This window comes from Mobula hypostoma, chromosome 21 (genome assembly GCF_963921235.1).
Source record: "Mobula hypostoma chromosome 21, sMobHyp1.1, whole genome shotgun sequence".
In the NCBI taxonomy this organism is placed as follows: Eukaryota; Metazoa; Chordata; class Chondrichthyes; order Myliobatiformes; family Myliobatidae; genus Mobula; species Mobula hypostoma.
The window spans coordinates 3,474,985-3,730,853 of record NC_086117.1 but is presented as its reverse complement, the minus strand read 5'-3'; the positions used below and the strand labels follow the sequence as shown (position 1 = coordinate 3,730,853).

Sequence of the window (255,869 nt, the reverse complement as noted above, 5' to 3'; positions counted from 1 at the left end):
AGAAAATACAAATTCCTTACAGTCAGTGACGGGAATCGAATCCCTATCAGTGACCGGTGGCTGGCACTGTAAAGCAATGCGCTAACCGCTTCACTACAGGGGCTGCGCCTTCACGCCATCAGTATATAAATGAACACAGACCATAGACCAGTACAGCACAGAAACAGGCCCTTCGGCCCACAGTGTTGTGCTGAACAAATTAAATGCCCAACTAAGCTAATCTTTTCTGCCTATATGATGTCTGTATCCTTTGAGTTGTTGCTTTTAGAATGTCCCTATCATACTTCTCCTGTGCGTTTTCTCCGGGTGCTCCAGTTTCCTCCCTCAATCCAAAGATGTACCAGTTAGTAGGTTAATTGGTCATTGTAAATTGTCCTGTGATGCGGCTGGGGTTAAATTGGTGGGTTGCTGGGTGCTGCGGCTCGTTAAGCTGGATGGGCCTGTTCTACACTGAATCTCCAAATAAATAAATGAATAAATATTTGTCTCCACAATACCCTAGGCACCCACTACTCTCTATGTAAGAAACGTACCCCGTACGTCTACTTTGAATGTCAAGTTCATACTCTCTGGTGTTAGACAGATAATTACTGCATCATCAACATTTTGTGCTGTGTCGTATGACGTGGGCGATCGTGGTCTTTCCATGACCGTGATTGTTCTTGGCCAGTTTTTCTACCGAAGTGGCTTGCCATTGCCTTCTTCTGGGCAGTGTCTTTACAAGTCGGGAGAGCGCAGCCATTATCAATACTCTTCAGAGATTGTCTGCCCGGTGCATAACCAGGACTTGTGACTTGTAGCAGCTGCTCATACAACCGTCCACCACTGGCTCCCATGGCTTCACGTGACCCTGATCGGGGGACAAAGCTGATGCAAGGCCCAAGGGTGACTTGCAGGCTAGGGGAGGGAAGGAGTGCCTTACCTTCTTTGGTATCTCCATCTTGCCACCTAGATTACTACGAAGATCCCAGTAGATGTCTCTCTGTCGTCTGGAATTGCAAGTTTGGGAGCTGAGGATTACTGTCCCTCCTTTAACCATGATGGTTCACCATTAGCGGGACACTTTTGCAGCTCAGGGCATTCTGGAGCTTGGAGATCAATTCCAGCGCCATTCTGTAGGAGCTTGTACGCCCTCCCCGTGGAACGCATGGGTTTTCACTGGGTGCTCTGGTTTCCTCCCACAGTCTGGGCAGGTTAGGTCATTGTAAATTGTCCCGTGACTAGGTTAGGGTTAATCGGGTTTGTTGGGTGTCGCTGGGGCAGTGGGGCTGGAAGGGCTGGAAGGACTGACTTCGCACCGCATCACTAAATAAATGAATAATCTCCGCTTTAAATACACCCAATGACTAGGCCTCAACATCACCTGTGGCAATAAATTCCACAGATTCACCACCCTCTGGCTAAAGAAATCCCTCCTTATCTCTGTTCTAAAGAAGTACATCTCTGTACGGGAGGACAGGGAACACTGCTGGCAGCACACCATGAGTTTGTTTGGACATCTGTGGTCTTTGTGAGCAGGCACAGTAGCCTAACATTATTAATAGCATCAGCGATTCCTGCTGCTGTCTGCAAGGAGTTTGTACGTTCTCTCCAAGACCCCGTGCGTTTCCTCTGGGTGTAATGGTTTCCTGCCACATTCCAAAAACATGCAGGTTTAAGGTTAGTACGTTGTGGGCACGCTCTGTTGGTGCTACAAGCACGGCGACACTTGTGGGCTGCCCCCAGCTCATCCTCGGAGTGTGTCGGTTGTTGATACAAAGCAAGACATTTCACCGTGTGTTTCGATGTGTGCGTGACAAATAAAACAAATCCCTCTTATGGAAGCCTTCAGTTTACTCATAACTTCCACTACAAGATTTTCTTCGAAAGCAAGTACGTAGCTTACGTCCTCCATTGAAGATTCTTTCCCCGTTGAAGTACTGGAGCAGAGGAGTACAGAGATTCAGTTTCTTCAGAGCGTACATTTCACTGCACCTTCCTTACCATTCCTAACATCGAAGAGCGAGAGGCCAGCAACCAGACTACACTCGGACTGCTGAGATCATTTCTGGCTGCCTCATTATAGGAAGGATGTGGAAGCTTTAGAGAGGGTGTAGAAGGGATTTACCAGGATGTTGCCTGGATTAGAGAGTGTGCCTTATGAGGAAAATTTGAAGGAGCTAGGGCTTTTCTCTTTGGAGTGAAGATGAGAGATGACGAGATGATAAGAAGCATTGATGGAGTGGACAAGCAAAGGCTTTTTCCCAGGGTGGAAATGGCTAATACAAGGGACATAATTATTTGGTGATTGGAGGAAGGTATAGGTGGTTTCAGAGTTCGGTTTTTACAAAGAGACTGGTGGGTGTATGGAATCATGGAATGCATTGCTGGGGTTGTGGTAGGAACTTGTAAGAGAATCTTAGATAGGCACATGAATGAAAGAAAAATGGAGGATTATGTGCGAGAGAAGGGTTAGATTGATCTTGGAGTTGGTTAAAAGGTTATCTTTTGTAACTTCAAAACATTAAACTAACTCAGATCCAGGAGTCCGGGAATGCTGGTCTAACGTCATGCTTACTTTAAGCGAAGCGCGCACGTCTCACGTGGTAACAGAACGACGTATGCAATTCACATATTTATACAATAACCCGTAATTAATTATTGAAATGAACAAGAATGCTTAATCAACCATTATATGTACAAACGTTACTGAAATATTAAATACACACCATTGGGGGCCGAAGGGCCTGTACTTTGCCGGACTGTTCTATGTTCTGTATTCATTTATTTGTTGTTTTAATCAAGAATAATTAAATTAAAAACCAGTGTAGCGTCTGACCAAAGTTATACAGCACAGGGACACATGAACAACCACACACTTTTGTCAGAAGTCAAAATGTGGGACGAGCTGGAAATTTGACTTTTCCGAGACATGCCTAAGAGTCTGGTTATGTTATTTGTGTAATCTGGATGATAAATATATTAACACAAAAATAAACGTGTTCTTTAAGTGCCATTTTGAGTTTTTTCACCACACAAGGTCATATGCAAGGAACAAGACCCCCTGAGGAAGTCTGGGATTAGCGAGAGACCCTGACTGTGTTTGGGCTCATTAAACCCCAAGGCTATCCTCCCTCCTGTGACAGGTGAAACTGTCTCGGGACTGAGGAGAGGTGCATAAGGCTTAGTAAATGTTAGGGTAGCAGAACAGCTCCATAGGAACGCAAACATTGTTTACTTTAAAGCTATTTTGCGGCATAGGAAATAGCTGTCACCGAATTAAATAATAAACCTTCAGCTCTGAGCTAGAGCAGGCACAGAACAGAAAGAACATCTTTCACTCTGAGAGCTCGCTGCCGTAGGAAAGTGGTGACGGGCAATCCAGAAATTAGGACAAATTACCCGCTCGGCAGCACTTTGTCAAGAAATGCAAATGTTACAGGTTTGTGGATGAAATTAGTTCAGCACTTGCAGACTGGCATCCAGTCTGACAACAAAACCTCGTTGACCACTGCCTCTCAGTACTGGGTGATACCCACAAAATCTCTTTGGTAAATATATCAAAGTTCAAGTACATTCATTATCAAAGTAGTTGTACAATCCTGAGATACAATAGAATCAGTGAAAAACTGCACTCAAAGACTGACAAACAACCCGTGTACGAAAGAAGACAAAGTGTTCAAATACAAAAATAATAAGTAAATAGATCGGGAGATAGATAGATAGGTAAGCAGATAGATTGAGAGATAGATAGATCCATAGACAGATAGATAGATGTAGTATTGTGCAAATGTCTTAGGCACAAATATATAGCTAGGGTGCCCAAGATCTTTGAACAATACTGTAGTAACTTTATATATTGTACTGCATGGCTGAGACAAAAAAAGCAAATTTCATGACATGTGAGTGATGATAAGCCTGATTCTGATATGGGTCTCTATAGTGGATTGAGAGTGAGAAGGGGCAGGGAGAAGGGAATCATGTTTGGGAAAAGGGGAAGGGAGAGAGGAGGGAGTGGAGAACATCAGAGAGACATTCTGTAATGATCTATAAAACAATTGTTTGGAATCAAACAACCTTGCCTGGTGACTCAGGGCTGGGTGTGTCTACACCCGTGCCACCCCCTACCCCTGGCACTCCTCCTCTGCCTCCCGTCCCACACCCCTCCCGTGGTGTTCCACCCTCACCATTCCCAACATCCTTTGCTCCCACCAGATTTACAAATTCGGATTCAGATTCATGTATTTCTCGGCGTCGAAACAGAACGTGAAATGGATCAGTTGTGTAAATAACCAACACACCCGAGGATGTGCTGGGGACAGTTCACACTCCCGTGCCAGAATCTGTGGTACCACAGTAACTCAGTGGTTAGCACAACGCTATTACAGCTCGGGTGTCGGAATTTGGAGTTCGATTTTGTTGTCCTCTGTAGGAAAGTTTGCATGTTCTTCCCAAGTGCACTTGGGTTTTGCCCAGGTGCTCCAGTTTCCTCCCACAGTCCAAAGACGTACCGGCTAGTAGGTTAATTGGTCATTGTAAATTGTCCTGTGGCTAGGCTGGGGTTAAATAGGTGGGTTGTATATGGTGACATACAGTATGTACTTTGATAATAAGTTTACTTTGAACTTTGAACATGCTTCTTAAATGCTTTAAATTTTACAATACAAGTATTTTTAAAAATGGGTTGTGCTGATGTTGCTTCTGAAGAAGGGTGACATGGTTGTGTAGCGGTTAACACGTCACAGTGTCAGTGATCACCAGTCAGGATTTGCTTCCCACCGCCGTCTGTAAGGAGGCTGTCCATTCTCCCTGAGGCTGAGTGGGTTTCCTCTGGGTGCTCTGGTTTCCTTCCACATTCCAAAGACATACGAGTTAGGGTCTGCAAGTTGTGGGCATGCTATGTGGTACGGGAAACGGTCATTTAACTATATCGATGTATACTGCCAAACGAGAGAGCATTTCTCCAGACCAGGGTATAAAGCACAGTAACACAGATAGCACACATATAACACAATAACTTAAGAAAGTTAGAATTAAATCTACAAATGAATTATGCATAGATAAATAAAGCAAAGTGCATAAATTAAATATTGTAGGCTGCAGAACAAGTTAACCGGTGGCTCTCTGAATGTGATGCAGCAGGGAGTTCAGAACCTTAATAGCCTGGGGAAGAAACTGTTTCTCATCCTGACCATTCTTGTTTTTATACATCGGAGTCTCCTGCCTGATGGTAGTAAATCAAAAAAGGATGCTGGATGGATGGGTGGGGTCCTTGATAATACAAAGAGCCCTGCACAGGCAGCGCTCCTGATAAATGTTCCCGATGGATGGTAGGAAGATCCCTATGATCCTCTCGGCTGTTCTCCCAGTCCTTTATAGGGACTCCCGGTCCGATGCTCGGCTGCTGCCATACCAGATAGAGATGCAGCTTGTCTGGACGGGCTCAATATTCCATGTACATGTGACAAATAAAGCTAATCTTTAATCCTTATATTGTTTCCTCATTTTCAACTTAATGATATAGTCTAAGTGGGAATAAAAGATCTACTCCTGGGGCAGAGGCTGGAGATGGCAGCTCGGCAGATATTCTTGTTGTGTGTGGAAGGTTGATCGTCCCTGTGGCTTTCACTTTCATCACATGACTTTATACGTCTTCCAGACAAAGATTATTCCTCTCCCCGCGATGAGGTCTTTGGAACTTCTGTAGCTCTGGGTTTTTACAAGATGGGATTGCTAGCCCTGTGCCCAGCCCTCCTCCTTTTGCAGCCGTCAATGGTGGAGTTAACAAAAGATCCATGCACAACATTTTATCTGTAACTGTGGCAGATCATGAAATAATTACAGATGAGGAAGTCCATCTTCAATTACCCGAAATGAGCCAAGCACTCACATTGTAAAATACGATTGTTTTTAAAAATTATTCCCAGATTTTTGCTTCCACTGCTCTGACCATGGATCATCGCCTGTGTGGAGGAGAATTTCCTGAAATCAATCCTAAAGTTGCATTTACCAAGTTTAAAGCCTGAGTTTCTTGCACTGGTCCACATGATAAAGTATTACTGCTAAATAACACTTGGAATCTACTTTTCATTACTTTACGGCAAGTAGGAACAGGTTCTGATGTACCCCGTGTTCGTGAATTGGTATGACCAGAGTCTGAGGCCTATTTTTTGGGGTACTGCCAATGGCAATTCTGGATTTCAAGGCCTAGTTTTCAGTGATCTGTGTCCTGGGATCGAGGCCCGAAGGTTGACTCGGAAATCCAGAAGTTGAGGCCGTTTGGCTAGCGCCAAGTATTTGAACGTATACAAGTCCACTGGGGAGGTCGAAGCCCAATGTCTGCAGGCCTGAGTCCACTGGAGGCTTCAGGCCTGTCCTGGTGTTAGAGGACCGTGTATGTGTGTGGGTGGGAGGGAGGAAAGGGGCTTGATTAGCTGTTGTTTTGTTGCTTGTGTGTGTTCTGTGTTGTTCTGCTGAGCATTGTGGGCAGGTTGTGTTGGTGGCAGAGTGTGTGGGGACACTTGCGGGCTGCAAGCAGTTCAATCCTGGAATGTGTTGGTTGTTAACACAGATGACTTATCTCACTGTTTGCTTCAATGTAGAAACTGCGTGGGCTTGCTCTGGGTGCTCTGGTTTTCTCTCTCAGTCCAAAGACGTACTGGGTAGTCGGTTAAATGGTCACATGGGTGTAGCTGGGTGGTGTAGACTTGTTAGGCCAGAAGGGCCTGTTAAACTATAAACATCAGCCTGCAATGAAAGAATTGCATTTCTATAGCAACCTAATGGAGTACTTTCTGAAGAAGTCACTAAAGTCATACAGGAAATACAGTGACCAATTTGTACAATAAATCCCCACGAAATGACTCTCACTCCTTCTCTTCTCACCTATATGAGATGCTGGAAACCCAGAGTAACACACACAAAAAGCAGGGGGACCTCAGCAGGTCAGGCAGCATCTGTGGAAAACAGTTACTGTTTCAGGCCGAGATCCTTCTTCAGCTCTTCACCTCCTTCCGGTGCCCCTCCTCCTTCCCTTTCTTCTATGGCCCTCTCTCCTCTCCTATCAGACTCCTTCTCCTTATTGACTTTACCTCTTCCACCTATCCCGTCTCAGCTTCTCATTTCATCCCCCCTTCCTTACCCACCCACCCACCTTCTTTCTCACCTGGCCTCAGCTCTCATCTGCCAGCTTGTGCTCCTTCCCTCCACCCACCATCTTATTCTGGTTAGTGTCCCCTTCGTTTCCAGTTCTGATGAAGGGTTTCAGCCTGAAGCGTCGACTGTTTATTCCTCTCCATGGATGTTGTCTGACCTGCTGAGTTCCTCCATCATCCTGTTTGATTTGCTCTGGATTTCCAGCATCTGCAGAATCTCTTGTGTTTAAGATTCACCAGGATAAGATCATAACCATAAGATATAGGAGCAGAGTTAGGCCATTTGGCCCATTGAGTCTGCTCTACCATTTCATCATGGCTGATCCATTTTTCCTCTCAGCCCCAGACACCTGCCTCCCCCATCCCTGTATCCTTTCATGCCCTGACCAATCAAGAATCTATCACCAAATGTACATAAACACTTGGCCTCCACAGCTCCTCATTTCTATACTAACAGGACACCCCTCTATCCTGACATGTGTCCTCTGGTCTTAGACTCTCCCACCATAGAAAACATCCTCTCCACATCCACTCTGTCAAGGCCTTTCACCATCCGATAGGTGTTAATTAGTTCACCACTCACTCTTCAGAATAAGGGGTGAACTAATTGCCCAGAACCATCAAACGCTCTTCATCTGACAAGCCAATCAACCCCGGAATCATTTTTGTGAAGCTCTTTTGAACCCTCTCCAGTTCAGCATTTCCTTTCTAAGATAAGGGGCCCAAAACTGCTCACAATATATTAAGTGGGGCCTCACCAGTGCTTTATAAAGTTTCAACATTACATCCTTGCTTTTATATTCTAGTCCTCTTGAAACGAATGCTATTATCGCATTTGCCTTCCTCACCACAGACTCAACCTGCAAATTAACCTTTAGGGAATCCTGCACAAGGACTCTTAAGCCCCTTTGGATGTCTGCTTTTTGTATTTTCTCTCCATTTAGAAAATAGTCAACCCCTTAATTTTTTCTACCAAAGTGCGTGACCATACACTTTGCAAAGTTTTATTCCATTTGCCAATTCGTTGCCTATTTTCCTAATCTATCTGTCCTTCTATAGCCTCTCTAATACCTCAAAAGTATCTGCCCTTCCACCTATCTTTATATTGTCTGCAAAATTTTCAACAAAGCCATCAATTCCATCATCCGAATCATTGACATATAATGTAAAAAGAATTGGTTCCATCACAGACACCTGTGGCAGCCAATCAGAAAAGGCCCCTTTTATTCCCACTCTTTGCCTCCTGCCTCCTGCCAATCAGCCACTGCTTTATCCATGCTAGAATCTTTCCTGTAATACCATGGGCTCGTAGCTGGTAGCCTCGTGTACGGCACCTTGTCAAAGGCTTTCTGAAAATCCAAGTACACAACATCAACTGATTCTCCTTTGTCTATCCTGCTTGTTATTTCTTCAAAGATTTGTCAGGCAAGATGTTCCCTCGAGGAAACATGCTGACTAATATTTTGCATCAGTCTTCACTGTAGAAAATACTAGCAGTATGGTGGAAATTCCAGGTGTCAGGGGTCATGAAGTGCATGAAGTTACAATTACTAGGGAGAAGGTTCTTGTTTTATCATGTGCCTCCAAGTACCCCAAAAACCACATCCTTAACAATCGACTATAGCATCTTCTAAACACAAAGGTCAATGTAACTGGCCTATAATTTTCTTTCTTCTGCCTCTCTCCCTTTCTGAGGAGTGGAGTGACATTTGCAATCTTCCAGTCTTCTGGAACCATTCCAGAATCTAGTGATTCTTGAGAGATCAATACTAATGCCTCCACAATCTCTTCACCCACCTCTTTCAGAACTCTTGGGTGTAGATCATCTGGTCCAGGTGACTTATCTACCTTCAGACTTTTCAGTTTCCCAAGAACCTTCTCCCTAGTAATGGTAACTTCACGCACTTCATGTCCCCTGACACCTGGAATTTCCACCATACTGCTAATATCTTCCACAGTGAAGACTGATGCAAAATACTATTCAGTTTATCCGTTATTTCCTTGCCCCCCGCCATTACTACCTCTCCAGCAATGCTTTCCAGTGATCCAATATCCACTCTCGCCTCTCTTTTACACTTTATGCATCTGAAGAAATTCTTGGTATCCTCTTTAATATGATTGGCTAGCTTACTTTCATATTCCATCCTTACCTTCTTAATGACTTTTTTAGTTGCGTTGTGTTGGTTTCAAAAAGCTTTTCAATCCTCTAACTTTCCACTAATTTTTGCTCTATTATATGCCCTCTCTTTGGCTTTGATGTTGGCTTTGACTTCTCTTGTTAGCCATGGTTGTCTCTTGCCTTGCCTTTGGAATACTTCTTCCTCTTTGGGATGTATATATCCTGTGCACTCCAAATTGCTTCCAGAAATTCCAGCTACTGCTGCTCTGCCATCATCCCTGCCAGTGTTCTTTTCCAATCAATTTTGGCCAACTCCTCTCTCATGTCTTTGTAATTCCCTTTACTCCACTGTATGTTGTCTGGGATCCAGTTATAAGGAGACTGGTGTTTTTTTTACCAGAGCAGGGACCTGTTAGAGATCACCAAATCATAAGGGCCTCCAAAAAGACCACAACTTTGTTGTGGTTGGAGGTTTGCGTGCCTCAATGATCAGGAGAGCTATGTTGGCTGGAGTCAGGGCTTTATGCTTTGGCTCTTGGTAGGGTCACCCATGCCAAACAGGTCAAAGGGAGAGGCCAGACTAAGAGTGGACCACCAATCCTCCAGGTTCAGGGGTTCAGCTGAGGGCTAACAACCCGGATCGATCAAACAAAATTGTTACAGAAACAGCAATGAACAATCTGAGTGTGACAGTACTCCCAAATCTCCACCCAGGACTTGCATGGCTGATGGCAGTGAAAATCGAGTGGAAGATACTGACACAATGAAGGAAATCCGGAACACTGCCAGAGACGGAGGGGCCTCATTGCTGGCCGAAACACCAGGGGCATCTTGGGCAGTAAGTAAATCACGTGGGGGAGTTTTGGAGTCGATTCTAGCTCTTTCGCATGGTAGGGGTGTCTAAGATAATTGGGCACAAATAAAAAAGCTGAGAGGTTGAAGATTAGAAGGGACCTGAGACCATAAGAACATAAGGCAGGAGCAGGAGTAGGCCATTTGGCCCATCAAGCCTCTCCAACATTTTTTCAGCCAGAGAATGGTTGGAGTCGGGAATGGTGGTGGACACCATAAAACATGGGAGCAGAATTCATCCATTTGGCCCATTGAGTCTGCTCCACCATTTCTTCAAGGCCGATTTATTACCCCTCTCAAACCCATTCTTTTGACTTTTCCCTGTAACCTTTGACGTCCTGATTAATCAAAAAACTATTAACCTCCACTTTAAATATACCCAATGATTTGGCCTCCACAGCTGTCTGTGGCAATGAATTCCACAGATTCACCACCCTCTGGTTAAAGAAATTCCTCCTCATCTCCATTCTAAATGGACGTCCCTCTAGTCTGATGCTGTTCCCTTTGGTCCAAACTCACGCACTATAGGAAACATCCTCTCTACATCACTTTCAATATTTGATAGGTTTCAAAGAGATCTCCCATCATTCTTCTAAACCCCAGTGACTACAGACCCAGAGCCATCAAACTTGCCTCACACCTTAACCTTTTCATTCCCGGGGTCATTCTCTGGACCCACTCCAATACCGGCACATCTTTTCTTAGATAAGGGATCAAAAACTGCACACAATACTCTGAGTGTGGTCTGACCAATGCCTTCCAAAGCCTCAGAGACTCTCAGAGCCAAAACTTCATTCACCAGAGCTAAGAAAGCTATGGACCGAATGTGGTGAATTGGATTAGAGAGGTAAGGACAGAGTGATCAGACTGAATTAGACAGAATGAATTAGAGTGGCAGGGACATGGACAGAATGAACAGAGTGGGCTGAGAGGCCTGTTTCTGTTCGAGGGCATGCTATCACTCCAGTCAGGGAGTGTTTTCCCCAGGTTCAGATTCATTTATTTCTCTGCATTGAATCAGAAAGTGAAATGGGTCCGTTGTGTTAACAACCAACACACCCGAGGATGTGCTGGGGACAGTTCACACTCCCGTGCCGGAATTTGTGGTGGCACGGTAACGCAGTGGTTAGCACAATGCTATTACAGCTCGGGTGTCGGAGTTCGGAGTACGATTCCGGCGTCCTCGGTATGAAAGTTTGCACGTTCTTCCCAAATGCACTTGGGGGCTCCAGTTCTGTCCCACATTCCAAAGGCGTACTGGTTAGTGGGTCTAATTGGTCATTGTAAATTGTCCTGTGGTTAGGCTGGGGTTAAATAGGTGGGCTGTGGGGCGGTTCGGCTGGTGGGGTGAGAAGAGACTGTTCAGCACTGCATCTCTAAATGAATAATCATGCTGAACGGACGCAGCAAAACAGAACACAGAAAGCAACAGCACAACAAGCCCCATTCCTCCCCCCCTCGCTCCGTCCCTCCCACCCACCCTCGCATATACACAGTCCTCTCGCCCCAGGACTAGCCCCGAGATGGCTAAAGTGTTTGCTCATTAAGTAATTGGGTTTTGAACTCCTCAGCATTCCTGCAGCCAATCCAGGAGGGACCACATCCGGCCTGGGATTGAAGCCCCCGTGTAAAAACAATGTCATGATTTGGTCAATGATGATGCTCCGAGATCACCAAAATCAACAGGAGAAACAGGAGGGATATCAAACTGGAAAATGATCAAGGATGGGGTAAACAGTTAGTGTGGTCTTTGTTCAGTATGACCCACTCGTGGTTCTTTGAACTGAGGAAATTGTAGAATCTAGTTACGGGGCTGCCAAGCGTCAAGAGGCAGGGCTGGAAGAGACTGTGCCCAGTTTTTATAATAATGCAGTCACATCCACATCATTTTGTCCCTGTCGACCCTTACCAATTTATGTCAATGCACCATTGAAAGCAGCCTATCCAACAAACAGGAGAAAATGTGCAGAAGTTGGAAATCCGGGCAACACGCACAAATTGCTGGAGGAACTCAGCAGGTCAGGCAGCATCTATGGAAGTTAATAAACAATCGACGTTTCGGGCCGAAACGCTTCAGCAGGACTGGTCTATTTTGTGTGTGCTGTCTAGATGCATCAACTGGTCTGCCTGTGACTGCAAGAAACAGCAGGGAGTAGTGGACACAGCTCAGCACATCACGGAAACTTGCCTACCCTCCATGGACTCCATCTGCACTTCTCACTGCCTCGGTAAAACAGCCAGTATAATCATATTTGGGTGGCGACATGGAGATCCATCTCTACCCAAGGAGGAGGTGTAAGGTGCTCCTTCCCTCTGCTAGCCTGCAAATCACCCTAGGGCAAGATGTAGCACCTACTTAACCCTCTCCCTCCCGATCAGGGCCACGTGAAGCCATGAGAGCAGCTGATGGTTGCTCGTGAGACCAGCCGGTGCACATCACAAGTCCTGGTTATGCGACCACTGACGCCAATCTAAGAGGAGCATTGATAATGGCTGGGGTCACCCGTCTTGTAAAGACACTGACTACCACTTCTGTAGAAAAATTTGCCAAGAACTATCACGTCATAAAGACCACGATCGCCCTGACCTTATGACGCAGCATGTAACAAACAAATGAGTGATTAACCAAAGACCCCACCCACCCTGGTCACTACCACTTTGTCACCCATTCCCCACAGTCCTCAGCTCCCCCTCAGTCCAAAGATCTGAATATATTCCCTGACATTACCGCCCTTGCATCTTACCTTATTGCCTGCACTGCACTCTCTCTGTGGCTGTCACACTTTATTCTGCATCGTTATTGTTTCACCTTGTTTACCTCACTGCACTGTGTAATGATCTGATCTGTGCGACCAGTGTGCAAGACAAGCTCTTCACTGGATCTCAGTACAATAATAAATAAATTTACCAATTTACCTCTCTCCATCCATCAATCACCTCATGCAGCATATACAAACTTATATTTGATTTGCTGCTCCATTTAAAGTTTAGCCCATTCATTTAAATCATCTTTGGAAAAATGATCTGATGCAAATGGCCATTTAATATTGAAGGAGCTCTGACACAGGAAAGCAGCACCTCACTGTCCAGGCCACACACTCTTCTCACTGCTACTATCAGGAAGGAGGTACAGGAGCCTCCACACCACCAGGTTTAGGAACAGTTATTACCCCTCAACTATTAGTTTCCTGAACTTCACTCACCTCAACTCTGCACTGATTCCACAACCTATTGTCTCATTTCTAAGGACTCTATTTCCTGAGGAGACTGAGGTCCTTTAACATCTGCCGGACGATGCTGAGGATGTTCTACGAGTCCGTGGTGGCCAGTGCTATCATGTTTGCTGTTGTGTGCTGGGGCAGCAGGCTGAGGGTAGCAGACACCAACAGAATCAACAAACTCATTCGTAAGGCCAGTGATGTTGTGGGGATGGAACTGGACTCTCTGACGGTGGTGTCTGAAAAGAGGATGCTGTCCAAGTTGCATGCCATCTTGGACAATGTCTCCCATCCACTACATAATGTACTGGGTGGGCACAGGAGTACATTCAGCCAGAGACTCATTCCACCGAGATGCAACACTGAGCGTCATAGGAAGTCATTCCTACCTGTGGCCATCAAACTTTACAACTCCTCCCTTGGAGGGTCAGACACCCTGAGTCAATAGGCTGGTCCTGGTCTTATTTCCTTGCATAATTTACATATTACTATTTAATTATTTATGGTTTTATTACTATTTAATTATTTATGGTGCAACTGTAATGAAAACCAATTTCCCTCGGGATCAATACAGTATGACTATGACAATGACTATAACTCATGTTCTTGATATTTATTGTTTATTTATTTATTCTTTCTGTATTCGCACAGCTTGTTGTCTTTTGCACAACACACATCAAAGTTGCTGGTGAACGCAGCAGGCCGGGCAGCATCTGTAGGAAGAGGTACGGTCGACGTTTCAGGCTGAGACCCTTCGTCAGGACTAACTGAAGGAAGAGTGAGTAAGAGATTTGAAAGTCTTTTGCATGTTGTTTTTTTTCTGGTCCATTTCTGTTACGTGCTGTTTTTCATTGATTCTATTCTATTTCGTTGGTCTACTGTGAATGCCCGTGGAAGAGTTAATCTCAGGGTAGTATATGGTGATATATATATTTGGAACTATGAGCAATCTTTGGAAATATGAATCATTTGAATGAATCTTCCACCCGGTGTACATGCGCCATCACGTTAGCATCTCACGTCGCCCGTCTCCTCTGCGTTCTCGCAGGATCTGCTTTCTCGGTGTTTTTGTCTTCCCCAGCTAACAGAGATTCAGTCCATAAGTGGACTGGCCGCTTGCAAACCTGATCCAGGTTTTAATAAAACCCTTCTCTTCCTTCTCTGCCTCTCATTACGACTAATTTCCTGTGGAGTGTGTCAGGGCTGACAGAAGCCTCGAACTGTCTCCTTGAACTCATTGTCCCAAAGCTTCTCTCCCGTTTCTCAGCTTGTTGTTGCAGCTACTGCCCACATTACCAACAGTAACCAAATGACTGCTCTTTGCATTCCCCCTTGCTTGGGCCATTGGGAACTGTGGGATCTCAGTTTCATATCCTCTGATCTCAGGGGGGGACTATCCCATTCTTGCATTTGGAGTAATGTCAGCAATTTTGGGGGCCGTATCTAAGGAAGGATGTGCTGGTCCTGGAGAAGGTCCCAAGGAGGTTTACTAGAATGATTGCTGGAATAGAAGGATTAATGTAGGAGCAGTGTTTGATAGCTCTGGGCCTGTATCGCTGGAGATTAGAAAGAAGAGGCAGTGGGGGGAGGGGAATCTCTCTGGATACTAAAAAGCCTCAACCGAGTGGAGATGGAGAGGATGCTTCCAAAAGTGGGAGAGTTTAGGACAAAGATTTCCAACCTTTTTTATGCCATGGACCCTTACCATTAACTGAGGGGTCTGTTGACCCCAGGTTGGCAGCTCCTGGTCTAGAATCAGAAGGAGAAGCCTCAGGTTGGAAGGATGACCCTTTAGAACGGAGATGAGAGTAGAGACCGGCACTGAACTGCAGAGTTTACCAGCATTCCTCAGTTGGCCTGATTGGTGTACGGGAGATCCAAGGGGCAAATTCCGCACACGCTGGAAACCCGAAAGAAACACAGAGATATGCTGGGAAACATTCAGCAGGCCAGGCAGCATCTGTGGGGAGAGAAACAGAGTTGTTGCTTTGAGTCAATAAACTTTCATCAGAATTTGCATAATCTGCATAAACACAAAATATTCTACAGATGCTGGAATTCCAGTGTAATACACACAAAGTGCTGGGAAATATTCAGCAGGCCAGGCAGCACCCTTGGAGGGGAATAAACAGTTGAACTTTCAAGCTGCAATTCTTTATCAGAACCCATTTCAGCGCATGATAGCATAGTAGCTAGTCTAACACGAAACAGCAGCAGTGACCTGGGTTCAGTCTTCACCACTGTCTGTAAGGAGTTTGTGTGTTCTCTTCGTGACCACATAGATTTCTTCCAGGCGCTCCAGTTTCCTCCCACGTTCTAAAGATGTATGGATTAGGAGTAAGTTGTGAGCACGCTCTTTTGCAAACGGAAGCAGGGCGACGTTTGCAGGCAGACCCCAGCACACCCTTGGACTGTGTTGGTTGTTGACACATTTCACTGTATGTTTCAATGTTTCGACATACATGTGACCTTTAATCTTTACTGAGCAAGCTGCTGGAAGTTGCCATCTGAGGAGTCTTGTTGAGTTGCTGCAGTGCATCCTGTAGACAGAACACACTGCTGGTACTCTGTTTCAGTGCTGGGGGTGGGTGGCACGTCACCAAAAGGTCTGAGATTTCAAAGCAAAGTCAAACTCGAGTTTATTGTCTTCTGTACAAGTGCAGTGAAAAACTTGCTTGCAGCACCACAGGCACAGAGCATCAGATAAGCAGGTCACAAGAAAAACATAACTTTCATGTAAGTGAAACAAAATTATACAAGTAAGAAAAGTTTGGAACATAAAAAGTCAAATGAATAAACAAAATCTCATTTGGCATTGAATATCCTGAGTGTTTTTGAATCTGCAAATACTAACTGTGGTGCTGGTGACAGTGAATCAGAATCAGAATTAGGTTTAATATCACCAGTATATGTTGTGAAATTTATTGTCTTTGCAGCAGTAGTACAATACAATACATGATAAATAGACAAAAAGAAATGTAAATTACAGTAAGTGTATGTATGTACATTAAATAGTTAAATTAAATGAGCAAAAACAGAAATAAAAAAAGGTAGTGAGGAAGTGTTCATGGGTTCAATATCCGCTCGGAAATCAGATGGCGGAGGGGAAGAAGCTGTTCCTGAAGCGTTGAGTGTGTGTTTTCAGGCTCCTGTACCTCCTTCCTGATGCTAGCAATGAGAAGGGGGCAGGTCCTGTGTGGTGGGGGTCCTTGATGGTGGAAGCCACTTCTCTGAAGTTTAAGGAATGGTTAGGCGACGGCACAAGATGCAGTCACCATACTTTGGATGTCAGACTCCTGTAGCCATGAGCCGATTTCCCTTTAATAATAGAGTGAATGTCTTTTGAGGATAGGCTGAGCGAACTAGGATTTTCTCTTTGGAGTGAAGAAGGATGAGAGGTGAGTTGATAGAGACGTATAAGATTGAGTGGACAGCCAGAGACTTTTTCCCAGTGAGGAAATGGCTAATACGAAGGGGCGTAACTGTGCGTTGAATGGAGGAAAGTATACGGGGTATCAGAAATAGAGTGCAATGGGTGAGTGGAATGTACTGCCGGGGGTGGTGGTAGAGACAGTCAAAGAGACTCTTAGATAGGCACACGGATGATAGAAATTGGAGGGCTTTGTGGGAGGGAGGTCCTATTTATTTATTTGGGGATACAACGTGCAACAGGTCCTTCTGCCCCAACGAGCTGCACCATTCAACAATGCACCAATTTAACCCTACCCTAACCATGGGGCAATTTAACCCTACCCTAACCATGGGGCAATTTAACCCTACCCTAATCATGGGACAATTTAACCCTACCCTCATCGTGGGACAATTTAACGCTACCCTAATCATGGAGCAATTTATCCCTACCCTAATCGTGGGGCAATTTAACCCTACCCTCATCGTGGGACAATTTAACCCTACCCTCATCATGGGACAATTTATCCCTACCCTAATCATGGGACAATTTAACCCTACCCTAATCATGGGACAATTTACAATGACCAACTACCCTCCTAACCACTATGCCTTTGGACTGTGGGAGGAAACTGGAGCACCCGGAGGAAACCCAGCCACTCGTGGGAAGGACGTACAGTTCCTTACAGACAGAGTTGCAACCGAACTCTGTGCCCCAGATATAACAGCGTAGTGCCAATCGCTGCACGCCAGTGGCGCAAATGAATCTTCGAGGAGGTGAAAATGTCAGCAGAACATTGTGGACCGAAGGGCCTGCAGTGTGCTGTACTGTTCTGTGTTCGAACCTCGCCCTGCCTGAAGCTTCCAGCCACAGCGAGAGTTGGTGGAGTACGCGCTGGGGTCTGAACCTGCAATCCCTCCGACCAGCGAGTCTCTGGTTTACGGCAGGACCCACAACCACCCATGATGAGCCTCACTCTCAAAGTTCAAATAAGAAACAAATATTGAGGTCGGTCAGGAAGTCTGTTAACCAGTAATCTAATACGAAGGAAGGAAGGACACAGGAAAAAGCTTTCAGACCTTTCAGCAGTCATATTCATCATTTTCCACCATCCAAACGTACCAGCCACACACTGCTTCACTCAACTAAACATCTTTCTTGAGAGAATAAATGCTTCCAGGTTCTCTCGAACAAGGGTCAAGGAAGCATCTGCTGCCAATTATCGGGGTGATGCTGTGCGGCTTTGGGCTGGTTGCCAGGGTAACTCAGTCACAAACAGGAAGTGATTGGAGTTTTGAATTGGGATGTCTGGGGTACCCTCCTCGAGTCAGACGGTTTCATGAACTTGACTAGATTATGCCAGCTTTGGGACGGTTATTAGGCGGCACGATGTTCACAATGCTCATAGACTTATCGAGCACTCAAGCACAGAAACAGACCTTTTGGCCCATCTAGTCCATACCAGCCTCATCTGATAAAGTATTTCCCCAACCTATAGACCCACTTTCAATGACTCTTCATCTCATGTTCTTGAGACGTATTGCTCATTTTTTTATTAATATTATTTAGCTTTTTTTGTCATTTTTTTGATTTTACTGTGAATGCCCGCAAGAAAATGAATCTCACGGTTGTATGTATGGGGTGATATATTTGTACTTTGATAATAATTTTACTCTGAGCTTTTGAGGGTTAGTCCCACCTACCTGCAGCTGGTGTTATGAGCCCTGTGGGACTCTGCAGCGAATCGCGGAGCACGGGTCGAGATTTCTTCAGCACCTGTATTCACTAATTGTTGTCTTAAGTGGCATCGTTAAGCCCCCTGTGCCTTCTGTTTAGTCTTGCCAAGTTAATTGTGACTGACATGGGTTTTCTGCATTCTGTGCTTATTTAAAGCGGTCCCTTGTTTTGTGTTTGGCAGAATCCGCGTGGGTTTAGAATGATTTGTCGTGTGGTGTTATTTGGCTGTGCCATTGGTGCTCTGTCGGTATTCTTGTGATAATGAGCTCTTGTTTCTTTCTCCGCATGGGAGTCTGCTGTTCCCCCACACCTGGGTAGTTGCCAGTGCTCATCGTGACACCTGGAGCATTGACTCCCATACCCCTCTCATCCATACACCTATCCAAACTACTCCTAAATGAATAGTCACGCACTTTAGTACAAGGAGTAAAGGTGTAGACTAGTTTCTAAATGGGGAATAAATTCAGAAATCAGAGGGACTTGGGATGCAGAATTCTCTAAAGGTTGAGTTGTTGGTGAGGAACCAACGTTCGCATTCATTCTGAGACAATCTGAATACAAAACGTGATGCTGAGGTTTTATAAGGTATTGGCCAGACCGCACTTGGAGTATTGTGAGCGGTTTTCAGTCCTTTATCCAAGAAAAGATGTGCTGGCAATGAAGAGATTCCAGAGAAAAGTTTCATGAGAATGAACCCAGAAATGAAAGGGTTAATGTAGGAGGAGTGTTTGATGGCCCTGTGCCTGTACTTGCAGAAGTTCAGAAGAATGAGGGGGTGGGAGTGGGATCTCATTGAAAGCTATCAAATATTAAAAGGCCAAGATAGAGTGGTGGTGGGGTGGAGATATGTCTCTACCAAAGGAGGTGTAAGGTGCTCCTTCCCCCCGCTAGCCTGCAGGTCACCCTAGGGCAAGTTGTAGCACCTGCTTAGCCCCCCAACCCCCTCGATCACAGTCACATAAAGTCATGGGAGCAGCTGGTGCATGTCATTATGCGATCACTGATGCCAGGTAGACAATCTCTGAAGAATATTGATAATGGCTGGAGTCACCCATCTTGTAAAGGTACTGCCCGGCAGAAGATAATGGTAAACTGTTTCTGTGGAAAAATGGAAAAATTTGCCAATAACAATGATGGCCATGGAAAAACCACAATCATCCATGTCAGATGACATGGCATATAATGAGAATGATGATATATATATATAAAAGCAGTGGAAAAAGTGAGCAAAGATACTGAGGTTGTGTTCATGGGTTCAATGTCCATTCAGAAATCTGAAGGCAGAAGGGAAGAAGCTGTCCTTGAAACATTGAGTGTGTGTCTTCAGGCTCCTGTACCTCCTTCCTGAAGGTAGCAATGAGAAGAGGGCAGGTCCTGGGTGATGGGGGTTCTTGTGATGCATCCACCTTTTTGAAGCATTGTCTTTTGAAGATGTCCCGATGCTGGGGAGGTTAGTGCCAATGATGGCTGAGTTTACAATACACTGTAGCTTTTTCTGATCCTGTGCAGTGTAAGCACACGCGTGTAGCTCAGCTTTCCTGTGCAGTGTAAGCACACGCGTGTAGCTCAGCTTTCCTGTGCAGTGTAAGCACACGCGTGTAGCTCAGCTTTCCTGTGCAGTGTAAGCACACGCGTGTAGCTCAGCTTTCCTGTGTAGTGTGGAAGATGCTCTTGGACAGTGCAGAAGCTGATGCACTTCAGGGCAGCACTGTGGTGCATTGGGTACAGCCAGAGACCCCGGTTCGATCCTGACCTCCGGCATTCCCTGTCTGGTGTTTGCACATTCTCCCTGCCACTCGCTGGGGTTCAGGGTCTTTCACCCCAAAGATGTGCATGTAGCCAGGTTAAATGTCCGCTGTTAATCCCCACTACTCCTTCGCTCAGAGGGTGGTGAGAGTGTGGAACGAGCTGCTGGCAGAGGTGGTGGATTTCAACATGTAAGAGAAATTTGGATAAGTATATGGATGGGAGAGGTATGGAGGGCTATGGTCCCGATCCAGGTCAATGGGACGTGGCAGATTAATAGTTGGGCATGGACTAGATGGGCTGAAGGGCCTGTTTCTGTGCTGTGAGCTCTATGTAAGTGGCAGAACGTGATGGTCGTTGTGCAGTTGACTGGAACTTGGAGTGTGTTGGATTAGTGTAATGTGATTGTTGACTGAAAGGCCTTTCTCCGCACCGTATAACTTTGTGACTCCATCTCAATCCCACTCAGTGTTCAAGGGGTTAATCTGGTTTATTCTGGTTAAACCAGTACTGAACCTCCTCTTTATTCCAGAGTCCAAACTGTCAATCATTCCCACCGCACCAAACATGGACACAAATCTTCTGTTGATTGTGGTGCGGGGTTGGAATCGGTGTGACTGCATGGTGTTGTGGTACAAGATAATGTCACAGAGCTACACGTCGTGCAAAACAGGCCCTCCAGCCCAATCGTTCATGCTGACCCAGTGTCCTTCCTGGCTGCTCCCAACTCCTTGCCTTTGACCCACACCTCTTTAAATCTTTCCTCTCCACACTGTGATCTATTTAGTGGCAGGAACGAAGGGCCTCCTGATGCTAACAGATCAAAGATGAGCTTTATTTGTCAACTGTTCATCAGAACATTGAAACATACAGTGAAATGCACCATTTGTGTCACCGACCCACAAAGTCGGAGGATGCGTGTAAGTGTCACCACAGTTCTGGCGCCAGCGTGTCATGCTCACAACTTACTAACCCTACCCGTACATCGTTGAAATGGGGGAGCACTCGTAGGAAAACCGCGCAGTCACAGGAAGAACGTACAACGTTCTCACAGACTGCAGCGGGAACTGAACCCTGATCCTACAGCTGGCTCTGTAAAGTGAGAGTGTTGCCACGCTTCCAACGCTAACATGGCCACAACTTACTAACCCGAACCCTAATCGGTACGTCTTTGGAATGTGGGGGAAACCCACACGGTTTGAACCCCGATCTTGTATCTGGTACTCTAAAGCACTGCACTACAAACGCATGACTGCTCCCTTTTCCCTTCCTTGGTGTCCAGATGCCAATGACTTGGATCCCAAATGCACTTAATCTCCTGTATTCACTTCTTACACTGTGGCAGTGTCTAGGCAATCCTAATTTTCACAGATGCTCTGTGGAAAGTGCTCTATCTGGATGCACCACAGTTCGGTATGGCATCTGGACTGTTTGTGAATGCAAGGAACTGCAGAGCTGCGGACAGAACCCATACTTTGAACTGTGAACACAGCTCAGCACATCACTGGAACCAGGCTCCCTTCCACGGACTCTACACTGTCTCACTGCCTCAGTAAACCAGCCTCCCCATACGCACTCAGTTCTCCTAAAGCTGCCAAACCTTCTGGGCTGGTTAGAGGTGGTGAGACGTGCTATACAAATGCAATTCTTTCAAAGTTCAGTGTTAATTTATTATCAGAGTATGTAGAGTATATGTCACCATATACTACCCTGAGGTTCATTTTCCTGCAGGCATTCATAGTAGAACAAAGATATGCAGTAGAATCAACGATAAAACTACACACACACACACACACACACACACACACACACACACACACACAATCAATATGCAAAAGAAGACAATGTAAATACAAAAATAACAACTAATAGTAATAAATAAATAGAAAATAGGTACGGAGGAAATGAGCTGTAGAGTCCTGGAAAGGGAGTCCATAGGCTGTGGGAGTAGTTCAGTGATGGGGTGAGTGGAGTTATCCCCCCTGGTTCGAGGGGTAGTAACTGTTCCTGATCCTGGTGGTGTGAGTCCTGAGGGTCTTGTACCTCCTTCCCGATGGCAGCAGCGAGAAGAGAGCCTGGCCTGGGTAGGGGATGCTGCTTTCTTGCGTCAGCACTCTGTGAAGATGGTGGGGAGAGCTTTACTGCGTCGGACAGCAGTTTACTCAGGACAGGCTGCAGTGAGAAACGGCCTGGTGAACAGGGAATGGGACGCTCTGATACCGATTCTGGCTTTGTTTCACAAAGCACCCGCACAGGGTTCAGCAGCCGCCGTGCAGAGCGGCGGTGCATTAGCTGCCAGCTTTCATCTCTGCGCCGGAGCCTGTTGCTCCGGTAACACAAAGCTACAAACCTTCCCTTTTGAACTGAGCGGCTTTAATGTTGGCGATTGCGTCTCCCTCGCCAGGAGTCAACGTCGGGAGCGGGGAACTGATGTTTCATATTATTCAGAGTGTCCCAGTACTCAGGCGGAATTATATTGTAACAGCAATTCAGGAGAGAGATTCAAGATTGTTTAATGTCATTTCCAGTACACAAGTATAAAGGAGAACGAAATAATTGTTACTCCAGATCTGATACAGCACCAAAAAATCTACAAAAGATAAAGACACGGTATTAAAAAACAGTAAATATGAATGCGTCAGAGAGCTTGTATACATTGATTGTACGTCCATAAAGTAAGACTAGGCTCTACGCAAGGAATAATAAAGTGGTGGGTTAGTGGGTGGAAGTGGTTATCAGCCTTACTGCTTGGGGAAAGTAACTGTTTTTGAGTCAATTGCAATTAATATTTTTGAAAAATTCTAAACAAAATATTATACATACTATTTATTACAACTTACTATAAATTTCACATTGCATATTCAGACATATGTAACGTGAAGATTTTCACTCCTCATCTATGTGAAGGATGTAAGAAATAAAGTCAATTGAAGATGTGGTGGTGAAATGTCTAAGTAAGTGTGAGCACAGACATTCCTTAAGGAAACAAATCTCTTCCAGTCCCACTGACTGACAGAGAACCGGACAGGTTTTATAAAGATGACAGATTTAAAGGCGAACTTTATTTGCCACATGTACCTTGTAGCATCAAAATGTACAGTGAAATGCATTGTTTGTATCAATGACCCACACAGATCGAGGATATGTTTGAGGGCAGCCTGCAAGTGTTGCCACGCTCCCAGTGCCAACGTGACATGCCCACAACTTACTAACCCTAACATACGTCTTTGGATTGCGGGAGGAAACTGCAGCACCCGGAGGAAACCCACAGGGTCACGGGGAGAACGTATCGCCAGCACAGACGCTGCCGTAGAGTCGGGCAGCTGAAAGGAGGTGGCAAGCACGCTCATGAGAACGAACAAACTCCAGCCAATTAGAGTTTCTTTGTAATTGTATTTAACTCCCTTTCATTTGTGCCAGTCTTGCCATGACTGGATCAAAGCACAGCGACAACCAGTAATATGCCAATCAGTACGTTACTGTGCTGCCCTCTACGCTCCTGTGCTACCCTCTACGCTACTGTGCTGCCCTCTACACTACTGCGCTGCCGTCTACGCTACTGCACTCCCCTCTGCACTACTGCGCTGCCCTCTACACTACTGCACTGCCCTCTACGCTACTGTGCTGCCCTCTACACTACTGCACTGCCGTCTACGCTACTGCACTCCCCTCTGCACTACTGCGCTGCCCTCTACACTACTGTGCTGCCCTCTGCACTACTGTGCTGCCCTCTGCACTACTGTGCTGCCCTCTATGCTACTGTGCTGCCCTCTACTCTTTGCGCTGCCCTCTACTCTACTGCACTGCCCTCTACGCTACTGTGCTGCCCTCTACACTACTGCACTGCCCTCTATGCTACTGTGCTGCCCTCTGCACTACTGTGCTGCCCTCTATGCTACTGTGCTGCCCTCTACTCTTTGCGCTGCCCTCTACTCTACTGCACTGCCCTCTACGCTACTGCGCTGCCCTCTACTCTACTTTGCTGCTCTCTACTTTACTGGGCTGGCCTCTACACTACCTGGCCATCCACATCCTCACGGACTCTTAAGGTAACACTCCCTACTTATGTTAGTCCATGTTCCGGGAAAGGTGAGTTTCTAAGAAGGAAGGTTAGTGATTTAGGTAGGTGCTGGTAAAACAGTGGTATTAATTTAGTTTCAGGTTACTGGTTTTGAGCTGTAGTGACAGCATTAGTTTTTAGTTAGTTTGAGAGTTTTTAGTTAGCAGCCCTGTTATTTTCCTTTGTTCTGTACAATCCTTATTAAACCTCAGTGAACCGTTTGTTCTCTGTCTGTGTCTCCCTTGCTGCACTTGGGCTGTCACTGAATTCCTGTCGGAACATACAAACTCCTTACAGACCGTGGTGGAAATTGAACCTGGATCGCCGGTGATGTCAAGTGTTCCAGGGGGTCAGTGTGGACATGGTGGAGGATTACAAATACCTGGGGATACGAATTGACAATAAACTGGACTGGTCAAAGAACACTGAGGCTGTCTACAAGAAGGGTCAGAGCCGTCTCTATTTCCTGAGCAGACTGCGGTCCTTTAACATCTGCCGGACGATGCTGAGGATGTTCTACGAGTCTGTGGTGGCCAGTGCTATCATGTTTGCTGTTGTGTGCTGGGGCAGCAGGCTGAGGGTAGCAGATACCAACAAAATCAACAAACTCATTCGTAAGGCCAGTGATGTTGTGGGGATGGAACTGGACTCTCTGACGGTGGTGTCTGAAAAGAGGATGCTGTCTAAGTTGCATGCCATCTTGGACAATGTCTCATCAATCCAATCTAATGTACTGGGTGGGCACAGGAGTACATTCAGCCAGAGACTCATTCCACCGAGATGCAACACAGAGCGCCATAGAAATTCATTCCTGCCTGTGGCCATCAAACTTTACAACTCCTCCCTTGGAGGGTCAGACACCCTGAGCCAATAGGCTGGTCCTGGACTTATTTCCTGGCATAATTTACATATTACTATTTAACTATTTATGGTTTTATTACTATTTATTATTTATGGTGCAACTGTAACGAAAACCAATTTCCCTCGGGATCAATAAAGTATGACTATGACTATGTTACGCTAACCAGTACACTACTGTCCCGCTCTCTACTTTCCCCGGGCCACCTTCATCCTCACACATCCTCTCTCCCCCATCCCAGCGCCCCGATTAAGCAGGCTGACGGCTGTTGGTTGCACCGTGGATGGGATTGCTTTGCGTTACTAGACTGGCACAGTGGAAAGTAAGCGGCCATTTGGAGAAGTGGGATTGTTCAGTAATGATTCCAGAATGCTCAGTCCTATTCTCAGCTCAGAGTCAGGACCGGGATTGTTACCAGTGTCCGGTATTGTGTGAAGAGAACGTGGAATATAGAACACTGCAGCTCAGTACAGGCCCTTTGGCCCACAATGCTGTGCTGATCCTTTAATCCACTCTAAGATCAATCTAAACCTTCCCTCCTGCATCAACCTCCATTTTTCTACACATGTGATGTGAAATTTGTTGTTTTGCTACAGCAGTACAGTGCAAGGACATCGAAATGACCAAGTGAGGGAGAAATGGCATATGCAAATGCCCAAATCTGAAGTGTTACACGTTGTTAGGTCAAATGTAAAGAGACAGAGCAGTGTTCAGGGCAACACAGTGTTGGTGGGTAGAGGGGTCTTGGGGTCCAAGTTCATAGCTCGCTGAAAACGGCTACGCCGATCGATTGGGTGGTTAAGAAGGTATATGGCAAGTTACCTTTGTTAGTTAAGACATTGAATTTAAAAGTTGGAAAGTTGTGTTGCAGTTTTATAAAACTCTGGTTAGGCGGCATCTGGAGTATTGCACACAGTTCTGCTTGCCTCACATAGGAAGGATGTTGAGGCTCTGGAGGGGGTGCAGAGGAGGATTACCAGGATGCTGTCTCGATTAGAGGGCCTGTGCTATAATGAGAGGCTGGAGAAACTTGCTTTGTTTTCTCTGGAGCGGCAGAGACCGAGGGGAGATCTGACAGAGGTTAAAAGATCATGAGCGACATACACACCCAGTCTTTTTTCCAGGGCTGAAATGTCTAACACCAGAGAGCATGCGTGAGTGAGGTGAGAGAAGTGAATGAGGTGAGTGAGGTGAGTGAGGTGAGAGAAGTGAGTGAGGTGAGGTGAGAGAGGTGAGTGAGGTGAGAGAAGTGAGTGAGGTGAGAGAGGTGAGTGAGGTGAGAGAGGTGAGTGAGGTGAGAGAAGTGAGTGAGGTGAGTGAGGTGAGAGAGGTGAGTGAGGTGAGAGAGGTGAGAGAGGTGAGAGAGGTGAGTGAGGTGAGAGAGGTGAGTGAGGTGAGAGAGGTGAGAGAGGTGAGAGAGGTGAGAGAGGTGAGTGAGGTGAGAGAGGTGAGAGAGGTGAGTGAGGTGAGTGAGGTGAGAGAGGTGAGAGAGGTGAGTGAGGTGAGAGAGGTGAGAGAGGTGAGTGAGGTGAGAGAGGAGAGTGAGGTGAGTGAGGTGAGGTGAGAGAGGAGAGTGAGGTGAGAGAGGAGAGTGAGGTGAGAGAGGAGAGTGAGGTGAGTGAGGTGAGAGGTGAGTGATGTGAGTGAGGTGAGTGAGGTGAGGTGAGAGAGGTGAGAGAGGTGAGAGAGGTGAGTGAGGTGAGAGAGGTGAGTGAGGTGAGAGAGGTGAGTGAGGTGAGTGAGGAGAGTGAGGTGAGAGAGGTGAGTGAGGTGAGTGAGGTGAGAGAAGTGAGTGAGGTGAGGTGAGAGAGGTGAGTGAGGTGAGTGAGGTGAGTGAGGTGAGTAAGGTGAGAGAGGTGAGTGAGGTGAGAGAGGTGAGAGAGGTGAGTGAGGTGAGAGAAGTGAGTGAGGTGAGAGAGGTGAGTGAGGTGAGTGAGGTGAGACAGGTGAGTGAGGTGAGGTGAGAGAGGTGAGAGAGGTAAGTGAGGTGAGAGAGGTGAGTGAGGTGAGTGAGGTGAGGTGAGAGAGGTGAGTGAGGTGAGAGGTGAGTGAGGTGAGAGAGGTGAGTGAGGTGAGAGGTGAGTGAGGTGAGTGAGGTGAGAGAGGTGAGGTGAGGTGAGTGAGGTGAGTGAGGTGAGAGAGGTGAGTGAGGTGAGTGAGGTGAGAGAGGTGAGTGAGATGAGGTGAGAGAGGTGAGTGAGGTGAGTGAGGTGAGAGAGGTGAGTGAGATGAGGTGAGAGAGGTGAGGTGAGTGAGGTGAGTGAGGTGAGAGAGGTGAGTGAGGTGAGGTGAGAGAGGTGAGAGAGGTGAGTGAGGTGAGAGGTGAGAGAGGTGAGTGAGGTGAGAGAATTGAGTGAGGTGAGCTGAGAGAGGTGAGTGAGGTGAGTGAGGTGAGTGAGGTGAGAGAGGTGAGTGAGGTGAGAGAGGTGAGAGAGGTGAGTGAGGTGAGTGAGGTGAGAGAGGTGAGAGAGGTGAGTGAGGTGAGAGAGGTGAGTGAGGTGAGTGAGGTGAGAGAGGTGAGAGAGGTGAGTGAGGTGAGAGAGGTGAGGTGAGGTGAGTGAGGTGAGAGAGGTGAGAGAGGTGAGTGAGGTGAGAGAAGTGAGTGAGGTGAGGTGAGAGAGGTGAGTGAGGTGAGTGAGGTGAGAGAGGTGAGTGAGGTGAGAGGTGAGTGAGGTGAGTGAGGTGAGTGAGGTGAGAGAGGTGAGTGAGGTGAGAGAGGTGAGAGAGGTGAGAGAAGTGAGTGAGGTGAGAGAGGTGAGTGAGGTGAGTGAGGTGAGAGAGGTGAGTGAGGTGAGGTGAGAGAGGTGAGTGAGGTGAGAGAGGTGAGTGAGGTGAGAGAGGTGAGTGAGGTGAGTGAGGTGAGGTGAGAGAGGTGAGTGAGGTGAGGTGAGAGAAGTGAGAGAGGTGAGTCAGGTGAGAGAGGTGAGTGAGGTGAGTGAGGTGAGGTGAGAGAGGTGAGTGAGGTGAGAGGTGAGAGAGGTGAGTGAGGTGAGAGAGGTGAGTGAGGTGAGAGAAGTGAGTGAGGTGAGGTGAGAGAGGTGAGTGAGGTGAGTGAGATGAGAGGTGAGTGAGGTGAGTGAGGTCAGAGAGGTGAGGTGAGGTGAGTGAGGTGAGAGAGGTGAGTGAGGTGAGTGAGGTGAGAGAGGTGAGAGAGGTGAGTGAGGTGAGAGAGGTGAGGTGAGGTGAGTGAGGTGAGAGAGGTGAGAGAGGTGAGTGAGGTGAGAGAAGTGAGTGAGGTGAGTGAGGTGAGAGAGGTGAGAGAGGTGAGTGAGGTGAGAGAGGTGAGGTGACAGAGGTGAGAGAGGTGAGTGAGGTGAGAGGTGAGAGAGGTGAGTGAGGTGAGAGAATTGAGTGAGGTGAGGTGAGAGAGGTGAGTGAGGTGAGTGAGGTGAGTGAGGTGAGAGAGGTGAGTGAGGTGAGAGAGGTGAGAGAGGTGAGTGAGGTGAGAGAGGTGAGTGAGGTGAGTGAGGTGAGAGAGGTGAGAGAGGTGAGTGAGGTGAGAGAAGTGAGTGAGGTGAGGTGAGAGAGGTGAGTGAGGTGAGTGAGGTGAGTGAGGTGAGAGAGGTGAGTGAGGTGAGGTGAGAGAGGTGAGTGAGGTGAGTGAGGTGAGTGAGGTGAGAGAGGTGAGTGAGGTGAGTGAGGTGAGTGAGGTGAGAGAGGTGAGTGAGGTGAGGTGAGAGAGGTGAGAGAGGTGAGAGAAGTGAGTGAGGTGAGAGAGGTGAGTGAGGTGAGTGAGGTGAGTGAGGTGAGAGAGGTGAGTGAGGTGAGGTGAGAGAGGTGAGAGAGGTGAGAGAGGTGAGTGAGGTGAGAGAGGTGAGTGAGGTGAGTGAGGTGAGAGAGGTGAGTGAGGTGAGTGAGGTGAGGTGAGAGAGGTGAGTGAGGTGAGGTGAGAGAAGTGAGAGAGGTGAGTCAGGTGAGAGAGGTGAGTGAGGTGAGTGAGGTGAGGTGAGAGAGGTGAGTGAGGTGAGAGGTGAGTGAGGTGAGAGGTGAGAGAGGTGAGTGAGGTGAGAGAGGTGAGTGAGGTGAGAGGTGAGTGAGGTGAGTGAGGTGAGAGAGGTGAGTGAGGTGAGGTGAGAGAGGTGAGAGAGGTGAGAGAGGTGAGTGAGGTGAGTGAGGTGAGTGAGGTGAGAGAGGTGAGTGAGGTGAGGTGAGAGAGGTGAGAGAGGTGAGTGAGGTGAGAGGTGAGAGAGGTGAGTGAGGTGAGAGAAGTGAGTGAGGTGAGGTGAGAGAGGTGAGTGAGGTGAGTGAGGTGAGTTAGGTGAGTGAGGTGAGAGAGGTGAGGTGAGGTGAGTGAGGTGAGTGAGGTGAGTGAGGTGAGAGGTGAGAGAGGTGAGTGAGGTGAGAGAGGTGAGAGAGGTGAGTGAGGTGAGGGGTGAGAGAGGTGAGTGAGGTGAGAGGTGAGAGAGGTGAGTGAGGTGAGAGAAGTGAGTGAGGTGAGGTGAGAGAGGTGAGTGAGGTGAGTGAGGTGAGTGAGGTGAGTGAGGTGAGAGAGGTGAGGTGAGGTGAGTGAGGTGAGTGAGGTGAGTGAGGTGAGAGGTGAGAGAGGTGAGGTGAGAGAGGAGAGTGAGGTGAGTGAGGTGAGAGGTGAGTGATGTGAGTGAGGTGAGTGAGGTGAGGTGAGGTGAGTGAGGTGAGTGAGGTGAGTGAGGTGAGAGAGGTGAGGTGAGTGAGGTGAGTGAGGTGAGTGAGGTGAGGTGAGGTGAGTGAGGTGAGAGAGGTGAGTGAGGTGAGTGAGGTGAGTGAGGTGAGGTGAGGTGAGTGAGGTGAGAGAGGTGAGAGAGGTGAGTAAGGTGGGAGAGGTGAGTGAGGTGAGTGAGGTGAGGTGAGTGAGGTGAGAGAGGTGAGTGAGGTGAGGTGAGGTGAGTGAGGTGAGTGAGGTGAGAGAGGTGAGTGAGGTGAGGTGAGGTGAGTGAGGTGAGAGAGGTGAGAGAGGTGAGGTGAGGTGAGTGAGGTGAGAGAGGTGAGGTGAGGTGAGTGAGGTGAGAGAGGTGAGAGAGGTGAGTGAGGTGAGAGAGGAGAGTGAGGTGAGTGAGGTGAGGTGAGAGAGGAGAGTGAGGTGAGAGGTGAGAGAGGTGAGTGAGGTGAGAGAAGTGAGTGAGGTGAGGTGAGAGAGGTGAGTGAGGTGAGAGGTGAGAGAGGTGAGTGAGGTGAGAGGTGAGAGAGGTGAGTGAGGTGAGAGAAGTGAGTGAGGTGAGGTGAGAGAGGTGAGTGAGGTGAGTGAGGTGAGTGAGGTGAGTGAGGTGAGAGAGGTGAGGTGAGGTGAGTGAGGTGAGTGAGGTGAGTGAGGTGAGAGGTGAGAGAGGTGAGGTGAGAGAGGAGAGTGAGGTGAGTGAGGTGAGAGGTGAGTGATGTGAGTGAGGTGAGTGAGGTGAGGTGAGGTGAGTGAGGTGAGTGAGGTGAGTGAGGTGAGAGAGGTGAGGTGAGTGAGGTGAGTGACGTGAGTGAGGTGAGGTGAGGTGAGTGAGGTGAGAGAGGTGAGTGAGGTGAGTGAGGTGAGTGAGGTGAGGTGAGGTGAGTGAGGTGAGAGAGGTGAGAGAGGTGAGTAAGGTGGGAGAGGTGAGTGAGGTGAGTGAGGTGAGGTGAGTGAGGTGAGAGAGGTGAGTGAGGTGAGGTGAGGTGAGTGAGGTGAGTGAGGTGAGAGAGGTGAGTGAGGTGAGGTGAGGTGAGTGAGGTGAGAGAGGTGAGAGAGGTGAGGTGAGGTGAGTGAGGTGAGAGAGGTGAGGTGAGGTGAGTGAGGTGAGAGAGGTGAGAGAGGTGAGTGAGGTGAGAGAGGAGAGTGAGGTGAGTGAGGTGAGGTGAGAGAGGAGAGTGAGGTGAGACAGGAGAGTGAGGTGAGTGAGGTGAGAGGTGAATGATGTGAGTGAGGTGAGTGAGGTGAGGTGAGAGAGGTGAGAGAGGTGAGTGAGGTGAGTGAGGTGAGAGAGGTGAGAGAGGTGAGTGAGGTGAGTGAGGTGAGTGAGGTGAGAGAGGTGAGTGATGTGAGAGAGGTGAGTGAGGTGAGTGAGGTGAGTGAGGTGAGAGAGGTGAGAGAGGTGAGTGAGGTGAGAGAGGTGAGAGAGGTGAGAGAGGTGAGTGAGGTGAGAGAGGTGAGTGAGGTGAGTGAGGTGAGAGAGGTGAGAGAAGTGAGTGAGGTGAGGTGAGAGAGGTGAGTGAGGTGAGTGAGGTGAGAGAGGTGAGGTGAGAGAGGAGAGTGAGGTGAGAAAGGAGAGTGAGGTGAGTGAGGTGAGAGGTGAGTGATGTGAGTGAGGTGAGTGAGGTGAGGTGAGGTGAGTGAGGTGAGTGAGGTGAGTGAGGTGAGAGAGGTGAGTGAGGTGAGGTGAGGTGAGTGAGGTGAGTGAGGTGAGTGAGGTGAGTGAGGTGAGGTGAGGTGAGTGAGGTGAGTGAGGTGAGGTGAGGTGAGAGAGGTGAGAGAGGTGAGTGAGGTGAGTGAGGTGAGGTGAGTGAGGTGAGTGAGGTGAGAGAGGTGAGTGAGGTGAGGTGAGGTGAGTGAGGTGAGTGAGGTGAGTGAGGTGAGGTGAGGTGAGTGAGGTGAGTGAGGTGAGTGAGGTGAGTGAGGTGAGGTGAGGTGAGTGAGGTGAGTGAGGTGAGGTGAGGTGAGTGAGGTGAGGTGAGGTGAGAGAGGTGAGTGAGGTGAGGTGAGGTGAGTGAGGTGAGAGAGGTGAGAGAGGTGAGTGAGGTGAGTGAGGTGAGGTGAGGTGAGAGAGGTGAGTGAGGTGAGGTGAGGTGAGGTGAGTGAGGTGAGAGAGGTGAGGTGAGGTGAGTGAGGTGAGAGAGGTGAGAGAGGTGAGTGAGGTGAGATGAGAGAGGTGAGTGACGTGAGTGAGGTGAGAGAGGTGAGTGAGGTGAGTGAGGTGAGAGGTGAGTGAGGTGAGGTGAGGTGAGTGAGGTGAGAGAGGTGAGAGAGGTGAGAGAGGTGAGTGAGGTGAGGTGAGGTGAGTGAGGTGAGTGAGGTGAGAGAGGTGAGTGAGGTGAGGTGAGAGAGGTGAGAGAGGTGAGTGAGGTGAGAGAGGTGAGTGAGGTGAGTGAGGTGAGGTGAGGTGAGTGAGGTGAGTGAGGTGAGAGAGGTGAGTGAGGTGAGGTGAGAGAGGTGAGAGAGGTGAGTGAGGTGAGAGAGGTGAGTGAGGTGAGTGAGGTGAGGTGAGAGAGGTGAGTGAGGTGAGGTGAGAGAAGTGAGAGAGGTGAGTCAGGTGAGTGAGGTGAGAGGTGAGAGAGGTGAGAGAGGTGAGTGAGGTGAGGTGAGAGAGGTGAGTGAGGTGAGAGGTGAGTGAGGTGAGAGGTGAGAGAGGTGAGTGAGGTGAGAGAGGTGAGTGAGGTGAGAGGTGAGTGAGGTGAGTGAGGTGAGAGAGGTGAGTGAGGTGAGGTGAGAGAGGTGAGAGAGGTGAGAGAGGTGAGTGAGGTGAGTGAGGTGAGAGAGGTGAGTGAGGTGAGGTGAGAGAGGTGAGAGAGGTGAGAGAGGTGAGTGAGGTGAGTGAGGTGAGAGAGGTGAGTGAGGTGAGGTGAGAGAGGTGAGAGAGGTGAGTGAGGTGAGAGGTGAGAGAGGTGAGTGAGGTGAGAGAAGTGAGTGAGGTGAGGTGAGAGAGGTGAGTGAGGTGAGTGAGGTGAGTTAGGTGAGTGAGGTGAGAGAGGTGAGGTGAGGTGAGTGAGGTGAGTGAGGTGAGTGAGGTGAGTGAGGTGAGAGGTGAGAGAGGTGAGTGAGGTGAGAGAGGTGAGAGAGGTGAGTGAGGTGAGAGGTGAGAGAGGTGAGTGAGGTGAGAGGTGAGAGAGGTGAGTGAGGTGAGAGAAGTGAGTGAGGTGAGGTGAGAGAGGTGAGTGAGGTGAGTGAGGTGAGTGAGGTGAGTGAGGTGAGAGAGGTGAGGTGAGGTGAGTGAGGTGAGTGAGGTGAGTGAGGTGAGAGGTGAGAGAGGTGAGGTGAGAGAGGAGAGTGATGTGAGAGAGGAGAGTGAGGTGAGTGAGGTGAGAGGTGAGTGATGTGAGTGAGGTGAGTGAGGTGAGGTGAGGTGAGTGAGGTGAGTGAGGTGAGTGAGGTGAGAGAGGTGAGGTGAGTGAGGTGAGTGAGGTGAGGTGAGGTGAGTGAGGTGAGAGAGGTGAGTGAGGTGAGTGAGGTGAGTGAGGTGAGGTGAGGTGAGTGAGGTGAGAGAGGTGAGAGAGGTGAGTAAGGTGGGAGAGGTGAGTGAGGTGAGTGAGGTGAGGTGAGTGAGGTGAGAGAGGTGAGTGAGGTGAGTGAGGTGAGTGAGGTGAGGTGAGGTGAGTGAGGTGAGTGAGGTGAGAGAGGTGAGTGAGGTGAGGTGAGGTGAGTGAGGTGAGAGAGGTGAGAGAGGTGAGTGAGGTGAGTGAGGTGAGGTGAGGTGAGAGAGGAGAGTGAGGTGAGTGAGGTGAGGTGAGAGAGGAGAGTGAGGTGAGAGAGGAGAGTGAGGTGAGTGAGGTGAGAGGTGAATGATGTGAGTGAGGTGAGTGAGGTGAGGTGAGAGAGGTGAGAGAGGTGAGTGAGGTGAGTGAGGTGAGAGAGGTGAGAGAGGTGAGTGAGGTGAGTGAGGTGAGTGAGGTGAGAGAGGTGAGTGATGTGAGAGAGGTGAGTGAGGTGAGTGAGGTGAGTGAGGTGAGAGAGGTGAGAGAGGTGAGTGAGGTGAGAGAGGTGAGAGAGGTGAGAGAGGTGAGTGAGGTGAGAGAGGTGAGTGAGGTGAGTGAGGTGAGAGAGGTGAGAGAAGTGAGTGAGGTGAGGTGAGAGAGGTGAGTGAGGTGAGTGAGGTGAGAGAGGTGAGGTGAGAGAGGTGAGGTGAGAGAGGAGAGTGAGGTGAGAAAGGAGAGTGAGGTGAGTGAGGTGAGAGGTGAGTGATGTGAGTGAGGTGAGTGAGGTGAGGTGAGGTGAGTGAGGTGAGTGAGGTGAGTGAGGTGAGAGAGGTGAGTGAGGTGAGGTGAGGTGAGTGAGGTGAGTGAGGTGAGTGAGGTGAGGTGAGGTGAGTGAGGTGAGTGAGGTGAGGTGAGGTGAGTGAGGTGAGAGAGGTGAGAGAGGTGAGTGAGGTGAGTGAGGTGAGGTGAGTGAGGTGAGTGAGGTGAGAGTGGTGAGTGAGGTGAGGTGAGGTGAGTGAGGTGAGTGAGGTGAGTGAGGTGAGGTGAGGTGAGTGAGGTGAGTGAGGTGAGTGAGGTGAGGTGAGGTGAGTGAGGTGAGTGAGGTGAGGTGAGGTGAGTGAGGTGAGGTGAGGTGAGAGAGGTGAGTGAGGTGAGGTGAGGTGAGTGAGGTGAGAGAGGTGAGAGAGGTGAGTGAGGTGAGTGAGGTGAGGTGAGGTGAGAGAGGTGAGTGAGGTGAGGTGAGGTGAGGTGAGTGAGGTGAGAGAGGTGAGGTGAGGTGAGTGAGGTGAGAGAGGTGAGAGAGGTGAGTGAGGTGAGATGAGAGAGGTGAGTGACGTGAGTGAGGTGAGAGAGGTGAGTGAGGTGAGTGAGGTGAGTGAGGTGAGAGGTGAGTGAGGTGAGGTGAGGTGAGTGAGGTGAGAGAGGTGAGAGAGGTGAGTGAGGTGAGTGAGGTGAGGTGAGGTGAGAGAGGTGAGAGAGGTGAGTGAGGTGAGGTGAGGTGAGGTGAGAGAGGTGAGTGAGGTGAGGTGAGAGAGGTGAGTGACATGAGTGAGGTGAGAGAGGTGAGTGAGGTGGGTGAGGTGAGGTGAGAGTGGTGAGTGAGGTGAGTGAGATGAGGTGAGGTGAGTGAGGTGAGTGAGGTGAGAGGTGAGTGAGGTGAGAGAGGTGAGAGAGGTGAGTGAGGTGAGGTGAGTGAGGTGAGAGAGGTGAGAGAGGTGAGTGAGGTGAGGTGAGGTGAGGTGAGAGAGGTGAGTGAGGTGAGGTGAGTGAGGTGAGGTGAGAGAGGTGAGTGACATGAGTGAGGTGAGAGAGGTGAGTGAGGTGGGTGAGGTGAGGTGAGAGAGGTGAGTGAGGTGAGTGAGATGAGGTGAGGTGAGTGAGGTGAGTGAGGTGAGAGGTGAGTGAGGTGAGAGAGGTGAGAGAGGTGAGTGAGGTGAGGTGAGTGAGGTGAGAGAGGTGAGAGAGGTGAGTGAGGTGAGTGAGGTGAGAGGTGAGTGAGGTGAGAGAGGTGAGAGAGGTGAGTGAGGTGAGGTGAGGTGAGAGAGGTGAGAGAGGTGAGTGAGGTGAGGTGAGGTGAGGTGAGAGAGGTGAGAGAAGTGAGTGAGGTGAGAGAGGTGAGTGAGGTGAGTGAGGTGAGTGAGGTGAGAGGTGAGTGAGGTGAGGTGAGGTGAGTGAGGTGAGAGAGGTGAGAGAGGTGAGTGAGGTGAGAGAGGTGAGAGAGGTGAGTGAGGTGAGTGAGGTGAGGTGAGGTGAGAGAGGTGAAAGAGGTGAGTGAGGTGAGGTGAGAGAGGTGAGAGAGGTGAGTGAGGTGAGGTGAGAGAGGTGAGTGAGGTGAGTGAGGTGAGGTGAGGTGAGAGAGGTGAGAGAGGTGAGTGAGGTGAGGTGAGAGAGGTGAGTGACATGAGTGAGGTGAGAGAGGTGAGTGAGGTGGGTGAGGTGAGGTGAGAGAGGTGAGTGAGGTGAGTGAGATGAGGTGAGGTGAGTGAGGTGAGTGAGGTGAGAGGTGAGTGAGGTGAGGTGAGGTGAGTGAGGTGAGAGAGGTGAGTGAGGTGAGTGAGGTGAGGTGAGGTGAGAGAGGTGAGAGAGGTGAGTGAGGTGAGGTGAGGTGAGGTGAGAGAGGTGAGAGAAGTGAGTGAGGTGAGAGAGGTGAGTGAGGTGAGAGAGGTGAGAGAGGTGAGTGAGGTACAAGAGGGCAATTTCAAAGGAGAGGTGAGGGGCCAAGTCTTTTCACACAGAGAGCGGTGGGTGTCTGGAATGCCCTCCCTGTGGTCGTGGTAGAGGTAGGTACATTAGGGAATTTTAAGAGACATTTAGATAGACACGTGAATGTGAGGAAAGTGGAGGGGTATGGACATTGTGCAGGCAGAAGGGATTAGTATAGTTGCCCATTTGAATACTAATTTAATTGGTTCAGCACAACATTATGGGCCGAAGGGCCTGTTCCTATGCTATACCGGTCTGTGTTCAGTCAATGTTGCCTTTGTTCTCCTTTCCACTGATGCTGCCTGACCTGCTGAGTATTTCCAGCTTGTTCTGCTTTGATTTCAGTTCTGCAGCATCTGCAGTATTTTGCTTTGGTACCACGATCCGGCCCTGGTTTCCGGGCAGCTCCTTCACACTCCAGACTGACCTCAACCCCACGAGAGGCTTCTCCAAATGGCCCCCTGGGTCAGTGGTCTAGATGTTGGAAATCCAATATCTGCAAGACCAGGCTAGGGACTGGAGGTTGGCCCGGAGGGAGACTGTCCTGGAGTTAGCCTGTCGGTATGTGTGGTGTATTTAATATTTCAGTAATATTTGAATAATATTGCAAACATATTGCGTGATTAAGCATTCCTTGTTCATTTACATAATTTATTACAGGTTAAATGGTGTGAATGGCGTATATCATTACTACACCATGACATAAGTAAGTGCTTCACTGAAGGAAACGTAGGTAAAATCAGTCGGCCCATTTTCCGGCTCGGTTTCCTGTGTTTCTTTTCGATGGGTTTCTGGAGTTACAAAACATAACAAGTGGGTGAGTGGGAAAGGGGATTGTTTTCCTGTTGCTTGTGTTGTTTTCCTGAGTGTGATGAGAATGCTCTGTTGGCGTCAGAGTATTTGGCGACACTTGTAAGTTGCCACCAACACATCCTTGGGTGGTGTTGGTTGTTCAGGCAAACGACACATTTCACTGTATTTTTCAATAAATAAATGAATCTGAATGTGATACTGAATCACATCACCCACACGCTCACAACCCGTCAAAGATCTAACATCACACCTTCCTCAGAACCACTCCTTATCCTTATTCACTATCAGAACACCTGTTTCTGTGTAAGACTATCTCACTAACATCTTCTTGAAGTTCCAAGTCACACTCTCTTCTCGTTGTTGCTATCAGGAAGAAGGTCCAGGAGCCTCAGGACTCGGGCATAGTTATTACCCCTCAACCATCCAGAACCAGCAGGGGTTCACTCAACCCATCACTGAATTGTTCCCACAACCTATGGACTCACAAGAATTATTCATCTCATGTTCTTGATATTTATTGCTTATTTAATTTTTTTTTCTCTTTGTATTTTGCACATTGATTGTTTGTCTTGTTGGGTACAGTTCTTCATTAGTTCTATTGTGTTTCTCTGTATTTGCAGTGAACGCCCACAAGAAAATGAATCTGAGGGTAGTTTATAGTTTATAATTTACTTCCAACTTCTCTCCCTGTATAGGAACAGTGACAATGTACAGCCTACTTACTGTATCTTCTCAAGTGACCCGGATAATGGACCCTGGAACTCAAACCCAATGGCTGCAGAGACGTAGTATTACTCAACGTGATCTGATAAGCTCTCTTATTTCTGGGTATACAACATTTCTGGGTATTATTCTGGGTATCTGATAAGCTCTCTTATTTTTAGGTATACGACAGAAACAGCGAGGGAAACAGGCTGGGAAGCCAGTTACACATTTTGTAAAAAGTTTCAAAGCATTTTGTATCAAATCTGGGAGGAGCATGTGGCTTATCCCCGAGATATGTGGAGAAGTCGTTTGATGTCTTTTGTGTGACTACTTTTTCGTTAGTAGACATAACAAGGCAGGCGTCTCTTACCTTAAGTTGAAAACTGGTCTCCCACATCACTTTGCAAAGCAATAAAAGCACTCTCACAGAGGTAGGCCAGTCTGTGGGTCCCTCTCACAGCATAATAGGTAACTATGTTAAACATGTGGCTTTTTGTCATCCACGCCCTACCAGCAGAAATAACTGTGTCTTCACTGATGTTTATCTGGCCGTGCGGGCCGACAGCTCCCGTAATGGCTCCAATCCCACTCCAGAACTCCCTGTTGTCGGAGAGGCTGCTGTGCGTTGTGCAATGCATGTTGTCACAACATGTGGACCGCCTCACACCAGCACGAAGCCAGGCTTTTGCAAACCCAGTTAAATATTTATGAGATTATGAGAGGCATCGCTAGAGTAGACAGACAGTATCTTTCTCCCAGGGTTGAATGCCTAAGACCAGAGGGCATGTATTTAAGGTGAGAGGGTTAAGTTCAAAGGAGAGGTGAGGGGCAGGTTTTTTTAACAGATGGAGTGGTGGGTACCAGGACTGCACAGCCTGGGGAGGAGGTAAAGGCAGAAACAATAGAGACTTTTAAGAAACATTTAGATAGACACATGAATGTGAGGGAAATGGGAGGATATGGACATTGTGTAAGCAGAAGAGATTAGTTTAGTTGGCCATTTGATTACCAAGTAATTGGGTCAGCACAACACTGTGGGCCAAAGGGCCTGTTCCTGTTTGATGTTCTGTGTTTATTTGTTGGGATACAACATGGAACAGGCCCTGCCAGCCTTTCAAGCTGCGTAGCCCAGCTATCCCCCAATTTAACCCCAGCCTCACCCCTGAACACTTTACAATGACCAATTAACCTACCAGCCAGTACATCTTCGGACTGTCGGAGGAAACCAGAGCACTTGGAGGAAAGCCACAGGGAGAATGTACAAACAGACAGTGGCAGGAAGAAGAAGAAGGAGAAGAATATCTTTATTGTCATTGTCGTGGAGCAATGAAACACAGTTTAGCAGCTCAACATTTTGCAGCATGACAAAGAATATTTACATAAAATAAACCCTAAAACCTCAGGAGTGCCGTCCAAAATTAATAATATATGGATGGGGGGCGGGGTAGGACTATTGCACACCTGCCATTCCTGGAAGTGTGATGCATTTAGCTGCCGCTGTCTTAGGAGGGGGGCAGGAGAAGGGAAGGGGGTGTTATACATTTCACTGCTTGTGGGTAGAAGCTGTTAAGGAGTCTCTTTGTTTTCGTCCTTAATGCTCTGTATCTCTTCCCAGAAGGTAGAGGGGAAAACAGGTGATGTCCAGGATGAGTGGGATCCTTTGAAATACAAGTAGCCTTCTTTTGAAGTCTGCCAGTATAAATGTCTCTGAGGGAGGGTAATGTTGTGCCAATAACCCGCTCTGCTACCCTCACCACCCGCTGCAAGTCCTTCCTGCTCTGTTCTGTGCAGCTGGCAAACCACACTGCACAGCAATACGTCAGGAGGCTCTCTATAGTTGTCCGATAGAAGTTGATCAGCAGGTGATGAGGGAGGAGAGCGTGCTTTAGCTTCCTTAGGAAGTAGAGCCTCTGTTGGGCCTTCCCCACCTGATAAGAGATATGGACAGTCCAGGTGAGGTCAGCCGAGATGTGGACACCGAGGAACTTGAAACTCTCTACTCTCTCCACCTCTTTCCCGTATATGTGCAGAGCAGAGTGCTGGACGCGCTTTGATTGAACCTGGGTCACTGGTACTACGCTATCGTGCTGCCCCAAACACGTTCTAAACTTTGAAATAACATGCAATTTTCTAGATTCAAGATTCCAGACCATTTATTGTCATTCATCAGTATATGAGTGTAAAGGACACAGAAATGATTGTTACTCCAGAATTGAATTGATTTTATTACTTACATCCTTCATATACACGAGGAGTAAAAATCTTTACGTTACGTCTCTGTCTAAATGTGCAATGTGCAATTTATAATAAATAGTATGTACAACAGGATAGTCAATATAACACAGAAATACATCTGTATCAGCATGAATTAATCAGTCTGATGTCCTGGTGGAAGAAGCTGACCTGGAGGCTGTTGGTCCTGCCTTTAATGCTGTGGTACCGTTTCCCGGATGGTAGCAACTGGAACAGTTTGTGGTTGGGATGACACGGGTCCCCAATGATCCTTTGGGCCCTTTTTACACACCTGTCTTTGTAAATGTCCTGAATAGTGGGAAGTTCACAACTACAGATGCGCTGGGCTGTCTGCACCACTCTCTGCAGAGTCCTGCGATTGAGGGAGGTACAGTTCCCATACCAGGCAGTGATGCAGCCAGTCAGGATGCTCTCAGTCGTGCCCCTGTAGAAAGTTCTTTGGATTTGGGGAGCCATACTAAACTTCTTGAACCTTCTGAGGTGAAAGAGGCGCTGTGTGCCTTTTTCACCACACAGCCCGTATGTACAGACCACGTGAGATCCTCAGTAAAGTGTATGCTGAGGAATTTAAAGCTGTTCACCCTCTCAACTCCAGATCCATTGATGTCAACAGGGGCTAGCCTGTCTCCATTCCTCCTGTAATCCACAACCAGCTCCTTTGTTTTTGCAATATTGAGGGAGAGGTTGTTTTCTTAACACCACTGTGTCAGGGTGATGTCTTCTTCTCTGTAGGCTGCCTCATTATTATTTGAAATTAGGCCAATCAATGTAGTGTCGTCAGCAAATTTAATTAGCAGATTGGAGCTCTGGGTGGCAATACAGTCATGGGTATACAGACAGTACAGGAGGGGGCTTAGGACACAGCCCTGAGGGGCTCCTGTGTTGAGGGTCAGAGGGGCAGAGGTGAAGGAGCCCACTCTTCCCACCTGCCAGTGATCTGACAGGAAGTCCAGGATCTAGCTACACAGGGCAGTGTCAAGTCCGAGGTCTCCGAGCTTCTTATCGAGCCTGGATGGAATTATGGCAGTGAATGCTGAACTGTAGTCCAAGAGCAGCATTCTCACATAAGCATCCTTCTTCTCCAGATGTGTAAGGACAGAGTGTAGAGCTGTGGCTATTATGTCATCTGTCAACAGGTTATGTTGGTAGGTGGATTGTAGGGGTCCAGTGTGGGTGGCAGCAAGCTGCAGATGTAGTCCTTGACCAGCCTCTCAAAGCATTTGCTTATGATTGAGGTGAGTGTGACAGGACGCCAGTCGTTCACATGTTATCTTGGTCTTTTTAGGTACAGGAACAATGGTAGATGTTTTGAAGCAGGAGGGCACTCTACACTGGGAGAGGGAGAGATTAAAAATGTCTGTAAACACCCCTGCCAGTTGTGCCGGGCACACTCTGGGTACCCGCCCTGGGGTGCCGTCCGATCCCATAACAACTGTCCGCTCGTTGGAAACAACTGCGTACTCCGGCCTCCGAGATGACCAAGCTGCAGGTCGCATCAGCGGCTCGGTGTTGGCAACATTGAATCGAGTGTAGAAAAGATTTAGCTCGTCCGGGAGAGAGGCAGCAATGTTGGAAACTCCACTGCACTTAGCTTGGAAGTGTGGGATGGTGTGCAGACCTTGCCATAAGCTGCGTGTGTTGTTGGGGGAGAGTTGTGTCTGGGTCCAGTCTCTGTGTTGTTATTTCGCTGCTTTGACTTTGCGCAGATCGCAGCTACATTTCTTGAGTTCCCGTTGGTCACCGGCAACGTAAGGCCTGTGTCGCAGGCTAAGTGTCTCACTGGAGCTTTTCCCTCTTTATCGCGTCGTTTCCTGTCAGAATCACCTCAGGTACAGACACTCCTACACCTCGTGCACAAGCAGTCCATCAGGCCATAAGACATAGGGGCAGGATTAGGCCATTCAGCCCATCGAGTCTGCTCTGTCATTCCATAATGACTGATCTATTATCCCTCTCAACCCCATTCTCCAGCCTTCTCCCTGTAATCTTTGAGTCATACAGTGGTACCGCACATAACCAAGCCCTTGAGCCCTGCTCCTTCATGCCAAACTGTTTACTTGGCTAGTTCCATCGCCTGCATCTGGGCCATCGCCCTCCCCACCCCTCCTGTCCATGTAATCCAAATTTCTCTGAAATGTTGAAATGGAACCCATGTCCACCACTTTCACTGGCAGCTCGTTCCACACTCTCACCACCCTCTGAGTGAAGAGGTTTCTCCTCAGGTTCCCCTTAAATATTTCACCTTTCACCCTTACCCCATGACCTCTACTTCTAGTCTCATCCAACTTCAGCAGAGAAAACCTGCTTTGACACCTTATTAATCAAGAACCTTCATTCTCTGCTTTAAAATGCATCCAATGACCACATCCAATGAATTCCACAGATTCAGCTCACTCTGGCTAAAGAAATTCCCCCTCATCTCTGTTCTAAAGGGACATCCCTCTATTCTGAGGCTGTGCCCCCTGGTCCCAGACTCCCCCACTGTAGGAAGCGTCCTCTCCACGTCCACTCCATCTTGGTCTTCCAATATTCAATAGGTTTCAATGTGATCCCTCCCCCTTCATTCTTCTAAACTGCAGCAAATACAGGCCCTGAGTCTTTGAAGTTAAACGATATGTGAACCCTATCATTCTTCCTCATTGAAGCTGAATGCTATATTAACCCTTATCATTCTTATTTTTATCATTAAAGTTGAATGATATACTTCTGGGATCGTTCTTATGGGTCTCTCTCCAATACCAGCACAAAGGGCCCAAACCTGCTCGCCATGTCACAACGTCTCTGCATGTAACCTAATCTTATCTATATATACAGCTACATTCAAACAGTTACTTGCACAATTGCTCTTTTACAGATATTTATCGTGTTTATACTGTATTGCAGCCTACGGAGAAATCATCACCCTAACAGAGTGTTGTCAAGAAAACAACCTCTTCCTCAATGTCACAAAAACAAAGGAGCTGCAATTGTATTTCTGGGTTATATTGACTGTCCTGTTGTACATACTATTTATTACAAATTACTACAAATTGCACATTTAGATAGAGATGTAACATAAAGATTTTTACTCCTCGTGGATGTGAAGGATGTAAGAAATAAAGTCAACCAACTGAATTGTGGTCTGAATGTCGGCATCAACTTCTGCACAGTGGCTGGGCTGCCGAGGGAGCGAGGTTTGTCTACGATGACTGACACATCAGAGCCTCTGCCTGTGTAACTACAATTCCCTGTCCTCAGAACACTTTGCCAGGAGCCCTGCGGGCCTCTGTGGCTTTATGTGACGTGCCGGGCTTCTCAGGTTCTCGAGCTCACGTCTTTACTAATTGTTGTCTTAACCAGAGTTGTTAAGCCGCTGTGCTTTCTGTTTCGTCATGACAATTTAATTGTGACCGCCACGGGTTTTCAGCATTCTACGATTATTTAGAGTGGATTCTCGTTCAGTGCTGCTTGCAGGGTCCATTTGTGGAGAATGATTTGTTTTGTGGTGTCGCTCGGCCATGCCTCTGACGCTCTGTTGGGATTCCTGTGTATAACCTCTTGTTCCTTTCTCTATGTGGGAGTCCACTGTTCCATCACACCTGAGTTCATTCCTGCTAGTGACCACCGTGACTACACTTAGTCACTTTGTGAGAGAGGAAAACTATTGAATTACATACCTGAGATGAAAAGTTATACTTAACACATTACAGTTTCAGCAGAGATTAGAATATCGTGCATTGGGGGCAGTCATGGTACAAATATTATAATTTGTTGGACTGTATTTTCATTGCTTTATAAAGATAGTGACAATTCTTCAAAGCCTACGTGACAATCGCTGTTACATTTTCTCTTTTTAATTTCTCGCTCACAATCGTTTGCTTTTTTCTCAGTTGACCCTTCTCCCCCACTCTGTCCTGCTGAAGGGTCTCAGCCTGAACCGTTCACTGTGACTCCTCTCCACAGATGCTGCCTGACTTCCTGAGTTCCACCAGCATTTTGTGTATGATTCGGGTATCCGTGTTGCACCAGCATCTCACCTTCCGTCCGTCTGTCTATTCTTCTCTTTCTCACACACACACAGACTTCCATTCTCACTGTCTGTTTCTCACTCTCTCTCCCTCACGTTCCCAGACAAGCTCTCTGTCCCTACCTCCTTCGCTCAGTCAGTCACTCTCATGCTGCTCCTCTCGCTTTCTCCCTCTCCCTCTCTCTCTCTCACACACACACACACACACACACACACACACACACACACACACATTTGAATCCACAAGTTATTGTTCATAAATTAACATAAAATTTGGAAGCATCATCGGACCTGCGGGTTCAAAGTGTACGCCAGACATAAACTGCCGATGAAGAAGCCAGGAAATGTTACGAGCTCGCTGATGTCACATCAATACACTGACCAGGAGTACAAGGTCACTGATGTCGCACTGATACACTGACCAGGTGTACAGTCTCTCTGATGTCGCACTGATACGCTGACCAGGTGTACAGTCTCTCTGATGTCACACTGATACACTGACCAGGTGTACAGTCTCTCTGATGTCACACTGATACACTGACCAGGTGTACAGTCTCTCTGATGTCACACTGATACGCTGACCAGGTGTACAGTCTCTCTGATGTCACACTGATACGCTGACCAGGTGTACAGTCTCTCTGATGTCACACTGATACGCTGACCAGGTGTACAGTCTCTCTCTGATGTCACACTGATACACTGACCAGGTGTACAGTCTCTCTGATGTCACACTGATACACTGACCAGGTGTACAGTCTCTCTGATGTCACACTGATACACTGACCAGGTGTACAGTCTCTCTGATGTCACACTGATACACTGACCAGGTGTACAGTCTCTCTCTGATGTCACACTGATACGCTGACCAGGTGTACAGTCTCTCTGATGTCACACTGATACACTGACCAGGTGTACAGTCTCTCTCTGATGTCACACTGATACGCTGACCAGGTGTACAGTCTCTCTGATGTCACACTGATACGCTGACCAGGTGTACAGTCTCTCTGATGTCACACTGATACACTGACCAGGTGTACAGTCTCTCTCTGACGACTCACTGATACACTGACCGTGAGTACGTTCCTTGCCTCACAGAGCGAAATGAAATGTTTTGTCCTTGGTGCCTTTGGTAATTTCTCTGTGCTCGTAGCTAACAGGTGCAGAAATGATGCTCGAATTGCAATGGCTGGACTTTTTGGGAGCAGTTGGGAAGGTGCAAGATAAATGCATGCCAATGAAGAACTCTAACTGTAGGATGATGCCACCGTGTTTGAGAAAGCAAGTTAAAGACTACAAAAAATCATTACAGAGGGCATATAATAGAGCAAAAATTAATGGGAAGCTTTTAAAAACCAACAGAATGAAAGTAAAGTTGCCATCAGGAGGGAGCAGGTGGAATGTTAGGATCATTTGAATGACATAATTCTTACCCTATCTCTTTTGGTTTTAGCGGTGGTGCCACAGTCGTGTTATCCTTTCGGGTGCCAGCTCTCAGCGTAAGTATTTCATAGCTCTGTCGCCATGACAGAAAGTCTACGTTGGTGAATTCAGACGGCCACTGAACACCAGCATTGCAGAGCACAAGAGAGACTTTACAAAGTTGAGAGCAGAGCAAAGCACGATCACTGAACACTGCCTATCGTGTTCATGTAGAGCAAAGTTTGATGAGGCCAACATCCTTGGCAAAGAAGAGAATGCCTGAAAGAGAATGACTAGGAAATCACTGGAGATGGAGTATGTGGGGGACCTAAATGTCTGTTCTACGTGTGTGGAGATAGATCCCGTCTGGGACTACTCATCTTTAAAGAGGGTTTGGCCTAAAGTATCAACCAATCAGAACAAGGACAACTCAGTCTAACAAATCAGGAATAGGCAATTCAGATCCAGCCAATAAGTGGGAATGGTACTTGACTAACAATGGCTGAGGAAGACGGTAACGTCTACTGTTGAAATGTTGCAGTCAGTGTCTGTAAGTATGTGACTGTTAAGGCCAAAGGATAGCGTGGATAGATTTGATAACCAGGCACAATGTTTCCACAGTCAGTGGGCATGACATGTTGGTACAGGAAGCATGGTGACTCTTGCAGGCCGCCCCCAGCACATCCTTGGTCTGTGTTTGTCGACGCAAACGATGCTTTTCACTGAATGTTTCGATGTGCCTGTGACAACTGAAGCTCTCCTTCGAAATCAGGACACCAATCTGATGGACCCCAGGCAGACCGGTCTGCAAAGGACTGGACTAACCTATCACACACATTAGCACCAAGTGCCCTGGAAGTCGTGGGAGGGGATTAGTTATGAAGAGGGTCTGATGTTTTCTGTGGAACCTCTCCACCATCACCAAAATATGCAGGGAGGGGGTCTGAGTGGACAGAGGCAGCGAGGAGCTGGAGAAGATGGGGAGATGTCCTGGCCTCCCCTAACCCAGGCAGCAAATCCTGGTAAACCGCTTCTGCACTCTTTCCAAAGCCTTGACATCTCTTCCTATAAATAGGGCCATCAGAACTGTTTGCAATACTCCCAATGGGGGCCTAACTAGGTTTATAAAGCTGCAACGTTACTTCCTGACTAATAGTCATTGCCTTGATTAATAACTGCAAGCATGCCATACGCCTTCTTAACCACCCTGTCATCTAAGGATTGGGAAGACATTGCACTGAATAGATGCATCTGGAGGAAATACGTTCAAGAGGGAGCTGTGCTACGTGAGAAGGACCTCTGCTGTGACGCAGAGAACAGACGGGAGCTGTGCAAGGATAGACTGAACAGCGAAAAGACCCAACCACTGACCACGGCCACCACTCACCCCTGGCTACAGTCCAGCAGAATGTGTGGGTCCCGGATCGACCCCTGCAGCCACCTCAGGACCCACTGATAGACGACCCTTTACAAGGACATTACAACTAACTCAAGTGATCACACTACTTATACCATGAAAGTGCTCTCGGGTTGGTGGAGGGATGGGGGTCTCCGGTCTGGTGACAGGAACCCCACTGGTGGTTTATTCAGCTTTGTAGGCGAGCTAACCTGTACTTTCACACCACTGAAAGGGACGGTGGGTCACAGTTAAGAAACATGACCGGCTGCAATAGCTTCTCTCAGTCGAGGATCTGACAATCCAATCGAGTGTAATTTTCAGTCCTGGGGATTGCATTTCATGCCTGCAGATAAAGAATTAAAACAAATGGGACCTGATGATCAGAAATCTCAACTTGTTTCAGTTTGTTGTGAATGATGGGCAAGGCTGAAAGGCTTTCTGTTGAGTTATAATTGAACACCTCGACACGGAATGCCTCTGCAGGAGAGCAGTATCCTTCACCAAGGGTCCCCACCACCCAGGATATGTCCTCTCTTCACTGTTACTGTCAGGAAGGAGCTACAGGAGCCTCTGGACCCACACCACCAGCTTCCGAAACAGTTATCACCCCTCAACCATCAGGCTCCTGAACCAGTGTGGATAACTTCACTCACCCCAACACTGAACTGATCCCACAACCTACACACACACTGTCAAGGATGCTACAACCCGTGTTCCCAATATCATTTATTACTTTATTTTTGTATTCTCACAGTTTATATTCTTTAACACATTGGTTGCTTATCTCTCTTTGTTGGTGTGTAGCTTTTCATTTACCTTATCGTATTTCTTTGTTCTACCATGAATGCCTGCAAGAAAATGAATCTCATGGTAAGATTCCGTGCTGTATTTCTAAATAAATAAACAGACCTTTTGGTGGCAGCAACTACTACTGGACAGTTAGCCAAGAAGATGGTGTTTTTGAAAGCAGGAACATGGCGAACTGAACAGCGAAGGTTAAACCTGGCCCTCTCTCAGGCTGGAGGGGTATCGCCTCACTCCGTCTCGGCAGCCTCCAACCTGATGGCATGAGCACTGATTTCTCTAACCTCTGGTCAATTTTTCCACCTCCCTCTTCCCTCTACTTCAATTACCCACTCTGGCCTCTCACTATTTCTCCTGACCCCTGCCTATCACCTCCCCCCGGTGTCCCTCCCCCTTCCCTTTCTCCCATGGTCCACTCCCCTCTCCTATCAGGCGCATTCATATAACCATAACCATATAACAATTACAGCATGGAAATAGGCCATCTCGGCCCTTCTAGTCCGTGCCGAAATCTTACCCTATCTTAGTCCCACTGACCTGCACTCAACCCATAACCCTCCATTCCTTTCCTGTCCATATATCTATCGGATTTAACTTTAAACGACAACATCGAACCTGCCTCAACCACTTCTGCTGGAAGCTCGTTCCACACAGCGACCACTCTCTGAGTAAAGAAGTTCCCCCTCATGTTACCCCTAAACTTTTGTCCTCCAACTCAGAGGTCCCCAACCTTTTTTGCACTGCGGACTGGTTTACTATTGACAATCTCCAGCCCTTTACCTTCTCCTTCCCCCACCCCCACCTTGTTATCCTGGCACCTTTGCCCCCTTCCTTTCCAGTCCTGATGAAGAGTTTCAGCCTGCACGTTAACTGTTTATTCATTTCCACGGATGCAGACTAACCTGCTGGGGTTCTCCAGCATTCTGCGTGTGTTGCTCACATCCGAGATCCTGGTCATCGGATTCAGATCTATTTATCAGATGTACATCGAAACGTCTAGTGAATTGTGTTGTTTGTTGACAACCAACACAACTGGTGATTCACTGGGGGCAAGTGTCACTGCGCCCTCCGGCACTGACATAACCTGTCAGCAGAACAACACAAACAACAACACCAGACTACAACAGCAAAACAAACCCTTGTCCGAACTCACATGTACGGAGAAGCCTCCAACCCAGAACAGGCCGCCTCTGGACCTGTAACTCCTGTCCCTGGATTCACAGATCAGGCCTCCATCTTGGTACTGCCCCCCAGGACTCATAGGTTTGACCTTTGGGCCTTAACCTCTGGACTGGTATCGACCTCCAACCCCAGTGACCTGGGCCTTCATCACTGCCCCAGACCTCTACCAGTGGTCTATGACTTCTAGGCTTCTGCCTCCAGACCTGTCAAGCTGTGAATTTCTACCTTTGGCTTTGCCCTCTGGACTTTGTCAGATTTAACCACTGGGGCATCACTTCAGGACTCAGATGGACCTGTGAGCTCAGTTTCCCAAAACGGTGAACAAATCTACTGAAAAAATGTAGGAGTCCGATATTCCTTCAGCAAATAGATTCTGGGGTTCATGAGTCAAAAGTATAATCAATTTAACCTGATGCACAAAACAGGTTTATCATCACATGTGCCAAGGTACGTTGTTCTGAGTGCCTTCCTTACTTCAAGGTGGTGCAAGGGAAAAGCAATGAGAGAATGCAGAATAAAGTGTTACAGCTACACAGAAAGAGCAGTGCAGGCTGGCAATAAGGTGCAAGGTCATAACGAGGTGGATCGTGAGGTCAGCAGTCCATCTTATTGTTCTAGGGGACCGTTCAATAGTCTTATAACCGCAGGGTAGAAACTGTCCTTGGGCCTGGTGGAAGGTGATTTTGTATCTGCTGCCCGATGGGAGGGGGAGAAGTGAGGATGTCTGTGCTGGGAGGTCTGGTTGTCTCTGAATGGGACATACATTCCTGTGTTGGGCTCTGACCCTGTTACTTCTCATAATACACTCTTGACCAATTGGTCTGCTGCTACCAAGCAACAAACTTCACCTCATAATTTGTGTTCATAAATGTGATTCTGGTTGAAAGTTTCAAAGTAAAGTTATTATTGGAGTACGTACACCACACACTTCATCTTCTTGCAGGCAGCCACAAAACAAAGAAACACAGTCAAATTCACGAAAACCCCGCACAACCAAGACCAACAAACATCCAATGTGCAAAACAAGGACAAATCGTGCAAACAAATAAAACAAATAACAGACAGAGCATGAACCGTGGATTGCCCAAAAGTGAGTCCGCAGAAATGGAGCCGAGTGGAGATGGTCCAGGAGCCCTGTGCGGCCCACAGCTCGTCGCTGAGGTGAGTGAGATCAATCCCGGAGCCCCACAGCTGCAGGGCAACACCACCCCCAAACCTGCCGGCGGTCGGGGTGCTGATCTGATGTCAGAGATACTCCTCGGACTGCTTGTTGTTTGTACAACACTCAATAACTTTAAATAACTTTATAGTTGCCAAGTTGAAAGCTTTGGGATACCCGATCAATTCTGAAGACTGGAATTGGTTTATTATTGTCACATATACCAAGATCCAGTGAAAAGCTTGTCTTGTATACTGTCCAGACTGATCGGATCTTTGAGGCAGAACAAGGTGAATCAATAACAGTGCAGAATAAAGTGTAACAGCCACAAGAGAGAGTGCAGTGCAGGCAGACGGTAAGGTGGAGGATCATAACCAGGAGTCTGTCTTATCATACAGGCAACCGGTCAATTGTCTGATAACAGCTGGATAGAGGCTGTCCTTGAAGCTGGTGGTGCGAGAATGTCTGGGGTGGGTGGGTGGGGTCTTTGGTTTTGCCAGTTGGGAGAGAACGTCTTGGGTGGGTGGGTGGGTGGGGTCTTTGGTTACACTGGCCGCTTTACTGAGGCAGTGAGAAGTGCAGAAGTGCAGAGTCCAGGGAGGGGAGGCTGGTTTCTGTGATGTGCTGAGCTGTGTCCACAACTCCCTGCAGTTTCTTGTGGTCACGAGAGAGCAGTGGCCGTACCGAGCTGGGATGCATCTGGATAGGATGCTTTATGGGGTGCATCGATAAAGACTAGTGAAGGTCGACAGGGAGCGTTGGAGTTCATTAATTAAAGTTATTTGGAATTTTAAACATTAAACCAACTTGACACAGCAATAACAAGAAGTAATTTTCTTTGGTGGAAATGGTCAGGAAAGGAAGGGACATCACATAAAGACAGACACTGGAAATCCTGAGCCGCACACAGAATGCAGGTTCGCCAACACCCATGGAATCGCACAAACAATCGACATTTCAGGCCAAGGGCCATCTTCAGCACTGGATAGGAAGAGGGAAGGAGCCGGAATGAGAAGCTGGGGAGAGGGGAAGGAGTACAGGCTGACCGGTGATAGGTGAGACCAAGTGAGGGGGAAGGTGGGTGGGGGGGGAAGAGGGGGAAGGTGGGGGCGGATGAGGGGGAAGATGGATGGGTGGGGAAGGGGGAAGGTGGGTGGGTGGGGAAGAGAGGGGGAAGGTGGGTGGGTGGGGAAGGGGGGGGAAAGTGGGTGGGTGGGGAAGAGAGGGGGAAGGTGGGTGGGTGGGGAAGGGGGGAAAGTGGGTGGGGGGAAGAAGGGGGAAAGTGGGTGGGTGGGGAAGAGAGGGGGAAGGTGGGTGGGTGGGGAAGGGGGAAAGTGGGTGGGTGGGGAAGAGAGGGGGAAGGTGGGTGGGTGGAGAAGAGGCGGAAGGAGTGTGGGGGGAAGAAGGGGGAAGGTGGATGGGTGGGGAAGGGGGCAGGTGGGTGGGTGGGGAAGAGGGGGAAGGTGGGTGGTTGGGGAAGAGAGGGGGAAGGTGGATGGGTGAGGAAGGGGGAAGGTGGGTGGGTGGGAAAGAGGGGAGAAGGTGGATGGGTGAGGAAGGGGGAAGTTGGGTGGGTGGGGAAGGGGGAAGAGAGGAAGGTGGATGAGTGGGGAAGGGGGAAGGTGGGTGGGTGGGGAAGAGGGGGTAAGGTGGGTGGGTGGGGAACAGAGGGGGAAGGTGGGTGGGTGGGGAAGAGGGGGAAGGAGTGTGGGGGGAAGAAGGGGGAAGGTGGGTGGGTGGGGAAGAGGGGGAAGGTGGGTGGGTGGGGAAGAGGGGGAAGGAGTGTGGGGGGAAGAAGGGGGAAGGTGGGTGGGTGAGGAAGGGGGAAGTTGAGTGGGTGGGAAAGGGGGAAGAGGGGAAGAAACAAGGAGCTGGGAGGTGACAGGCAGAAGGAGGAATCAGATGGACAGGAGAACGGACGATGGGATAGAGCGGAGGAGGGACACCAGAGGTAGGAGATGGGCAGGTGAGGCGATGAGGAGGGGTAAGAGGAGATCCAGAGTGGGGAATGGGAAAAAAGAGGAAGGGGTGGGGTAATAAATTACCAGCTAGAGAAATCGATGTTCATTACATGATGGGTTTGGAAATCAGGAAATGAATAAAGGATTTAAGATCAGCTGCAACGTAATTCAACAGTGACCTGTTCTTTGCTTCCGGGGTCTCAAAGCAGAAGGTGCATCTGATGGGTCAATATGTTCCTGCTGTAACCTAAAGTATCTTAGAGGAATTTCAAGTTTTAAAACCACCTGCGAACAAAATAAAGCAGGAGTCTCTCTAAACTTTTACAACTCACACACACGCACACACCCACACACCCACACATAAGAGAGTTGTAAAAGAGCACCTGAAGGCTTTGTGTGTCAATGCAAGGAGCATTCGTAATAAGGTGGATGAATTGAAAGTGCAGATTGTTATTAATGATTATGATATAGTTGGGATCACAGAGACATGGCTCCAGGGTGACCAGGGATGGGAGCTCAACGTTCAGGGATATTCAATATTCGGGAGGGATAGACATGAAGGAAGGGGAGGTGGGGTGGCGTTGCTGGTTAGAGAGGAGATTAACGCAATAGAAAGGAAGGACATAAGCCGGGAAGATGTGGAATCGATATGGGTAGAGCTGCGTAACACTAAGGGGCAGAGGACGCTGGTGGGAGTTGTGTACAGGCCACCTAACAGTAGCAGTGAGGTCGGAGATGGTATTAAACAGGAAATTAGAAATGTGTGCAATAAAGGAACAGCAGTTATAATGGGTGACTTCAATCTACATGTAGATTGGGTGAACCAAATTGGTAAAGGTGCTGAGGAAGAGGATTTCTTGGAATGTATGCGGGATGGTTTTTTGAACCAACTTGTCGAGGAACCAACTAGAGAGCAGGCTATTCTGGACTGGGTTTTGAGCAATGAGGAAGGGTTAATTAGCGATCTTGTCGTGAGAGGCCCCTTGGGTAAGAGTGACCATAATATGGTGGAATTCTTCATTAAGATGGAGAGTGACATAGTTAATTCAGAAACAAAGGTTCTGAACTTAAAGAGGGGTAACTTTGAAGGTATGAGACGTGAATTAGCTAAGATAGACTGGCAAATGACACTTAAAGGATTGACGGTGGATATGCAATGGCAAGCATTTAAAGGTTGCATGGATGAACTACAACAATTGTTCATCCCAGTTTGGCAAAAGAATAAATCAAGGAAGGTAGTGCACCCGTGGCTGACAAGAGAAATTAGGGATAGTATCAATTCCGAAGAAGTAGCATACAAATTAGCCAGAGAAAGTGGCTCACCTGAGGACTGGGAGAAATTCAGAGTTCAGCAGAGGAGGACAAAGGGCTTAATTAGGAAGGGGAAAAAAGATTATGAGAGAAAACTGGCAGGGAACATAAAAACGGACTGTAAAAGCTTTTATAGATATGTAAAAAGGAAAAGACTGGTAAAGACAAATGTAGGTCCCCTGCAGACGGAAACAGGTGAATTGATTATGGGGAGCAAGGACATGGCAGACCAATTGAATAATTACTTTGGTTCTGTCTTCACTAAGGAGGACATAAATAATCTTCCAGAAATAGTAGGGGACAGAGGGTCCAGTGAGATGGAGGAACTGAGCGAAATACATGTTAGTAGGGAAGTGGTGTTAGGTAAATTGAAGGGATTGAAGGCAGATAAATCCCCAGGGCCAGATGGTCTGCATCCTAGAGTGCTTAAGGAAGTAGCCCAAGAAATAGTGGATGCATTAGTGATAATTTTTCAAAACTCGTTAGATTCTGGACTAGTTCCTGAGGATTGGAGGGTGGCTAATGTAACTCCACTTTTTAAAAAAGGAGGGAGAGAGAAACCGGGGAATTATAGACCGGTTAGCCTAACGTCGGTGGTGGGGAAACTGCTGGAGTCAGTTATCAAGGATGTGATAACAGCACATTTGGAAAGCGGTGAAATGATCAGACAAAGTCAGCATGGATTTGTGAAAGGAAAATCATGTCTGACGAATCTCATAGAATTTTTTGAGGATGTAACTAGTAGAGTGGATAGGGGAGAACCAGTGGATGTGGTATATTTGGATTTTCAAAAGGCTTTTGACAAGGTCCCACACAGGAGATTAGTGTGCAAACTTAAAGCACACGGTATTGGGGGTAAGGTATTGGTGTGGGTGGAGAATTGGTTAGCAGACAGGAAGCAAAGAGTGGGAATAAACGGGACCTTTTCAGAATGGCAGGCGGTGACTAGTGGGGTACTGCAAGGCTCAGTGCTGGGACCCCAGTTGTTTACAATATATATTAATGTCTTGGATGAGGGAATTAAATGCAGCATCTCCAAGTTTGCGGATGACACGAAGCTGGGTGGCAGTGTTAGCTGTGAGGAGGATGCTAAGAGGATGCAGGGTGACTTGGATAGGTTAGGTGAGTGGGCAAACTCATGGCAGATGCAATTTAATGTGGATAAATGTGAAGTTATCCACTTTGGTGGCAAAAATAGGAAAACAGATTATTATCTGAATGGTGGCCGATTAGGAAAAGGGGAGGTGCAACGAGACCTGGGTGTCATTATACACCAGTCATTGAAAGTGGGCATGCAGGTACAGCAGGTGGTGAAAAAGGCGAATGGTATGCTGGCATTTATAGCGAGAGGATTCGAGTACAGGAGCAGGGAGGTACTACTGCAGTTATACAAGGCCTTGGTGAGACCACACCTGGAGTATTGTGTGCAGTTTTGGTCCCCTAATCTGAGGAAAGACATCCTTGCCATAGAGGGAGTACAAAGAAGGTTCACCAGATTGATTCCTGGGATGGCAGGACTTTCATATGAAGAAAGACTGGATGAACTGGGCTTGTACTCGTTGGAATTTAGAAGATTGAGGGGGGATCTGATTGAAATGTATAAGATCCTAAAGGGATTGGACAGGCTAGATGCAGGAAGATTGTTCCCGATGTTGGGGAAGTCCAGAACGAGGGGCCACAGTTTGAGGATAGAGGGGAAGCCTTTTAGGACCGAGATGAGGAAAAACTTCTTCACACAGAGAGTGGTGAATCTGTGGAATTCTCTGCCACAGGAAACAGTTGAGGCCAGTTCATTGGCTATATTTAAGAGGGAGTTAGATATGGCCCTTGTGGCTACAGGGGTCAGGGGGTATGGAGGGAAGGCTGGGGCGGGGTTCTGAGTTGGATGATCAGCCATGATCATACTGAATGGCGGTGCAGGCTCGAAGGGCCGAGTGGCCTACTCCTGCACCTATTTTCTATATTTCTATGTTTCTATATACACACACACTCACACACACATACAGACATACACATATATACACACTCACACACACATACACACTCACATAGACACACACACTCACATACACGCACATATACACACACACACACAGACATACACACATATACACACACACATACACACTCACATACATACACACATGCACACATGCTTATACACACTCACGCACACACATACAAACACACTCACATACACAGACACACTCACACACACTCTCACACACACACATGCACATACACACACACACACACACACACACACACACACACACACACACACACACCAACACACGGTTCTTTAACTGCAGTACTGGCTGTATGTACTCTTCAACCTCCAGTGGACTCAGTGAGAAGGGACAAAGGTTTTGGGGGAATGAGGAACCACAGGCAGGAGGCTTCCCTCCAACGAGAAGACCATCACGATTTGAAAGTATATCACCACTGGTCTAAATCTGCAACCCTCCCATCTCCACCCCGAACACAGACTTGTCGCAGGTAGATAGGGTTCTGAAGAGAGCTTTTAGCATATTAGTTTTCATAACTCAGGGTACTGAGTATAGGAGTGGGGGATGTTATATGAAGTTGTATAAGACGTTGGTGAGGCCTAGTTTGAAGTGTTGAGTGCAGTTTTGGTCACCTACCTCCAGGAAAGATGTGAACAGGGTTGATAATTCAAGTTTGAATTCAGCTCATTGTCATTCAGCCGTACATGTGTACACCAGCAAACGAAACAATGTTCCTCTGACCAAGGAGCATAACACCGTACATATAGCTCACAAACATAACACACAAAGTAATATTACCATCAATAAATTAACAAATAATTAGGTGCGTTTATGACACAAGTTAAAAAGTAAACAGTAAATACGTGATGAGATCTGGGTGATGGCAGGGAGTTCGATGGTCTTATCACCTGGAAGAAGAGGTTGTTTCCCATTTTAACAGTCCCAGTCCTGATGTTACGGCACCTTCTGCCTGATGGTAGGGGGTCAGAGAGATAGTTGGACGGATGGGAAGGATCATCGGGAGTGCCAAGGGTCCTTTTAATAAATGTTCAGTGGATGGAGATAGACCTTGATGATCCTCACGGAACTTTAGTGGGTCTTGCAGTCAGACGCCTCGTAGTTCCAGTGACGTAGCTGGTCAGCAGTCCTGATGACGTTGCTGTGAAAACCGGTTGAAGTGGGTGGGGAGGGTGAAGGAGTCTCACTCACCTCAGTCCCCTCGGCAAGTGGAGATGCTTCTGAGCTTTTTAATTCTGTTACTGTTTTACCTTGTTCTACTGCAATGCACAGCGTAATGAACAGTAGGCAAGACAAGCTTTTCACTGTATTTCAGTAAGTGTCACAATAAACCAATTCCATTCCACAATTTGAACAAAACAACACAAAATCTATTTCAGTGCAAAGTGATTAGTGTGGTCGTAGTCAATGTCCCTCCAGTGTTTTTTACAGCTGCACGGACCAACCATTGCACTGAGCCCGAAAATTGTGCTGCACTTTATATTAACATTATATAAAAGAAAGTTTCCGCTGCACGGCAATGAAGGCTATGTGCACGGGAACGTTTCAGTTACTGGGCAGCCACACAGCTCATAGTGTTGCTGTGCTAAGATTGTGACTGAGTCAGTGATTCCCGTGATCTGTATCTTGCTGCAGCCTCATCACCAGATCAGAAGGTACAGGAGCAGAATTTAGTCATTCGGCCCATCAAATCTGCTCCACCATTTCATCATGACTGATTTATTTTCCCTCTCAACCCCATCTCCTGCCTTCTTCCCATAACTTTTCATACCCTGACCAATCAAGAACCTATCCAACCCTGCATTAAATATACCCACTGACATGGCCTCCACAGCTGCCTGTAGCAATGAATTCCACAGATTCACCACCCTCTGGATAAAGAAATTCCTCCTCATCTCTGTTCTAAATGGGCATCCCTCTATTCTGAGGCTGTGCCCTCTGGTCCTAGGCTTCTCCACCATAGAAAACATCCTCGTAACATCCACTCTATCAAGATCCTTCACCGTTCGATAGGTTTCAATGAGGCCACCCCTCATTCTTCTGAATTCCAGTGAATACAGGCCCAGAGCCATCAATCACTCCTCGTATGTTAACCCTTTCATTCCCAGGATCACTCTCATGAACCCCACCTGAACCCTTTCCAATGTCAGCACATCCTTTCTTAGATAAGGGGCCCAAAGTTGCTCACAGTAAAAACAAAGGCACAATGTTAATCTTTGTAGAACGTGTGGCATTAATAAACAGATGTTGGTTCCAGTCATCAGCTCATTCCTGACTGTCGTCTTGTTCTGGATGCACACACACCTATTCAGGGTCTGAACAAGTAGATGCTCAGATGCCTGCCCTTTGGAAGGATAGAGTGTGAGAACAGATGATGCAGGTGATGGAACGCAGTTGAACTTAAAGATCCAGTGTGGAGCAGGTCCTTCTCGCCCTCTGAGCCACGCTGCTCAGCAATCCCTGATTTAATCCTAGCCTAACCACAGAACAATTTACAATGACCAATTAACCTACTAAAGGCCGCTCCCTCCCCAGACTTGCTGACCCCTCTGCGACCTCTACGACCCCTTTGACCACGCAGGCCCAGCCTTAGCTTCACGCTGCTCTGAGCCCCCTCTCCTGTGGACCAGGTCTCCCCAGGCATTTCCCCACTCCCTTCCCTTATCTCCCAATCTCCCAATCTCCTGCAGCCGTTCAGTTCTTCAGCCATCACCACCACTTCCCTCTACAGCAGATTTTGTATTCATAAGACATGGGAGCAGAATTAGGCCATTCGGCCCATTGAGCCTGCTTCGCCATTCCATCATGGCTGATTTATTATCCCTCTCAACCCCATTCTCCTGCCTTCTCCCTGTAACCTTTGATGCCCTGACTAATGAAGAACCTATCGACCTCTGCTTCAGATACACCCACTGACACCACCATTTGTGACAATGAATTCCACAGATATACCAGCCTCTGGATAAAGAAATTCCTCCTCATCTCTGTTCTAAAGGGATATCCCTCTATCCTGAGGCTGTGCCCTCTGGTCTTAGGCTCCCCCACTATAAAAGCATCCTCTCCACATCCTCACTATCTAGGCTTTTTGAGTTCAACGCTATTGCAGCTCGGGAGATCAGAGTTCAGTTCCAACATCGTCTGTAAGTAGGTTGTACGTTCTCCCATGACCATGTTGGTTTCCTCCGGGTGCTCTGGTTTCCTCCCAAACTCCAAAGGTGTACCGGTTAGCAGGTTAATTGGTGATTATAAATTTAATCATTTTATTCTTTTTCTTTTGTTCTCCTTGTGTCCCTTCCTACGTTGTTCTGTGTAATTTGTGTTTTTATATAGTTTTTTCTGTGTTTCTGACGCTCTATGCCCGTGATGTTGCTGCAAGGAAGTTATTCATTGCACCTGTGCACACGTGAACTTGTGCAGATGACCATGAACTTGACCATGACTTTGAATACAGTCGATAGTTCCTACAGACGTTCATCCACTGGGCTGTAACTGGGATGAATCTGTCTAAATGCCAGGGAGCCAGGGCCACGTCCACACAGCGGGACCGGACTCACACCCATTTGCACTGAAAAGCAAAATAACAGATACTGTGCACCCGAGACACGGAATACCAAGGTGAAGCATCGACTCTGTGGACGCTGCCTGTCCTGCTGAGTATCTCCGTTACTTACCTGTTCTGCACTGGTGGCAGAAAGGTCGGCCTCTGTCAACAGAGCTCTCGAACAGGACAACGCTGTGGAACGTTCTTCCACTACGCAGTCAGACACACAGCTGCCCTGGGACAGCAACAATCTGCAGAGTTGTGGTTGTGCATCAGGTAGTAAACTTGACTCCAGATTTCATTTCATTATTTCTATTTAGTTATTGGTTGATTGATCCATTTATTTATTTACCTACTATCTATATATTTGTTTATTTATTTCCCTCATGTATATCGAAACACACGGTGGAAGGTGCCATTTCTATTAACAACCAACACTGGTGTCCCACCCGCACGCATCACCACACATCCCGCCACTTAGAAACAGCAATAAACGGGAGAATGGAGTTGAGAAGATTCATAAATCACCCATGACTGAATGGCAGAATGAACTCAATGGGCTGAATGGCCTAATTCTGTACAGTACCTATGTCTTATGACCATTTGTCTCCAAGGAGCGATGCCTCAGAAAGGTGGCATCCATCGCTAAGGACCTCATCACCAGGACGTGCCCTCTTCTCATTGCTACCATCAGGTAGGAGGCACAGGAGCCTGAAGACACACACTCAGTGATTCAGGAACATTCTTCCCCTCCGCCATCAGATTTCTGAATGGACATTGAACCCATGAACTACTCTGTTTTTCTTTTTTAGTACTATTTATTTTACTTTCATATATATATATACTTACTGTAATTTACAGTTATTATTATGTATTGCATTGTACTGCTGCCACGTCACAATAAATTTCAGACATCTGCCAGTGATATTAAACTTGATTCTGATGTCTCTGACTTTCACCTTTCACGGACTCATCCTGAGCTGCTAAATATTTTGAGCATTATTGCTTTATGGACCCAGGAGGAGCTTGTCTGGAAGTTGGGGAATGTGGATTGTTGATGCAGTTATCAGTGAGGCGAGGAATTCTAGGCACTGGAAATACTCCTTTGTGCTGGAAGAGGTCTGGGCGTTGCTCCTGGTCACTGGAAATTTGCCTTCAGATGGTGGATGTCTCCCTCTGGTGGCCGTTCACAATATTACGGAAATAAAGCGAAATCAAATACTCAATCTCAAAGTTCAAAGTTTAAAGTAAATTTATTAACAAAGTCAAACACGAGGAAATCTGCAGATGCTGGAATTTCAAGGAAAGTATTAACAAAGTACATATATGTCACCACATACAACCATGCAATTCATTTTCTTGTGAGCATTCATAGTAAATACAAAGAAACAGAAAAATAATAATAAATTAGAAATAAATATCAAGACTTTAGATAAGGAGACCTTGAAAGTGAGCTCACAAGCTGTAGGAACGGTTCAGTGTTGGGGCGAGTGAAGTTATTCCCTCTGGTTCAAAAGCATGATGGTTGAGGAGTAATAACTGGGTCTGGTGGTTTGGGCCCTGAGGTTTCTGTACCTCCTTCCTGATGACAGCATCGAGAAGAGGACGTGGCCTGGATGGTGGGGAATCCTAATGATGGACGCTGCTTTCTTGCGACAGCGCTCCATGCAGATATGCTCAATTGTAGGGAGGGCCTTACCGGTGATTGATTGGGCCGTACCAACTATTTTTGTAGGATTTTCAATTCTAGAGCATTGGTGTTTAGAGACATAGAGAAGTATAGCAAAGAAACAGGCCATTCAGCCCATCTAGTCCATCTTGAAACCGTTTGAACTGCCTACTCCCATCGACCTGCACGAGGACCATCACCCTCCATACCCCTACTAGCCATGTACCTATCCAAGCTTCTCTTAAACATTGAAATCGAGCTCACATACACCACCTGTGCTGGCAGCTCATTCCACACTCTCACCACCCTCTGAGTGAAGACGTTTTTCCTCATGATCCCCTTAAACATTGCACCTTTCACCCTTAGCCCATGACCTCTGGTTGTGCTCCCACCCATGTTAGAAATAAAATCAGAAAGGGCTGAGGGAATTGTTTGTGAGTACAGAAAGTACATTAATACTGAAGTCATATATTATTTGGAAGGAACAGGGAAAGACCCACGCCCGTCAGAGAGGAGGCTACGTAACATCCACACCAGGACCACCAAACTCAATGCAGTAACTTTCCCCAAGCAGTAAGGCTGATCAACACCTCTACCCCTCTGTACCCCAACCACCACTACTTTATGCAGTAGGGAAATTCTAGGCAGCTTCATGGTCGGTTACATGGTCAGCACAATATTGTGGGTCGAATGGCCTGTTATGTGCTGTAACTTTCTAATGTTTATTATTTCCTATCAGATCCACCTTGTGTACAAACACACCTGTGCTTAACATTACTTTATAATATAATAGTTAGTCTCGTGAGACCACGGATTTGTGCCTTGGAAGATTTCCAGGGTGCAGGCCTGGGCAAGGTTGTATGGAAGACCAGCAGATGCCCATGCTGCAAGTCTCCCCGCTCCACACCACTGATGTTGTCCAAGGGAAGGGCATTAGGACCCACACAGCTTGGCACCAGTGTCGTCACAGAGCAATGTGTGATTAAGTGCCTTGCTCAAGGACACACACAGCCAAGGCTCGAACTAGCAACCTTCAAATCACTAGACAAACGCTTTAACCACTTGGCCACGTGCCAACACAACATTACTTTATGGACATACAATCAAGCTATGTATATAAACGATCTTACATATTTATATTTATTGTGTTTTAAAATTATTTTTATTGTGTTCTTTTTCTAATTCTGTGGTTTTGTACTGCATTGGATCTGGAGTAATAATTATTTTGTTCTCGTTTACACTTGTGTGCTGGGAATGGCATTAAACAATCTTACCTTGAATCTTGAAAATGTTGAAGCTGCAGGGTAGCAGATGATTTAAGCTCCTTCATGGTAGTCCTGGGTGCTGATGAAGGGTCTCAGCCTGAAACATTGATTGTTTATTCCCCTCCGTAGATGCTACCTCATCTGCTGAGTTAAAACACTCCAGCATTTTGTGTATGTTGCTCTGGATTTCCTGCATCCTCTGTATTTAAGTAACATGCATCTTTGATATAACTCCCATAAAGACTCTGGAGAGCATCTGTGAATGGTGCAGGGTATGATACGTTGCTCTCCAGGGTGGTCTAGGGTGGGGGCAATGATCCACATATCCTGAAACATCAACTGTCCATTTCCCTCCACAGATGTGTGTTCCTCCAGATGTTTGTACGATCCAGAGGCTGGTGAGACTGTGGAACAAGATGCCAGCAGAAGTGGTGTAGATTCAATCGTAACATTTGCAGGGAACTTGGAGGGTTTTGAAGGGCTATGGTCTGGGTGCGGGTTGATGGGACTAGGTAGAATAACAGCAAGGCACAGACTAGATGGGCCAAAGGGCCTGTTTCTGTGTGGTGGTGCTATATGACATTTAAGGAATGGCTTCTTACCCTCTGCTATCAGATTGCTAAATGGACAATTAACTCTTGAACAGTACCTCACTAATTTTGCAACATACATCAAAGTTGCTGGTGAACGCAGCAGGCCAGGCAGCATCTCTAGGAAGAGGTGCAGTCGACGTTTCGGGCTGAGACCCTTCGTCAGGACTAACTGAAGGAAGAGCTAGTAAGAGATTTACTATCTCTTACTATCTCTTACTCCTGTATCCAGTAAACTAGCCACTGAGTGTACAGAATACTGGATTGAGTGTTATGTAATGAACCGGAGACGATTAGGGAGCTTAAGGTAAAAGAACCCTTAGGAACCAGTGATCACATTATGATTGAGTTCAACTTGTAATCTGATTGGGAGAAAGTAAAGTCTGACATAGCAGTATTTCAGTGGAGTAAGGGAGATTACAGTGGTATGAGAGAGGAGTTGGCCAAAGTAAATTGGAAGGAGCTGCTGGCAGAGATGTCATCAGAGCAGCAATGACGTGAGTTTCTGGGAAAAATGAGGAAGGTGCAGGATAGATGTATTCCAAAAATGAAGGAATATTCAAATGGCAAAATAGTACAACCGTGACTGACAAGGGAAGTCAAAACTAATGTAAAAGCAAAAGAGAGGGCATACAACAAAGCAAAAATTAGTGGGAAGACAGAGAATTAGGAAGCTTTCAAAAACCTACAGAGAGCAACTAAAAGAATCATTAGGAGGGAAAGGGTGAAATATGAAAGCAAGCTAGCGAACAATATAAAAGCTTTTTCAAGTATGTAAAAAATAAAAGAGAGATGAGAATGGATATAGGACATCTAGAAAATGAGGCTGGAGAAATAATAACAGGGACAAGGAGATGGCTGATGAACTAAATGAGTATTTTGCACCAGTCTTCACTGTGGAAGACACTAGCAGTATGCCAGGTATTGAAGGGTGTGAGGGAAGAGAAGTAAGTGCAGTTACTATTACAAGGGAGAGGCTGCTCAAAAAGCTGAAAGACGTAAAGGTGCATAAGTCACCTGGGCCAGATGAACTGCACCCTAGGGTTCTGAAAGAGGTAGCGGTAGAAATTGTGGAGGCATTAGAATGATTTTTCAAAAATCCTTGGACTTGGGCATGGTGCTAGAGGACTGGAAAATTAGGAACTAAATTAGGAACTATTAGGAACTAATTCATAGTTTTATAGTACTGTAGTAGTATTGGTATGGGAGGTGAAGGGCACTCCTTCCCTCTGCTAGCCAGCAAGTCACCCTTGGGCAAGGTGTAGCACCTGCTTAGCCCCCCGATCGGGTCCCGATGGTCGTATGAGCAGCTGGTGCACATCACCAGTCCTGGTTATCCGACCACCGACGTCAGGCAGACACTCTCTGAAGAGTATTGATAATGGCTGGAGTCACCTGTCTTGTAAAGACACTGCCCAGAAGAAGGCAATGGTGAACCTCCTGCAGGAAAAGACCATGATTGCCCATGTCATACAACATGGCCATAGTGAACGAATTGTATTTGCAATGTTCTAATTTGTTTTGTGTTTCATTTATATTCACAATTTGTTACTCAGTTAAAGAGTAATTTGACTTTTTTTTAATATCTTTTTAACTATTTCTATGAAGCATGGGTTACTCGGGGCAGCTGCCTAATTAAACCAAAATGTACTGGTCCAGTTGTGTCCCAATGAACTAGAACCCACTGCATTACCGAGCAGGTGTAGCTAATGAAGTGTTATTATAATTTATAGTCTGTTTTCTTTATTGTACTGTGCTGTTGCCTGTGAACAGCAGAATTCTGGGCGTATGTCAGTGATAATAAAGTGATTCTGACTCTATACCTTCAATATCACAGAGATTCTTGTGGGGCCACAGACAGGTGGGAAGGTTTGCTGCACACCTTTGTACCTTTGTAGCAGTCACCTGCTCCGCAGGTTTGTGCTCTTGAGTGGCTGATCGCTCTGTGCGATAAGGTTGCTTTCTTTACTGTCTTGTCTGAGTTAGTTTCCTGTCACTCCCCGGCCCATTATCACTGCCAGGATACACCGTGTAAAAACACAGTGGCAAACAACACAGGTGTCGCCAACAGATTCCCTCCTGTAGTCACGGAAACACCTTAGCAAAGGCCATACCACAGAAAACACCAGCACTTCAAAGCAACCCTTTGTCAGCGCTCACCGTGCTTAACCCTGTCGTTCCTCAAACTTTGTGTGGGTTAATCAGCCTCCAGCTCATCGCCCAGGTTCTGCCTGTTGGGACGGGTGGGGGGGGGGGGGTCAGAGTGAGAGAGGGGCAAACCCCTTTTGTATTAAGAATGAAGGGGGGAGGTGGGAGCGAGAGGGGAAAAACAAAGAAGGCACTACAACGGCTTGAATTCATTGGGAGTTTGAGGAGATTTGGTATGGTACCAAAGACTTGAGCAAATTTCTACAGATGTACCGTGGAGAGTGTTCCAACTGGTCGTCTCATCGTCTAGTACGGAGGGTCCACCCCACAGGATCGGAAAAAGCTGCAGAAAGTTGTAAACTCAGCCAGCTCCATCATGGGCGCCAGCCTCCCCAGCATCCAGCACACCTTCGAGGAACAATGTCTCAAAAAGGTAGCATCCATTATTTAGAACCCTCATCACACAGGACATGCCCTCTCCTCATTACTACCATCCAGGAGGAGGCACACACTCAATGATTCAGGAACAGCTTCTTCCCCTCTGCCATCAGATTTCTGAATGGACATTCTCCCTTTTTGTACTTCCTGTTTAATTTAATTTCTATGTGTATTTCTTATTGTGATTAGTTTATTTAATTATGTATTCTTTACCATGTACTACTGCCCCAAAACAACAAATTTCACAACATATACCAATGATGTTAAACCAGATTTTGATTTGAGTTTGGATTCTGGAGGGTGGAATGAGGGCAGGAGGTGGAAGGGTTGAGGGAGGGGAGAGAGAGGAGGAGGGAGGAAGGAGGGAGAAAGGGAGGGTGCAGTGAGGGAGAGAGAGTTGTCCACTCTGTCTTGGCCTCTCAGTTTCCACCACTGCAGAGAAAACAACCCACGTTTGTCCTACTGATACCATAGATACAGAAACGTGCTGGAAAAGGGCCAGTACCATCGTGAAGGATCCCACCCACCCTGCTCATGGACTGCTTGTCCCACTCCCATCAGGGAGGAGGCTACGTAGCATCCACACCAGGACCACCAGACTCAAAAACCGTTACTTTCCCCAAGCAGTAAGGCTGATCAACACCTCCACCCACTAACCCACCCCTCCACACCCCCAACCACCAGTACTTTATCATTTCCTGTCATTCACCTTATGGACAGACACTCCTGTGCCTAGCACCACTTTATGGACATACGATCAACCTATGTATATAAGCTATCCTATGTACTTATGTTTATTGTGTTTTTTATTGTGTTCTTTATCTTACCGTGTTTTTTTTTGTGTTGCGTCAGAGGGGACAGACTCACGGACGATGATGTTGGAGTCATAGTACAGAAACAGGCCCTTCAGCCCATCTAGTCTGTGCCAAGCTATTAGTCTGCCTCGTCCCTTCAGCCTGCACCTGGACCAGAGCCCTCCATGTCCCTCCCATCCACGTACCTATCCAAATTTCTCTTAAATGTTCAAATCAAACCTGCATCCACCATTTCTGGCAGCTTCCACTCTCACACCATACCCTGAGTGAAGAAGTTTCCCCTTATGGTGCCCTTAAACATCTCACCTTTCACCCTTAAACCATGACCTCCAGTTGTAGGCCCGCTCAACCTCAGTAGAAAAATCTTGCTTGCATATACCCTATCTATGTCCCTAATAATTTTGTATACCTCTATCAAATCTCCCCTCAATCTTCTACGCTCCAGGGAATAAAGTCCGAAACTGTTGAAGTTTCCCTCTTACTTAGGTCCTCAAGTCCTAGCAACATCCTCGTAAATTTTCTCTGTACTCTTTCAATCTTATTTACATCTTTCCTGTAGGTGGGTGACCAAAACTGGACACAATACTCCAAATTAGGCCTCACCAACATCTTGTACAACATCAACATAACATCCCCTCTCCTGTACTCAGTACTGCGATTTACGAAGGCCAAAGTGTCAAAAGCTTTCTTTATGACCCTACGTGTCTACCTGTGAGGCCATTTTTAAGGAATTATGGATCTGTATTCCCAGATCCCTCTGCCCTCACACTCACTGGGTGAGTCCTATCCTGGTTGGTCTTTCCAATGTGCCAAAACTCACACTGTTCTGCAATAAATTCCATCTGCCCATTTTTGCAGCTGATCCAGATCCTGCTGCAAACTTTGATAGTCTACCTTGCTGCCCCCTATGGTGGATCAGCTGAGGACGGGGGTGGGGGGAGATGCTGGGAATCGGTAAGTGACACGTAACACAGCGGGGGAGGAGACAGAGAGCAGGACACGACACGCCAGGGAGAAATGTTGACATATACTGTACTACTGTTGCTAGATGCTGGTGTCGTGACATCAGCTCTGGACTTCGAGGCAAATGGTCCCAAGTTTGAACCCAGTTCGAAGCTCCTTGTATGCTTTCCATCTGTGCTGGGCTGAGTGTCAAGCTGACAATTCGGCCTCGTAAAAAACAGACAAATGCTACGGAAACAGCAAAAATGCTGCCTGATATGCCACTGAGTGTGAAAAAGCAACAGTATTACTACGGACAATTATGGTGGTGGGGTGGGGATATGTCTCCACAAAAGGAGGTGTAAGGTCCTCCACCCTGCTAGCCTGCAGGCCTCCCTTGGGCAAGCTGTAGTACTTGGACAAGGTGACCCCTCCCGGTTCAGGTCACGTGAAGCCATGGAGCAGTTGGTAGATGGTCATATGAGCAGCTGGTGCATATCTCTCTTTCTCAAACCTTACGCCTTCTGAACACATTACCCTCCACTCTCTCCACACCAATCCCAACCTGACCATCAAACCTGCAGATAAAGGAGTGGCAACTCTCGGACATCCTCACACGTACCCCTTGAAGAGAATCACACTCCGGACCGTCGGAAAACTGTCTCTGACACAATCACTGACCTCATCAACCCTGGGGAATTCCCACCCACTACCACTGAACTCATAGTTCACTTACCCTGCACTGTTGGTCCAGATCACACGTCCTGGTTACGCGACCACTGACACCAGGCAGACAATCTCTGAAGTGTATTGATAATGGCTGGAGTCCCCTGTCTTGTAAAGACACTGCCTAGAAGAAGGCGATGGCAAATCTCTTCTGTAGAAACATTTGCCAAGAACAATCATGGTTACCCTGATCGCCCAGGTCACAGATACAGCACATAATGATTATGACTATAGACATTATCACAGTACACTGTGGAAAACTGCTCTGCCTGTGACCACAAGGAACCACAGAGAGTCGTGCACACAGCTCAGCACTTCACAGGAACGAGCCTCCCTTCCATGGACTCTGTCTACACTTCTTGTTGGCTCAGTAAAGCTGCGGCCGGCTGGTGGCACAGTGACATCAGCACCGGGCTTCGGAGCGAAGGCTCCTGAGTTCGAATCCAAGTTGGGCCACCCCCCCAAGCACGCTTTCCACCCATGCCAGGTTGAGCGTTGAGCTAGCCACTTGGCCTCGTAAAAAACAAGGGTCGAGTCAGGAACGTTCATATCGTGACCCGGTTAACCCAAAAGGAGACCAATCCTGACACTACGCGCCAGACAAGAATGGCTGACTGTCTGGTGCGTCACGCAAATCAGTGTAACCTCCCAACTCTGGACATTCTTTCTCCAATCGGCCACAAGATACAAAAACCTGAAACCACATACCAGCAGGCTCAAGGCCAGCTTCTATTCTACTGATGAATGGTTTGTACCTTCTCCCCACCCACCCTGGACAGAAATGCAGTGAGGCATTTGAGTTTTAAAAAAGGCAGAAAGTGGTCAAAATTCACGGTTCATAAACAGTGAGTACCAGGTGATAATAATAACAATAATAAATAAAAACAAGCGGAAATAGTTGATAACATTGGAAAGATAGACGTGTTCAATTGCACAACAGATAACTGGCTCATGAATACTGAATAAGTTGCATAGTATGTCAAAGCAAATGGAATAGCTGATGAAAAGTGAGTGCCAGTTTTGCTGAATGCAATTGAGTGGAAAAGCATGCAGTTAGCTTAGAAGTTTGACTGCTTCAGCCAAACCAGCCGAAATGAGCTTTGCTGATATTGTGAAAGTAATGTAGGAGCATTTAGAACAAAAACTGTTGTTGATTGCAGAATATTTTAGGTTTCATAAGCAGAATCAAAAGGAAGAGGAGTCCATTTCAGCTTACGTGGCTGAATTGAAGAAATTGTCTGAGCATTGTCAGTTCAGTGATGGACTTAGTGACGCATGGGAGATCATTTAGTTTTTGGAATTTTACAAGAAAGCATTCAAAAATGGATCCTAACTGAAGCACAACTCATATTTAAAAGAACTGTGAAATCGCTGTATCAATGGAAACAGCTGACAGAGACATAATTGAGTTCTAGTCAGGAATGAAAGTGAATGTGAACAAAATTGTAATGTCTAAACAGAAATCTGTCTGGCCTAACCAATTGTGTTACCATTGTGGCGGTGGTTCATATACACCAGACCAATGCAGGTTTCAAGATGAAACTTGCAGAAAATGCAATGAACTAGGACACATACAAAAAACATGTCAGCAGACAAAAATAAATGTGCTGCACAGGGACAAGAAAAAGATAAAATGTCAAGTTGCAGTTTCAAAAAGAGCAGTAATCTGTATGCTGTTGATGAAAAATCTGATAATGATGAGTGACACAGGACTGAGTAGCCTTAAGATTTACAAAGTGAAAGCTAACAATAAACAAGCAGTATGACACGTCAGAAGTAACGGCAAAATAATTAAAATGGAATTGTACACTGGCTCGGCTGTTTCAGTCATTCCACAAATTGAGTTTGAATGACATTTCAAAGGTACAGAACTGAAGCCTGCAGATAAGCAATTAAGAACTTATCCTGGAGAAAATTAACTCCTATGGGAATGACATTTATAATAGTGAAACACAACAACCAACTTGTATGTGGTAAAAACAGGAGGGCCAGTAGTGTGGGGCTGTGATTGGCTGGAACAACTACAATTTAATTGGTAATCCATTTGCCATTTACATGCCACATCCACTGCAGTAGCATCAACTGAATGTGAATTAAGAAATGTACTTGATTATCAAGATGGCATTGGAAATCTTCAAATATATCAAGGGTAAGATAGCGTTAAATGAAAATCTAAGGGACCGGATATATCAATTTTTGGATAGACATGGACCGATTAAGGACAGTTATCATGGCTTCGTGTGTTCTAGGTCATGTCTAACCAATCTTATAGACAGTGGGGAATCATAAACACAAAATACTCTGCAGATGCTGGGGTCAAAGCAACACTCACAACACGCTGGAGGGGGAGCAGTGAGAGAGGGTCTCACTGAACTCCCGTCGAAGGGAAGATTTAAACTTCGTCAGGGTAGGCATACCTCGAAGAGACTTCGCAGCGGAGTAGCAAATCGTAAACACAAAATACTCTGCAGATGCTGGGGTCAAAGCAACACTCACAACACGCTGGAGGGGGGAGCGGTGAGAGAGGGTCCAGCCTTCTCCTTCCCATGCTCCTCCCACCTTCCTTATAGGACCTCTGCTCCTTCCCTCTTCAGTCCTGACGAAGGGTTCCGGCCCAAAACGTTGACTGATTGTTTCCACGGATGCTGCCCGACCTGCTGAGTTCCTCCAGCGTGTTGAGTGTTATAGAAAGTGGGTGAAGGCAAGGTAGTGGATGTTGTCTACATGGACTTTAGTAAGGCACTTGACAAGGTCCAGCATAAAAGCCAAGGAAAGGGCATGTAAGGTAGCAAAAGTCGGTGGGAAGTTTGATGATCGGGAAGTTTTTAAAATCCAACTAAAGGCAACTAAAAAGCTATAAGAAGGGAAAAGTTTAAATACAAGGGCTGACTAGCCAATAGCATAAAGCAGGATACCAAAAGATTTTTGTTATATAAAGAGTAAAAGGGAATTGAAAGTTGATATTGGACCATTGGAAAATGATGCTGGTGGGGTAGTAATGGGGAACAAAGAAATGGCAGATGAACGTAATGAGTACTTTGCATCAGTCGTCACCGTGGAAGACACTAGCAGTGTGCCAGAGGTCTGTGAGTGCCAGAGAGCAGGAGTGAGTGCTATTGTTATTACAAAGGAAAAAGTGCTAAGCCAACTCAAAGGTTTTAAGGTAGATAAATTACCTGGACCAGATGGACTACATCTCTGAGTCCTGAAAGAGGCTACTGAGGAAATAACAGATGCATTGGTCATGATCTTTCAAGAATCATTTGATCCTGGCATGGTCCCTGAGGACTGGAAAATTGCAAATGTCACTCCACTCTTTGAGAAGGGAGGAAGGCAAAAGAAAGGAAGTTATAGGCCAGTTAGCCTAACCTTAGTGGTGGGAAAGTGTTGGAGTCCATTATTAAGGATGAGGTTTCAGAGTACTTGGGGACTAAAGATAAAATAATTCAAAGTCAGCATGGTTTCTGTGAAGGGAAATCTTGCCTGACAAATCTGTTCGAGTTCTTCGAGGAAGTAGCAAACAGGGTGGACAAAGGAGAGGCAGTGGATGTCAAGCAACACACACAAAATGCTGGTGAACGCAGCAGGCCAGGCAGCATCTATAGGAAGAGGTACAGTCGACATTTCGGGCCGAGACCCTTTGTCAGGACTAACTGAAAGAAGAGATAGTGAGAGATTTGAAAGTGGGAGGGGGAGGGGGAGATCCAAAATGATAGGAGAGGACAGGAGGGGGAGGGATGGAGCCAAGAGCTAGAGAAGAGAGAGGATCATGGGATAGGAAGCCTGGGGAAAAAGAGAAGGGGGGAGGGGAGCCCGGAGGATGGAGAGCAGACAAGGAGTTATAGTGAGAGGGACAGAGGGAGAAAAGAGAGACAGAGAAAAAAAGGGGGGGGATATTAATATATAAAAAATATATTAAATAAATAAATAAGGGATGGGGTATGAGGGGGAGGAGGGGCATTAACGGAAGTTAGAGAAGTCAATGTTCATGCCATCAGGTTGGAGGCTACCCAGACGGAATATAAGGTGTTGTTCCTCCAACCTGAGTGTGGCTTCATCTTTACAGTAGAGGAGGCCGTGGATAGACATGTCAGAATGGGAATGGGATGTGGAATTAAAATGTGTGGCCACTGGGAGATCCTGCTTTCTCTGGCGGACAGAGCGGTCTCCCAGTCTGCGTCGGGTCTCGCCAATATATAAAAGGCCACATCGGGAGCACCGGACGCAGTATATCACCCCAGTCGACTCACAGGTGAAGTGATGCCTCACCTGGAAGGACTGTCTGGGGCCCTGAATGGTGGTAAGGGAGGAAGTGTAAGGGCATGTGTAGCACTTGTTCCGCTTACACAGATAGGTGCCGGGAGGGAGATCGGTGGGAAGGGATGGGGGGGACGAATGGACAAGGGAGTCGCGTAGGGAGCGATCCCTGCGGAAAGCAGAAAGAGGGGGAGAGGGAAAGATGTGCTTGGAGGTGGGATCCTGTTGGAGGTGGAGAAAGTTACGGAGAATTATATGTTGAACCCGGAGGTTGGTGGGGTGGTAGGTCAGGACAAGGGGAACCCTATTCCTAGTGGGGTGGCGGGAGGATGGGGTGAGAGCAGATGTGTGTGAAATGGGAGAAATGTGTTTGAGGGCAGAGTTGATGATGGAGGAACAGAAGCCCCTTTCTTTAAAAAATCCTGAGAGCAGATGCGGCGGAGACGGAGGAATTGCAAGAAGGGGATGGCATTTTTGCAAGAGACAGGGTGGGAAGAAGAATAGTCCAGGTAGCTGTGAAAGTCCATAGGCTTATCATTTACTTGGATTTTCAGAAGGCATTTGATAAGGTGCCACTCATGAGGCTGCTTAACAAGATAAAATCCTATGGTGTTACAGGAAAGATACTGGCATGGATAGAAGACTGGCTGACAGGCAGAAGGAAGCAAGTGGGAATAAAATGGCCCTTTTTGGTTGGCTGCCAGTGACTAGTGGTGTTCCTCAGGGGTCAGTATTGGGACCACTACTTTTCACATTGTTTGTCAGTGATTTAGATAATGGAATTGATGGCTTTGTGGCAAAGTTTGCGGATGATACAAAGATAGGTAGAGGGGTAGGTAATGCTGAGGAAGCAATGCGATTGCAGCAGGACTTAGACAATTTGGAAGAATGGGCAAAAAAGTGGGCAGGTAGAATTCAGTGTTGAGAAATGTATGATAATGCATTTTAGTAAAAAGAACAATTGTGCAGACTATTTTCTAAATGGGGAGAAGGTCCAAACATCAGAGGTGCAGAGGGACTCAGGAGTCCTTGTGCAAGACTCCCAGAAGGTTAATTTTCAGGTTGAGTCTGTGGTAAAGAAGGTAAATGCAATGTTGGCATTTATTTCAAGGGGAATAGAATATAAAAGCAAGAAGATAATGCTGAGACTTTATAAGATACTGGTCAGGCTGTACTTGGAGTATTGTCAACAGTTTTGGGCCCCACATCACAGAAAGGATGTGTTGTCATTGGAGAGAGTCCAGAGGAGGTTCGTGAAGATGATTCCAGAAATGAAGGGGTTATCATATGAGGAGTGTTTGGCAGCTCTGGGCCTGTCCTCACTGGAATTTAGAAGAATGCGGAGGCTGGGGGGAGGGAATGATCTCATTGAAACCTACCGAATGTACGAAAGGACGAGATGGAGTGGATGTGGAGAGGATGTTTCTTGTGGTGGGGGTGTTCAGAACTAGAAACCACAGCCTCAAAATTGAGGGGTGACCTTTTAGAACAGAGGTAGGGAGGAATTTTTTAGCCAGAGAGTAGTGAATCTGCAGAATGCTCTGCCACAAACTGCAGTGGAGGCCAAACCTGTGTGTATATTTTAGGTGGAAGTTGATAGTTTCTTGATTGGTCTGGGCATCAAAGGATATGGTGAGAAGGCAGGTGTATGAGGTTGAGTGGAATCCGGAATCAACCATGATGGAATGGCGAAGGAGACTCGATGGGCTGAATGGCCTAATTCTATTCCTATATCTTATGGTCTTACGGAGTGTGGTAAGACACAGGGATCTGGAAATACAGGTACATAATTCATTGTTCGTGGTGTCACTGGTAGATAAAGTCGCAAAGAAAGCTTCTTCACATTGACCTTCATAAATTAATGTATTCTGTACAGGAGCTGGGATGTTATGTTGAAGTTGTATAAGATAGGGGTCCCCAACCTTTTTTGCAATGCAGACCGGTTTATTATTAACAATATTCTTGCGGACCGGCCGACCCGGTGGGGTGGCGGGAGAGTTGCCAACGGACAACAGTAGCAGTCAAATACGTTGTGTTTACCCAGAGAAAGACTACAATGACCATGAAGCCTTGCACGGGCAACAGTGCACATACGTGACTTGCACATGCATGTACATGCCGATTTTTTTTTCTACTAATCGTTTTTGGCGATTTTGTTCGGGGGAGGGTGTTAATCACGACCAGAATATAGGTGATAAGTGGTTAATACACTCAGTTTCGTTTCTAAAATTGTTTATCTAACAAATTTAATATTAAACACACAGCACATATTTTCTTCGCATGAATATAGTGATAAGTCAATTATCAGGGGAGGACAGGGGAGCTCGAAGTAAGTGTTGAACGAACTTCCAGTAGAAGTGGTAGAGGCAGGTTCGATATTATCATTAAAGAAAAATTGGATAGGTATATAGACAGGAAAGGAATGGAGGGTTATGGGCTGAATGCAGGTCGGTGGGACTAGGTAAGAGTAGCGTTCGGCAAGGATTAGAAGGCCAGAGATGTCCTGGTTATATAAGTCACTTATAAGTCAAAAACATTATAGCATTTTAAGTAACGTTTGGATATTAAACATACAGCACATATTTTCCCCGTATGAACATATAAAATCATTGCAACACACCAATATCGGTGAATCAGTGGGAGCCCTGGGCTTGTTTCCCTGTAACAATACGGTGCCATCAAGGGGTGACGGGAGACAGCGATTCTTGAAGGGGGTTCCTTATGTTCAGTCTATTCTGCAGTTTAGTGTTCGTTGCATTCATTGCAGAGATATGTTGGAAATGGAAGCAACGTTTTCAGTGCTTTCCCAGCTATCTCAGGATATTCAGCCTTGACTTTGATCCAGAATGCCAGCAGAGATGTTATGTCAAACATACTTTTCAGCCCGCCGTCATTTGCAAGCTCGAGGAGTTGATCTCCTTCCCGCGCTGACATGGATGACCCGTGCGTAATGACCTCACGTGTGTTCAAATTCAACAGTGGGCGTGAGGAAAGGTGCAGCAGACTCATATCGCCAAATCATATTGTTTCCTCGCAGCCCAGTAGCGCATGCTTCGTGGCCCGGTGGTTGGGGACCGCTGGAGGCCTAATTTGGAGTATTGTGAGCAGTTTTGGTCACCTACCTACAGGAAAGATGTAAATACGGTTGAAGGAGTACAGAGAAAATTGACAAGGATGTTACCAAGACTTAAGAACCTGAGTTATTGGGAAAGTTTGAACGAGTTAGGGCTTCATTCCCTGGAGAATGGGAGAAAGAGGGGAGATTTGATAGAGGTAGACAAAACTATTAGGTGTATAGATAGGTTAAATGCAAGCAGACTTTTTCTACTGAGATTGGGTAGGGTTACAACTAGAGGTGATGGCTTAAGGGTGAAAGGTGAGAAATTTATGGGGAACATGAGGGGATATCTCTTCACTCAGAGGTAGTGAGAGTGTGGAACGAGCTGCTACCAGAGGTGGTGCATGCAGCTCCGTTTCAACATTTAAGAACAGTTTGGATAGATACAGGGGTATAGTCCCGGTGCAGGTCAATGGGAGTAGGCAGTTTAAGTGTTTCTAGCAGGGACTAGATGGGCCCAACGGCCTGTTTCTGTGCTGTATTTCTCTATACTGTAACTCCATGACTATGATACATCCAAGTTTTACAAAGCCTTCCCTATACCACCTGTGATAAAGTAGCCAGTGAGCGAGATCACATGGAGGATGAAGGAATTCTTTCCAATGTTGAGTGGAGCCCATGGTCAATGCTTGTGGTTCCAGTAGCCAAGAAGAAAGGGTCTGTCAGGATCTGTGGTGATTTTAAGGTCACCATCAACCCAGTACTGAAAGTAGATCAATACCCTCTGCCCAGGATAGAGAATATCTTTGCAAACCTTTGTAAAGGAAATCTCTTCAGCAAAGAGGACTTAGCTGAGGCCTACCCACAGATGGAAATGGGAAAAGAGCCTCAGTGTTTCTCGCCATGACTACTGGTTGGGCACAGGAGTACATTCAGCCAGAGACTCATTCCACCGAGATGCAACACAGAGCGTCATAGGAAGTCATTCCTGCCTGTGGCCATCAAACTTTACAACTCCTCCCTTGGACGGTCAGACACCCTGAGCCAATAGGCTGGTCCTGGACTTATTTCCTGGCATAATTTACATATTACTGTTTAACTATTTATGGTTTTATTACTATTTAATTAATTATGGTGCAACTGTAGTGAAAACCAATTTCCCCCAGGATCAATAAAGTATGACTATGACTATGACGTTATCGCTATAATAGGCTTATTTTGGGAGTAGCATCTGCACCTGATCTACATGGAAACATAGACATAGAACATAGACAACCTCCAGCAGAATACAGACCCTTCGGCCCACAATGCTGTGCCGAACATGTCCTTACCTTAGAAATTATCTGGGGTTACCCATAGCCCTCTATTTTTCTAAGATCTCTGGCAGAAATCTATGGATCAAGTGCTGTAATACTCTCCAGGCACTTAGTTTACCTGGATAACATCATTGTTACCGGTAATGATGACAAGGAACACCTTTGAAATCTCAAGACAGTGTTAAAAAGATCGGAAGATTATGAGCTCAGAGCATGACACAACAAGAGTAAATTCTTTAAACCAAGCATCGCATAATTGTGGTCACATTATTGACATGCATAAATTGCCAAGTGTGCTCAGAAAATTTAAGCAGTGGTAGGAGCCCCGAGGCCAAAGTACATGTCACAGTTACGAACCTTTTTAGGGTTTGTCAATTACTACAACAGGTTCCTGCCAAACCTGGCTGCTGTGCTCCACCCCTTTAACTCTTTACTACAGATCGGGAAGAAATGGGAATGGACAAAGCAGTGAGAGGTGGTTTTTAATAAAAGATGCCGTCATGTCACATATTATGAGTGATGGAAGTGAATGCCCCATAGTCTTTGCTTCATGTTCCCTTACCACTGCTGAGAAAATTATAGACAATAGACAATAGATACAGGAGTAGGCCATTCAGCCCTTCGAGCCAGCACCGCCATTCACTGTGATCATGGCTGATCATCCACAATCAGTACCCTTTTCCTGCCTTCTCCCCATATCCCTTCACTCCACTATCCTTAAGAGCTCTATCTAACTCTTTTTTGAAAGAATCCAGAGACCTGGCCTCCACTGCCTTCTGAGGCAGAGCATTCCACAGATCCGCAACCCTCTGTGTGAAAAAGTTTTTCCTCAACTCCGTTCTAAATTGTCTACCCATTATTCTTAAAATGTGGCCTCTGGTTCTGGACGCCCCCAACATCGGGAACATGTTTCCTGCCTCTAGCATGTCCAATCCCCTAATAATCTTATATGTTTCAATCAGATCCCCTCTCATCCTTCTAAATTCCAGTGTATACAAGCCCAGTCGCTCCAATCTTTCAACATATGACAGTCCCGCCATCCTGGGAATTAACCTCGTGAACCTATGCTGCACTCCCTCAATAGAAACATAGAAACATAGAAACATAGAAAATAGGTGCAGGAGTAGGCCATTCGGCCCTTCGAGCCCGCACCACCATTCAGTATGATCATGGCTGATCATCCAACTCAGAACCCTGCACCTGCCTTCCCTCCATACCCCCTGATCCCTTTAACCACAAGGGCCATATCTAACTCCCTCTTAAATATAGCCAATGAACTGGCCTCAACCGTTTCCGGTGGCAGAGAATTCCACAGATTCTGTGTGAAGAAGTTTTTCCTCATCTCGGTCCTAAAAGGCTTCCCCTTTATCCTCAAACTGTGACCCCTCATTCTGGACTTCCCCAACATCTGGAACAATCTTCCTACATCTAGCCTGTCCAATCCCTTTAGGATTTTATAGATGTCAATAAGATCCCCGCTCAATCTTCTAAATTCCAGCGAGTATAAGCCTAGTCGATCCAGTCTTTCATCATATGAAAGTCCTGCCATCCCAGGAATCAATCTGGTGAACCTTCTTTGTACCCCCTCTATGGCAAGAATGTCTTTCCTCAGATTAGGGGACCAAAACTGTACACAATACTCCAGGTGTGGTCTATATTGACAGAGAGACATTGAGTCTGGTTTGGGGTGTGAAATGTTTCTGCATTGGTGTTTGCTGGCAATGATTGAACTCACGTGCAGAGGAAAGACAGGTTTCGATGGAGAAATGGCGACCAGGGTTTATTCATGAGTTCCAGCCTCCGCGGCTCAGCAGGGCGACACTGCAAGACGTAACATTCTCAAAGCTAGGAACCGGTGGTAAGTGCCAATAATCACAGTATGCGGAAAACCCGTGCCAGTCAAATTAAACTTCACAAGATTAAACAGAAAGCACAATGGCTTAACAACTCTCATGAAGACAATAAATACAGGGGCTCTGGAAGCCTCAGAGGCCAACGCTCTACGGCTCTCTGCACAGGCTCAAAGAGCTCATGACAGCTTCAGCCAGTACTTGTATGGGAGAGAGTTTACCCTCATTACTGGTCATCAACCACTCGCGTCCTTTCAATCCACAGAAGGGTGTCCCACTGACAGCAACAGAGATGGCTCTGTTTCTTAGAGGACTCAAAATACAAGATCGAATTCAAGAGGACAACTAATCATGGAAGTGCTGACAGATTGTCCGGTCAAGATGGCGCCTGTGATCAATGCTCCTTTGGTCGACATCTTCTGGGTAGATTTAGAAACCATACGTTTCATTTCTTTTATGTCTGTTACATTTGCTTTGTGTCTTGAGATTGTTTGGGTGTTTCAGTGCTCCGAGATGATTCTTGGTGACAGAGGTGAACCTCGCAGCAAGTGAGGACAGGGTGGGACAGGGTGCCATGCAGTGTTCAACTCTATTTTGCCAATTAAAGCAACAAGGGAGATTGAAACATCAAGGTGAATGCAGAGGTGAGTGCGGCTGCCTGCCTTTTGAACACTGGTGGGATCGCTCTGCTGCCGGAGAGGGGAGATTGTGGATTTCAGGAAGGGTAAGACGAAGGAACACATATCAGTCCTCAAAGAGGGACCATAAGACAGTGGCTATACTTTATTCGGATTTGAAGGGATTTGGCTTATCAACAAATACACTCAAAAACTTCTATAGATAGTCATAGTCATAGTCATAGTCATACTTTACTGATCCCAGGGGAAATTGGAGATGTACCGTGGAAAGCATTCTGACGGGCTGCATCACTGTCTGGTATGGAGGGGCTACTGCACAGGACCGAAAGAAGCTGCAGAAGGTTGTAAATCTAGTCAGTTCCATCTTGGGTACTAGCCTACAAAGTACCCAGGACATCTTTAGGGAGCAGTGTCTCAGAAAGGCAGCATCCATTATTAAAGACCCCCAGCACCCAGGACATGCCCTTTTCTCACTGTTACCATCAGGCAGGAGGTACAGAAGCCTGAAGACACACACTCAGCGATTTAGGAACAGCTTCTTCCCCTCTGCCATCCGATTCCTAAATGGACATTGAAGCTTTGGACACTACCTCACTTTTGTTTTAATATACAGTATTTCTGTTTTTGCACGTTGTTTAAAATCTATTCAATACATGTAATTGATTTACTTGTTTATTTTTTTTTGTTTTATTTTATTACTATTATTATTATTATTCTCTCTCTGCTAGATTATGTATTGCATTGAACTGCTGCTGCTAAGTTAACAAATTTCACGTTACATGCCGGTGATAATAAAACTGATTCTGATTCTGACTTTCAATTGCTGGTGAGATCACTCTGCTACAGGAGAGGGGAGACTGACTTTCAATCGCTGGTACGATCACTCTGCTATTGGAGAAGGGAAGGAGAAACACACCTCAAAGTTGCTGGTGAACGCAGCAGGCCAGGCAGCATCTCTAGGAAGAGGTACAGTCGACGTTTCGGGCCGAGACCCTTCGGCAGGACTGTTTGAGAAGTCTCTTCTCAAGGACTGGTGTTCTAGAGCACTTCTGGACCACAGTTTGCTGCAGAACAGTTTCAGTCATTCCTGAAAGTGCATGGAATAAGACATATTCCATCAACATCCAGCTACAAACGGCTTTGTGGAAGGTTTGTCCAGAGTCTAAAGAATGTACCATGAGCAATGTCAGCAGAACACACTATACTGACACTGAATCAGAATTGCCGATTTCCTCCTTGTGTATTGTAATGCAGCACACTGCACAACGAACAAATCACCAGCTATACTGTTCCCGAGTCGTCCCTTGTGTTCATGCTTGAATCTCCTCAAACTCAATCTCAGAAGAATTATACAGGACAAACAACTGAGACAAATTGGAAATTCACTGTTTCACTCCTGGACAAGCAGTGCTGGTGAGGGACTACAGTGGTGATCGGAAGTGGGTATTTGGAAAGACTGGACCTCTCTCCTACACAGTGGAGATTGCATCTGATATCATCCAGAAGTAACACATCGATTGTTGAGGAGAGCAGAGTCAATTGTTCGAAAAGAAATTTGCTCAAAGGTGTCAAAACTAGGTCCTGAGGTCCCAGATTCATCTCCAACAACCAGCACAGAGGAGGCCCCAGAAACCTGACATTGTTTTACAGCCACAAGTCTCACCTGCCAAGCAGAGTGATTCCACACCTGCCCCCCACCCCCATCGGGGAAGACATTATCGCACAACAGTGATTAAATCTTTAGCATGAATGGGACAAGTTAAAACTTACTATGTCGTGGATGTCTATATAGTATTTCTATTATGCATTCTCTATTGAGTTGGCGTTTGTAGTTAAGCAGGAAAGAGTGTTATATTTAATATTGAAGTAATATTGTAAATATTGTTTGATTACTCATTCTTCGTCGATTACATAATTCAATGTGGGTTATCTGTAAAAGTACATAAATGGCATTGTACCACCAGGTCATGTCTGCACCTGACAAAGGTAAGAACGAAGTGCTGTAAACACACGTATCCATAGCTCGTGTTTTTCTTTCAATTAATTTAGTGTTTTGGAGTTACAAAACATAACCGACAGGAAAGATTTGGAGCCGAGGTTCCCAACCTTTCTTAAGCCATGGACCCCTACCTTTCGCCGGTGGGCCCCAGGCTGGCAAACGGGACCAGCTCAGGAGGGTACGTTGTCAGCAAGGAATTAATAGTGGACTTCAGGAAGGGGAAGTTGGGAGAACTTTGCCAATCCTTATTCAGGGGTCAGTGGTAGAAAGAACGAGAAGCTTCTAGATCCTACGTAATAATATCTCTCTTACTTATTTAATCCTATCACCCCTACTGGGGTACGGGCCACTGGCAGCAGCTCACCAGAGTCCTCTGTCCTGGGCCAGTCTTTCAAGTTGTTCCCCTGCTATCCATCTCCCAGGCAAAGATCTTTCCTCTCCCAGGGATGAGATCTTTGGAGCTTCTGTTGGCCTTTCTATAGCTGTGGATTTTTACAGGATGGTATTGCTAACCTCCCTTCACAACCAGGCTTGGGAACGTCTAGGCTGGAGCTGCGTTAGCATCTTGGGCCCAACCCATGGATGCAATCAGAAAGGAGGCATACCAGTAACTATACTTCATTAGGGGTCTGAGAAGATTTGATATCACCAAAGACTCTTGGAAATTTCTAAGATGCACCGCAGTGAGCATTCTTTTTTTAAACTTTATTAATTTACGGGACGTAGGCTCGCCAGCTAAGCCAGCATTTATTGCCCATCCCTAGTTGCCCTCGAGAAGGTGATGATGAGCTACTTCTCAAACTGCTACAGTCCCTGAGGGGTAGGTACACCCACCGTGACGTTGGGGAGGGGATTCCATGATTTTGACCCAGCGACAATGAAGGAATGGTGATATGTTTCCAAGTCAGGATGGTGAGAGACTTGGAGGAGGATTTCCCAGTGGTGGTGTTCTAACTGGCTCCATCACCATCTGGTACGGAGGGGTCACTGCACAGGATTGGAAAAAGCTGTGGAGGGCTGCAAACTCAGCCAGCCCCATCATGGGCACCAGCCTCCCCAGGATCCCGGACACCTTCAAAAGGCGACGCCACAAGAAGGCAGCATCCATCACTAAGGACCCTCCCCATCAGGAATGTGCCTTCTTGTTGTTACTGCCACTGGGGAAGAGGTACAGGAGCCTGAAGATCCACACTCAACATTTTAAGAACAGCTTTTCTTCCTTCTGCTATCAGATCTCTGAATGGTCCATGTGGTTAGCGTGACCATAAGACGTAGGAGCAGAATTAGGCCATTTGGCCCATCGAGTCTTCTCCACCATTCCATCATGGCTGATTTATTATCCCTCTCAACCTCATTCTCCTGCCTTCTCCCTGTAACCTTTAACACCCGGACTAACCAGGAACCTGTCAACTTCAGCTTTAAATACACCCAGTGACTGCCTGTGGCAACGAATCCCACACTTTCACCACCCTCTCATCTCTGTTCTAAACGGACATCCATCTATTCTGAGGCTGAGCCCTGTGGTCCTAGACTTCCCCAGTGTAGGAAACATCTTCTCCACATCCACTCTATCGAGGCTATTGGAGTTTGGAGCTCAATTCCAAGTGATGTCAGTAAGGGTCTGTACGTTCTCCCTGTGAACATGTGGCTTCCCTCCAGATGCTCTCGTTTCCTTCCAAAGACAAAAATTGGTTAATTGGTCATTGAACGTTGTCTTGTGGTTAGGCTAGTGTTAAATCAATTGGTTACTAGGCAGCTCGGCTGCTGGGCCAGGACAGCCCGTTCCAGGCTATATTTCTAATTAAATAAATGAACAAGTCCTCATTATTCCTTCTTTTTTGCTCTACTTATTTATTTTTTTTAATTCATTGTAAGTGCTTTATGTTGAACTGTACTGCTGCCAAACAACAGATATGTCTGTGATAATAAATACCCAGATTGTGAGTCTGACTGTTCTTGTCTCTCTGACTTGCTGGCAGCTCTCTGAAATGCCACTGGGTGGGGACAGAGTGCAGGTTTCAATTCTTGGCAAATGTGACCAAATTCACCAAAGTTGGCTGTCTCGTTAAGCCCAGTCTGAAAAGATTCAAGATTGCAGGTTCTTTCATGTCATTTCCAGTACACAAGTGTAAAGGAGAATGAAATAACTGTTATTCTGGATCCGATGCAGCACAAAAATACACAACAAGGTTAAAAGTCCACAATGATAATTAAAAAAACACAATAAATATAACTCAAGTTGAAATTTAATTGTCATGCAACCATATACAGTACATGAATGCTGTACAGTCAAACAAAACAGTGTTCCTGGGCCAAGATGCAAAACACAGAACCACTGTTACACACAGCCACATCAGATTTAATTCGGACAACAGAACAAGAGTATTGAAAATATTGCAAAAAATATTGAAAAATATTTATATAGCTCAAGTCTCTGAGTGTCAGGCCTGTAGATGGTGCATGGATCTTAGTCCTGGATACATAAACTGTACAAAAGGAGACTGGCGGGAAATGTTGAACTAGTGGAGGGGGGGCGGGTTAGTGGAGGGGGGTTAGCGGAGGGGAGGTTAGTGGAAGGGGGTGTGGATGGGGGTTAGTGGAGCGGGTTAGTGGAGGGGGTTTGTGGAGGGGGGTTGGTTAGTGGAGGGGGGGTTAGAGGAGGCAGGGTTAGTGGAGGGGGGTTAGTGGAGGGGGTTATTGGAGGGGGGTTATTGGAGGGGGGTTGGTGGAGGTGGGTTGGCGGAGGGGGGTTGGCGGAGGGGGGTTAGTTAGTCTACGTCCACCTGGACAAGCCAACGAGCACTGTGAGGGACATGTTTTTTGACTTCTCCAGTGTGTTCAACACCATCCGCCCTGCTCTGCTGGGGGAGAAGCTGACAGCGATGCAGGTGGATGCTTCCCTGGTATTATGGATTCTTGATTACCTGACTGGCAGACCACAGTACGTGTGCTTGCAACACTGTGTGTCCGACAGAGTGATCAGCAGCACTGGGGCTCCACAGGGGACTGTCTTGTCTCCCTTTCTCTTCACCATTTACACCTCGGACTTCAACTACTGTACAGTGTCTTGTCATCTTCAGAAGTTTTCTGATGACTCTGCCATAGTTGGATGCATCAGCAAGGGAGATGAGGCTGAGTACAGGGCTACGGTAGGAAACTTTGTCACATGGTGTGAGCAGAATTATCTGCAGCTTAATGTGAAAAAGACCAAGGAGCTGGTGGTGGACCTGAGGAGGGCTAAGGCACCGGTGACCCCTGTTTCCATCCAGGGGGTCGGTGTGGACATGTTGGAGGATTACAAATACCTGGGGATACGAATTGACAATAAACTGGACTGGTCAAAGAACACCGAGGCTGTCTACAAGAAGGGCCAGAGCCATCTCTATTTCCTGAGGAGACTGAGGTTCTTTAACATCTGTCGGACGATGCTGAGGATATTCTATGAGTCTGTGGTGGCCAGTGCTATCATGTTTGCTGTTGTGTGCTGGGGCAGCAGGCTGAGGGTAGCAGACACCAACAGAATCAACAAACTCATTCGTAAGGCTAGTGATGTTGTGGGGATGGAACTGGACTCTCTGACAGTGGTGTCTGAAAAGAGGATGCTGTCCAAGTTGCATGCCATCTTGGACAATGTCTCCCATCCACTACATAATGTACTGGGTGGGCACAGGAGTACATTTAGCCAGAGACTCATTCCACCGAGATGCAACACAGAGCGTCATAGAAAGTCATTTCTGCCTGTGGCCATCAAACTTTACAACTCCTCCCTTGGAGGGTCAGACAACCTGAGCCAATAGGCTGGTCCTGGACTTATTTCCTGGTATAATTTTCATATTACTATTTAATTATTTATGGTTTTATTACTATTTAATTATTTATGGTTTTATATTGCTATATTTATATTCTATTCTTGGTTGGGGCAACTGTAACGAAAATCAATTTCGCTCGGGATCAATAAAGTATGACTATGTCTATGACTATGACTATTACTGTAATTTATAGCTTTTTTATTATTATGTATTTCAATGTACTGCTACCACAAAACAGACAGATGCCAGTAATTCTGTTCTGATCCTGGATATCTCTTGTGACACACCTGATTGTGTTCCCCACAATCTTCATATCTCCTTTCTCTCCCCCCAAAATATATTGATTTCAGCTTTGACAAGGCTTGACTACTGAGTTTCTATCTGGTCTGAGTCCTCTCCATCTCTTCATCTCTCCATCTCTTCCCACAAAGTAGATCCACACCCCTGTTGACAGGAACAAACAAGAGAGGTGGGGGCAGAGTGATTAGAACAGCGCTGTCAACCCAGATTCACTTCCTGCGGCTGCCTGAAAGGAGATTGGACGTTCTCCCAAAGTTCAAAGTGCGATTATTATCAAGATATTTATACGTATACAACCTTGAGATTTGTCTCTTTACAGGCAGCTACAAAACAAGAAACCAAAAGTATCTCTTAAAAAGAAATACAAACACCCAATGCACACAGAGAGAAAAAACACAAATTGTGCAAACAACAAAAGCAAGCAACAGCTTTCAGAATGAAAGTGAGTCCACAGACACGAACCCTGCAGCAGACCAACAGTCTCAGCCTCAGCACATCACACAGCGGGGTGAATCATAGTGGAGCAGCAAGGAGAACTGGCCTGACCCTCACCTCCGGTCCTCACACCCTGCCCTTTCAATCCATCCAGCCCAGCATTTAAATCGTCAGCCTCCGCATTCAGATCACTCCTCGTTCTAAGACGTGGGCCCTGTCGATACTCTCTGGGCCTGCACCCCACTGCCACGTCTGGTCTCGCACCTGACCTTTCCAAATCAACCTGCATTTGGCTCAGTCAAACCTCTCTCTCAGTTTAGGTGGACGGGCTTGGATCTCCTCTGCTCCGCACGCCCCGACCTTGCTCTGACTTTGCATCGTATCTGCCCGCCCCGCCCTTCGTGTCACCCTTGCCTTAGCTTGCCTCTTCATTGCTTGCAGTGATTGTTTGCCATAATCCTTTAAAGAAAAAGTGTTGTTAATAAAATATTTAGTTGTATTTCTTGCTTTGAGAACCTCCATTAAGTTGTCACATGCCTTCAGCAGCACTATCTTAAACCATTCCCTGTGACCACATTGGTTGCTTCTGGGGGCTCTGGTTTCCTCCCACATTCCAAAGACATACAGGTGAGTTGGTCTCATCAAAGTTCAAAGTAAATTTATTATTAAAGTACACACATATCACCATATACAACCTGAGATTCATTTTCTTGTGAGTATTCACAGTAAATACAAAGAAACAAAATTAATAATACCACTGAACTTAAATAAAAGCGCAATGCAGAAAAACAAAGACATTATCACATTATCAAATGTCAACCAATGGAAGAGCATGACCCTACTTGGGAGACGTCATCAGCATCTGAACAAACTAGCCGTCATCATGGGAGCATTGAACGCCTGGCTCAGAGTTGGAGAGCTCTTCCCAGAACCAGAAGAGGTCCTTGTGGCAATACAGGACAAGGTGGTTAACATAAAAATTATTAAAAATACATAATAAAACAACAACAAATTCAAGATGATAAATCTAGAAAATGCCCAAAAAAAGCCAGAAACAATCTAACACATTACAGGATCCTGCAGCAGTTTAACTCAATCTGATTACTTACACAGGCACAATCAAGTGGCAAACATCATTCACCAAACTCTTGCTTTAAAATACAGACTCACCATTCCTTACTATAAATACATGCCTGATCCAGTTTTAGAGTCAAAGTTCGACAAATTATATTGCAACTGATCCATTGTTACAGATGGGACAATCCATAATAACCATCCAGATATAATATTACAGGATAAACAAGTAAGAACAACTTACTTAATAGATACAGCAATTCCAAACACACATAATATACAGAAACCAATTAAGTGTCAAACACCAGAAATATGCTGAATTAAAAAGGGGAAATTGAAAGACGGTGGAACATGAACCAGGTATCCCTTGTCTAGATAGTAATATCTATAACTGGTGTCATCCCAAAGGCACTACACAATAGCATTAAACAGTTATGGCTACACAGTGAAATCTATGTAAATCTTCAGAAAGCCACATTAGTAGACACCACTTGAATAGTCTGAAAGTGCCTAGCAATTGAGAAATGAGTGTGCTTGGCTCTGCCCGTCCCTCAGGTTTTACCAACAGCTGAGAAAAACAACTAACAAACAAATAAATGAATACAATGGTGGCATCTGTTAATCTCGCAAGACCATGGATCTGCGCCTGGAAAGGTTCTCCAGGGCGCAGGCCTGGGCAAGCTTGTATGGAAGACCGGCAGTTGCCCATGCAGCAAGTCTCCCCTCTCCACGCCACCGATGTTGTCCAAGGGAAGGGCAAGGGCCGATACAGCTTGGCACCGGTGTCGTCGCAGGAGTTTCCAGAACAAGGTTGAAGGCAACGTCGGACTGTCTTAGGGACTCCAGCTCCGGATTTGTCCTCAGGGTTTACTCCCGAAGCCCTTCCCATGAGTGGGTATGGCCGCAAGGCAGCGGAGGTTTGAAATCAGAGCTTCCCCTCTCTTAGATGGACTGCCTTCCCAGGCTGACGAGCTCCATCTACCCGAATGAATACAATGAATGAATAAATAAATAAATAGATGGATGGATGGACGGATAGATAGATAAATAAATAAATAGGAAATAAAAAACTGAGAACATGGGATGAAGAATCCTTTAATGACAGTTCAAAGTTTATGGGAATAGTTCGGTGTTGGGTTGGGTGAAGTTGAGTGAAGTTATCCCTGCTGGTTCAAGAGACTGTTGGTTGAGGGGTAATAACTGCTCGTGAACCTGTTGACGTGGGTCCGGAGGTTCCGGTACCTTCCTGCCGATGGCAGCAGTGAGAAGAGAGCATGGCCTGGGTGATGGGGTCCTTGATGACGGATGCTGCTTTCCTGGGACAGTGCTCCATGTAGATGTGCTCAATGATGGGGAGGGCTTTACCCATGATGGACTAGGCCAAAGCTACTATTTTTTGTAGTCTTTTCCATACAAAGACATTGGTATTACCATAGCAGGCTGTGATACAGCCAGTCAATATACTCTCCACTGTACATCTGCAGAAGTTTGCCTAAGTTTTAGATAGCATACTAAATCTTCACAGACTTCTAAGAGAGTAATTGGGTGGCGTGGGCACGTTGGGTGAGGAGGGCCTGTTGCCATGCTACACCTCTAAAACATTAAAAGTACAGAAAAGGCCAGAGAGTAGTATCATACTCAGAGATAGAACAGTTCCAGAAAGTCACATAAATGAAAATATAAATAACTGAAAACACGTTCCCTAATTACTGAGGTAAGCATTCTTTAAATACAATTCCATCCACAGGACATGATGAAACTCCACTTTATATCAACCAATTATACTTGGCAGCAATATTTACATAACATTAAAATGTTAAATTCAAAATTGTTTAATGTCATTTCCTGTACACAAGTATAAAGGAGACAAATAATTATAACTCTGGACCTGTCATAGCACAAAAAAAATCACAATAACATAAAGAACAAAATATGATAAAGAACACCATAATTATCAAAACACAGTAAGTATAAATATATTAGATAGACTTATATATTTAGATTGATTGTACGAATATTGATGTGTGATTGATAAGTTCATGGCCTAAGGTAGAAGGAGTCAATTTTAGAAAACCCAGCACATTTATTTTTCAACATAGTCCCCTCCTACACTTACACACTTAGTCCAGCGGTCGTGGAGCATACGGATCTTGGACCTCCAGAAAGTGCCCACAGCCGGGGTGAATGATAAGTTCGTGGCTTAAGGTAGAAGGAGATGAGTTTTACGGCTCTTGTTCAACTCTTTGAGTGATTATGCAGAAAGTTGAAGTTAATAACTCATCTCCTTCTACCTTAGGCCACAAATTTATCAATCAACCCTGATGCGTTATTAACTTCAAACTTTCTGCATAATCACTCAAAGAGTTAAACTGCATGTGCATGTAGCGAGAGCCGTATAACTCATCTCCTTCTACCTTAGGCCACAAACTTATCAATCACCCTTCGTATGTCCGTAAAATGAGACTAGGCACAGGAGTGCCTGTACATAAGGTGAGTCTGACAAGAAATGATAAAGTGGTGGTGGTTGGGGCGGTTAGTGGGTGGAGGTTTTGATCAGCCTTACTGCTTGGGGAAAGTAACTGCTTTTCAGTCTGGTGGTCTTGGCATGGGAGTGGGACAAACAGCTCATGAACAAGAGAAAATCTGCTGATGCTGGAAATCTAAGCAACACACACAAAATACTGGAGGAACTCAGCAGGCCAGGCAGCACCTATGGAAAAGAGTAAACAGTCGACATTTTGGGCCAAGACCTTAGATTAGATTAGATTAGAGCATGAGGACACGCAGTCCTCTTTTATTGTCATTTAGTAATGCATGCATTAAGAAATGATACAATGTTCCTCCAGAATGATATCACAGAAACACAAGACAAACCAAGACTAAAAAAACTGACAAAAACCACATAATTATAACATATAGTTACAACAGTGCAAAGCCATACCGTAATTTGATGCAGAACAGACCATGGGCACGGTAAAAAAAAAGTCTCAAAGTCTCTCGAAAGTCCCATCATCTCACGCAGACGGTAGAAGGGAGAAACTCTCCCTGCCGTGAGCTTCCAGCGCTGCAAGCTTGCCGATGCAGCACCCTGGAAGCACCCGACCACAGCCGACTCCTGAGTCCGTCCGAAAACTTTGAGCCTCCGACACCGAGCATCGAACACCACCTCTGCCAAGCGCTTCGACCCCGGCCCCAGCAACAGGCGATAGGCAAAGCCGAGGATTTGGAGCCTTCCCCTCTGGAGATTCTCGATCGCACAGTAGCAGCAGCAGCGAAGCAGGCATTTCAGAAGTTTCTCCAGATGTTCCTCCATGCTTCTCACGTCTGTCTCCATCAAATCAGGATTGTGCCTGGCATCCTACTTATCATTTCGGAGCGGCCGCGCGCACTGCGTCACGCTGCCATCTTCTCCTCCCCTTTCATCAATACTGGAGAAAAAAAGATGAGGAGTAGAGTTAAAAGGTTGGGGGAGGGCAGTAAAAAACACAAGGTGATCGGTGAAACTGGGAGGGGAAAGGTGAAGTAAAGAGCTGGGAAGTTGATTGGTGAAGGAGATACAGGGCTGGAGAAGGGGGAGTCTGATAGGAGAGCACAGAGGCCATGGAAGAAAGGGGGGAGGAGCACCAGAGGAAGGCAATGGGCAGGCAGGAAGATAAAGTGAGAGAGGGAAAAGGGGATGGGGACTGGTGGGTTGGGGGGGGGGCGCACCATTACCGGAAGTTTGAGAAATCGATGCTCATGCCGTCAGTTTGGAGGCTACCCAAATGGAATATACGAGGGGTGATTGATAAGTTCGTTGCCTAAGGTAGAAGGAGTAATTAAATGCCTAGCTGTTATAATCCCTACTGTCCAATCTCTTTAATGTCCCTTCAATCTCAACACATTCATTTGGCTATAAAAGATGAGCTCTATTTGTCGCATGTACATTGAAACACACAGTGAAATGCATCGTTTGTGTCAACGACCAGCACAGTCTGAGGAAGTGCTGGGGGCAGCCCGCAAGTGTCTCCCCACTTCCAGCGGCAAAATCGCATGCCCACAACTTACTAACGCTAACATGTATGTCCTTGGATCGGGAGTGAAACTGGAGCACCAGAGGAAATCTAACGCAGTCACAGGGAGAACATACCCAAACACCTTACAAACAGCGGCGGGCGTTTGTCGTAAACATCGCTCTCGTTTTCGCCTTCCCTACCACCCCTGGCAACGTATTACAGGCACCCACAACCCTCTGTGTAGAAAAAACTTGCTCCACACACCTCCTTTCAACTTACCCCCTCTCATCTGAAATGCAAGCCCTCTGGCAGTCTGGGAGAAAGCTACCAGCTCTTCCTTCTATCCATGCCTCTCATAATCTTACAAACCTTTATCATGTCTCCCCTCAGCCCCCCCGCTCCAGGGAAAACAACTTCTTGTTATAGTTGATCCTCTCTAACCCAGACAACATCCTGGCGAACTTCTTCTGCACCCTCTTTAAAGCCTCTGTGACCTTCCTGAGGAACACAAAACGCTGGAGGAACTCAGCAGGTCAGACAGCTTCTACGGAGAGGAGTAAAGAGCTGATGTTTCGGGCCGAGACCCTTCATCAGGACCAAAACATGGGCTCTTTAACAGTGCAAACACGAGGAAATCTGCAGATGCTGGAATTTCAAGCAACACACATCAAAGTTGCTGGTGAACACAGCAGGCCAGGCAGCATCTCTAGCAACTTTATAAGGCAAATTTTATGTGTGTTGCTCTTTAACAGTCTCCATTGATGCTACCTGACCTGTTGAGTTCCTCCAGCAATTTTTGTAGGTTACTCCTGATTTCCAGCATCTGCAGAATCTCTTGTGTTTTTGTCCTTCCTGTAACAGGGCAACCGGAATTCCAGCATCCATAGTGTTTTTGTTTTTTAGTATTCCAGGAGGATGTTTTCTGAGATTCTCAAACTCAGCGACAATAAGATCGTGAACTGAATTAAAATGTTCCCACCTCTGTCACAGATGACAGTTAACCCCTCTGGTGCCCAACAGCAATGGGCATCTCTGTCACGGATGACAGTTTAACCCCTCTGGTGCCCAACAGCCACGGGCATCTCTGTCACGGATGACAGTTTAACCCCTCTGGTGCCCAACAGCCACGGGCGTCTCTGTCACGGATGACAGTTTAACCCCTCTGGTGCCCAACAGCCACGGGCGTTTCTGTCACGGATGACAGTTTAACCCCTCTGGTGCCCAAAAGCCATGGGCACCCCCTGTTCCCTCTCCATGGTTACCCGGGCATGCACATACCACCAGGATATCCCCAGGCAGACTCTCCACTACCAGCTTCCAGGACCAACACGTTTACTACGATATCCTCATCCCTCCTTACAGAGCGCCTGTGTGTAGGGCACCACAGAAATGCCCTCACTCGTGTGCGCTGAGAACACATGCCAATCCTCACTGAGGGGCAGCAGTGGAACTGGTGAGCAGTTTTAAATTCCTGGGTCTCAACATCGCTGAAGATCTATCCCGGGTCCAACATATTGATGAAATTACAAAGAAGGCGCGGCAGTGGCTTTATTCATCCGGAGTTTGAGGAGATCTGGTTTGCCGCCAAAGACACTCGCAAATTTCTGCAGATGTACCACAGAGAGCATCCGAGCTGGCTGCATCGCCGTCTAGTGTGGGTGTGGGCGAGGGGGTGACTGCACACGATCGGGATAAGCTGCAGAAAGTTGTAAACTCAGCCTCCCCAGAATCCTGGACACCTTCAACAGGCGATGCCTGAAGAGGGCGGCATCTTCAGTAAGGACCTCCATCACCCGGGACAAGCTCTCTTCCCTCATTACTACCACCAGGGAGCCCGAAGACCCACACTCAATGATTTCTTCCCCTCTGCCATCAGATTTCTGAACGGGCCATGAACCCATGAACACTCTATCACTATTTTTGTTACTCTCTCTTTTCACTCCTTAACTTCATTTTAAATGTCTACTCTTTCTGTAATTGATAGGGTATACAACTCATTATGGATTGCAGTGTACTACCGCCATAATACATACAACATATTTCATACAGCAGTCGGATTAAACCTGATTCTGACTCCCCAGACTGCCCAGAATGGGGGGCGTTAGGGAGACCCTCGCTCGGGTTACAGCTAGTGTACCTTCCCCGAGGCAGGACACAATTTGCAGATCAGAGCGCTGAGGAGTGGGTGGGGGTTGCAACTTGCAGCGCTGTGGGAGGAGGGATCCCGCCTCTTTGGCCACTCGTCAAGGAGTGTGTAAGTGCGGAGGGGATCCGGCGGCGCAGCCACTTGTCCGCACGAGTCGTGCAGGAGGGAGTGCTCGGTCAGGCGGCGGATGAGAGCGGTCTCTGCGCCAATGGACGGTAGGGTCCCGACTTTCCTCCCCTTGGAGAGGTGCGGGGTGGGGGGAGGGAGCTGGGACTCGGGTTTCGCCTGATCTTTACCATTTTTTTTGGTCTGTGTTTCAGCCGCCAGGAGCCTGTTGTTTCTGATAAGTGTGCTGGAGGTGGGAGCAGCCGGTGAGTTTCCTGAGCGTCCGGCGTCGGGAACCGCGGAGTTCGCGAGAGAGATTCCCCAGGGGGTGGGCGCAGATACAGCTTTGCGCTCTTCGGGCGGGATAACGGGTCAGTGACTGCGCTCCCCAAGTCCGAGGGAGCGCCTGTCCGCGAACCAGGGGCGCATCTTCGGCTCTTGTCTCTCTCTGCTCTCCTTTCCTACTCCGGGGGGTGGGGGAAAGATCCCCATCCATCAGTCCGGGACAGGACAGGACAGCCGAGAGGTGGGACAGGGGAGCGGCGTCCGACGGCGCTGCTGTCCTCCGCAGTTTCGCGGCTTTTCTCGGTTTCGAGGCAAGGGAGTGTCGGCACTCAGCATCCAGATTCAATGCCGAGAGAGCGCCGCACTCCGTGAGGGGTAGTGCTGAGGGAGCGCCGCACTCCGTGAGGGGTAGTGCTGAGGGAGCGCCGTACTCCCTGAGGGAAATTGCCGAGGGAGCGCCGCACTCCGTGAGGGGTAGTGCTGAGGGAGCGCCGCACTCCGTGAGGGGTAGTGCTGAGGGAGCGCCGCACTCCGTGAGGGGTAGTGCTGAGGGAGCGCCGTACTCCGTGAGGGGTAGTGCTGAGGGAGCGCCGTACTCCGCGGGGAATTGCAGCACCTTAAACGTCTATAGTGACACTAATTGACCTTGCTGAGGCGTTTAACTCTTAATTGGCCATAGGCAAAGTTAGCGTCTGTTTCGAGAGGACTAGAATATAAAAGCAAGGATGTAATGCTGAGTGTTTATAAGACATTGGTCAGCCCACACTTGCAGTCTTGTGAATGGCTTTGGGTCTCTTATCTAAGAAAAGATTTGCTGGCTTGGAAAGGCGCCATTGAAGGTTCACAGGAATGAAAGAGTTGATGTTCTGGCTGGAGTTACAAGCATGGGGTTGGGGGTCCTCATTGAAACTTATCAAATGTTGAAAGGCTAGATAGAGTGAATATGGAGAGGATGTTTCTACAGTGGGGGAGTCTAGGTCCGGAGGACACAGCCTCAGAATAGAGGGGCATCCATTTTGAACAGAGATGAGGAATTTCTTTGGTCGAAGGGTGTTGAATCTGTGGAGTTCGGTACCACAGACAGGTGTACTTAAAGTGGAGGTTGATAGGTCCTTCATTAGTAAGGGCATCGAAGGTTATCGAGAGAAAGCAGGCAATGGAATTGAGAGGGATAATAAATCAGCCATGATGGAATGGTGGAGCAGTCTTGATGGGCCAAATGGCCTAATTCTGCTCCTTTGTTTTATGGTCTTAATGTTAACTACTTAAGACAGGATTTGTATTGGTGCCCATTTCGTGAACCTCATCACCGTGTGTGAACTGATTCCTGCACTTTTATCGAGAGCGGTAAGCCTATGCATGTATCAATTTAAGTTCAAGTTTATTGTAATTTCAACTGTACGCAGATACACTGCTAAATGAAACAACATTCCTCTGGACCAAGGTGTACAACACAATACATATAACTCACACACAAAACACATGAAGTAATATTACATAGTCATAATCATACTTTCTTGATCCCCGGGGAAATTGGTTAAATTAGTTACCACAAATAAATTAAAAATAATGAGATACAGTTGCATAGCGCAAGTTGAAGCTTGTGTGTGTATGTAAAAGGCAAGGATAACAGGTTTAGAGAACCTTGGTTTTCAAGAGATATTGAGGCTATGGTTACTAGTAAAAAGGAGGTGCATCGCAGATATAGGCAAGTAGGAACAAATGAGGTACTTATGGAGTACAAGAAATGCAAGAGAACACTCAAAGAAACCAGGAGGGCTAAAAGAAGGCATGAGGTTGCCTTAGCGAACAAGGTGAAGGAGAATCCTAAAGGATTTTTCGGATATTTCGGATACATTAAGAACAAAAGGATTGCAAAGGACAAAATTGGTCCTCTGGAAGATCAGAATTGGTAATCCATGTGTGGAGTCAAAAGAGATGGGGGAGATCTTAAATGGATGTTTTGCATCTGTATTTACACGGGATTTGGACAGAGTCTATAGAAATGAGGTAAAGCAGCGTCAACTTCATGGTCTCAATACTGATTTCTGAGGATGAGGTGTTTGCTGTCTCGAGGCAAATTCCCACAGCCTGACCAAATATTCTCTTGGACCCTGCAGGGAGCAAGTGCAGAAATTATAGGAGCCCCAGCAGAGATAATTAAATCATCTTGGTGATGAGTGACGTACTAGAGGACTGGAGGGTAGCTAATGTTATTCTGTTTGAAGAATAAAGCAGGAAATTATTGGCCATTGAGCCTGACGTCTGTAGTGGGAAAGTTAATGGAAGGTATTCTATGAGACCGATATGAGTATTTGGATAGAGAGGGATTGATTAAGGATAGTCAGCATGGCTTTGTGCGTGGTAAGTCGTGTCTAACCAACCTTGTAGATTTTTTGAGGAAGTTACTAGGCAAGTTGATGAAGGCAAGGCAGTGGATGTTGTCTATGTGGACATTAGCAAGTATCTGACAAGATCCTGCATGGAAGGTTGTTCAAGAAGGTTCAATCACTCAGCATTCAAGATGAAAATTGGATTAGACATTGGCTTTGTGGGAGAAGCCAGAGGGTGATAGTAGATGTGATGGAGATAGTAGATAGTGATGGAGAGCTGCAGGGATCAGCTTAGGGTCCACTATTGCTTGTCTTCTATATCAACGATCGGGATGATAATATGGTTAACTGGATCAGCAACTTTGTGGATGACACTAAGATTGCAGGTGTAGTGGACAGCAAGGAAGACTTTCAAAGCTTGCAGTGGGATCTGGACCAGCTGGAAAAATAGGCTGAAACATGACATGGAATAGATAGATAGACATACTTTATTGATCCCGAGGGAAATTGGGTTTCGTTACAGTTGCACTATCTAAGAATAGAGTATAAATATAGCTATATAAAACCTTAAATAATTAAATAATAATATGTAAACTATGCCAGATGGAAATAAGTCCAGGAACAGCCTATTGGCTCAGGGTGTCTGATCCTCCAACGGAGGAGTTGTAAAGTTTGATGGCCACAGGCAGGAATGACTTCCTATGATGCTCAGTGTTGCATCTCGGTGGAATGAGTCTCTGGCTGAATGTACTCCTGTGCCCAACCAGTACATTTTGTAGTGGATGGGAGACATTGTCCAAAATGGCATGCAACTTGGACAGCATCCTCTTTTCAGACACCACCGTCAGAGAGTCCAGTCCCATCCCCACAACATCACTGGCTGATGCTGATTTCATGCTGATAAGTGTGAGTGTTGCACTTTGGGAGAACCAACCAGAGTAGGTCTTTCACAGTGAACAATTGAGCACTGAGGAGTGTGGTAGAACAGAGGGTTCTAGGAATACAGGTCCATAATTCCTTGCAAGTGGCACCACAGGTAGATAGGGTCGTAAAGAAAGCTTTTGGCACATTGTCCTTCATTGATCAAGTATTGAGTATAGGAGCTGGGATGTTATGTTGAAGTTGCATAAGATGTTGGTGAAGCCTAATTTGGAGTATTGTGTCACCTACCTACAGAAAAGATGCAAATAAGAATGATAGAGTGCAGATAAAATTTACAAAGATGTTGCCAGCACCAGAGGATGTGAGTTATAAGGAATGACTGAGTCGGTTAGACAATTACTCCTCAGAAAGTAGAAGATTGAGAGGAGATTTGATATCGATATACAAAATTATGAGGGTATAGATAGGGTAAATGCAAGCAGGCTTTTTCCTCTGAGGTTGGGTGAGACTACCAGTAGAGGTCATGGGTAAAGAGTGGAAGGTGAAATGTTTAAGGGAAACATGAGGGGAAATCTCATCACTCAGAGGGTGGTGAGAGTGTGGAATGTGCTGCCAGTGCAAGTGGTGGGTGCGATTTCGATTTCAATGTTTAAGCAAGGTTTGGATAGGTACATGGGTGAGAAGGGTATGGAGGGCTTTGGTCCAGGTGCAGATCGATGGGACTAGGCAGTTTAACTGGTCCAACATGGACTGATTGGGCCAAAGGGCTTGTTTCTGTGACACTCTGACTATAAGGTGCTCCACATGAGGCTGCTAAATAAGACCCCAGAGTCCACACTGAAAGATACTAGCATGGAAAGAAGATTGGTTGACCAGTAGAAAGCAAAGACTGGGAGTAAAGTGAGTCTATTCTGGTTGGCTGCTGGTGACTAGAGGTGTTCTGCAGTGATTGGCATTGGGACCACTTCTTCTTTTCGTGTATATGTCAAAGATCAGGTTGATGGAATTGATGGCCACAAACTTTGTGGTCTAGAAGTTTGTGATAATACACAAATAGATGGAGGGGCAGAGAGTTTGCAGAAGGACTTGGACAGATTAGGAGAATGAGTAAAGAAGTGACAGGTGTAATCCAGTGCAGGAAAGAGTATGGTTATGCACTTTGTTAGAAGGTAGGCACAGACTTTCTTAAATGGAGAGTGAATTCAGAAATCGGAAGTGCAAAGGGACTTGGAAATCCTAGTGCAGGATTCCCTAAAGGTTAATTTGCAAGTTGAGCTGGTGGTAGGGAAGGCAAGTGCAATGTTGGCATTCATTTCAAGAGCATTAGAATATAAGAGCAAAGATGTGATGCTGATGCTTTTGAAGAATGATCCTGGGAATGAAAGGGTTAATATATGAGGCGCGTTTGATGGCTCTGGGTCAGAACTTGCTGGAGTTTAGAAAAATGAGTAGGGATATTATTGAAACCTATCGAATATTGAAAGGCCTAAATAGAGTGGATGTGGAGAGGATGTTTCCTATAGTGGAGGAGTCTAGGACCAGAGGGCACAGCCTTAAAGTACAAAGACTTCCCTTTAAAACAGAAGTTAGGTGGAATTTCTTCAGCCAGAGGGTGGTGAATCTGTGGAATTCATTGCCACATACGGCTGTGGAGGCCAAGTCATTGGGAGTATTTAAGGCAGAGCTTGATAGGTTCTTCATTAGTCAGGGTATCGAAGGAGTACTTGTTCATCAGTCTCTGAAGGTGAATGAGCAAGTGCAGCAGGCAGTGAAGAAGACTAATGGAATGTTGGCCTTTATTACAAAGGGAACTGAGTACAAGAGCAAGGAAATCCTTTTGCATTTGTACAGGACCCTGGTGAGACCACACCTGGAGTATCGTGTGCAGTTTTAGTCTCCAGAGGGCATGGTTTAAGAATAAGGGGTAGGTCATTTAGGACAGAGTTGAGGAGGAACTTCTTCTCCCAGAGAGTTGTGGAGGTGTGGAACACGCTGCCTCAGAAGGCAGTGGAGGCCAATTCTCTGGATGCTTTCAAGAAGGTGTTAGATAGGTATCTAGGGGAATCAAGGGTTATGGGGACAAGGCAAGAACTATAGTAGATGATCAGCCATGATCTCAGAATGGTGGTGCAGGCTCGAAGGGCCGAATGGTCTGCTTCTGCACCTATTGTCTATTGTCTATTGTTATGGGAGAAGGCCAGAGAATGGAGATGAGAGGGATAGTAGATCAGCCATGATCAAATGGTGGAACAGACAATGGACAGAATAGCCTAATTCTGCTTCTATATATTATGGTTTTATTCTTTGGAACCAGTGTATTCCTACATCCCAAAACAGTAACTTGGTTGTGGACTCTGAGTACAAGGGACGAGCCAGGTCTTTCGCCAATGATATTAAACTTAGTTCTGGTGAGATACCTTCATCCTGAAGTGTTGAAACTGGTCCTGTCTCCAGAGATGCTACCCAAACAGCTGACTGTTGCTGGCATGTTCTGTTTTTATTTCAGATTTCCAGCATCTGAGGTATTGTTATTTTCAGAAGTTAAGTTCAGAGACACATGAATGCAATATGGAAATTAGCAATTCTCCTTTGATTGAGCTAAGAAGTAATTAGTTTTAAATCTGAGAATTATAGAACTTTGGTGAGGGAACACAGGTCAGTCCTATTCTGACATAAGGGCAGAAACACTGCCCCTATCCCTACATTCCTGTGTAGTTTCTGATTGTTATTTTGGACACGAATCAGCATGAATAACTTCACTGACCTCTACTCTGAACTGATTCACAACCTACGGACTCACTTTCAAGGACTCTACAACTCGTGTTCTCAGTATTATTTATTGATTTATTTTTGTGCAGTTTGCCCGCTTCTGCACATTGGTTGGTTGTCAGTCTTTGTGGGTGTGTGTAGTTTTTCATTGAATCAGAGATTTAAAACACTTATTATCAAAGAATGTACAAATTATACACCTTGAAATTTGACTGCTTACAGGCAGCCACAAAGCAAGGAACCCAAATAACCCAATTTTTAAGAAAAGAGCAAAAAAAAAACACTGTGCAGAGAAAGCAGGAGGGAAAAAACACAAATCATACAAACAATAGAAGCAAGCCAACAGCATAATGAACCAGACTGAGTCCTCAAATCTTCTCCTGGAGCAGCTAGAGTATGCCAAAGCCTTGGTCCCAGTTCATCACACTAGCGGAGCAAAAACGCACAGAAGCCAGATCAGTTCACAGCCTCGGTGCTGCAGAGGAAGGGATGAACATTCACGGGGGAGGGAGCGAAATCAGCCTGACCTTCACCTCCTTTCTCAACACTCTGGCCTCCAGTCTATCTGTGCTGGCGTTTCAATTGCCCAAGCACTGGGTTGTGCCTCGCTCTAGGTACCAGACCCTGTCACCATGATACGCCTGAGCTGCCCAACCCAAAGCCGTTCTCAACCTTACCAAATCAGCTTGGCACTTGGAGTGATCCAACCTTCCTGGTTAGCTGGACGGGAATCGAAACTCTTCCGCATCGACTCCTCTCCAAATCCCCCACTCCATCTCCAACAGCAATACGAACTCTGTCTGTGACCCCGGTCCAAACACATTGTGTCTCACAATGCCCCAACGTGGTTCATCCCCCAAACCAGCTTCACCTCTGCCTGCCTCCTCACTGTCTGCGGCCATAGTTCACCACAATTTGCTTCAGAAAATGTGTTATTAGTAATGTTTTTAGGCAAATCTCTAGCCTTTTGAACTACCAGTAAGCTGTCGCTTGCCTCCTGTAGCACTGTCTTAAACTGGATTCTATTGTCTTTCTTTGTATCTACCACAAATGCCTGCAAGAAAATGAAGTTCAAGGCAGTGTATGTGTGTGCTTTTGTAATAAGTTTACTTTGATTTTGACTTTGAAGTATCTATGCAACTTAGAGATCTCAGATATTTTGTCAAGTAAATGTGAAATGTTGAAGAACAGTTTGCATCGGTGTTTTTAATATTGTGAGGTGCAAGGGGGCTTCGCAAAGCAAACATGTCTCATGAGGATAGACTGAGCAAGTCAGGGCTTTTCTCTTTGGAGTGAAGGAGTGTTAGAGGTGTACAAGATGGTAAAAGAGTCAACGGCCGGTGACTTTTTCCCGGGACAGAACGGGCATCACAAGGGGCATCATTTTAAGATGTTTGGAGGAAAGAATAGAGACGATGTCAGAGGTGAGATTTTTTTTTTGTTACACAGAGTGGTGGTTGTGTGGAGTGCCCTGCTGGTGGTGGTGGTCAAGGCAGATACGTTAGGGACATTTTAGAGTCTGTTAAACAGACGCTTAGCTATCAGGCTAATGAACTTGTCCAGCCACCCCACCACCACTACTTTATCATCTCCGGTCAGTCACCTTATGTACAAAGTTCTTCCTTTCTTTTCAAATCTTTTTATTATTATTATCCAAAATTAACATGAGTACATCGAAGTAAGCAACACTTACAATGTCTCAAGAAAAAAAAAACATTATTTTAAAGATTTAAAAAATTTTGGTGATTTAAAAAAAATTCCCTACTAAGCAAGAAAAAGTGGGGGAAAAAACCCCATTAGGTGTTCAACCCCGGAGCCATGCGTCATACAAAAAGCTTCCAAAGATAAACATCAAACCACCAGCAAGAAAAAAGAAATGTACCAAAAATTTACAATTAGATCATGGAGGAAATCTATCAATTAACTCAAATGAAAATAATGAGCAAATAAACCCCATCTTTTCTCAAAATCAAACATAGGTTCAAAGGTTCGGCTTCTAATTTTCTCCAAACTAAGACATAGCATTACTTGAGAGAACCATTGTGACAAAGTGGAGCTGATGTATCCTTCCAGTTCAACAAAATGGCCCTCCTAGCTATCAATGTAACAAATGCAATAACATGTTGGTCAGACACAGAGATACCACGAATATTTTGAGGAATTATTCCAAAAAGCACAGTTAATTTGTTAGGTTGTAAATTAATTTTAAGTGCTTTAGGAATTGTCGAAAAAACTGACTTCCAGAACTGTTCCAATATAGAACAAGACCAAAACATGTGTCAGTGTAGCTGTCTCAGTTTTACATCTATCGCAATAACTATCAACATTAGGGAATAGTTTAGACAATCTCTTCTTCGTCAAATGGTAACGATGTACAATTTTAAATTGAATCAGTAAATGACTAGCACAGGTCAAAGAAGAGTTAACCAGCTTCAGAATCCGCATCCAATCCTCCGTCATAAAAGTCAAATTGATTTCCTTTCCCGAATCTTGTTTAATCTTAAATAAAGGATGCTTATCCCATTGTAATAGTAAATTATACATTTTTCCAATAGAACCCTTCATCGAAGGGTTCATACTCATAATAGTATCTAACAGGTCAGCATCCAAATGTAAGGAAAATTACTTAAATATTTTTGTAAAAAATGTCTAATTTGAAGGTGTTGTAAAAAGTGTGAGTATGAAAGGGAGTATTTATCAATTAATTGTTCAAAAGTCATCAGTCTATCTTTAAATAAATCCAACAAATTAATACCTTTATTTTTCCGAAGTAACAAAATTGGATCACTCAAAGAAGGCTTAAAAAAGTAATTTCGATAAATTAAACTACAAAGTTTAAATTTTTTAAGATTAAAAAAATTGTGGAACTGGAGCCAAGTTTGTAAAGAATGCTTAATCACAGGGTATAAGTTTAAATTAGCAACCTTAGCTAATTGTTTAGGTAAAGCAGCTCCCAATAACGAGGTTAAATAAAACTGTTTCACAGCTTTCAATTCCAAGTCTACCCAAATTGGCCGATGGTTCTTATCAACTCAATATAACCAAAAGGACAAGTATCGCACATTAACAGCCCAGTAATACATTAAAAAGTAAACTTATTTTCAAAGTATATGTGTGATTCCTTTTCTTGCTGGCTTTCACAGTAAATGCAAAGATACACAACAGAACCAATGAAAATCTGCACACAACAAAGACGGACAAACAGTCAGTGTGCAAAAGACAGCAAATAGTGCAAATACAAATTAAATAAAATTGAGAGTCTTCAGAAGTGAGTCCTTTGGCTGTGGAATCAGTTCAGCGCTCTCCTGTACCTAGCATCACTTCACGCACATACAATCAGTCTTCGTAGACAAGCTAATCTCGTGTGTTTATATTTATTGTTTTCTGTATGCTTTTATATCGTGTTGGATCCAGAGTAACAATCGTTTTATTCCCCTTTACATATGTAAACTGATGAACGACAATGAACAGTCTTGAATGATTAAAAACAAGCTTTATGTGGGAGGGAAGGCTTAGATTGATCTTAGAACAGGATAGAGGGTCAGCACTACATTGTGGGCTGAAGAGCCTGTATTGTGCTGTGGTGTTCTATGTTGAAGGTTGAACTGATACGAGAAGGAGGACAGTTGTATGGGAAGCTGCGTACATCAGAGAGCATGTCTTATGAGGAAAGCTTGATCAGTCAGGGGCTTCTGTCTCTGGAGTGAAGGAGGATGAGCTGCTTGTTAGCGATGGACAAGATAATAGGAGGTAGAGGTAGAGTGGACAGCCAGAGATTTTTCCCTGGACTGAAATGGCAAATTTGAGGTGGATAGGGAATAATTTTTTTTTAGATTATGAAGACACGTAGTCCTCTTTTATTGTCATTTAGTAATGCATGCATTAAGAAATGATACAATATTTCCTCTGGTGTGATATCACAAAACACAGGACAGACCAAGACTGAAAAAACTGACAAAACCACATAATTATAACATATAGTTACAACAGTGCAACAATACCATAACTTGATGAAGAAGTCCATGAGCACAGTAAAAGTTCAAAGTCTCTCAAATGTCCCACATCTCACGCAGACGGGAGAAGGAAGAAAAACTCTCCCTGCCATACCCGACCACAATCCGACTCTGAGTCATCCAAAAACTTCGAGCTCTGATCAGCTCTCCGACACCGAGTACCGAGCGCCATCTCTGTCCGAACGATTCGACCTCAACCTCGGTCGCCAACAGCAGGCAAAGCTGGGGATTTTGAGGCCTACCCTCCAAAAGATTCCCGACCACGCAGTAACGACAGCAGCGAACGAGCATTTCAGAAATTTCTCCAGATGTTCCTCTGTGCTTTCACATCCATTCTCCATCAAATCAGAACTGTCCACGGCCCCTGTTGAACAGAAACGATATCATTTTTCACCGGAGGGCTGTGCACGCGCGCAGTGCGCTGCTCTCTCTCCTCACGCCTTTTAAAGATCATTAGAGGAACATATAGATGAGATATAAGCGGTAGGGTTTTTTACCCAAAGAAGGTATGTGCATAGAACCTGCTGCTAGGAGTGGTGTCAGAGGCAGGTCCATTAGAGGCAATTAAGATGGACACATAGGTGACAGAAAAATACAGCTCTAAGTGTGTGGGAAGTGTTTGATTTATGGTAGAATTGGTTAAAGGGTCAGCATAACATTGTGGGCCGAATGCCCTGTACTGTGCTGTATTGTTCTATCTATACCAACCTGAGTGACTATTGTGTGAACACAATGCAGTGTGTTTATTAAGGAAGGAACACAGGAAATGTGACTGATGGCTTCAGGAACAATGGTGGCTCATTAAGCCTTTCCTCCCTCTCTGCCGTGTGCCATTTCTACATTTAGCTTTCTTAGTTTACTTTGCATCTTCACACCAAGGCTGCCAGTAATTTAGTTATTCCAGGAAGACAGGGCCGGCCCTTGCTGCTGTACCAGGAAGCTTGCCGACGATCACAACAAGCCCAGCCCTGGACAGGGAGAATAAAGGATTTTTGTTTTTGGATTGAGCGTGAGAGTGTTAATAATGGGGAAAGTTATATCCTACAGCTATCCCCAGGCAAACGTTCGACTCATAGTAAAAGTGCCAGGGGAATAAAGAGTTATCTGTCCGTTTCTTTGTCAGCACAAGTGCTGTGTGGTGTTGGATTCCAAACTGGTCAGTACATGTTTTTAATTCCATCCGCCTCCTGGGCTTTTTTCCCATTTAACATTCTCATCCAGTAAACATGCTCTTTCACCTCGCCCAGGATTGAGGATTACCTAAACATGAAGAAATCTGCAGATGCTGGAAATTCAAGCCACACACATAAAAAATGCTGGTGAACGCAGCAGGCTAGGCAGCATCTATAGGAAGAGGTACAGTCGACGTTTCGGGCGTCCTGATGAAGGGTCTCGGCCTGAAACGTCGACTGTACCTCTTCCTATAGATGCTGCCTGGCCTGCTGCGTTCACCAGCAACTTTGATGTGTGTTGCTGAGAATTACCTGCTGCTTTTCTCTAGAGGAGTGGGATACATGGTCAGGAGGTTCAGTTGTTGCTCAGACCGGAAGAAATGTGATCAGAGTGACTTTGACTGAGGAGTGATTGTTGGTGCCAGATGGGGTGGTTTGAGTATCTCAAATTCTGCTGATCTTCTGGAATTTTCATGCACACCAGTCTCTAGAGTTTACAGAGAATGGTGTGAAAAACAAAAAAAAAATCCAGTGAGCAGCAGTTCTGTGGGTGAAAATACCTTATTAATGAGAGAGGTCAGAGGTGAACGACCAGACTGGTTCAAACTAACAGTAAGACGACAGTAACTCAGATAACCACACGTTACATCAGTGGTGTGCAGAAGAGCATCTCTGAACACACAACGTGTTGAGCTTTGAGGAGGATGGGCTACAGCAGCAGAAGACCATGAACACACAGTACACTCAGTGGCCACAATATTAGGTATAGGTACGTGGTAAAGTGGCCACTGAGTGTATGAATTTACTAACTTGTCCTGTACATACTCTGTCTCCCCACTCTCCATCCACCTCTTCCCCACCGGATAGCAGGTTAATTGATGACGTGGGCGTGATCGGGTGGCACAACCTCGTTGAGCTGGAAGGGCCTGTGACTATGCTGTATCTCTACGTAATAGCTGGAGGTACAATTAACTGAGGCCAGACAGGGAGCTGAGGCAGAATGGGCCTGATGTCCTGAATGACAAAGTTCAAATAGAGAACAACACACTGGAGGAACTCAGCAGGTCAGTCAGCGTCTCTGGAGGTTACAGGGAGAAGGCAGGAGAATATCCAGTTCTGGTCTGTCATTGATTCTATTTTGGTTGCTATTTTATCATGGAGTTATTGAGTATGCTGCCAAGAAAGTGAATCTCGGGATGGTTTGTTATATGATGATATATAGGTACTATGTACTTTGATATTAAATTTACTTGGAACTTTTGAACTTCGAACTGGCTAATACAAGGGAGGATAATGTTAAGGTGATTGGAGGAAAGTATAGGGGGGATAGAAACATAGAAAATAGGTGCAGGAGTAGGCCATTCAGCCCTTCGAGCCTGCACTGCCATTCAATATGATCGTGGCTGATCAGGATGTCAGGGGTAAGTTTTTTTTACACAAAGTGGGGGTGTGTGGAACACCCTCCCTGGTGTGGTGAAAAAAGTGGATGTATTAGGGGGATTTAGAAAACTCTTAGATAGACACATGGATGATAGAAAAATGTAGGAGAGGAGGGTTAGATTGATCTTGGAGTACGCTAAAAGGTCAGCACAACATTGTGGGCCGAAGGGCCTGTACTGTTTGACATTATATTTTCTATCTGTGAGTAGCAGAAGACTGGAGAATCGGTAATGTTGTTCCTTTATTTAAAAAAGGCAGCAGGAACAGGCCAGGTGACTACCGGCTGGTGAACTTTACATCAGGGGTAGGGATACAGTACAAATGGAGAGCATTCTAAGGGATAGATTTGGTGCTCATTTGCAGAGGCAGAGGCTGGTCACGGATAATCATCATGGCTTTCTGTGGGAGGAGTTTAGTTTCATTCACTCGACTGAGTTTTTTTAAAAGGTAACTAAGAAGGCAGAGCAGTAAATGTTGTCTACATGAACTTCAGTAAGACTTTTTTGACAAGGCCCTGCATCACACACAACATGCTGGAGGAACTCAGCAAGTCGGGCAGCATCTCTAGAAATGAATAAACTGTTGAGGTTTCGGGCAGAAACCCTTCATCACCATTGGAAAGGAAGGGGGAGGTGCCAGAATAAGGAAGTTGGGGGAGGGGAAGGAGGACAAGCTAGAAGGTGACAGGTGAAGCCAGGTGGGTGGGGGGAGAGAGGATGAAGAAAGAAGCTGAGAGGTGATAGGTGGAAAAGGCAAAGGACTGAAGAAGAAGGAATCTGATAGGAGAGGAGAGTGAACCATGGGAGAAAGGGAAGGAGGAGGGGTGATAGGCAGGTGAGCAGGCGAGGTAAGGGGCCAGAGTGAGGAATTAATGAAGAGAGGAGGGGGAGGGAAGAAAGTTAAGGGAAGTTGGAGGAATCGATGTTCATGCCAACAGGTTGGAGGCTACCTAGATGGAATAAGGTTCTGCAGATTAGGCCGGGCCAGAAAATTGCAGCACATGGGATGCATGGTCATCTAGCTAATTGGATCCAAAGTTGACCTGGTGATCCAGGGCAGAGGGTGGTGGTGAACAGGTGTTTTTCAAGTTCAAGTTCTGCTCGTTGTCATTCAACTGTGCACATGTACACCACCAAACAAAACAGTGTTCCTCCGGACCTAGGTACACAACATGGTACATATAACTCACACAATGCATAAAGTATTATTACTTTATCTGCTCGAGGTGGGGGAAGAGCACCTTTCTGACCCACTGCTTTTATGACTAAGTTAAAAAGTAAAACAGTATAATGCTACAGGCACTTCACACATGATAAGACTTGTGTGTCGTTAGGGAGTTCATTAGTCTCACAGCCTGGGGGAGAAAGGTGTTTCCATTCTTTACAGCTCATGGCCTAATGCTACTGTACCTCTTGCCTGTTAGGAGGGGATCGAAGTGATAGTTGGACGGATGGGGGGGGGGATCATTGACAGTGCCTAGGGCCCTGATAAATACCTCTGATGGGTAGAAGAAAAACACTGATGAGTGTGGCTGGATGTGTTTGAGAGGCAGTACTGGGTACCTGTTTGAGACATAGATCGAGGACTTGGAGATGGATGTAGGAAGTATGGTAAGTAGATTTTACCTGTTATTGCTCTCAGGGTGATTAGTTTATAGTTACTCGGTCTGCCCTTTATCTCTTTGTAAAGAACCAGCACGCTAGCAGCATCTGAAACTTGTTGGGAGCTACTACCCTTCAACCATCAGTCTCCCGAACTGGTGTGGATAACTTCAATCTGAACTGATTCCACAACAATGAACTCACTCTCAAGGACTCTAAAACACATGTCTTCAATATTATTTATTTATTTTTTGTTTTGTCTTTTGCACATTAGTTGTTTGTTGGTCTTGTGTGTAATTTTTTATTGATTCTATTGCATTTCCTGTTCTACTGTAAATGCCTGCAAGAAAATGAATGTCAGGGTAGTTTTTGGGGGCATGTACATATAGAACTTTGAACTCTGAATCCATGAGTGACTGGATATCAATGTAATCCCCATCACTCCTCTGAGCAGGCCTTGTTAGTTACTTCACTAAATAATACTGCTCTCTCTATTTTTAGCTTATCTAATATTTCACATCCTTCCTCCCAAGCCAATAGTTAGCAGTATCGTTCTGTTGCTGAGATGGGCTCTAAGTGTTGAACTGGGTGCTGCTGCATTCTCTGTTGTTCCATCGTCTGCTCGGTCCGAAAGATCCAGCTGTCTTCAGTTTCGACCTCCTCCCCTCTCCCTATTCCTCAAAGGTCTTTGCATTTCCCTGGGTTTTCTGTCCCGATTCTTTTGCATGCCACCACTTTGCCTCGCTAATTGTTTAATCAGTTCTACACTCAGCATCAGAACCAGGTTTAGTATCACTGATATACATTGTAAAATTTGTTTTAGACAGACACGCACACTCAACTCAGTGGGAAATTTATTTGGTACAGGAGTGGAACTTGGCGTGGTCTTCTGCTGCTGTAGCCCATCCACTTCAAGGTTCAACATGTTGTGCATTCAGAGATGCCCTTCTGCACTCCACTGTTGTAACTTGTCATTATTTGGGTTACTGTCACCTTCCTGTCAGCTTGAACCAGTTTGGTCATTCTCCTCTGACCTCTCTCAGTAATAAGTCTTTTTTGTCCACAGAATGGCTGCTCACTGGATGTTTGTTTTTGTTTTTAGTTTTTCTGTAAACTCTAGAGACTGTTGTGCATGAAAATTCCAGGCGATCAGCAGTTTCTGAGATACTCAATCCACCCTATTTGGCACCAACAATCATTCCACAGTCAAAGTCACTTAGATCACATTTCTTCCCCATTCTGATGTTTGGTCTAACAACTGAACCTCTTGGCCATGTCTGCATGCTTCTATGTATTGAGTTGCTGCCATATGATTGGCTGATTAGAGCACATGTACAGGTATATCTAATAAAGTGGCCACTGAATTATATATATAGCCTCTGGCAATGATCATAGCGTCATCAATAGGGATGGGAGAGGTTCTGGAGGATTGGAGGGTTGCATATGTTGTTCCCTTGTTCAAGAAAGGGAGTAGAGATAACCCAGGAAATGATAGACCAGTAAGTCTTACTTCAGTGGTGGGCAATTTGTTGGGGAAGGTCCTGAGAAGCAGGATTTATGAGCATTTGGAGAGACATAATCTGATTAGGGATAGTCAGCATGGCTTTGTCAAGGGCAGGTCATGCCTTACGAGTCTGATTGAGTTCTTTGATAAAGTTACCCATGCAAGGCTTCTTCAGAAAGTAAGGAAGCATGGGATCCAAGAGGACATTGCTTTGTGGATTCAGAATTGGCTTGCCCTCAGAAGGCAAAGGGTGGTTGTAGATGGTTTGTATTCTGCGTGGAGGTCAGTGACCAGTGGTGTTCCGCAGGGATCTGTTCTGGGACCCCTACTCTTTGTGATTTTTATAAATGACCTGGATGAAGAAGTAGAAGGGTGGATTAGTAAGTTTGCTGATGAATCAAAGGTTGAGAGTGTTGTGGATAGTCTGGAGGGTTGTCAGAGGTTACAGTGGAACATCGATAGGATGCAGAACTGTGCTGAGAAGTGGCAGATGGACTTCAACCCAGATATGTGTGAAATCGTTCATTTTGATAGGTCAAATTTGAAGACAGAATTTAATATTAATGGTAAGACTCTTGGCAGTGTGGAGGACCAGAGAAATCTTGGGGTCCGGGTCCATAGGACACTCAAAGCTGCTGTGCAGGTTGACAGTGTTGTTAAGAAGGTGTATGGTGTGTTGGCTTTCATCAGCCATGGGATTGAGTTCAAGAGCCATGAGGTAATGTTACAGCTATATAGGACCTTGGTCAGACCCCACTTGGAGTACTGTGTTCAGTTCTGGTCACCTCATTAAAGGAAGGATGTGGATACTATGGAGAGAGTGCAGAGGAGATTTACAAGGATGTTGCCTGGAATGGAGGGCGTACCTTATGAGAATAGGTTGAGTGAACTCGGCCTTTTCTCCTTGGAGTGACAGAGGACGAGAGGTGACCTGATTGAGGTGTATAAGATGATGAGGGACATGAATCTTGTTGATAGTCAGAGGCTTTTTCCCAGGGCTGAAATGGCTAACACAAGGGGACGTAGTTTTAAGGTGCTTGGAAGCAGGTACGGAGGAGATATCAGGGATATGTTTTTTCCGCAGAGGAGGGTCAGTGTGTGGAATGGGCTGCCAGCGGTGGTGGTAGAAATGGATACTATAGGGTCTTTTAAGAGCCTCTTAGATAGGTAGATGGAGCTTAGAAAAATATAGGGCTATGCACTAGGGAAATTCTAGGCAGTTTCTAGAGTAGGTTACATGGTCGGCACAACATTGTGGGCCGAAGGGCCTGTAATGTGTTGTAGATTTCTATGTTCTATGTTCAATAAAAACAAAAGAAAGGGTGTATAATAAAGCAAAAATTAGTGGGAATTTAGAAGATTGGGAAGCTTTTAAAAACCATCAGAAGGCAACTAGAGGAACGAATAGATTACATATAAAAGAAAGCTAGCTAGCATTATCAAAGAGGATCCAAAAAGTTTTTATCAGATATATAAAGTGTAAAAGAGTGGATATTGGACTACAGGAAGATGATGCTGGAGAAATAGTAATGGGGGACAAGGGAATGGTGGAGGAACTGAATAAGTAATTTGCATTCATCTTCACTGTGGAAGGCACTAACAGTATGCTGGACTTTCGAGAGTGTCAGGGGCAGGAATTGCTATTGCTAGGGAGAAGGTGCTTGGGAAACTGAAAGGTTTGAAAGTAGGTAAGTCATCTGGACCAGATGGTGTACACCCCAGGGTTCTGAAAGAGGTGGCTGAAGAGATTGTGGAGTCATTAGTAATGATCTTTCCAGAATCACTGGATTCTGGCATGGTTCCGGAGGACTGGAAAATTGTAAATGTCACTCCACTCTTCAAGGGAGAGAAGCAGAAAAAAGGAAACTATAGACCAGTTAGTCTGACCTCAGTGGTTGGGAAGGTGTTGGAGTCGATTGTTAAGGATGTTGTTTTGGCGTACTTAGAGGCACATGATAACAATAGGCTGTAGTCGGCATTGTTTCCTCAAGAGAATATCTAGCCTGAGAAATCTTTTGGCGTTCTGTGAAGAAATTAACAAGCAGGATAGACAAAGGAGCATTGGTGGATGTTGTGTACTTGGATTTTCAGAAGGCCTTTGACAAAGTGCCACACATGAGGCTGCTTAACGAGTAAAGGGCCCATGGTATGACAGGAAAGATTCTAGCATGGATAAAACAGCGGCTGATTGGCAGGAGGCAAAGAGTGGGAATAAAGGGAGCCTTTTCTGGCTGGATGCTGGTGACTAGTGTTCCACAGGGGTCTCTGTAGGGACCGATTCTTTTTACGTTATATGTCAATGATTTGGATGAAGGAATTGATGGCTTCGTTGCACAGTTTGTGGATGACACGATGATGGGTAGAGCAGTTGGTAGTGCTGATGAAGAAGCAGGGCTGCAGAAGGATTTTGATTAGGGTAATGGGAAAAGTGGCAGACGGAATACAGTGTCGGGAAGTGTATGGTCATATGCTTTGTTAGAAGGAATAAAGACAGACTATTTTCTAAATAGGGGGGAATCATAAAATATGAGGTGCAGAGACTTGGGAGTCCTCATGCAGGATTCCTTAAGGGTTAACTTACAGGCTGAATCGGGGGTGAGGAAGGCAAATGCAATTTTAGCATTAGTTTCAAGAGGACTAGAATGTAAAAGGAAGGATGTAATGTTGAGTCTTTACAAAGCACTGGTGAGGCCTCACTTGGAGAATTGTGAAACGCAAATATGAGGAAATCTGCAGATGCTGGAAATTCAAGCAACACACATCAAAATTGCTGGTGAACGCAGCAGGCCAGGCAGCATCTGTAGGAAGAGGTGCAGTCGACGTTTCAGGCCGAGACCCTTCGTCAGGACTAACTGAAGGAAGAGCTAGTAAGAGATTTGAAAGTGGGAGGGGGAGGGGGAGATCCGAAATGATAGGAGAAGACAGGAGGGGGAGGGATGGAGCCAAGAGCTGGACAGATGATTGGCAAAAGGGGATATGAGAGGATCATGGGACAGGAGGTCCGGGGAGAAAGAAAAGGGGGAGGTGGGAGAAAAGCCCAGAGGATGGGCAAGGGGTATAGTGAGAGGGACAGAGGGAGAAAAACAAGAGAGAGAAAAGAAATGTGTGTATGTAAATAAATAACGGATGGGGTACGAAGGGGACGTGGGGGCATTAGCCGAAGTTAGAGAAGTCAATGTTCATGCCATCAGGTTGGAGGCTTTAATTAAAATGTGTGGATGTGTAGATCGTTTCGCTGAACACCTATGCTCTGTCCACCAGAGAAAGCAGGATCTCCCAGTGGCCACACATTTTAATTCCACGTCCCACTCCCATTCTGATGTGTCTATCCATGGCCTCCTCTACTGTAAAGGTGAAGCCACACTCAGGTTGGAGGAACAACACCTTATATTCTGTCTGGGTAGCCTCCAACCTGATGGCATGAACATTGACCTCTCAAACTTCCACTAATGCCCCACCTCCCCTCGTACCCCATCCGTTATTTATTTATATACACACATTCTTTTTCTCTCTCTCCTTTTTCTCCCTCTGTCCCTCTGACTATACCCCTTGCCCATCCTCTGGTTCCATCCCCCCCTTGTCTTTCTCCCCGGACCTCCTGTCCCATGATCCTTTCGTATCCCTTTTTGCCTATCACCTGTCGAGCTCTTGGCTCCATCCCTCCCTCTCCTGTCTTCTCCTATCATTTCAGATTTCCCCCTCCCCCTCCCACTTTCAAATCCCTTACTCACTCTTCCTTCAGCTAGTTCTGACGAAGGGTCTCGGCCCGAAACATCGACTGTACCTTTTCCTAGAGATGCTGCCTGGCCTGCTGCGTTCACCAGCAACTTTGATGTGTGTTGCTGGAGAATTGTGAACTGTTTTGGCTTCCTTATCTAAGAAAGGGTGTACTGATGTTGGAGTGGGTTCAAAGGAGGTTCATGAAAATGATTTGTGGAATGAAAGGCTTGTCATATGAGGACCGTTTGATAGCTCTGGGTCTCTTCTCACTGGAATTCGGAATAATGTTGGATATCCTTGAACCTATCAAGTGTTGAAAGGCTTAGATAGAGTAGATGTGGAGAGGATGATTGCTGTAGTGGAACAGTCTAGGATCAGAGGACACAGCTTCAGAATAGAGGGACATACATTTAGAACAGAGATGAAGAGGAGTCTCTTTCGCCAGAGGGTGGTTGATCTGTAGAATTCCTTGTCATGGGTGGCTGCGGAGGCCAAGTTATCTGGCGTGTAATTAAACTGGAGGTTGATAGGTTCTGGATTAGTAAAGGATTGAAAGGTTATGGATAGAAGGCTGGTGAACGGGTTTGAAAGACAATGGATCAACCGTGATCAAAGGGTGGACAGAATGGATGGGCTGAATGTCCAATTCTGCTCCTATGTCTTATGGTCTTATAATAAAAAAACATGTTAATATGATAGCTTATACATATGTATTGACTGTATGTCCATTGGAGTGTCTGTACTCAATGTGACCAGCTGGGTCAGTGATAAAACAGTTCCAGAAAGTTACATAAAAGAAAATGGAATTAACTGAAAACACATTCCCTAATTACAGAGGTAAGCATTCTTTAAATACAATTCCAACCACAGGACATGATGAAACTCCACTTTATATCAACCAATTATACTTGGCAGCAATATTTACATAACATTAAAATGTTAAATTTAAGTTTGTTTAATGTCAGTTCCTGTACACAAGCATAAAGGAGAACAAAATAATTATTACTCCAGATCTGATGCATCACAAAAAACACAATAAAATAAAGAGCACAATCATAATAAAAAAGCATAATAAATAAAAATACTTAAGATAGCTTATGTACATTGATCGTATGTCCATAAAGAGACACTAGGCACAGGAGTGTCTGTACATAAGGTGACTGACAGGAAATGATAAAGTAATGGTGGTTGGGGGTGTGGAGGGGTGGGTTACTGGGGGAGGTGTTGATCAGCCTTACTGCTTGGGGAAAGGAACTGTTTTTGAGTCTGGTGACCCTGGTGTGGATGCTACGTAGCCTCCTCCCTGATGGGAGTGGGACAAACAGTTCATGAGCAGGATGGGTGGAACCCTTCATGATGTTACTGGATTTTTTATGGCACCCTTTCTGTGTATCGTTGGAGCTTTGTTGAGAACAACGAGATTCCAGTGCTGCCCCATTCAGTTCAAAACAGCAAACTGACAATTCAGTTATTATAAACTCAATGACTACATTTAAAATAATGTCTGAGATATTCAGAATGACATCTAATTTACAACTGAATTAACTCTTAAATTAGATGCAACAGTGGATGTCCCAGTCAAGTATTGCACATGTCCATGTTATAAAACACAATGATTAAATATAAAATAGCATCTAGAATTATACCCATGTACTGCACTTGGAGACTGTATTGCCCATAGTGTCTATGAACCATGGGTGGGTGGGGGACATTGTTCAGTTGCACGACAGCCCTGGGAAAACTGTTTTTCAGTCTGGATTGTTACGTACCCCATAACTGGGTTGCCAAACCAGCAGAAATGGATCACTCAGTTGGAGTCTGGATTACTAGAACTAAGAAAGTTTTACTAAAGAAACAAGCAACACAGTACTCTAATCAAAAGGATAATGAATGCAACAGTTCAGCAATGATAAACACACATGTACACAGAATTAAGATAACAGGATCAATCAAGCTCTATCGTTGTCTAGGGGTAAATGACCAGTTTCAAAGTGACGCAAAGTTCAGTTCAATTTAGTTCAGTTCAGTTCGCAGTAATCGCTGCCGTGGGAGATGGACAGTGGGGGGAAGGAGAGAGAGAGCAAAACGAATGAATATTCAACACAGCTTCCACACAGACCTTCGCAGTCAGCTTTCGGGCGAGTCCTTTGTGATGTCATCTGAGGTCACCGACCGTGACCGCTCCGTTTCCAGATACGAATCATTTCCCTGCGGTGAACCTGGCACCCAGGTAAAGGTGGACACACACCAGGTTCCCGCTGATCGTGCCTTTCCACCCTGAGCGTCTATGGCTTGATCCCACGATCAGCCGTCCAAGAACTTCCCACTGGCTTGTGGGAGATGCACTGCTTCCAGAGTCTCGTTACCTCGGGTGTCGTGTGTGTCCTGCCTTAGCAAACCTGTCCCTTTTTATCCCCCTGCTGGGGTATCGCCTGTCCATCACTTCAAACAGTTCAGGGTTCAAAGGGGGAGCCGATCTTGACAGCTCTCCTTCCCCTTCATTACACATCTCCAAGTGCTGCTCCGTTGTTTTCCTTATCTCTCTCTCTCCTGAAGACGGGTGGCAGACCAACTGCTGATCCCACTGGCGCCAGCACAGGACAGCTACATCTATGTGTATTCTTGTCACAGGATGTCCATGCAGAGATGATTTTGTATCTCCTGACTGATGGTAGGAGATTGAACAGGTGATAACCGGGGTGGGATGAGTCCATCATAATGTCACGAGCCCGCCGTAGACAACGTGAGGTGTAGGTGGTTTCCATATCTGGTAGTTGTGTCTCAATGGTATTCTGTACAGTCCTGATTACTCATTGATTCCCTTGAGCCTTTTCGATGGCTTTGAATGAAAATCCCTGCAAATGGTTGTAGGTTCAGCACAGTCCATCACGGGTAAAGCCCTCCCAACCATTGAGCACATTTACATAAAACACTGTCGTAGGAAAGCAGCATCCATCATCTGAGATCCCCACCACCCAGGCTGTGCTCTTTTCTCACTGCTGCCATCAGGTAGAAGGTACAAGAGACTCAGGACTCGCACCACCAGGTTCAAGAACAGTTACTACCCCCCAGCCATCAGGATTTTGAACAAAAGAGGGTAATTACTCATCTATTGAGATGATCCCACAACAAATGATCTCATTTTAAGGGTTCTTTACCTCATTATCTCATTCTCATGTTATTTCATGCTATTTGCACAGTTTGTTGTCTTCTTTGCTCTTCTCTTTCATTGATCCTGTTCACAGTTACTATTCTATAGATTTGCTGAGTATGTCTGTAGGAAAAAGAAACCCAGGGTTGTATGTGGTGACTTATATGTAGGGTCAACGGCCATCTAGCAAACACGTGCCTTGAAGCGCAGAAAGGGCATCCCTTGCATCGAAGCTTGGTCTGGCCATTCACTGCAACAGAACTTCCCCCAGCCGTCTTGGACCCCACCATGCCGCTGGATCCGGGAGGGGAGGTCTGGACCTGTGCAACCCCCTACTCACCTAAAATCCACTCACACACACGCTGTTCCTTTCTGAGGGGTGGGGTATCCTCAACACACTCAAGTTGTGTAGCGACGGACAAGTGGCGGAGCGATAGGCTTGACCAGCTGGGAGCTGTAGTCACAAATCTGCGTGCAGGCGGCAGGGGGAGAGTGGTCACACATGGATTACAGAGCAGAGATCCGGTGAGGCAGCAGGGGAGAGTGGTCACAGATGGATTACAGAGCGGAGATCCGGTAAAGCAGCAGGGGAGAGTGGTCACACATGGATTACAGAGCGGAGATCCGGTGAGGCAGCAGGGGAGAGTGGTCACAGATGGATTACAGAGCGGAGATCCGGTAAGGCAGCAGGGGAGAGTGGTCACACATGGATTACAGAACGGAGATCCGGTAAGGCAGCAGGGGAGAGTGGTGTTACGTACCCCGTAACTGGGTTGCCAAACCAGCAGAAATGGATCACTCAGTTGGAGTCTGGAGTACTAGAACTAAGAAAGTTTTATTAAAGAAACAAACAACACAGTAATCGAAAGGATAATAAATGCAACAGTTCAGCGATGATAAACACACATGTGCACAGAATTAAGATAACAGCATCAATCAAGCTCTATCGTTGTCTAGGGGTAAATGACCAAATTTCAAAATGACTCAAAGTTCAGTCCAGTTCAGTTCGCAGTAATCGTTGCCATGGCGATGGACAACGTGGGGGGGGAAGAGAGAGATAGAACAGGAACAACTGATCATTCAGACACGGCTTCACTCACAGACTGGCGAGATTGCTCACAAGCAACTTTTGGGCGGGTCCTTGCTGATGTCACCTGAGGTCACCGACTGTGACCCCTCCTCCAGATGTGGTCGATCCTCTGCAGTGAACCCGGCACCCAGGCAAGGGCGGACACACACCGGGTTCCCGCTGATCATACCTTTCCACCCTTGTCGTTGTCTGATACTTCTCACCCACTCGTGAGAGGCGCACCGCTTCCAGGGTCTCGTTACCTCGGGTGGCGTGTGTGTCTGTCTTAGCGAACCGGTCCCTTTTTATCCCCCTGCTGGGGTATCGCCTGTCCATCACTTCAAACAGTTCAGGGTTCAAAGGGGGGAGCCGCTCCAGACAGCTCTCTCTCTCCCCCGTTCCTTCATTACACATCTCCAGACGCTGCTCCATTGTTCCTTATCTCTCCTTCCCCTGAGGGCAGGTGGCAGACCAACTGCTGATGTCACTGATGCTAGCCCAGGCCAGCAAACATCTTAATTTTATGTGTATTCTCGTCACAGTGGTCACACATGGACTACAGAGCGGAGATCCGGTAAGGCAGCAGGGGAGAGTGGTCGCACATAGATTACAGAGTGGAGATCCGGTGAGGCAGCAGGGGAGAGTGGTCACACATGGATTACAGAGTGGAGATCCGGTGAGGCAGCAGGGGAGAGTGGTCACACATGGATTACAGAGCGGAGATCCGGTGAGGCAGCAGGGGAGAGTGGTCACACATGGATTACAGAGTGGAGATCCGGTGAGGCAGCAGGGGAGAGTGGTTGCACATGGATTACAGAGCGGAGATCCGGTGAGGCAGCAGGGGAGAGTGGTCGCACATGGATTACAGAGTGGGGATCCAGTGAGGCAGCACCCTCTGTGTCTGAGCAGCCCTGTTTAGGGAGGCACTGCTCACCCATAATTAGGGAAGGGCCTAGAAAAGGTGGCTCAAACGAAGCCCGCTCACACCAACCTGGCCAGTCTGCCTCTACTGGCGGGTCGTCCAACTCTAGCGGTAAGAATCACAAGCAGATTCTGATCGTCACCTCATGAAACATACGAACTCTGTTGGACAATGCTAACTCAGATCGCCCAGAGAGACGCAATGAACTTGTTGCTCGTGTGCTCAAGGACTACAGAGTGGACACTACGGCTCTCCAGGAGTCCCAAGTCGCTGGTGAGGGCGCGCTTTGTGAAGAGAAAGTAGGGTACACATTCTTCTAGTCTGGCAGGCCCGAAGAAGAACGAAGAGAATCTGGTGTGTGCTTGGCTATCAAGAACTGCCTCACAGCAAAGCTACCAACCCTGCCTGTTGCTGTAATGACCGAATACAGACCTTGCGTACACCTTTGCAAGGAAAACGCCACCTCACCATAGTCAACGCTTACGCCCCAACTCTGACTGATCCCAGTGAAGACACAGAGGCATTCTACAGTGAGCTGAAAACCACCATCAGTAGCCTGGCAACTTCCGATAGGCTGCTGTTGCTGGGAGACTTTAATGCTTGGGTTGGCAAGGAGTCCACTGTGTGGCCTAGTGTGATAGGACACCAAGGGGTTGGCAACAGTAACGGTAACGGTCTACTGCTCCTCTCGATGTGCACAGAATTCAAACTGTGCATTACTAACAAGCTCAAATGCAAATGGATGCATCCACGATCTAAAAGCTGGCAGTTCATTGACTATGTCATCACCCAACAACGAGACATCTCTGACGTTCGTATCACCAGAGTTCAGCGTGGAGCTGAGTGCTCAGCTGGTCATCAAATGGTGTGGTCAGATCTATGCCTATCGATCAAACCTCCACGCAGACTGGATGCTGCCAAACCACCCGAAAAGCTGAACACCACCAAACTGAAACATCGTGAGTGTGTTGATGCCCTGAAATCCTCTATGGAATCTGCTCTGGGCAGACTGGTTGAGAATCACCAGACGATATTACTTTCCACTGGAATGCCTTCAGAGAAACGGTGTACAGCGCTGCCCAGGACACCATGGGGAAGGCCAAGCGCGAACATCAGGACTGGTTTGGTGAGAGCAGCCGATCTGCGCAAGACCTTCTGAGAGCTAAGGCAGCTGCTCACCAAGCTCCTCTTCGACACCCAAACTCAAGTTCCAAAAAGTGTGCCTTTCTGAGTGCAAAATAAACTTTGCAGAGGCAGCTCAGGGCTATGAAAGACCAGTGGTGAGCAAACAAGGCCAAGGAGTTACAAGCCTTTGCTGACTGTAATGACTCAAGAAGCTTCTATGAAGCAATCAAGGTTGTGTATGGTCCATCAAAACGAGGCACCTCACAACTCCTGAGCAAGGACAGTACATCCATCTTCACTGAGAAGTCAGAGCACATGAAAAGATGGCAAGAACACTTCCACGAGCTGCTGAACAGACCAGGAACCATCACCGGATGAAGCACTGGGCAGAGTACACCCTCGACCCATACTGTTCGAACTAGATACTCACCCTACTCTTCACAGGGTCATCAAAGCCATCAAACAGCTCAAACCCAACAAAGCACCAGGGCCTGATGGTATCACAGCCGAGATCTATCAGTATGGTGGTCACACACTGACATCATGCTTGCATCAGCTGTTCACAAAGTTGTGGAGAGCTGCAGAACTACCACAAGACTTCAAAGACGCATCAATCGTGACCATCGACAAGAACAAGGGAGACAAGAGAGACTGCAACAATTACTGTGGCATCTCTCTTCTGTCAGTTGTGGGAAAATGCCTCGTGAAAATCATCCTTAGACGCTTGGTGTCCAACATCAGTGACAACATCCTTCCAGAAAGCCAGTGTGGTTTTTGAACAGGCCATAGTACAGTGGACATGATCTTTTCACTGAGGCAGCTCCAAGAGAAATGTGTTGAGCAGCAGAGAAGTCTCTATATCACATTTGTTGATCTAACCAAAGCGTTTGACACTGTTGGTAGAGATGGCCTGTGGAAGCTCCTACCAAAATTCGGTTGCCCCCCACACCTAACCAACATCATCCGTCAGTTCCATGAAGGCATGGAAGGCCGCATCAACGTGTGTGGTGAGTTGTCAGACCCATTTTCCATCAGCAACGGCGTAAAACAGGGTTGTGTTCTGGCTGCTACTCTGTTTGGACTATTCTTCGCTGCTGTTCTTCAGGATGCCACATCAGACCTGAAGTCAGGGGTCTTCCTACAAACGAGGGCTGATGGCGGGCTCCTCAACCTCGCAAGATTGAGGGCAAAAACAAAAGTCAGGGACATTGTGGCGCATGAGCTATAATTTGCTGATGACTGTGCACTGGTTGCCCACTCTCTCAAAGACTTACAGGAGATCACCAGTGCAGCCAAAAGCTTCGGACTGACAATCAGCCTGAAAAAGATGGAAGTTTTGTACCCACCGGCTCCTGGCTCAAGCTACGAAGAACCAACTGTCCTAATTGATGACACTCAACTCAATGCTGTCAACATGTCTTGCTACCTGCACAGCATAATAATAACATCCTCGGCTTCTCTGGATGTAGAGATTGAGTCAAGAACCAGAAAAGCCTGCTTTGCCTTTGGTCAGCTGAAAGATCGAGTTTGGTCACAGAAGATCAGGTTGGCCACCAAGTGCAAGGTTAAATGGGGCCGTTGTCATATCAACCTTGTTATTTAACTATTTATGGTTCTACTACTATTTATTATTTATGGTGCAACTGTAACGAAAACCAATTTCCCCCAGGATCAATAAAGTATGACTACTACTACTACTTATATGGATGTGAGACATGGTGCCCATATCAGAGACACTTACGCCAGCTTGACCAACTGCAGCAGCGTCACCTACGTTCTCTGATGAAGATCACCTGGCGAGACAAGGTCTCCAATACCGAGGTCCTCTCTCGAGCCGGAATGCCCGCAGTTTCAACCTTGGTGATGTCAGTCCAACTGCGCTGGGCAGGACATGTTGTCAGAATGCCTGACAGAAGACTGCCCAAGGACATTTTGTACGGCCAACAGTTTACCTGAAAATGAGGAGGCCAGTGACTATGGTACAAAGATGTTTTGCACGGGAGCCTCAAGAAAGCTGATATTTCCCCATCAACATGGGAGGATCTGGCTCAAGATCGCTCACAGTGGAGGGACGCCATCAGAAAAGGTGTGGACGCTGCTGAGAACAAGCTGAACGAGGCAACAGAGGAAAGGCACAGGAAGCGCCACATCAGAGCTCCTGCCCCCTGCTGCCCCTCCAGGCCTCACCTGCCAAGTCTGTGGCAAGCAGTCGCTGTCAAGGATCGGCCTGTACAGTCACTCCAGGATGCCCATATCAAACCCTACTAACTGACTGAAAGGAACCATCATCATCCTATGGGATGGATAATGAGAGAGAGAGAGAGAGAGAGAGAGACTCTCTGATAATAAAATTTACTTTGAACTTTGAGGTGCTTTCTTTTTGATCGTGTTGCAGCTGCTGTACCATACTCTCATGCAGTAGATCAGTTTGGCACATCGACAAAAGCTTACCAGCAGCTTTTGGGGCAGATTTGCTCTCTTTAAATTTCTAAGATAGTATTGGCACTCTGAAGAACTTTAGCTGGAGATCCTTTCCACTGCTTCATTGTTTATGAGTAGTGGAACTTGTTCATACCTTCTTGATTTCCTGAAGTCGATGATTTTTTTTTGCTTTTTGATGTTGAGTGAAAGGTTATGGTTATTGCAACATTCAGACAGTTTCTGCACTTCCTCTCTGTATGCTGTTTCATTGTTATTTCTAATTAATCCAATCACTGTGGGGTCATCTGCACATTTAATGATGGAGTTTGTGGCAAAGGCAGAGCCACAGTCATGGGTGATTAGAGTGGGCTCCGTACCCGTCCCTGCGCTAGCCCGGTGTTCAGGGTCAGGGAGGCTGATGAGTACCTGCCTAGTCTGACTGTCTGGCTGTGATTGGTAAGAAAGTCCACAATCAGTTGCAAATTGATGTATTGAGTCCCAAACTGTGTAGTTCAATGGTCAACTTGTTGCAGAGTATGGTGTTGAAGGCAGAACTACAGTCGATTAAAAAGCATTCTGGCATAGGTGTCCTTATGCTCCAGGTGTTCCAGTATGGTGTGGAGAGCACTGGAGATGGCGTCCTCAGTTGATCTGTTTGGCTTATAGGCAAACTGGTGCAGGTGCAGAGTATCAGGAATTGCCTTCTTAACGTGGGACAAAACCAGTATCTCCAGGCACTGGGTGGCTATGGGGGTGAGAGCAATCAGTCTGAAGTTGTTGAAGCATGTTACCGCTGACTACTATGGGATTGGTATTGTGGTTGATGTTTTGAAGCACGCATTGATCACAGCAAGGGACAGGGAGAGGTTATAGATTTCAGTAAAAGAGGACCCGTCCAGTATGCAGTCTGGTCCAGCAGGTCTGCATGTGTTGATACTGCAGAGGGTACATCTCACCTCGTGTCCTCCTCCGGTGTCTAGGCCTTCATCACTGGTCCGTTGCTGTCTCTGTCAAACCCAGCAGAGAAGTTGTTTCACAAACAGGAGAAAATCTGCAGATGCTGGAAATCAAAGTAACACACACAAAGTGCTGGAGGGACTCAGCAGGCCAGGCAGCATCTATGGAAAAGAGTACAGTCGACGTTTTGGGCCGAGATCCTTCACCTGGACTGGAATAAAGAGCTCAGCTAGTGTGGTGTCACTGTTGGCAGAGCAGCTGAATTTTTCTTATTTGCTTTTGGTCAGTGATGGACCTGATATCTTTCCACGTGTGTTGGAGGTTGGTGGCTTTATTGAAGAGTGTCTTTATCTGTTGTTTGGTAGTTTTAATGCCTTTTAAAGTTTGACCTGGTGTTGCTGTATGCTGCAGTCTCACTGGATCTTGAAGCAGCACCTTGAGCCCTGAGCATGTTCCCAACATTGTTGTTCATCCATGGCTACTGATTTGGGAATGAACAGATGTTTTTATTGCTGGTGCCGTTGTCTGTGCTGTATTTCACATAGGCCATAACCATAGGGGAGCATTCCTCTAAGTCAGCTCCCATATCACGCATTACTTGGAATGCAAACAGGTTCCGATCTCTGCAGTCAAAGCATTCCCGAAGCCAAGAGATAACTCCCTCGGGCTATGCTGTCCCTGCTTTTGTAAATGGTTTTGTCTTCCTTACCACTGGTCTGTAGACTGGAGTTAGATGGTCAATGTAGCCTGGAGTTAGATGGTCAATGTAGACTGGAGTTAGATGGTCAATGTAGACTGGAGTTAGATGGTCTGTAGCCTGGAGTTAGATGGTCTGTAGACTGGAGTTAGATGGTCAATGTAGACTGGAGTTAGATGGTCTGTGGACTGGAGTTAGATGGTCAATGTAGACTGGAGTTAGATGGTGAATGATGGCAGGTGGGCTGGAGCCAGTGATGCATTCAGCCCTTTTGACTACTCATTGTAGAGCGTTTCCGTAACTAGGTTAAACTCGAATGATCTCTGCATTCAATGCCACTGGTCCAGGTACCTCCCTATTAGTAATATTGCATTTACTTTTGGTCACCCTGATGTGAGAAAGATGCCATGGTGCTGGAAAGAGTGTGGGGAGATGCTGTATATGAGGATGTTTCCGGGACTCGAGGATCTGAGTTATAGAGGGAGGTTGCATAGGTTGGGATTTTTTCTTTGGAGTCGAGGAGACGGAAGATCTAATGGAGGTGTATGAAGTCATGAGGGTCATGCATAGGGGGAATGCTGACACTTTTCCCAGGGTTGAGGAAACAGAACCAGAGATCATAGGTTTAAGTTGAGTGAAAAGACATACCTGTGGGAGAACCTTTTCACCTAGAGGGTGGTCAGTATATGGAACGAGTTGCCAGAGGAGGTGGTTGACCATTAGATCGTAAGGCCATAAGATATAAGAGCAGAATTAGGCCATTTGGCCCATCGATTCTGTTCTGCCATTTCAGCATGGCTGATCCACTTCCGTCTAGCCCCAGTCTCCTGCCCTGACTAATCAATAATCTATCAATCTCTGCCTAAGTATACCCAATGACTTGGGCTCCACAGCCAACTGTGTAATGAATTCCACAGTTTCACCACTCTCTGGCAAAAGAAATTCCACCTCATCTCCGTTCCAAAAGGATGTCCCTCTATTCTGAGGCTGTGCCCTCTGGTCCTAGATTCCCCGACTATAGGAAACATCCTCTCCATATCCACTCTATCGAGGCTTTTCAACATACAATAGTTTTCAATGAGACCCCCCTTCATTCTTCTGAATTCCAGTGTGTAAAGCCCAGAACCATCAAATGCTTCTCATACGACAAGCCTTTCTATCCTGGAATCATTTTCATGAACCCTCTCCAATGTCAGGTTGAGGCAGGTACATCAACAATATTAAAAAGGTACTTGAACAGGTAGATGGATAGGAAAGCTTTAGAGAGATGTGGGTCAAATACCTCTATACCTCTATCAAATCTCCTCTCATTCCCCTACGCTCCAAGGAGTAAAGTCCTAACCTATTCAGCCTTTTCCTGGTACTCAGCTCCTCAATTCCTGGCAATATCCTTGTCAATTTTCTCTGCACTCTTTCAATCTTTATCTAGGTGCACAGTAGCGTAGCGGTTAGTGCAATTGGTTCATTGCGCCAGCAATCAGAATATCTGGACTCAATTCTGACACTATCTATAAAGAGTTTTCTCCCCGTGAACGCTTATCCAGGTGCTGTTCAATATTAGTAGTGAAGGTGACTCATAGATCTTGTTACACACGCAGCATGCTGGAGGACAGTGTCTATAGAGGGAAATGGGTAGAAAGTGATTCAGGTCACGACCCTTCAGTGTAGCGAGACGGTTAGCGCGCCGCTATGACAGCTCAGCGTTGGAGTTCAGAGGTCAGCTGTGAGGAGTTTGTACATTCTCCTTGTGTGTGGGTGAGTTTCCCTCAGTTTCTCCGGGGTGTTTCGGTTTCCTCCACAGTCTGGTAGGGCCTGTTCTGTGCTATACCTCTAAATAAAACAAAAATCAGGACCGGTAAAAGGAAAGGGAGTTAACAAACAACTTCTTCCCCTCCATCGTCAGTTTCTGAACAGACAATGCACCCTTGAACACTTTCTAACTACTTATTTAACGATTGTGCATTATCGTGATTTATAGTATATTTTATGTATTGTGCTGTACTGCTGCCATAAACCAACAAATTCCACAACGTGGGGGATAACTGCATTCAACTTCACTTGCACCATCATTGAAATATTCCCATAAACTATGGGCTCACTTTCAAGGACTCTTCATCTCCCTGTCCGTGATATTTATTGTTTATTTATTTGTTTGTGTAGGCCCCCTGGCCAGCCTCAGGGTCGCTCGGCTCGCTGTTGTCTAGGGAAACAGCCCTCGGCCCCACAAAACTGGGTAATCAGTTTGTGTGGATGCTGTGTGATGTACCCCACCCCGCCCAAATAAAAGACAATACACCAGATACGATTAAATGATTTACAGTTTATAGATATTACTGGAACTATATAATTAATAGAGAACAAAATATAAAAGGAAAATAAAAGGCGCCACACTTCTCAAAGTTCAATCTCTTCATGCACAAACAGTTGGAGTTCAGGACCCTTCTTCTTCACCCTGCGACCCCTCAGACCACCTCGACCGGCCGCCTGGGACCAACAACGGTGGTCGACCAGACGCTCCACACGAGTCCGTCTCCGCCTCCTCTCCTCGCCGAACGCCCTCCTCGGGGTCCAACCCCGTTAGCGGATTCACAGCACCTGGTCCATCCTCTGCCTCTCTCTCCCGCCTTCTGCCCCCAAAACCCCACGCATACAATCTCTTACAGACACCCCACAGGCATAACAACTAACCCAATTGGTTCATTTGTCCTCTTATCAGTAGATAATCCAAAACAAACTGCCAGCGCAAGAACTATTTCAGTGTTTATCATAACAAAGAAGCATTCCCAAGTATAACATAACAAAGAAGCCATTTCAATTAGCCTATACAGTAACATAAAAGACAAAATCCCCTTACATTTGTTTATTATTATTTCTTTCCTTTTGGTTTCGCAGTTTCTTGTCTTCTACACACTTGTCGAACACCCCAGTTGATGCAGTCTTTCACTGATTCTGTTATGGTTATTAGTCTGTAGTGTTGGCACATGGCCAACTGGTTAAGGCATTCGTCTAGTGATCTGAAGGTTGCTAGTTCGAGCCTTGGCTGAGGCAGTGTGTTGTGTCCTTGAGCAAGGCACTTAATCACACATTGCTCTGTGACGACACCGGTGCCAAGCTGTATCAACCCTAATGCCCTTCCCTTGGACAACATCGGTGTTGTGGAGAGGGGAGACTTGCAGCATGGGCAACTGCTGGTCTTCCATACAACCTTGTCCAGGCCTGCACTCTGGAACCTTCCAAGGTGCAAATCCATGGTCTCATGAGACTAGCAGATGCCTGTTATTATTCTGTTGTGGACTCATTGAGTATGCTTGCAAGGAAATGAATCTCGGGGTTGTATATGGTGACATTTTTGTACTTTGATAATAAATTTACTTTGGACTTTGATACATCAGTGATAACAAACCTGATTCTGATTCAGTATAAAAGGGAGGGGGTTAGGGAATGGACTGGGAGCAGTCGGGGTGGGTCCAGTTCAAAGACATTTGGTGGTTTTGTACACACAAGAGATTCTGCAGATGCTGGAAGTCTAAGCAATGCACCCAAACGCTAGATGAACTCAGCAGCTATGGAATTGAATAAAGAGCTGACATTTTGGGCTGAGACCTTTCATCAGGACTGGAAAGGAAAGGGGGACGATGAGTGGGGAGGATAAATTAAAAGATGATAAGTGAAGCCAGGTGGGTGGGGGAGGGAAGTGGATTGAGGAGCTGAGATGTGATGAGTGGAAAAGGTAAAGGGCTGGAGAAGAAGGAATCTGATAGGCGAGGAGAGTGGACCATGGGAGAAAGGGAAGGAGGAGGGGCACCGGGATAGGTGATAGGCACGTGAGGAGAAGAGATAAGAGGCCAGAGTGGGGATTAAAGAAGAGGGAAGGGGAAGGGGGGAGGAATTACTGGAAGTTGGAGAACTCAATGCTTATGCCATCAGCTTGGAGGCTATCCAAATGGAATATGAGGTGTTGCTCCTCCAATTGATGGTTTGTGTGCGTTACTATAGTTAAAGTGCTGATGCAGCAAACAATTTGCTAAGCAATCAATTTGTTGGCCTATAGTGCAAGAGGATTTGAGTTCAAGGGAAGAGATGTAACTGTATAAGTTGTGTGAGACCATATCTACAGATGATGTATAGATGGTGAACAGATCTGATCTTGCTGCCTAAGGAAAGATGTACTTGCGATAGGGAGAGTGAAGCTAACGTTTACCAGATCAGTGCCTTAATGTACCAAGGAGGAGCAAACAGGACTCTGATATCTGATCTCAGTCCTAACAGGGTGAAGTTGCAAATAATGTTTTGTCTAGTTAGTATCCAGAACCTTAAGAACTAGAAGCAGGAGTCGTCCCTCTGGCCCATCAAGCCTGCTCCACCATTCAATAAGATCATGGTTGATCTGGCCATGGACTCATCTCCACCTACCCGCCTTTTCCCCATAACCTGTTATTCTCTGTTGTGCAAACATCTGTCTAACTGTGTCTGAAATATGTTTAATGAAGTAGCCTCTACTGTTTCTCCAGGCAGATTCACTACTCTTTGGGAAAAGCAGTTTCTCCTCTTCTCCATCCTAAATCCTTTCCTCTGAATCTAAAGGCTGTGTCCCCTCATTGTAGTCTCACCTACCAGTGGAAACAATTTTTCTGTCTCGATCTTATACATCCTTTTCCTAAAGGAAAAAACCTCTTCCTTTGTATGCTGTCCAAAGGCTTGGTCTCAAGTCTTGGCCATTGTGAAGTTTATTCACCCTAAGGTTGGTGAATCAGAATTTGCTACCCTAGGGAACTGTGTCCGGTGCTCCCGGTGTGGCCTTCTATATATTGGCGAGACCCGACGCAGATTGGGAGACCGCTTCGCTGAACACCTACGCTCTGTCCACCAGAGAAAGCAGGATCTTCCAGTGGCCACACATTTTAATTCCACGTCCCATTCCCATTCTGACATGTCTATCCACGGCCTCCTCTACTGTCAAGATGAAGCCACACCCAGGTTGGAGGAACAACACCTTATATTCCGTCTGGGTAGCCTCCAACCTGATGGCATGAACATTGATTTCTCTAACTTCTGTTTAATGCCCCTCCTCCCCTTCTTACCCCATCCCTTATTTATTTATTTCCCTCTCTTTCCCTCTCACAATCACTCCTTGCCTGTTTTCCATCTTCCTCTGGGACTCCCCTCCCCCTTTCTTTCTTCCAAGGCTTCCCGTCCCATGATACTCCACCTTCTCCAGCCTTGTATCCCTTTTGCCAATCAACTTCCCAGCTCTTGGCTCCATCCCTCCCCCTCCTGTCTTCTCCTATCATTTCGGGTCTCTCCCTCCCCCTCTCACTTTCAAATCTCTTACAAACTCTTCCTTCAGTTAGTCCTGACGAAGGGTCTCGGACCCAAAACGTCGACTGTACCTCTTCCTATAGATGCTGCCTGGCCTGCTACATTCCACCAGCATTTTGTGTGTTGCTCAGAATACATGGTCATCGATTTAGAAAAGAGATGAGGAATTTCTTTAGACAGAGGCTGCAAATCTGTAGAATTCATTGCCACAGAGGACTATGGAGTCCGAGTCATTGCTGCATATTTAAAGCGAAGGTTGACAGGTCCTTGATTAGTCAGTGCGTCAAAGGTTATGAGGAGAAAGCAGGAGAATTGGGTTGAGAGGAGTAATAAATCAACCATGATGGAATGGCGGAGCAGACTCGATGGGCCAAATGGCCTAATTCTGCTCCTATGTCTTATATAAGTAAGTACAAATGCCATCACTTTAGGGAGGATATACTGGATCAACCTACTCTTCAAGAACTGTGTTTGCTTCCACGGTAATGTCTATCTGTCAGTAATCACTATTTGAGTGGTGGTTCCCAGCCCTACCAAAGAGGATGTCAATAAGATTGAAGGAGTACAGAGGAAATTGAGAAGGATGTTGCTGGGACTTGAGGACCTGAGTTGAGTTTGAATAGGTTAGGACTTTAGTCCCTAGAATGTAAAAGATTGAGAAGAGATTTGACAGAGGTTTACAAAATTGTGAGGTGTATAGACAGGATAGATGTCAGCAGGCTTTTTCACCTGAGGTTGGGTGAGACTAGAACCAGAGGTCATGGGTTAAGGGTGAAAGGTGAAATGTTCAAGGGGAACATGAGGGGGAACTTCTTCACTCAGGGAGTTTGGAGCAAGTTGCCAGAGCAATTGCGGATGCAGGGTTGATTTCAACATTTAAGAGCAATTTGGATAGGTACATGAATGGGAGGGCTATGGTCTGGCTGCAGATGGGTGGGACCAGGCAGACTAATGATTCAGCATGGACTAGATGGGCCGAAGGACCTGATTCTGTGCTGTCATGTTCTATGACTGACTATGAGGCGGTACCTTCAGCTAACAAAGAAGTTTAAACACAGTTTATTTTACTTTTAGTGTCACAAGTTTAATTTAGACAAATGATTCCTCACAGGCTGAAAACTTGAGGATTTCTACCTTATAAAAAAAATGTCCATATTTACATGTCACCCACCCAGATCGTTTCATGACAACAACACATTGATGCAGTAGAAGGTAAAGGGTAACACCATTCTATGCTTTGCTACTAGTTCAGAAGTTGCAGAATCCCACAATCCTGATTGAGAAGTTGCAGAACCTGGGCCTCTGTACCTCCCTCTGCAATTGGATCCTTGACTTCCTAACTGGAAGACCACAGTCTGTGCAGATTGGTGATAACATATCCTCCTCGCTGACGATCAACACTGGCGCCCCTCAGGGGTGTGTGCTTAGCCCACTGCTCTACTCTCTGTATACACATGACTGTGTAGCTAGGCATAGCTCAAATACCATCTATAAATTTGCTGACGATACAACCATTGTTGGTAGAATCTCAGCTGGAGACGAGAGGGTGTACAGGAGTGAGATATGCCAACGAGTGGAGTGGTGTCACAGCAACAACCTGGCACTCAATGTCAGTAAGATGAAAGAGCTGATTGTGGACTTCAGGAAGGGTAAGACGAAGGAACACATGCCAATCCTTATAGAGGGATCAGAAGTGGAGAGAGTGAGCAGCTTCAAGTTCCTGCGTGTCAAGATCTCTGAGGATCCAACCTGGTTCCAACATATCGATGTAGTTATAAAGGCGGCAAGACAGCGACTGTACTTCATTAGGAGTTTGAAGGGATTTGGCATGTCAACAAATACAGTCAAAAACTTCTCTAGTTGTACCGTGGAGAGCATTCTGACAGGCTGCATCACTGTCTGGTATGGAGGAGCTACTACACAGGACCGAAAGAAGCTGCAGAAGGTTGTAAATCTAGTCAGCTCCATCCTGGGCACTAGCCTACAAAGTACCCAGGACATCTTTAGGGAGCGGTGTCTCAGAAAGGCAGCGTCCGTTATTAAGGACCTCTAACACCAACAGCATGCCCTTTTCTCACTGTTAACATCAGGTAGGAGGTACAGAAGCCTGAAGGAACACACTCAGCGATTCAGGAACAGCTTCTTCCCCTCTGCCATCCGATTCCTAAATGGACATTGAATCTTTGGACACTACCTCACTTTTTTTAATATATAGTATTTCTGTTTTTGCACATTTTTAAATCCATTCAATACACATAATTGATTTACTTGTTTATTTATTATTATGTTTTATTTTTTTTTCTCTCTGCTAGATTATGTATTGCATTAAACTGCTGCTGCTAAGTTAATAAATTTCACGTCACATGCCAGTGATAATAAACCTGATTCTGATTCTGATCCTGGTCCCAGCATCTTCTCCCCTTTGTTTTCAGCACTGCCAATATTAACTGTAGAGGAAATAAAGGCAGGGAAAGGACAGGCCAGATGAATGAGTCCAGCCTGAACCATCGACTGTTCATTTCCCTCCATAGATGCTGCCTGACTTGCCGAGTTCCTCCAGCACTTTCTGTGTGTTCCAGCTTCAAATTAATTTATCAGTGTTTCCTTTTACTACGCTGCAGGAGTTCATAGAGAGAAAACCTGTGAATAGACCTTTTTGGCAAATGCAATCTCTCGGAGCTTAAATCTGAAACCTATTCCATATTGAAAGTCCTAGATAGAGTGGATGTGGAGAGAATGCTTCCTATACTGGGGGAGACTAGGACCAGAGGGCACATTCAGAGTGGTGTGGAGAGGATGTTTCCTACAGTGGGGGAGTCTAGGACCAGAGGACACAGCCTTAGGATAGAGGGAGGTCACTTTAGAATGAAAATGAGGGGAATTTCTTTAGCCAGAGGGTGGTGAATCTATAGAATTCATTGGCACAGACAATTGTGGAGGCCAAGTCAGTGGATATATTTAAAGTAGAGATTGCTAGGTTCTTGATTAGTCGGGGCGTCAAAGGTTACGCTGAGAAGGCAGGAGAATAGGGTTGAGAGGGATAATAAATCGGCCATGATGGAATGGCAATGCAGATTCGATGGGCTGAATGGCCTAATTTTGCTCCTACAGTATGTCTTTTATATCTTATGTCTCATAGTCATAAATCGACTTTTAACTTGGTTTGGCTTTTTTGCAGTGAATCCCTGCTGTTACTGGCCCTGTCAGAATAAAGGAGTTTGTGTTAACGTTGGCCTAGAAGGTTATGAATGTGACTGCACACACACTGGCTATTATGGAGTTAACTGCACCGTGCGTAAGTTGTTTTCAAATTACTGTTCTTTGTAAGATTTTGCAATGTAGTTGTATTTAACGTTTTGAGGTTGAAAGTCAAACAGCAGTTTTGATGATGTTTATAACATTGAATAAACTCCAGCATGACTTATCTTTAGAGTTTTGTCATGATGGAACTGTGTACTTAAAAGGAATTCCTTTTTCCTAAATGTTTTCATACATTAAATATCCAAACGGAGAAAACCTCTTCCTTGATGTGGCCCATCTCTATGGGGAGTGAAGAGCTTAAGGAGAGACGGGTTAGGCTGGGACTTTTGTTCCCTAGAATGCAGGACTTTGAGAAGTAACCTTTAAAGAGGCTTATAAAATCATGGGGGTCCTAGATTCAATGGTTGATTGGTTGCGTTCCTTTCCCCAGGGTAGGCAAATCTAAAACTAGAGGGAATAGGTTTAAGGTGAGGGGTGAGTGATTTACAGGAGACATGAGGGGCAGGTTTCATACATAGGGCGGTGGTATATGGAAAAACTTGTCAGAGGAGGTGTGATAACAACATTCATGAGACATTTGGACAGGTACAAGGATAGAAAAGACACAGAAGGATGTGAGCCAAACACAGGCAAATGTATCCAGCTCAGATAGGCATGGATGAGTTGGATTGAAGGATCTGTTTCTAAAGTTCTTCTTGGTATCTTAATTAAAACACTGCTTACAAATGCTCCATTCTCATGAATTTTGAAAGTTTGTGAATTTAATTTTGCAGACTGTTAAGCTTCTCAGAAATTGCGAGAGTGATGGGATTCAGTAATTGGTTAAAGATTCAGATGTTTAAACCTGAGGTGTCTTCAGAAGTAGCCATTTTGAGGCCCTCCATTGGTCAGGAGTGACCATGGATGTTGTGTTCTAACTGTCTATGTGATACGCAAGCCAGGGGAGTGTGACATGGAGAGCAAATTGTTGCTCGTGCAGCAGGCTCCCCAACTCCACGCAGCTGATAAATCCAAGGGAATAGCAGAGACCAGAACAGTTTGGCACTAGTGTTGTTGCAGGAATCACCAGTCAGCAATGAACTCAATGTAGGGCTGCCTTATTGACACCAGCCCTGGGTTTTTCATCTGGGTTTACTTCCAAATCCTCCCCCATGAGTGGATATAGCCACAAGGCAGTGGAGTGTAGGGAAAGAAAACCCCGAAGGAGATACTTTGGTAACATTGCTTGCACAGTGGATGGGATTACTAAATGGTCAAAGGGTATTAGATCCAACTGTTTAATTCTTAGGTTGGACAGTTTAGAATCATAAAAAACTACAGCACAGAAACAGGCCCTCTGGCCCATCTAGTTCATGCCAAATCATTTAAACTGCCTAGTCCCTTCAACCTGCTCTGGGACCATAGCATCCATACCCACCCATCCATGTACCTATCCAAACTTCTCTTAAATATTGAAATTGAATCACTTGCACCACCTGCACTGACAGCTCGGTTTAAATGTTATTTTCTTTGCAGTTGAACAATTAATTTTTAACTTGTATTTTAAGTAGCCTCTAGTAGTGATACGAAGTATAATTCTGGAAAGCTCTGGAAGCTTCTTTGTTCTGAATTACTTGAATAAGTGCTTTTGCATTGCCTAACTTGGTACTTCAGTATTGAATAAGTGCTTTCTAATTGGTTAATTCTTATCTATAGATTTAAATGGAATTTTCTTCGCCTCTGTGGGTATAAAATAGCGGAACACAAAGCAGCACCATCTTAATGACAGGAGACTGTGGCCGTGAACGGGACACCCAGATGCCAGGGTCAGGGACATCTCAGATCATGTCCACAGCATGTTGGAGAGTGAGGGAGAGTAGCCGGATGTCTTCATACATATTGGTACCAATGACATAGGAAGGAAAAGCTATGAGGTCCTGAGGAGAGAATTTAGAGAGCTAGAGAGAAAGCTGGGAAGCAGGACCTCCAGGGTAGTAATTTCTGCATTGCTACCTGTGCCAGTGAGGGTAGAAACAGGATGATTTGGCAAATAAATGCGTGGCTGAGAAGCTGGTGCAGGGGCAGGGCTTCAGGTTCTTGGATCATTGGGATGTCTTCTGGGGGAGGTATGACCTGCATAAAAGGGATGGGTTGCACCTGAACCCGAGGGGAACCAATGTTCTTGCGGGCAGCTTTGTTAGAACTGTTGAGGAGGGTTTAAACTGATTTGGCAGGGATGGGAACCGGAATGAAAGGGACTCAGGATATGATGAATGGTAAAAAAGCAAAGATAGTGTGCAGTCAGATTTTCAGGAAGGGCAGGCAGATGACAGAACAAAATTGCAGCCAGCAGGGTGAGTATCAGTGCATTAGGGATGCAGAATCAAAAAAGGTTAGCAAATGTGGTACTCAAAGTGTGATATCTCAATGCACAGAGTATAAGAAATAAGGTGGATGATCTTGCTGCACTTTTACCGATTGTTGTGCTATCGCTGATTCATGGCTGAAGGATGGTTGTAGTATGGGAGCCGAAGGTCCAGGGTTACACGTTATATTGGAGGGATAGGAAGACAGGCACAGGGGGTGGTGTGGCTCTACTGGTAAAGAATGGCATTAAATCAGTAGAAAGATGTGTCATAGGATCGGGAGATTTTGAATTCTTGTGGGTTGAGTTAAGAAAATGTAATGTGGACTGTAGATTACAACGAGAAATTGAAAAGGCATGTCAGATGGGCAATGTTATGATAGTCATGGGAAATTTTAACATGCAGGTAGCTTGCGAAAATCAGGTTGGTAATGGATCCCAAGAGAGTGAATTTGCTAAACATAGAAACATAGGAAACCTACAGCACAATACAGGCCCTTCGTCCCGCAATGCTGTGCCGAACGTGTCCCTACTTCAGAGATTACCTCAGGTTGCCCATAGCCCTCTATTTTTCCAAGCTCCATGTACCTATTCAGGAGTCTCTTAAAAGACGCTGTCGTATCTGTCTCCACCACCGTGGCCGAGAGTCCATTACATGCACTCAACACTCTCTGCATAAAACAAAACTTGTTGAATGTCTTTGAGATGGCTTTTTAGAGCAGTTTGTCGTTGAGCCTACTAGGGGTTCAGCTATATGGGATTGGGTGTTATATAATGAACTGGAGGTGACTAGGGAGCTTAAGGTAAAGGAATTCTTAGGAGCCAGTGATCACAGTATGATTAAGTCAAACTTGAAATAGGGAGAAAGTAAAGTCTGACATAGCTGTATCTCAGTGAAGTAAAGGAAATTACAGTGGCATGAGAGAGGTGTTGGCCAAAGTAACTTGGAAGGAGATGCTGGCAGGGATGTCAGCAGAGCAGCAGTGGTTTGAGTTTCTGTGAAAATTGAGGAAGGTACAGGATAGCTGTATTCCAAAAACAAAGAAATACTGGAATGGCCAAATAGTATAACCGTGGCTGACAAGGGAAGTCAAAGCTAATGTAAAAAGCAAAAGAAAGGGCATACCACAAAGTAAAAATGGGTGGGAAGATAGAGGAGTGGGGAGCTTTTAAAAACTTACAGAGAGCAACTAAACAAATCATTAGGAATGATAAGATGAAATATGAAAGCAAGCTAGCAAACAAAATCAAGGTGGATAGAGAAAGCTTTTTCAAGTATATAAAAGAGAGGAAAGTGGATATAAGACCACTAGAAAATGAGGCTGGAAAAATAATAACAGGGGACAAGGAGATGGCAGATGAACTAAATGAATATTTTGAATCAGTCTTCACTGTGGAAGACACTAGCAGTGTGCCAGGCGTTGAAGGGTGTGAGGAAAGAGAAGTGAGTGCAGTTACCATTACAAGAGAGAAGATGCTCAAAAAGCTGAAAGACTTTAAGGTACGTAAATCACCTGGACCAGATGAACTGCACCCTAGGGTTCTGAAGAGGTAGCGGTAGAGATTGTAGGGACATTAGAAAAGATCTTTCAAAAATCATTGGACTCTGGCATGGTGCCAGAAGACTGGAAAATTGCAAATGTCACTCCACCCTTTAAGAAAGGAGGAAGGCAGCAGAAAGGAAATTATAGACAAGATAGCCTGACCTCATTGGTTTGGAAGATGTTGGAGTCAATTGTTAAGGATGAGGTAATGGAGTACTTGGTGTCACAGGACAAGATGGTGCAAAGTTATCATGGTTTCCTTTAAGGAAGATGTTGCCTGACGAACCTGTTGGAATTTTTTGAGGTGTAGGATGGGAACATATAGATAAACAGGATGCAGTGGATGTTGTATATTTGGATTCTTAGAAGGCCTTTGACAAGGTGCCACACATGAGGCTGCTGACCAAGTTAAAGAGCCCATGGTATTACAGGATAGTTATTAGTATGGTTAGAGCATTGGCTGATTGGTAGGAGGCAGCGAGTAGGAATAAAAGGATCCGTTTTTGGTTGGCTGTCAGTGACTAGTGGTATTCCGCAGGGGTCAGTGGTAGGACCACTCCTTTTTATGCTGTATATCAGTGACTTAGATGATGGAATAGAGGGCTCTGTTGCCAAGTTTGCAGATGATACAAAGATTAGTAGAGGGGCAGGTAGTGTTGAAGAAACAGGTAGGCTGCAGGACTTGGACAGATTAGGAGAATGGGCAAGAGAGTGGCAAATGAAATAGAATGTTGGAAAATGCATGGCCATGCACTTTGGTAGAAGAAATAAATATGCAGACTATTTTCTAAATGAGGAGAAAATCTAAAGATCTGAGATGCAAAGTGACTTGGGAGTCCTTGTGCAGAACACCCTAAAGGTTAATTTGCAGATAGAGTAAGTGGTGAGGAAGGCAAATGTAATGTTAGCATTAATTTCAAGAGGTGTAGAATGTAAGAGTAGGGATGTGATGCTGAGAGTTTATAAGGCATTGGTGAGGTCTCACCTTGAGTATTGTGAACAGTTTTGGGCTCCTCATCTAAGAAAAGATATGCTGGCATTGGAGAGGGTTCAGAGAAGGTTCACAAAGGTGATTCTGGGTATGAAAGGGTTATCATATGAGGAACGTTTGATGGCTCTGGGCTGGCACTCGCTGGAATTTAGAAGGAGGAGAGGAGATCTCATTGAAACCTTTCAAATGTTGAAAGCCTAGACAGAATAGATATGGAAAGGATGTATCCCATGGTAGGGGAGTCTAAGACAAAAGGGCATATTCTCAGGATAGAGTGGCATCCATTTAAAACAGAGATGTGGAGAATTTTCTTTAGCCAGAGGGTGGTGAATTTGTGGATTTTGTTACCACAAGCACCTGTTGAGGCCAGATTGTTGGGTGTATTTAGGGCGGAGATTGATAGGTTCTGATTGGACACGACATCAAAGGTTATGGGGAGAGGCTGGGGAGTGGGGCTGAGGAAGGGAAAGCACATACAAAATGCTGGAGGAATCAGCAGGCAAGGCAGCATCTATGGAAAAATTACAGTCAATGTTTCTGGCTGAAACCCTTTGGCAGGAAGGATAGGCCAAGATTGAATGGCAGAGCAGACTCGCTAGACCATATGGTCTAATTCTGCTCCTATGTCTTATGGTTTTAATCTTCTTAGTCTTTTACTTAGCGTCCTGTCACTGTCTGTCCAACTTTCCTCTGTTGTATCAACTCTTAGTGAAGTGATCATGACGCAACAAGTCTTGTGTTTCTTTCCCTACTTCATAAACGGGGGCTTCCAGCCTGGGCTCAGTGGACCCCTCTGTTAATGGTAAGGCTCCATAGCATAAAAAAGGTTGGGAATTCCTGTTCTAAAAGAACTCTGGATCAAAAACATCAGGGTCCGACAAAGGTAAAAAGTAGCCTTCTATAAGCCATTGTCTTCCTGTACTTCATGTGATCCTTGCTGTTTCCTGACTGATGTATTTTTATTTGCAGCTTATTTCTGGACAAGAGTTTACACAGTGTTGAAGCCAAGCCCTGCTTTTGCACATTATCTACTGACACACTATAAATGGATGTGGGATATCGTAAATAAGATTTCGTTCCTCAGTGACAACTTGATGCGTCTGGTTTTAACAGGTTTGTAGAATTTATTGAATTTGTTATCTGAGTTTTGGTAACTGTTATGGATTAATTTGCTTCCTTGTCAAAGATGAACACAGACATTATTTAAATTGAAGTGGGGATCAAAGACTAGTAATCAGGTCAAATGTGATCAGTCGACCGGAATTTAGTTTCTTTTTGATTCGTTTATTTAGTATCTTTCACAATGCCCAAGACACAGAGAAGTATAATTAAAGTGGTGTCACAGTTGTAATGTTGGAATCGTGAACATTAGCTCCCAGCTGCAGATACTGTATATGGCAATGTATTAGTGCATGGTATTTGACAAGTGAATTTCAATTTCATCAACTTTGCCTCCAACTTCCATCCTGCCCTTAAATTCACTTGGTCCATCTGAGCCACCTTCTTCCTCTTTCTCAATCTCTCTGTCTCCATCTCTGAGACAAGCAGTTGACCAACATCTTTTATAAACCTACCAATTTCCACGGCTATCTTGACTATACTATCTTGACAATCTCTTGGCTGAGAGTGATAGGTATCTGAGTAGCCAGGGCATCAAAGGTTATGGTGAGAAGGCGGGGGAGTGGGACTAAATGGGAGAATGGATCAACTCATGATAAAATGGCGGAGCAGACTCAATGTGTCGAATGGCCGACTTCTGCTCCTTTGTCTTATGGTCTTATGGTCTATACCTCTTCTTACCCTGACTCCTATAAAAATGCTATTTCCCTTTTCTCAGTTCCTTTGTCTCCACTGTATCTGTTTCCAGGAAGAGGCTTTCCTTTCCAGGGCATCTGAGATGTCCTCCTCCTCCAAAAAATGGGGTTTCCTTTCCTTTACCATTGATGCTGCCCTCACCTGCATCTCCTCCATTTTCTTGACATCTGCATTCACTCTGTCTTCTCACCACCTTAACAGTCCTCTTGTCCTTACCTACCGCCCTATGAGCCTCCACGTCACTCTCTGCAACTTCCGCCACCTCCAAAGGGATCCTACCACCAAACATGTCTTTACCCCTTCCCACTCTCCACTTTCAGCAGGGATCACTCCCTCCATGATTGTCTTGTCCATTTCTCCCTCTCCACTAATCTTTCTTGGCACTTATCTCTGAAAGCAGCCAAAATGCTACACCTGCCCATTCACCTCCTCCCTCATCTCCAATCTAGGCCCCAACAGGTTCTTTCCAGAACACCTTCCAGTGCAACACCTCACCTGCAAATCTGCTGGAGTCGTCTATTGTATCCGATGATCCCGATGCAGTTTCCTCTACGTTGATGCAACCCCTTGTAAATTGGGGGATCGCTTTGTTGAACAACTCCACTCCATCTGCCAAAAGCAGAACTTCCCGGTGACCAAACATTTTAATTCCAATTCCTGTACTGCCATGTTTGTCCTTGGCCCCCTCTTGTGCCATGATGAAGCCACCCTTAGGGTGGAGGAGCAACACCTTAAATACCGTTTGTATAGCCTACAACCTGATGGCAGGAATATCAATTTCTCCTTCCAGTTAAAAAAAATTCCCTCCCCCTTCCCTCTTCTTCTGTTCCCACTCTGACTCGTACCTCTTCCTCACCTGCCTTTCACCTCCCCTCGAGTCCCCTCCCTCCCTTACTACTATCCTTGAATCCTTTTATTCTGAGAATCACACTATTTCCGCAGGAAAGAGGTTCTGCTTAGACCATAACACATAGGAGAAGAATTGGGCCATTCAGTCTGCTCTGCCATTTCATCATGGCTGATTTGTGAGTGGCATGGTAACACAATGGTTAACATGACGCTTTACAGCAGTTAGCTATAAGATTAGGGTTCGATTCCACCGCTCTCTACAAGAAGTCTGTATGCTCCCCTGTGACCATGTGGGTTTCCTCCCACATTCCGAAGATGTACTGGGTAGGGTTGGTGAGTTGTAGGCATGCTAGATTGGCAACACTTGCAGGCTGACCTCGGCTTCTCCTATGAACTCAATTTTAAGGGCTCTGCAACTCAAAAACTCATGTTCTCAGTATTTTTTTTTGTATTTGCATTTGTTGACTTTTGCATATTGGTTGTGCATCTGTCTTTGTTTATTGATTCTATTGCGTTTTTTTGTATTTACTCTGAATGCCACAAGAAAATGAATCTGAAGGTTGTATATGGTGACATATATGTATAAGTTTAATTGTCATTCAATCATAAATGACTACCCATGAATACAGCCAAACAAGACTGTGTTCCTCTGGGCCAAAGTGCAAAACACAGAACCAACAGTCATACACAGCACAAAGCACATGTAGCAAATACAAGATATCAGTAAAATACAGTCACGCAAACAAAATGTAATCCAAGTCCCTGAGTCCATGAAGGTTGTCGCAGTCTGCAGTTGAACAAAATAAATACTTTGATAATAAATTTACTTAGACTTTGACAGATTCCTTACTGATTAAGTGACCTTTAAATCAGCACATGGATGACTGAAACATGGAGGGTTATGTAGGAGGGAAGGGTTAGATTGATCGTGGAGCAGGTTAAAGGGTCAGCACAATTGAATTGACTTTATTTCTCATATCCTTCACATACATGAGGAGTAAAAATCTTTATGTTATGTCTGTCTGAATGAGCAATGTGCAATTTATAGTCATTTTTAATAAATAGTACGTACAGTAAGACTGTTGATATAGCTTAGAAATACATTGTATCAGCATGAGTTAATCAGTCTGATGGCCTGGTGGAAGATGCTGTCCCGGAGCTTGTTGGTCCTGGCTTTAATGCTGTGGTACCGTTTCCCAGATGGTGGCAGCTGGAATAGTTGCAGGGCTGTGTGGGAGGGATACTGGAGTCGGTTAGAAGGTTGACACAACATTGTGGGTTAAGAGGTCTGTTCTGTATTGTATTGTACGTTCTATTCAGCTTCCACATTTTGCAGCTTACCTTCAGTTTGGCAATAAGCAGAGTTGAACACTGAACTCCCACCCATTGGGATTGCAAGGAAGAGACTCTAAACCAGGGATTCCCAGCCTCGGGTCCACGGACTCCTTGGTTGGTGGTATTCGTCCGTGGCATAAAAACGGTTTGGAACCCGGGATCTAAAGTGACAAATGCAGCATCAGTAACATTCAGACAGGTACGGGATCCAGGTGGTGAAATACACGGGGGAGGCTCAACTGAAGCAGTGGTCTGCACGCTCTTCCTCGGACCCACAGTACTCTGGTTTTAAAGCCATGTGGGTTGGTTAACCAGGGCAGCACGGTAGCGTAGGGGCACATTGTGTTGCTCCAGTTTCTAACACTTCCAGCAGGCTGAACAGCATGATCGGACCTGCAGGAACGGGTTACAATACAGACGTAGACTGACCTGAGCCCACACACCACACGCCTGCTCTTTGCCAAGGCTGCCTCGCAGTATTGAGTGTGTAGTGGGAAACTCAGAGTGACATGTAGCTTATTCCTAAGTCATCCAGAAGCCTCATGGCCACAGGCCGTAGCCATGGAGCCAGGCCAGCGCTGAGCCGAGTGAGGCCAGTCCAGGAGCCTCATGGCCACAGACCACAGTCATGGAGCCAGGCCAGAGCTGAGGCTTATAAAATCTCTTGGAGTAGTGGAACAATGTTTGTTCGCAATGCTGCAACTGAGTTTAATTTGCAAATACAGGCTTTGGGCAAGGCAGTCAAAAGCTATGAACACAATATTTAGTGACCATACATACACAAGATTCTGCAGATGCTGGAAATCCAGAGCAATACACTCAAAATGCTGGAGGAACTCAGCAAGTCAGGCAGCATCTATGGACAGGAATAAACACTCAACGTTTCGGGCCAAGCCTCTTCATAAGGACAGGAAGGAAAGAGGAGAAGTCAGTGTAAGACGGTGGCGGTGGGGAAAGAGGACAAACTAGAAGCTGATAGGTGGGTGAGGGAGATGGGGATGAAGAAAGAAGCTGGGAGACGATAGGGGAAGAGATAAAGGGCTGACAAAGAATGAATTTGATAGAGGACGGTGGACCATGGGAGAAAGGGAAGGAGGAGGTTCACCGGGGGAGGTGATAGAGAAGATGAAGGGTAAGAGCCTGGAGCAGGGGAATGAAGAAGAGGAGGGGGAGGAGTACAAGCTGGCAGGTGATGGGTGAGACCAACTGAGGGAGGAGGTGGGATGAAGTGAAAAGCTGGGAGGTGATGGGGCAAAGAGGTTAAGGGCTGAAGAATAGAGGAGAGGGGAGCCATGGGAGAAAGGGAAAAAGGATGATTAGTTACTAAATGCAGAGGAAGCTCAGCTAACATGTAAGATTATAGTTGATACTACAGATGATTGTTTTAAATATTTATGTTTAGGAAGTTGAGAATGTTATTTTAAAAGGCCTTCCCTTTTTGTGAGTTCCTGACAATAACACATCCAGAGTGCTTTTAGCACAGATCTGGCCAGAACTCAAGTGATGCAGGAGTTTTCCAAATACTTATTTTAATATGTTGGAATACACCAGAAGACTCAAGTGAAAGCAATGCAAAGACCAATGTTGGTATAGTGCCTTGCTCACCCCTTTCCAGATGTCCCAAAGTGTTTTGTAGACAACGAAGCAGTGGTTTCTAATTTGTGCCTGCTTGGCGATCATCGTCCGTCCTTGCTCCCACCAGTGTTTACGAACGAACTGCGAGTTGCTTGGATCTGCTGTGAAGAGGTGAGCCAAGATACAAGGTTCAAGGTTGTTTGATGTCATTCCCAGTACACAGGTGTAAATGGGAACAAAGTAATTGTTACTTCAGATTCGATGCAGCACAAAACAAACACACACTATAAGATAAAGAATACTAATATAAAAAAGCACAATAAATTTAAATGTCCATAAAGTGACACTAGGCACAGCATTGTCTGTACATAAGCTGACTGCCATGAAATGATTAAGTAGTGGTGGTTGGGGGTGTGGAGGTATGGGTTAGTGGGTGGAGGTGTTGATCAGCTTTTCTGCTTGGGGAAACTAACTGTTTTCAGTCTGGTGATCCTGGTGTGGATGCTACGTGGCCTCCTCACTGACGGGAGTGGGACAAACAGTCCGTGAGCAGGGAGGGGGAGATTCTTCATGATGTCACTGAATATGAAGCGATGGTTCCCTGTCATGTGTCCCCGCTCCCACTAAAGTTTCAGAAAGAACCTGTAAGGTGGCTTGCAACCACAGTGAAGAGGTGAGCTGAGACAGACGGTGTGCAGTCACAGGTTGTGCCCACGACTGGAGTCGGCGTCTTCCCTTGCCATAAGGACCTTGGCAGTGGGCGAGGGGATGCTCACCACCGTAGTATGGGCACTACTGTGTGACCTGTTGGTTTGGACTGCTTCGAAAACTCCCCTGTACCAGCTGCCTTTGACCCCTCGGCTTTAGAGGTCCTGGGGGATTTGAACCGTGCCAAGAGGCAGTGGCTGGACACCGGTTATTTTTGTCACTGGCTGCAGGCTTCCTTTGGACTGAGTTGGGGCTTGGTCATTGGGACCAATATTGGGTTATTATCATTGGGTAGGGGTTTAATGAGGGTCCCTCCACTCACTCATTCCGCAGCCTCTTCTTCTCTCCTCCCCCTCCCTCATTCCTATCTTCCCCTCCTCTCCCTTCCCTCCCTCATTCACCAGCCTCTTCCTCACTCCTACCTTCCCCATCCCCCCTCGCCCTCCCCTCCCACCACGCCATCCCCTCCCGTCTCGCCATCCCCTCCCCCCCCTTCCAACCGCACTCCTGCGTTTTCTATTCAGGCAGAGCAATGCACATTTATATGCATGTTTAATAATCCTATCCTGCAGAGTCACAGACAGGTTTGGATCCTGATAAACAAAGTACAATATTAAAAGTTACAGAAGGGCTTCACGGCAGGGTAGTGGTTAGTGTGACACTGTTGCAACTCGGGGTGTCGAAGCTCGGAGTACAATCCCAGTGTCCTTGGTAATGAGTCTCCGTACGTGATCGCTGTGAGATATGTGAGTTTTCTCCGGCGCTCCGCATTCCCCGCTCAGCCCAAATACTTGCTGGGTAGGTTAACTGGTCGTTGTAAATTGTCCCGTGATTGGGTTAGGGTTAACTGGGTTTGCCGGGGATTGCCATGTGGTAGCTCAGAGGTTCGGAGGGACCCACTCTGCACTCTACTGCTAAATAAAATAAAAATAGTTTCCTGTTTGACATTCCGTACAAGGAAACAGAAAACAATTCTGCAAGGCAGTGACATTCATACAGCCAGTTGAAACTCCCAGTTTACTGTAGGTGGAGCTGCCTAGTTGGATACGAGTAAATCCATTGCCTTTGAAAATTCCAAAGCTCATTGTTGAGAGCACATGTACAGTGGCAGCAGCCTATCGAGCCAGAGTGCAGCTGAAGCTCAGGAAACAGCCGGCTCTTGGGACAATTTCTGAAGAGGCATTGGCAGACAGGACAACTTGCGCCGAGGATCTGGACTAACACTGACAGTGACGTCCCAGATCTGTTGATGGTCGTGTTCCGGAGCAGTCCATCTCACCTCTAACTAACAGTGATATCTCAGTAATGACACTTCAGTATAACTACGCCGTTTTGGATACTGTTGTGGCGGATGACCTCCCAAGGGAATGCCACAGAGACCAGGTTACTGGCATTGAGCATGGGTCCCTGGTGCAGAAGGGAAAGAGAGGACAGATAGAGATAGGGGACTCGATAGTCAGAGGAAAGGACAGGAGATTCTGTGGTCGTGAACGGGACGCCCGGATGGTATGTTGCCTCCCAGTTGCCAGGGTCAGGGATGTGTCAGATCGTGTCCCCAGCATTTTAGAAGGGGAGGGAGAGCAGCCAGCTGTTTTGGTACATATTGTTACCAATGCCATAGGAAGGAAGAGAAAAGAGGACCTGAAGAGAGAATTTAGAGAGCTAGGAACAAAGCTGAGGAGCAGGATGTACAGGGTAGTAATTTCTGGATTGCTATCTGTGCCATGCACCAGTCAGAGTAGAAACAGGATGATCTGGCAGATAAATGTGAGGCTGAGAGACTGGTGCAGGGGGCAGGGCTTCAGGTTCTTGGATGATTGGTATCTCTTCTGGGGGAGGCATGACCTGTACAAAGTGACGGGTTGTACCTGAACCCGAGGGGGGGACCAAAATTCTTGAAGGCAGGTTTGTTGGAGCTGTTGGGGAGGGTTTAAACTAATTTGGGAGGGGGATGGGAAATGGAGTGAAAGGACTCAGGATATGACTGATGGTGAAAAGGCAAAGATAGCGTGCAGTCAGGCTGTCAAAAAGGGTAGGCAGATGACAGGACAAAATTGCAGCCAGCAGAGTGAGAATCAGTGTATTAGTGATGCAGAATCAAAAAGGGTAGCAAATACAGTATTCAAAGTGTTACATCTCAATGCACAGAGTATAAGAAATAAGGTGGATAATCTTATTGCCCTATTACAGATGATCATGTATAATGTTGTGACGATCACTGAATCATGACTGAAGAACATTTGTAGTTGGGAACTGAATGTCCAAAGTTACACATTGTATGGGAGGAATAGAAAGGCAGGCGGAGGGGGTGGCATGGCTCTGCTGGTAAAGAATAGCATCAAATCAGTAGAAAGATGTGACATAGGATCGGAAGATGTTGAAACCTTGCAGCTTGGGTTAACAAACTGCAAGGGTAAAAGGACCCTAATGGCAGTTATATACAGGCCTGCAAGTTGTAGCTGGAATGTGGACTACAGATTACAACAGGAAATAGAAATGGTGTGTTAAAAGGGCAATGATATGATAGTCATATGGGTCTCAAGAGTGAGTTTTTTGAATGCCTTCGAGATGGCTTTTTAGAGCAGTTTCTCATTAAGACTACTTGGAGCAGCAGCTATATATATTGGATTGGGCGTTATGTAATGAACCGGAGGTGACAAGAGAGCTTAAGGTAAAGGAATCCTTAGGAGACAGTGATAACAATATGATTGTGTTCAACTCGAAATTTCATAGGGAGAAAGTAAAGTCTGATGTAGCAGTGGTTCAGTGCAGTGAAGGAAACTACAGTGATATGAGAGAGCAGTTGGCCAAGGTAAATTAGAAGGAGATGCAGTGGAGTAAAGGAAACTACAGTGGTATGAGAGAGGAGTTGGCCAAGGTAAATTGGAAGGAGATGCTGGCAGGGATGAAAGCAGTAGATCAAAGGCTGGAGTTTCTGGGAAAAATGAGGAAGGTGCATGATAGCTGTATTCCAAAAACAAAGAAATACTCAAATGGCCAAATAGTCCAACCGTGGCTGACAAGGGAAATCAAATATAGCGCAAAAGCAAAAGAGAGGGCATACAACAAAGTAAAAATGGGCGGGAAGATAGAGGAGTGGGGAGCTTTTAAAAACCTACAGAGAGCAATTAAAAGAATAATCAGGAATGAAAAGATGAAATATGAAAGCAAGCTAGCAAACAAAATCAAGGTAGATGGAGAAAGCTTTTTCAAGTTTATAAAAAGTAGAAGAGAGATGTGTCAGATCATGTCCACAGCATTTTACAAGGGGTTATTTGGGAGGCAGGGTTTGAAGGTCGGCACAACATTGTGGGCTGAAGAGCCTGAACTGTGCTGTACTGTTCTATGTTCTATGAGAGTGGATGTCGGACTGGTAGATAGTGAGGCCAGAGAAATAATAACAGGGACAAGGAGGTGGCAGATGAACTAAATGAGTATCTTGCATCAGTCTTCATTATGGAAGACACTAGCAGTGTGCCAGGTGTTGAAGAGTGTGAGGGAAGAGAAGTGAGTACAGTTACTACTACGAGGGAGAAGGTGCTCAAAAAGCTGAAAGACCTGAAAGTACGTAAGTCAGCCGGAACAAATGAACTGCAACCTAACGTTCTGAAAGAGGTAGCGGTAGAGATTGTGCAGGCATCTGTAATAATCTTTCAAGAATCAGTGGACTCTGGCACTATTCCGGGCGACTGCAAAATTTCAAATGTCTCTCTGCTCTTTAGGAAAGGAAGGAGGCAGCAGAAAGGAAATTATAGACCAGTTAGCCTGACCTCAGTGGTTGGGAAGATGTTAAGGTTATGAAGTACCTGGTGACACAGGACAAGAGAGGACAAAATCAGCATGGTTTCTTTCAGGAAAATCTTGCCTGACACACCTGTTGGAATCCTTTGAGGAGATTACAAGTAGGATAGATAAAGGGGATGCAGTGGGTTTTGTACATTTGGATTTTTAGAAGGCCTTTGACAAGGTGTCACACTTGAGGCTGCTAAACAAGTTAAAAGCCTGTGGTGTTACAGGACAATTACTAGCATGGTTAGAGCATTGGCTGATTGGTAGGAGGCAGCGAGTGGGAATAAAAGGATCCTTTTCTGGTTGTCAGCCAGTGACTAGTGGTGTTCCTCAGGGGTTGGTGTTGGGACCAGTTCTTTTTATGATGTATATAAATGATTTAGATGATGGAATAGATGGCTCTGTTGGCAAGTTTGTAGATGATATGAAGAGTGGTGGAGGGGCAGGTAGTGTTGAGGAAACAGGAAGGCTGCAGAAGGGCTTAGACAGATTAGAGGAATTGGCAAGAAAGTGGCAAACGAAATATAATGTTAGAAAATGCATTTTTATGTACTTTGGTAGAGGAAATAAATGTGCGGACTATTTTCTAAATGGAGAGAAAATCCAAAAATCTGAGATATAAAGGGACTTGGGAGTCCTTGTGTAGAACACCCTTAAGGTTAACTTGCAGGTAGAGTCAGTGGTGAGGAAGGCAAATGCAATGTTAGAATTCATTTCAAGAGGTCTGGAATACAAGAACAGGGATGTGATGCTGAGGCTTTATAAGGCACTGGTGAGGCCTGGCCTTTAGTATTGTGAACAGTTTTGGGCTCTTCATCTTAGAAAAGATGTGCTGGCATTGGAGAGGGTTCAGAGGAGGTTCACAAGGATGATTCTTGGAATGAAAGGGTTATCATACGATGAACGTTTGATAGCTCTGGGCCTGTACTTGCTAGAATTCAGAAGGATGGGGGGGGCGGGATCTCATTGAAACCTTTCAAACGTTGAAAGGCCTAGACAGAGTAGATGTGGAAAGGACTTTTCCCGTGGTGGGGGAGTCTAGGACAAGAGGGCACAGCCTCAGGATAAAGTGGTTAAAACAGAGATACAGAGAAATTTCTTCAGCCAGAGGGTGGTGAATTTGTGGAATTTGTTACCACACGCAGCTGTGGAGGCCAGGTCGTTGGGTGTATTTAAGGCGGAGATTGATAGGTTCTTGATTGGTTATGGGAGAAGGCCGGGGAGTGGGCTGAGAATGAGAAAAATGATCGGCCGTGATTGAATGGTGGAGCAGACTCGATGGGCCAGCTGGCCTAATTCTGCTCCAGTGTCTTATGGTCTCACAGGTAGACCTGTTGGGGCTCGCGGTCCAGCCCAGCCCACCTCCCCTCATCCCTCCCCTGTCCCATCCCCGTTAGCTCAGTGTGAATACAGAGCCATTTTTGGAGATTGCAGTTAATGAAACAGGAACCGGGAAAAGGGAAATCCATTGCAGAAGTCGATGAAGAGGAGGAGCCTGTAGGCTGTTGAGGAACACTGCCAATAGCCTGCTCCTTTGCTTCAGTCATCTCTAATTTGTGTTGATCAGACCTGCAGGAGAATTGTTTAAACAGCTTGATAATAATACCAAGACACAAGCATCACTTTCCAGGAAAATCAATTCCGTTGGAAGCGTGTTCCAACGTAGCCCGGCTTGTTCCCTGGGGCTTCAGACACCACCTGGCAGTGTCTCCAGTGATTCTATCCTGTATGGGATGGAAATGCTGCCAGGTTTAATCTGTGCTTACCTTTGGGGCGCCACGCACCGTAGTGGTTAGCATGCTGGAATTACAGCTTGCGGTGTCAGAGTTCATTCTGAATCTTCTGGAAGGAGCCTCTATATGACCTCCCTTTTGAATGCATAGGTTTTCTCTCAGTGCTTCTGATCCTGTTGGCCTATGAAGGAATCAAAATATGGAAGGAAATGTTGAACTTGAATGGGTCAAGGGCAGCGGAAGCAGACGAAACAATTGTCTTTGTTCTTGCCATGTGGTGGAAGGAATGGAGGCTGCCATTTTGTGAAGCTGCTCTGTAACCTCCATTTTGTGAGCTGTCTTGTAAACAGATTTTGCTCAGGAATAGTTCTATCAAAGTGCTTTAAAGTTGACACAGTGATGCTCCTGATAATCTGCTGAACTAGAGATAATTTCCAAGTGAGAAGTTATTTGTGAGGTATTCTTTGGTATGATAGAAGATTCAGGTTTATGTATAGGGGATTCTGTGTCTGGCCTGAGTAACCCAAGCCTAGTGGCTGGCTGATTCAGAACAAAGCAACATTAATTACAAGTTGTCACTTGCAGAAAGGCAATAAATTTGTGCTGGCTTGGACTACATCCAATGAGAATCTGATACATGTCAGTCAGATAATTTGAGCCAATGAGACTGAAATAAAACATTTGAACTGATAAGCAAAGACTGTAAGAATGAGCGCCTTGGGATGCAAAGCAGTGAGAACTCCTGAGACTAACTAATGCACACAAGACTCCCATGGCAGGGGTTAAGAGAAGAAGGATCAATTGTTTAGTCAATGAGAGATCAGTCGTTTGGTCAGTGAGAGATCAATTGTTTAGCTAATGAGAGATCAATCGTTTGGCCGGTGAGAGATCAGTCGTTTGGCCAGTGAGAAATCACCCATTTGGCCAGTGAGAGATCAATCGTGGCCGGTGAGAGATCAATTGTTTGGCCGGTGAGAGAACACCCGCTTGGCCAGTGAGGGATCACCCGTTTGGCCGGTGAGGGATCGCCATTTGGTCAATGAGAGATCACCCATATTGCTAGAGATGAACAGCAGAATTCGTGTTTTAAGCTGTTGGCCTGTGGTCAACATAGTTACATTTAATTGTCTCTGCACAAACATCAGTGCAAGCTTTGATTAATTTAGAGATGCGGAGTGAATTGCCGAAACCTAAACCAGTCGATGCTTGGTCAGTATTCCGACAGTCCGTAGATGTACTGAGTAGGTTAATTGCCCGTGAGCAGGTTAGGGTTAAATTGGGCTGCGAGATGGTACAGCTCAAAGAGCCGGAAGGACCTATTTCATGCTGTATTTTTAAATAAGTTGCCCCAAGGAGCTGAATTAACATTGACAGTGACGTCCGTCCCAGACCTATGAGTGGTCATGTTCCAGACCAGTCCATCTCCCCTCACGTTAACAGTGACATCTCACAGGTAGACCTGTTGGGGCTTGCAGTCCAGACCAGCCCACCTACCCTCATCCCTCCCCTGTCCCATCCCCGTTAGGTCAGTGTGAATACAGAGCCATTTTTGGAGACTGCAGTTGATGAAACAGGAACCGGGAAAAAGGAAACCCATTGCAGAAGTCGATGAAGAGGAGGAGCCTGTAGGCTGTTGAGGAACACTGCCAATAGCCTGCTCCTTTGTTTCAGTCAACATTAATTTGTGTTGATCAGACCTGCAGGAGAATTGTTTAAACAGCTTGATAATAATACCAAGACACAAGCATCACTTTCCAGAAAAATCAATTCCATTGCAAGCGTATTCCAACGTAGCCCGTCTTGTTCTCTGGGGCTTCAGACACCACCTGGCAGTGTCTCCAGTGATTCTATCCTGTATGGGATGGAAACGCCGCCAGGTTTAATCCGTGCTTACCTTTGGGGTGTCATGCACCGTAGTGGTTAACGCGCCGCAATTACAGCTCAGGGTGTCAGAGTTCAGAGTTCAATTCCGTAAGAAGAGTTTTATGTTTTCCCTGTGAACTGTGTGGGTTTTCTCCCGGTGCTCTGGTTTCCTCCCATAATCAAAGACATTCTGCTTAATAGGTTAGTTGGTCACTGTAAATTGTCCTGTGATTGGGCTGGGGTTTAAATCGGTAGTCGGCTGTGTTGTGCGGCTTGGTGGGCCAAGTGGGTCTGTTTTGTGCTGTATCTCGATATAAAACAGGAAGAAAATTCACTGCCTCTGGGCTGGGGAGAGGGCACAAAGGTCTGCTGATCACCTTCACCACCATGAACTCCTCTCGGTGTCAGCAGTCGCAACATGGCCCAGGTCCATGTGAAACTGCAGTTCAGAAACCTATACCACCCGCACAGTCTCGGAAACCTGTACCACCCCACACAGTCTCGGAAAGCTGTACCACCCCGCACAGTCTCGGAAAGCTGTACCACCCCGCACAGTCTCGGAAACCTATACCACCCCACACAGTCTCGGAAACCTATACCACCCCGCACAGTGTCGGAAACCTATACCACCCCGCACAGTGTCAGAAACCTGTACCACCCCACACAGTCTCGGAAACCTGTACCACCCCGCACAGTCTCGGAAAGCTGTACCACCCCGCACAGTCTCGGAAACCTATACCACCCCGCACAGTGTCAGAAACCTATACCACCCCGCACAGTCTCAGAAACCTATACCACCCCGCACAGTGTCAGAAACCTGTACCACCCCGCACAGTTTCGGAAACCTGTACCACCCCGCACAGTTTCAAAGAGAACAGATCTGCAGATTAGAGCCTGGTTTGTTGTCACTGATATATGTTGTGAAACTTGTTATCTTCTGCAGCAGGAAAGTGCAATGTATAAAGATTACTATAAATTACAAAGAGAATAAATAAGTATTGCAATAAGAGACCAAGTAGTGTGGTACTGTTCATGGATTCATGGACTTTTCAGAAACCTGTTCCTAAAATGTTGTGTGTACATCTCAGAATCAGAATCAGGTTTAATATCACTGGTCTATGTCATGAGATTTGTTGTTTTTCAGCCGCAGTACAGTGTAATAAAAGCCGTAAATTACAATAAGTACATATGAAAAAGGAAAACTAGATAAATAGTGCAAAAAGACAAGGAGACAGAGTTCGTGTTGGAGGGTTCAGAAATTGAACGGAGGGGAAGAAGCTGTTCCTGAAACACTGAGTGTGTGTCTTCAGGCTCCTGTACCTCCTCCCTGATGGTATCAATGATAAGAGGGTATGCCCAGGGTGATGAGGGTACACTGATGGATGCTGCATTTTCAGGGCATTGCCTTTTGAAGATGTCCTCGATGGTGGGAAAGCTGGTGCCCATGATGGAACTAGTTGAGTTTATAATGTTCTGCAGCTTTTTCAGATCCTCTGCACTGGCCCCTCCATACCAGATGGTGATGCAACTGGTTAGAATGGTCTCCATTGGAGATCTGTGGAAGTTTGCTAGTCTTAGTTGACGTACCAAATCTCCTCAAGCTCCTAATGGAATATAGGCACTGTTGTACCTTTGTAATTGTGAAATCAAGTGGGAATGACCTCTGCTGTGTCGCAGAGAGAAAACAAAAGGAGAGACTGAACAACTAAAAGACCTGACCACTGACCATAGCCACACTTATTCTTGCCCACACTGCACCAGAATATCAGCCTCTACAGTCACCTGAGGACCCACCAATGGACAACCCCTTAGGAGAACATCTTACTTGACTCGCGTGATCACACCTACAATATGCTGGGCTCACGATAAGACTTTTGAGATAGAATGAAGCCTTTTTGAAACCTTTTAGTTTGTTAGGAACCTTGGCTTCTGCACTAATGTTTACAATGTTAGAACAAACATCAGTGTTAAGGTATTCCTTAAGGATGAGGAACAGCAACTGGCCCCATATTCCTGTTAATATTTCCTGTTTAGTTCAGTGTTCAGTTTTGGCCATCCTGCCATGGAAAACTGGAATGACTACAGAGAAATACGAGGAAGTTGCTGGCACTCCATGAACTGAGTTACAGGAAATGTTTAAGTTGGTTGAGACTTTTCCATCAGAGTGTTGGAGAATGAACGACGATTTTCCCCACTGGCACTTGGTTCCTCGAGTAATAAAGGCAAACATGCCATTTACCTTCTTTATTGACCTATCAATCTGTGTCGCATTTGGAATATTGTTTGGTTTTGGTCACCTACTATAGGAAAACTGGCACTTAACTGGAAAGAGTGGAAGATGTAAACATGATGCTTGGAGTCAAAATGAATCTAGGAAGCGGAAAAGTGTGTATAGAACTGGAGGTGATAGCAGAGGTACTTAATGAATACTTTGCTTCAGTATTCACTATCGAAAAGGATCTTGGCAGTTATAGTGATGACTTACAGCAGACTGAAAAGCTTGAGCGTGTCGATATTAACAGGATGTGCTAGAGCTTTTGGAAAGCATCAATTTGGATAAGTCACTGGGACTGGACGAGATGTACCCTAGGCTACTGTGGGAGGTAAGGGAGGAGATTGCGGTGAGTCTTACTTTAGTGGTTGGTAAGTTGATGGAGAAGATCCTGAGAGGCAGGATTTATGAACATTTGGAGAGGCATAATATGATCAGGAATAGTCAGCATAGCTTTGTCAAAGGCAGGTCATGCCTTACGAGCCTGATTGAATTTTTTGAGGATGTGACTAAACACATTCATGAAGGTAGAGCAGTAGATATAGTGTATATGGCTTTCAGGCATTTGACAAGGTACCCCATGCGAGGCTTATTGAGAAAGTAAGGAGGCATGGAATCCAAGCGGACATTGCTTTGTGGATCCAGAACTGGCTTGCCCACAAAAGGCAAAGAGTGGTTGTAGATGGGTCATGTTCTGCATGGAGGCCAGTGACCAGTGGAGTGCCTCAGGGATCTGTTCTGGGACCCCTACTCTTCTTGATTTTTATAAATGACCTGGATGAGGAAGTGGAGGGATGGGTTAGTAAATTTGCTGATGACACAAAGGTTGGGGGTGTTGTGGGTAGTGTGGAGGGCTGTCAGAGGTTACAGAGGGACATTGATAAGATGCAAAACTGGGCTGAGAAGTGGAAGATAGAATTCAACCCAAATGAGTGTGAGGTGGTTCATCTTGGTGGTCAAATATGCTGGCAGAATATAGTATTAATGGTAAGACTCTTGGCAGTGTGGAGGATCAGAGGGATCTTGGGGTCTGAGTCCATAGGACACTCAAAGCTGCTGCGCAGGTTGACTCTGTGGTTAAGAAAGCATACGGTGTATTGACCTTCATCAATCGTGGGATTGAGTTTAGGAGCTGAGAGATAATGTTGCAGCTATATAGGACCCTGGTCAGACCCCACCTGGAGTACTGTGCTCAGTTCTGGTCACCTCACTACAGGAAGAATGTGGAAACCATAGAAAGGATGCAGAGGAGATTTACAAGGATGTTGCCTGGATTGGGGAGCATGCCTTATGAGAATAGGTTGCGTGAACTCGGCCTTTTCTCCTTGGAGTGACGGAGGATCAGATGTGACCTGATAGAGGTGTACAAGATAATGAGAGGCATTGGTCGTGTGGATAGTCAGAGGCTTTTTCCCAGGGCTGGAATGGCTAGCACGACGGGGCACAGTTTTAAGGTGCTTGGAAGCAGGCACAGAGGAGATGTCAAGGGTATGTTTTTTTACGCAGAGAGTGGTGAGTGTGTGGAATGGGCTGCCGGCGACGGTGGTAGAGTTGGATACAATAGGGTCTTTTAAGATAGGTAATTTCTAAGATAAGGACATGTTCAGTACAGCTTTGTGGGCCGAAGGGCCTGAATTGTGCTGTAGGTTTTCTATGTTTCTATGAAGAGTCTACGAGAATTTCAATGATTGGCATGTAGGGGGATGCTGCATGTCCTTATGGAGGTATATACAATCATGAGGGACGTAGGTAAGGTGAATGGGAAATCAATAACTGGAGGGTACAGGCTTAAGGTGAGAGAGGAGAGATTTCATAGGAACCTGAGTGGTAACTTTTTCACCCTGAGGATGGTCAGTGAATGGAATGAGCTGCCAGAGGAAGTGTTTGTGTTGAGGCAGATACATTAACAATATTTAAAAAGGCGCTTGGACAAGTACATGGATAGGAAAAGTTTAGAACAGGGGTTCACAACCATTTTTATGTTATGGACCCATACCATTAACCGAGGGGTCCAGGTAAAATGTGGATGTGGGACAAGTGTGGATGGGAGTCGTGGTTAGTCTGACTGGTGGGTGTGAAGTGCCTGTTTCTGTACGCTATCATAGTTCCTGTTCGGTAATAGATACTCTATATATTTGTTTAAGATTGTATATTAACTGTGTGGTTAGACCACACTTGGAGTGTTGTGTTCATTTCTGGTTGCCTCATTGTAGGAAGGATGTGGAAGCTTCAGAGAGGGTGCGGAGGAGATTCAGCAGGATGTAAAGAGTGTGCCTTATGAGGGTAGGTGGAGTGAGCTAGGACTTTTCTCTTTGGAGTGAAGGGAGATGAGAGGTGACTTGATAACATTGTATAAGATGATAAGAGGCATAGATGGAGTGGACAGTCAGGCCTTTTACCCAGGGTGGGAATGGCTAATACGAAGGGGCATAACTTTTAGGAGTTAGGAGGAAACCTATAAGAGGGGTCTCAGAGGTAAGTTGTTTTAGACAGAGTAGTGGAAGTGTGGAGCATGCTGCCAGGAGTGATGGTAGAGGTGGGTACATTAGGGGCTTTTAAGAAACTCGTAGATGGATGATGGAGAAATGGAGGGAAGGGTTAGATTGAGATTAAAATGTTGGCACAACTTTGCGGGCCAAAGGCTGTGTATGAGCAGTAATGTTCTATGTTCTAACTCTCAATATCAGCAGTTACTTCCTACTCATTGTACTTCACGCTTTATCAACTCCTGTCTTGTACTTCACTGCTTCTTTTAGATTTAAGACCCTTGTTTTGAATTGGACTAAATCATCTTCTGTCCTTATGTAAAATTCAATTATATTGGATCACTGTTGTGGAAAGGCCTCTTTTCTCACCACACAATGCAAAATCTAGGGAACATTAGGGGGGGGCTTCTTCACACAGAGAGTGGTGGGAGTGTGGAATGAGCTGCCAGACGAGGTGGTAAATGCGGGTTCTTTTTTAACATTTAAGAATAAATTGGACAGATACATGGATGGGAGGTGTATGGAGGGATATGGTCCGTGTGCAGGTCAGTGGGACTAGGCAGAAAATGGTTCAGCACAGCCAAGAAGGGCCAAAAGGCCTGTTTCTGTGCTGTAGCTTTTCTATGGTTTCGATTGTAGTCCCTATCAATGCCTCAACATACTGATGCAGAAAACCATCTAACTCGTACTCCAGATCCCCCTGCGGATCTCCAGTTAAGCCGATGGATCAGCAACTGAATACAAAGCATGAGCAACGTAGTCCTTGTTGGTCCATGGCCTCCTCTGCTGCTACAATGAAGTTAGAGGAACAATACCTCAAAGTCCATCTGGGTAGCCTCCAACCTCATTGCATAAATGTGTATTTTTCTAACTTCTGGTAATTTCTCCTGCTCTCCCCCTTCTCTCTTTTTCCATTTTCCATTCTGGTTTCCCTCTCACCTCTTCCCTTCTCTTCATCTGCCCACTTGTCACCTCCCAGCTTATCTCATCCCCCCTCTCCCCCCACCCTCACCTGGTCTCAACTGACACCTACCGGCTGGTGTGCCTTCCCCTCCTCCACCTTCTGCAGTGACAGAGCAGTGAGCCCACCCCTCCGGCTCTTCGAGCCCCACTGCCCCAGCCCGATTGACCCTAACCTAATGTACAATGACCAGTTAACCTAGCCGGTATGTCTGGACTGTGGCAGGAAGCCAGAGGTCCTGGAGAAAACCCATTCATTCCACATGGAGGGTGTACAAATTCCTTACAGAACAGTGCCGGAATTGAACTCCCAAGTCCAGAACACCCCAAGTTATAACAGCATCATGGTAACGGCTACGTTACCATGGCACCCGATATCCTGCCTTCCACCACTCCCTTTCCAGTCCTGATGAAGGGTCTTGGCCCGAAACATCGACTGTTTATTCCGCTCCATAAATGCTGCCAGACTTGCTGAGTTCCTCCAGCGTTTTGTGTGTGATGCTGGAGATACTAGTGACCAGCAGTTTGTGCATATGACCAGTTCCCAGCAAGAGATTTGAATAAGTACTGGGCGGAGACGAGCTCTCCTCAAAGCTGGTGCGTATAGTATCTCCCGTGGCCCGTCGAGGCATCCCTCCCTCTCCCTTCCTGCATAAAGCACCGAGTTCCCGACTCTGTTGATAATCTTGGCTGCTTCCCATCCCACCAAGTGATGTGCTTTAAGACCAGGCAGTGGTTGTTAACATCTGTGATAAGTCCAGTCTGAGTGGTGCTTGATCTTGTTCCTGTTCCAAGAAATCCTTGCATGACAAAATGATCTTTCATTCAAGATAGTGCTGAGCTACAGTCTCCGTCAAGGTCCCAGTTCAAATGTAGTCATGTTCTTAGCTGTTTTTTAGGTTCATATAGATACTTTTATGGGCACAGAGAGGAGTTAGAGTCATAGTTATAGAACATTACAGCACAGAAACAGGTCCTTTGGCCCGTCTAGTCTGTGCTGAACCATTAATCTGCCTAGTCCATCAACCCACACACAGACCACAGCCCTCCACACCCTTCCCATCCATGTACCTATTCAAATTTCTCTTAAATGATGAAATCGAACTCACATCCACCACTTTTGCTGGCAGCTCATTCCACAGTCTCACAACCTCTGAGTGAAGAAGTTCCCTCTCATATTCCCCTTAAACATTTCACCTTTCACCCTAACGCATGACGTCTAGTTCTAGTCTCACCCAACCTCAGTGGAAAAAGCCTGCTTGCATTTACCCTATCTTTACCGTCATAATTTTGCATCCCTCTATCAAATCGCCTCTCAATCTTCTATGTTTTGGGGAATAAAGTTTGAAGCTATTCAACCTTTCCTTATAACTCAGGTCCTCCACACCTGGCAATATCCTTGTAAATTTCCTCTGTACTCTTTCAACTTTATTTACAGCTTTCCTCTACATAGCTGACCAAAACTGCACATAACATTCCAAATTAGGCCTCACCAATGTCTTATACAACTTCTACATAACTTCCCAACTCCTGTACTCAATAGACTAATTTATGAAAGCCAATGTGCCAAAACCTCTCTTTATGACACTATCTACCTGTGGTGCTACTTTCAAGGAATTATGCATCTGTATTCCCAGATCCCTCTTTCCTACCGCACTCATCAGTGCCCAAATACTCACCATTTAAGACCTACCCTGGTTGGTCCTTCCGAAGTGTAACATCTCAGATGTTTGCATTAAATTCCATCTGCCATTTTTCAGTCCAATTCTTCCACCTGGTCCACATCCCACTGCAAGCTTTAATCGTCTTCCCCGCTATCCACTGCACCCGTAAACCTGGTGTCATGTGCAAATTTAGAGGCCAGGTCAGCTTTTGGGGATGTGGATGTCTTGTTGTGTTCTGTGTTGCTCTGCCGAGCGTGGTGGGCATGCTATGTTGGCGTCAGAATGTGTGGCGACATTTCCATGGTGCCCCCTTCACATACTTGACTTGTGTTGATGTTAACACGAGCAACACATCGCACTGTATCTTCGATGTACATGTGATAAATGATCTTGAATCTTTGCATCCCAAATGCAGTGGCACTTATAATTTGACAGGAAACCTCAGAAAGAACTTTAAAATGATTAATTTCCTGTCTGTCTGAAGGTAAAAGTAGAATAGTGTGCCATTAGTGTTGAGTACATGATGTTTGTAACTGTGATCCTAAACCTGTTCAAACAAGTTACCATGACAGGACATCTGTCAGAGAAGTCTGGACAATGACGACATGAGCAGCACGATCTTGTATCTCAATTCCACGCTGTTTCAAAAAAAAAATATAAGGCAAAGGAGCAGAATTAGGCTATTCAGCCCATCAAGTCTGGTCCACCATTCCATCATGGCTGATTTATTATCCCCCTCAACCCCATTCTCCTGTCTTCTCCCCATAACCTTTGATGCCCTGACTAATCAAGAACCTATCAACTTCCACTTTAAATACACCCATTGACTGGGCCTCCACAGCCATCTGTAGCATTGATTTCCACAGATTCACCACCCTTTGGCTAAAGAAATCCCTCTTCATCTCTCTTCTAAATGGACTTCCATCAATTCTGAGGCTGTACCCTCTGGTCCTAGACTCTCCCATGACAGGAAACATCCTCTCCACATCCACTCTATCTATGATTTACAGTATTCAATAGGTTTCAGTAAGATTTGCCTCATTCTTCTAAACTCCAGTGAGTACAGGCCTGGAACCATCAAATGCTCCTCACATGTTAACTCTTTCGTTTCTGGTATCATTCTTGTGAACCTCTTTTCCCATTCTCCTAATCTGTCCAAGTCCTTCTGCATACTCCCTGCTTCCTGAACACCACCCATCTGTCTATTGTCCACTCAGGACTCCTGCTGCCCATGAACAGAACTGTCACTCCATGAAGGGTGAAGGTTTATTTACTTAGAGATGCAGAATGGAACCGAGCTACCCAGCAACCCACCAACTTAACCCCAGACCAGTCTCAGGACAATGTACAATGACCAAGTAATCTACTAGCCAGGGCATTTTGGACTGTGGGAGGAAACCAGAGCACCCTGAGGAAACCCACACTGTCATTGTCAGGCAATGTTACCTGAGTGCTGTACAGTCCCTGAGAGATTAGCTTCATTTGCCACATGTAAGTCAAAACATAGAGAGAAATTTATGTTAACGACCAATGCAATCAAAGGATGTGCTGGGGGCAGCCCACAAGTGTCACCATGCTTCTAGCAACAATATAGCATGCTCATAATTTACTAACTGTAATTCATAAGCCCATAATGGGGGGGCGGGAACCGAAGTGAAGAGACGGAGGAAGGGGCTGTCAGCTCAAAAATCGAGAAAGCTTGGGGACAGTGCGAGAGGGAGGAGAGACAGGTGATAGAGAAGGGATGTGCTCAGAACGATGGTTTGAGATGTGTCTATTTTAATGCAGAGAGTATCATGAAGAAAACAGATGAGCTTAGAGCATGGATCAGTACTTGGAGCTATGATGTTGCAGCCATTACAGGGACTTGGATAGCTCAGGGTCAGGAATAGGTACTTCAAGTGCCGGGTTTTAGATGTTTCAGAAAGGACAGGGAGGGAGGCAAAACAGGTGGGGGCGTGGCACTGTTGATCAGAGATAGTGTCACAGCTGCAGAAAAGGAGGAAGTCGTGGAGGGGTTGTTTACGGAGTCTCTGGGGGTGGAAATTAGAAACAGGAAGGGGTCAATAACTCTACTGGGTGTTTTTTATAGACCACCCAATAGTAACAGGGACATCGAGGAGCAGATAGGGAGACAGACTCTGGAATGGTGCAATAATATTTTAACATCTGCCGGATGATGCTGAGGATGTTCTACGAGTCCGTGGTGGCCAGTGCTATCATGTTTGCTGTTGTGTGCTGGGGCAGCAGGCTGAGGGTAGCAGACACCAACAGAATCAACAAACTCATTCGTAAGGCCAGTGATGTTGTGGGGATGGAACTGGACTCTCTCACGGTGGTGTCTGAAAAGAGGATGCTGTCCAAGTTGCATGCCATCTTGGACAATGTCTCCCATCCACTACATAATGTACTGGTTGGGCACAGGAGTACATTCAGCCAGAGACTCATCCCACCGAGATGCAGCACAGAGTGTCATAGGAAGTCATTCCTGCCTGTGACCATCAAACTTTACAACTCCTCCCTTGGAGGGTCAGACACCCTGAACCAATAAGTTGGTCCTGGTCTTATTCCCTGGCATAATTTACATATTACTATTTAACTATTTATGGTGTTATTACTATTTATTATTTATGGTGCAACTGTAACGAAAACCAAATTTCCCCTGGAATCAATAAAATATGACTATGACTATAACAGTGTGGTAGTGATGGGAGATTTTAATTTCCCAATATTGATCGCTATCTTCCTCGAGCAAGGGGTTTAGATGGGGTGGAGTTTGTTAGGTGTGTTCAGAAAGGTTTCTTGACACAATATGTAGATAAGCCTACAAGAGAAGAGGCTGTACTTGATCTGGTATTGGGAAATGAACCTGGTCAGGTGTTGGGGCTCTCAGTGGGAGAGTATTTTTGAGATAGTGATCACAATTCTGTTTCCTTTACCATAGCATTGGAGAGCGATGGGAATAGTTAGGAAAGCGTTTAATTGGAGTAAGAAGAAATATGAAGCTATCAAGCAGGAACTTGGAAGTATAAATTGGGAGCAGATGTTCTCAGGGAAATGTACGGCAGAAATGTGGCAAATGTTCAGGGGATATTTGCATGGTATTCTGCTTAGGTACATTCCAATGAGACAGGGAAAGGATGATAGGGTACAGGAACAGTGGTATACAAAGGCTGTTGAAAAGCTAGTCAAGAAGAAAGGAAAAGCTTACGAAAGGTTCAAAAAACTAAGTAATGATAGAGATCTAGAAAATTATAAAGCTAGCAGGCAGGAGCTTAAGAATGAAATTAGGAGAGCCAGAAGGGGCCATGAGAAGGCCTTGGCAAGCAGGATTAAGGAAAACCCCAAGGCATTCTACAAATATGTGAACAACAAGAGGATAAGGCATGAGGGAATAGGACCAATCAAGTGTGACAGTGAAAAAGTGTGTATGGAACCAGAGGAAGTGCAGAGGTACTTAATGAATACTTTGCTTCAGTATTCACTACTGAAAATGACCTTGACAATTGTAGGGATGACTTACAGCGGACTGAAAAGTCGGTGTGCATATAGACATTAAGAAAGAGGATGTGCTGGAACTTTTGGAAAGCATCAAGTAGGATAAGTCACCAGGACCAGATGAGATATACCCCAGGCTACTGTGAGAGGTGAGGGAGAAGATTGCTGAGACTCTAACAATGATCTTTGCATCATCAGTGGGGATGGGAGAGGTTCCAGAGGATTGTAGGGTTGCAGATGTTGTTCCCTTATTCAAGAAAAGGAGTAGGGATAGCCCAGGAAATTATAGGCCAGTGAGTCTTACTTCAGTGGTTGATAAGTTGATGGAGAAGATCCTGAGAGGGCCACAGAAGGCAAAGTGTGGTTGTAGATGGGTCATATTCTGCATGGAGGTCAGTGACCAGTGGTGTGCCTCAGGGATCTGTTCTGGGACCCCTAATCTTTGTGATTTTTATAAATGACCTGGATGAGGAAGTGGAGGGATGGGTTGGTAAATTTGCTGATGACACAAAGGTTGGGGGTGTCGTGGATAGTGTGGAGGGCTGACAGAGGTTACAGTAGGACATTGATAGGATGCAAAACTGGGCTTAGAAGTGGCAGATGGAGTTCAACCCAGATAAGTGTGAGGTCGTTCATTTTGGTAGGCCAAATATGATGACAGAATATAGTATTAATGGCAAGATTCTTGGCAGTGTGGAGGATCAGAAGGATCTTAGGACACTCAAAGCTGCTGCGCAGGTTGACTCTGTGGTTAAGAAAGCATACGGTGCATTGGCCTTCATCAATCGTGGGATTGAGTTTAGGAGCCGAGAGGTAATGTTGCAGCTATATAGGACCCTGGTCAGACCCCAGCTTGGAGTGCTGTGCTCAGTTCTGGTCACCTCACTAGAGGAAGGATGTGGAAACCATAGAAAGGATGCAGAGGAGATTTACAAGGATGTTGCCTGGACTGGGGAGCATGCCTTATGAAAATAGGTTGAGTGAACTTGGCCTTTCCTCCTTGGAGCAACGGAGGATGAGAGGTGACCTGATAGAGATGTATAAGATGATGAGTTGCATTGATCATGTAGATAGTTAGAGGCTTTTTCCCAAGACTGGAATAGCTAGCATGAGGGGGCTACAGTTTTAAGGTGCTTGGAAGTAAGTATAGAAGAGATGTTAGAGTTAAGTTTTTTCTGCAGAGAGTGGTGAGTGCGTGGAATGGGCTGCCGGCAACAGTGGTGGAGGCGGAAACGATAAGGTCTTTTAAGAGACTCTTGGATAGGTATTTGGAGCTTAGAAAAATAGAGTAATTTTTAAAGTAAGTATGTTTACGTCACAGCATTGTGAGCTGTAGGTTTTCTATGTTTCTATAAGATATAGGAGCAGAATTAGGCTGTTTGGCCCATCGAGTCTGCTCTGCCGTTTCATCAAGGTTGATCCATATTCCCTCTTAGCTCCAATCTCCTGTCTTCTCACCGTATCACTTCACGCCCTGGCCCATCAAGAATCTATCAAACTGTCCTCAATATACATAAAGACTCAGCCTCCACAGCTGTTTGTGGCAATGAATTCCACAGATTCACCATTCTCTGGCTAAAGAAATTCCTCCTCATCTCCATTCTAAAAGGATGCCCCTCTATTCTGAGGCTGTGCCCTCTGGTCATAGACTCTCCCAGCATAGGAAACATTCTCTCCACATCCACTCTAACAAGGCCTTTCTCTATTCGATAGGTTTCAATGAGGTCACCCCTCATTCTTCTAAATTCTAGTGAATCCATACGTCTTTGGAATGTGAGAGGAAACCTGAGCATCCAGAGGAAATCCACATGGTGATGGGGAGAGTGAACAAGCCCCTTACAGACAGTGGTGGAATTGAACCCAGGCCACATAAAGTGTTGTGCTGTAGTCCCATGCTGCCCTGGTGACTCAGTATGGACTTAGCACTCTCACTGTTACACTGGATACTGTCACTTTGCTCTCTGTGCAAACTTCTGCTATGCTGCTGTGTTACCAACGTTACAAAGTGTGAAAGTATGATACAGCAGCTCCAACTACATCAAAAGGAAAGCACTTCAAAGTCAAGTAAAATCTACTATCGGAGTACATGCACATCATCACACGAATCCTGAGATTCTCTTTCTGAGGGCACACTTACCAAGAAAAGCAACTGTAAACAGGATCAATAAACAACAAACTGTGCAAGTGCAAGTATAGATAACAAGAGCATGAAATAACAAGCTAAAGTGTTCTTAAAGTGAGACCACCGGTTGTGGAAACACCAGAACTAGTTACCTCCTTTTGTTGAAGAACCTGATGGTTGGGGGTAGTAACGGTTGTTGAACCCGGTGGTGTGAGCTCTGAAGCACTAGTACCTCCTACCTAACAGCAGCAGCAGGAAAACAGCATGGGCTGGGTGGTGAGGATCTTTGATGACGGACACTACTTTTCTATGACAATGTTTCATGTGGATATGCTCAATGGTTGGGAGGATTACTGCGCCAAATCTATTGCCTTTTGTAGGATTCTTGCACTCAAAGGCATAGGTGTTCCTCTCCCAGGCTGCATCACAGCACGGGCTCTGGGACAGTGGGGCACCCTGAGATTCTATGAAAATCAGGGATCTGAGGAGATTCACCAGGAAGCTAACTGGATTAGAAAGCACATGTTATGAGGATAGGTTGAGCAAATTAGGGCTTCTTTTTCTGGGCAGGACTTGATAGAGGAGTTCAAGGTGATGAGGCATAGACTGAGTGGACAGGCAGAGGATTTTACCAGGGTGGAAGTACCTCATACCAGGGGGCATAATTTTAAGTTGACTGGAGAAAAGTATGGGGGGGGGGTGGATATCAGAGGTAGGCTTTCATCACAGTGAGTGGTGGGTTCATGGAACATGCAGGCAGGGTTAGTGGTAGAAGCAGACGCACTAGCGACATTTTAGAAGACTCTTATTTAGGCACATAGATGATAGAAAAATGGAGGACTACATTATGTGGGAGGGAAATAAAATTAAAGTGTATGGGCCACATCATTGCATGGAATTGTACCTATTAGTTTTAAAGCTCTCACTGTTCACGCCTTGATGCAGAACAAATAATTAAACCTCCCTCCTCCCTTTATTTTGCTAATTTGCTTGTTGGTGGTTGAGGCAGATACATCAGGGACATTTAAGAGGCTCTTAGATAGGCAGATGGATGACTGAACTATGGAGGGCCGTGTAGGAGGGAAAGGTTAAATTGATCGCAGAGTTGATTGAAAGGTCGACACGACATCATGGACTGAAGGGCCTGTACTGTGTGAGACTGACAGCTGACCTACATAAGAATGCAGAGCTGGCAATTCCCCTTCCATCCAATCTGTCATTCAGCAATTCTTAGTGGTTTTGTGAGGCTTCTCATGAACCACAACTTCTCCCCAAGCATTAACTGGAAACCTCTGTAACTGATCTCATTGACTGAGCAAGCTGATAATGTAGCGAGAGCAAAAACTCACCCTGACAGATAGACGTACTTTTTACACGTTACATCTTTGTGTCAGTGAATCTGGATATTGCTTTCATAGGTCGTGGTACAGTCTGATATAATCACCATGCTTCATAGTTTGAAGTACAGTAGTAGATCAGTAGAACTACTAGGACCGGATGTTTCAATCCCTATGGTAAGTTGGCACTCTCGATGTTGGCAGTGGGCTTGGAGTGGTGACATGGAGGGAGGGTAGGTACGTCATCGGGGTCATCAGGTGGGCACCCTCCTTCTTCGACGTTTCGTTGATAAGCCCACGACGTCTCCAGAGGGCTCAACGGTGCTACCTGGCGTCCCAGATACACCCCCCTCAGTTCCATACCCTCCTCTCTTCATCTTGCAGCCCAGTTGTTGTCTTTCCTTTTAATCCAAATCCAATTACTGCTTTCTTCTGCTGTGTTTGACAAGGAGTTGATTGCTTGTTGGAGGGAGTGACCCCTCACCCCCATCTTCAATAGACTGGTCGTAGATGTAGCAACGAATCCCCTGCATCCCACTTCTACAGGGAAAATCTTGGTGTTCCAGCCATTCTGGGCAGCTTCAGTTGCCAGTTCAGAGTACTCGGTCATAGTCATACTTTATTGATCCCGGGGGAAATTGGTTTTCGTTACAGTTGCACCGTAAATAATAAATAATAATAAAACCATAAATAGTTAAATAGTAATATGTAAATTATGAAATAAGTCCAGGACCAGCCTATTGGCTCAGGGTGTCTGACCCTCCAAGGGAGGAGTTGTAAAGTTTGATGGCCACAGGCAGGAATGACTTCCTGTGACGCTCTGTGCTGCATCTCGGTGGAATGAGTCTCTGGCTGAATGTACTCCTGTGCCCACCCAGTACATTATGTAGTGGATGGGAGACATTGTCCAAGATGGCATGCAACTTGGACAGCATCCTCTTTTCAGACACCACCGTCAGAGAGTCCAGTTCCACCCCCACAACATCACTGGCCTTACGGATGAGTTTGTTGATTCTGTTGGTGTCTGCTACCCTCAGCCTGCTGACCCAGCACACAATAGCAAACATGATAGCACTGGCCACCACAGACTCGTAGAACATCCTCAGCATCGTCTGGCAGATGTTAAAGGACCGCAGCCTCCTCAGGAAATAGAGACGGCTCTGACCCTTCTTGTAGACAGCCTCAGTGTTCTTTGACCAGTCCTCTCATAAGCTTCTTCGACACCATCTTCCCGTGGTACTGTCAATTCCACAACATATGCCAGCTTGGCTGTTGTGGACCACAGGACCATGTCTGGCCGGAGTGTTGTAGCCGCAATGTCTGGGGGAAACACAAGCTTTTTTATCGAAGTACATGCATGTCGCCATATACTACCCCAAGATTCATTTTCTTGTGGGCATTCACTGTAAATATAGCAAGCACAATAGAATCAATAAAAGACCGCACACGACAGGACAGACAAACAATGTGTAAAATAGAACAAACTGGGCAAATACAAAAAGAAAGAAAAAGTAAGTAATAATAAATAAATAAGCAGTAAATATTGAGAACATGAGAATAGTGATCAATAGGCTGTGTGAATAGTCTGGTGTTGGAGATGAGTGAAGTTATCCCCTCTGGTTTAAGAATCTGATAGTGTGGATCATGGGGCTCCTGTACCTTCTTCCTGATAACTGAGCGGTAATAAATGTTCCTGAATCTGGTGGTGTGAGTTCTGAGCCTCCTTTACCTCCATAGGCATTTAAACATGTAAATAGGCAAGACATAGAATGATGCAGCTCTAATATGGACAAAACGGTGTTATTAATTAATAATTAATTTATTTAGAGATACAGAATTGGCACTGAGTCCAGCTCTGGGACTCAGAAACATCAAGGGGAGAGAAGCAGCACGCTGTGGTGATAGGGAATTCATTAGTCAGAGGAACAGACAGGAGGTTCCGTGGGCGTGAACAAGATTCCCAGATAGTATGCTGCCTCCTGGGTGCCAGGGCCTGCTACATCTCGTATCAAATCCTCAGCATTCTTAAGTGGGAGGGGGAGCAGCCAGAGGTTGTGGTCCACATGGATACCATTGATATGGGTAGGATGAGTGACGAGGTTCTGCATAGGAGGTTCAGGGAGTTGGGTGCAAAATTAAAGGCAGGACCTCCAGGGTTGTGGTCTCAGGATTGCTACCCGTTCCACGTGCCAGTGAGGCCAGAACTAGGAAGATTATACAGTTTAACACGTGGCTAAGGAGTTGGTGTGGGGGGTGGCGGGGGTGGGACCTGTACAGAAGGGATAGTTTTCACCTGAACTGGAGGGGAACTAATATCCTGGCGGGAAGGTTTGTTAATACTGGATGGTGGGGTTTAAACTAGAGTTGCAGGGGGATGGGAACCAGTGCTAGAACAGATAGTGGAGAGGTTGTGGAGGCAGATGTTGATAAGACCTCAGACAAAGTCAGGAATCAAAAGGTTGAGCATGGTGTGACTTGTGTCCTGAGCTGCGTACATTTCAATGCAGGAAGTATTGTAGGAAAGGCAGATAATAGTGCTGAAGGTGAGGTAGCTGGTTTACAGAGACAGTGTGTAGTGAGGAGAGGCTGTTGACAGGGCAAAATTGCAGTCAGCTGGATGAGTTGCAATGTAAAAGGTGGACAAAATCGAAAAAGTTGAATCCAGGACTGGATATTTCAATGCACACAGTAAACAGAATAAGGTAGATGAACTTGCAGCACAGTTGCAGATTGGTGGGCATGACGTTGTAGGCATCACAGAATCCTGGCTGAAAGATTATAGCTGGGAGCTTAATGTCCAAGGACACATATTGTATCAAAAGGACAGGCAGGAAGGTAGAGGGGGCTGTGTGGCTCTGTTGGTAAAAAATCAAATCATTGGAATGACCTGACCTAGCAATGGAGGATGTTGAATCATTGTGGATGGAGCTAAGGACGTGCAAGGGTAGGAAGAGCCTCTTGACATTGGTTAGGGTGAAAGGTGAAATACTTAAGATCATGGGGGGGAACTTCTTCACTCAGAGGACAGTGAAAGTGTGGAACGAGCTGCCGGGAGAGATGGCAGCTGGGAGTTCAGTTGTAACATTTATGAGACATTTGGATAGGTGCGTGGACGGGAGGGGTGTGGAGCGCTCACCCAGTGCAGGTCGGTGGGACTCAGCAGAAATCCAGACCAGTAAGGACTAGATGGGCCGAAGGGTATGTCTCTGTAGTGCTCTGTGACTGGACGAGATGGTCCAATGGGCCTGTTTCTGTGCTGTAGAGCTCTGTGACAGGGTGGCACAGTAGCGCATGGTTAGCGTAATGCTATCACGGCGCTACTGGCTCGTGTTCAATTCCCACCTCAGTCTGGAAGGAGGTTGTACATTCTCCCTGTCACTACGTGGGTTTCCTCCGGGTGCTCCAGTTCTCACCCCACCCCCAGTCCAAAGATGTACCGGGTTAATTGGCCACGTGGACGTAATTAGGCAGTGTGGGCTCGTTGGGCTGCAAAGCCCATTACCATGCTGCGTCTCAAAATAGCTAAGGCTCTAGTGTAGCTGAACAAGAGGATTGGCAGAGATGCGACAAGCCAAAGTGCCTAGTTCTACACTATGCCATTCCACAGCTCTAAAATCTCTTTTTTGATTAGTCTAGCAGAATTTTGTAGGTTTAGTTTGTTGTTTAAGCTAGTCAGTGTTGATCAAATGGCATTGATGATAAGATTGGTGTGTTGATAATGAAGAAGATAGTCATATGTTCGAGACTGATACTGATCTGCTGATACGGGAATGAGCAATAATTGGACCCTCAGAATCAGCTTTGTTATCACTCTCTCATACAATGTGAAATTTGCTGTTCAGTGTGGCAGCAGTGTAGTCCCAAGATGTACAGTGACTGTAAATTACAAAATAGTGCAAGAAAGGAATAACAAAGTAGTGTATAGGAACTTTTCAGAAACCTGCTGGCAGAGGGGAAGAAGTTGTTCCCGAGTCATTGAGTCTGGGTGTTGTACCTCCTCCCTGAAGGTAGTAACGAGAAGAGGGCATGTCCTGGGTGGTGAGGGTCCTCTGAAGCTGCACCCCTTGAAGTTCTCCTTGATGGTGGGTACAGTTGGCTCCACGGTGGACGTACTCCGCACGCACTGTCTGGCTTCTGTTTCACTGTCGCTGAGCCAGTCCAGGCATCGACTTGGGGGGGTCAATGGCTGAGAACTGGAAATGAGATGGCGGAAAACGGAGTGACCTAAATTTAATCGGCCAATCCCCATCACTCATCGCTATTTATCCTGCTTAGCAAATTCTCATCAAGTAGCTCTGGTGGAAAATTACTGAACTGATATTTACTGTGTTAAGCTATCTTATGTATTTATATTTATTTGTGTATCAGTTTTATTGTTAATGTGCTCATCACCTAATTGCGTGTGATTTTTTTTGTGCTGTATCAGATCCAGAGTAACAATTATTTCATTCTCTTTGCCACTTGTATACCGGAACTGACATTTAACAATCTTGGAGTCAATTGTCAAGAAGTACACTGGTTCTTACTTGGAAAAGTAAGGGTTAAGTTATGTTTGTTAGAACATAGAACATAGAATAGTACAGCACAGTACAGGCCCTTCGGCCCACAATGTTGTGCCGACCCTCAAACCCCGCCTCCTATATAAGCCCCACCTTAGATTCCTCCATATACCTGTCTAGTAGTCTCTTAAACTTCACTAGTGTATCTGCCTCCACCACTGACTCAGGCAGTGCATTCCACGCACCAACCTCTCTCTGAGTAAAAAACCTTCCTCTAATATCCCCCTTGAACTTCCCACCCCTTACCTTAAAGCCATGTCCTCTTGTATTGAGCAGTGGTGCCCTGGGGAAGAGGCGCTGGCTATCCACTCTATCTATTCCTCTTATTATCTTGTATACCTCTATCATGTCTCCTCTCATCCTCCTCTCCAAAGAGTAAAGCCCTAGCTCCCTTAATCTCTGATCATAATGCATACTTTCTAAACCAGGCAGCATCCTGGTAAATCTCCTCTGTACCCTTTCCAATGCTTCCACATCCTTCCTATAGTGAGGTGACCAGAACTGGACACAATACTTCAAGTGTGGCCTAACCAGAGTTTTATAGAGCTGCATCATTACATCGCGACTCTTAAACTCTATCCCTCAACTTATGAAAGCTAACACCCCATAAGCTTTCTTAACTACCCTATCCACCTGTGAGGCAACTTTCAGGGATCTGTGGACATGTACCCCCCAGATCCCTCTGCTCCTCCACACTACCAAGTATCCTGCCACTTACTTTGTACTCTGCCTTGGAGTTTGTCCTTCCAAAGTGTACCACCTCACACTTCTCCGGGTTGAAGTCCATCTGCCACTTCTCAGCCCACTCCTGCATCCTATCAATGTCTCTCTGCAATCTTTGACAATCCTCTACACTATCTACAACACCACCAACCTTTGTATCGTCTGCAAACTTGCCAACCCACCCTTCTACCCCCACATCCAGATTAAAGCTCGCAGTTAGTTTTTACAATGTCCTCTGAGACGGTGATGTGCCTCTCACGTGAGATGTGGCAGTCTTGGGGGAACGCCCCTCTCCTGCAGAGTCACGTCTACCAGAAGTGCATACGGCTGGGCGATCTGGAAGACCGTGTAAGGAATCTGGAGCAGCAGCTGGATGACCTTCGACTCACAAGGGAGAATGAGGCAGTCATAGATGAGAGCTACAGGGAGGTAGTCACACCTAGGCTGTCGGAAGCAGGTCATTGGGTGACAGTCAGAGGGGGGAAAGCGAAGGTGAGCAGACAGGTAGTGCAGAGCACCCCTGTAGCCATTCCCCTGAATAATAAGTTTACCGTCCTGGATACTGTTGGCGGGGACGACCGACCAGGTGTGAGCCACGGTGGCAGGGCTTCCGGAACTGAGTCTGACCCTGTGGTGCAGAAGGGTGGGACAGAGAAGAGCAGAGCTGTCGTCATTGGAGACTCTATAGTCAGGGGAGCAGACAGCAGATTTTGTGGATGTGAGAAGGACACCCGCATGGTTTGTTGCCTCCCGGGTGCCAGGGTCCGGGATGTCTCTGACCGGGTGCGCGACATCCTGGTACCAGAGGGAAAGCAACCAGAAGTCGTGATACATGTTGGGACCAACGACATAGGCAGGAAGAGGGATGAGGTCCTGAAGTGTCAGTTTCGGGAATTAGGCAGAAGGCTGAAGAACAGGACCTCAAGAGTGACGTTCTCAGGATTGCTGCCAGTGCTACGTGACAGTGATGGTAAGAATTGGAGGAGATGGCAGTTGAATGCGTGGCTGAGGAGTTGGTGCAGGGAGCAGGGTTTTAGATTTTTAGATCATTGGGATCTCTTCTGGGGAAGGTGGGACCTGTACAGATTGGATGGGTTCCACCTGAACTCGAGGGGGAGCAATATCCTTGCAGGTAGGTTTGCTAGCATGGTTCGGGAGGGTTTAAACTAATTTGCGAGGAGGATGGGACCCAGAGCGATAGAGCAGTGAAAGAAGTGCATGGAGTAAAGCCAGATCTAACATACAGAGAGGCTTTGAGGAAAAAGAAGCAGAATAAATGGTGTAAAGACAGTAAGGTAGAAGGGCTGAAATGTGTGTACCTCAATGCAAGAAGCATCAGGAACAAAGGTGATGAACTGAGAGCTTGGATACATACATGGAATTATGATGTAGTGGCCATTACAGAGACTTGGCTGGCACCAGGGCAGGAATGGATTCTCAATATTCCTGGATTTCATTGCTTTAAAAGGGATAGAGAGGGTGGAAAAAGGGGAGGAGGGGTGGCATTACTGGTCAGGGATACTATTACAGCTACAGAAAGGGTGGGTAATGTAGCAGGATCCTCTTTTGAGTCAATATGGGTGGAAGTCAGGAACAGGAAGGGAGCAGTTACTCTACTGGGGGTATTCTATAGGCCCCCTGGTAGCAGCAGAGATACAGAGGAGCAGATTGGGAGGCAGATTTTGGAAAGGTGCAAAAATAACAGGGTTGTTAACTTCCCTAATATTGATTGGCACCTGATTAGTTCCAAGGGTTTAGATGGGGCAGAATTCGTTAAGTGTGTCCAGGATGGATTCCTGTCACAGTATGTGGACAGGCCGACCGGGAGAATGCCATACTAGATCTAGTATTAGGTAATGAACCGGGTCAGGTCACAGATCTCTCAGTGGGTGAGCATCTGGGGACAGTGACCACCGTTCGCTGGCCTTTATAATTATCATGGAAAAGAATAGAATCAAAGAGGACAGGAAAATTTTTAACTGGGGAAAGGCAAATTATGAGGCTATAAGGCTAGAACTTGCAGTTGTGAATTGGGATGATGTTTTTGCAGGGAAATGTACTATGGACACGTGGTCGATGTTTAGAGATCTCTTGCGGGATGTAAGGGATAAATTTGTCCCGGTGAGGAAGATAAAGAATGGTAGGGTGAAGGAACCATGGATGACTAGTGAGGTGGAAAATCTAGTCAGGAGGAAGAAGGCAACATACATGAGGTTTAGGAAGCAAGGATCAGCTGGGTCCCTTGAGGAATATAGGGAAGCAAGAAAGGAGCTTAAGAAGGGGCTGAGGAGAGCAAGAAGGGGGCATGAGAAGGCCTTGGCGAGTAGGGTAAGGGAAAACCCCAAGGCATTCTTCAATTATGTGAAGAAAAAAAGGATGACAGGAGTGAAGGTAGGACCGATTAGAGATAAAGGTGGGAAGATGTGCCTGGAGGCTGTGGAAGTGAGTGAGGTCCTCAATGAATACTTCTCTTCGGTATTCACCAATGAGAGGGAACTTGATGATGGTGAGGACAATATGAGTGAGGTTGATGTTTTGGAGCATGCTGATATTAAGGGAGAGGAGGTGTTGGAGTTGTTAAAATACATTAGGACAGATAAGTCCCCGGGGCCTGACGGAATATTCCCCAGGCTGCTCCACGAGGCGAGAGAAGAGATTGCTGAGCCTCTGGCTAGGATCGTTATGTCCTCGTTGTCCACGGGAATGGTACTGGAGGATTGGAGGGAGGCGAATGTTGTTCCCTTGTTCAAAAAAGGTAGTAGGGATAGTGCGGGTAATTATAGACCAGTGAGCCTTACGTCTGTGGTGGGAAAGCTGTTGGAAAAGATTCTTAGAGATAGGATCTATAGGCATTTAGAGAATCATGGTCTGATCAGGGACAGTCAGCATGGCTTTGTGAAGGGCAGATCGTGTCTAACAAGCCTGAGAGAGTTCTTTGAGGAGGTGACCAGGCATATAGTGCAGTGGATGTGATCTATATGGATTTTAGTAAGACATTTGACAAGGTTCCACACGGTAGGCTTACTCAGAAAGTTAGAAGGCATGGGATCCAGGAAAGTTTGGCCAGGTGGATTCAGAATTGGCTTGCCTGCAGAAGGCAGAGGGTGGTGGTGGAGGGAGTACATTCAGATTGGAGGATTGTGACTAGTGGTGTCCCACAAGGATCTGTTCTGGGACCTCTACTTTTCATGATTTTTATTAATGACCTGGATGTTAAAGGCAGGTTGTACCCAATAAACTTCTGGATAAAGTGAGTAAAAGTGTCCATGATGTTAGATATTCCTGTGGCCCCATTAGAAGTAAATGTATTTGTTTATTTAGAGATACCGCGTGGAGCAGGCTCGTCTGGCCCACCAAGCCACACCATGCAGTAACCCCCGATTAATCACAGGACAGTTTACAATGACCAATCAACCTACCAACTGGTAGGTCTTTGGATGTGGGAGGAAACCAGGGCACCCGGAGGAAACCCACACGGTCACCGGGAGTATGTACAAACTCCTTACAGGCAACAGTGAGGATTGAACCCGGGACTGTACACTACTGTGAAGTGGTATGCTAACCACTGTGCTATCATGCTACCCGGAGTAAAAGTCAAGATTCAAGATCACGTAATGATATTTCCTGTACACAAGTGTAAAAAGAAACAAGATAATTGTTAATCTGGTTCTGATGCAGCACAAAATAACACAATAACATAAAGAACACAGTAATAATAAAAAACACAATAAATATAAACACATAAGATAGATCATACATGGATTGACTAAATATCCATAAATTGACACTAGGCACAGGAGTGTCTGTACGTTAGGTGACTGACAGGAAGTGGCGACTGGGGGTGTGTTGAGGTGAGTTATCAGCCTTAACTCAACACCTCCAGCATTACTGCCTGGGGAATGTAACTGTTTCGGAGTCGGGTGGTCCCGGTGTGGACGCTGCTTCACCTCCTCCCGATGCCAAGGTCGAGTTATTCTCAAATACACGTGTGCACGGGTGCAATAAAAAAACTTGCAGCAGCATTCACAAGAGAAATGTAAATTATACGCGATCTACACGAGAAAGGAAAACTGGCCGCTTTGGTACAAAGAAAAGATACTTAACAGAGCAACAGAAAATAATTACTCATAAAACAGAAACTCAAAGGAGTTAACAGCTCATAAGAGACAGAGAGATGACGAACATCTTTTTCAAACTGAGCACCAGGTGTTACCCGGGAGATGTAAATTAAGACAAGTGTGTCAAGTTTAGACCTTAAGACCGTAAGATAGGCCATTTAGGCCATTTGACCTATTAAGCCTGCTCTGCCATTGGCTGATTCAATTTCCCGCTCGGACCCAATCTCCTGCTTTCTCTCTGTATCCCAGCATACCCTAACCAATCAAGAATCTGTCAACTTCTGCTTTAAATATAGGTAAAGACTTGGCCTCCACAGCTGTCTGTGCCAAAGAATTGCACAGTTTCGTCACTCTGGCTAAAGAAATCCCTCTTCAACTCTATTCTGAGGCTGTCCTCTAGTCTTAGACTCTCCCACCATAGGAAACCTCCTCTCCACATTCACTCCATCAAGGCCTTTCACCATTTGATAGGTTTCATTGAGGTCACCCCTCATTCTCCTGAATTCTAGTGAATACAGGCCCAGAGCCATCAAACACTTTTCATATGAGAAGTCATTCAATCCTGGAATCATTTTCATGAACCTCCTTTGAACCCTCTCCAGTTTCAGCACATCCTTTCTAAGGTAAGGGGCCCAAACCTGCTCACAATACTCCAAGTGAGGCCTCACCAGTGCTTTATAAAGTCTCAACTTTACATCCTTGCTTTCATATTCTAGTCCTCTTGAAATGAATGCTAACATTGCATTTGCCTTCCTCACTACAGACTCAAACTGTAAATTAACCTTTAGGAAATCCTGTACAAGGACTCCTAAGTCCCTTTGCAACTCATATTTTAGTAATTTCTTTCCATTTAGAAAATAACCAGCCCTTTCATTTCTTCTACCAAAGTGTATGACCATGCACTACCCGACTCAATATTCCATCTGCCACTTCTTTGCCCATTCTCCTAATCTGTCATTCCCTCTGTAGCCTCTCTACTTCCTCAACACTACCTGCCCCTTCATCTATCTTCATATCATCTGCAAATTTTGCAACAAAGCCATCAATTCCATTATCCAAATCATTGACTTATAAAGTTGTGTCAAAGAATACAATTGCTTCTTTGGGATACAGATACCCTGTATCTTCCAAAATGCTTTCTGAAATTTCTACCATTGTTGCTCTGCCATCATCCCTGCCAGTGTTCTTTTCCAATAATTTCTGGACAACTCCTCTCTCATGCCTTTGTAATTCCCTTTACTGCATTATAATACTGATACATCTGACTTTCGCTTCTCCTTCTCAAATGTTAGGGTGAATTCGATCATATTATGATTACTTGCCCTAAGCTCTCAAATCAATTCTAGTTCATTGCACAACACCCAATCCAGAATAGCTGATGCCCTAGTGGGCTCAACCATGAGCTGCTCTAAAAAGCCATCTTGTAGGCAATCTAGAAATTCCCCCTCTTGGAATCCAGCACCAATCTGATTTTCCCAGTCTACCGGTATATTGAAATCCTTCATGACTATTGTAACATTGCACATTTGGCATGCGTTTTCCAGCTCCTGTTGTAATTTGTAGACCACATCCTTACTACTGTTTGGGGTCAGTATATAATTCCAATCAGGCTTTTTTTACCCTTGCAGTTCCTTGGCTCTATCCACAATGATTCAACACCTTCTGACTCTATGTCACTTCTTTCTAATGACTTAATTTCATTTTTTACCAACAGAACAACGCAGCCCCTCTTCCTTCTTGCCTGTCCTTCCAAAACAATGTGTATCCTTGGACATTAAGCTCCCAGTTAAATCTTCTTTCAGCCATGATTCATTTGTGCCCACAACCTCATTCAAGCCAATCTGCAACTATGCTACAGGTTTATCTACCTTATTTCATAAACTGCATGCATTCAAATATAACACCTTCAGTCTTGTATTTGCCCATTTCGATTTTGTCTGCCTTTTACATTGCAACTCATCCTGTTGACTGCAATTTTGCCCTGTCAGCAGCTTCTCCTCACTGCACATTGCCTCTGTTTCTAAATGCTACCTCATCTTCAGCACTATGATCTGTCTTTCCTACGATACTCCTTGCATTGAAATATACACAGCTCAGGACACTAGTCGTACCATGCTCAACCTTTTGATTCCTAACTTCGAGGTCTTACGAACATCTGCCTCCCTTGGCACTCTGGCTCTCAACCCCCTGCAACTCTAGTTTAAACCCCACCATGCAGCATTAACAAACCATCCAGCTAGGGTATGACCCCCTTCACTTCAGGTGCAAACTGTCCCTCTGTACAGGTCCCACTTTCCCTGGAAGAGAACCCAATGATCCAAAAATCCTATGCCCTCCCTCCTACACCAATTCCTTAGCCACATATTAAACTGTATAATCCTCCTAGTTCAGGCCTCACTAGTACGTGGCACAGGTCGCAACCCTGAGATCACAACCCTGGAGGTCCTGTCCTTAAACATAGCACCCAACTCCCTGAACTCCCAATGCAGACCCTCGTCCCTCGCCCTACCTACGTGGACCATGACTTCTGGCTGTTCACCCTCCAACTTAAGAAAGCTGAGGACTCACAATCCAGGAAGTCCCATGCCCTTGTATCCGGAAGGCAACATACCATCCGGGAATTTTATTCTCCCACCACCGACCCCCCGGTCGGTTCCCTAACTAATAAATCCCCTTTCACCCCAGTGCACAGCTTCTCCTCCCTCCTGTTCTGAATTACAGAGCCAGAATCAGTGCCAGAGACCCAGCCGCTGTGACCTTCCTCTGTTAGGTCAACCACCCAAACAACATCCTCTGTTAGGTCAACCACCCAAACAACATCCAAAGTTTTGGTGAGGGGGATGACCACAGGGGAACCCTTTTTCCTTTCCTGACTGCCACCCAGTTTCCTGTGTCCTGCACCTTGGGTGTAACTACCTCTCCATATGTCCTAGGTTTGTAAAGAGATTCAGTACATGCGGACAATTCCACTCTTTAGGCCAGGGGATGTTCCACATTGGTGCAGCGAGCTGTGACATCCGCAACGACCACAAGGCTGTAGGTTGAGTATTGAAGTTTTCCTTGTCCTAGACTGACTGCCTGGCAAGGATAACGAGTCCCATCTACCCAGGTTTGGAACGGGAGTTGTCCTTCTCCTGCATTGGCTGCCAGACAAGGCTGATGAGCCCGGCCTGCCTGCTCAGTTATACAGCTGGACACTCGGTCGTGCCATGACATAGCAAACTGAGTAAGAGTAAGGATGCTACGTGAAGGCATTACTATGGGCACAGTAGTGTAGGAGAGGTCATATCTGAGTGACCTCCTGCATGGCAAGCCAAACCGTGGTCCTGCAGCCATCACTACACCCGGAAAGGAGAGGCTATAGAAGACGCTTCACCTTCCTTAAGTGAGAAGAACATCCAGCCCAGACTCACATCCCCATTTTTTCACACATAGCCCATAACTAATTATTTAAATGAACAAGAACGTAATCAAACTAGTTTTAAGGTGCTTGGAAGCTGGGTAAGAGGAGATATCTGGGGCAAGTCTTTTTTTACGCAGGGAGTGATGAGTGCGTGGAATGTGCTGCTGGCGATGGTGGTGGAGGCAGATACGATGGGGTCTTTTAAGAGACTCTTGGACAGGTACATGGAGCTTAGAAAAATAGAGGGCTGTGAGTAACCCTAGGTGATTTCTAAAGTAAGGACATGTTCGGCATGACATCATGGGCTGAAGGGCCTATATATATAATATTTACTCAAATATTATTGAAATATTAAATACACAACACATACCACCAGGTTCAGGAATGGTTATTTCCCCTCAGTCATCAGGCTCCTGAACACTATTCCCTCTAAGATGTGCAGGTGCGTGGCCGCACAGTAACTGAAATGCTCCCACGCACATAGCCTTTATTGCCGCTCAGCTGGAATTCTCTTAATGTTCACACATTCAAAGTGCTGCTCAGTTTTCAGACCATGTTAAAAATTTCCTGCTCAGAACTGTGGTTGGCCTGCGCAGCTGTGAAGGAAAATGGAGGCAACGACCTTCGGAACCAGCGTGCATAACTACACTCACCTCCATGCTGAACTGACTCCACAGCCCTTGGGCTGCCTTTCAAGGACTCTACAACTCACATTCTCAGTACTTCTTATTTACGCAGTTATTATTATTATAATTATTTGTATTTTTCTATTTGCCCAGTTTGTCTTTTGCACCTTGGTTGTTTGTCAGTCTTTGTGTGTAATTGTTCAATTCTATTGTATTTCTTGTTCTACAGTGAATGCCTGCAAGAAAATGAATCTCAGGTGACATATATGTACTTGATAATGAATTTACTCTGAACTTTTAAACTTTGAAAATACAGTGAAATGCATCAGTTGCATCTACAACCAGCACAGTCTGGGGATGTTCTAGTGGTAGCCCACAAGTGTCGCTAACGTAACATGCTCACTAATTACTAACCCTAACCAGTACATCTTTGGACCCATCCTCGACCCCGAGGGATAGCCACGATGATGACTCCTTTGGAGCGCAGTGACGGAGAGAACGTAAGAACTCCTTTCATACAGGAGCAAGGATTGAGCCCAGATCGCTGGCACTATAAAGTGTGGTACTAACCACTCTGCTACCACGCTGCTAACTAGTAACAGAGGTTGGTAGTAGAGGTTGATGTTTGTGGATAGCATGAATCTTTGAAGAGTTTCAGGAGGTTTGGTATGTTGCCAAAAACACTCGCAAATTTCTACAGAGCATTCCAGCTGTGTGCTTCACCGTCTGGTATGGAGGGGCCACTGCACAGGTTCGCAAAAAGCCGAGAACTCTGTCAGCTCCACCTTGAGCTCTAGCCTCCCCACCATCGAGAACACCTTCAAAAACGATGCCACAAAACCTGCAGCATCCATCACTAAGGACCCCCACCACCCAGAGCATGCCCTCTTTCCATTGCTACCACCAGGGAGGAGGTAGAGGAGCCTGAAGACACAGACTCAACATTTCAAAAACAGCTTCTTCCCCTCTGCCATCAGTATTCTGAATGGACAATGAACCCGTGTACACTACCTCATTCCACCGAGATGCAACACAGAGCGTCATAGGAAGTCATTCCTGCCTGTGGCTATCAAACTTTACAACTCCTCCCTTCAAGGGTCAGACACCCTGAGCCAATAGGCTGGTCCTGGACTTATTTCCATCTGGCATAATTTACAGATTATTATTTAATTATTTATGGTTTTATATTGCTATATTTATACTCTATTCTTGGTTGGTGCAACTGTAATGAAACCCAGTTTCCCTCGGGATCAATAAAGTATGTCTGTCTGTCTGTCTCACTATTTTTTTTCTCTTTTTGCACTAATTCATGTGCGCGAGTGTCTGTGTGTGTGCGTGTGTGTGTATGTATGTGTGTGAGTGTGTGTGTGTGTATGAGTGTGAGTGTGTGTGTATGTGTGCGCGTGTGTGTGTGTATGTGTGTGAGTGTGTACGCGTGTGTGTGTGTATGTGTGTGAGTGTGTGTATGTGCGTGTGAGTGTGTGTGTGTGTGTGAATTTACTGTGATTTCCAGTTTTTATTAGATATTGCAATGTACTGCTGCCTCAAAACAACAGATTTTACAACATGCGCCGGTGATGGTGAACATGATTGTGATTCCAAGCTGCATAAACAGAAGGACGGGGGACTGGTGAGATAGGCAGAGACGACAGGATCCGCTTAGAGTGTAAACGTGAAGTGGAGGACTTAGGAGGAAGAGCAAAAGGAGGCAAGGGTTTTACACTCAGTGACCACTTTGTGAATGTCCTGTACCTGATAAGTGTGTGTCCATGGTCTTCTGCTGGAGCCCATCCACTTCAAAGTTCAACGTGTTATGCATTCAGAGATGCTCTTCTCCACACCACTGTTGTGGCGTGTAGTTATTTGAATTACTGTCACCTTCCTGTCGGCTTAAACCAGTCTGGCCACTTTCCTCTGACCTCTCTCATTTTCAGCGCATTTTCACCCACAGAATTAGATAGATAGATATACTTTATTGATCCCGAGGGAAATTGGGTTTCGTTACAGCTTCACCAACCAAGAATAGAGCGTAAATACAGCAATACAAAACCCACAAACAATCAAACAACAATATGCAAACTATGCCAGATGGAAATAAGTCCAGGACCAGCCTATTGGCTCAGGGTGTCTGACCCTCCACGGGAGGAGTTGCAAAGTTCGATGGCCACAGGCAGAAACAACCTCCCATGACACCCAGTGTTGTATCTTGGTGGAATATGGCTGGAATCCAACAGCAAAAAGTTCAATATCCGGTCTACAAACACGTTCCTCGATCACTGGATTTTTTTTTTTGTTTCTCACACCATTCCCTGTAAACTGGAGACTGTAGTGTATGAAAATCCCAGGAGATCAACAGTTTCTGAGATACTCAAACCACCCCATCTGGCACCAACAATCATTCCACAGTCAAAATCACTTAGATCACATTTCTTAACCATTCAGATATTTGGTCTGAACAACAACTGAACTTCTTGAAGTGTGTATGGAACCGGAGGTGATAGCAGAGGTACTTAATGAATACTTTGCTTCAGTATTCACTACGGAAAAGGATCCTGGTGATTGTAGGGATGACTTGCAGTGGACTTAAAAGCTTGAGCATGTAGATATTAAGGAATAGGATGTGCTGGAGCTTTTGGAAAGCATCAAGTTGGATAAGTCACCGGGACTGGACAGGATGTACCCCAGGGGGAAGCGAGGGAAGAGATTCCTGAGCCTCTGGCGATGATCTTTGCATCCTCAATAAGGACGGGAGCGGTTCCGGAGGATTGGAGGGTTGCGGATGTTGTTCCCTTATTCAAGAAAGGGAGTAGGGATAGTCCAGGAAATTATAGACCAGTGAGTCTTACTTCAGTGGTTGGTAAGTTGGTGGAGAAGACCCTGAGAGGCAGGATTTATGAACATTTGGAAAGGCATAATATGATTAGGAATAGTCAGCATGGCTTTGTGAAAGGCAGATCATGCCTTACGAGCCTGATTGAACTTTTTGAGGATGTGACTAAACACATTGCTGAAGGTAGAGCTGTAGATGTAGCATATATGGATTTTAGCAAGGCATTTGATAAGGTACCCCATGCAATGCTTATTGAGAAAGTATGGAGACATGGGATCCAGGGGAACATTGCTTTGTAGATCCAGAACTGGCTTGCCCACAAAAGGCAAAGAGTGGTTGTAGACAGGTCATATCCTGCATGGAGGTCGGTGACCAGTGGTGGCATCAGGGGTCTGTTCTGAGACCCCTACTCTTCGTGACTTTTATAAATGGCCTGGATGAGGAAGTGAAGGGATGAGTTACTAAATTTGCTGATGACACAAAGGTTGGGGGTGTTGTGGATTGTGTTGAAGGCTGTCAGAGGTTAGAGTGGAACATTGATAGGATGCAAAACTGGGCTGAGAAGTGGCAGATGGAGTTCAACCCAGATAAGTGTGAGGTGGTTCATTTTGGTAGGTCAAATATGATGGCAGAATATAGTATTAATGGTAAGACTCTTGGCAGTGTGGAGGATCAGAGGGATCTGGGGGTCCGAGTCCATAGGACACTCAAAGCTGCTGCGCAGGTTGACTCTGTGGTTAAGAAGGCATATGGTGCATTTTCCTTCACCAATTGTGGGATTGAGTTTAAAAGCCAAGTGGTAATGTTGCAGCTATATAGGACCCTGGTCAGACCCCACTTGGAGTACTGTGCTCAGTTCTGGTCGCCTCACTACAGAAAGGATGTGGAAACCATAGAAAGGGTGCAGAGGAGATTTACGAGGATGTTGCCTGGATTGGGGAGCATGCCTTATGAGAATAGGTTGAGTGAACTCGGCCTTTTCTCCTTGGAGCGATGGAGGATGAGAGGTGACCTGATAGAGGTATATAAGATAATGAGAGGCACTGATCGTGTGGATAGTCAGAGGCTTTTTCCCAGGGCTGAAATGGCTAGCATGAGAGGGCATAGTTTTAGGGTGCTTGGAAGTAGGTACAGAGGAGATGTCGGGGTAAGTTTTTTACGCAGAGAGTGGTGAGTGTGTGGAATGGGCTGCCAGCGACGGTGGTAGAGGCAGAAACAACAGGGTCTTTTAAGAGACTCCTGGATTGGTACATGGAGATTAGAAAAATAGAGGGCTATGAGTAACCCTAGGTAGTTCTAAGGTAAGGACATGTTCGGCACAGGTTTGTGGGCTGAAGGGCCTGTATTGTGCTGTAGGATTTCTATGTTTCTATGTTTTTATGATAGAATGGCAGGGAAGCCTCAATGGGCCGAATGGTCTAATTCTTCTCCTATGTCTTATGGTGCCCTGGATGGCTTTGGGACCTCTAAGCACCAGGTTAGCACAGCAACCTTCCTTTGCTAAAGGACATTTGTGAATGGGGCAGGTTTTAACCACAGCCCAGCTACTAAGACTTCATTGCAGATTTATCTGAAAGATTTAAGTTGCCCAGCTGCTGATGTGGGTTTGAACTCTCACATCCACACAATCAGACTGGCCGTGGGATTACTCAGTTACAGAACAACTGAGCTGACAAACCCAGGGGCTGGTCAACAGGTCACCACTATCCGGAGCCTCACTTGTTTCCCTGTTACACCCACTGTGCCTGCACAGAGCTCTTGCCCAGCACTGGATTGTAATCCCTCATACCATGTCCCCTCTGGCTGCCTCCCAGACTGTTCCCACAGCAACACAGGCACGAATGTTTGATTAATAACAGAGAACTTTTCATTCAGAATCAGGTTTGATATCTCTGGCATATGCTGTGAGATTTGTTGTTACATGAATTATAAAGAATAGATGTGTAAAAATTAAATAAGTATTACAAAAAGAGGCAAAAATACTGAGGTAGAGTTCATGGGTTCACTGTCTGTTCAGAAATCTGATGGTGGAGGGGAAGAAGCTGTTCCTGAATCATTGAGTGTGTGTCTTCAGCTTCCTGTACCTCCCCCTTGACGGTAGCAATGAGAAGACAGCATGTGCTGAGTGCTTCGGGGTACTTAACGATAGATGCCGCCTTTTTGAGGCATCGCTCCTTAAAAGGTGTCCTGGAGGCTGTGGAGGCCAGTGCCCATGATGGAGCTGGCTGAGTTTACAACTTCCTGCAGCTTTCTCCGATCCTGTGCGGTGGCCCCTCCATACCAGACGGTGATGCAGCCAGTCAGAATGCTCTCCGCCGTACACCTGTCGAAATTTGCTATTGAAGTTTAGAAACCAGCTCAGCCACTTTGGAGCAACATACATTAAAGTTGCTGGTGAACGCAGCAGGCCAAGCAGCATATATAGGAAGAGGTGCAGTCGACGTTTCAGGCCGAGACCCTTCGTCAGTTGGTCTCGGCCTGAAACGTCGACCTCGCCTCTTCCTATAGATGCTGCTTGGCCTGCTGCGTTCACCAGCAACTTTGATGTATGTTGCTTGAATTTCCAGCATCTGCAGAATTCCTGTTGTCAGCCACTTTGGAAGCAGTTTCAGCATTTGTTTAGGAAACAGGAAGTCGTTATGAAGGCTTTGGGGGAATTTATTTTGTGATAATTCCAATGATATCAGTAAGACAGATCATTCTCTGACATCTGACCCATTTCAATAACTTATATTCCCAGATCCTCTCTCAATCACTTCCAAAAACAATAGCACATCACAGGAATAAGCCCGCCATGACTGTGCCAAACACCATGCCAAACCAGAGTAAACACAAGAATTCTACAGATGCAGGAAATCCAGAATGCTAGAGAAACTCAGCAGGTCAGGCAGCATCAATGGAGAGGAATAAACAGCCTACATTATGGGCCGACCCTTCATCGGCCTCCTTTAAACTTCCCCCATCTCTCCTCAAAGCTGTGGCCAAACTATTAGACATTTCTAGACCTTGCTGGGAGGGTGGGGGGAAGATACATCCCTACCAAAGGAAGTGTAAGGCTAACAAGACAATCAAACATCCAATGAGTGAAAAAGAAAGAACAAATCGTGTGAACAATAAAAAAACAAACAATCCACAGTACATGAAGCGTAGGGTCTCTGAAAGTAAGACTGCAGCCATGGAAACAGGTTCAGTGCCTGACGACTGTACATCACAGCTATGGGCTGGTTCGGTGCCTGACGACTGTACATCACAGCTATGATTATGATTATGATTATGAGGACACGCAGTCCCCTTTTATTGTCATTTAGTAATGCATGCATTAAGAAATGATAAAAGTGTTTTTCCAGAATGATATCACGAAAACACATGACAAACCGACTTAAAAACTAACAAAACCACATAATTATAACATATAGTTACAACAGTGCAAGGCAATATCGTTATTTGATAAGAACAGACCATGGCACAGTAAAAGTCTCAGAGTCTCTCGAAAGTCCCATCATCTCACGCAGACGGTGAACCTCCAGTGCCGCCAACTTGCCGATGCAGCATCCCGGAAGCATCCGACCACAGTCCAACTCCGAGTCCGTCCGAAAACTCTGAGCCTCCGACCACCTATTCGACACTGAGCACCATCTCTGCTGAGCGCTTCGACTCTGGCCCCGGCAGCAAGCAATAGGCAAAGCTGAGGATTTGGGGCCTTCATCTCCGGAGATTCTCGATCGCACAGTAGCAGCGGCAGCGAAGCAGGCATTTCAGAAGTTACTCCAGACGTTCCTCTGTGCCTCTCACGGCTGTCTCCATCAAATCCCGATTGTGCACGGCCCCTAGTTACACATACAATATCATTTGGAACGCCTGCGTGCACTGCGTCACGCCGCCATCTTCTCCTCCCTCCTCCTCCAGCTATAGAGCTGATTCAGTGCCTGATGACTGTACATTACAGCTATAGGGCCGGTTCAGTGCCTGACGACTGTACATTACAGCTATAGGGCCGGTTCAGTGCCTGACGACTGTACATTACAGCTATAGGGCCGGTTCAGTGCCTGACGACTGTACATTACAGCTATAGGGCCGGTTCAGTGCCTGACGACTGTACATTACAGCTATAGGGCCGGTTCAGTGCCTGACGACTGTACATTACAGCTATAGGGCCGGTTCAGTGCCTGACGACTGTACATTACAGCTATAGGGCCGGTTCAGTGCCTGGTGACTGTACACCACCATTACGGAGCTGTTTCAGTGCTGAGGCAAGTGAAACCACTCGGAGTAGCCAGTTGAACACCAGTACATCCTTCACACTTGGCCTCAACACCGTAACCTTTTTAATCTGCTGATTTAACTAATTCTTTCTATCTGCACATTCATGTGCCTATCCAAAAGCATTTGAAATGCCTCTTATTGTGTCTGCCTCCATCACCATCCTTGGCAATCCAGATCCAAGCACCTGATTAAAATAGACCATGCACACATTTCCTCTCAACAGAACTATTCAATATCACATTTCTGAATGAACAATGAACACACTATATTTCATTCTGCTCTCTTCTCACACTACTTAATGAATTACATTTTATTTATACTTAGTGTCATTTATAGGTATCTTTATCATTTTGCATTACAATGTACTACTGCCACAGAACAGCAAATTTCACAACATATGCCGTTGATACTAAACGTGTCTCTGATTCCTGGCCGGTGGTGCCGGAGAGAAGATGCTGTGGCCCAGGTGGTGAGGATGATTGATGACAAAGGTTGCCCACTTGAGGTAACGCCTCCTGTGGATACTGTTCCTCCGACGGTGGGGAGGGATGTGGCTGCGCTCCATTACTCTCCGCAGCTTCTGGCATTCCTGTGCATTTGAATTGCCATAACAGGCTGTGATGCAGCCAGTATAGATACCTGCATCAGTACACCTGTAGAAGTGTATTCGATGTCAGACTGAACCTCCTCGACCTGCTTAGAACTATAGTCATACTTCATTGACCCCGGGGGAAATTGGTTAATCCAGCGCTTAAAAAAACACATAAAACTCTCTCCACCAGCATGTTAGAGAGGGTGCAGCTTCAACGTGTTACCATGAGAAAAAAATACAACAAATAACTAAGTTAAAAAGTTTAAAAGTAAGAAACTACGGAGCAACTGTAACAGGCTGCATGCACGAGCAGCGTATGCACACAAGAAAGTAAAAACACAAGTCTTTGATCAAGTTTATTGTCGTCTGACTGTACATATATACAACCACCTTCTCCACCGATTCACAATGTAGATCAGCGCACGTTCACCCTCTTTTCCCTTTCCTGATGTCAATTGTCAGTTCTTTCACAGTCAGCAGGAGGTTGAGTAAGAGGACACACTTGTGTCCTGTAGGGTTAGATGTGGCTGTCCGTAAGAGGCAGTCAGAACAGGGAATGCTGCCAGGTATTCCGCACATCCGAACTTTCAACGAAAGACCATGAGACATTGTAGCAGATTCAGGCCATTCAGTCCACTGGGTCTGCTGACCCATTCCATCATGGTTGGTTTATTAACCCTCTAAACCCCATTCTCCTGCCTTCTCCACGTAACCTTTGACACCCTGACCAATAGAGAAACTATCAACTCCCGCTTTAAATATACTCAATGACTTGTCCTCCACAACCGTCTGTGGCAATGAAATTACAGATTCATCACTCTCTGGCTGAAGAAATTCCTCCTCATCTCCGTTCTAAATGAATGTCCCTCTATTCTGAGGCTGTGCCCTCTGGTCCTAGACTCCCCCACTACAGGACACATCTCAATATCCACTCCATCTAGGCCTTTCAATATTTGATAGGTTTCAGTGAGATCTCCGCTCATTCTTTTAAACTCCGGCGAGTACAGGCCCTGAGCTATCAAACACGCCTTATACATTAACCCTTTCATTCCCAGAATCATTCTTGTGAACCTCCTCTGGACCTTCTCCAATGCCCACACATCCATTCTGAAATAAGGGGCCAATGTTCCAGGTCAATCACAAACAAGAGAAAATCTGCAGATGCTGGAAATCTGGGCAACACACACAAAATGCTTGAGGAGCTCAGCAGACCAGGCAGCATCTATGGAAAAGAGTACAGTTGAAGTTTCGAGCCAGTCTTGTCCAAAACATCGACTGTACTTTTTTCCGTAGCTGCTCCTGGCCTGCTGAGTTCCTCCAGCATTTTGATTCCAGGTCAATGATTCTTGGTCAGAACTGAGAAAGGTTTGGGTTGAAGCAACTGTTACAATGTACAGGAGCATGAAGGGAGGGGTTGGGGATGACAACAGAAAGGGATGTGTATGATATTCAGGGGGAGTGCATGATGAAAGAGCTGGTAATGTACTTGTAGGAAGGGCAATAACAAACAATAAGCCTGTTGGAAGTATGAATGACAACCACAGAATTGTTATCTGAAAGTAAAAGCAATTCGCAATGCAAAGGTTACTTTCAATTCCTGCCAGAAATGCCTTAGCAACAAGGAGGAAAAGGCTTGGATCCCCTACTCGAACTAAATACATATAAGCAGCTTGTCAGCCCCTGATGATAGAAACAACGGTCAAGAAATCCTCCTCTTCCTCCCAATGGCCCAATGTATGGATGCAATTGCAAAGAAGGACACGACAGCGGCTATATTTTATTAGAAGCTTGAGGAGACTTGGTATGTCTCCAGAGACTCACAGATTTCTACAGATAGATGTGCCATGGAGAGCATGCTAACTGGTCGTCTCATCGTCTGGTATGGAGGGGCCACCGCAGAGGATCGGAAAAAGCTGCAGGAAGTTGTAAACTCAGCCAACTCCATCACGGGCACTGTCCTCCCCAGCATCATGGACACCTTCAAAAGGCGATGGCTCAAAAAGACAACGTTCATCATTAAGGGCCCCCATCACCCAAGACATGCCCTCTTCTCATTACTACCATCGAGGAGGAGGGATAGGAACCTGAAGACAAACTCAACGATTCAAGAACAGCTTCTTCCCCTCTGCCTTCAGATTTCGGAATGGACACTGAACCTATGAACACTACTTCACTCCTTTCTGTTCTCTTTTTTTATTTAATATTTATATATCCTGTTATTGTAATTTTTAGGTTTTTATATTATTATGATGCATTGCAATGTACTGCTGCCACAAAGCCACAAATTTCACAACTAATGCCACTGATATTACACCCGATCCTGAATCTGAAATGGGATGTTTCTTCTCTCACAGTGCGGTCGAACCTGATTCCCAGCCCTCCAACATACAACTCGGACTACAGCTACCTCACTTGGGAAGGCTACTCTAACGTGAGTTACTTCACCCGCTTGCTTCCCCCCGTGCCAAAGGACTGTCCAACCCCAGCCGGAACTAAAGGTAAGGACACTGTTCAATGGTTCCCTCCTGGAGACGGATTAACCAAATAACGTTATTTTCTGCTGTTCACAAGGGGTGTCCCAACAGTTTCTCAGAAAGGATTGAAACCAAATAGGGTTGGTCTCCCTGAGCCTACCTCAGCCACACACACAAAGTGCTGGAGAAACTCAGCAAGTTAGCCAGCATCTATGGAGAGGAATAAACAGTTAACATTTCAGGCCAATACCTTTCATCAGGGCTGGAAAGAAAGCGGGGGGGGAGGGGGTCGGTCTGAAACCGGAATAGGAAGTTAGGGGGAGAAGTACAAGCTGGCAGGTGATCAGGTGAGGGGAAGGTGAGCTGGTAGGAAGGGGATGAAGTAAGAAGCTGGGAGATGATAGGTGGAAAAGGTAAAGGGATGAAGAAGGAGGAATCTGATTGGAGAGGAGAGTGACTATGGGAGAGGGGGAAGGAGGAGGGGAACTATAGGGAGATGATGGACAGGTTAGACAAAGAGGTGTCAGAGGAGAACCAGAATGGGGAATGGAAAAGAGAGAAGGAAGAGGGGAAATTACTGGAAGTTAGAGAAATTTCCAAACCTTTATCTCTTCCACTTATCACCTCCCAGCTTCTTACTGCATCCCTCTTCCTTCTGCCTCATCTATTCCTCTCTTTGTTGTCAGGGCCTTGTACAGAATCGAGCAAAGGGAAAGATTGTAAGCTGAAACATCAAATTCAAGTGTATTGTCACCTGACTGTATGTACAGTTGAAGTCAGAAGTTTACATACACTTCGGTTGAAGTCATTAAAACTCACTGTTTAACCACTCCACAGATTTCATATTAGCAAACTATAGTTTTGACAAGACGTTGAGGACATCTACTTTGTGCATGACACGAGTAATTTTTCCAACGATTGTTTACAGACAGATTATTTCACTTTTAATTGACTATACCACAATTCCAGTGGGTCAGAAGTTTACAAACAAAATCAAAAGAAATCAGCCAAGACCTCAGAAAAAAAAATTGTGGACTTCCACAAGTCTGGTTCATCCTTGGGAGCAATTTCCAAACCCCTGAAGGTACCACATTCATCTGTACAAACAATAGTACACAAGTATAAACACCATGGGACCACGCAGCCGTCATACTGCTCAGGAAGGAGACGCATTCTATCTCCTAGAGATGAATGTACTTTGGCGCGAAAAGTGCAAATCAATCCCAGAACAACAGCAAAGGACCTCGTGAAGATGCTGGAGGAAACAGGTAGACAAGTATCTATATCCCCAGTAAAACGAGTCCTATATCAACATAACCTGAAAGGCTGCTCAGCAAGGAGGAAGCCACTGCTCCAAAACTGCCATAAAAAGCCAGACTACAGTTTGCAAGTGCACATGGGGACAAATATCTTACTTTTTGGAGAAATGTCCTCTGGTCTGATGAAACAAAAATTGAACTGTTTGGCCATAATGACCATTGTTATGTTTGGAGGAAAAAGGGTGAGGCTTGCAAGCCGCAGAACACCATCCCAACCGTGAAGCATGGGGGTGGCAGCATCATGTTGTGGGGGGGGGGTGCTTTGCTGCAGGAGGGACTGGTGCACTTCACTAAATAGATGGCATCATGAGGAAGGAAAATTATGTGGATATATTGAAGTAACATCTCAAGACATCAGCCAGGAAGTTAAAGCTCAGTCACAAATGGGTCTTCCAAATGGACAATGACCCCAAGCATACCTCCAAAGTTGTAGCAAAATTGTTTAAGGACAACAAAGTCAAGGTATTGGAGTGGCCATCGCAAAGCCCTGACCTCAATCCGACAGAAAATTTGTGGGCAGAACTGAAAAAGCGTGTGCGAGCAAGGAGGCCTACAAACCTGACTCAGTTACACCAGTTCTGTCTGGAGGAATGGAACAAAATTCCAGCAACTTATTGTGAGAAGTTTCTAGAAGGCTGCCCAAAAAGTTTGATCCAAGTTAAAGCATTTAAAGGCAATGCTACCAAATACTAACAAAGTGTATGCAAACTTCTGACCCACTGGGAATGTGATGAAATAAATAAAAGCTGAAATAAATTATTCTCTCTACTATTATTCTGACATTTCACATTCTTAAAATAAAGTTGTGACCCTAACTGACCTAAGACAGGGAATGTTTTCTGGGATTAAATGTCCTGATGCTCCTGTACCTCCTTCCTGAGGGTAGCGGGTCAAAGAGTTTGTGGGAGGGGTGGTTCAGATACTCAACAATGCTTCAGGCCCTTTTTATGCAACGCTGCTGGATTTGGTTTGGTTTGAGCCGTTAGCTCCCAAATGGAGCACAGGGCTTTGATGACCTCCCATCTCCATTATCCTCTGAAATTGACGGTGTGGTTGGAGTTCATCGGTGTTTCTGTGATCCATTCTATCCACCGTACGGGGGGTTGGCCTGTACAGCTTCACCAGAATCCTGTTATCCGGCCTCCCCTGTTTCCACCTCTCATGACGGGTTGGATTTTCAGAGGAAATGCTCCCAGTTAATGTCACAAACATTGGGACAGGTGGTCCCAGTGATCCTCTTGGCAGTTTTTACTCTCCCCTGTAGGGTCTTGCAGCTTCCAAACTGCACAATGATGCAGTCAGCTAGGACATTCTCGATGGTGCTCCTGTAGAAAGTTGTTGGAATGGAGACAGGGAGCCTTGCATGCCTCAGTCTCCTCAGGAAGCGTAGACAGTGCCGTGCCTTCTTGACTAATGAGGTGTTGTGGGTCCAGGTTAGATCGTCCATTATGTCCATCCAGCAGGATTAAAAGTTAAATCGCAGGGACTGCAGAAAGAAGAGGGACCTACAATTGGAAAAGTCTTTGGCTCCTGCTGGGATTATGGAACAGGATGATGGCACTAAACAGTGTGTAATGTGTCCTCCGTCCAGTTCCGTCCTCTTACTCACCAGGTATTGCCTTTGACCACAAAAAACCCTGCGATTTCAAACAAAGCATGGTGAATAAACTTTACAGGTGCCACAGTAACACTGCAGTAAGCTCAATGCTACACATCTTGGAGCATGGAAGTTCGGTGCTGTCTACAAGGATTTTACGTTTCTTCCCATGAAGCATGTGGGTTTCCTCCCGACATTCTGGTTTCCTTGCACATTCGAAAGATGTACCAGTTAGTAGGTTAATTGGTCATTGTAAGTTGTCCTCTCTTTAGGCCAGGGTTCAATCAGGGATTGGTGGGCAGTGGTATTCCACCTGGACCTCAAATTTACCTGGTCCATTTCTGACACCTCCCTCCCCTTTCTTGATCTATCTGTCTCTATCTCTTATCCACTGATGCCTATTACAAACCCACAGAGTCTCACAGTTACCTGGACTATGTCCCTTCCCACCCTGTTACTTGTAAAAATGCCATCCCCTTTTCTCAATTCCTCCATCTCTGCCCACATCTGCTCTCAGGATGAGGCTATTCATTCTAGAACAAAGGAAATGTCCTCCTTTTTCAAAGAAAGGGGCTTCCTTTCCTCTACCATCAACGCTCCCTTCAACCGCATCTTTTCCATTTCACGCACATCTGCTCTCACCCCATCCTCCTGCCACCCTACCAGGGATAGGGTTCCTCTTGTCCTCACCTACCACCCCATCAGCCTCTGCATTCAGCACATGATTCTCCGTAACTTCTGCCATCTCCAACTGGATCCCACCACCAAACACATCTTTCCTTCTCCCCACTTTCTGCTTTCTGCTGGGATTGCTCCCTATGCAAATCCCTTGTCCATTCGTTCCTCCCCACTGATCTCCCTCCTGGCACTTATCCTTGCAGGTGGAACAAGTGCTACACCTACCCGTACACCTCCTCCCTCACTACCATCCAGCGCCCTAAACGGTCCTTCCAGGTGAGGCAACACTTCACCTGTGAGCCTGTTGGGGTCCTATACTGTGTTCAGTGTCCCCGGTGTGGCCTCTTGTATATCAGTGAGACCTGACGTAGATTGGGAGATTGCTTTGACGAGCACCTACACTCCGTCCGCCAGAAGAAGTGGGATCTCCCAGTGGCCACCCATTTTAATTCCACTTCCCATTCATATTCCAGCATGTCCATCCATGGCCTCCTCTGCTGTCGCAAAGAGGCCACACTCAGGTTGGAGGAGTAACACTTTGAGTTCCATCTGGATAGCCTCCAACCTGATGGCACGAGCATTAATTTCTCAGACTTCCAGTAATCGCCCTCCCTTCTCTATTCTGCATCTCTGTTTCCCTCTCTCACCTTATCTCCTTGCCCGCCCATCACATTTCTCTGGTGCTGCTCCACCAGCCTTTTCTTTCTTCCATGGCCTCCTGTCCTCTCCTATTAGATTCCCCCTTCTCTAGCCCTCTATCTATTTCACCAATCAATTTCCCACCCTTCCCCCCCTCCCAGTTTCACCTACCACCTTGTGTCTCTTCCTCCCCTCCCCTGCACCTTCTAACTCTGACTCCTCAGCGTTTTTCTCCAGTCCTGATGAAGGGTCTCAGCCCGAAACGTCGACTGTGCTTTTTCTCATAGATGCTGCCTGGCCTGCTGAGTTCCTTCAGCAGTGTGCGTGTGTTGCTTTTTTGCCGGAAGGCTCTATTCTCCACAGCCCAGACACGAGTCGGATGAACTTGAACACAGAGATATTGTTCAGCAACAGTCCATATTCTCAGCTTTAGTAGCCAAGTATGTGGATTGGCACAAATAATTATTCCCCTTAGATTCTTATGGGAATGACAATGACTGAAGAACAGGAAATATAATACCTTGCAGCAGGAAAAGCTGCTATAATATGTGCTGTTCACACTGGGGAGGCTCTGCACAGAACTCGTGCCGGAGGAACAATACCTCATACTGTAGAAGGAATAAAGAAATGGCCAATACACAGGATCGGGAAGACCTGCAGAGGGTTGTAATCTCAGACAGCTCCATCATGGGCACGCGTCTCCTCAAGCATCGAGGACATCTTCAAAAGGCGATGCCTCAAAAAGGCAGCATCCATCATTAGGGACCCCCATCACCCAGGACAGGCCCCCTTCTCATTGCTACCATCAAGGAGGAGGTACAGGAGGTGAAGACACACACCCAACGTTTCACGAACAGCTTCTTCCCCTCCGCCATCAGATTTCTGTATGGTCCATGAGCACATGAACACTACCTCACTATCTTTTTCCTTTTTTTTTGCTCTCTTTTTGCACTACATATTTAATTTTTTATATATTTCTTATCATCATTTATAGTTTTTTATTATTATTAATGTTTTGCTGCTGCAAAACAGCAAATTTCACAACATTTGCCAGTAATATTAAACCTGATTCTCTTTCTCCTTCTGACTGCTTTGCAAATGGTGAGAACATTCAGAAATCAGAGTTGCAAATGGACTTGGGACTGTCGTGCAAGATTCCCTACAGGCTGAGTCAGTGATGAGGAAGGCAAAGGCAAAGGAGGGCAGTGAACCTGTGGAATTAATTACCACAGATGGCTGTGGAGCCCAAGTCATTGAGTATATTTAAGTCAGAGGCTGATATGTTCTTGATTAGTCAGGGCACCAAGGCTTATGGTGAGAAGGCAGGAGAATAGGGTTGAGAGGGAAAATAAATCAGCCATGAGGGAATGGCGGGGAAGACTCAATGAGCCAAATGAATTAATTATGCTCCTACATCTTATGGGCTTATTGTTCTTATATTTGTCTGGGTAGCCTACAACCTGACATAGTGAAAATTGATTTCTCTAACTTCCGGTAATTTCTCCCTGCTCTCTTCTTCTCTATGTTTCCATACCCATTATAAGTCCCTTCTTACCCCTTCTCTTCACCTGTCTATCACCTACTTTCGTCCATAGTCCATTCTCCTGTCCTATCAGATTCCTCCTTCTTCAGCCCTTTATCCCTTCCACCTATCAGCTCCCAGCTTCTTACCACCCCCTCTCCCCCACACACCTACCTTCCCCGTCGCCTGGTCTCATTGTCACCTGTCAACTTGTACTCCTGCCCCTCCTCCCGCCGCCTTGTTCTGGCTTCTGCCCCCTTCCTTTCCAATTCGCGATGAAGGGTCCTGGCCGAAAGGGTCGACTGTTTATTCATTTCTGTAGATGCTGCCTGGCCTGCTGAGTTCCTTCAGCACTTTGTGTGTGCTGCTTGGATTCCCAGCATCTGCAGAATCTCGTGTTTATGACCTGCAGTGAGTTTTGTGTGTTCCTGTGGCGTTAATGTCCAGCTATATTCCATTCAGTGAACAGGTAATGACTTTGACATCAGGATGCAGAGAGCTCCATGGACGTACAGGTAGGGTGAGTGAGTTCTGAACATGTAATGTTGGCGCCAGAAGTGTGACATCACCTGCAGGCTGCCCCCAGCACACCTCAGACTGTGTTGGTTATTGTCACTAATGATGCATTTCACTCTACGTTCAAAGTATATTTATTATCAAATACATCTATGTTGCCAAATACTACCGTGAGATTCATTTTCTTGCAGACATCTACAGGAAAATAAAGAAATACAATAGAATTTATGAAAAATTATACATTAACAAAGACTGACAGATAACCAATGTGCAAAAGAAGACAAACACGACAAAATCGGTGGGGGGGGGGTACCATAAATCCAAAGCATCACACACAACACGCTGGAGGAACTCAGCAGGCCAGGCAGCATCTAGGGAAAAGACAACACTTCGGGCCAAGACCCTTCATTGGGCCTGGCTCGCTGAGTTCCTCCAGCGTTTTGCGTGTGTTGCAAAAGAAGGCAAATCGGGCATGAGTGGGCAGATAGATCATAGTGAGATGAGCTGCAGAGGCCTTGAAATTGAGTCTGTAGGTTGTGGAATCAGTTCAGAGTGAAGTTGGTGCTGGTTCAGGAGCCTGACGGTTAACTGTTTCTGAACCTGGTGGTGTGGGGCCTGAGGCTTCTGTACCTCCCTCCTGATGGTAATACCAATAAGAGAGCCTGGCCTGGGTGTTGGGGTCCTTGATGATGGATGCTGCTTTCTTGTGGCAGTGATCCTTGTAAGTGTGCTCAGTGTTGGGGAGGGTTTGACCTGTGAAGGGCTGGGCTGTGTCCACCACTCTCTGTAGACGTGCTGTGATGTGATTTTTCCAAAGCCACACAACTGATGGAGCTCTCTGTGCTTTGTCGTAGGATTCAAGACACGGCCTAATGCGACAAAATTAGCAGAGGAGTTCTTGCTGAGGCGGGCGTTCATTCCAGATCCCCAGGGCACAAACCTGATGTTTGCTTTTTTCGCTCAACACTTCACGCATCAGTTCTTCAGAACCAACTTTGATCGAGGTCCTGGCTTCACAAAAGCTTTGGGTCATGGGGTAAGTGGCTGGACCTCTGTGTGTTAACTAACCTTCTAACCACAGCAACACAAGTGAAGGGTGTCAGTAATACTCAGCGGGTGGGGCAGCACGCAAAGTGACAGAAATAGAACCAAATGTAGAAGAGGCTCTACCCAAATGCAAAGCAGCAGAGACGATTCAATGATGAATGACAACTTTAATAATAAACTGAAAATAACAAGCCACAAGAGACCACAAAACAAGGGAGAATGGATACTGAACATCACAGGCAACAAGGTAACTGGTTGAGGCAGGCTGGTCCATATGAGTGAACAAGGACTGTGGAATGAGAGCTGGGTTTAAATAGGCTGCAGATCATGGATTGGAAATGAGTGGCAGGAGACTTCTGTTAGCTGAGTGGAGACTGGAATGTGCCTGCATGTCCTGACAAGAACTGGGCACATGAGGAACCAAGTTAGTTGTACCTCCTACACAGAAATACAACACCTCAGCTCTAATCTGGACACAATTCAGCCTTTGGGCAACTTGTAATTTCTATTTACACTATACACTCAGTTGCCACTTTGTCAGGTAAATCCTGTATCTTATAAAGTGGACACTGAGTATATGCTCATTGTCTTTTGGTGCTGTAGCCCATCCACTTCAAGGTTCAACATATTGTGAATTCAGAGATGGTCTTCTACACACCACTGTTGTAATGTTGGTTATTTGAGTTACTATCAGCTTCCTGTCTGCTTGAACCAGTCTGGCCATTCTCCTCTGACCTCTCACCATCAAGGCGTTTTCGCCCACAGAACTGCCCCTCACTAGATTTTTTTGGGGTTTTTTTGCACTATTCTCTTGAAACTCTAGAGACTGTTGAGCATGAAAATCCCAGGAGATCAGCAGTTTCTGAGATACTCAAACCTCCCCATCTGGCACCAACAACTATTCCAAGGTCAAATTCACCTAGATCACATTTCTTCCCCATTCTGATATTTGTTCTGAACAACTGAACCTCTTGACCCTGTCTGCATGCTTTTATGCATTGTGTGGCTGCCACGTGATTGGCTGATTAGATATTTGCATTAACATACAGGTGTACTGAAGAAAGTGGCCACTTAGTGCATGTAGAACAACTAAGCCCTTCAGTACAGGCCCTTCAGCCCACAATGTATTGCCAACTTTTTATCCTACTCCAACCTTTCCCTCCCAAACAGACTTTCATTTTTCTCTCATTCATGTGCCTTTCTAACAGTTTCCAAAATGTTCCTAATATCCCTCAGTGTATCTGCCTCTACCACCACCCCTACCAGAGCGTCCACACACCCACCATTCTGTGAAAAAAAACTACCTCTGACATCCTTCCTATACTTTCCTCTGATCTCCTTAAAATTATGCCCCCTTGCATTAACCATTTCCACCCTGGGGAAAAAAGTGCTTGTTGTCCATTCTTATCATCTTGTACAGCTCTATCAAGTCATTTCTCATCCTCCTTCACTTCAAAGAGAAAAGCCCTAGCTCGCTCAACCTGTCCTCATTAGACACTCACTCTAATCCAGGCATCGTCCTGGTAAACCGTCTCTGCACCCTCCCTAAAGCTTCCACATCCTTCCTATAATGGGGTGAATGGAACTGAACACAATACTGCAAGCGTGATCTAACCTGGGGTCCATGGACCCCTTGCTTAATAGCTTTTGTCCATGGCATAAAAAAGGTTGGGGACCCATGAGCTGAAGTTTTATCGAGCTGCAACATTATCTGGCAGCTCTTGAACTCAATCCAGTAACTTATGAAGGCCAACACACTGTACATGTTCTTACTCATCCTGCCTTGCGCAGCCACTTTGAGAGATCTAAGGATGTGGACCCCATGATCCCACTGTTCCTCCATAGCCACCTCAGAAATGGCTCCTTATGCAGTAAGATCATCCACCTGCAATTTTCCTCTCCCTGCGGGCACTGGCCATTACTTGGATTAGCGAGCAAGTGCTGCAGGGAAGGGTTGGACAAGCTTGGTTTGTTTCCTTTCCTTACAGCTCATTCCCTGTGATCCAGATGGTGTGCTGGTGAACCTCTTCTGCAACCTCTCCAAAACCTCCACATCCTTCCTGTAATGGGGTGACCAGAATTGACCCTGATATTCCCAATGCAACCTCGCTAAATTTTTAAAAGCTGCGATCGAATTTCCTGACACTTGAGCTCAGTGCCTTGACGAATGAAGGCAAATATGGCACGCACTTTCTTTACCGCCCTATCAACCTGTGCAGCCAACTGTTCTTGAGCAAAGGTACAGAGAGGTGTGGGACTGGGACCAGGATCAGAATCGGAATCAGGTTTAATATCACTGGCATATGTCATGAAATTTGTTGTTTTGCGGTAGCAATACATAGAAACATAGGAAACCTACAGCACAATACAGGCCCTTTGACCCACAGAGCTGTGCTGAACATGTCCCTACCCTAGAAGTACCTAGGCTTACCCATGGCCCTCTATTTTTCTAAGCTCCATGTGTCCATTCAGGAGTCTCTTAAAAGACCCTAACGTTTCCACCTCCACCGCCGCCGCCGGCAGCCCATTCCACGCTCACACCACTCTCTGCGTAAAAAACGTACCCCTGACATCTCCTCTGTACCTACTTCCAAGCACCCTAAGCTATGCCCTCTCATGCTAGCCATTTCAGCCCTGGGAAAAAGCCTCTCACTATCCACTCAATCAATGCCTCTCATCATCTTATACACCTATAAGGTCACCTCTCATCCTCCGTCGCTCCAAGGAGAAAAGGCCAAGTTCACTCAACCTATTCTCATAAGGCATGCTCCCCAATCCAGGCAACATCCTTGTAAATCTCCTCTGCACCCTTTCTGTGGCTTCCATGTCCTTCCTGTAGTGAGGCGACCAGAACTGAGCACAGTATTCCAAGTGGGGTCTGACCAGGGTCCTTTATAGCTGAAACATTACCTCTTGGCTCTTAAACTCAATCCCACGATTGATGAAGGCCAGTGCACCATATGCTTTCTTAACCATAGGGTCAACCTACATAGCAGCTTTGAGTGTCCTATGGACTCCGACCCCAAGATCCCTCTGATCCTCCACACTGCCAAGAGTCTTACCATTAACGCTATATTCTGCTATTATAGTTGACCTACCAAAATGAATCACCTCACACTTATCTGGGTTGAACTGCAACTGCCACTTCTCAGCCCAGTTTTGCATCCTATCAATGTCCCACTGTAACCTCTGACAGCCCTCCACACTATCCACAACACCCCCAATCTTTGTGTCATCATCAAATTTACTAGCCCATCCCTCCACTTCCTCATCCAGGTCATTTATAAAAATCACAAAGAGTAGGGGTCCCAGAACAGATCCCTGAGGCACACCACTAGTCACCAGCCTCCATGCAGAATATGACCTGTCTACAACCACTCTTTGCCTTCTGTGGACAAGCCAGTTCTGGATCCACAAAGCAATGTCCCCTTGGATCCCATGCCTCCTTACTTTCTCAATAAGCCTTGCATGGGATACCTTATCAAATGCCTTGCTAAATTCCATATACACTACATCTATGGCTCTACCTTCATCAATGAGTTTAGTCACATCCTCAAGAAATTCAGTCAGGCTTGTAAGGCACGACCTGCCTTTCACAAAGCCATGCTGGCTATTCCTAATCATATTATGCCTTTCCAAATGCTCATAAATCCTGTCTCTCAGGATCTTCTCCATCAACTTACCAACCACTGAAGTAAGACTCACTGGTCTATAATTTCTTGGGCTATCTCTGCTCCCTTTCTTGAATAAGGGAACAACATCTGCAACCCTTCAATTCTCCGGAATCTCTCCTGTCCTCATTTGTGATGTCAAAGATCATCGCCAGAGGCTCAGCAATCTCTTCCCTTAATTTCCACAGTAGTCTGGGGTATATCTCGTCTGGTCCCAGTTATCTAACTTAATACCTTTCAAAAGCTCCAGCACATCCTTTTTCTTAATGTCTATACGCTTAAGCATTTCAGCCCCCACAATTGCCAAGGTCCTTTTCACTAGTGAATACTGAAGCGAAGTTCCCACAGTAGCCTGGGGTACATCCTGTCCGGTCCCGGTGACTTATCCAACTTGATGCTTTCCAAAAGCTCCAGCACATCCTTTTCTTTAATATCTACATGCTCAAGCTTTTCAGTCCACTGCAAGTCATCCCTACAATCGCCAAGAATATTACAATAAGAAATATCGAAAAAATAAATTGCATAAGTCATGCAAAAAGAAACAAACAAAAGTACTGAGGGAGTTCATGGGTTCATTGTCCATTCAGAAATCTGATGGCAGAGGGGAAGAAGCTGTTCCTGAAACATTGAGTGTGTGCCTTCAGGCTCCTGTACCTCTTCCTTGATGGTAGCAATGAGAATAGGACATGTCCTGGGTGATGGGGGTCCTTCATGATGGACACTGCCTTTTTGAAGCATTGCCTTTTGGAGATGCTCTCAATGCTGGGGAGGCTGGTGCCCATGAGGGAGCTGGCTGAGTTTGCAACTTTCTGCAGCTTTTTCTGATCCTGTGCAGTGGCCCCTCCGTACCAGATGGTGATGCAACTGGATAGAATGCTCTCCACAGTGACCCACCCTTCACTATCATGCTGAATTAGAAGTTGGTTTGGCAGTGAGCCACATCCCTAGCCTGCAACCTCTAACATAAGGAGGTGTTAGGCAGCAGTCGCAGGGGAACACCGCCACCAACAGGTTCCCACCCAAGGCCCACACCATCCTGACTTGGAAATATTTCTTAATTCCTGCATTATCCCTGAGCTCCCTCCCCAACAGCTCTGTGAGACCATCTTGACCAGATGGACCACAGTGATTCAAGGAATCTGTCCGCCACCCAACCTCCTGGGCAGCTGGGAACGGTCAATAAATGCCTTCTTCAAGAGCATTCATGGATGAACACAAGGAAACAATCATTTGTGTTGAAGTTACCTTGGATTTTGCTGGCTGAGATGATGGTTATGTTGAACATAGAACATAGAACATTGCATGCTGAACATAGAACAGTACTGCACTGTACTGTGGGCAAGCCAATTCTGAATCTTCTCCAATAATTTTCCCGCCACTGAAGTAAGACTCAGTGGTCTATAACTCCCAGGGTTATCCCGCTCCCTTTCCTGAACAGTGGAGTAACATTTGCCACCATTTGATCTTCAGGTACTACTCCTGTGGCCAGTGAAGACACAAAGATCATTGCAAAGTAACAAGATGCAGTTGTTAAATATTTGTGTTTTGCTCCACTGGACTCTTACGCATTGAGCTGAGCATTCAGGTGGGATGGTAGCGTTACGATTGGTGTACTGCTTTATAGCACCAGCAGTCCGGGTTCACTCCCCAGAGCTGTCTATGAGGAATTTGTATGTTCTCCCTGTAACTCTGTAGGTTTCTTCTAAGTGATCCAGCTTCCTCCCATGTTCCAAAGGAACGGGATACTGATTGTGGATGATCAGCCATGATCACAGTGAATGGTGGTGCTGGCTCAAAGGGCTGAATGGCCTTCTCCTGCACCTGTTGTCTATTGTCTAAAGTTGGACGGATTATTAAGTTCTGAACATGGTATGTTGGTGCCTGAAGCATGGAGACACTTACGGGCTGCTCCCAGCACATCCTCGGACTGTGTTGGTTGTTGATGCAGATGACACGTTTCACTGCACATCTTGATGTACATGTGACCCTCTTCTCCTTACCACATCGGCAGGGAGTGGGGAGGGGAGGGTTCAGGAGCCTGAAGACACACACTCAATATCTCAGCTTCTTCCCCTCCACCATTAGATTTTTGAGCAGACAATGAACCCATGAACACTATCTCACTACTTCCCTTTCTTTTTGCACTACTTGTTTAAGTTATTTTTTTATATATCTCTTATTGTAGTTTTTTTAATGATCATGTATTGCAATGCACTGCAACCAGAAAACAACAAATTTCACCACATACAGTACAGTACATCCGGGAGATTAAACCTGATTCTCATTCTGGTCCGTCACGGTAGCATAGTGATTAGGGTCGCGCTATTTCAACTCAGGCCATGGGAGTGCTGGCGGAGTCAGTGAGAAAGTTTGTGCATTCTCCCCGTGAGTGCATGGGTTTCCTCCGGGTGCTCTGGTTTCCTCCCACAGTCCAAAGAGGTACCGGTTGGTAGGCTAATTGTTCATTATGAATTGTCCCATGATTGGGCCGGGGTTAAATCAATCGGTGGGTTGCTGGGTGGTGCAGATCAGTGAGCCAGAAGGACCTGTTCCACACTCTGTCTCCGAATAAATAAATAAACCTAATCATTATCTTTGAAATGTTGTGCAGGTGGACCTCAGCCACGTTTACGGAGAATCTCTGGACAGGCAGCACCATCTGAGACTTTTCAAGGACGGAAAGCTCAAGTTTCAGGTAAGCTCCCTGAACCCACTGTCCTCAATTGCTGGACGGTTGTGCCGTGGGTCAGTCTGAGACCCGCCTGTTGGAACTGCACGATGCAGGTCTCAACCTCCGCCCCAAGGCGGCTCCCCGTTCCTGTGGCACCACGTCACTGGGACCGGACAGGAGACAGGAAACAAGAGTCCTTCTGAGCAACACGTGCAGAATGCTGGAGGATTCAGTAGGTCAGGCAATTCCCAGGAGGGGAATAAATAGTTGACATTTTCAGCTAACACTGGTCCTGATGAAGGGTCTTGGCCTGAGACATCGACTGTTCATTCCCCTCCATAGATGCTGCCTGACCAGCATTTTATGTGTGTTGCTCTGGATTTCCGGCATCTGTAGAACCTTTTCAGGTGCAGGAATCTGGAGCAACACAGACAAAGTGAAGGAGGAACTCAGTGGGTCAGGCAGCATCTGTGGGAGGGAATGAATTGTCAACATCCTGGGTGAGGACTGAAGCAGGGTCTCAGCTCTAAACATCCACCATTCCTTACCCTACACAGATGCTGCTCAACCTGCTGTGTTTCTCTCGTGGATTCTGTGTTGCCTTGGGAGCGCCACACAATGTTGTTTATAAAGACTCAACACCAATAACACACCAATGAACACAGAGCTCCACAGCACAATCTGTGCCCTTTTTCCCACGATGTTGCACCAACCTTTTAACCTACTCTGGGATCAACCTAGCCCATCCCTCCCACACAGCCCTCCATTTTTCTATCATCCATGTGCCTATCTAAAAGTTTCTTAAAAGCCCCTAATGTACCAACCTCTACCTCCACGCTGGCAACACTTTCCAGCCCTCGCCGCTCTCTGTGTAAGAGAATTTACTTCTGGCATTCCCCCTGTACCTTCCTCCAATCATCTTAAAAGCATACCTCCTTGTACTGTATTAGCAAAATTAGGAATGAAGGGAGCAATGTCTAATTATCTGTTCTGCACCAAGGTGGTGAATGGAGAGATCTTCCCCCCATCGGTAAAGGACTGCCCAGTGAAAATGAAGTATCCGAAAACCCTGCCCGTGGAGAAGCAGCTGGCTGTTGGTCACGATTTATTCGGGCTGATTCCCGGGCTGCTAATGTACGCCACGCTCTGGCTGCGGGAACACAACCGCGTCTGCGACATCCTGAAGGAGGAACATCCGACATGGAGTGACGAGCAGCTCTTCCAGACCACCCGGCTCATCCTGATCGGTACAAAGCCCTGCCCTCCCTTCTCCCGGTCAATGTGTGTCTCTCTCTCTGTCTCTCTCTCTATCTCTCTCTCTTTCTCTCTCTCTCTCTCTCTCTCTCTCATCCACCTGGCTCATCCTGATCGGTACAAAGCCCTGCCCTCCCTTCTCCCGGTCAATGTGTGTGTCTCTCTCTCTGTCTCTCTCTCTCTCTCTCTCTCTCTCTCTCTCTCTCTCTCTCTCTCTCTCTCTCTCTCTCTCTCTCATCCACCTGGCTCATCCTGATCGGTACAAAGCCCTGCCCTTCTCCCGGTCAATGTGTGTGTGTCTCTCTCTCTCTCTCTCTCTCTCATCCACCTGGCTCATCCTGATCGGTACAAAGCCCTGCCCTCCCTTCTCCCGGTCAATGTGTGTGTCTCTCTCTCTGTGAAGAGAAATCTTGTGTGACAAACCTGTTAGGGTTCTTCGAGGAAGTAATCCACAGGATGGAGAAAGGAGAGGCAGTGGATGCCATTTACTTGGATTTTCAAAAGGCGATCCAGAGCAACACATAAAATGCTGGTCAGGCAGCATCTGTGGAGGGGAATGAGCAGTCGATGTCTCAGGCCAAGACCCTTCATCAGGACCAGTGTTAGCTGAAAATGTCAACTATTTATTAGATAAGGTGCCACACATGAGGCTGCTTAACAAGATAAAATTCTATGGTGTTACAAGAAAGATACTGGCATGGATAGAGGAATGGCTGACAGGGAGGAGGCAGTGAGTAGGAATAAAAGGGGCCTTTTCATGTTGGCTGCCAGTGACTAGTGGTGTTCCTCAGGGGTCAGTATTGGAACCGCTACTTTTCACATTATTCGTCAATGTTTTGGATAATGAAGTTGATGGCTTTGTGGCAAAATTTGCGGTTGATATGAAGATAGGTGGAGGGGTAGGTAGTGCTGAGGAAGCAATGCGATTGCAGCAGGACTTAGACAAATTGGAAGAATGGGCAAAAAAGTGTCAGATGGAATACAGTGTTGGAAAATGCATGATAATGCATTTTGGTAAAGGAACAATAGTTCAGACTATTATCTAAGTGGGGAGAAAATTCATACATCAAAGGTACAGAGGGACTTGGGAGTCCTCATGCAAGGCTCCAAGAAAGTTAATTTACAGGTTGAGTCTGTGGTAAAGAAGGCAAATGCAATGCTGCCATTTATTTCAAGGGGAATTGAATATAAAAACAAGGAGATAATGCTGAAGCTTTATAAGACACTGGTCAGGCTGCACTTGGAGTATTGTCAATAATTTTGGGCCTTACATCTCTGAAAAGATGTGTTGTCATTGGAGAGAGTCCTGAGGAGGTTGACGAGGATGATTCCAGAAATGAGGGGGTTAACATATGAGGAGCGTTTGGCAGCTTTGGGCCTGTACTCACTGGAATTTAGAAGACTGTGTAGGGATCTCATTGAGGATATCTAGAAATAGAGGGCACAGCCTCAAAATTGAGGGATAACCCTTTAGAACAGAGGTAAGGAGGAATATTTTTAGCCAGAGAATAGTGAATCTGTGGAACGCTCTGCCACAGACTAGTGGGGACCAAGACCTACCCAGGACTGCATAAAGTGCACAAAACAGTGCAGGCACTACAATAAATAATAATAAATAATAAACAAGACAATAGGCACAGTAGAGGGTATAGTAGGTTGGTGTCAAGCCAGGCTCTGGGTATTGGGGTGGGTGGGTGTGACCCTCTCCTCTTTGTGATTTTTATAAGTGACCTGGATGAAGAACTAGAAGGGTGGATTAGTAAGTTTGCTGATGACACAAAGGTTGGGGGTGTTGTGGATAGTGTGGAGGGTTGTTAAAGGTTGCAGCGGGACATTGATAGGATGCAGAACTGGGCTGAGAAGTGGCAGATGGAGTTCAACTCAGATAAGTGTGAAGTGCCTCATTTTGGTAGGTCAAAAATGAAGACAGAATATAATATTAAAGGTAAGACTCTTGGCAGTGTGGAGGATCGGAGATATCTTGGGCTCCTTGTCCATAGGACACTCAAAGGCGCTGTGCAGGTTGACAGTGTTGTTAAGAAGGCCTACGGTTTATTGGCATTCATCCACTGTGGGATTGAGTTCAAGAGCCGTGAGGTAATGTTACAGCTTTATAGGACCCTGGTCAGACCCCACTTTGAGTACTGTGTTCAGTTCTGGTCACCTCACTACAGGAAGGATGTGAATACTGTAGAAAGAGTGCAGAGGAGATTTACAAGGATATTGCCTGGATTAGAGAGTGTACCTTATGAAAATAGTTTGAGTGAACTTGGCCTTTTCTCCTTAGAGTGACGGAGGATGAGAGGTGACCTGATAGAAGTGTATAAGATGATGAGAGACATTGATTTTGTGGATAGCCAGAGGCTTTTTCCCAGGGCTGAAACGGCTAACACGAGGGGGCAGAGTTTTAAGGTGCTTGGAAGTAGGTACAAGGGGAATATCAGCGATAGGATTTCCACACACAGAGTGGTGGGTGCGTGGAATGCACTGCCAGCGACGGTGGTGGAGGCAGATACAATAGGATCTTTTAAGAGACTCTTAGATAGGTACATGGAGCTTAGAAAAATAGAGGGCTGTGCAGTAGAGAAACTCTAGGCAGTTTCTAGAGTAGGTTACATGGTCGGCACAGCATTGTGGGCCGAAGTTGTGATGTAGTTGTCGATGTTCTATACTCCGTGGCTACTATTAGGTAGCTAAGAGAGTGGCCACTGGGTGTGTGTTCATGCTCTTCTGCTGTAGTAACCCATCCACTTTAAAGTTTAACATATTGTGAATTCAGAGATGCTCTCCTGCACACCACTGTTGTAACGTGTGGTTATTTGGGTTACTGTCACCTTCCTGGTAGCTTGAACCAGTCTGGGCATTCTCCTCTGACCTCCCTCATAAACAAGGTATTTCTGCCCAGAGAACTGCTATTCTCTGGAAATTTTCTGCTTTTTGCAACAATCTTTGTAAACTCTAGAGATTGTTGTGCATGAAAATCCCAGGAGATCAGCAGTTTCTGAGACACTCAAACCTCCCCATCTGGAACCAACAATCATTCCATCTTCAAAGTCACTCGGATCACATTTCTTCCCCATTCTGATTTTTGGTCTGAGCAACAACTGAACCTCTTGACCATGTCTGCATGCTTTTATGCATTGAGTTGCTGCCACATGATTGGCTGATTAGATGTTTGCATTAATGAGCAGGTGTACAGGCGTAAATAAAGTGGCCACTGTGTGTATGGTCTAGCACGGGGAGGCATCCATTTAAGATGAGAGAGGGCAAGTTGAAAGACATGTGCAGGGCATTTTTATATACGCAGAAGGGTGGGTATGTGAAACCCATTGCCAGGGCGGTGGTGAAAGCAGGTACTCCAGGGGCATTTAAGAGACTCTTAGATAGGCTCATGGATGTGCAGAGACTGGATGGATATGACTTTGTGTAGGCAGAAGGGGGTAGTTTAACCTCAGGTTTAATTAGCTTGCAATAATGTTGTGTGCTGAAGGGCCTGTATCTGTGTGGTACTGTACTATTCTGTGCTCTTTGAGTTGATAGGGTGGGTATGAAGGTGTATGGTGTGCTGTCCTTCATTAGTCAGTGGATTAAGTTCGAGAGCAGTGAAGTAATGTTGCAGCTCTATAAAACCCTGCTAAGACCACACTTGCGGCATTGTGTTTAGCTCTGGATGTAGAAACTTTAGAGAGGGTGCAGAGGAGATCTACCAGGAGGCTATCTGGATTAGAGAATAAGTCTTATGAAGATTGGCTGAACGAGCTGAGGAGTTTCTCTTTGGAGTGAAGAATGAGAGGTGACTTGATTGAGGTGTACGAGATGATAAGCGATAGAGTGGATTTTTCCCAAGGCAGAAAATGGCTAATATAAGAAGGTATAATTTTAAGGTGATTGGTGGAAAGTATACAAAGGTGTCGGAGGCAGGTTCTTTACACAGAGAGTGGTGGGTATTTGGATTGCCCTTCCAGGGGTGGTGGTAGAGGGCAGATACATTAGGGGCATTTAAGGCACACGGATGATAGAAAAATGGAGGGCTGTGTACGAGGGAAGGGTTGTATTGATCTTAGAGTAGGTTAGAAGGTCGACTCAACATTGTGGGCCAAAGGACGTGCTCTGTGTTCTATGTATTTCAAGTTTAAGTTCATTGTCACCTGACTCTATAACCAAACGAAACAACGTTCCTCCGGACCACAGTACACCCTCAAAACATATACCACACACGGCACATAAAGCAAAATATTAAACTATAAATAAGTCAATAAAATAGAATTCAAATGCCCAGCGGAGGTAAACAGTAAACAGCTTGTTGTTCTAGTGACAAGACCTTGGTGACGGTAGGGTATTCGTTAGTCTCACAGCCTGGGGGAAGATGTTACTGTTTGAAGTTCTTGAGCTAGTGAACATCATCAGTTTGATTTTATACGTCTGTTTACTCCTCTCCACCACAGGTGAAACTATTAAAATAGTGATCGAGGACTACGTCCAGCATCTGAGCGGTTACCACTTCAGTATGCAGTTTAATCCAGAGCTGCTGTTTAAGGAGCAATTTCAGTATCGGAACCGGATTGCCGTGGAGTTTAACCACCTGTACCACTGGCACCCGCTCATGCCTGACACCTTCCAGGTCAAAGGGCATGACTACAAGTATGAAGACTTCCTCTTCAAGCCGAACGTACTGTTGGATGAAGGAGTGGACACTTTACTGGAATCGTTCACGGTGCAGAGAGCAGGACGGGTAAAAATAATTTTTTGGCTCTAGGTGACTGAATTGGCAGAGAGTTAGCACTAGATATTGGTGTGTCTCAATCAGGAGCAGGGTACAACAGTGGTTATGTTACTGGACCAGCAGCCAGAGTCCTCATCGAACATGGAATGTAAAACGTAGAACATGAGCTGGAGGGAACAGGCCCTTTGGCCCCAATGTTGTGCCAAACCAACTAAATTTGTAATCAAATACTCATCCTTTCTGTATACCCAATGTCCATATCCCTCCATTTATGTGCCTATCTAAATATCTCTTATAGTTTCTGTGTGCTACCCTTATGGTCTCTCATTTCGGGGGTGGGCAGTAAGTACCCCTCTCCATGGCTCCATGAGCCATTAATTGATGCTTCATTCTCCAAGTCTGGCTCGGAAACAGAAGCGACAGTTAATGATCTTCTTTGGTTCTAAAGAAGAGCCATGAACTGAACAGTTGACATCCAACGACACACACAGAAAGCTGGAGGAACTTAGCAGAGTCCATGAAAATGATCTATGCATGTCTGACATCTTCCTCATTTTTAGCCTTGATGAAGGGCCTTGGTTAGAAACATCGACTGTTTCTGTGTGTTGTTTGGATTTCCAGAATCTGCAAATTTTCTCGTTTGTTATTGGATTTCCTCAGCATTATATCCTTGCTTTTATATTCTCATCCTCTTGAAACATTGCATTTGCCTTCTTCACCACTGAGTCAATCTACAAATTAACCTTAAGGGAATCTTCCACAAGGACTCCAAAGTCCCTTCACAACTCAGATTTTTAACTTTCTCTCCATTTAGAAAATAGTTGACCCTTTCATTTCTTCTACCAAAGTCCATGACCATACACTTCACCCTAATGCGTGGGATCCGTTGAGGGAATAATCATGGAATAACTTTCCCACACCAGGTGCTAAACAAAAACTCCTCTCTCCCAAGGGCAACTTTCCCATCGCTGAGCACATCAACAAGGACCACTGCTGCAGGAAAGTAGCATCCATCATCAGGGACGCCACCACCCAGACCATGCTCTTTTCTCATTGTTGCCATCAGGAATGATGTACAGAGGCCTCAGCACTCCCCCCTTCATGTTGAGGAACATTTATTACCCCTCAACCATCAGGCTCTTGAACCAAAGGGGAAAACTTCATTCAGACACCGACCTATTCCCACAAACTATGAACTCACTTTCAAGGACTCTTCATCTCATGTTTTCAATATTTATTGCTTATTTATTTATTAGTACTCTTTTGTCTTTAGTATTTGCTCAGTTTGTTGCCTTTTATACACTGATTGTCCATCTTGTGTGTGGTTTTCCACTGATTCTATTGTGCTTCTATTTACTGTGAATGCCCACAGGAAAATGAATCTCAGGGTTGTATATGGTGACATATATGTACTTTGATAATAAATTTACTTTGAACTTCACAAGGACTTCTGTCCCAAGGTCCTGGGGCCGATGGTTCCCTCCCCATCACCATCAGTAGTACAAGTTGTTGCTGTTTGTGTTTATAGAGTCATACTGCCCAGAGCAGGCCCATCGGCCCAACTCATCCATGCTGACTGTCTATCCAAATTCTGTTATTAGAATAGATTAGCCTTATTTGTCATATGTAATTCGAAACATCAAAACACACACACAAAATGCTGGAGGAACTCAGCAGTCCAGGCAGCATCTATGGAAAAGAGTACAGTTGATGTTTCAGGCTGAGACCCTTCAGCTGGTCTTGGTCTGAAACGTTGACTGTACCTTTTTCCATTGATGCTGCCTGACCTGATGAGTTCCTGCAGCATTTTGTGTGTGTTACTTGGATTTCCAGCATCTGTAGACTTTCTCTTGTATACAATGAAATCTGTTGTTTGTGTCAATGGCCAACAGGGGCAGCCTCCATATGTCACCATGATTCCGTTGCCAGCATAACAAGCCCGCAATTTTGTTACCCTAACCCATACGTCTTTGGAATGTGGGAGAAAACAGGATCTCGGAGGAAACATAAGGGAGGACATACAAACTCCTTAAAGACAGCATTGTGAATTGAACCTTGATTGGTGATTATGGGTGCTGTAAGGTGTTCCGCTAACCACTATGCAACCAATAATCAACAATACAAACTTTTCCATAAAGAAGCGATGAATCAATTTTTAAAAAGTCCAACTTCTTGCCACAGATCGGCGGGGGAAGAAACATAAACAAACACGTACTGAATGTGGCCATCAGCGTTATAGAGCATGAGCGACAGCTGAGACTGCAGCCGTTCAACGAGTATCGCAAGTGGTTCGGCCTGGCCCCCTACAAATCCTTCCAGGAGCTGACAGGTAAAGACAGCACCACAATCCCAACCCGATATCACTGGCATATGTCGTGAAATTTATTGTTTTGTGGCAGAAGTATATTGTAATACATAATAAAAACTATAAATTACGGTAAGAAGTATAGGTAAAAAAAATTGAAGTAAGTAGTTCAAAAAGTGAGCAAAAGGTAGCGAGGCGGCCTTCATGGGATAAATATCTGCTCAGAAATCTGATGGCAGAGGGGAAGAAGCTGTTCCTGATACATTAAGTGTGTGTCTTCAGGCTCCTGTACCACCTCCTGAATGGTAACAATGAGAAGAGGGTATGTCCTGGGTGATGGGGGTCCTTCATGGATGCTACCTTTCTGAGGAATCACCTTTAATCATCTTTTGAAGGTGTCCTGGATACTGGGGAGGCCAGTGTCCATGATGGAGCTGGCTGAGTTTACAACTCTCTGCAGCTTTTTCCGATCCTGTGCAGTGGCCCCCCTTCCCATACCAGACAGTGATGCAACCAGTATGTTTCACAGCTCTGAGGGATGTGAGGTCCACAGTCAACTGAAGGAGTGGCAGGGCAAGGTGCACGCGAGATGTACCTGTGTACCAACAGGCAGGTTTATACAGGCAAATTCCAGGCAATGGCCTCAGTTTCAAGTGACGGACAGAAGGCCCAGCATGATGCTACCTGAGGGGTTGGAGGGGTGGATGGAATGAGGAAGTGGAGAGAAGTGGGGAGATGAAGAGGAAGATAGGGTGAGGAAGTTGAGGTGATGGAAAGGGTGTGAGAGAATGGGGAAATGGAGAGTGTTGTGAGGGGCAGGGGTGGAGATTTTGGTGGGAGAGATGCAGGGGGTGAGGGAGTGGAGGCAGTAGATGAGGATGTAGAGGGGTGGGGTAAATGGAGGGGAGAGGAAGTGAACGAGAGAGTGATGGAAGAGGTGATGGAAGGACGAGTTGGAGGGGTGCAGAGGTGGGGGATGGTTGGGAATGGAGGGCTGAGGAAAATAGATGAGGATGTGAAGAGAGGGGTTGAAAAGGATAGGTGAGGGAGGGAAGCAGTTGAGGATGAAGGGATTGGGAGTTGGAGAGGAGGGAATGAGCTGGAGGCAGTAGAAATATGGAGGGGAGAAGCGGGGTAATGAAGGGGGTGAGAACGTGGTGCACTTACCTTGCATGGACCTTCCCCAGAACCCAAGTCCACCCAGAGCTACTGGACTATGTCCCTGTGAAAATGACCTTTCCTCGAGGTGCTGGACCCTGTGCGTCACTGACCGACACAAAGGAGACACCTGTCTGCCATCGCCACCAGAGTAATTCCAGTCCATACATTCACCTCCCCGATCTTCCAACAGGAGGTTACAGATGATCACCCTGATACAGGGGCTCAACCCAAAACATCAACAATTCCTTTTCCCAGTAAATCCTTCTTCCCTCCATTGAGAAAAGCCCTGGCTCGCTCAGTACCTCATAAGACAAGCTCTCTATTCCAGGTGGCATCCTGGTAAATCTCCTCTGCACCTTCTCCAAAGCTTCCACACCCTTCCTATTATGAGGTGACCAGAACTGAACACAATACTCCAAGTGTGGCCTAACTATGGTTTTATAGAGCTGCAACATCACCTCACGGCTCTTGAACTCAGTCCCTGACTAATGAAGCCCAACAGTATACGCCATCTTATACACACTATCAACTCAAAGAACATAGAACAATACAGCACAGGAACAGGCCCTTCAGCACGTAAAATAGTTCCAAACTAATTAAACTCGATTAATAAAGACCCAACACACCATACACCTTCCTAATCCCCGTCTTGTATTGATTTGTTGAATGTTTAAAGGCTGATACTACTGAAGCTGCTGTTCATCCTGCTCTCCACAGGGGAAACTGAGATAGCCGCAAGACTGGAGGAACTGTATGGAGACATTGACGCGATGGAATTTCTTCCTGGTTTGCTCCTGGAGACTCCATACAAGAACAGCATATTTGGGGAGAGCATCGTGGAAATGGGAGCTCCTTTCTCCCTCAAAGGCCTCCTAGGCAATCCAATCTGCTCTCCCTTTTATTGGAAGCCAAGTACGTTCGGAGGGCAAACGGGGTTTGACATAGTCAAGTCTGCAACACTTCAGAAATTGGTCTGCCTCAATACCAAGAGATGTCCACAAGTAGCTTTCCAGGTCCCCACTAATGTAGGTAGTGAGTCGGAAGAAGGAAGGGGGGAGAGTCCCAAGAGTGAGTTCTAACCAAGAAAACATCAAGGCTGACCAGATTTGCTTCATATAATTCTAGCTTTAACCAGATTCAGATTTATTATCAATAACTTAAATTTGTTGTCTTGTGGCAACAGTACCATTCAAAGATGTAAAATCACTATAAATTACAAAATAAAAACTACTTTTTCTTAAGCCCATCTTCCCTGCAGGGGCACAGGCTGCTGGCAGAAGCTAGTCAGAGTCCTGTGTCCTGGTCCACACTTTCAGTCCTTCAAGGTGCAGCTCATCGAAAATCCTCCCTTTCTCAGGCCTCGGGTCTTTGGAGCCTCTGCTGGCGTTTCTGTGATTTTTACAGGATGGGGTTGCTAGCCCCGTGTCCAACCCTCCTCCTTCCGCAGCCGGGCTCAGGACCGTATATGGCGGAGTTACAAAATGAACAGACAAGTAGGGCCAAAAGAAAGGTAGTGTTCACGGATTCATGGGGGGTTCAGAAATGGGATGGTGGAGGGGAGGAAGCTGTTCCTGCATCATACAGTGTGGGTCTTCAGGCTCCTGTAGCACCTCCCCAATGGTAGTATCGAGAAGAGGGCATGTCCTGGATGATGAGGGTCTTTAGTGAAGGATGCTACCTTCTCGAGGTATTGCCTTAACAAGCATGGTAACCAAGTCACAAAAGGAATACATTTATTTGGATCGCAATTCGGATTCGACAAGAACACAGTGCCTGCAGTTTATAACAACACTATAACTGGAATCCCTGAGGGCATTTCACTCAGATTGCCATCATCCAGGTGGCGGGGTGTCACCTTCGTGTAGGGGCTTCCTTTATCTTCTGTTACTCTCCAAACCCTCATGCTAAGATAAAGACATCCATTCCGCAGAAGAACAGTCCTCCTTCCAAATTTAAATTCACCACATCGGCTCCAGGCGTATCTGACAAAAGACAGATATCAAGTTCTCTGAAGCTCCACCCATTCTATCGCAGAAACAAAGTTGATTCAAGATCTTTAAGTCAATAAAAAACGATTCCAAAATCCAGAGGGTAATAGTATTTTAATAAAAACAAGCACAATTCTGTTGCCAACCTAGGGACAATTGTCCATGATGTCTGCATTTTCCCCCAACAATTGTGTCCCCATTTAACATGTCAATAAATTGGTGATGTTTGTCTTACCTTCATCTTGTGCATTTTTTGTGTCTTCTTCACATCTTTGATTAAGTGAGTTCAAAATGTGTCTCCCATCATGTCGTTCCATGTCTCTGGTTCACATTTCTTAGAATGAACATTCGACCTTCCCTCCCCCCTCCCCTTGATTGTCAGTGAACCTTACCTCAATGAGATGCTGCAGATTGGCCTAACTGATCCTCAGTCTTGTAAAACCTTCCAAAGACGTTTTGTTTCTGGGTTTGCTTTGGGAGAATTTGGGTTTGTCTATGTGAGAGTATGCACTAAATGAAGAAGACATCAAAGTGAACATCGGCCAGCATCACACAAATGGAGGGAGATGTGCAGTGGTCCAAGCTACCGACATACACAGTGGCCACTTTATCAGGTACACCTGTACACCCGCTCAGTAATGCAAGTATCCAATCAGCCAATCATGTGGCAGCAACTCAATGCATAAAAGCATGTAGACATGGTCAAGAGATTCTATGGTTGTTCAGACCAAACATCAGAATGGGAAAGAAATGTGATCTAAGTGACTTTGACCATGGAACGATTGTTGGTGCCAGACAGGGTGGTTTGAGTATCGTATCTCTAAAACTGCTAATCTCCAAGGATTTTCATGCATGACAATCTCTTGAATTCACAGAGAATGGTGGGAAAAACAAAAAAAAATTCCAGTGAGTATAGGTTCTATGAGCAAAATGCCTTGTTAATGAGAGAAGTCAGAGGAGAATGGCCAGACTGGTTCAAGCTGACAGGAAGGCGACAGTAACTCAAATAACCAAGTGTTACAACAGTGGTGTGCAGAAGAGCATCTCTGAATGCATAGCATGTTGGACCTTGAAGTGGATGAGCTACAGCTGCAGAAGACCATGAATATACATTCACGGTCACTTTAATAGACCATAAGATACAGGAGCAGAATTAGTTCATTTGGCCCATCGAGTCTGCTCCACCATTTCATCATGCCTGATCCATTTTCCCCTCAGCCCCAATCTCCTGCCTTCTCCCCATATCCCTTCATGCCCTGACTAATCAAGAACTTATTAACCTCTATCTTAAATACACCCAATGACTTGACATCCACAGCTGCCTGATTCCACAGATTCACCACCCACTGGCTAAAGAAATTCCTTCTCATCTCTGTTCTAAATGGGCCTCCCTCTATTCTGAGGCTGTGTCCTCTGGTCCTAAACTCCCCCACTACAGGAAACATCATCTCCACATCCACTGTGCCTAGGTCTTTTAACATTTGATGGGTTTTAATGAGATTCCCCCCCCCCCACCTTCTTCTAAACTCCGGTGAGTACAGGAGCAGAGCCCTCAAACGTTCCTCACACATGAACCCATTCATTCCCAGAATCATTCTCATGAACCTCCTCTGAATTCTCCCCAGTGACAGCACATCCTCTCTTAGATAAGGAGCCTAAAACTGCTTACAATACTAGATACAGGAGGAACCTCATAACGTGGCATAACTGACCTTCATTTTGATGGAGTCATTGAGTAGAAACCAGCCCTCTGCCCCATCCAGTCTGGGCTGTACTATTATTTTGTCTGATCCCATTGATCTGTACCTGGATCATGTCTTCAATACCACTCTCATCCTTGTACATAGCCAACTTCCTCTTAAATGTCCAAATTGAGCCCATATCCACCACTTCCACTGGCAGCTCATTCCACACTCTCGCTGCCCTCTGAGTGAAGTTCTCCCTTTCACCCTTAACCTGTGAACTCTTGTTCTAGTCTCACTCAACATCAGTGAGAAAAGCCTGCTAGCATTTCCACTATCTATACCTCTCATAATTTTGTAAACCTCTATCAAATTTCCTCTCATTCTGAGTTAGAGGGAAAGATTGAATAGGTTAGGACTTTAGACCCTACCACATAGAATGAGGGGAGATTTGAGAGAGGTGTACAAAATTATGATGGGAATAGAAAGGGTAAATGCAAGCAGGCTTTTTCCACTGAGGGGTGGGTGATGGCTAGGGGTCATGGCTTAAAGGTGAAAGGGGAGAGGTTTAAGGGAACATGAGGGGAATATATAAATAGGTGTGTGTGTATTTGTTTATTTATTTATAAATTTGGAAATGATCTGCATCCATTTCTATAACTATCTAATCTTTCAGATATCAGAATCAGAATCCTAATGAGGTTTATTATCACAGACTTACGCTGTGAAGTTTGTTTTGCACGCAGTGCATAAATGCAATAAGAAATGTACATTCAAATTAAATAAATAGTGCAAAAATAGAGAGGTAGTGTTCATGGGGTTGTTCGTTGTGTATTCAAAAATCTGATAACAAAGAGAAGAAGCTGTTCTTAAAATGTTGATTGTGTGTCTTCACGCTCTTGTACCTCCTCCATGATGGTAGCAATGAGGAGAGGGCACGTCCTGGGTGGGGAGGGTCCTTAGTGACGGATGCCACCTTTATGAGGCATTGCCTTTTGAAGGTGTCCTCGATGCTGGGGAGGCCGGTGCCCATGATGGAGCTGGCTGAGTTTACAATCCTCTGCAGCTTTTTCCGATCCTGTGCGGTGGCCCTTCCATACCAGACAGTCATGTAACCAGTCGCAATGCTCTCCCTGGTACTTCTATAGAAATTTGCTGGAGTCTTTGGTGACATACCAAATCTCCTCAAGCTCCATAACATATAGCTGCTGGCATTCCTTCTTTGTAATTGCATCCATATGTTGGGCCCAGGATAGATCGTCAAGGTTGTTGAGACCAAGAACTTGAAATTGCTTATCCTTTCCACTGCTGACCCCTCAATGAGGACCGGTGTGTGTGTGCCCCTAACTTCCCCTTCCTCAGTCCAAATCAATTCCCTGGTCTTGCTGACTTGCTGACTTTGAGTGCAATGTTGTTGCTTTCACACCACTCGAACAGACGATGTATCTCACTCCTCTACACTTCCACAACGCCACCTGCAACAGCAGTGGTGTTATCAGCAAATTTATCGATGGTGGTTGAGCTGTGCCTAGCCACACAGATATGACCATAGATGGGTACACCCATGTATAATATGATTGCTGTTTCCTCATGTTCCCCTGCTGACACTGGCATCATTTGATCGGGCCCATTTCCTGGAACCAAGTCCAGCAATACTTTTGGTGTGAGGGTAGAAAAACTGCCAAACCTAAACCAACACGTCACAGACATGGAGTGTGTGTGCCCTCACAGGCGGGCACCTGAAAGGTCAGCAATGATGCTCGTCAGTATGCGCGTTCCAGCTAATTAAGTTTTCTTTGTGGTTGTACTTAACTCCCTTGCTTTCATTCCAGTCTTGTCAAGTCTTAACAGAAGCTCAGCGACAGCACTCCCTGCTTACCTTAGCCTTTGTTCCGGGAAAGAAGATTACAATTAGTGACACTGCGAAGGAGCTGGAGTAATTTAGCATGGAGTTGCTGCTTCTGAGCTATGGTGACGGTGTAGATTTCAGTTCGAGGAATTTAGTTAGTAACCCTGCTGACCTAGCATCTGATATTTCCTTTTTGTTCTGAACAGTTCTTATCGAAACTCAGTGAACTCTTCATTCACTTCAGTGTCTCTCCCTCTGCACTCGGGCCATCACTGAACCCACCAAAACAAGTCAAATGCCAGAGCAAAAGATACACAGAACGCCACGGAGCAACGAGCGAGTTAGTCCAGCTGCTTCAGAACAACCCGTTCAGTCTACCATGTCTGTGTTGACCATGATGCTAATTTAAGTTAATTCCCTCAGCCTGCATGTGGTCTAGATCCCTCCTGATCTCTCTGCCTGCATGTGGTCTTGATCCCTCGGCCTCCATGTGGTCTAGATCCCTCCTGATCCCACTGCCTGCATGTGGTCTAGATCCCTCCTGATCTCTCAGCCTGCATGTGGTCCAGATCCCTCCTGATCCCTCTGCCTGCACGTGGTCTAGATCCCTCCTGATCCCTCTGCATGCATGTGGTCTAGATCCCTCCTCACCCTTCTGCCTGCATGTGGTCTAGATTCCTGCTGATCCCTCTGCCTGCATGTGGTCTAGATCCCTCCTGATCCCTCTGCCTACATGTGGTCTAGATCCCTCCTGATCCCTCTGCCTGCATGTGGTCTAGATCCCTCCTGATACCTCTGCATGCATGTGGTCTAGATCCCTCCTGATCTCTCTGCCTGCATGTGGACTTGATCCCTCGGCCTCCATGTGGTCTAGATCCCTCCTGATCCCACTGCCTGCATGTGGTCTATATCCCTCCTGATCTCTCAGCCTGCATGTGGTCTAGATCCCTCCTGATCCCTCTGCCTGCACGTGGTCTAGATCCCTCCTGATCCCTCTGCATGCATGTGGTCTAGATCCCTCCTGATCCCTCTGCCTGCACGTGGTCTAGATCCCTCCTGATCCCTCTGCCTGCATGTGGTCTAGATCCCTCCTGATCCCTCTGCCTGCATCTGGTCTAGATCCCTCCTGATCCCTCTGCCTGCATGCGGTCTAGATCCCTCCTGATCCCTCGGCCTTGCATGTGGTCTAGATACCTCCTGATCCCTTGGCCTGCATGTGGTCTAGATCCCTCCTGATCCCTCGGCCTTGCATATGGTCTAGATCCCTCCTGATCCCTCGGCCTGCATGTGGTCTAGATCCCTCCTGATCCCTCGGCCTTGCATATGGTCTAGATCCCTCCTGATCCCTCTGCCTGCACGTGGTCTAGATCCCTCCTGATTCCACTGCCTGCACATGGTCTAGATCCCTCCTGATCCCACTGCCTGCATGTGGTCTAGATCCCTCCTGATCCCTCTGCCTGCATGTGGTCTAGATCACTCCTGATCCCTCTGCCTGCACGTGGTCTAGATCCCTCCTGATCCCACTGCCTGCATGTGGTCTAGATCCCTCCTGATCCTTCTGCCTGCATGTGGTCTAGATCCCTCCTGATCCCTCGGCCTGCATGTGGTCTAGATCCCTCCTAATCCCTCGGCCTGCATATGGTCTAGATCCCTCCTGATGCCTCGGCCTGCATGTGGTCTAGATCCCTCCCGATCCCTCGGCCTGCATGTGGTCTAGATCCCTCCTGATCCCTTGGCCTTGCATGTGGTCTAGATCCCCCCGATCCCTCTCCCTGCATGTGGTCTAGATCCCCCCTGATCCCTCTGCCTGCATGTGGTCTAGATCTCTCCTCACCCTTCTGCCTGCTTGTGGTCTAGATTCCTGCTGATCCCTCTGCCTACATGTGGTCCAGATCCCTCCTGATACCTCTGCATGCATGTGGTCTAGATCCCTCCTGATTCTTCGGCCTACATGTGGTCTAGATACCTCCTGACCCCTCAGCCTGCATGTGGTCTAGATCCTTCCTGATCCCTCAGCCTGCCTGTGGTCTAGATCCCTCCTGATCCCTTGGCCTTGCATGTGGTCTAGATCCCTCCTGATCCCTCTGCCTGCATATGGTCTAGATCCCTCCTGATCCCTCTGCCTGCATGTGGTCTAGATCCCTCCTGATTCCTCTGCATGCATGTGGTCTAGATCCCTCCAGATCCCTCTGCCTGCATGTGGTCTAGATCCCTCCTGATTCCTCTGCCTGCATGTGGTCTAGATCCCTCCTGATCCCCCAGCATGCATGTGGTCTAGATCCCTCCTGATCCCTCGGCCTGCATGTGGTCTAGATCCCTCCTCACCCCTGTGCCTGTCCTGCAAGAATAGAACACGCTGGAAATGTTCAGCACGCCAGTCAGCATCCACAGGAGAGATTGGGTCATCTGGGACTATACTCACTTGAATTCAGAGGACAGAGAGGGAATCTTACATAAAATTATGAAGAGAAGAGATATGATATCCTGAAGTCCTGATGAATGGTCTCGGTCTGAAACGTCAACTATCTGATCATTTCCATGGATGCTTCCTGACCTGCTGAGTTCTTCCAGCACTTCGTGTGTGTGTGTCTGGATTTCCAGCATCTGCAGAATCTCTTGTGTTCTAACAGAAGGGCTTAAGCCACACACAGTACTCATCACCAATATCTGCAAGATCTCAGATGCTATAATCAATGTCCTGACTGATGAAGGCCAGCATGCAAACAGTTTCTTCACCACTCTGTCTATTTGTGATGCCAGTTTTAAAGAACTACACAGTTCCATGGATGGAAGTGATCTGCTTTACTCCAGTCCTGAGGAGAGGAAGCCGTTTACCCCTGAGTTCCTGTAACACAGGAAGAAAGTTGTCCACCAGCTCCTGGTCTAATGGCTGGAGTTGGTGAACAAGAGTAAACAGAATTATGTGGTTTATAAACAGGGTAAATGCAAGCTGTTTTTTTTCCCCACTGAGGTTGGGTGAGACTAGCACTAGATGTCATGAGTGAAGAATTAAAGGTGAAATGTTTAAGGGGAACATGGAGAACATCGTCACTCAGAGGGTGCTGAGAGAGTGGAACAAGACGCCAATGGAAGTGGTGAACGCGGGTTTGATTTCAATATTGAAGGGAAGTGTGAATAGGAGGAGTATGGAAGGTTATGGTTCAGGTGCGGGTTGATGGGACTAGGCAGAGTAACAGTTCAGCATTGACTAGATGGGCTGAAGGGCCCATTTCTGTGCTGTAGTGCTCTATGACTGCCACCTCCAGCCATGCCACACTCTCTCAGTAGGGCCAGCCAAGATTTTGGAACCACTTCCCAAACAGCAGGGACTGAGGAAAGATAGCACCACCCAAACCCAACCAGAGTAGACTCTTTGGCATCTCCTGAGGGAGTGATTTTTGCCAGAAAATTGACCGGTCCTAAAAACAAACTGTTCCTTAGACCCTCACCTTGGCTCCCCCGTCACAATCTCTAGGTAGTTTATCAACAACCTGCTGAAAATCATAACATTGAGTGTCCATTAAATAACATCGCCTTCGGTCCTAGCAACTTATGAGCTGCTCGGTGCTGTTTCCAACTCCAAACTCAGTAAAAATCCAAAGTTACTTCCAATGCCTTAAAGTGACAGTCCAACCATTAATCTCCGTCTCTCTCTCCTTTCCAATCAAACCATCAATGATGAATGTCTGTCCCTGTCTCTCTTCAAACAGTTGATAGGGGCACTCCTGGATCCCCTCACACTGCACCCTCTCATGTTAGCCATTTCAGCCCTGGGAAAAAGCCTCTGACTATCCACACGATCAACGTCTCTCATTATCTCATACACCTCTATCAAGTCATCTCTCATCCTCCGTCGCTCCAAGGAGAAAAGGCCGAGTTCACTTAACCTATTCTCATAAGGCATGCTCCCCAATCCAGGCAACATCCTTGTAAATCTCCTCTGCACCCTTTCTATAGTTTCCACATCTTTCCTGTGGTGAGGTGACCAGAACTGAGCACGGTACTCCAAGTGGGGTCTGACCAGGGTCCTATATAGCTGCAACATTACCTCTCGGCTCTTAATCCCACAATTGATTGAGACCAATGCACCGTATGCCTTCTTAACCACAGAGTCAACTGCGCAGCAGCTTTGAGTGTCCTATGGACTTGGACCCCAAGATCCCTCTGATCCTCCACACTGCCAAGAGTCTTACCATTACTACTATATTCTGCCATCATATTTGACCTACCAGAATGAACCACCTCACACTTATCTGGGTTGAACTCCATCTGCCACTTCTCAGCCCAGTTTTGCATCCTATCAATGTCCCACTGTAACCTCTGACAGCCCTCCACACTATCCACAACACCCCCAACCTTTGTGTCATCAGCAAATTTACTAACCCATCCCTCCACTTCCTCATCCAGGTCACTTATAAAACTCACAAAGAGAATTATTCGCGATTTTTATAAATGGTGGGACTAATGTTCTCAGCTGTGGCTTTCAGTGCAAGGAGTGTTGTAGGAAAGGCAGCTGAGCTCAGGGGATGGATCAACACCTGGAATTATGACATTGGAGCCATTAGTGAGACTTGGTTGCAGGAGGGGCAGGACTGGCAGCTCAATATTCTGGGGTTCCACTGTTTTAGATGTGACAGAGCGAGAGGGATAACGGAGGAGGGGTGGCATTACTAGTCAGGGAAAATGTCGCAGCAATGATCCATCAGGGCAGACTGGGGAACTCGTCTAGTGAGGACTTATCAGTGTAACTGAGGAAGCAGAAAGGTATGACCACGTTAATTGGGCTATATTAAAGACCACCCAACTGAGGTTTAGAGAAGCAAATTTGCGGAGAGATCACACCGAATCAGATTATTGTGATAGTAGATGACTTTAACTTTCCTCATATTGTCTGGGACTTCCTTACTGTAAAAGGTTTGGATAGGAAAAAGTTTGTCTAATATGTTCAGGAAAGTTTTCTTAAACAGTACGTCGAAGTCCCTGCTATTAGGGAATGAGAGGGGGCAGGTAATAGAAGTTTGTGTAAAAGAACAATCTGCATCTAGTAATCGCAATGCCATTAGTTTTAGGGTAATCATGCAAAGAGGTAGGTCTGGTCCTTGGATTGAGATCCTAAATTGGAGAAAGGCCTATTTTGATGGCATCAGAAAGGATCTGGCAATCGTGGATCAGGACAGGTTGCTTTCTGGCAAAGGAGTCCTTGGAAAGTGGGTGGCCTTCACAAGTGAAATTTTAAGAGTTCAGAGTCTTTATGTTCCTGTCGAAATAAAAGGTAAAGATAAGAGGTTTAGGGAACCTTGGTTTTCTAGAGATATTAAGGCCCTGGTTAAGATAAAGGAAGGAGGTGCATAGCAGGTATAGGCAGGTGGGAACAAATGAACACACACAAAATGCTGGAGGAACTCAGCAGGTCAAGCAGCATCTATGGAAATGAATAAACAGTCAACGCTTTGGGCCGAGACCCTTCTTCAGGTCTGAAAAATGAAAGGGGAGGATGCCTTTGAGGTTGGTGAGACTGAAACTAGAGGTCAGGGGTTAAGGGTGAAAGGTGAAAAGTTTAACGGGACCACAAGGGGAAATTTCTTCACTCAGAGGAAGGTGAGAGTGTGGACAAGCTGCCAGATTCAATTCCTACATTTAAGAGAAATTTGGATCAGTTCAAAAGTACCAAGGTTTAAAGCTCCAAAGGCTAATTTTATTATCAAAGTATACAGCTCTGAAATTATTCAATTCTCTGTGTTGGCATGAAACCAAGAAAGAAAAGAAAGGCAGCACGTTCATTAACCTTCAAATCCCGCACAGTAAAACAATAGGAGGGGAGTGCAGGGTTATGGTCCGTCCAGCTGCAGTTTGAGGGGTCTGGACAGATTAATCTTCAGCAGAGACTAGATGGGCTGAAAGCCCTTTTTCTATGTGGTAGTGTTCTATGACTCTATGGCTTTGAGATTAGATTTTTCTGATGGAACCAAGAAGATGAGAACCAGTATGAGAGAGTTGAGGATGAGCCAACAGGTTTACAGGTAGATGATGGGTGTAACATGAACGTAAGGAAGGACAAGCCAGTGATTGGGTACAAATGCAGACAGAGCAAAGAGCTAAATTGTACCATAGAAGTAAAATTCAAAAGGGTGAAGAATGCAAGACTGAAGGTGCTGAATCTAAATGCATGTAGCATTTGGAATAAGGTGGATGAACTCATGCCACAATTAGAGATTGGTAGGAATGACGTTGTGGGCATCTGAGTCGTGGCTGAAAGAAGACCATAGTTGGGAGCTCAACATCAAAGGATATACTTCGTATCAAAAGGACAGGCAGGAAGGCACAGGCGGTGGTGTGGCTCTGTTGGTAAGAGATGGAATTACATCTTTAGAAAGAGGTGACGGAAGGTCTGAGAATGTTGAATCTGGGTGGAGTTAAGAAACTGCAAGTGTAAAATACCATCATGGGACACATATATAGGCTTCCAATTAGTGGCCAAGATGTGGGGTTGAGATTGCAAAGGGAGCTGGAAAAGGCATGTAATAAGGGTAATATATTTAGGGACTTCAATATGCAAGGGGATTGGGAAAATCAGGTTGATGTCAGATCACAAGAGAGGGAATTTGTTGACTGCCTATGAGGTGGCTTTTCAGAGCAGCTTGTGTTTGAGCCTACTCAGGGAAAGGCTATTTTAGATTGGTGTTGTGTCATAACCCAGATCTTATTAGGGAGCTTAACGTAAATGAACACTTAGGAGGCAGTGATTATAATATGATTGAACTTATACTGCAATTTGAGATGGAGAAGCCTAAGTCACATGTGTTGGTATCGCTACGGAATAAAGGGAATTACAAAGGCATGAGAGAGGAGCTTGCCCAGGTGGAATGGAAAGGGATACTGGTGGGGATGACAGTAGAGCGAAGATGGGTGAAGTTTCTAGGCAAAGTGCAAAAGGCGCTGGATAGATATGTCCCACAGATGAAGTTATTCTCAAATGGCAGGGGTGGGTAATCGCTGCTGACAAAGAAAGTAAGGAAGTTAGGACTGCATAAAAGCCAAGGAGAAGGCATATAAGATAGTAAAAGACAGTGGGAAGTTGGACGATTGGGAAGCTTTTAAAATCCAACAAGAGGGAACTAAAAAGCCTTAAGAAAGGAAAAGATGAAATATGATGGGAAACTAGCCAATAATACAAAGCAGGATACTGAAAGTTTTTCAGTTATAGTAAAAGTAAAGGGAGGTGAGGGTTGATATTGGACCACAGGAAAATGATGCAGGTGAGGTAGTAATGGGGGCAAAGAAATGGCAGATGAACTTAATGGGTACTTTACATCAGTCTTCACTGTGGAGGACACCTGCAGTGTGTCAGAGGTCTGTGAGTGTCAGGGAGCAGGAGTGAGTGCCATTGCTATTACAAAGGAAAAAGTGCAAGGCAGACTCAAAGGTCTTAAGATGGATAAGTCACCTGGAGCAGATGGACTACATCCAGAGCTCTGAGAGAGGGTGCTGAAGAGATAACGGATGTATTGGTCATGATCTTTCAAGAGTCACTTGATTCCGACATGGTCCCAGAGGACTGGAAAATTGCAAATGTCTCTCACTCTTTAAGATGAGACAAAGACAATAGAGAGGAAATTACAAGTCAGTTCGGCTAACCTCAGTGGTTGGGAAAGTGTTGGAGTCCATTATTAAAGTTGTGGTTTAAAGGTACTTGGGGACTAATGACAAAATAAATCAAAGTCAGCATGGTTTCTGTGAAGGGAAATCTCGACTGACAAATCTGTTAGAATCCGTTGAGAAAGTACCAAGCAGGGCGGACAAAACAGAGGCAGTGGATGTCATATACTGTGATTTTCCAAAGGTACTGTATTTGATAAGGTGCCACATGAGGCTGCTTAACAAGATAAAATCCTGTAGTGTTACAGGATAAATACCCACATGGAGAAAGGAATGGCTGACAGGCAGGAGACAGCGAGTGGGAATAAAGAGGCCTTTTCATGTTGGCTGCCAGTGACTAGTGGTGTTCCTCAGGGGTCAGTATTGGGGCTGCTGCTTTTCACATTATTTGTCAATGATTTAGATAATGGAATTGATGGCTTTGTGACAACGTTTGCAGATGATATGAAGATAGGTGAAGGGGTAGGTAGTGTTGAGGAAGCAATGTGATTGCAGCAGGACTTGGAAAAATTGAAACGTGGAAAGGAACTGGGGAGTAGGGAATATGTTTAGAGCAGTGGTTCCCAACTTGGGGTCATCAGACTCCTTGCTTAATGGTATTGGTCCAGGAGATGAAAAAGGCTGGGAGCGCCTGGGTTAGGGTGGGAGGGGAAAGATTTAAAAGGGACCCGAGGAGCAGCGTTTTCACGCAGGGGGAGGTGAGTGTATGGATAGAGCTGCTGGAGGATGTGGTTGAAGCAGGTACAATAGTCTCATTTAAGAAACACCTGGAGAGCTGGGGTCTGGAGGGATATGCACCGAACGCGGGAAATTGGGAATAGTTCGGTGCACACCGTAGTCAATATGGAGTGGTTGGGCTAAAGGGCATGTATCCCGGCTGTATTGGTCTGTGACGTTAATAACAAAACAAAGGATATATTGCTGCACATATTAATCATGCTGCTGTCTGCCTTTAAATGGTTCCGGTGTCACACAAAACAACATCAACTGAAATATCTGTTATGAGCAACTTTCCTCCCCAACCCTCCAGAATCTGCAAACAACAGAATTGCTCTTTTCATATTTGCCGCTGTTAAAAAAAGCTGCAGAATTCTCCTTCCCCTGGTACAAGTCTAGCTAGCTTTGTGAACTTTGTGGTGAATTGGTGATGGGAGAGAAATCTGTTTTTCATCTCCAGTGTTAGCGGAGCAGTTACTGCGACACCATTACTCAGGATCTCCTGTCAGAGTTCAGAGCTAACACTGTTAGTGAAGAGTTTGTACATTTTCCCCGTGGCCGCGGGGGTATTCTCCAGGGACTCCGCTTTCCTCTCACAGTCCAAAGATGTACCGATTAGTAGTTTAATTGGTCATTGTACATTGTCCTGTGATTAAGATTAGGGTTAAACAGGTGAGATTCTGGCCAGTGCGGCTCATTGGGCTGGAATGCCACTGTGTCTCTAAATAAATATTCCACAAGTTAGCATGTTGTGCAATTATATTGAATTTACATAAAACCTACCAAAGTTACAACTAAATGCTTCGAGTGACTTCCTGGATCATGATGTTTAGTTGAATGTACGGTGCACAGAGAAAACCATGGCAACAGATTCTGTTCACATTGATAAATAGCTGTGTTTGGATGAAGCTAATTCAGTGCAGGCACTCCTCAGCGTCTGATAACATCCGATGTATGTAAGCCTGAAGATAGACACTCAGATATTCAAGAATAGCTTCTTTCATCCACCATCCAATTCCTAAATAGACACTGAAACCATAAACACTACCTTACTTTTTTTATTTCAGTTTTTGCACAACTATTCTTAATTTAACTTTTTAATGTACATATACAATATATACTCAGTGTAATGCATTGACTTATTTTTTCTCTTGATATTATCATGTAATGCATTTTACTGCTGCTGCCAAGTCAACAAGTTTCACAACATATACTTGTGATAATAAACCAGATTCTGGTTCAGATGTGAAATGGGGCACAAAACAGGGTGCGTGGGGATGTCAGCAAATCAGGTGGCATCTCCGAAACAGAAACTGAATCAGGTTTCTTATCACTGAAATTATGCTGTGAAATTTGTTGTTTTCCGGCAGTTCGATGGTGCCAGACACGGAAAGTTACTCGAAGTGACAAGAATAAATAAATAAATAAAGAGCGCAAACGTGAATGAGCCAGCTGCTGTTCACGGGTTTCTGGACTGTTCAGAAATCTGATGGCAGAGGGTACAAAGATGTTCCTGAAATGTTGAGTGTGTGTCTCAGGCTCCTGTGCCATCTCCCTGAGGAGAGGGCATGTTCTGGGTGGTGGGCATCCTTGAGGCACCATGTCCTCGACGGTGGGGAAGGTTGTGCCCCTGATGGTGGGCAACGTTGTGCCCGTGACGGTGGGGAAGGTGGTGCCGGTGACGGTGGGGAAGGTGATGCCTGTGACGGTGGGGAAGCTTGTGCCCGTGACGGTGGGGAAGGTTGTGCCCGTGATGGTGGGGAAGGTGGTGCCGGTGATGGTGAGGAAGGTGATGCCCATGATGGCGGGGAAGGTTGTGCCCACGACGGTGGGGAAGGTTGTGCCCGTGATGGTGGGGAAGGTTGTGCCCATGATGGTGGAGAAGATGGTGCCCGTGACGGAGGGGAAGGTGCTGCCTGTGACGGTGGGGAAGGTTGTGCCCGTGACGGTGGGGAAGGTTGTGCCCATGACAATGGGGAAGGTTGTGTCCACGATGGTGGGGAAGATGGTGCCCGTGACGGAGGGGAAGGTTGTGCCCGTGACGGTGGGAAGGTTGTGATGGTGATAGTGGTGAAGGTGATGCCCGTGACGGTGGGGAGGGTGATGCCCATGACGGTGGGGAAGGTGATGCCGGTGATGGTGGGGAAGATGGTGCCCATGACGGAGGGGAAGGTGGTGCCAGTGATGGTGGGAAGGTTGTGACGGTGATGGAGATGGCTGATTCTACAACCCTCCACAGTCTCCTCCAATCCTGTGTATTGGAGCCTCCATGCCAGACAGTGATGCAGCCAGTCAGAATGCTCTCTATGATGCACCTGTAGAAATTTCCAAGAGTCTTTGGTGACATACTAAATCTCCTCAAACTCCAAGTAAAATAAAGCTGCTGGTGTCTTCTTCATGTTGTTCTGGGCTGGAAAGGCCCCACACCATCGGGTTACACTTCAACCATCGGGTTCCTGAACCAATGTGGATAACTTCACTCAACTCAACACTGAACTGATTCCACAACCTATGGATTCACTGTCAAGGACTCTACTTGACAGTAGTATTTGTGTACTGTGACGGGATCCTGAATTATCCCTTTGGACTGTGCTTTTATTAAGAGAGAGAGAGAGGTGTCCAACACAGACACCTTGTTATTAAGAGAGAGAGAGGCGAAGACTGCTTAGAGATGGTGTTATGGTTTCTCTGCAGCATGTTTACACTTCTGCAAGGACATTGGCAGCTTCCAAGTTCTTACAGAGAGAGAAGGGAGGAACTACTTGGTGAACAACTGGTGTTCAGCACAGTGAGATAAATAGAAGGTCAGATGATAGACACAGAGACACGTGGTTTTGGACACTGGATGAGTTTTGTTGTGCCCGCAGAAAGGTGGGTTTTTGGAGGATCGATCAGGCGGATCGAACAGTGGCTCTCACATTGTGGAAAAGGAGTGACCGGTGGGGAGTTATTCATGTGGCCAACCCTCGCCTGGGTTGATAATTCCACCACAGAAGAATGGTCCTCTTTGTTGTGGTCACAGTTGGTGACTTCTAAAGGATTTCGGAGGACAACAGGAAGATCGACAGCGTCAGCTCACCTGAAGACTCCACCCTCTCGCTCTCTCTCTATCATCACTCAACTCCATACCATGAACTGAACTGAACTTTACTCATCACCGTAAGACTGTATCTATTTACTCCTAGGCTTGAAGAAGCTTGGTTTTATATATTTCCACACTTATATATACATATAATCTTTGTTAACCTGTTTAATATATCTGAAGTTATATTACTGTATTGTGTAGTTACTAATAAATAGTATTAGTGAATAGCAATAGCAGACTCCAAAGTGTTTCTATTTCTGCTGGTTCTTTAACCCGTCACGAGTTATGTGACAGAACTGTTTGTTTATTTATTTATTTATTATCATTATTACTTGTTTTCTTTAAATTTGCACATTGTCTTCTTTTGCACATTGTCTCTTTGTCGGTCGTGTGGTTTTTCATCAACTCTATCGTCGTTCTTTGTTCTACTGTCACTGAAGCTTGGTACAGTACAGGGGTTGTTGCTGTTGCTCCTCTCTGTGCCTTGCGCCACTTCGAGTGCCAGCCTTGCCATTTCTTTAGCATTTTTGTCTGTTTTTCATGAGGCCTAGTTGCCTGCTTGACGCTCAACCCAGCTCGGGTGGAAAGTGTGCAAGGAACTGGCTGGATTTGAACCCAGGACCAGTCACCTCAATGTCTGGTGCTGATGCCACTACGCAACCGGCCAGAATAGTACAAGGGTTCCCAACTTTATTAACCATGGACCCCAGGTTGGGTACCTCTAACATAGGGGTTAACTTCACCATGGACGGTCTGCTCCCAAACCCCACTGTGAAAGGAGGAGGGTTGGACATGGGCCAGCGACCCCGTCCCATTAATCCCAGAGCTGCAGAAGCACCAACAGAATCTCCAAAGACCTCATCCCTGGGAAAGTAAGGATCCTCAAAAATGGGCTACACCTGCAGACAGTTTGAAAGACTGACCCAGGACAGAGGACTCTGGTGAGCTGCCGTCAGTGGTCTGTATTGGTCTGTGATGTTAATTACAAAACAAAGGATATATTGCTGCGCATATTAATCATGCTCCTGTCTGCCTTTAAATGGTTCTGGTGTCACACAAAACAACATCAGTTGAAATATCTGTCATGAACAACTTTCCTCCCCAACCCTCCAGAATCTGCAAACAACAGAATTGCTCTTTTCATATTTGCCACTGTTAAAAAAAGCTGCAGAATTCTCCTTCCCTTGGTACAAGTCTAGCTAGCTTTGTGAATTTAGGGTTAAACAGGTGAGGTTCTGGCCAGTGCAGCTCATTGGGCTGGAATGCCACTGTGTCTCTAAATAAATATTCCACAAGTTAGCATGTTGTGCAATTATATTGAATTTACATAAAACCTACCAAAGTTACAACTAAATGCTTCGAGTGACTTCCTGGATCATGATGTTTAGTTGAATGTACGGTGCACAGAGAAAACCATGGCAACAGATTCTGTTCACATTGATAAATAGCTGTGTTTGGATGAAGCTAATTCAGTGCAGGCACTCCTCAGCGTCTGATAACATCCGATGTATGTAAGCCTGAAGATAGACACTCAGATATTCAAGAATAGCTTCTTTCATCCACCATCCAATTCCTAAATAGACACTGAAACCATAAACACTACCTTACTTTTTTTATTTCAGTTTTTGCACAACTATTCTTAATTTAACTTTTTAATGTACATATACAATATATACTCAGTGTAATGCATTGACTTATTTTTTCTCTTGATATTATCATGTAATGCATTTTACTGCTGCTGCCAAGTCAACAAGTTTCACAACATATACTTGTGATAATAAACCAGATTCTGGTTCAGATGTGAAATGGGGCACAAAACAGGGTGCGTGGGGATGTCAGCAAATCAGGTGGCATCTCCGAAACAGAAACTGAATCAGGTTTCTTATCACTGAAATTATGCTGTGAAATTTGTTGTTTTCCGGCAGTTCGATGATGTCAGACACGGAAAATTATTCCAAGTGACAAGAATAAATAAATAAATAAAGAGCACAAACGTGAATGAGCCAGCTGCTGTTCACGAGTTTCTGGACCGTTCAGAAATCTGATGGCAGAGGGTACAAAGATGTTCCTGAAATGTTGAGTGTGTGTCTCAGGCTCCTGTGCCATCTCCCTGAGGAGAGGGCATGTTCTGGGTGGTGGGCATCCTTGAGGCACCATGTCCTCGACGGTGGGGAAGGTGATGCCCGTGATGGTGGGGAAGGTTGTGCCTGTGATGGTGGGAAGGTGGTGCCGGTGACGGTGGGGAAGGTGATGCCCGTGACAGTGGGGAAGCTTGTGCCCGTGACGGTGGGGAAGGTTGTGCCCGTGATGGTGGGGAAGGTGATGCCCGTGATGGTGGGGAAGGTTGTGCCCGTGATGGTGGGGAAGGTGGTGCCGGTGATGGTGTGGAAGGTTGTGCCCATGACGGTGGGGAAGGTTGTGCCCGCGACGGTGGGGAAGATGGTGCCCGTGACGGAGGGCAAAGTGGTGCCCGTGACAGTGGGAAGGTTGTGACGGTGATAGTGGTGAAGGTGATGCCCGTGACGGTGGGGAAGGTGATGCCGGTGATGGTGGGGAAGGTTGTGCCCGTGACGGAGGGCAAGGTGGTGCCAGTGACGGTGGGGAAGGTGATGCCCGTGACAGTGGGGAAGCTTGTGCCCGTGATGGTGGGGAAGGTGGTGCCGGTGATGGTGTGGAAGGTTGTGCCCATGACGGTGGGGAAGGTTGTGCCCGCGACGGTGGGGAAGATGGTGCCCGTGACGGAGGGCAAAGTGGTGCCCGTGACAGTGGGAAGGTTGTGACGGTGATGGTGGGGAAGGTGGTGCCCGTGACGGAGGGCAAGGTGGTGCCCGTGACGATGGGAAGGTTGTGACGGTGATGGAGATGGCTGATTCTACAACCCTCCACAGTCTCCTCCAATCCTGTGTATTGGAGCCTCCATGCCAGACAGTGATGCAGCCAGTCAGAATGCTCTCTATGCTGCATCTATAGAAATTTCCAAGAGTCTTTGCTGACATACTAAATCTCCTCAAACTCCAAGTAAAATAAAGCTGCTGGTGTCTTCTTCATGTTGTTCTGGGCTGGAAAGGCCCCACACCATCGGGTTACACTTCAACCATCGGCCTCCTGAACCAATGTGGATAACTTCACTCAACTCAACACTGAACTGATTCCACAACCTATGGATTCACTGACAAGGACTCTACTTGACAGTAGTATTTGTGTATTGTGACATGATCCTGAATTATCCCTATGAACAGTGCTTTTATTAAGAGAGAGAGAGAGGTGTCCAACACAGACACCTTGTTATTGAGAGAGAGAGAGGCGAAGACTGCTTGGAGATGGTGTTATGGTTTCTCTGCAGCATGTTTACACTTCTGCAAGGACATTGGCAGCTTCCAAGTTCTTACAGAGAGAGAAGGGAGGAACTACTTGGTGAACAACTGGTGTTCAGCATAGTGAGATAAATAGAAGGTCAGATGATAGACACAGAGACACGTGGTTTTGGACACTGGATGAGTTTTGTTGTGCCCGCAGAAAGGTGGGTTTTTGGAGGATCGATCAGGCGGATCGAACAGTGGCTCTCACATTGTGGAAAAGGAGTGACCGGTGGGGAGTTATTCATGTGGCCAACCCTCGCCTGGGTTGATAATTCCACCACAGAAGAATGGTCCTCTTTGTTGTGGTCACAGTTGGTGACTTCTAAAGGATTTCGGAGGACAACAGGAAGATCGACAGCGTCAGCTCACCTGAAGACTCCACCCTCTCGCTCTCTCTCTATCATCACTCAACTCCATACCATGAACTGAACTGAACTTTACTCATCACCGTAAGACTGTATCTATTTACTCCTAGGCTTGAAGAAGCTTGGTTTTATATATTTCCACACTTATATATACATATAATCTTTGTTAACCTGTTTAATATATCTGAAGTTATATTACTGTATTGTGTAGTTACTAATAAATAGTATTAGTGAATAGCAATAGCAGACTCCAAAGTGTTTCTATTTCTGCTGGTTCTTTAACCCGTCACGAGTTATGTGACAGAACTGTTTGTTTATTTATTTATTTATTATCATTATTACTTGTTTTCTTTAAATTTGCACAGTTTGTCTTCTTTTGCACATTGTCTCTTTGTCGGTCGTGTGGTTTTTCATCAACTCTATCGTCGTTCTTTGTTCTACTGTCACTGAAGCTTGGTACAGTACAGGGGTTGTTGCTGTTGCTCCTCTCTGTGCCTTGCACCACTTCGAGTGCCAGCCTTGCCATTTCTTTAGCATTTTTGTCTGTTTTTCATGAGGCCTAGTTGCCTGCTTGACGCTCAACCCAGCTCGGGTGGAAAGTGTGCAAGGAACTGGCTGGATTTGAACCCAGGACCAGTCACCTCAATGTCTGGTGCTGATGCCACTACGCAACCGGCCAGAATAGTACAAGGGTTCCCAACTTTATTAACCATGGACCCCAGGTTGGGTACCTCTAACATAGGGGTTAACTTCACCATGGACGGTCTGCTCCCAAACCCCACTGTGAAAGGAGGAGGGTTGGACATGGGCCAGCGACCCCGTCCCATTAATCCCAGAGCTGCAGAAGCACCAACAGAATCTCCAAAGACCTCATCCCTGGGAAAGTAAGGATCCTCAAAAATGGGCTACACCTGCAGACAGTTTGAAAGACTGACCCAGGACAGAGGACTCTGGTGAGCTGCCGTCAGTGGTCTGTATTGGTCTGTGATGTTAATTACAAAACAAAGGATATATTGCTGCGCATATTAATCATGCTCCTGTCTGCCTTTAAATGGTTCTGGTGTCACACAAAACAACATCAGTTGAAATATCTGTCATGAACAACTTTCCTCCCCAACCCTCCAGAATCTGCAAACAACAGAATTGCTCTTTTCATATTTGCCACTGTTAAAAAAAGCTGCAGAATTCTCCTTCCCTTGGTACAAGTCTAGCTAGCTTTGTGAATTTAGGGTTAAACAGGTGAGGTTCTGGCCAGTGCAGCTCATTGGGCTGGAATGCCACTGTGTCTCTAAATAAATATTCCACAAGTTAGCATGTTGTGCAATTATATTGAATTTACATAAAACCTACCAAAGTTACAACTAAATGCTTCGAGTGACTTCCTGGATCATGATGTTTAGTTGAATGTACGGTGCACAGAGAAAACCATGGCAACAGATTCTGTTCACATTGATAAATAGCTGTGTTTGGATGAAGCTAATTCAGTGCAGGCACTCCTCAGCGTCTGATAACATCCGATGTATGTAAGCCTGAAGATAGACACTCAGATATTCAAGAATAGCTTCTTTCATCCACCATCCAATTCCTAAATAGACACTGAAACCATAAACACTACCTTACTTTTTTTATTTCAGTTTTTGCACAACTATTCTTAATTTAACTTTTTAATGTACATATACAATATATACTCAGTGTAATGCATTGACTTATTTTTTCTCTTGATATTATCATGTAATGCATTTTACTGCTGCTGCCAAGTCAACAAGTTTCACAACATATACTTGTGATAATAAACCAGATTCTGGTTCAGATGTGAAATGGGGCACAAAACAGGGTGCGTGGGGATGTCAGCAAATCAGGTGGCATCTCCGAAACAGAAACTGAATCAGGTTTCTTATCACTGAAATTATGCTGTGAAATTTGTTGTTTTCCGGCAGTTCGATGATGTCAGACACGGAAAATTATTCCAAGTGACAAGAATAAATAAATAAATAAAGAGCACAAACGTGAATGAGCCAGCTGCTGTTCACGAGTTTCTGGACCGTTCAGAAATCTGATGGCAGAGGGTACAAAGATGTTCCTGAAATGTTGAGTGTGTGTCTCAGGCTCCTGTGCCATCTCCCTGAGGAGAGGGCATGTTCTGGGTGGTGGGCATCCTTGAGGCACCATGTCCTCGACGGTGGGGAAGGTGATGCCCGTGATGGTGGGGAAGGTTGTGCCTGTGATGGTGGGAAGGTGGTGCCGGTGACGGTGGGGAAGGTGATGCCCGTGACAGTGGGGAAGCTTGTGCCCGTGACGGTGGGGAAGGTTGTGCCCGTGATGGTGGGGAAGGTGATGCCCGTGATGGTGGGGAAGGTTGTGCCCGTGATGGTGGGGAAGGTGGTGCCGGTGATGGTGTGGAAGGTTGTGCCCATGACGGTGGGGAAGGTTGTGCCCGCGACGGTGGGGAAGATGGTGCCCGTGACGGAGGGCAAAGTGGTGCCCGTGACAGTGGGAAGGTTGTGACGGTGATAGTGGTGAAGGTGATGCCCGTGACGGTGGGGAAGGTGATGCCGGTGATGGTGGGGAAGGTTGTGCCCGTGACGGAGGGCAAGGTGGTGCCAGTGACGGTGGGGAAGGTGATGCCCGTGACAGTGGGGAAGCTTGTGCCCGTGATGGTGGGGAAGGTGGTGCCGGTGATGGTGTGGAAGGTTGTGCCCATGACGGTGGGGAAGGTTGTGCCCGCGACGGTGGGGAAGATGGTGCCCGTGACGGAGGGCAAAGTGGTGCCCGTGACAGTGGGAAGGTTGTGACGGTGATGGTGGGGAAGGTGGTGCCCGTGACGGAGGGCAAGGTGGTGCCCGTGACGATGGGAAGGTTGTGACGGTGATGGAGATGGCTGATTCTACAACCCTCCACAGTCTCCTCCAATCCTGTGTATTGGAGCCTCCATGCCAGACAGTGATGCAGCCAGTCAGAATGCTCTCTATGCTGCATCTATAGAAATTTCCAAGAGTCTTTGCTGACATACTAAATCTCCTCAAACTCCAAGTAAAATAAAGCTGCTGGTGTCTTCTTCATGTTGTTCTGGGCTGGAAAGGCCCCACACCATCGGGTTACACTTCAACCATCGGCCTCCTGAACCAATGTGGATAACTTCACTCAACTCAACACTGAACTGATTCCACAACCTATGGATTCACTGACAAGGACTCTACTTGACAGTAGTATTTGTGTATTGTGACATGATCCTGAATTATCCCTATGAACAGTGCTTTTATTAAGAGAGAGAGAGAGGTGTCCAACACAGACACCTTGTTATTGAGAGAGAGAGAGGCGAAGACTGCTTGGAGATGGTGTTATGGTTTCTCTGCAGCATGTTTACACTTCTGCAAGGACATTGGCAGCTTCCAAGTTCTTACAGAGAGAGAAGGGAGGAACTACTTGGTGAACAACTGGTGTTCAGCATAGTGAGATAAATAGAAGGTCAGATGATAGACACAGAGACACGTGGTTTTGGACACTGGATGAGTTTTGTTGTGCCCGCAGAAAGGTGGGTTTTTGGAGGATCGATCAGGCGGATCGAACAGTGGCTCTCACATTGTGGAAAAGGAGTGACCGGTGGGGAGTTATTCATGTGGCCAACCCTCGCCTGGGTTGATAATTCCACCACAGAAGAACTGTCCTCTTTGTTGTGGTCACAGTTGGTGACTTCTAAAGGATTTCGGAGGACAACAGGAAGATCGACAGCGTCAGCTCACCTGAAGACTCCACCCTCTCGCTCTCTCTCTATCATCACTCAACTCCATACCATGAACTGAACTGAACTTTACTCATCACCATAAGACTGTATCTATTTACTCCTAGGCTTGAAGAAGCTTGGTTTTATATATTTCCACACTTATATATACATATAATCTTTGTTAACCTGTTTAATATATCTGAAGTTATATTACTGTATTGTGTAGTTACTAATAAATAGTATTAGTGAATAGCAATAGCAGACTCCAAAGTGTTTCTATTTCTGCTGGTTCTTTAACCCGTCACGAGTTATGTGACAGAACTGTTTGTTTATTTATTTATTTATTATCATTATTACTTGTTTTCTTTAAATTTGCACAGTTTGTCTTCTTTTGCACATTGTCTCTTTGTCGGTCGTGTGGTTTTTCATCAACTCTATCGTCGTTCTTTGTTCTACTGTCACTGAAGCTTGGTACAGTACAGGGGTTGTTGCTGTTGCTCCTCTCGGTGCCTTGCGCCACTTCGGGTGCCAGCCTTGCCATTTCTTTAGCATTTTTGTCTGTTTTTCATGAGGCCTAGTTGCCTGCTTGACGCTCAACCCAGCTCGGGTGGAAAGTGTGCAAGGAACTGGCTGGATTTGAACCCAGGACCAGTCACCTCAATGTCTGGTGCTGATGCCACTACGCAACCGGCCAGAATAGTACAGGGGTTCCCAACTTTATTAACCATGGACCCCAGGTTGGGTACCTCTAACATAGGGGTTAACTTCACCATGGACGGTCTGCTCCCAAACCCCACTGTGAAAGGAGGAGGGTTGGACATGGGCCAGCGACCCCGTCCCATTAATCCCAGAGCTGCAGAAGCACCAACAGAATCTCCAAAGACCTCATCCCTGGGAAAGTAAGGATCCTCAAAAATGGGCTACACCTGCAGACAGTTTGAAAGACTGACCCAGGACAGAGGACTCTGGTGAGCTGCCGTCAGTGGTCTGTATTGGTCTGTGATGTTAATTACAAAACAAAGGATATATTGCTGCGCATATTAATCATGCTCCTGTCTGCCTTTAAATGGTTCTGGTGTCACACAAAACAACATCAGTTGAAATATCTGTCATGAACAACTTTCCTCCCCAACCCTCCAGAATCTGCAAACAACAGAATTGCTCTTTTCATATTTGCCACTGTTAAAAAAAGCTGCAGAATTCTCCTTCCCTTGGTACAAGTCTAGCTAGCTTTGTGAATTTAGGGTTAAACAGGTGAGGTTCTGGCCAGTGCAGCTCATTGGGCTGGAATGCCACTGTGTCTCTAAATAAATATTCCACAAGTTAGCATGTTGTGCAATTATATTGAATTTACATAAAACCTACCAAAGTTACAACTAAATGCTTCGAGTGACTTCCTGGATCATGATGTTTAGTTGAATGTACGGTGCACAGAGAAAACCATGGCAACAGATTCTGTTCACATTGATAAATAGCTGTGTTTGGATGAAGCTAATTCAGTGCAGGCACTCCTCAGCGTCTGATAACATTCGATGTATGTAAGCCTGAAGACAGACATTCAGATATTCAAGAATAGCTTCTTTCATCCACCATCCAATTCCTAAATAGACACTGAAACCATAAACACTACCTTACTTTTTTTATTTCAGTTTTTGCATAACTATTCTTTTTTTTCTGGTTTTGTATATTTATTAGTTTTAAATCATTACACAACCAAAACAGTTTCTAATTTGTGAAAGGACATTTACAATTACACTGCTAACTTTGGAATCTACATTTAGAATCCGTCATTCCTTATCCTTTCCTTCTGAATTTCTTTCGATGCATCTTAGTCAATATCCAGTCTCTTATTAATATACATATTTGGCTGGTAATGAATATACATTTTGGTGCAAGTCTCAAGGTTTGCTGGATCTTGGTGGCCAGTGGTAACATTCACCTCATGCTGGAACAAAGTCAGAATATGGGCTGGTTCAAAGGTTGGTCAATTACCAGGAAAAATGAAAACCTCTCTGGTACCACACTGCTTGAAGCCCTCGACAGCATTCAGCCCCCAGAACGCCCAATAAAGAAACCTCTTCGTCTCCCTCTCCAGGATGTCTACAAGATTGGTGGCATTGGCACCGTACCAGTTGGCCGGGTTGAGACAGGTGTTCTGAAACCAGCCATGTTGGTGCAGTTTGCTCCCAATCCAGTGATCACTGAAGTGAAATCTGTGGAAATGCACCATGAAGCCCTGCTAGAAGCTCTTCCTGGTGACAATGTTGGTTTCAACGTCAAGAACGTCTCTGTTAAGGATATCCGTCGGGGTTATGTTGCTGGTGACAACAAAAATGACCCTCCAATACAAACTGCTGATTTTACTGCACAGGTTATTATCCTGAACCATCCCGGTCAGATATCTGCTGGCTATGCCCCAGTACTTGATTGTCATACTGCTCACGTTGCCTGCAAGTTCAATGAGCTGAAGGAGAAAATTGATCGTCGGTCTGGCAAGAAGTTGGAAGATGGCCCCAAATTTGTGAAGTCTGGAGATGCAGCCTTTGTTCACATGATGCCAACTAAGCCCATGTGTGTCGAAAGCTTTTCTGAATATCCACCTCTTGGTCGCTTTGCTGTCCGTGATATGAGACAGACGGTGGCTGTTGGTGTGATCAAGTCAGTTACTAAGAAAGATATTGCCACAAAAGCCACCAAGGCTGCCAGTAAAGTATTAAACAAGAGGTGAATGTTACCACTGGCCACCAAGATCCAGCAAACCTTGAGACTTGCACAACTATTCTTAATTTAACTTTTTAATGTACATATACAGTATATACTCAGTGTAATGCATTGACTTATTTTTTCTCTTGATATTATCATGTAATGTATTTTACTGCTGCTGCCAAGTCCACAAGTTTCACAACATATACTTGTGATAATAAACCAGATTCTGGTTCAGATGTGAAATGGGGCACAAAACAGGGTGCGTGGGGATGTCAGCAAATCAGGTGGCATCTCCGAAACAGAAACTGAATCAGGTTTCTTATCACTGAAATTATGCTGTGAAATTTGTTGTTTTCCGGCAGTTCGATGGTGCCAGACACGGAAAGTTACTCGAAGTGACAAGAATAAATAAATAAATAAAGAGCGCAAACGTGAATGAGCCAGCTGCTGTTCACGGGTTTCTGGACTGTTCAGAAATCTGATGGCAGAGGGTACAAAGATGTTCCTGAAATGTTGAGTGTGTGTCTCAGGCTCCTGTGCCATCTCCCTGAGGAGAGGGCATGTTCTGGGTGGTGGGCATCCTTGAGGCACCATGTCCTCGACGGTGGGGAAGGTTGTGCCCCTGATGGTGGGCAACGTTGTGCCCGTGACGGTGGGGAAGGTGGTGCCGGTGACGGTGGGGAAGGTGATGCCTGTGACGGTGGGGAAGCTTGTGCCCGTGACGGTGGGGAAGGTGATGCCTGTGACGGTGGGGAAATTTGTGCCCGTGACGGTGGGGAAGGTGCTGCCTGTGACGGTGGGGAAGGTTGTGCCCGTGACGGTGGGGAAGGTGATGCCCGTGATGGTGGGAAGGTTGTGCCCGTGATGGTGGGGAAGGTGATGCCTGTGATGGTGGGTAAGGTTGTGCACGTGATGGTGGGGAAGGTTGTGCCCGTGACGGTGGGGAAGGTTGTGCCCATGACGATGGGGAAGGTTGTGCCCGTGACAGTGGGGAAGATGGTGCCCGTGACAGAGGGCAAGGTGGTGCCCGTTACGGTGGGAAGGTTGTGATGGTGATAGTGGTGAAAGTGATGCTCATGACGGTGGGGCAGGTGATGCCTATGGTGGTGGGGAAGGTGATGCCGGTGATGGTGGGGAAGGTTGTGCCTGTGACGGAGGGCAAGGTGGTGCCCGTGACGATGGGAAGGTTGTGACGGTGATGGAGATGGCTGATTCTACAACCCTCCACAGTCTCCTCCAATCCTGTGTATTGGAGCCTCCATGCCAGACAGTGATGCAGCCAGTCAGAATGCTCTCTATGCTGCACCTGTAGAAATTTCCAAGAGTCTTTGCTGACATACTAAATCTCCTCAAACTCCAAGTAAAATAAAGCTGCTGGTGTCTTCTTCATGTTGATCTGGGCTGGAAAGGCCCCACACCATCGGGTTACACTTCAACCATCGGGCTCCTGAACCAATGTGGATAACTTCACTCAACTCAACACTGAACTGATTCCACAACCTATGGATTCACTGACAAGGACTCTACTTGACAGTAGTATTTGTGTACCGTGACAGGATCCTGAATTATTCCTATGAACTGTGCTTTTATTAAGAGAGAGAGAGAGGTGTCCAACACAAACACCTTGTTATTGACAGAGAGAGAGGCGAAGACTGCTTGGAGATGGTGTTATGGTTTCTCTGCAGCATGTTTACACTTCTGCAAGGACACTGACAGCTTCTAAGTTCTTACAGAGAGAGAAGGGAGGAACTACTTGGTGGACAACTGGTGTTCAGCACGGTGAGATAAATAGAAGGTCAGATGATAGACACAGAGACACGTGGTCTTGGACACTGGATGAGTTTTGTTGTGCCCGCAGAAAGGTGGGTTTTTGGAGGATTGATCAGGCGAATCGATCAGTGGCTCTCACAGTGTGGAAAAGGAGTGACCGGTGGGGAGTTATTCATGTGGCCAACCCTCGCCTGGGTTGATAATTCCACCACAGAAGAACGGTCCTCTTTGTTGTGGTCACAGTTGGTGACTTCTAAAGGATTTCGGAGGACAACGGGAAGATCGACAGCATCAACTCATCTGAAGACTCCACCTTCTCTCTCTCTCTCTCTCTCTCTCTCTATCATCACTCAACTCCATACCATGAACTGAACTGAACTTTACTCATCACTGTAAGACTGTATCTATTTACCTCTAGGCTTGAAGAAGCTTGGTTTTATATATTTCCACACTTATATAAATATAATATATTGAACCTGGATTTGAACCCAGGACCAGTTGCCTCAAAGTCTGGTGCTGATGCCACTACGCAACCGGCCAGAATAGTACAGGAGTTCCCAACTTTATTAACCATGGACCCCAGGTTGGGTACCTCTAACATAGGGGTTAACTTCACCATGGACGGTCTGGTCCCAAACCCCACTGTGAAAGGAGAAGGGTTGTACATGGGCCAGCGACCCCGTCCCATTAATCCCAGAGCTGCAGAAGCACCAACAGAATCTCCAAAGACCTCATCCCAGGGAAAGTAAGGATCCTCAAAAATGGGCTACACCTGCGGACAGTTTGAAAGACTGGCCCAGGACAGAGGACTCTGGTCAGTGGTCTATGCCCCAGGAGATGAGATGAGCCAAGCAAGTACACGTACTTTGAACTTTGTATCCAAAATGTATCCAGTCCAGATGAAGGGTCTCGACCCGAAACGTCCACTGACCACTTCCCTCCACAGATACTGCCTGTCCTATTGATTTCCTCTGGAAATTTGTTTTTGACTCCAAATGTACGGTCTCTTGCATCTCCAAAGTCAACTGGATGACTTGTGTTTCAGAATTATGATGGAAACACGGTACTGGAACGGACTCAAAATCTGCTCCACTGGAAGGTGTGACAAGAGTCTCAGAGAGTAAAAGGGTTAATGAATGAGAAGCCTTTGATGGCTCTGGGGCTGTACTTGCTGGAGTTGAGAGGAATGAGGGGGATCTCATTTAATTCTACTGAATATTGAAAGGCCGGGACAGAGTGGATGTGAGAAGGTGTTTCCTACAGTGGGACAGTCTAGGACCAGAAGGCACAGCCTCAAAACAGAGGGGCGTCCATTAGGAACAGAAATAAAAAGGAATTTATTTAGCCAGATGTAGTAAATCTACGGAATTTATTGCCCACACAAAGTATGTTTAAAGCAAACGTTGATAGGTTCTTGATCAGTCAGGATATCAAAGGTTACAGGGAGAAGGCAGGAGAATAGGGTTGAGGGGGATAATAAGTCAGTCATGATGGAATGGCGGAGCAGACTCGATGGGCTGAATGGCCTGATTCTGCTGCTAGGTCTTATGGTAACAATCCTGGTGATAGGATCGGTATCAAGGAAGGAAGTTCCAGAAGCCTTTTTGGTCACCAAGAGGATAAATAACTCAAGGGACCAGCAAAGATTTCATATGGTGACTGATTTATTGGGGAGGATGAAGTTTTTCGGAACTTTGAAATTAACAGTGAAAGGTATCACCCATCAAGTTTAAACTTAGTGCTTGTTTGTCATTTCTTGTCAGTCCTTAGCTGCCTGAACTGGATTTATCTCTCTTTCTCTCACACAGGAAGTTCAAACAAACCCTAATCCTTACTGTAACCCCACAACGAATGGTGGTAAGGGCAGGGAGTAAGTTGTTAATGATCAGCCATTCCTTCTGAACTGAGGGTCAAACTCTCTAACAGTCTCTAGCTCTGTGGGGTGACTTTCTCTCCCACAGCAGGATGGTTCACCCAGTAGGAGAGGCCCAACAAGCCCTCATTATACTGAATTGATAGGAACACAAAAGCACCAAACGTGGCCTGAGGGAACTGCTACAGTGTCGCCTCAGAGGGTCAGCCGTGACCGCTGTGCAGCCCTGACGCCGACAGCGTGCTACAGTAGCACAGTGATTAGCGTAACGCTTTATGCCTTCGTTGATCCGTGTTCAATTCCCACAGCTATCTGTAAGGAGTGTGTACATTCTCCACGTGACCGTGTGGGTTTCCTCCGGGTGCTCTGGTTTCCTCCCACAGTCCAAAGACGTACTATGTGGATTCGGGTCAGTAAGTTGTGGCCGTGTTATCTTGGCGCCAGAAGCATGACCCCAGCTCATCCTCGGACTGTGCTGGTCGTTCGCACGAGTGGTGCGTTTCAGTGTACGTGTGACAAATAAAGCTAACCTTTTCAAAAACGTTAGGAACACCAGCGAACACGGAGCAGGTGCAGATATCTTTGCAGGTGAACCTCCACCTGGCACTGGAAAGAATGGGAAGCTGAGACCTGGGGAAAGACACAGACATCGAATGCAGTCCCTGGGCTTCCCCTGTGCGCATCCATCGCGGGTAAAGACCCCTCCACCAGTGAGCACATCCACATGGATCGCTGTCGTAGGAAAGCAGCATCCACCATCCAGGCCAGGCTCTCCTTCTCACTGCTGCCATCAGGAAGGAGATACAGGAGCCTCAGGACTCACACCACCAGGTTCAGAAACAGTTATTACCCTCAACCATCCGGCTCTTGATCCAAAGGGGATAACCTCACTCAACTTCACTCACCTCTTCACTGAACTGCCCCCACAACTTATGGAGTCACTTTCAAGGACTTCCTCTCATGTTCTCAATATTTATTGCTTATTTATTTATTATTATTAATATTTGTGTTTTTATTTTTTGTTTACACAATTTGTTGTCTTTTGCACATTGGTTGTTTGCCTGCCTGTTGTGTGCGGTTTCTCATTGACTCTATTGTGTTTCTTTCTACTTACTACGAATGCCTACAAGAAAATGAACTTCAGGGTGGTACTGAGTGACGTATATGCACCCTGATAATAGATTTACTTTGAACTCTGAACTCTGTCCAGACTGGTACTCGGCCAGTCGCCCGGAGTGGACTCGGTGTGGCCCTGTGGCACCCCAGGGTAAACAAGCGGCCGCAGGCTGAAGTGAGAGGATTCGACTGTCTCACTGTCCAGAGGCAGACCAGACATCCTGATGTGCTGTTCCGCCCTCTTCCCCACGTACCAGGGGATAGACTTTGACCGGGTGGGCACCTCTGTCTTCCTGTAAGGACTGTGACTGGGCTCCACCACCATAACGGCAGTCAACGGCCTTCCCTGGACCAATGCACTCTGCTCCCAGCTCTCAGTGCCTTCACCACACGGAGACCTGCTGCCTCCTGGAACAGCGATTTCCGAATCCTGAAGAACAAGAGGAAAACAGCGATTGCAGGGTCAGAATGCTCAGCATGAATGTCACTGGACAGATGTATGCAGGGCCAGTTACATTATGAAGGATCCCACCCACCCTGCTCATGGACTGCTTGTCCCACTCCCATCAGGGAGGAGGCTACGTAGCATCCACACCAGGGTCACCAGACTCAAAAACAGTTACTTTCGCCAAGCAGTAAGGCTGATCAACACCTCCCCCAGTAACCCACCCCTCCACACCTCCCAACCACCACTAATTTATCAGACATCCCACCTCTCCTGAAAGTTCCGGAAGTCTCCCGCATATTAGTAGTGGCTCCCCGATACCCGCAAATTATATACAATGTCCTGGAAATCAATTTTTTTGAGAGCAGGTGAGCGAGAGAGTGTGAGAGAGAGAGAGAGAGAGAGAGAGAGAGAGAGAGAGAGAGAGAGAGAGAGAGAGGAGAGCACCATGGGAGAGTGTTCCAAAAAAAGAAAATATAAAACGTACGTCACCCCAGACTACACTACAGTGTACCCCTGCCTAATAGGGGTCAAAAATAATGACAGTGTTGCTCGCTGCGCTGTTTGCAACAATAACTTTTCTATTGCCCATGGTGGGTTAAAATGTAAAAGACATGTTGAGGTGAGTTTAACAGGTGTCATTCGTTCATTAGCATAGCTAACGTTATTTAAACTAGCTGGTTAGCTGCTAAGGAGCTACTCTATTGCAGACATCCCACCTCCCCCGGAAGTTCCAGGAGTCTCCCGCAAATTGATGGTGCTACCTCCCTGAAATGAGTTTTTGCAGGGTGGGATGTCTGCGTTATCATTTCCTGTCTGTCACCTTATGTACAGACACTCTTGTACCTTGGGTCACTTTATGGACAGACAATCAATCTATGTATATAAACTATTGAACATTTTTATATTTATGTGTTTTCTATTATTATTGTGCTCCATATCATACTGTGCTTTTGTTTGTGCTGCATCGGATCTGGAGTAACAATTATATCGTTCTCCTTTGCACTTACGTACTGGGAATGACATTAAACAGTCTTGACCATCTGCAGCAGAGGAACATGTCCGCTGTTGCTGGCTGCATAGGAGCTCATTAATAACAAGTGATCCAGTGGCTGTTGTCCTGAACATAGAACATTACAACACAACACAGGCATTTCAACTCACAATGTTATACCCACCCTTTAAACTACTCTAGGATCAACTTAACCCTCCCCTCCCACACAGCCTCCATTTTTCTTTCATTCATGTGCCTATCTAAAAGTCTCTTAAATACCCCTAGTGTATCTGCCTCAACCCCCACCCCTGGCAGTGTGCTCCACGCACCCAACACCCCTGATATCCCCCTATACTTTCCTCCAATCACCTTAAAATTACACCCTCTTGCATTGGTTATTTTTACTCTGAGAAAGGGGTGCTGTCTGTCCAATCTATCAATGCCTCTCAATCTTATACACCTCTCAGCCTCCAAAGAGAAAAGCCCTGGCTCGCTCAGCCCCTCTCAAGACATGCTCTTTAATCCAGGCAGCATCCAGGTAAACTAGCGAAAGGCCCTGCTCACTTTTTAAATCCTGTGCTCGTTCACCTGAACCAACAGATTGTTTAAGATATCTCAGGCCCAGCGTGGCCAAGCACAGCTCAAATGCCATCTGCTGATGATCCAACAGCAAGTCAGAATTTCAGATGGTGACGAGAAGGGGTACAGGAGTAAGATATACCAGTTAGTGGAGTGGTGCTGCAGCAACAACCTTGCGCTGAACGTCAGTAAGACCACAGAACTGATTGTGGACTTCAGGAAGGGTCGAATTAGGGAACACACACCAGTCCTCACAGAGAGATCAGAAGTAGAGAGAGCAATTTCAAGTTCCTGGGTGTCAAAATCTCTAAAGATTGAACTTGGACCCAACATATTGGTGCAATTACAAAGAAGGCATGACAGCAGCTATTATTTCATTAGGAGTTTGAGGAGATTTGGTGTGTTGTCAAAAACACTCACAAATTTCTATAGATGTACCGTAGAGAGTTTTCTAACTGGCTGCATCGTCATCTGGTATGGGGGGTGCGTGGGGCTAAGGATCGAAGTAAACTGCAGAGAGTTGTAAACTTAGTCAGTTCCATCATGGGTCTTTGGCACTACTTACTAAACTGTTTAACATAGATACTTACCGTAATTCACAGCTTTTTCTCTATTGTAATGTAATGCTGCCTCAAAGTTAACAAATTTCACCATATGCCAGTGATATTAAACTTGGTTCTGATTATCATTCAGAAACTTCTTATTAAAAGATACTATTGTATCTGCCTCAACCACTTCCTCTGGCATCTTGTTCCATATACTGACCACTATCTCCGTGGAAAACCTATTGAATTTTTCCTCTCTCACCATAAATCTATGTCCCCTATTTTTGGACTCCCCACCCTGGGGAAAAGACTGCTAGCATCCACTTTATCTATGCCCCTATAATTGTAAACACTTCTATAGGGTTGACCTTTATTTGTTCTGAGGAATAAAGCCCAGCCTCACCAACTACTGCCGGTAAGTCAGGCCCTCTTAGCCCGGCAACATGCTCATAAATCTTTTCTGCACTTTTTCTAGTCTAGCCAGGAAAATTAAACTTTCCGGTTTAACCTGCTTTTGCTTTCTCTTGTGCTGGTCCAGGAAAGGCCATCAGAAGCTTAACAAGTAACATTCCATCTTCAATCTCGACAGGTCCCAGCCCTTAACAGAACCACACTACCATAATAACGAACACCATTCAGCAGCACTGTGATCACTCTAATAACTTTTGCACTAAAATGGACTTCTTAATCATTCCAATCTTTCTTGTAAAAATGGTGTATAATTTATGGTTGATGAGTTTTTTCTTGTGGAGTTGTGTATCTTTTTTAGTCATAGTCATACTTTATTGATCCCGGGGGAAATTGGTTTTCATTACAGTTGCCCATAAATAATAAATAGTAATAGAACCATAAATAATTAAATAGGAATATGTAATTTATGCCAGTAAATTATGAAATAAGTCCAGGACCAGCCTATTGGCTCAGGGTGTCTGACCCTCCAAGGGAGGAGTTGTAAAGTTTGATGGCCACAGGCAGGAATGACTTCCTATGACGCTCTGTACTGCATCTCGGTGGAATGAGTCTCTGGCTGAATGTATTCCTCTGCCCAACCAGTACATTATGTAGCGGATGGGAGACATTGTCCAAGATGGCATGCAACTTAGACAATATCCTCTTTTCAGACACCACTGTCAGAGAGTCCAGTTCCATCCCCACAACATCACTGGCCACGGATGAGTTTGTTAATTCTGTTGGTGTCTGCTGCCCCAGCACACAACAGCAAACATGATAGCACTGGCCACCACAGACTCGTAGAACATCCTCAGCATCGTCCGGCAGATGTTAAAGGACCTCAGTCTCCTCAGGAAATAGAGACAGCTCTGACCCTTCTGTAGACAGCCTCAGTGTTCTTTGACCAGTCCAGTTTATTGTCAATTCGTATCCCCAGGTATTTGTAATCCTCCAACATGTCCACACTGACCCCCTGGATGGAAACAGGGGTCACCGGTACCTTAGCTCTCCTCAGGTCCACCACCAGCTCCTTAGTCTTTTTCACATTAAGCTGCAGATAATTCTGCTCACACCATGTGACAAAGTTTCCTACCATAGCCCTGTACTCAGCCTCATCTCCCTTGCTGATGCATCCAACTATGGCAGAGTCATCCGAAAACTTCTGAAGATGACAAGACTCTGTGCAGTAGTTGAAGTCCGAGGTGTAAATGGTGAAGAGAAAGGGAGACAAGACTGTGGAGCCCCAGTGCTGCTGATCACTCTGTCGGACATGCAGTGTTGCAAGCACACGTACTGTGGTCAGCCAGACAGGTAATCAAGAATCCATGACACCAGGGAAACATAGAAACATAGAAAATAGGTGCAGGAGTAGGCCTTTCGGCCCTTCGAGCCTGCACCACCATTCATTACGATCATGGCTGATCATCCAACTCAGAACCCTGTACCTGCCTTCTCTCCATATCCCCTGATCCCTTTAGCCACAAGGGCCGTATCTAACTCCCTCTTAAATATAGCCAATGAACTGGCCTCAACTGTTTCCTGTGGCAGAGAATTCCACAGATTCACCACTCTCTGTGTGAAGAAGTTTTTCCTCATCTCGGTCCTAAAAGGCTTCCCCTTTATCCTCAAACTGTGACCCCTTGTTCTGGACTTCCCCAACATCGGGAACAATCTTCCTGCATCAAGCCTGTCCAACCCCTTTAGAATTTTATACGTTTCAATCAGATCCCCCCTCAATCTTCTAAATTCCAGTGAGTATAAGCCTATTCGATCCAGTCTTTCATCATATGAAAGTCTTGCCATCCCAGGAATCAATCTGGTGAACCTTCTTTGTACCCCTTCTATGGCAAGAATGTCTTTCCTCAGATTAGGGGACCAAAACTGCACACAATACTCCAGGTGTGGTCTCACCAAGGCCTTGTACAACTGCAGTAGTACCTCCCTGCTCCTGTACTCGAATCCTCTTGCTATGAATGCCAGCACACCATTCGCCTTTTTCACCGCCTGCTGTACCTGCATGCCCGCTTTCAAGGACTGGTATACAATGACACGCAGGTCTCGTTGCACCTCCCCTTTTCCTAATTGGCCACCATTCAGATAATAATCTGTTTTTCTGTTCTTGCCACCAAAGTGGATAACCTCACATTTATCCACATTAAATTGCATCTGCCATGAATTTGCCCACTCACCTAACCTATCCAAGTCACCCTGCATCCTCTTAGCATCCTCCTCACAGGTAACACTGTCGCCCAGCTTTGTGTCATCCGCAAACTTGGAGATGCTGCATTTAATTCCCTCGTCTAAGTCATTAATATATATTGTAAACAACTGGGGTACCAGCACTGAGCCTTGCGGTACCCCACTAGTCACTGCCTGCCATTCTGAAAAGGTCCCATTTATTCCCACTCTTTGCTTCCTGTCTGCCAACCAATTCTCAATCCACATCAATACCTTACCCCCAATACCGTGTGCTTTAAGTTTGCACACTAATCTCCTGTGTGGGACCTTGTCAAAAGCCTTTTGAAAATCCAAATGTACCACATCCACTGGTTCTCCCCTATCCACTCTACTAGTTACATCCTCAAAAAATTCTATGAGATTCGTCAGACATGATTTTCCTTTCACAAATCCATGCTGACTTTGTCCGATGATTTCACAGTTTTCCAAATGTGCTGTTATCACATCTTTGATAACTGACTCTAGCATTCACTTTGGAGAAAATCAAACAGCAGCTACCAATCAAGTAAATGAGGAAGGATACGGATTCGAAGGATGATGTGCTGGATGTGTGGTACGTGCCTTTTGTTAACTTCCCCTTGATTGAGTAAGAGACTTTTGGCCCTTCTCCCACTGAGTCAAGTGTAGTGGGGAGGGCTAGCTGTGGGCAGCCTGGATTACAGCAGGACCCGGAAGGAAAAGAAGTGGGGCCCCCAACACGGGAAAGGGGGCGTGAGTGAGAGATTGAGAGAGGAGTCAGCAAGCAGACCCGAGGTATCCCCAGTAGTGTCCGAGCCTTAAGGGTTTAGGTGGTGGGGTACGAAGGTCTCGAAGGATTAGGAAACTCCCAGATAGGTTGGCCTATGTAGCGCCCATGGGACCAGGTGTAAGGTCCACTGTTTGGGGAGCAATGTCACTGTTTGTACCTGGATTGGGTTTTTGTATCTGCAGGAAGGGTTGGCAAGTTATTTAGAAGTCATGAGGACATGACTAAATTTGGTGGGAGGAGAATGTAAGGGTTTCTTCTCTTATGTTACTGTTAAGGTGAATAAAATGGCTTCTCTGTACTGTTAACCACTGAGACAGTGGTTCTTTATAGCAGTATCTTTGGATTATAATTAGTGATAACGGGACTTGTATTCATTTGTTAACCAATTGGGATAGATGGTATTCTTTCTGTCTGCGTGAAAGCTGTTAGTTCGTGCGGGCTTCGGGGGGGAGAAGGCGCGAGGAGGATGAAGAGAGAAGACGTGGCTTGAGGAGATGGTTGCTGGACCCGCTGGGCCTCGGCTCGGGGCGAGAGCCCAGGGGTCAACGACGAGCAAAGGAGGATCAGTGAAAGGGAATCCGTGAGCTCCAATGTTTGTGCACTGGACAGGTTGATGAGATTATTGGCGCCTTTTATTTGTTTTCCTTTTCTTTTGTCCTCTACTAACCCCATACTTAAATATAAAATCTTAATTGTTTAACGGCACATTGTGGACTGAATGTTATTTCGGGGTACTGATGTTACGCAGGGGACGCAACACGCAGCATCCACCCAAACTTGATTACCCATTTGGCGGGGCTGAAGGCTGCTCCCCCCAGACAGAAGTGAGCCGAGCGAGCCTGAGGCCTACCGGGGGCTACATTGCCCTTTTTTCTGTTCATTTATCTTAGCTTCGTTCCTCAGCTCTTTATTTAGTTTGCTTTGTATCTGAATGGTGGTTTGTACTTTAAAATAAATGATTGTTAAGAATTAAAACTGCCTGCTATTCTTTGCTCCTGGATGAACCCTAACGATTGGAAAATAAACAGGCATCCAACAGTGTTTAAAGACCAACTGCACAGAGTACAGGACAGGTATGTTCCAGCAAGAAGAAAGGACAAGGAATGGCAAGGCAAAGGGAACTTTGGATGCCAAGAGAGGTGATGAATTTAGTCAAGAAGAAAAAGGAAAAGTAGGTAAAGCTTTTGAAACTGGAGTCAAACAGAGCCCTTAGAGATTGTAGAGAAGCCAAAAAAGAATTCAAGAAGGGAATTAGGGAAGCCAGGAAGGATCATGAAAGTCCTTGGCAAGTAAGATAAGAGAACCCAAGTCATTCTGTACATGCAACAAGAGGAAGAGGATAACCAAGGAGAGGGTTAGATCACTTGAGAATATAGGAGTAATATTTGCTTGGATGCGGAGGATGTGGGTGAGGTCCTTAATCAATACTTTAATCAGTATTTACCATGAAGGACGTGGAGGACAGGGAGATCAGTGCTGAACTTATTGATAAGCTTGCGCATTTTGAGGTAAGGGAGGAGTTAGGGCCTGATGGGATATATGCCATTATTGAAAAAGGCAAGAGAAGAGAATGCTAGGGCCCTGACCAATACCTTTTTGTTCTCTCTAGCCACAGGAGAGGTCCCAGAGGACTGGCAATAGCTAATGTTGTGTTACTGGGGAGAATTCTTAGGGATAGGATATGTAAACATTTGGAAAACCATGGACTAATTATGGAGAGCCGGCTTGGCTTTGTGCAGAACAAGTCGTGTCTTACTAACTTGACTGAGTTTTCTGACAAGGTGCTGAGGGGGACTGATGAAGGTAGAGCTATGGACATTGTCTACATGGATTTTAGCAAATCAACTGACAAGGTCCATCATGGGAGGCTCAGCCAGAATATTAAGATGCATATGATCCATGGTGGATTGGCCATTTGGCTTGCCCATAGATGACAGAGGGTAGTGGTTAAAAAGATTTATTCTAGCTGAAGAAGTGTGATTATGGTCTTCCGCAGAGTTCTGTACTGGGACCTCTGCTGTTTGTGATGTACGTAAATGACATGATGATAATGTAGAAAGGTGCGTTAGCAAGATTGCAGATAATACGAAGATTGGTGGTGTTCTGGATAGCATTAGAATATTGGCAAAGAATATAACGGGATATGGATCAGTGTTGTATCTTGGTGGGTCAAATGCAAAGAGACAGTACACTGTTAAGGACAAGATGAGGAGATGAGTTGTACAACTCTTGTTACATGCACGTGCAGTTCAACTCTTTGAGTGATTATGCAGAAATTTGAGGTCAATAACTCATCAGCGGTGATTGATAAGTTCATGGCCTAAGGTAGAAGGAGATGAGTTATTAACTTCAACTTTCTGCATAATTACTCAGAGTTGAACTGTATGTGCATGTAACGAGAGCTGTTTAACTCATCTCCTTCTACCTTAGGCCACAAACTTATCAATCACCCCTGCTGTGGGCACTTTCTGGAGGTCCAAGATCCGTATGCTCCACGACTGCTGGACTAAGTGTGTAAGTGTAGGAGGGGACTATGTTGAAAAATAAACGTGCTAGGTTTTCTAAAATTGACTCCTTCTACCTTAGGCCACGAACTTATCAATCACCCTTCGTAAAAGTCGTGTGGTGTGTTTATGTAAGTGAATAAACATTTTTGGGCAATTTAATAAGATAGAACCATCAGTTGTGAAAGGTAGTTACTGGCTATTTGGGGTGCCAGTGGGTTGCGTGTACACTCATTCAGGGAAACTATATAGCAGCAAACTCATTTGCAAGTGTGCTTGCGTGTCTTGAGAATAAGTCTGTAACCTTGGTGCAACAGTTTTTAAATGCAAAGAAATACAGCAGGCATTATGAGGTCAGAACCACACAAGTGGCAGATTACAGAGTATGCACTCTGCAGTATTAAGTATGTACAGTTTAATTTTTATCCATCATTTATATTTTGTAGAGATATTTGAGGACAAGTTTATACCCAGATATATAGGTCGGGATGGCACTTATTGATGTTAGGCAATGTTAGGTCGAGAACCCTGATGACCCGTGCCAGCCTGACCTTGATTACAACCATCCATAAGCCCTTCACCCCTGAGGAAAAGCAGAGTATTTTGTCAGAACTGCCCTCACCTAAAGTTACGCATGGAAATGCAGAATTCTGGCGCAATCTCCAGGAAATGATTAAGTTAATCAGGTGCATCCCAAAGATATACATGTGCTGGTAAAAGTGAAGCGCTTGAGAAGTATGTGGCACAATGGGGCCCAGGGAGTGCACGATGGTACATGGACAACTACAGGTAATGAAGAGAGGTATCGCTTCTTTAAAGGGGAAGTAAGGCTGCGGGGAGGGGAGGGCAACTGGGGAACGATAATGTCAGTGGTTCAGAGAGTTGATAGGCCAGCAATGGATTATACAGAACACAACTATCAAGCATATGAGGAGTATTCAGAGTTGGATGATCCAGGGAGGAGTGCTGAGGAAGCCTGAGCTCAGCCCACCGGGATGTTTGAGACTTTGGGATAGTGGTGGGATTAACCTACCCCACAACAGCAACATGGGCCAGTGAGACAGACCAGAGAAGGGAGAAGAGAAGACAGAAAGTAGTTGCTGTGACAGCATGGAGGACTTGCTTTGTATGCCAGCAACCAGGACATTTAGCAAGCAGCTGATGGAAGAGACACGGAGGGGAAGGAGATCATTTGTAACAGCTGTGGCTTCTCAGGCCATGATTGGAGTTAGTGTCCGAAAAAGAAAGGAAAGTGCGGAAATCACTCACCAAAACGGGCAAAATCCAGAGCAGCAGCCGCTCTCTCTGATTTGACTGCTGACCAGATTATAGAGCTGGTGAGATCAGATGGCAGCCTCTGGTGTAAGTGGTAGTCATCCATAGATGTACAAGTTTATTGAGAGGCCAGCAATGTGAAATGTCAGTGACAAGGGGTCATCAGTGTCGATAACTGATCTTCCCTTGCCCACGACTGGAGAAGTGATTTACATCACCAATGCAGGAGGTGAAACAATGAGGTCAGATAAAAGTCAATCCCAGGTGCTTGAGATTGAGGGGAGTGCAGCTTCCTTTAGATTTCTGGGTCTGTCCAAATAAAGAGGATACTATCCTTAGGAATAGACATCCTAAGAGAGGCAGAGGCCATTATAGACTTTGAAAAAGGGAGAAATAACATCGACAATGCAGGGGCAACGAACATGTACAACCAACAGGGTACACAACCTAGCCAGCATAGCCCGCAGTCACTCTGATATTCAGGGACTGGAGTCAGGATGGTGTCGATGAGTTACTTTGACGGCAGTTCCCAGTGGTGTGGATAGACACAAGCAAGATTGTGGTGGAATGAACACAGTAAAAATAGAGGAGGGCCTGCATAACCCCCTTAAGCATTATCCTATAAAAACTGATGCCCTGACAGCGTTTCAGAGTACAGTGAAGGAACTAAAACTACAGTGGATACCAAGAGAGATTGTGTCAACCACTAACTAGCCTATATGGCCAGCAAAGAAACCAGATGGATCATATTGGTTAAAAATATACCCGACCACCCTCAATAAGACCATGCCAAGACTGCATCCCGTTGTGGCGAGCCCTGTTACAATCCTGAATGGCCTGTCTCTAGAACATAAATTTTTCTCAGTCCTGGATACCGCTAATGGATTTTGGGGGCTCCCCTTGTGGGAAGGAATCTAAGTTACAGCAGAGACATCAGATTCCATAACTTTGATGGCATGGCAGACTGAGAAAGAAATTACACACAGCATCTGAAGGCAGTCACCCCAGTTGGAATGGGGGGGGGGGGGTGAATACAAATGAGCTAGGCTTTTTTAGTGGTTGTGCCAACAATTGAATGGACAGTTCGGAAGGGGGTGCCACCAGGGAGAGGTCCTTGCAGTCATTTGAATAGAGATCACCCTAATCCCTCATGTACATCAATGAGAGGGTCTGAGGGACTAGTTGTCAAGATTCTGATAATGCTGTCATGACCTGGAGTGTGGACTATTGCCTGTGATCCTGCTACCCCTGATACACTGATGCCCCTGACCAGACAGTAACCACTGCTGAGTTTTAGCTCTCAGAGAATAGAGGGGTGAAGATGAACATGATTAAACTCCAATCGGCCAGCAGGAAAGCTGGAAACAAACATATGAATGACAAAGATGCATATTAAAAACATTTGGCCAAATTTCTGGAACAACCTGTGATTAGAGTCTTGTGAGCCATCAGGGAAGATAGCGGAGATGTAGGAATAGGATAGATAATCGACGAAGCAGGGTCCGAAGTACAGGGCACTTTTTCTGCTCTCTTGAATTAGATCCTCCTTTGAGTTTGGGCTTTCCTAGAACAAAGTTATTTTTGTCCAGTAGGGCCAAGAGGAGGGACTGTTGGGGCGTATTTTGGCGTATATGTGTATCCCTTCCTCCCTCTCTCTCTCCTTCCTCCAAAGGCTGCCAGCTTATGTGTGTCCCAAACAAAAACCAGAACAAACCAAAAATGGACAAGACTTGTTCTAGACTTTCAGCCTCTCACGTGTTACATAATTTCACTCATTTCTCCCCCTCACTGCTGCACTTTCCATAGTGACACAATTTGGATTTCTAATGCCTCCTGTCGATGATTTGATCTCTCCACATACAGTGCCCAGGCCGGTCGGTTATTTCCTGTATTTTCAGTTTTTAACTCATCTTCTCGTTTCTACCAGGACTTTGTTAACAAACTGAATTAGGTATCACTGTTGTGTTTATTGAGACCCATTGCTGTCTCACTGCACAATCTTACTAAGAGTTATAGAGCTAGCTAAAAAAACAAAACCAAACCAGAGAGCCAGGCAGAGCTCTGCAACTCGAAAGCAAATCGCTTTCATCTGATAAACACGACAGATCAGAAAATAGCAGAGCAGCTAGTTTTGTGGGACGTGGTCCATGAGCTTGTATGTGGGCCGTGAACCCGCATGTGGGACACGAGCTCTCGTGTGGGGTGTGGACTGTCATGTGGAACATGAGCTATCACATGGGCCACGAGCTCACGTGTGGACATTGAACTCTCGTGTGGGATGTGGGCTGTCATGTAGAACGTGAGGTATCACGTGGACAATCTTGTTGCGCTATTACAGGTTACCAAGTATGATGTTGTGACCATCACTGAATCGTGGCGGAAGGATGGTTGTAGTTGGGAGCTGAATGTTCAAGGTTACAGGTTGTATCGGAGGGATAGGAAGGTAGGCAGAGGGGGTGGTGTGGCTCTACTGGTAAAGAATGGCATCAAATCAGTAGAAAGATGTGACATAGGATTGGAAGATATTGAAAACTTGTGGGCTGAGTTAAGAAACTGAAAGGGTAAAAGGACCCTGACAGCAGTTATATACAGGTCTCCCAACAGTGGCTGGGATGTGGACCACAGATTACAACGGGAATTAGAAAAGATGGGTCAATAGGACAATCCACAGAAAGGAAATTATAGCCTGACCTCAGAGATTGGGAAGATGTTGGAGTTGATTGTTAGGGATGAGGTGATGGAGTAGTTGGTGGCACAGGACAAGATAGGACAAGGTCAGCATGATTTCCTTCAGGGAAAATTTGTTGGAATTCTTCGAGGAGATTACAGGTAGGATAGATAAATGGGATGCAGTGGATGTTGTATATTTGGATTTTCAGAAGGCCTTTGACAAGGTGCCACACATGAGGCTGCTTACCACATTAAGAACCCATGGTATTACAGGAAGTTACTAGCATGGTTAGAGCATTGGCTGATTGGTGGGAGGCAGCGAGTGGGAATAAAAGGATCCTTGTCTGGTTGGCTGCCAGTGACTAGTGGTGTTCCACAGGGGTCAGTGTTGGTGTTTCTTTTTATGCTGTATATCAATGACCTTGGAATAAATGACTTTGATGCCAAGTTTGCAGATGATATGAAGATAGGTAGAGGGGCAGATAGTGTTGAGGAAACAGGTAGGATGCAGAAGGACTTAGACAGATTAGGAGAATGGGCAAGAAAGTGGCAAATGAAATACAATGTTGGAAAATGCATGGTCATGCCCTTCAGTAGTAGAAATAAATATGCGGACTATTTCCTAAATGGGGAGAAAATCCATAAATCTGAGATATAAAGGGACTTGGGAGTCCTTGTGCAGAACACCCTAAAGGTTAACTTGCAGGTTGAGTTGGTGGTGAGGAAGGCAAATGCAAAGTTAACATTCATTTCAAGAGGTCTAGACTATAAGACTGTACACTTGGCGCGTGGCCAAGTGGTTAAGGTGTCGGTCTAGTGATCTGAAGGTCGCTAGTTCGAGCCTCAGTTGAGGCAGCATGTTGTGTCCTTGAGCAAGGCACTTAACCACACATTGTTCTGCGACGTCACCGGTGCCAAGCTGTATGGGTCCTAATGCCCTTCCCTTGGACAACTTCGGTGGTGTGGAGAGGGGAGACTTGCAGCATGGGCAACTGCCGGTCTTCCATACAACCTTGCCCAGGCCTGCGCCCTGGAAACCCTCTAAGGTGCAAATCCATGGTCTCACGAGACTAACGGATGCCTATTATTATTAGACTATAAGAGCAGGAATGTGATACTGAGGCTTTAGAAGGCACTGATGAGGCCTCACCTTGAGTATTGTGAACAGTTTTGAGCTCCTTATATAAGAAAAGATGTGCTGGCATTGGAGAGGGTCTAGAGGAGGTTCACAAGGATGATTCCGGGAATGAAAAGATTAT

General features: G+C 46.0%; 2 protein-coding genes across 2 annotated transcripts; both read left to right on the top strand.

Moving 5' to 3' along the window:
* The first annotated feature begins 92,051 nt into the window (after window positions 1–92,051).
* On the top strand, window positions 92,052–212,497 carry LOC134359741 (prostaglandin G/H synthase 1-like). Its single transcript, XM_063073315.1, has 11 exons — window positions 92,052–92,168; window positions 92,274–92,324; window positions 130,617–130,733; window positions 136,548–136,691; window positions 187,053–187,196; window positions 194,298–194,479; window positions 200,773–200,856; window positions 201,833–202,079; window positions 206,532–206,818; window positions 208,991–209,138; window positions 210,993–212,497. The coding sequence occupies exons 1-11, from the start codon at window positions 92,141–92,143 to the stop codon at window positions 211,352–211,354; spliced, it is 1,794 nt and encodes a 597-aa protein (XP_062929385.1). The 5' UTR covers window positions 92,052–92,140; the 3' UTR covers window positions 211,355–212,497.
* A 24,073-nt stretch (window positions 212,498–236,570) lies between these two features.
* On the top strand, window positions 236,571–237,476 carry LOC134360074 (elongation factor 1-alpha 1-like). The gene has a single exon (XM_063074155.1). The coding sequence runs from the start codon at window positions 236,571–236,573 to the stop codon at window positions 237,423–237,425; it is 855 nt and encodes a 284-aa protein (XP_062930225.1). The 3' UTR covers window positions 237,426–237,476.
* Window positions 237,477–255,869: the final 18,393 nt, after the last annotated feature.

Excerpts from the sequence above, each read along its gene's own strand:
- LOC134359741 (XM_063073315.1), top strand. The coding sequence starts at position 92,141 with ATGAGAGCGGTCTCTGCGCCAATGGACG. Across the intron at positions 130,734-136,547 it reads TGGAGTTAACTGCACCGTGC|CTTATTTCTGGACAAGAGTT; the intron begins GTAAGTTGTTTT and ends TTTTATTTGCAG. Across the intron at positions 187,197-194,297 it reads AACCCCAGCCGGAACTAAAG|GATTCAAGACACGGCCTAAT; the intron begins GTAAGGACACTG and ends GCTTTGTCGTAG.
- LOC134360074 (XM_063074155.1), top strand. The coding sequence starts at position 236,571 with ATGAATATACATTTTGGTGCAAGTCTCAAGGTTTGCTGGATCTTGGTG.